The 288,358-nt window shown below is 37.0% G+C and overlaps 1 protein-coding gene across 2 annotated transcripts; it reads right to left on the reverse strand.

Moving 5' to 3' along the window:
- Positions 1-80,199: 80,199 nt before the first annotated feature.
- PRKD1 (protein kinase D1) lies at positions 80,200-221,829 on the reverse strand. 2 transcript variants are annotated; one of them, XM_075711837.1, is made up of 19 exons: positions 221,638-221,829; positions 149,970-150,108; positions 127,439-127,570; positions 126,543-126,703; positions 123,529-123,552; positions 112,729-112,939; positions 111,023-111,100; positions 107,181-107,385; positions 104,535-104,658; positions 103,661-103,738; positions 102,421-102,700; positions 100,272-100,324; positions 98,829-98,901; positions 97,742-97,848; positions 97,152-97,313; positions 95,688-95,786; positions 94,269-94,536; positions 83,293-83,378; positions 80,200-81,105 (listed from the first exon to the last, which is right to left on the reverse strand). In XM_075711837.1, the coding sequence occupies exons 1-19, from the start codon at positions 221,827-221,829 to the stop codon at positions 80,887-80,889; spliced, it is 2,691 nt and encodes an 896-aa protein (XP_075567952.1). In that variant the 3' UTR covers positions 80,200-80,886. The 2 variants fall into 2 exon arrangements, with proteins under 2 accessions (XP_075567952.1, XP_075567951.1); XM_075711836.1 differs by lacking the exon at positions 123,529-123,552.
- Between the last annotated feature and the right edge of the window lie 66,529 nt (positions 221,830-288,358).

The raw sequence follows: 288,358 nt of genomic DNA on the forward strand, positions 1-288,358 counted from the left end.
AAAGCATGTTATTAAGGCATTGTCCAAATGCTTCTTAAATATTGACAGGCTTGGGGGCATCGAGCAGCTCTCTAGGAACCCTGTTCCAGTGTTTGACCACCCTCTCAGTAAAGAAATGCTTGTAGACTGAATCTCTCCTGACACAGCTTTGAACCATTCCCATGAGTCCTATCACTAGATACCAGGCAGAAGAGATCAACACCTCCCTCTCCCCTCTTCCTCTCCCCTTCCCCACCTCCTGAAGCTGTAGAGAGAAATGAGGTTGCCCCTCAGTCTCCTTTTCTCCAAACTAGACAAACCCCTAGTCCTTAACAGCTCCTCATAAGACACACCTTCCAGCCCTTTCACCAGCTTTGTTACCCTTCTCTTCTGAGATGTGAAAATCTAGGTATAACAAAATAACCACAACAACTTAACTAATATCAAAGATAAAAACACTAATCCACTAACACAGGTATTGTTTCTGTTTGTAATTTCAAAATTACCACATATTTTCTATGTATTTTGTACATAATTTTTAATGGGTCTAATTTTAATAAAAAACTGACGTTTGGCAGGGTAGTTCACATGTGTGACTAGTTTTGAAAGAAAAGTTTGCAAGAGTTCATTCAAACTATCTTAACTCTCTGAACCTGGTAGTTGTTGGCTGCTGAACCATACTAGCTTATATATACATTTGTATTATGTATGTATACATATATAAAGATGTAAATGAAAAGCAAAGCTATGCTAGATCTTAGTGGCTGTGATGTCATGAAGGTAACTTTGCCAGTGATATTTTAAACTGAGAAAGTGAAAAAGCAAGCAACTAATATGAGACCAGTTCAGGAACACAGACCTGTGCTTAGCTTTGGCATTTTGAGACTGCATGTAGATCTAATGATTCCTATGGCTTGATGGAAAGTTTTGAGGTCCAGAATTAAAAAAACCCTAGAAATATTTATGCATTATGTTTCAAGACCATATTTTAATTGGCATAGAAGGAATAATTAAAATAGTATTGATTTGGTTTTGTTGTTACCACCTCTCTGCCATCTGACAACAGCTATATAGGCAGCCATTAGGGTATGCTCATATCTACTGTATTTGTGTAACTAAGTGGGGAATATCTGGCTACATTTACCCATCAGAAACGTCGGGCCCACTGCATTTCCATGTAATTGTTAGTTTAACACACTGGCTTTTAAAACTGTGTCTACCATGGATTTATAGAACCTGGTCCCAGGTTCTGTATTAAAAATAGGTTAAAAAAAGAAGTAAGGTTTCAATGTATAAATTCGTTGCAGAAGTTGTCTGTGATAATTCTGCCATCATGCAACAATTGCCCTCGCTTTCTTCAATTTCTACCTTCAGCTGATATTTGGAAGTCCTTTAAGGCAGAGACTGTGTCTTTTTTGTTTATTAATAGTGCATTGCCTAGAGCCATTAGGCATTAACAACAAGAATTAAAAATTATAATTATCTCTGGCATAAAAAGATAGTATTTAATTTCATATGTCTGGTTGGAGAGAGAGGATTTTAAATAAGATAGAAAGTGCTAGTGTACACTTTAATGACTATCTTCATAACAAATAGTAAGAGGTTGGATTTCTAAGAAGTAAGGCTAAATAGTCAGAAAACAGTAGAAATTGCACCCAGGCTTTGAAATAGCTGAATCTTCAATGTTTTGTGATTACAGGTTCCCATCAGCCCAGCAGAAAACCATCAAATTAGATGGAAATAAGATATGCTATCAGCTGCAAGTAGTCATCTTTTTATTAGCTCTGCAACAACCAATCAGCCACACCACAGTGTGAAACTGTAATGAAATATAGATTCCTTTTTTTTGTTTGTTAGAAGGAAAACCCTTCCATTTTATGAATCTCCACAGCCCTGTAGTAAGCAGTAGATGTTGTTGTCAATAGCATTTTGTTCTTTATTTTTTCAAGTTTCTTTAGAGTCAATCTAGTGCTGAGAGTACCAGACTCTGAGGTATGTGAGGCCTGAAAGCTGAAGTCCTCTATTTATTCGTAGAATGGTAACATTATGTGTCTGATGTTCCTATCCTGTCATGATTGTGTGCTAAAGGCAAGATCTAGTAACGTAAGGGTAAGACATATTTTTCCCAACAAAATTGTCTGTTGAGACTACAAGCAATTACAACCATTATTATCTATTATAATGATATCTTTTTAATTTTGCAAACACCCAGCCATTAAAACAGGACCAAAACAAAAAGTACTCATTTTACATATGTCTGCTAATGGTTGTCCAGGGGTAAAAACCTTGAGGGAAAGGATTTTAAAATTACATGAGAATTAAAGGGTTTCAATTACTTGAAATTTTCATAACTAAGCAATTAACTCCCACTGCAAACAAGGAGGAACGTCGGCTACTCCAACATAGCTTGGGCAGCTTAACTTTAGGAGCTTGAAGTCACAAGGTGGCTAGAGACATGGATTTCAGAAATCACAAGGGAAGACCTAGACAACCATAAATCTTGTATGTCCTCTGAGGCTTATTATGACAATTCCTTCTTTTTTGACTTCTGGTGGGAGTTTCTGTGACTCTGTAGTCTCTCTGCCAGTATGACATTTTCAATTGAGGTACAGTAGAAGCACATTAAAATGGCTGAAGATCCCTCCTGTTAATTTGGAGTGGACATTAAAGTGGCTTAAAAATTCTCTGTTATCCACCAGGTAGGATTCATTTCACTTCCCTTTGACTATGTTCAATGTGTATTTTATGCCAGCTATTTAGACTCTTTCCGTAATCAGTGGAGAATTAAATTACTCCAAAGAATAATTCATTCATCTGGCTTAGATCCTGCATGGGGAAAGAATGAATTGTTCTCTAGAGATTTGTAGCCCTGTATTTCTGTAGAGGGAGAGCTGACAAATTGCTTAGACAGTTTAAAGTTAAGTGAGATGAATCCTGCCCATCACTCCTGACACATACCCTTGAAAGATAAATTTCAGCTCCTTGAACTCAGTAGGATTCAAGCATCTAAATAATTTTTAGAGTTTTGTCATTCATCTTAAAATCTACTAGCTCTTCATTTATATGAACAATTGCACTTTTTTATCTCACAACAGCACTACGAATTTAAATGCAGTAAACACTGAAGCAGACAGTAATCACTGCAATTGAGGTCAGATACCTCAGGTAAATTCTTAATGACTGGTATTTGGAAGCAATATAAGCCAGGTTATATCTTTTAGTGATTAGTGGATAATAGAATTGGCTTTAGTTGGTGGCTTCATACATCAAACCTATGTGCACTTAAAATATTTGATCCCTCTCAGGTCTGAGCAACAGACTGAAGGGTACAGCTGTTCTCACACCATGGTAAGGAGGCTGTGTTAATACAGCCTTTGTTTGAGCCTTTGTGGTTATCTTCTAATGCTGACTCTTCCCATGACTCATAAGTGAAGGCATTTGTGTGTGGACGATAGATATATACATTTACTTCTAGACAGCGTGTTACTTCTCATTATTAAATCAATGCTCGAAAATTGACTTGTGAGTGCACTGGAAGAAATAATTTCCATCTATACAAAGATGTCACTTAAGAGGAAAATTCCTATTAAGTCAAAATTTCCTCTGTTGTCCCAGCTATTTTTGCTGAGGAATAAAAGTTGGTGTCATCTTCTTCCAAGGAAAATGGATTTTTGATTTTAACACTGAAAAGAACACAGAAAATATGCATGGTAGTCATGAACTCTTGTTTCTCAGGAGTCCAGAGACACAAGGCCAATGTTTGGTTGTAGAGTTTTAGAGTCCATTTTCTCCTTTCCCTGCCATTGTTTATTCCTCTGCTACTTACTATTTTCAGTGGAAACCTAGTAACTTTTCTTCTTAAGACACACTTAAAATTTGTCTAGGCTGGCCAAGTACTGGAAGACTGGTAGATAAGGCACTTGAACCTCGGTCCTCTGGATAACAATTGGGTTGCCTGACATGCAGCCTACCAGCTATTTTTTTCCTTTTCATAGTCACTTTGCAAAAGTTCTGATTTGTTCCTATAGCACAAGAAGAAAAATAACTGAAATCCTGTAAAATTTCAGGGGACAGAAAAAAAATTATGGCCAGCTTTAGCTTTAACACTGATTAATTAAAATCATTAAATTAGTTAGTTTTTCTTTCAATAACCTTCACATGATTGTCACGATGTTATCCTCACATCTTCCTTGCAAAAATCCACTACTTTCTGTAACTATTTGTAATATGTTATTTTCATGTGTTGAATCAATATTCAATTGTTCATTAGGGAAGAGAAATGCTAATTTGAAGTCTGCCGGCTCCTGAGCAACAGTGTCTCTAGGAGACACCTGCAGAGCACTTCAGATATTATTCCCTAAGATGTGCAAGTTTTGTTCTGAATTTAGGTATGCATGTACCTTCGGTATTATTTACCGAATGAGGTTCTACACTCATTACATCTCATTTGAACTTACATTTATTTAAGAGGACCAGTAAATTTCCTACACAAAAGGATACACCTCCACATTTCAAGCTTTCATAAATTTAACTTTAGTTACAAAGTAGAAAATAATGTATAGTTCCAATTTGAAATAAATGGACTATTATTAGTTAAAAAAAAAAAATCCATTTATCCTTTCATGTTGTCTCTCTCTATCTTGGCTGAATCCTTTTTTTTTAAGTTTTGCACATCCTCTTCATAATCCTACTGGAATTCCACTGCTACTGCATTTACAGCCATAGCACACTTGCAGAATTCCAAAAGGTCTATTTTCTTCGATTTAATATAGCAAAAAGAAATCTTGCCTGAATACAAAACATATCTGTTTTGATTATGCAAACTGTTGTGTGTAATTTTGCTTCTTCTTTTTATATCATCATGTCCATTGAATCCATTTTAAAGGGAAATCATTTTCTAGACTAAAATGTTATCCTAAGAGCAGCTCCACTTTTGCTGACATGATTATGATTAGGAAATGTAGATCACTGCATATGAATACATTAGAAAAGATTTTTTCTGATCTAAACTCTACAAGAGAACAAAATATACCACAAATAAATAATCAAGCAGCTTTTATAAGTTTAAAAATAAGTCATGTATTGCAAAGTTTTTTTAAAAAGTAGCCGGTTTGATCTGAAAAAAATCATATCTAATTTACAGCAGAGAGAACCCAGCAACATCATTTTTTAATTGGGTTGTAGAAGTGCTAAGGTGACAGGACTGAGAACAGGTAAATCATCTAGGAATAGAAATGCTCTAAGACAGAAAGCCAGCTGGTGTAGTGCTTCCTTTGTGTCAGTGATCCATGTTGCATTCTGTAATAGGGACTGTTCAGACAGTCTGTTGCACAGCTGTTCTTCCTTAGAAACAAACAGCCAGGTCTGTTAGTGGTATCACTCTGCAGGTATTATAATGACAGTAGGGTTTTTTGGTTTTGTTTTGGGTTTTTTATTTTCTTTGAAAGTGGTATTCATCTCATTGAGGAGGAGCAGCAGCTTCACAGGGATATAAATTAGAGTTGCTTTATGTCACAATCCATGTTGGATTAAGTACTTATAATGTGGCTGTGGAGGGAAACTGGGGGGCTGTCTATTTTTTTTTTTTTTTAATGTTGCTATGATTTTGGTATATATGAGGCATAGGAGGATTATTTTGGTGATAAATGTTATCTAATATTGGAAATAATTCTTAAAACACCTACACCTTCATGACTTTAGCTGAAAAGTTTCATTTTCAAAGCCCAAATTTTGTTTCTGCTCCACTTACTGCTGCAGTGGTGCAAGGAGACAGAGAATTCCCAAAAGGGATGCTATAATGCTTTTCAAACTTACCAAGCATATCTAGAAGAATATACACCTAGGATAACTCCATTCTCTGACTCTTCCTATGCATAAGACTGATCTGGATCGTGGATTGCCAGCTATTAGGGCAGGTTTAGTCCAGCAGTCCAAATCTTATTCTTTTTTTAGAAAATTGGCAATGTTCTCCACTCTAAACACTGAAGTTATTTTCCTCCAAAGCATAGAATCGAATCATAAGGGATCATAAATATTTTTAAAGTCACAAATGAACTATGTCACACCACTAATTAGCTGATTATTTTAAAAACAAACACAAAATTAATTATGCCTGCTAGTGAGAGATTTTTTTTTCCCCCACTTAATCCTTATGGAAGGAATCTGGAGAAACAAATTGTGATGATGCTGAATAATGGTATTCTGGGACTGAAGTAGTCATAGCTGTGTGTAAAATAAAGTTTAAAATGATGCTGAAATTTTGGTCTGTGCTGGGCATGAAACAGGAATGCGCTGAGTCGTAATACAAGGTGTCAGGGATGATAACTGGGTTTAAAATGCTCTGGAGGTAGAAATGGCTGAGATGTCATTAAGACTGAAAGGAGTTATGGAGTAGTAGACATTAGGGATGCTATTTCCAGCAGTGACTACCAGGATTTATCCACCACCAGGCAAAGTTGTTGTTTACTGTAACTTTTTTCCTTGGCTTCCCTGTCATTAGTGCAGGCTGGGCAATTTCGCTGCCTTCCTTTTGCCTCACCACTTCTGGGCAAAAGAAGCTGCAAACCGATCATGTGGCCTTGATGCTAGACTTGTGTCAGAGGCACCACTAAGTGGAGGCCACTGCTCCTTTTACCCAGAGCTTAGAAATATAGTTGCCACAATCTAATCCAGCTGAACTGGAGGTGTTACAACAAATGGGAAGAGTTGCCAGTACAAGCTGAACCAGGATCGCCAGTCTTTACTGTATGTTGTTACCCTAGCAGGTACGTCTCATTGAATATCATTTTTGAGTGCTAGAATTTATACCACAATACAGACTGGTGTCTGGATCCAAATTCTGGGACTCAGTACTATGCAGGCAGGAAACTATTTCCTAAGACAAATACCAGACCCAGCACGTTTGCAATGTGACTGCAAAACTTTCCTCTCAGTTTCCACCTCCAGCTGATACAAGTATCTGTTCCCGGTTTCACTAAGCTACACTACATGTACCTCCAAAGTAGCTCAGGATCCACACCTAGGAACCAGAGTGAATGCCATGACCAAAAAATTCAAAATGTAGGATTTAGCAGGAATCTCGTTACTATTATAGCAAATTTCTCTCCAAACATTTTAATTAAAACCAGATTGCTGTTTGCGAAAAAGTTGGAGGCTTTGAAGAACCAATTCCACGATCAAAATAAACAGCTGTTAGGTACGCCAACATAAAAAGAAGCCCCTTATTCTATTGCATTTACTATGATAAAATTTTTGGCAGAAACAGGACAACAAGGAAACAATATCTCACATGGTGACAGTGCTAAATTGTCATTAGCCAGATAGGAGAAATCATTACTGTTACTTTCTGAAGTGAGAAATTAGGGATTTAATCCAAAACAAACTGGAGCCTGAAAGATACTATTGTGATCAGCAAGTAGAAAGGAACTTAAGGTACAAAGTAGCAAAGTGACACCGATTATTTTGCAGATTCACTCAAAACAAGCTATAATATTAGGGAAGTTTTGGAGGGTCATGAAGGAAGGGAAGAAGAGAAGGTTGTTTATTTCTTTCTCTTTTAAGAAGTGTTGTTTTAAGAAGAAAGTGTTGTTATATGAATAAACTATTTTTCTTTCCAAAGTCGCCTACAAAAGTAAGTACAATTGTTTTAAACCACCAAGCTGATCACCAAGCAAGTCAAAGGAGAGAACTAAAAATGTGCATCTGTGTTGGGATGTTGATATATAAGGAGGATCTCTGTCTCAAGAAACTTCTAATAGTTTAGAATATTGTAGTTTAGCCATTACATGCCAGTGGATTTAGTAAAAATTGAGAGGGGAGTGTATGAGAGATTGATCTTTTGTCCATCCCTGGGCACACACCATGAAAGTCTGTAAAAGATACAATACTGTGCTCCCTGTAGGTTTGCTAATTTAGTCTGGTATGTAATACACTCTAAACATTGTTTCTGGTTATGGCTCTTACATCTTTTAAATAAATAATAGTGATCCCATACATGATAGGCAAAAGCTGTACTGTTTTCTTCTCTATTTTTTACCCTTTCATACATGCTTTGTACAATGGTTAAGAGCTGACCTAGACTAACATGGGAACTATATGAACTGTTTTCTATTGGCCACAAGGTTTTAGTAGCAAATAATAGAATATATTTAGAATGAAAACTTCTGTGTTTATTGAGTTAGCTTCACAGTTGACTGGAGGTAGATAAAGACTACTACTTTTCTCTCTCAATACTTTGGGAATGTTCTTATTATGTTTATCAAGAATTAAATGTTTCTGAGGATAATTTTGATAGATGCTGTCATTTTTCATTTATTGTGTATTTGATTTATCGTATGTAATGCCAAATAAAAAGTAAAAAATCTATAAAAAATATAATCATCTAATAGGTGATTTAATTAGTGCATGTATGTAGAAAATGTAATCTGTGGTAATTATCTATAATTATGTTTTCCTTGCAATTTAAAATAACTTGTATTTTTCAGTAGAGAACAACCCTCTTTTTCACTTTTCACCACCTTCCATAGCATTGATTGCCTTTTTGGCAAGAAAGAATTCACCACTTGAACTGGAAGAAAAATCAAGGAATTAGTAACTCTTTATAGTTATTCAGGGACAGAAACACTGAAGAGGAAAAAACATTTATATGGATGTCAAAAGGTATATTTAATTAAAAACTATCAACTAAAACAACAAGCAATGTAGATTATTAAAGAAAATCCTCCCAATGCTGAGATCTATTACATCATTCACAAGTCTCCCATAGGAAAGTGGTTTAATTCCCTACAGGAATCTGGTGCTTCTGTTTATGTATCTGCTCTGTGACAGAGAGAGCAGTAGAAATGGAATGAAGACATTCAATGGAGAAGAATTAACTTTGACTCATATTCAGGAGACTTGTGACGGACTTGGGAGAATTTTCGAAGTTAGTAGGGCACTAAGGTGGATTGATCTGTGGGTAGAATGTACAGAGCGAAAGCAGAGCTAGGTTGGAGCCTTGCATACAACTAAGCATAATAATGCACTAGCACAGATATTGAAGAATTATTAAAATTCTGCAAGAAGTCTGTGAGACAACATTAAAATATGAAGAGGCCTGCCCAGGAATAGCCATAAAAAGCCTGCATAAACACTTAGAAATATACACCCCAAATCCTGCATTCATAGATGTGTGGATTGTAGAACTTGTTATCAAATTCCTAGAGTAATGGAAATGTAAAAAATTCAGTACTAGAATGATAAGCTGGAATATCAATATTTTCTGTAGGTTTCACTTGAAATTTTCTATTGAGTGGATTATTCATGCACTCCCATTTCAACCTGAGATAATCAGAAACAATCTACTTGAATTTACTCCTGTAATAACAGATTTTTTTTCCCATGTAACATCCCAGTTCTCTCCTCTGAGATACAACCAGAGTCCTGTATATGAGCATATATCCACAGTGGGTCACTAAGATCTTTTCAGAGGGAAGTACAAGCTTTTGAGGCATTTAGCCAATCAGAAAGACATGAACATAAAATAGTTTCCATAAGACAATCTGTTAATTGTAAAATCAAACTAATATAAAAAGCAGTTTGGACAAATAGTTACAACAAATGAAATAATTTCAAAACAAAATAATTTTATTATGTGTTTCCTGATGAGAGACAAATATTTGGGGTTTGGTTCTGTTTCTCAAAAATGCATGATTTTCCTTTTAAAAGCTTGATTAGGGTGAAAATGTATTTTCTCTCTATCTAACTGGGTTGAAAAGACACTATGCTCCAACGACCATGTTCTTGACTTCTGCTTGATGTTTGATATGAAGACAGAAGTTGTTGATGGGGTTCTAGTGGCATAGGGATGCTAGGGATGGAGAGGTAAAGATAATAATGTAAATGTCACAGATGCAGCTTGAGTTTTAATATTAGCTGTGCTGGAGATATTATCAAGGTAATACAATTAATAGTAAAGACGGGAATTTTCTATTAAATGTTGAATGAAAAAAATTGTGTCTAGAAATAATGAGTCACATATAGTTTACTTTTTAAAACTAGTGCAGATCAAAATGAAGTAGGGGTGGTATCAACTGTCTCAGGGATTCAGTAAAACAGGGAGGTCATAAGTATAACAAGAAACTGGGCCCATTAACATCTGCGTGGTTTTGTTTACTTCTGTCAACCAAGGATCAGCAGTCAATGAGACAGGCATGTTGAAACCAGATACTTTGCAAAGGATTTCAACAACTATACTGAGAAACTGTATTCAACACAGTTTTGCAGCCACACACTCCACGACATGCACTGGTGATTCTCCTCCCTTCTCTGCCCCTTAGGACCCCAGAGAGCTGCCACGGCAGCGCACCCCTAATACCAGTTCTTCACCCTGGTCTCTTTCTTGACACAGTCTTTAGATGGTGTCACTCAAGCTGAGGTTTCCCTTCTTTCCACCACTTTCCTTTTTGCAACATAGAAGTGTGATCAATGTTCCTACAAAATCCTTTTCTGAAGAATTTGCAACTTTTGCAAAGAGGAGACCTAAAGGGGAAAAAATAATATTCTCAGAATATTCCAATAGCTAATTCTTAGGCAACGGGCAGAGACAACTGATACCATATATGAGTAAATGCAGCTTGAAATGTAACTCAGTTGTTTTTATTGATTGGGATGTCACTTTTCCACTATTAAGTAGCAGAATATTTTATCTGATGTTAATTCTATTAGTTAATATTTTATGCAGACAACTGATCTTATCTGTATGATTGCCAAAAAAGTTTATATTCTAGCAGTTGGCATTTAAGGAAAACAGGAACCTGATTTTGGAAGATGTAGGAGACAATTTTAAAAAATTGGAATAAAGAAAGACAATGATCTGTAAAAGTTGCAGAGGGGTGTTTCAAATTAACATCCATAGCTCTGGATATGGGATTGAGAGCCATGATAAAAAATGTTGTTCCTGAAATGATGGCTTCAATCACTCTAGAAAAGATCGATGCATGAAATTCACACCAGAAACATTTAATATGCTATTTTAAACTACTAGTTCCTATTTTTCACTTTATTCAGTCATGACAACCTGGGATGACCAGAAGCTCAATTCAGTAAGGGTTAGAAATCTTATTTTCATTTCTAACCTGAATTTACTCATGGCTAGTTTATATCTGAATGCTGTTTTGCCAACATGGCTTAAATAGTTCATCCTTTCTCCTGATACCTAACTGAAGAATTTACTGATAGTAATTATCATCCCTTTAACATTCAATCTATTAGATTAGACACACCAGCGAGGTCTTTCAACACTCTTTAGACAAGATCTGTTCACCAATCACCTGCTCATCCTACTAGCCTCTCCTTGCTCCTTTTCAGTTTGAATTTACGTGTCCAGAATTATAAATGTATTTCACATGCGATTTTTTATATACATATATATACATACTAATTGCATTGCACAAATATAAAATCAGTGGAAATAAGGTCAGACTCATGTCCTACATTGGGTGACAGAGAATATGAAACTCAAATATCAAACCAGTATCTCTTCTTCATTTATTCCAGGCATTAGATTTGAAAAAGAGAAGCACACTGAAGAAAACATCTTAATTTACAGTGGGATCCCTGTTCACTGAAATTCTCTTTAGCTACTTGGAGGCATATTTTTTGCTTTTATGCTATGAATATCCATAAGTATCGCTATGTTCTATCTCATATTTTTATTTCTAAAATATCTGTTCAGTTCCCTGTAAAATTTCAATATTGTGCAGCTCATGTAATTGCATATAACAATAAATCATGCACCTTTACCATACCACTTATTCCTACTCATTGAATATATAACTGTCAAGAAACAACTATGCCATCATATTTCAGTTTCAGTAAAAAGATCTTATTTTATTGTGGCTTTCACTCATTCCCAGATGTCCTCCCTTCCTTGAAAGAGACAAGCCTAGGCGATGCCAGATTAAGATGAAATATCATCATCGCAACATATTAATTTTTATTCGAAGATCTTAAAATAGATTTCTTATGCTTTTGCTAGAACATTTTTTCATCTTGCTTGAAGGGGAAAAACATGGATATGAAAATCATAATCATAACTTTAAACTGAGTGGTATATCCTCAAAATGTGGGCTGCAAATTTAACTGCAGTGGCACAAACACTGTGCAGAAATAAACAAATATATACTGTTATACTGGAGAAAACATGTCCTTTTGGGAGGCTGCACCCTTTATACATAAGTAACAAGCTGAATGTAAATCAGTAATATTTTCTAGGCATATTTATGAGATATATGCAAATAAGATAAAAAGGCAAACATCTCTTATGCACATTTGAAAGTTATAGGCCTGTCTTCTCAATTGGATAAATAATTTTTACTTTCTTAGATATATATGAGCAGAAATTTTGCTTGGAAAAAGTGCTTATAAAAAGCACTCAGCTGACATTGCTGACGTTATTTTCCCCAGTCCAGGATATGAAAGTATCTACTCGTCTTAGTTCAAGTGAGAGAACAGTGTTAGAGTAATAACACATAAGGTATGAAGCATTACAAGGTAACTGTAGAGAAGTTTTCAAACAATTGAAAATGCAAATAGAATATCAGTGCTATATATTGTACAGGAAGCTTTTAGGATATATGTATGTATCCATAATTATTATATTTTTTCTCATGAAGTACGTTATGAAAAAAGCAAAAAAAGCTTCAAAGTGAGATTACAATACAAAACAAGAGAAAAAGAAGGGATTAAAAAGTGTTTCTATTAATCCAGCGCTTTCATTACCAGTCAAGATTAAGGTGAGTTAGTAAAATACTACCAAGGGAACAATCGGATACCAGAAAGCAAGCAGGAAAAACTCATGTAAAGTCACACAGGCAGAGAAACACTAAGTTCAGTCACTGTAGGCTCTTTGTTTCAATGCTGAAGGATGCAAATAGCTTATTTGGATTTTTATTTGTTATTTTTCTGCCATATGCAGAACATATAACATTCAGTTATAGTTACAGTCTCTTGATTCATTTTAGCAATTCTGTGTTCTGCCCATATCTCTCACTGAAGAATCACTCTTTTTGCTGGCATGATAACCAAGCTCAGACTTAACCTAGAAACATTTTTGTATTATTCTAATTATTTTCATGTGAGGGGCCTTTTTTAAAAAAAAAAAAGAAAAATAAGTTAGCTGGAGGCAGCTTACTTTTATTCCATTTTAATTACTTTTAAAACATATTGTATCTTCACACTGCAATGTGTTTCTTGTGATGTTCAAGGCTTAAGTGTGCTTCCCAATACCTTACTGCAGACCAGGGAGCTCACTGTCTCGTGGTAAGTTCTGTCCCTCCTGGCCTCACTGGGGCTAGCTCTTCACCTGGCCTGTGCAGTTGAAAAAGGAGGGCTGAGAAATTAATGTAGTCCTACCACCTAGTTTAAGCATTTGCCATGACTGTGTGTGCAGAATAACTTAATTCACCATTAACTTGTTATGGTCAAGTGCAAATGCAAGTACTCGTTCACACCACCTGAAGCAGATAACATTGTTGCAAATATTTATAGAAGACAGGGATGAAGAAATGGATGGAAGAAAGTGTACTTCATCTACTTACACTAAGGATACATGAGATACATTGCTCTGTCCCTCTTTTTTGCTCCCTTTCACTTACCCAGCTGATTTCATGTTCTTCCTGAAATTATGTCATTCAAGGCTATGGGGAGAGAAGCTTCTCTGCGAGAAAGCTGCTGTCTCAGACTTCCATCAGAGAACACTTTCAGGAGCACTCCCAAGGAGCCGCCTTCTGAGGTATACTCATGTTCTCCAGCTCAGTTCCAGTGGGACATGATATTTAACTGCTTACCACCACTAAAAGTGGCAGAAAGAGGGAGAGAAGTATGAAAGGAAAGGAAAATACTGCTTTTTCCTTTTGGCAGCAGTAATCTGTTATGTCAAGGTAACTGCCTTTGAGATGGTAATCTTATCTTTTATCACCCTGAGACAGCCACATTTAGGAAAAGTATATTTGCTCTTACAGTTCATCTTCTTTTTGAAGTCCTACCATGATTCCAGAGAGTTTTAATTTTTTATAAAGTACCACAACTATAACAACGAATAATTAGGCAAAATGTGATATGTAATAACAGAACCAAAGATGACTTTTTGTCATGTACCCCTGTCCAGCTAGCCAAGTTAAAATCACAGTTCTGTTAGAGATTACAGAGAACAAAAAGAGGGAATGTTGGAGAGTATTAAATCATGCTGCTTAGAAGATTGATACACAATATTAACAATTCAGGTCATAAGTGGTCTGAGGGGTTTTATATGCCCTGAAATCTTACATTAAACTTGGGCATGCAAAGATTACATTGTATCATATATATTTTCCTCATTGGTCTAAAATTGTAGCATGCAGACAGCAGCATCCATTCACCTCAAGAGTTTGCTAGACTCAATCCAGATGTTGTATTATGGAGACAAGAATGGATGTAATGATGAAATTATTAAACAGGGTGTCCCCCTATAAATATGTAAGCCATTACAATCTGTTATATTAATATCAGGTCCATTCTTACTTCTGTGCCACAGTGATGACCCTCCCTTGCTACTTTCTTGCCATGACTGTTCAGTGTCTCTTGCCTTCCCCTTCTTACTATAAATAATGTCGTCCCACCCACCCATATGTGTGGCCAGAGAGATACACATTTCATCAGCTGCTTTCAGCTGAGAGGTTGGTTAAAAGCCCAGCAAGGATGCACACCCTGCTTTTTCTAACAGTACACATTGCTGTTAAATAGCTGGCATGCTAGAGAAGCTTTGCGGGCTGCATGAAGTCCCTCAGCCGTATGTTACACAGGTCTGTTCTTCAACTTAGTTTTGTTTTTTCTGTGTGTGTCAATGATAGGATATGGAACTGTGATTTCTTTTCTTATTTAAAGATATCAATAAATTTCAAAGGCAGAGGGCTTTTAAAAATCAGCATTGCATTGGTATGTTATCATTTAATTTTAATATGAATTTTTATATATGGTAGTCATCTCAGAGTAAACAACAGATGTATATACCTATATTATGGTTTAGCACTGACACTGGTATTAAACAATAATAAGAAAACATGTCAGAATCTTTAATGATTAATAAATGTGACAAGAAGAAGAAAAACTCAAAGTTCAGTTCTGCTTTCAAAAAATGACTGAAAAAGACACATACTTCTTTTCAGGACATTCTGAAATGCCAAAATTCCTGGACAGACATAAATAGTTGCTACTAACAATGAAAATTTAGCACAGATTTGAGTTTTATTACTGTTCTGCCCCAGACCATGCCTTCTCCTGCTTCTGGAGTAAACAAGGAATAAAAAGAAGTTATTCCTACAGTATAGTGACTCCAACTGCCATAAAAGTGTGTATCTTTAGTCCTGAATAAAAAGAAAGGCTTTTTAACACTTGAAACTACATTTTCTTTGCACTCTAGAAGTTTTAAGCCTCACTAATGCTCAAACCAATGTACAGCATTATCTGTGAGGTGTCAAACGAGTTGTTACCCTCTGTTATAGGAGCTGAGTCACTCCAGCCTGTGTCAGAAAAAACCCAGCAAATGTGTGACTCCAATAAGGAGAAAGTAGTAGTAACTTAGACAACAAGTGAGAGAATGGAGTCAATGTGGATGACTGCAGTGCCTTCTAAGAAACCAGTGCAGGGCCAGAGGACAAACCTGACCATCTCAGGTACTGAGGAAGACATGTACTGAAATTAATATATTAAAATTAATTTCTTTCAAACACAGGAATATTGCATGGCAGTAGTCTGGACAGGACATAATCAAGGCCATCATCCATCAGGATGGAAGCAATTTTTTCTAGCGAATTGGAGACAATGGAAAATATTCCCATAAATTACCGTGTGGCAGCTTACTGTCAACAAGATAGTCATAAGCACTTATGACCTGAATTGTTAATATTGTGTATCAATCTTCTAAGCAGCATGATTTAATACTCTCCAACATTCCCTCTTTTTGTTCTCTGTAATCTCTAACAGAACTGTGATTTTAACTTGGCTAGCTGGACAGGGGTACATCAGCACAAGGGCAACTTGTTTATAATTGCACAGTTGTAGAGGTGAAGATTGGATAGATAAAATGTTATTTCTGATACAATGAAAAAGGAAGATTAGGAAAGAAGGAAAAAATGTAGTATAGGAAAAATAATGAATTAGTATTTAAAAAACTTCTCTGTATATACACATAGATAACATTGGATTTGTTACGTGACAAAGATTGTATTGCAGAACTGTAGAGGCATGAAAAAACAAGTCCTGTTGATCACCTTGGTGAAATGTTTTCCTCTTTATGAACAAGAAAAAAAGTTTCCTTTTCACTTTGCAACTAACAAACCACAATGGAGTAAGAGTAAATGGTCTTAAGAAGGGGATGGTAGGAAACCTTAGCTATGGAAAGATGAAAAACACCTTATCTGCAGGGTAAGGTGTTACAAACCTTGTTCTTGTCATCTGTTCCATATTTGTATTCTTTCTGAGTGGTACAATGCAGCGTAAAAGCATGTTGCGGGCTATTCTTGCAGCGTATGAGAAATGTAAGTTCAGAGGGTAACTCGTTCATCTGCACACACCCTTAATGCCTCTCAAGTTGTCCAAGTGAGGGATGCTTACAGATAAGACAAAACGATTATGTAAAAGCAAGTCCTATCACATCTGCAGCTGACTGCAGAAAACTTGCAGCCTGAAGCATGAACTAGCATTGATTTAGTGTAAGACTGGACCACAGTGATGTATGTTTTCAGTAACTGAACTCCATCTACGTTTCATGTTCTAAAACACTCTGTGTATTGTGTAAATTTTTATTATAACTGTGTTCCTCACTAATGGTTTTCTCCCATATGCCAGCTTCCACAGATTCCAGGTTTCTGTAACACAAGAAAGCTTTTAGAATTATATCCTAAATCATGTATCAATATGTCAATTAAATTAAAGCTATAATATTTGATGAATGAGGAAAAAATCTATTCTTATCAAAATGCAATATGAAGAAGCCATGCTTAAGCCTGTCAAGAAGGAGAAATAATTCTAAATTATAAGTAAGTGTCAGAACCACAACATTCTCACTAGTTTTTTGTTGTTGTTTTGTTTTTTGGCATGTACATTTATCTATTTCCAACTTCTGTGGAAAATACATTCACGGAATTCAGGATCATCCTATTGTCCTGACTCTACACTTTGTATAAAGTTTGGTAATTAGACTCTAAAGCATTTCAGCTTTGTATCTTTACTCTTGTGACCACTTATCCTCCCCTTGCTAGTATTAAACTGACTAGTTGAATTTGGGCTCAAATTAACTTGCAAATTCTTTATTCTGGTAATGTTTATGATGGAAAAATGAAATGTCATTCTACCTCAAACACTGGATATGATAGTACCACTAGTGAGTGGATATCGTATCATAGTACCACTAGTGAGTAAATAACCGTTGTTAGCAAATTTAGCCATTTCTGCACAACTCTTACCCCTTATTAGGAGGATGTGCAAGAAATAATTTAGAAAGTGTTGAGTCAAATACACATTACCAAAAGAGGGATGATTTCGTGAAGTCATCTTTGTTCAGTTGTAATCTGTTGTTATAACATTTCCCATTAATTGTTGAGAAGCTTTCAATTTGGTCTTCACCTGAGTACTTGATAACTAACTGGCAAAGAGCAGGTCTTAAACTTACTGAATATGAGCTGTGACTTAAGCACTTTGGAGAATTGTACTATATAAGTTTAGGTTGACTTACAATTGTAAAAGGAGTATCTAAGGTGATAGAGAACCTTTCAACCTTTGTATACTGAGTCTGAACAAAGACTACTAAAAGCTGTAGAAAGTTTGAACCTTTTCAGGCAACATATTTTTAAATAAACTTGGAAGGTAGATTTCAAATGCAGACTGTAAAAAATGTTTTACGGTACTTTAGGCTGTTAATTCCACTTTTACATTTCTCAAAATGTCCATTTTCTTAGGACACTATATAGAGAGAGATCTACATAGCTAATTTACATATATCTATGCAGCTAATCCAAAGAAATTTATGTGTCTTTTTTGCACGACTGTGCGCATTTACTAGAAAAGCTAATTACAATCTAAATGTTTACTTGAAGCCAGGGAAGCTACAGAGTTAAAGGAAGTTAAAGTAAGAAATGATGGCAGCAATATATACATATAAAAAAGATATTTACAAAATACTGATTTCTACTACTAAATGCAAATTAGATGTTTTATAAACTTTTTCCAAAAGGGATGGTGAGTCTGTAATGACATTGGTAAAGAAGATTGTCCCATTTAAGAATGTTTTTCCGGAAATGACATTGTTGTGGTTGTCAGGTCCACTTGGTGAGGTACAAATTAAGGATAGGATAGGATTCAGTTCACCTAACGTTAGCAGCCTAGGAGATGGATGCATATTCCAAGCTAAGTGATGGCTTTCCTCTGTGATGAACAACTTCAAAATGCAGCTTACACCTACACCTCCTTTATTAGATAGATGGGGCAATTACCCTCCTGGAGGTGGCACCTCTTCCATTGACTGCAGACCAAGCTTAGAAGATGTAAGCAGACAAGATGCCTAATTTTCATATATAAAATTATATGAAATAAACCTCATCCTATGACTTATGTTTTCCACAATAATGTAAGTGTAGTCTTAACTAATAGCTTATTAGTAGCCACATTTAAAACACTAGCATGATCCACGTGTTTTAGGTTACATAGGTGCCCAAATGTTTTGCTTGACCTTGGTTTAAATCTGCATGGTGTGGGCATCTTTCCTCTTTTAGTTGTAGTTCTGTAAGCTGAAGTTTACCAACCCCAGACTGCTTTCAGTAGCTGCCATCCACTTAGTTTTCCTGGCCGAGCTGCTGCTGAGATTGCTTTCTAGGCTATTAAAATTAAAATGAGCCAGCATAAACCATTGAAATAATAGATCTTTTTTGCTTGCCTGCTTTGCTAACCCAACTCACTTTGAAATAAATTAGGGAGCGATCACACAAGTAATTTAACCAGTGGATCTGGCAAGGCAGTGTTCTCTGGCAAGAGGATGGCAACAAACAGTTGGGGGTTGGCTGGGGATGGTAATCTCTTCAGCTGGTCCTGCGGGAACAGTAATGCAGAAACAATTACACAAAGCTCCCAACTGTATCTTCTTTTGAAGGGCATCATTTGTTTTCATCCAATAGTCTTCAGTCCCCTCATTTACCACCAGAAATAATGCTATGGTTTCCTATTTCTAATGTAAATGTAGGTAAAAGAAAGAACTTCATATTCTAAGTAAATAAACCTCACAGAATATGTGCCACATCTAGACCCGTTTGTATTAAGAGTATACAACTCTAAATTGTAAGGAAACAATCTTGCAGTTTACAGACTGAATTTTTGCTGAAGTTTTTTATAGAAACAGAATGCCTTAGAAATTCAAAATATCTGCTCTAGTGAGATATTATAGGAGAACTACTGGAGTTGACAGGCTCACAAAAAGAAAAGAAAAACAAAAAGAAAAAATGCTTTACCACTGTTTTTTGGCATAGTCATATTGGAGGCTGATGAGGAAAAAAAAAAAAAGAGTATATTTCTTTCTAATTCCTTAGATCTAACATGTTTAAAAACTGCAACTTATCCACTCAGTGGCGTGGTGATAAGCCTATTGCTGGCAAACATGTTCCAAAAGAGAAAATCTCTAGAGTTTCTATGTTGGTAATCTAGCTGTTTGCCACTACTGTTATTGTTGAAAGGAATCTAATTCTTAGACATAAAAATTATATTCTGCTGCTCAACTCCCTTCTGCCCTTGTGAGTGTCATCCTATCTTGCTGGTTTATGAATTACAGGAATGTGATCTCTATGTGACCTGATTATCTATAAAGAAAACTTGTGGCTCAGACAATTTTTTTTAAAAACATGTTTGCTCAGCTTTGAAAGTTCATAAAATCTCATCTATAAGTTAAGCTTTGCATGTGCCATTCTTTACATTTTAGATAATTCACATTATTTTATATAACTGCAGCCTTGGATTTTTAAACAGTATTTCAATATGCAGTCAAGATTTATACTTTTTAATGAATAAGTATATATGCTTGTGTATAAAATTTATGAATTATTACTGCATTAGACATTTTTACAAATGGTTGAAATTTTCAGACATTATGGATAAGTTATTTGGCAAATTTGTAGAAGGAATTCTACTTGACAAAGCTATGATACTACTTTAAGAAGCTAAAACACTTTCACACGTGTAAGGTTCTTACTGTTTCTATCATATATTCAAGAATATTCTCATAATTGTATCTAATTACACAGAAAAAATGAGCCATGAGTTTACTCAAACTAATATTACTTTTTGCTATAGGTTTTTAATTTATATCTTGTCAAGAAAGTTTGTCATTTTTTACTATTCTTTTATGACATACATTTTGAACTATTTCTAATTAATGTGAGCAATCAGAATGCAACACTCTTTTCTCACTGTGGTGACTAGTCTTTGCTAGTAATTGAATGGTAGCCTTAAACAAGGTGAGGTCATGAAGCTTATTTATCTGACACCGTGAATTCTATGCCTGTGTAAGAGGGAAAAAGGATGTTTTTTTGCCCTCAGGGTATTAGTCATGGTCCATAGGTTCGTGGGAAAAATGTAGGAAGTCTCAAAAGTTTGTTCCTATTATTTCAATTTTTCTTAGACTTCATTTGAATCCCAAAGTGAATTTTCTATTATTCCTTTGAAGGGTGCATAGGAGGGTACCAACAGTCTTTGAGGAGCAACACCTGCAGTTGCATTCAAAGGCATGACTTTTCCAAGCAGTTTCTGAGCTGCCTGGTATTGTCCCAGGAAGGATAAAGGCCTAGGTTTTTTACCTGACTGGCAGAACATTCCACCACCAATAGAACTCTAAACATTGTTTTAGAAGTAATGAGTCCTGCTGGTTTCATCCTGCAAGACCTTGAAATCCCACAGGGCAATGTGGTTAGAAATAAAACAGAAGGCTGAGGCTTTTAATGAGTTTCCTATCCACAGATGCCATCAAGCTTTTATACTATTCATTTTATTTCTACAGCTTCAACAAAGGAACCCAGAGTTGTGGGCAATACTCTGACAAGTGCAGGTCACAAACTTGGCAGAAATCTAGACTTTAGACAATAAAAGATCATTGAAAGAAGTAAACGAAAAAGCAAAATAATAAAAAATGAACTTAAATATGGGATACTTTACTTACAAAAAGTGAACATAGTGCAATTCAGACAAGCTAAACTGCTTGGAGCATAGAATGAGAATATGACTACAGGTTTCCATGATGTTACAGAGGTTATGACGACAAAGAAAAGTGAACTGAATAGGGCCAGTGAGAGGTCAGTGTGCATTTTGGGAAAGTCCTTCAAGCAATACTAAACTGACCATTCTCAAACTCTTCACTGTGTGTGGATCTTAACTATTTGAAGTCTTCTATACAGTCAGAGAAATGAAGAATGTTAATGAAGAAGCAGTTTCTCTCCTATGAGAAGATGAGGGTGAAAGCATCTGTGTCTATGTACAGTGATGTAGAATATGCATGTGTGGGTTTGGGAGACACTTAATCTTGTATTATTTTTTTCCCTGTTTCACCTCTTTCTCTTTCACCTCTTGCACCTCTTTGTGGGATTTCCTTAAAGGAAGATCCTGGAACAAAGGAAGCATAAAGAAATCCATGCTCTGTGGAAGTCCAGTCCAGATTGGATAGTGTTGTGTTGATTGTCTTTGATTCATCCCTAGTAAAATGTGGAAGATTTTGTGACTCTAAGAGTAAACAGACTCCACAGGATGAAAAACTTGCTTTTCATCTTATCTTCTCACACCCTGTTCAAATACAAATGAAAATTCTCATTGAGAAGCACATAAATATTTTCTTCTCAGTAGTTTCTTCCTGCAGTTATGATGAACAAGACAATGCTGAATGCTCTTGTGAGGATGGCCTAAATCAGTTCAAATGCCAGAAATTACTTTCACTGCAACTGCATCCCATTTTATGCAAAGAACTATTTTTCTAAGATTTCCAGTACAATGTTGCAGTCTTGGGAGCTTTCACCAAAAGATATAGATCCACTGTAAACCCAATACCTACTAGGAACGATTTTCCAGCTATTTTGAGTTGTGTATTTCACTGGTTTTCAGGTGGCAAAACTACTGATTACATATACAAAATTAACATTTCTTAAACCAGAAACAGCATGGATTCCTCAGGTGCACAGCTGTTGTACTCTAAATTTTAAGATTTGTCTTTGTTTTAGTTTTCATTAGTACAAGAAAAGACGTTATCTGCAAAAAACCTTTACAAGCTGTGGAGAGCTAGCAGAACAGATTATAAGTAGTCAGAATCTTTTTCTGTTCAGCTTTGAATTCTGAAAATGTTATTTACTTCATATCTAGATTTATATGTCTGTAATTTCAGCTATGGACTGTAAACATTGAGTCAGGGTCAGCCTATTGACTTAGTCATGGCCAAGTAGGTTGAAACAGAGAAGAGACAAGTTCAAATGCCTTCAACTTCTGTGTACTTTCATTCTAAGAATTTTCCAGGGCTCTCAGAAGCACTTAGACAATCAGTATTCCCAGCTCCACATTTTGGCACTTCTCAAATCTGAACATCTCTCATTCTGTCCTCTGTTAGTATCTTACACTAATTAGCTGCACAATGTTTAAGTTTTACTATTTAATATTGAAAGGAGATTGCCATTCCATCCTTGAGACTGCCATTCCATCCTCTTGCTGTCTTTGAAATTTCTTTCTTTTTTTTGAAATACGTCATGTATTATTTGTGATGCTGTCATAAAAATGGCATTTAGCAATGGAAAAATTGGCTTTTAAAGAATATATATGTATGTGTGTGCTACATAATCATATATGCATGCATATACATATGTATGTAATCATATACATGATTACTATTACTAGACCTTTTTTGTACAGAACAAAATAACACAGGATTGTAGTTCTTTACGTTTTTAATGAAAACTTCAAGTTCATTATAAATTAAGCAGTATCTAATGTATAATGCTGCCAGTAATGATTAACTAAACATCCACTGATAATTCCCAATATTTATGTATTACAGTTTTTAAAATAAAATTGAAATTACTTAATAATCAACTGACATATGAAACTTATAGCCTGCAACTACACATTCTTACCACTTCTACCTTAATGCTTACTCCCATATTCCCCTCAGCAGAGCCCAATTCAACACCTTTTGAAATTAAGTGGCAATTCTACAATGAAATTTTGGCATTTCTCAAATCTGAACGTCTCTCCTCTGTTAGCATTTTACTAACAATGAGGAAATCATGCTTATTGATTGTAGCATCCAGTTTTGTACCAAAGTCTAAAATTAGATTCCAGCCCTGTAACTGAATCTACAGCAGCATATGTGTCTACTCAGCACTCCGGTCACTTCAAGTAGGCTCTGGTTTGGTATGGGAACTTGAGCTCAACATTTGCTTTTGACAGTTTGATATTTGGAGCATAGACTAATTTTCTAAATGTGTCTATAGTGCCTACTGTAATTTGGTAATATCCTGAAAAAGCTACTTAATATTTAGTAATGGGAATGAACAAAAATTAATATTAAAGAATAATGGTAAATGAATGTTTTGCTCGGTTCAAACTTATATGGCTCTTTATGGTAAAGCCACTAAAATTCTTTTTTTTTTGTCTTTCAGTACAGTTCACACTGAAAAAAAGGAAATAAAATATTAAAGAAGGTAGAATGAATATTTTTTAAAAAATATGTTGCAAATTATGTTTTTTTCTAGTTGAGTGCAAGTTTAAGTGCTAACTAGTATTTTGAATACTTACCATGAGATATCAAACAGCATGTGCTTTCTATTTATATTGGTTACCAATCTCAATATTCAGAGGAAGAGCGTATAAAGTTAACAAGCAATTATTTGGCAAATTAGTACTCAACAACCCTGAGTAAATAGGAAGTTTGAAACCTATCTGTTATACAGCTACTTTAATTTGCATAGCACACTGGTGTGTTTGCTTTGCAAATACTTTGCAATGAATCATCATTTGTACTATACAGTCCAAAGAAAAGCAATCAAAATTCACAGCAAGACAATGAAATTAATTATAACTGTTGAATTCTGTGGTGGTAATTCCTCCTCATGCAGGAAGATTAATTGCATTGCACTTTCCTTGCACTCCACTAAATGATCTGATGAATGTATAATCATTTACAGATTTCTCAAATGCTGAAAATTGATTACCTTTGATTAGCTCTGATCTGCACAAAGAGCTCTGACAGAGTATCAGTGAAACATTACAACATTACAGACAAAGTAACAAATGATTTAATTACCAGTGTGCTTATTAATGTTAGATTCCCTGCAGTGATCCTGGCAAATCAGGGGCCTGTAATAGACCTGTGGGTTTCACTGAATTCCATTAGGGTTTAAATAATATTTCTCACTATTGCTCAAATCCTTCTTTTCATGGCTTCTTAATAACTCTAATTAATTCTAATTTGCACAAAAATCCATTGCATCTCCATAAACTTTTAATTAGATGTAAAGTAAGATAAGTCACTGCTTTCAGAGACTGGTGAAAATGCAAACTGCGGCTTTATATGCTTCCAAATAAGTTTTTCATTAACAAAAGATATTTCTCTATAAAGCTATTTAATGAAAGTTTAGAACTAATTTTGAATTAGGCATGTGGTCCAGCTATACACTTTTAGTTGCAAACATAATAATAGTTGCTTATACATGAAGAGAGTGAAAAAACAGGATGGTAAAATGTTTAGCTAACTAAATGGTAAACATAATTTTAATACTTTTTTATGTATTGCCAATATATACATTCACTCATTTTGTTAATTGTGGTAGATAAAACACTCTGATTAAGCAGCTACACTGTACACTGAAAGACTTTGAAAATGAAATAGCAAGGGAACACTAGCCCAGTTACAGACCATGCTGAATGTTGTTGGCACAAACAAATCAGGCTTTTCTACGCTTATACTCGTGAACACTTAGATCAGTTCAGATTGGCAGCTTCTTTGGTTTTCCCTGGTTTTATGTCATTATATATGACATTAAATTATTATGAAGCAATGACAATGAAAACCCAGATGATCAGAGAAGTCAAACAGAGCTCAAATTAAGCTCTGTTTCTGCAAGTGTTTCTTAGAGAAAAAAATAAATGTAGGTAATTAAAAGCTTATTTAGCACTGAAGTACAAATACATAGACAACTTATAATAATATTTTTGTATTTCAGTTGTGTAGGAAAGGAGTGACTGTAATGCTGCAGGTGTTACTTTGTCATTCGTAATGCACAAGATGGAAAACTTAAAAAATAGAAATATTCAGCCCCCAGTGTGGATGATTACATTTATTACATTCACTGCTGTCAGCAGCTGAAAAGCTATCCATCACACTGAAACAGCGATGAGAGTCAGAAGTCTCTTTTTGTGAAGAAATATTGAAGTCAGATTGTTGATGTCAAAAGTCAAACTCTAGTTCAGCTATCTGTTTTATGAATCTGACTGAGACACATTGTGCCTGTGTTCAAACTGATATCTAGCAGAGCTCATTTTAGCAAATGTGTGATTTAGAAGTCAGAAAAACATTCATACCAGCAAAATATTAAGAGGAAACTGATAGGGCACTCAACTGCTTTTATATTTAAATATCACATCATTCAATAATAATGCATCATTTATTTTTCACTGATGGTTAAAAACTTACGGTGCATGATACAATGATATTATCATACTTGCATACAGTAGTCACAAAAATATTTTATAAATGCACAAAAACATTTGAAATATGACCATTTTTACCACACTAACGTAGACTTTTCTGTTGGCATCGGAATATTCATTTTTCAATTTATTTTGGATACACACATACACACACACACACACACACACACACGTATATATGAGGAATGATGCATTCAACTAGTTTCAAAAGGCGAGTAGAAGACTTACATGGAGGTATACTGACATAAGGATGAAGCAGTGCACATACAATAGCTGAGTGAGAAAATCCAGTGTAGACATGATGAGAAAAAAAGAATGGTTTAAGCCCTGAAAGACTGATTACACATTCACCATTGGAATTATCTGTCTTTACCGACCGCAGATACCATTCGCTGTACTTCGATAGCATAAGTAGGATTCTTAGAAAAGCAGTACTAAATAAAAATGTCTAACATAGTGTATTTTCAACTCTGCCTAATTCTTCAGGTCTGACTTCTGAAAAAGTGAAATAAATCAACCGCCTCTTTTCATTTCATTAGAATTTTTAAAACAAAATTTTACAAATAATTGGGAGGAAAACAGGTCCTGGATAATAAATTGTACTCCATTGAAAAACACTAAAAATAAATCAACAAATCTACTCACAGCTTGGGGAGTACTACTTAATATGAGTATCTTCAGTAGTTTACATTGAATATTTTAAAAGCATTTCTTAAGGAAGGTGCTTTGCGACTGAGAGAAAAACGTATGCACTACACGTTATTGAACTTGCTACCGTCACTGCAGATTTTGTTCTGTTTAACAAAAACAAGCACAGTTTGTGAATTCAAGTCAGGGAGTTCCTTTTATTTTTGCTAATTTCACCATCCTTTCTCCTTTTAAGCACAGCCCTCAGGGTACATGATGTAATGGTCACCATTATAGTACAGAACAGGAAAAAAGGGTATCATGAAATGCAGAATTGAATGGTATTCTTAGAAAAGAAAAATGTATGCCAGATTTTTTCCAAGGGAGCTCTACTCAAAAACAAACAAATATGCAGATAGTGCACAAAGATTCTTGAATCATCATTAGTGGTTAGAAAAAAAAAATTGGCAGAAAGTAAGTGGACTGTTAAAAAAAAAAGCCAAAATGGAAGGACTAATTCAATGATACCAGATGTAACACATGACTGTGGGGATTGAAGGGTCATGAGTTTGAGTCAAAACTCAACTTCGAGTTAATTGGCTGGCAGTGGGGCTGCACAAATTGCAGAGATAGAGTACTTGTTTCCTAGTGCTGGAGGTCAGCCTTCTTACGCATTTGCACTCTTTACATGGCATCCAAGAACTAACACTTGTATTTGCTAGAAAAGAGTTTGCTTGCTTGTCATCTTTTTAAGTAGAAGAAAAAGAACTGGCTGAGCATAAAACAGAATGACACGTTTAAAATGATTCAAAAGCTGCTCTGTCTTGAACTACATGTATTTCCTTCCTTGATTTTTTGTCTCTGCAAACAACCCAGAAAACAAATGGTACACAATAGTTTCAGGGATTATTTTAGCCCAGTGTTATGAATTCATTGATATGAAAACCATACATAAAATATATAATCTTAACATATTTTCCCTTTGAAAAGACCAATATAGTTCTTTCCACCTTATCCAAGTTGAAATGTTATTATGTTTAAAAGAGGAAAATAATTGCGGTTACCAACTTTGCTGGGGAAAAAAAAAATATAAATGTTCCTTAAAACATTTAAATGGGCAAGTGGGAAGAATTTTTTTTTAAAAAAAGCTTCTAGCTGTGTGCGTGGAAACTCTGGCTATGTGCCTGAGACGTACAGCAAAAAACAACATATGGAACTCACCAGTTCCTAAAATCCCTTTCCACAAAATTCATGCCACTCCTCACCACAATAAAATGACTCACGGAGGGGTGTGTTTTATGCCTCCCAGGCAGAACTCCATAGTCCACAATTAGTCTATCTATTGAAAGGCCAAAATACCTTATTGTTTTACTTGCTGTATAATTATCTGTTATGATGGACTGTGATTCTAAGGACTATTGTCCCTAGGCTTGGATCTGTGTGTGGAGCTGTTCCCTGGCTGAGACCCAGGAGTGGACCTTCCATTTAGAATCCATGCCTGAGTGATTTCTCTAGTCTCTCCCTGGCTGGCTGAAACAGGGACTGTTTCTGCATGATTTCTTGGGTTGATGAGAAGCAATTATGCCTTAAATGAAGTCATTCATGTCTGCCATTTTGTTTGCATATTTTTCAGCATTCACCTGTTATTAGACCTGTTTTTAAACTGTAAACTAGTTTCAAGTAGACTTTTGTGTCTAATGTGGTTTGGTAATCAGAAAAAAAAATATATGTAATGTTTTCTTCACAAATCACTCAAGCAGGAAATCTAATAAAGTGATTTAGAAGTAAAATAGCATTTAAGAATGTCCCAGGCATTTCATTTCTGAAGTGATAATGTATAAAGGTAATCATCTTGAGATATTAACTAAGATTTTTAATGTGTCTTCTTTAAATAACCTCTTCTGGAGGAAAAGATTGCCAAAACAGTTACTTTACACTGTTTAAAGCTGGAATCCAGTAATCCTGGTAGCATAAACAAAATGCTATTTTAATATTTAAGAATGTATTTGCGTGTAAGGCAAGCTATTGTGTGCCATTTTTCATAATTCCTTTTGAAATGTATAAACACTTTAAACAGCCAGATTTTTTGCAAAGCATTTGTTTTTGATGGGTCTTAAATTATTACAAAAATTCCTTCACTATGTATAGAATCTTCTAAGTATTTATCAAATAATTTTCTACTTTCGTTCTCAGTGTCTGGTAGAGCTTTTCCACAAAGCAGTTTCCAAGGTGATGTTAGGTACAATGCTGATAAAAGGTAGCCATGTCATGAAAACAAATACTGTAGCAAGAGCTTTGTCAATTTGTATTAAGCTGGATATATTTTATGCTAATTTACCAAATCTTTTGTTGATTTGTCAGGCTTCTGAATGCTTTTTTTTTTAATGAAGATGAGTGAATTTTGATAGGTGCAATTTATGTCTGAGAATCTCCTCCCAAGAAACAAATTACTTTGTCACATTTTTCCCCATGGTAAATATAAAAGACAAAAAAATATGTAGGCCTGACAGATCTTTATATAATTGTAAAGCTTAAAACACAAACCAATTTTCAGATATTTGAATGAATTATATGTGTAGATCACTGATGAAAACTGTAAATGTACTTTGAAAAAAATCCTCTTTTCATACTGAATAATCCCTATAGCTAAATATAATGAAATTAAACCAACAATATACCCTAGGTTTTTGGTTTTGTTTTGTTTTTTTTTTTTAATTTATATAAAACATTGGAAGGAAGTTGTGAGTACTTTTGGAGAGCATAATTTATCTGGGTAGAAAAGGGGTTTTATTGTTGTTGTGGGCTGTTTTTTTAGAAGAGACTTGTACTAAGGTGACCTCTACTGTTTAAATAAAAGGCTTGCAAAAGCAGCCCTCTCCTAAATCATCCAGCAATCCTAAATTGCCAAGACAGACATGGATACTGCCGTGCTTAAAACTATTTGCTTAATTCACTGCTGTTTGGATTACTACAAATGATTTTAAGGTTTCTTTCTCATGCATTGGAAAGTTCCCCTGCCATTTACTTCCTAGCCATTTGCGTGCAAATTCTGCCTGTACTGGGATCTCTGCCATTAAATTTTCTTCACACTGAAGGGTTTTCTCTGCTCCTGGCGGGGCAAAGTCATGACCCAGAAAAAAATTGATTCATGAATTCTCAGGGTGCAACTAAAGAAGAGAGGAAATATGCCTTGGCTGAGCTCCTACTAGTGACAATTTAAAACCTGTAATTAGTTTGGATTCAAGCTGCAAAAGGAATCTGAATTTAAAACGCATTAATTCAAACTGATATATTAACTTTAACAAAGTAGATCCCTTATTATGTAGAATCATTATTACAGTCTGTTTTGCTAACTGTTGGATTCCAGGCTTTATTAACTTAAATTTTATTAGAAAATGCAAGTAATTGCTGGTGAACACTTTATCTATGCGATGGTTTTCCTGGTGAAACAGAACTTTTTATTGGGGTTAGTTAGCTTTAACACCTCAGTTATGGATTCTATTTTTGCAAATTCCCATCATCCACATGCTGCACAATGGCTGAGGCCACTTACCTCCCGCTGATATCAGGACCCCACATCCCCTTTAGCTAACTCCCTGACATTTCTATGAACTACACAGCTGAAATGTTATACAGTAATTAATGTTGATCCTAGCACACACACAGCCTCCAGTACAAATTAGGATAGAAAAGGTTATCATAATATTTTGCTAGTCTGTTTGGTAGACTTGAATTGCTCCCTGTGGGGGACAAACAAAAAAGGTATTTTTAAGATTTGCATGATGAAGGAGCATCCAGGTATTTTTATTCAAATAAAGTAAAAACTATTTTGAACTATTTGTCTAGGAATAATCAGCCCCGCTATTTGCACATTTTGATACCTGCAAGGTTGCAGGTCTGTTAGGAGTAGTTTGTTTGTGGTATGTGTTTTTGCAGATGAAGGAATGTATGGTGACTGAAACTCTTAACAAAAGTGCTGTTATCTTGCGGAGTTCAAATCCAGGTACAACTAGCAGCTGGATCCTCTCGGACTGTCAGTGGTGTCTGAAAAACACCCAGAGACTAAATAATTTAGATTACACCATTCTGACCTGTATAATTGTTTAAATGAGTAATGCAGCCACTAACTGAAAGAGGTCAACCATCTGTAGAGGAAACATAGAATTTGGTTTCATTTCCAAACAAACTTTTGAAGCACAATACTGTGGGAGGTAGGAAAAAGTCTGCTGACAGATCAATGGCTTATCTGCTACACCAAGGTTAAAACTTCTATCACTTGCAGAAAGCCACATTAATAGAAAATGCTCTTGAGAGAGTAGGTTTAGCACAAATAAAGTTTGATCCACTCAATATGCCATTCATTGTCTTTTTTATTTTCTGTGGTTTACCATGAATGTGCCTTAAACAGTTATGATTAGTATTGATGGATTCTCATTACTCATTATGGTAGACCACAGTCTTATTTAGAAATTTTTGAAGAAATTAGATTCATCACGGAATTGCTGAAAATTGTATGGCTTGTCAGTTTTCCTTTTAGGAAAGAAAAAACCTTACAGAAATTGCTGCTAGGTTAGGAATTACAATCCTGTATCCCTTCTGAAACTGAGAAGAGAACAGGTTCCTCATCCTGAAGCAGGCATTTGTGCATATGCGTCCTGAATTTTTATTATTTAGCACATGTAAATACATAATATTTGCCTTCCCACTCACACGTTAATATGCCCATTTTCGTAAGAAATGAAGGATTTGGAAGCGAGTAAGGGTATTTCTTTTTTGATTTAAATCCCAAGGTACAATTCTTCTCACAAGTTTGTGCACGGTAAACCCAATGTGAAACAACATTCCTAACAATTAATGTCCTCTCAGTAATTTTGATAGTATATATAGCTGCATGAAAGTTTTTCCCTGTCATTTTCTGTCTTACTTTTTTTTTTTTATTAGAGAATATATTTTATATGCAGACTGAACCTTGCTTAACACTGTGCTTAACACTGCACAAGATTGCAACTTGACAAACATATATTATTGAATGATGCCATTCATCACATTCAGAAACAGAAGTTAAGGCCAATTCCATTTAACAGACAGGGTGAGGACTGCTGCTGAATGCACAAATGGTGCTCTGTAAATGTTGCCCCACTCATTTACTAAGGCCCTCTTAAAAGAGAACTGTTCTTTGGAGATGGTAGACAGGAATCTAAGATTTCATATTAAAATTTAAAAGAAACATGCTTTTCCCTGAAAACATGCTCAAACTCATATAAACTCATAGAAATCAATACAAACTGATGAGTAGGGTCAAACCATTGTGCTTTCTCACCCAGTGGTGAAATTCAACTTTGTGCTTGTACAGATACACTCCTTTTATATAAGTAACAGGATAAACTTGGGGATTATCCCAAAGCAATGTTTACAAATCCTCCCCCAAAATTCATGCAATAGTAGGATGCTAGGACAATATTAATACAAATCAATATAATAATGGCACAGAAGAACCATGTCCGTGCATGAAAAAATATTCAGCCTTTTGAAATGAGGACTGAGTTCCCCAGACCCAGACTATTCTAGCAGAAAATCTTCATCACAGTCTGTGAATTAATGCGTCCCTTTGTTTACTTTCTCTCTGAACCCTTTGCTGCTCAGTGTCCTAACCCAAAGAGGTAAGGATTAAATTACGTCCCACCTGAGACTGGTTTGTTACCAGATGCAGGTTTAAATATAGTTTTGGGAAAGCCCAGAACCTATATTCTCTAGTTTCTGGTTAAACATGTTAACTGTTGTAATATAACGTATCAGAACCATTTTGGCCTCCAGAGACATAGTGAGACAAAACAAGAAGGGATGACTTGAGTGTCAGTCAAGAACATGAGTGTGAGCTGTAAATCTCAGTCTTTCATAAGCACCTATGTCAAGACTTTAGAGAGTCTTTACAGGTATATCACAAGGAGGCCATATGAGGGACTGACTGGGAATAGGTATATTCCAGAGATGGACATACACTCCTTGTTTTTATAAAGGAATGGCGTCTTGTTAATCCTGACAACTTCAACTCAGAATTTTTTTACCAAAAATTCAATTGTTCAAGAATTGCAATATAACATTGAGTCACTGATCTATATATATTGCCCCATCAATAACCCATATATGACATTTCAGAGAAAGGTGAAATTCCAGTCACATGCCATCAATTAATTTGTATGTCCTCCAGTACCATCCAGGCCAGACCCTAACATTTGATTTTTTTTTAATAGAGCATTTTTCTGAAAAAGTTTTATTAGGATAGAAATGGGTTATGGGATTTCAGCAATCATTTCTATGACAGAATTTGAAATAAATATTCTTTTATGCCCATACATAGACCAGATTTTTTTAGAATTGGCATTTTGAAAACAAAAGTATAAAATACTGATTTATCAGAAAAAATATGACATTATTTTTACCACCATAAATATTCTGTATTACAACACAGATTGAAAATTATATAAATAATCTGATTCTGCTATTTACATTGTCTTAAATTAAAGTCAGTTGAGATAGCTGGATTTTAACTAGTGTGACTGAAAGAAGAATCTCTTCTGGAATAGAAAGCTTTTATAGGTAAGCAGATATAGTAATCTGTTTAAAAGCCTAAGTGGGGGCTGAGCACTTCAGGTAATTTGAAAAATTGCTACCACAAAGTCCGAGCACCTGATGGCTTGAACCACCCAAGCGAATGAAGTTTAGGGAATGGAGATCCAACAAGTATAGAAAGACAGCACGATCTTCAAAATGGGCCATGTCAGGGAAGCAAGGAGTGACAGATTATGACATTCAAGCAACAGATCTTCTCTGCCTGTTCCTCAGTCTTTGTTAAATTGTAATGTTTCAATAGAGTAGAAAGTTAGATTCATGGAGGTACAAATTAGGATTGAAATTTACAGTCTTTATAATGACTTGTGTGAATATGAAGTTCTTAAAAAGAAAGAATTCAAAAAATGGCATTTGGGCTTGGTGATTTGGTCTTCACCAATAGCAGGTAGATAAACGGTAAATGAATGGTACATTTTATGGTAATGGGGCTTTTTGTGTTTGTTTTTTTTGGTTGGTTGGTTGGTTGGTTGGTTTTCTTGGTAATGGTGAATATAATAACGATACTAGTACCTAATCTAGTAACTCATAGCCACAAATCTGATGCATCAGAATCCGCTCTTAGAATATTAGTATGTTTTCTGGTGTAGGTATGGGTAATTCTTCTGTGAGCTCCAAACAGAAAGCAGACTATCTCAAAAAATGCATGCATCTTTTAGTTCTAGTAGCAGAAGTACATGAGCAGATAAACAAAGTTTGTTCTTTTTCATGGAACGTTAATCTCTGCTGGTTTACACAGTCTCTGCCAGTTCTTGAATATCTGCATTCCTAAACTAAGGTTTATGAACATTATGAGGAACACATGCAGAGCAGTTGATGTTTGTCATCATCTGATTTATACATCATCAAAATCATGATGTAGGAGTGTCATGTTATGGTACTGTACTGTCACATTTAAAAGATGGATATTTTAAAAGATGGGTATTTTAGGATATTTTAAAAGATTTTATTAGAGTTCCTATCTCTTAATTGATGGGTCAATTTTCCACATCCCGTTTAGAAGGAAAATTTCAGGATGTTGATGTAACATGATAAACTCAGTTTTGCATCCCACCTAGTAGAACTCCTTCGTATTCTTATATTCTCACCTGTCAGGTAGCATTATATGAAGAAACAGAAGATGCAAATTGATAATTCAGGGTATCCACCAGTGTACTACCTGGTTCATGGTTAGTTAGCGCATTTGCCACCTATTTTGTATTTTGGAAAGATAACTTTCTTTTAAAATGAGTTGCAGAAATGCAAATTAAAATATACTCATATAGTTGTGATGACACTTTTTCCATTTTGTTACAGTCTTTGCAATATTTTGTATTTTTCTTCAAGCATAATTTTGGAGACATTTAAATATGAGAGACGCTAAACTGCCATTTAAAAAAAGTGTTTTGGTGAAGCGCTGGAAGGCCTAAAAGACTTAAATGAGAGAAGGCAAATGAAGGGAACCAAAACTTTCTAGTTTCACACAAAATTTTTTTTTAAATTTTAATTGAATGTAATTATAGTACTGGATTATTGACAGTGTGTACGAAGGGTAGGAAGTCCTGGAAAATCAAGATTGTACAATCTACTGCATAGGTCATGTTGGTAAGGCACAACTTCTTTTTACATTAGTTTGTGCTGTAAAGATAAAAATGAGTAATGATCCAGAGATTCTGTAAAGGAATACAATTTCTTTAAAATCAATACAACATAAAAATAGAAATAATATTCTGTTTCTAATGGGAGGAAGAAATGCTGTTTTATAATTGCAGTATATGGTTGTATTTATTAAAGACAACATGCCTTCTCCTTTAAAGTATTTTAAGAACTGTATAAGCCACTTTTAAGTTACCAAACCTGGGACCTCTTGTACAACACTGTGCCATCACATCAGCATGTAAGTGCACTCTGCATAAAAAAGGATGGGGATTGATTTAGGCCACACTACGGAGCCAACCCCAGGCTGAGAGTAGCTTTATTCTCTGCTTGTTTTCTCAGCTTTTGATTCATTTGCAATGAGGGAGTGTGGTGCTTTTTTTGAAAATGACTCTCTTGATGAGGCCTCTGATTGTAAAGTACTTTCAAACTGGGAACTTCACCACCTTTGTTGCTGAGTGGATAACTTTTCCATTAAAAAATGTGAACCTGCTTTCCACCAGCCCCTTTCCTCCTCCTCATTATTGTTCATGTGCATCGAAAGAGACTTTCCATACCAGACCACTCACGGGAAGCTAGCAAAAAGGTACCCGCGTTCCAGTGCAATTGCATGATAGCAACCAATATTTTCTTTGCCAGATGGTACTAATAGCAGTTCTCTAACTGCAGCTTGAGTATTTATCTAATCCACTTTAACTCTGCAGATCTCCTATAGGCTTCCCTTCCCCAATTTCCTCTTCTTACAACACCTGTATACAGAGCATGTAGACACAAAACCATACAATGAATTTTAGTCACAAAAGTAACTGACTTAATGACAGATATTTAGTGAGACTTTGCTCCTGAAAATGCTTTTGTTTCTGAGCTTTTTTCATTTTCATTTTCATTTTCATTTTCATTTTCATTTTCATTTTCATTTTCACTTCAAAAATATGCAAGAATACACTGTGTCCGTACAGACTACTACTCACTACCCACAGTACTTCCGCTCTTCTGATGCTTCTGCCCAGACTTAGCCCACATTGACTTACTCTCTTGCTCCTTCTCAGAAATAGAGCAGTTTCCTTCCTCATGAAAATTGATTTTTTTTTTTTTTTTTTCTCGTCATGATTTGGAATTTACCTCTCCTATACACTAACTGTTCTTCCTACTATACTATGGCTGTAGCTGTCAGATCTTCAAATCAATGGTAATTTACTAGTGAAAAAAAAGATAGATACTTAACATTTTAGCAAAAGTTTGGGCAATATTTAGCACTTGAGTGTTAAAGGAAGTGAGAATTCAAATTGTCAGCACTTAGCACTTTCATTCATATTCACTAATCTCAGGAAATTATGTCCTGAGAAACCAGTACATACTTAAAATTGAAACAGGCAGTTTAAAAAAGAGTCTGCATGGCATCATATTTGTCAGTATTCAAAGTAAAGACTGATTATTTTTCTTTTTCATATTAGATTGGTGGTTGTATCTCTTAATAATTTATTGCCGCTTTCTTTGCAGCATCCCAGGACAGAATATCTCACAACCTATTATTGGAAGACATTATCAAACTCTGACAAATTTGGATGTGAGATTATGTTATACATTATAAATTACAACAGCAGATGTTCCTTTAAAAAGTTGTGGTTTCTTTAAATGATCTAGCTGATGCAACTCTTTGAGTCACTGTGGTGAGAGACAAAATTGATGACAGGCTGATTTAGTGGTGCACTTTTTAACCAACAGTTTGAAGAGATTAGGAAGTTGTCAGAAAGATATCAAGAGAGGTAAAGGGATTAATTTCAAAAGTCATTTTAAATTAAAAACTAATGGGTAGCTTTGAAAACTCTTTTCTAGCTGGGAGCAACTGCATGGAAAATCAGCCATAAGGAAAACTTTTCATTTAGTATTATTTTACTTTTTTTTTTTCTTCTTAGGCAGATGATTTCTGGATGCCCAGTAGCCTGTTAATTTGTCTCTGAAAAATATAATGTGAACATTTCTTGGTGAACACACTAATCAGTTAAGTTTCTTAAATATTTCTTCATCCCTGAAAGGTTTAAACCTTAACAACAATAAAAGTTGTCTATCAAGTCAATAGACAGGAATGTGTTTGGCTTGACAGATAAATATTTTAAATACAATGTGTAATTGTCATTGAAGTAATAGCAATGACGATAAAAAACTGCAATGAAAATATTTTTTAAAATCTATAGCAAAGTAAGTTAATGTGCAGGAAATGTTAATTAAAATATGTTTATAATTACAAAAGAAAAAAGTTCTTATCAGAAAGTGTTGGTATGGAAGACGGAATATAGATAGACTGATAACATGTGATGCAAGACAGTGAAGTTTCCAATATCATAAACAAGCCAGGCCTTGATAATAATATTGAAATTATTAACCTGCAGGTCCAGTATTATTTTCTGCAAGGAGAAGCTCTACTCAAGCATAAAAAAAGAGGACTGGGAACTGCCTGAGGATTTTACTCTGGGGTGATTCCATGTAGTGGCTTAAATTGCATGATTCATTGTCCCAGGTAGTAGCCCCAGAACTCAAGTTGTTCAGTTCTATTACAAGTACTATTTTTTCAGCATGTTCTAGCTTTGCCAAAATTTAACAACCCTACCTGAACTCTACCCAAATTTCTCCCTGAAATTTGACGTTTCGGTGTTTTGCATCAAGCTAATTTTAGTTAATTATTTGTGTGTACATACGTGCATGTGTATATTTAAAAAAAAACCCAAATGTGTAAAATAGAGCTGCTGTTTCTAAAATCAGTAGAAGGAAGAAAAAAAAAACCCTATTCTGTTCAGTTTATGTTTAAAAAATTACTGTAGTTCATTTGTTCAGATGCTCTAGTGCAGAGCAGCTCATGGTCCTGTCAAGAGTAACAGGTAATGAACATTTGATGTACACATTGAAATTTGCCTAAGAATAACATAGTTACAAGACTGTGAAAAAAAATCTGAGTTCACATGCAATCAGAGTTCTTGTGTCTGTGCGGTCCATCTCCAATAAGGAAAGCTACCTTTGCAAGCAACCTTCTTTGCTGCTACAGCTGAGGGAACTGAGGACAGAACCTGGCCTTCCAGATCTCTCAGCATTGTCCCATTTTAGCTCCCAGGCAATGTGGATGGAGGTGGGTATGCCCTGACTCAAGTAAACTTTTGCACAGAATATACAGATATTCTGTATAGCCAAGAAGTGGAGGAAGGTAGCAGAAGCTTGAGCAACACATTTACAGAGGGGAAAAGGGTCAGTATGAAGACACTGGATAATTGCAAAGGGAGGAATGATGGGAGAAGTGGGATTTGGGGAGTGACCAGGAAAAAGCAAGGAGAAAGAAAGGACTGAGACACGAAGGCAGAGTAGTCTGATAGAATTAGTGTTGAAGACAGGAGTCCACTGAGTCTCGCTCTTCTGCAGTTAAAAAGTAGGTATGAAGTTGTAAATTTCATACATGGACCAGGGTTGGTTCACATAAAGAGTAGTCACTGTGTTGAATTCTGATACCAGAAACTCCATAGTTCCAGAAGTCTTCTTCTAGACATGAAAGTCCTTTTTTTTTTTATTAGAAACTGTTCTAAACATGAGATGGCTTTTTTCACAGTTAATGAATCAAAATAACTAAAGATATTGTATTTCCTAAAATACTGCAATTAATACTTTGGTATAGATACATTATGATACAGTCCTTCACTAGATGACCCTATTTGCTTTCTTCCAGAGTAGCCGCATCTTTTTCAGTTAAACCAGTAATTTCTCTATGCCGCGGGTTCTCACCCACAGAACAGGGATAATAACACCATCTCTCTTCACAGAACTTTGTGAAGATAAATTCATTAACTTTTTATAGTATTCAGATGCTGTAGCAAGCTAACTGAAATACTGAAGAAGAAATCTGTAATACTGTGGTGAAAACTAAAAAAAGAGATCACACGTTGAATAACTAGTCAAATATTGAATAACTAATCATTCATTAAAAGAGGCAGAAACTCTACAGAAATAGATATGCTCAAGTAAAGAAACAGTATCATGATACATGCATAAAGGGTCTGAATTAACATTGCTAGAACTATATTAGTTTTAGCGGTAGAAGAGTTTGATTTCACGTGTATAGTCTCTTTTTATAACCTCCAGGGTATTATTCTATAGCTCTGTCTCTGTATGAAGAACATATATGACCCACTATAGTAGAGTAAATGTTTTGAAATCTTCCTTTTACTTATGTTCACAACATACTCCCTTGAGTCCAGAAAGGACAGTTTCTCTGATTTTACTTGCTTAATGTTGTATATGAATATTCTACAAAGCACAAAAATTAGTCTGGGCTCCCATTTCCAGCTTTTATTTTATCCATCAGATCACACTTCATTCTCTGTCTGTCCCTGTGTTAAAGGAATGAAACGAAGTAATGAGTAAAAGGAAATAAAGGGTTGAAAGGTAAAGTACTAATACTAAGTAAGGAACAGCCATATGGGAATTGTAAAGTATTCCCTGCACATTAGATAAGAAGTGATGTAATGCATTGTGTTCTAGTCCATGTTCATGCATGCATGTAGTGTATATAAAAGCAAAGAAAAAGTGAGAGTGAGCGGTAGGCTTATTTATCTGTATGCCTGTTCCCTATGCTTAAACACAAAAGATGGTAAAGTGTACCATTAAGTATGTTTGAAGTGATGCAGCTGTAAGCAGAGTAGTGGTCTTTCTAATAATATAGCTGTATTCCTACAATTATCATCTTCAGCCTACCCCTACTGCCATGCAGCAGCTACAGCAGCTCTTTAAAGTTTTCATTAATGCAGGATTTAGCAAACTTATTTGCTATAAATTCTACTCTTCTTTATTTGATGCTTATATAATGCAACCTCTTTTGAATCCTGCCACAATTTACCACAAAGGGAATGTAAATGATTGCAGTGTGAAAGCAAGCATCATCTTTTAGTTCACTAACCAATAGATTATTTAGATCTCAACATTCTTTAATTGCATTCAGATTACAATAGGGTGGAGTAATAAACAGGACTTTCAAATATTTTGGCAGGACACATACTCTTCCATCTATTATATCTCCCAGAGTGCTCCTGTATGTCTGTGCCCTATTCTATGCTGCTAACCACACCAAAGCAGAGGTTGAGCTACCGCCAGAAACATACTCAGAATCATGAGTTGGCTCAGGGCCCTCCAGGCTGTGCCGTGCCATCACCCCACCACCAATGACGCTACTATCATTACCACTCGCTGTTCTTGATACTTCCATACCACCTGACTTCCCATACTGCACAGTATTTTTCAGCACTCATCTTCCAAGTGCTGTAAAACCCACCATCCAAGTGCTTCAAAATATATCTATAATATACATATATACACTCCCACACTACCCACAAAGGAGTAGCAGAGCTGTAGGCAAGCAAAACTGAGACAGCTGAGACAGAGTGACTGAGTGGAAGGCTGGGATGCAAGGTAAGAGTTCAGAATAGTCTTCTTGAAAACAGGCTACAGATGTAGCCATGGGCTGGGTAAATCCTTGGTCAGAACCAGTCTGTGGTCAGAGTCTTTTTATTCCTGTACTTGCCAGAAATCTGTCCAGTATTGCTTAACAGGACTGAAACTTTCATCCCATGCCTGGAAATAAGACTTAAAAATAGCTCCCCTGTTAACTTTGCCACTGATGGAATAACTTTAAAAATTCAAGTACTGTAGGTAGTCCTAAAATATGTATCAGGGCTGTTATAAAATCCAGATACTCGAAATACTGTCAGCAGTGACTCTGAAGGCTGTTAGAGCTGTAATGCAGGCATACTGGTCTGTTGAATATTTTATATGGAAATTTAGTGTATTATGTCCGCTACTTGAGGTTGTTTAGTCTGAGCCCTAATGGACATAAAATATAACGTGATAAATTTGTCCAGAATAGCTGGTATACAACCACTTTTTGGTGTGTAGAGGCACAAGGGGGTTAAGTGTGTACATGTGTATAAGACCTAATACTTTAGACCTACCACAAATGCCTACACATTAAAAAGCAGGACCTGCAAATCACAGAATCTGCATTTAAATTGAAACGCCTTCCTCAGGTATTCAGCTGTAAGGTCTATGGCAACTGGTACTTTCTAGGGTCATTATGTCACTGTTTCACAGGTGACATGCTTGTATTTGATTAGGATCTTAGCAGGCATACCCCAGAAAAAAAAAGAAGATGATAAGAAAATTACTCTTTGCCTTACCTTAATGTTACAGTGCTGTTTAAAGGATAACATAAACTGGTTTTTAAAATGGTATATGAGAGGAACAGATCCAAATGGAGTTTATTGTGGAATGTAGTGTTCCTTAAAGGTTCCTGTACTTCAGGTATAGGCACCTTTTCCGTTCTTTTAAAAATTTAGTTTGGGGTAGGGAGGTTGTGGGGTTTTAATTTGTTTGTTATGCTCAGAATAGGTGTAAGAGAGAGAACAAAGAAACTTGTTGTATATTTGTCTGAGCATGTTCAGTGTAAACTTTTTCACAGAATTTTCAGTGCTCTCAGATTGAGCTACATCCTTATGTAATTAAGAAAATACGACACGATTTAACTCCTGAGTGGTCAGTAAGAATCACGGGTTCAACTCTGAAGTCTTGGTAGCTACTTCTATAATTCAAGTGACCCTTATTGTGCCTGCTACACCTTCTCTGCTGGGAATGTTATCCCATGATCAATATACAAAGCAACAAGAGTAGGTGATAGCAATTGGGGATCTGTTTCACTAATCATAGACCCACTTGTGAAAAAATGTTTGGGGGGAAAACCAGAGATATCGAGTCCAAGAGGACAAGAAATGGGGATTGATCACATTCCACATCCAAAGCAAGGACTGTACCTTGAGCATCTTCCTAGCCTAGTTTTAGCAATCAGTTTAGGTAATCAGCAACAGCAGTTGGGTAAGTCTACAGTAAAATAGGGTGCTATAGCATGTTTTCTGTTCAGAAACAGTAACTCTGTTTCAATTGGGCTTTAAATGTCTTCCTAGTCCTGACATAATCCTAGCTGCAGGCTTTGTTGAACCAACTGGTGTTTATTTTGAAACTGACATCTTAATTCCAGTAATCTGACTGCTCGTTGTAGGTCATTATCTCACCAGCAATGTACTGACCACTATACAAAGAGGTGGAAAGGGTAAAGAGCCTTTAACTGATATGTTAAAAATCATGCAGTTTTGTTTGAATTACTGTGAAAGTTGTATTCATGTTTCTGTTTTCCACCCCACTCATCAGTTGTTTGTAACTATGCTAGAAAAGATTCTCTCCTGGCTGGAGCCCAGCAGATTGGTGCTCAGCTTGAGAGGAACAGTATTATTTAACTTTGAAAATATTTATTGATTCATGTTTTAATTAGCAGTAAAAAACATTTTGTTTATTTTCAGAACATTTTCCCCCTCACATTTAAGGGCAAATTCTACTCGTTTTGTGTTTCACTTGCATAAAGGTGACATTTTCATAGAAGCTTGCTTGGCACAAGGCAGAATCATGTACTTGGTATCCTGCCCTTGCTTTTTGGAAGATCCAGAATTGGCAGCTATGGTTATGCGTAGGGGGTTTTTGCTCTCTCTATAATTTGCTACCCAGATCAAATATGGAAATTTTTAACCCATATTTTGTGGGTTTATTGCATTTTTGCATTTGTAGGTGTTTTTCCTGTAATATGCTTTGTTCTGACATTTAAACACAGAACAGATATGTTTTAAATGCTTATGCTTAAAATACCATTCATCATGTTTCTAAGTTTGTACAGCGCATTCCAATGAATAGTTAACATTTTGGGTCCCAAAATAATCTCTACAAAGCACCATTTGATGGAGAAGCCAGGAAAAATGGTGGCAAGTAAATCCAGGTTTAAATGATACTGCATTCTGATCCAAAATCATGCATCTTGTCTATCTCAGCAGCATTCAGATTAGGAACTTTTAACAATGTCACTAATGTTACTGGTACTTGCAATGAATATCAAGTACTGATAGAAAGTATTAATTATTATCATTGCAGCCTTGAAAGTTGAAGCAATGTTATTTTATAACACAAATGCTTCAAGCATCCAACACTGCTTCTAAAACAGTAGAACTGGGCAAAATATTCATGAGGAAGGCATTATTTATTTGTTTTCAGCAACAACAAAAAAATCTACTTTCTAATCTGCAATTGATTTAGAAGATAATGACTTTTCAAAGTAGTGAAATTTCATTATTCATGATGCAGTTATTTACAGAAACTTGAGAAATATGTCCTTTCATACCCATATTTTCACTTGTGAATTTTTAAAAAAACCCTAATGAACTGTATGGACAGTGGGAGCTAGGAAGTTTTTGCACATTAGTGTTGTTCTTATCAGATAAATATTTTTAACCATTCTTTATGTACTGGGAAACTGATGCTCAGTTAAGTGAAGGCATGTGCTCTGTATATCACAAGTCTGAGCACTTCCAAACTAGCTCTGATGTTTTCTGTTGTGGTGTTGCAGTCCACAGCTGACTATCTTGTTTCTTTGGTGATTGTTTCCAATGTAGAAGAGATAAAAGAAAAGTTAATATGTATGCCCATTCCTCAATTTGTGCTTTCCAAACCACAACGTGCTGCATTAATTCATTGATGGCTATTTAAATACATGTATTAGGAAGTGAAATGCAAGGCTCCATTTTGCTGACCAACCCCCCTGATGGGGTGTCGATCTCTAGCAGAGAAACAGAGCAGATAACTAGGGGTAATAATTTCTTACGTTGTCTTGCAATGAATTATCAGAGCTTTCCTCGAAGAGCCCTGGGATCCCTGTCAGCCAACTTTAGTCACATGAAAATTAAACATCTGGTTTAATGTAATTGTTTAGGCTCTCTCTGTCATCAGCAGAACAGCAGATGCCTTCACAGAGGGACTGATCCCCTTCACCTCGGGATAGGATGAAATGGCCCTTAGTGGTTTCTTCCTTTCTCCATTGCTATAAAAAGGAATACAGATGACAACACAAGGCTTGCCTAGACAACTGTTTACAGACCAGATGTTAGGTGAGTTCAACACCACACTTAGGGTGTCTGCAAAGAAGTTCCAGCAACCCTGGCTGCCCATTGAAGAAATTACTGTCTTCAAGTGTCCATTTGCATGAGGGGATTACCTCAGTAGCAACAATGGCAAAATGACTGGTATGTCTTCGCCACCATCACTGCAACTTGCTACGAGAGAGAATCCAGAGCAAAAACCAGGGTGCTTGATGCCAGTCTTCAGAGCTTCTATATTCATAAACAGCCATCTAATTGTCCGGTAATGCCTTTTAACTCATGCAATTAGTCACAGTTTTTTAGTGCTTTGGTGAAAAAGTTTGTGAGTTTGAGTTAATTCATGAATATATTAGTCTCATTTTGACCCGCTGTGTGAGAATCCCTGCAAAACAAATCAGCCCACCCAAATTTCTTTAAATTCAATTTATATTTCTTTTTCACACAGTTTTTACACTTCAGAGAAAAAAGAAAAAGAATGTTGTTAGTTTCCTCGCCAGCAGGACAATAACTCCTCTCAAGGCTTTCACTTGCTTATCTCCCCACTTCAACCTCAGATATTTCTAACATTCTGTCACTACCTTTGTCTAGCAGAGAGGTTCCAAAACTGCCATTCAAAGTGTTTCTCTCCCCACAGATGGGAGCAGATCTATTATCCATACCATCACCAATCTTTGTCAGCCAATCTGTCAGCTATGAAGTCATAAATTATAGCATCCAAAAATTCTTTCTGTTCATACTTTTTCACTATTATTTTAAAAAAATATTTTAAAAATATTTATTTCAATCAATATAAATAAAAATCTGGATTTAGCACCTCTTACAGTGAAATTCCTCTTATTCCACCACAAATCTCTAATGGTGGTGATAGAATGGCATAATCATGGGGATTAGAGCACGGTTTACTAGAAGCAAATACCACAACTTACAGTTTACACTTTCCTCTAAGTGAAGAGTTTAGATGAGAGAAAGGGTTATTTTGTATCTTTGAAAGTGTTTTAGTCATGCTCTGTAATTCCATGCAGATGCACATCTAATAAACACAAAAAGAACAAGCAATGTTAACCTGCAGGCCTATACAGGCACTGTTTCCACTAGTGCCAAAGCTTATATTCTGTTACTGCTGTCTTTCCTGGAAAGGATCTTCAAGATCACTGAGTCCAATATGCTGCCACCACACAGACAAGCATTATATATGTGTACATTTATCAAGCCCTTAAAACCAGCTAAGCTGCTTGCCTGCACTGCAGGCAGGGTGTTCTTGATGTTCACACATGCTCCTGAATTGGTGGGGACATCTATCTGAACTTCATCTGTCTATGCTAATCAAGGCAATCTCTATTAATCCCTTCCTGTAAGATCCACCCCAGTCATCCCAGTAGTTCTCTTCCCTGGTTGCAGTATGAGTTTATCGTTAGTGGCTATGGATGACCAGAACTACATACAGTAGTAAAATAATCCTACCAGTTTCTTGTGCAATGGCACTGGCAGGTACATGGCTCTTCTGGAAATACCTTGATTAATCCAAAGTTAGTAAAGTAGAGGATTGCATTTGCCTTCTTCTCCGTCCCTTGCCAATGAACATTAATACATTAAACCTAAAAAGTCCTTCTCTTCCTTTAATTTTTCCAGATAATGATTTCTCATACATGTTTCATCACATTTCTCTAATTTCACTCCTTAGTATCCTGATGTCTTTCTGTGGAACATTTTGATTATGACTCTCTGAGTCATTGGCAAATTTCAAAAACAAGTATTCTTTTTGGTCAGTGTTATTAATGAAAATGCTAAGTACCATCAGATCCCATACCAGTCCCAGGGAAAACTGGTAATCTGTTAGTTTAACCACTTGGTTTTGGTTCAGCTCATTCTTTTCTCTCTTTTAGCAATCCTACATCTCTTTTGCTATTTTCCTGTTATCATGCCTCTCCAGTTAAGTTACTCACTAGTTACTATAACCTCAGTTTATATAACCTGCTACATTTCTACATAAAAATTAGTGTGATGATTGCTTTGTAGAAATGCAGTGGCTTGAAGAAAGCTTGCACTTGTGTCCTGCTAACCTTAATTGTTTTGTAGAGTCCTAGAAGCCCTTGGTCCTTCGTTTTTCTTCCTCTACAGTCTCTGTTTCCTTCCTCTTCTGTCTCATTCTCATTTGACCTCTTTCACAGTTCCAGAGTGCTGAATTCTGTCTTCCTAATCCACTCCCCAATCCTATTCACATTTCTCTTCCAAGCTGAAATCTAGACTTTGCCTTTTCTTTCTGAACGATGTAGCCTGCCCCCTTAGAACAATTCTCTTGGTGGTGTTCTATTCTTTCCACAGCTTCTCATCACTGCCAGTTATGAGGACAAAGGAAGGAAGGAAGATTACAGAGCAGAAATAATGAATATAAACAGACATGTAGGAAAAATATTTGAGTGCAAAGAAAAAAAAGCTTTTTTATGTCCCTGACTTTTATGTCACTGAGAAATAAATTTTTCACCAGGTTTCTTTTCTGACATTGGTGGTATCTGAATTTTGTTTATGAGGTGATATACTTGAAGACTGCATGTACTCAAGGTCCTTTAAGAGTGTGATTAGCTCCTTATGGTACAAGTGTTCTAGGACTATGATAACTTTATCAATTTTAGGTCATTTATAAAGAATCATAAATGTTATAAAAATTCTGAAAAAAAAATTTTGTAGCTATTTCTTAAGTCTGTGAATCTTTGACCTATTACATTTACACAGTGAAGAAGGAAAAAATGCCAATTGACAATTGTCTGCATATCTATATATAGAGGCAATGCTTACATGTATAGATATATATATGCACATACATATACATACATATATATGTATATAAATCTATGATATTCCTAAACTAGTTACTCTGAAAGAGTTAGTATGTATAATGCACATTCCCATGAGGTGTCACACAGCATTCAGGGAACTAGATAAGAGACTACTATATAATTCACAGCTCTGGAAGATTATGTGGCCGAAGGAAGAAAAGACCAACTCTATCACGTCTTTTTAAATTTAATTTATTTATATATTGAATATAGGTGCAGTATTAAAGCCCTGGCCTCTGTAAGGATACTTTGAATAAAAGTACATTAAATACAGTTCACGTAAAATCTCTACCAATGAAATGCATGGTTATCAAGAAGACACTTCAGAAATTGTGTCTCTTTTCTGCTACCAGTAATGCAGTTGTAAGAGTCGGTGAATTGGGTTGTTTTATGCAATAGAGGAGGTATCATTTTACTGTGTAATTCAGGATTCTAGTTTAAATACAACACTGTGGATGATCTGGTCTGTAGTTGCCTTGGAGGGAACCTCCAAGATAGCCACTCCCCTCTCCTTTTGTTATTGAAACAACAGCTGAAAACACCTGAACCTTCAGGGTTAAAAAGAAAAGTAGGACATTGTCAGTGGTAACCCCTTATTCTGAAATACATTTCATGCAATGCTCTAACAAGAGGATTCTCCTGAACTTCAAGACATTAAATGTGTTAACTCTAAACTTCTCAGAGACATACAGATGAAGGCTGTTTCTGTAATTAGGAGAAGATTTCATGTATATGATTTTGGTAATTTTGTGTTTCTGTTACACAATCAATATATTTATTGTGGTTTCTCTTGAACCGGAAACATCTGATTAACACTATATAAGTTAAAATAATTTTAGCCAATGTAGAACATTTGGAGGAATATCTGTATTCACTCACAAGGGATGAAAGAGGGAATGAAAACATCACGTGATGGCACAGGACTGCTATACTGTGATTGTATCACAGAAGTATGAAACAAATGGAAGGTATGGAAATGTTTTGAACTTCCACTGAACTCCAATCTGAAAGCTTTGGCTTATAAATACACATGAAAATTCTGCTTTGCAATAAACAAAATATAACCTTTTCCAAAGGAAAAGAAATGTGGAAAGGAAAGAGCATGTGATACACCCATGTTACCAAAAAAAAGCATGATTTGCCTGTTACTAAATATAAGGTAATTCTTTCAACAAGGTTTCAGCCTCAAATTTATTATTACCAATGTCTGTGATCTCTGTGGAATAAAAGTTGGGTGTTAAAGCTAGAACACCAATATGAAACTTAAACCCCATGTTTTCTAAAATGATATTCACCGAGTCCTACTAATTTGGACTCAGGCGAGTGCAGATATCCACCCAAGGAGAACATTTGTATTTTAACTGATCTTTAGGTCTTTTCTCTTAATTTTGTTAATGTTTTTCACCTTGCATTTTATTTCCATTTAACTCCTCTACTAAAACACTAACACTTATAATTGCCTGGTTTATAAACAACTTACCACAGCATTTGGTTATTACTATCAAAGCTAGGATTTACTTTATAAGGTTTTTAAGGTTTTTCAGGTTTTCTGTTGTATTTTATCCAGACCATGCTGACAAGATCTCTGTTTTGGGGAGAACTGGGCCAAAAAAACATTCTTCTTGATAAAGAAGGCACTTTTAAAGATGTTATTTCATTCTGAAATATATCCATAGATGAAATACAGAATTTTGGATATTCACAGAAGTCAAAAATCAAAATTATTTAATTTTGATTTTACAAGTTTTTAAGTAAATTTGTATTCTGGACCTACCATTACATTTGGAATATCACATCAGCTTTTACTACCTGATCCCTAACCCTTTCTTCAAAGTCTTTATTATTTTATTAGAATATTTACTATTATGCTCATTGAAAGGCAGCTATTTAATAATATCAATTAGCATGTCTTCCAGCACAAAAGATGAAACCATCTTAAAAAAAAAACCCACACCCTACTTTCATTCAGTTGCAGTAGTTTTAAAAAGAACTAACTTCTTTCTCAACTATATATTGGATACATATTTGTAAAATGCTGGAAGAAAGAAAACAGTGTTTACTCCCTTCTTTTTTTCTTTTCTCATTATATTTTTTTTCTGAGGTAGTGTGAAAATTCGTGCTATCTGACATGTATAATACAGTCAATTAATTCTAGAGAATCCAAAAATTATATTGGTCATCTCTCTTTCTTCCCTCTTTGTAAATAAAATCTCATTTAAAATCAAAACTTTACATTTTTTAAAAGTAGTGATTTAGTTTTCATATCAATATAGCATAATTCAGAATACTTTGCAGCATTCCCACAGCGAATGCAGAAATATGTCTTGAGTTAGTCCATAAATGCCCTCTGGTGACTATCTCAAAAAATGCAAGCAATTTTTCCTTTGATATGCCCAGTAGAGTAGTTCAGCCAACTAATGTTGAAATCATAACACAAAATAAGCAAACAGCAATTTCAGAGATCAGACTCCTATGCTTAGTAGGCTTTCTTTAAGTTCTGTTTTGTTTCTCAAGCTCAAGGGAGCAATGGCACTACTAACCTGATCCAACTCTTATTTCCATGGTCTTAAAGTTCTGTTATAAGACATGTATGATAGATAGCTTTAATTTATTTAAAGAAAAAATTTAAAAAATAGAGATGAGACCAACAGATCAAAGGGAAAGCAATGTTGAGAATTTAAAAATCAGAAAAATTGTCCCTAAAATACACATAAAAACCTTTTTGAACTATAAAAAGACTTATATTTATATAAGTAATATATAATAAAACTGGCAAATTGAACTGCAACTTAAATTTTTACATCAACTACAAAATTATTTGCACAGATTAGAGCCTATTAGTTCATTATCTAACTAATGAATTTCAGTATACATTATAAATCATTGTTCTTTAGATTGTGACAAAATTACTGAATTTGCTGCCATTTCATCACCTGTGCACAGTGAACAGTTAAGTTATAGTTTGTTCATACGGCAGTGTTCAGACTTCATCTCCTGGATTTTATCAATCTAATATAAATGAAGAATTGAAAAATTAATTTGAAAAATCTGCAGAATCAATAGAAAACTCTCCAGCTTATAAATATGCACTGTATGCCATTTGATTTGCTCACACAATTGGAAATTTTCCTCAGAATTGTTCCTCTAGTTGACATCTTGTTCAAGTCTGTTCTAGAAAAATTTCTGAGAGAAGGTCAAGATAAGCTTTCCCAGTTTAAAAAGTCTGAAGATGCACAGAGTGAAGGCAATGACTCAGAACTATCAGTAGTTAAGAAAATGAAGAGCTTTAGAACTTGGAAATGGAAGGGTAGTAAAATATGTCATTACCCACCGAAATGAACCTGATGGCCTAGTAACAAAAAAAGTAGTTTACTGTCTCAATTCCCACAAGTCAATGGGACATTCAGTAGAACATATCAGGCCGATAAATATATACTTTTCATGCTCACATTAGAAACATTCTAACCAAACACTGCATGCCCTAATACAAAATTTAAAAAATCAGGTTACTCTATCCTCATTGAATATTTTTCCCTGGGAAATACAAAAGGCTTTAAATTTACTGAGACTAAAATAAGATAGCCTGAGTGCATCCAGAAACATTCCAGCAATGAGTTCAGGGAACAAATCTGTAGCTGTTGGTTTGATCCAAAATTTCTGTATTGAAAGATAATCTCAAATTTATGATAGTCTTAAACTTACTGCAATAAAACAAGCTACCGTGATAGAAAAAATACATAAACAAAGAAAAATGCATACCTTGCATTTCAGTTCTATTTGGGGAGTCTGGCCAAGAGCAAAAAAGTATTGTTTTTCTGTGAGTTAACAAAAAAATGCCCATCATTTACAATGCCCTGATAATATACCCAGAGAATAACAGTATGCAACATTCACATTGAGTACTGATTTGATTTGCTACATTATCTCAAATGCATCATTAAACAGTGAAAACCATGTCTTAATAAAGACATCCTAGCTGTGTCAACAACTTAATCTTAAGAAAAAAGAGTTTGATTTCTGCTGTGTGTGACAATATGCCAAATCATGAGGTTTCCTAAATTACAAGCAGATTTACTATACTCAAAATGTTCATAAAACCAAATATGTCCAGACAACTACTTTACTTCACCAAACATAAGCACTGTCATAAGAGAGCACAAAAAGGAGCCATTGGTTCCAGCAAACCACTCAAAAAAAGAAAAAAGCCTTAGTATTGATTGGGGGGGGGGGGAGGGGAAGCAGTGGTTCAAGTGCCCCATGACTGTTCCTTGGACTTAGAAATAAGATTTATTTGCTTTAGGAGTTTCTATGGTATCTAGTGTCAGGGGCTTGGGATATTGGAATAGGTTTGGTGTTTGTGGGGGAGACAATTGTAATGAGGACGTAGGTACGTAGGTAGGTAGAGAGATCCAACCCAAAAAGCATTCTATGATTCTATGATTCTATGATCTCTAAATCGTCCAAATGCACATAAAAGTATCTTCTGTAGCCATGAGTTTTACCACTGTCATCTTCTTCATCTTCCCCTAGTTTCTCACTTTTTAGCTAAATTCACAAGTTTTATCAAATTCTTTATAAGATGCTTGCCGTTTCTATCATTTCCTATGTTTTTATCACATACCTACCTTAGCGTGATGCTGATGCTGATAAATAATATTGCTTATTAGATATGGCAGGTGGAACGAAAATGTTCCATGTAGACTGTAGCCCCTGGAAATGGTCAATAGCTTTATTTTTACATTCAATGTATTTTTGGTGTTGCTGGTGGCATTGTTATAGACAAAGGAACCCTGCCCAGTATGAATACCATACTTTTATCAAGATGAATCTGGAATGCTTCCTAGGTTATACATCTGCTTGCTCCATCTAATTTACATATCAGAAGATATGCTGACCAGGGGATATGGAGAGTAATTATATGTATTACAAGTTGTTAGGCTACTATTTCTACAACTGCCAAAGACTCATCACCAACACCCCCTAAATCTAAATAAGCTTCTGGTTAGCTGGCTGTCAGAAGCAAGTTAGAATGCTTGTGTGCCAGATACGACTAGCTGTACTCTGTTTACATGCTATCATGGACATACTGCAAGACTTGTCAGAGGCGAAACATTTTGCCACTGACTAGAGGACAATAGCTTTTAAACTTTCTACCATTATACATTATATATTGCACTTAAGATTCTTTATCCTTTTTGAACAATTTCCCATTTCTTTATTAATTGTTTTTCATGAACTGTGTTCATCTTGTAAATGAGCTGGGGACAAAAGCAGTGGTAGAGACAGATTGAAAATAAATGGGTTGCCTTTAAGGGACGGAGTCTCTTCTTACAGTAGCCTCTATAGTTGGTGCTCCTGTCCAGCCCAAACATGCAGGGACATTGTCAAGGCAGCAAAACACCACTATGTATGTTTGTATTGTGCTTTGTAAGTGAAGTGGCATATAGTAAGGCCAACGCTGGAGCAAGCCACCTAAGTTTTGCTGCAGTGAATGTGGCTTGATATGCATCCAACAATGAAGAGAATAATTATTGGGTAGCATAATAACTTGTACCTTAATTTTCAAGGATTTTAAATCACTTGTCTGAATTTTAGCTATCGATTGGTATCTGCCAGTACTCAGGCCAATTACTAGAGGAGAACAAGGTTTCAAATGTTTCCCTGGAGAATCCGATACAAAGCTTGGTTCTTCTTTGTTCATCCTCCCCCGTCAGGAATGATGAAACATTAGCCCAGGTCTTTTATACATACATCGTGTAAGTGTGTAATATGGTGTCAGATCGAGAATGTTTAAAAAAAGATTAGCAGGGAACGTGTAGTCTTAAGTAAGTGGATGTATTGCTCAGCAGTGAATGCATTTAAGAGGCAGCCTGTCATTGTGGAGAGAAGAACACCACCTTGGTGGATCCAGTTAAATGTGCACCTGTATATAAACCTTATGGCATCGATCTGAATTTGCACTGTACTTCATACATAGTCAAAATTCTGCTTGCTACTGACTAAATAAGAAATGTAAAATTAAAATTCTCTGACAGGTTAGGGGCTAGTCCATTGGTTTTTTTAATAGAGATGCACTGGATAATTTTAGCACCAGAAGTTCAGCAGAAGGCATTGCTCTATCTGCTCACCCAGCCAGTTTTTGCATGCTGCCTTCAGAGCAGTAGGACACTAAAATTGTCCTTAACTGCAGTTTAAAGGACTGGTAAGAAATGTGGGCTGTCCAGCAGAAATCATAGAATCATAGAATCATAGAATGCTTTGGGTTGGAAGGGACCTTTAGAGGTCATCTAGCCCAATCCCCCTGCTGTGATCAGGGACAGCTTTAACTAGATCAGGTTAAAAATGCAGGGTACATTTTATGAACATGTTCTTGAAGAGATCAGGGCAAAGTTTACCCCGGGTCTGGGTTCAGATGAGAGTCTACCATTTGATTTGGTATAGCCATCCTGAGATTTCTTTGCTTGTTAAAAGTGGATGATCAAAAAAGCACATTTCTGCAGAAAGGTTTCCTCAACAATGTGTTGGTGTAGGTACCTAAGGTCATCTTTGAAACTTTAGTAGCCACTTTTGAAAAATAATCTTTATCTTCAGAAACATTTATGTAATCTTTCAAGTTAGTAGCTTTGGCTTGTACGAAGTGAATCACAGTAATAACAACAAAACCCCATAATTATGATTTTGTATGAAACAGTAGCCAATATTCAAAACTTTATTAGTAGTGATATGGTGTAGCTAGTAAATTTTCATTCATGTGGTTTAGGCTACCATCTGCCTCTACCTGAACCTAATGACTTTTGCACAAAAGGCGTATGTTAGTTGTTTAGTACTATATAATTTGTTTCAAAGCATACCTAATCATCTAACTTCTCCATAACAGTTGTGAAATATGCACAGACACCTAAAGAGAAGACACAGCATTATGTCTGATAATTAAAAATATTTTGAATACTTAAGTGTCCTGGTTTCAGCTGGGATAGAGTTAATTTTCTTCCTAGTAGCAGGCATAGTGCTGTTTTGGATTTAGGAGGAGAAGAATGTTGATAACACACTGATGTTTTAGTTGTTGCTAAGTACTGCTTATGCTAGGTCAAGGACTTTTCAGCTTCCCATGCTCTGCCACGTGCACAAGAAACTGGGAGGGGGCACAGCCAGCATAGTTGATCCAAACTGCCCAAAGGGCTATTCCATACCATATGACGTCATGCTCAGTATAGAAACTGGGGGGGGTTGGCCGGGGAGCAGCGATCGCTGCTCGGGAACTGTCTGGGTATCGGTCGGCGGGTGGTGAGCAATTGCATTGTGCATCACTTGCTTTGGATATTATTACTATTATTATTATATTGTTATTATTATTATTTTACTTTATTTTATTTCAATTATTAAACTGTTCTTATCTCAGGCCAGGAGTGTTTCTCACTCTTACTCCTCCGATTCTCTCCTCCATCCCATCGGGGTAGGGGGAGTGAGCGAGCAGCTGTGCGGTGCTGAGTTGCTGGCTGGAGCTAAACCACGATATTAAGTCAAAAGAAAAACAGGATAAATTCAACAATTAATTAATTTTATCCATTTTTTATTAAGTTCAGCAGTCTCTCAGAAATCAATACAGAACTGTCAGACCCAAAGTTTTCCAAAAGTTCAGAGTCCCGATGACATCCGAAAGTAATTGAGATTGCACTATATAGTAGGTAAAGAACTCCTTGTTTATTCTGTAAGACACCACCCCCCTCTTTTTTCTTATTTCATCCTTTCTGTATGCACATGAAGAGATTATGGATCTGATCCTCCTGTCACTTATCCTGATGATGTGATATGACTGATTATGATGTGAAAGAAAATGTGAGGACTCTACACAGTCTCTGAATCAAATGTAGCTATATAGCTCCCATAAAAGTTCTGTAACCCTTGGGTTCACAAGCTTTTCTCCTTCTTGTTTTTCCTTATTAGATAAGGTCTTTAAAAATATCAAATGTTCAGTGTTCCCATGTGACCTTATATCAGTACGACATCTAGCTTCCAGCATGGCATTTCATTTTAGAAGCTAAGAAAATATAAACTTTAATTTCCTCAGACAAATTGTCTTTGAATTTGAGTTAACCGAATGTTGGATTTTAGCAGAAATCTATCAATTTAAAAAGCTACCAATAATGCAGAACTGTGCTTGTAGTATTGCATCTAGCAAGAGATTTCAGGTATTCTGTCAGCTGTTCCTATTTCTAGATGCTTTATTAGCTATAACGAGAGATTATTAAATATACTACCTACATCACTTGAGAGCCATCCAATAGGAGTAACTGTATTCATTAATCTTTGAATTGTACAATATTAAGCTAAAAAATATTTACAATTCAGTCTAGAAATGGAATTTGGTTTTACAGGTGACAAATACATTTTAATGGCTGAAGTTTCTACAGTTAAAAGAGGGTGTTTTTCAGACTTTACAGATTTGTTTTTATTCTTCGATAAATAAAATGAAATAAAATTAAAAAATTAAGTAGCTACAAAAATTAGATAAAATGTTTCAGTGTTTTTTTCTGTGACCCATTCTGCTCTGTGACTGTATTCCAGAGGCAGCTTAGTATGAACTATCTTCTTTTAATTTTTCTTTACAGAAGTAGTTCACAATACCTAATAAGATTTAATGGAAATGATTCATGAATTACATTAGAAAGTTCCATAAATCCTCTTTAAAAAAATCCCAAAGCATTACAGATTTGTTGAGTGGTCTCAGCACAGTTTTATACAGATTTCTTCTTTATATCTGAGAGAGTAAATTGGTCCACTAGCCATACTGTGATAAGAAATTGAATTGTACTGAACCTTTACAGGTTATGTGCATTAGTCCAAATAACTAAAGGGCTGTAAGTCCTGCTGACGACTTATTAAGTGCTTGTTTGGGATGTGTGCAAAAGAGAGTAGTTGTACTAGAAAAACATTTTTTTCATGACAATGATATCTAAAATGTAATATTGTTTATTTTAGTATAAAGTCATCAGTATGCATTACAGACATAAAGTGTTTGTTGTTAAAAACATGCATTTACAGGTGTACAATGTCCTAAGAAGAAGGGCTGAGACCATTCTGCAGGTGCAGACTATAATAAGAGGAATTACCTTTCCTCCTTCTCCACTTCTTTTCCTTATCAAATCTTTACAGTATCTCAATTCACATTAAGTATCATTTCTGTCTAAAGCATATAATGCACTTTTTAATATATGGCCCTACTTCTTCAATGAATAAAATGTAAGATATGATCACTTAAGAGAACAGAATACTTTAATTCCAGTATTTTAGCAGTGTTAAAACACTAAGAAACATCTGGAAGAACAGATAAAAAGAGATAAATGTTTAGCTTTGTTATGAGTAACACGCTAACATACGATTAGGTTGTAATGGTTGTAACTTAACAAAACTGTTGTATGAAATATTTTGTTTAGCATTCATTAAAAACTGCTAATGTACTTGTGGTTTTTCATGGACTATATTTTTATGCATATTGTTAGTGGAATACAAATATGCAAAAAAGCAAACAGTTTGGTGTTATAATGTGAAAAGAAATTTTACACCAATCTTATTTTTAATTTCTATGGGAACGTTTTTACCACAAATTCCATATTTTAATAATACTATCCCAACTCTATTTTTTAAACTCTTTTTGTCACTGTTTTGTAACAGAAACACTGTAAATATTATAGATGTGGTAAACTATTATACTTGTTTTCTTATAAATGAAATGATCTGTGCCAACACTGACAAAATGAATTAATGTGTTACTAAGGCAACAGTCACATTATATGCTTTCTCTTTCACAGTATGCGGTAGAGCATATGGTTTACTCTTAATGGAACACTAGCTTCTCATTAACATACCAGTAGCAATGTCAGAACTTACAAACCAGCATAACAGGGAAATGGAAAAACTTATAAATTAGACCCTTTCAGTAGTATTGAGTAGAAAATGACTGATGTTGCAAGGTACAATATTTAGCTAATACAGTGCCCTTTTCTGCATCTTTCCTCTCCAAAAAGAAAAAAACTTTTTCTTGTTATAAATACGAATACTGAGGTGCATTTCTTTTTCTACTTTAAAATGATTGACGTTCTTATCATTTTTGAAACCATATTTCAGTATTTTTCTTTCTCATGCTGTGTTTTATGTAAGCTTCCTTTTCTCTAGAACATATTAATACCAAAAATATTATGGGGAAAATAAAAAGCGCTCACTTCTATAAATGGATTATCCCTTCAGTAGGTACAGTGAAACAAATAGGAATTGTAAAATGAACCAAATGGCTTCCTTGGCCATTCAGGATCATGCAAAAGAAATGGATACACCAGACCCCCGGGTCATCCCGTGGGGACATAATAATGCATCAGACCTTCACTGGAGCTCTTAGGTGTTGTATGCCATATTAAAGACAGTTTCCCCAACTGCAAAAGCTACAACTGGTTTATGCCCACTGAAGTATTTTATCTCTTTTGTCTAATGTCTCCCAGTTTAGAAGTGTCTGTGGCAGCACAGCAGTATGTCATAAGTGCATGCTGTAAGAAGGGATTGTCTGAAAGTTTCTTATTTTCTTGCTTTTACAAAGAAATTGAGTGTGAATTCTGAGTGCGAGTGAATATGGCAACAGCAGAATAAAAGCTGTATGTGTGAGATTAGTATTTCCAGTTTAAAAATTCATAACAACAATTCTTTCACCCTAAAAGTAAAAAAAAAAAAATACTGTAATAATGAAAAGCCATGCAATATGCTGCATTTCCTTCACTTCAGTACTCTTATCTTTACATCTCAATACAGCAGTGATACAGTCGGATGACCTGGTTGTACATGGTTGTATCCAAGTCACTGCAGGGGTAAAACTCAAACTGTCTAATACTGGATCAGTCCAGAGTTTCGTGGGAACTGAAATCTGGAACTGAAATTCCAAACATTTGATGCCATGAACTGTTGACTCTCGAGTCCCTTGGTATGTTGCAAAACATACCAAGGAAGAGAAAGTGCCACATCTGAATGGATTCAGCATGACTGCAGACAGTGAAATTCTCATTTCAGAAGTAGCTCTATGTGATCCAGCAAAATTATATTAAGTAACATTACAGAGCATAAGGAAGATCCCCACTATCTTGTCCTCTATGTTATTTTACTTTAAAACACTTACCTATAGGTCATTTTAGAAGTTTAAGATTGTCATACAGTACTCGGGACATGAGAAAATCTTGATTAAAAAAATCTATGTGTCATTGAACACCTATGGTAATGCAAGACAGAAAGTTTGCTCAGCTTAGTCTGCTGAAGATTTTCTTCTTATTCATTCTCAATTAGTTTTTCATCCCCCCTTCCCTTCTTATTCTTTTTTATTCTTTTTTTTTTTTTTTTTAATTCTACAACATGTTTTTCTGCTGTTTTCATCATAATTAGTGAAGTTTCTACAACTACCAGTTAAGGACTATGTATTAAGAACTAAGCCAGCTCCATCTCTGCTCCTTAGGGTTTTTAGCAAAGTAACGATATCGAACACAGGCTGAGGGCAGTGAGTTAGCAGTGCTTACAGCAAAGGCTCCAATGTCAGAAAGCAAGAACTGTTTACACCCAGGTGTGTGGGGGGGTGTGTCTGTGTGTGTGTGTAAATAAACACAGTAAGGCATACTTCATTTGCGGAATCCTATTCTTTCATTGAGAGGAAGTCATCAACAAAAAAGTGTAATTGTCAGACTAGCTTAGCTTCTCTTTTTTCCAACTGTATTGTGTATCTGCACCTGAGTGAACTCTTATCTCACCTCATCGAGGACACCTAAGCTGAGTGTCAGTTTAACTTCAGGAACACAAACTGTTACTGCAATTAGTTCTATACTAATTCAGCAGTGATGTTTGTCCTGCATGTATTTTTACTAACTAGAGGTAGTACATCTGTATCATTTGTAGAATATAAACAGAGTAGGGAGGAGGAAGCTTTGCAAACTCCTTTAACTTTGTGAAACACAAAGGTAATTGTCCTAAGCACAAATTGCTTGTTAACTCTCTATTCTTTCACAATCAGCCTCTGCTAAAGAAGCACTCATTTTTACCATTCACCTTTGCACCTCAGTGTTGTAGGAAGCGTATTGCCATCGAACAACAGCACTGCTAACTTGTGCCACTTCAACAGAAATAAAATGCAAAGGGGTGTTTATTATCTCAATGTAGACTCTCATTACTTGGTCTGGTCACTCCCTCATTGGACTATACTGCTTCTACCGGAAGAAATCAGTGTTTGTGAAGAAGTTGGTTGTACAGTCATTTGCAATTACTTTACAATACAGTAGATGGTAACAAATGTCTCTGAATAAAGTTCCTGATTCAAAGAGATAATTAAAACATATGTCTAACTGACCCCACTTCCTGCCAGCTTTATGCTGTCAGTATCTTTGTTTTGTTTAGACAAAGAAACTCTATGTTGTATTAACAACAACATTTAAAACAATTGCTGAAAAAAAAACGTTTGGCCCAAACTGGAGAGTTATAACACTCTTCTAATTCTGGTGAGGCTCATGTACTACAACAATGGTTTCTTTTTTCCAGGGAAAGCATTATTTCATTGAATTTCCATTGGTGTTAAGACTTTAAGACTTAGCCTAGGCATCATGCAATTCTAGATATCCTCTTCAACAGAGAAAATTAATTAGAGAGCAAAGGAAGCCAGCATGCTTATCATTTGATCAGATCATTGACATAAGTGCTTCACACTTTTTTAAAGCCAAAAGCTGTCTTGTGCACCTGCTCAGAGGTCTCATCAATTTTATCTGAGCAAAGCCAGTTCTTTTAAGCTTGTCCAGGGAAAAAGGTGGCGATTGTGATGGGGAGGGAAAAAGAGAGAAAGATGTGTTGCAAGCTCTTTATCTTGATCTGACTGTTTGTTTTTGCACTGATGTGTGTAATGAAACAAAGAGGATTTAATCGTGGCAAACAGAAGCCTATTGGCACCCAGAGGGATCTCATTTTCTCTCTTACAAGTCTTCTTCGTTTCAGGTTGCAACATCTACTTTTCAGCCTATCCACAAGGCTGAGTTTCTTACCTGGGGCTTAAACTTGTGAGGCGTGAAGGTCTTTTGTTTTGACAGGTGCTCTTTGCTACACATCAGCCTAGCATTGGTGGGGCTAATACCCAGGACAAACTTCAGATATGTTAATGACTGTAGTTACCAAAAATCTGTCTGTAATGAGTTTTATTAGCTTGCTTCACTTTTTGCTCTTAGGATAAAGTGGTAAAAACAAATTGTGCCAACAGAAGAGTGAGAAAGTTGGCTGCTTGTTATGCATTGTATGAATTACTCCAGTTTCTATAAAACCTCTGGAGTAATGGGAATTTCATAAACTAATATGTAAAAACCAAATTACAACCTCTTGCATAGTATAGCTGCATGCACAATGTTTCAAACATAAAGAAAACATACAGCAGAAACTTAAAATAGTCCTTTAATTAATGGCTTCCCAACTCTTGAAGAAAGGGACACCCTTGGTTTTTTTTTTTTGACCAGCTGCCCTGAGCTTAGTGTATTGTTTATGTGTTTTGATCCTTAACTGGTGGCCTCAAAGGTCATTACAATATCAATAATAAATAATAACACATTTTTTAAGATTAAAAAGTGGACATTCAGGCCTTGAAGTTGTGGAGCAAGTTGTGAAGGCAATTGCCTTGCCTTGCCTTTGCATCCTAGGACCGTCCATCACTGAGGTACCTTGTAGATACATCATAGGTACCATTTGATCCCTAAATCAATATCTAAATATCTATTTTGTCAATTAAATAACATGAAGGTGATGTACATGTTCTCTTGTGGTTTAGAAGGAGATTTAAGGGCTCCAACTGTGGTTAAAAAGCCTGAAGGAGCAAGGAATATTGGGTATGAACAAAAGGTAGGGAAAAAGAAAGAGAACTCACCAATACTCTGTAGTTAGTGCATAGAAATTAAATGCACGGCACAATGTAGCAAAATAATTAGTAAAGAATAATTCAATTACAATTTATTTCACTGTTCTAGTGATTTTAATCCAGCTTTAGAAGAATATTTTTCCCAGTGGTTTGACTTTTGTTTTCTATGCTTGTCTTTGTACTTTGAAAAAAAAGAAATGACAGCTGTGAAACCTTGTAAAAACAAGAATGCATCACTTCTCTGGAAGATATTCAGATCTCAGTGTATCTGAACTGTCTATGAAAGGTCAACAATTCTAGTAACTTGTACCTGATGGCATCAAAGGTTTTTATTTTTCTCACCTCTAATTTTACCCTATGACTTTGGGAAAATTAGACATTTCATTGTCCCACTAAGACACTGGCTAGAAAGGTATATCCTGTCATCCCCATTTCAAGTAGCTATGAAAGAGTATGTTTTTCTTAATTTTGTCGCTTTGAATGAACTGGCTTGTGATTAAGCAATCATACAAAATCTATGCCAACCTCAAACCAGAGTGCAGTACCGCTTCTCAGAAATTGTAGGTTTTTAAGCCCCGACTTTTGTCTCTGTTAAAAGCAAACTGATTCTACTATCTGTCTGAGAAAGCTAAGTGTGTTAACCTCAGGGTTTTTTTCTTCTGGAAGGGACACTTGATACTTGAAAACATAATTCTGCATACACCACTCTTTGGATGGAAAATATTTGATCAGTTTTATTTACAGCTTCCAGACTGTGAAATTTGGAAGGGAAATTTTGCCGAGGACCACCAGCATGGTACTTACCTATGGCTGAACACTTAGGACATATTTTAACTTAGTGCTGGCAGGTGCTTACCTTTCAAGATTTCATCCTGATATTCCATGCTTACTTCCATTAGGTACTATGGAAGGCTGAATAGTTGAGCAAATCCTGCTGAGATTTGACCTGTGATTCCAGAGTCTAGTTATTGCTGATCTACAGCTTTTTGCTGATCATCAGATTCTCTCAGTGAACTGGGCAGGAAAGAGAGAGGAAAGCCTTCCAACATTACCCTAGTTCTATTACTTTCAGGTAGCTCTATTTATAAAGCCATAGGTTTTCTTAACCTTGTATGGGTAGATGGGTCTGAAGCTTTGGAATCCAGATTAAAATTTACATTAAAACCTGCACAAGAAGGAGCACTGATAAAAGTCAATAGAGACAGGCTGAGCTTACTAGACAGTGATCCAGGTGGCCAAGAAGGCCAACAGTATCCTGGCTTGTATCAGGAATAGTGTGGCCAGCAGGAGTAGGGAAGCAATTGTCCCCCTGTACTCAGCGCTGGTGAGGCCACACCTCAAATACTGTGTCCAGTTTTGGGCCCCTCACTACAAGAAGGACATTGAGGTGCTGGAGCGTGTCCAAAGAAGGGCAACAAAGCTGGTGAAGGGTCTGGAGCACAGGCCTTATGAGGAGCGGCTGAGGGAACTGGGGTTGTTTAGTCTGGAGAAAAGGAGGCTGAGGGGAGACCTTATCGCTCTCTACAACTGCCTGAAAGGAGGTTGTAGTAAGGTGGGTGTTGGGCTCTTCTCCCAGGTAGTTAGCGATAGGACGAGAGGAAATGGCCTCCACTGCGCCAGGGGAGGTTTAGATTAGATATTAGGAAAAATGTCTTCATGGAAAGAGTAGTCAAGCATTGGAACAGGCTGCCCAGAGCGGTGGTGGAGTCACCATCCCTGGAAGTGTTCAAAAAACGGGTAGATGTGGCACTTTGGGACATGGTTTAGTGGGCATGGTGGTGTTGGACTGATGATCGGACTGATGATCTTAGAGATCTTTTCCAACCTTAATGATTCCTAGTTTTTACTTTCATTAAAAAATAATGCAGCCACCAAGCCAGGAAACATGAAATTGCTACTCTACCCTTAATTGATTTAGTGGTAGACATGGTAGTGTTAGGTTAATGGTTGGACTGGATGATCTTAAAGGTCTTTTCCAACCTAAATGATTCTATGATTCTATGATTCTACTAGGTTTGTTGGTAAATGTCTGGAGTATAGTGAAATCTACCTCAAAGTGTGTCTCCATTAAGCTTGGGATCACTGAGGTACCTCAGGGGCTTTCAGCTCCAACTTGCTCTGATGTTAGTGAACCTTTCCTGGCTGTTAGATTGGTCACTAAATCAGATTTTTGCCAAAGACTAAGAACTAATTGAAAAACAGTCCAATGTTAAACAATAAACATTTTGTTGGTTGGTTGGTTGGTTGGTTGGATTTTTTACAGCATTTAAGCTCTTGGATGCAAGTGCTGTCAGATTGGGGGATGTTTGGGGGCATAGCTGCATTTCTTTGTAGGAACTGAGGATCAGGGTCAGCAGAGTTGGAGCTTTATACCACCATGTGGAATGTTTCTCTCTTTCATTTCCTCCTCTAATCAACTCCGAAACAGGAACATAAGGACAGAAAAAAATCTATCAGCAGGAAGCTAATACCCGAAGTTTGTGGAACAGAGTTGTTCTATAGGCCTTATACAAAGCAGCTTTCCACCCCCTGACTGGCTTACTAGGGAAAACTTCTGTGACTGGTGACTTGACCCTGTGCTCTGCACAGGCTCCAAGGGTACGAGTTTTCTGACAGCAGGTCATTCTTTAGCAAGATTTCCTGGCTGGAAACTGAAGATAGGCATCTTTTACTAGAAATAAGGTGCACATTTCGAATACTGAGAGCTCTCAATCACTAAGGAAAATTTGCTAAGTGACAAGGTGGACCCTTTACTGTTGAAGTATTTAATTAAAGATTTGAATCCTGTCTACAATATTCAATCAAAGGTTCTAGGTCTTGATAGGAAAGGTAACTAGGATGAGATTCTACAGTCTATCCTGGGGAAGAAATTAGTGTGGCTGTTTTGCTGGTTTTGGCTGCGATATCTGTGTGTATATATTAAAAGACAGGAAAAGAAGTGGTGATTAATTGAAATGTATTGGCCATACCATTTATGTCATGCTCAGGTGCCACACTATCCAATATAACCACTTTATTTGCCACCACCCTTCCCATCCTTTGATATAATACAGATATCATTCCCTTAGTCTATGGACCACCCTTGTAAAATGTCCATAAAATGTCTACAAAACGTCCATTGAGTTCATTTAGTCCATGACTTTGGGGTCCATCTCTTTTGGTGGTCACTCAGGACATGAGAGGTGGTGTGTTGCATTGAGTTACTGGACACCAAAGCCAGCTCAGGTCGGGTCACTTGCACTGCTTCTTGTAAGGCTTGTCCTCCATTGATTCAGGTAGTTCCTGCTATAGTAATTCTTATAACATGCAACTCAAACCCAGGGTTACAACAATTTAAAGGTATATCCATTACAATCTCTACCCCAGTCCCTTTGGGCCAGGTTATAAAGTTTAACATTGCAATGAATTCCTCCCCTTGCTCCTAGCCTGGCTAGCAACAAGGGGTTCCTGCTACAGTGGAGCCTTACCTGTGAGCCACAGTCTCTTCAGAAGCAAACCTGCTCCCACATGGACTTACCCATGGCTGCAGTCCCTCCAGAGGCGTACCTGCTCTGTCATGGGCTTATCCATGCCCATATGCCTTAAGGTGCTCCAGCATGACCTCATGCACAGCCACTGATGCTTCAAGTTGTACCTGCTGCAGCATGGACTTATCCACAGCCACAGATGTTTTGAGGTGTACCTTTTCCAGCATGGACTTATACTTGGGCCACAATCCCTTCAGAGGTATACCTGCTGCAGCACAGACGTAACCATGGCCACAGAAGCTTTGAGGTGTACCTGCTTTGGCATGGGCTTATCCATGGTGACAGATGTTTTGGGGTGTCCTGCTCCCATGTGGACTCATCCACAGGTCACAGTGCCTTCAACTCGAGTTCACACTGGAGTTCCAGCTTGTCCAATAGAGCAGCACAGAAACAGCAGCGATGCCCTGGCCATCTGCCAGCCCAGGCGCATTGCCATTGCTGTTATCAAAATGTTCCCCGGCACAGCAGAGTAAGATGATGAGCAGTACAGCAAGCAGTGAAAGCAAAAAGCAGCCACTAAAGAGCACTAGCGCCTAATATACAGTAAGGCAAGCAAGCCCAATGGCAAGCACGGGAGCCTGTCACTTAATAGCTGAACAATGATAACAGTTATAAATTTGATCTAGCACATTCCAATCAAATCTGTTGTTATCTTGAACCCTTCAAGCCCCACACTGGACACCAAAAAGGACTGTCGTGGTTTAACCCTAGTTGGCAACTAAGCACCACTCAGCTGCTTGCTCACTCCCCTCACAGTGGGATGGGGAAGCGAATCAGAAGGGTAAAAGTGAGAAAAATTGTGGACTGAGATAAAGACAGTTTAATAGGTGAAGCAAAAGCCGTGCATGCAAGCAAAGCAAAACAAGGGATTAATTCACTACTTCCCATTGGCAGACAGGTGTTCAGCCATCTCCAGGAAAGCAGGGCTCCATCACGTGTAATGGTTACTTGGGAAGACAAATGCCATCACTCTGAATGTCCCGCCCTTCCTTCTTCTTCCCCCAGCTTTATACGCTGAGCATGATGTCATATGGTGTGGAATATCCCTTTGATCAGTTGGGGTCAGCTGTGTCTCCTCCCAACTTCTTGTGCACCCCCAGCCTACGTGCTGGTGGGGTGCTGTGAGAAGCAGAAAAGGCCTTGGCTCTGTGTAAGCACTGCTCAGCAATAACGAAAAATATCACTGCATTATCAACACTGTTTTCAGTACAAATCCAAAACAGCCTCATACTAGCTACTATAGAGAAAATTAACTCTATCGCAGCCAAAACCAGCACAGATATACTTATAATTTTTCCTGGATTAAAGTCCCAATTGTCTCTACAAGCCTCATCCTTGTCCTTTGGTCCTGTTATTTTCTGGATTTGTGGCGGTTGCATCAAGGAGAATCTACCACCCTGACTTTGCTCTTCCTGCATACTACTTCCTGCATACTACTTTCCATCTTAACTCAGGCTAACACAGTGCTTTCCTTGAAGTCTCTCTGAAATTTATCCTAGTTGTTTCACAACCCTTCCAGCTTTTTTAGTGTGCTACAAAAGACTTAATTCGATTTGCCTAGTTATAATTATTTGCTACTTTATGGGAGTGTTGGATTCAGCCCATATTCTCCTTGGAAAAACACAATCAATGTGTGAATCTATCGCATATTTTCTGGAGTGTGAACATTATAGTTATTCACATCAGATTGCAAAATCCACCTTGATTTCAAGTCTAACCTATGTTTTCCTACTTTCACCCTTCAGCTTTGATTTCTAGGGACTCCTGGCACAAGGTCTCTAACTATAAGCTATAATTGCTCTAAGAAGTGGAGAGCCATCCTGGTAGCAAAATTTGCCTGCAAATTGTAAGGGCTGAAATGAGAAGCTTGAAACTGATGAGGCATCCTGCTCAAGGAAAGCATCTTTTCTCCCCATCTTCCTGAAGACAGATGAACTTTCAAAAATTTCACAAATAGGGAAAGATACAGACAAAGCATTAAATTTAGGATATCTGTTCTTTTTCCAGAGATTTGTAATCTCCTCTGCTTTATTAAGTAAAAAACAACCCTAGCTTAAAAAAAGAGAGAGCAAAACTTTTGCTACCAGGAAGCTTGATCACATGGCTGATTTGGCTCTTGAAGGGTTAAACTGTAAACCAGAGAGCTCACTTTTCAGGGAGATTCTAGGAGTTTAAGTGACAATAGGAGTTTGGACTTACTGCTGGGATAGGAAGTTGGACGGCAAGGTTCAGCTCTTATGAGGGAATCTAAGAGTAAGCCAAGAGGCCAGAAGGTTAAAGGGCAGCGCTCAGGCTTCCCATCGGCTCCAGAGACTCCAAACATTCAAGCATTCAGTGGCTCGATTCCCTCATGACAACCAGATGAATGGCCAGTAGGGATGCGGAACTAAAGCTGATCCTGCTTTCACCTCAGTGTAACTTGTCACCCACCCTCATTCCTTTAAATGGAGGCAATAATTGAAGAATAATTATACTAAAAGTCATAGGCAAGAAGAATTAAAGAGAAAAACATCGTTTCTCAAATGTCTTTAAGCCTAATTCCCTGTATTTTTAACTGCAACCAGAAATGTAGATAAAACCACTGCATGCTCAGGGAGCTCTGACTCTACTGTATCTTTCTCTATGTATGTGTGCAGTAAGGTATATTTTGCAATAAATATAGCTTTTTAGAGGACACATAGCTTACTAGAGCTTCTTAGAGGATGTAGCTTATAGGGCTTGCTGAAGCTCAGAGCACATATAAGTTAGAGCAGTAAGACTGGAAGTTAAGAAAGATGAGCAGAGCTGTTGCAGCAATCATTCTGAAGTAGAAAGACTGATTAATGCTATAACATTTATTAATGACTCCAAGCAGCTAGGCAATATGTACGGTCCTGCGTGCTGCTTTTGGTTAGGATGAGAAATGTATTCCGAGTTCTGCTTTGTTACAAAGACCATGCACAATTTTTTATTTCCCTTTTCATTGTAGATAAGAAAAAAGTGAGAACATTGTTCACAATTCCATGTGGTTTTCCAGCTGTTGCTTTTTTTTCCCCAGTTCTTTCCTTTTTGATAGCATTACACTACTTTTACTTCATTTAGGCTGTTTCTACGATGAATAAAATAGCACCTTATTGCAGTCTTGCTTCCTGGTCTACATTAGCTTGCTGTCTGTCCCTTGTGTTTGTTTTCAATCACTGTGCCCGTGTATTTTACCTTCTGACTGGTTTTGCATGTTTCGAGCAATGGCTTCTATAATTTCTGTTTTCTGTTTTAGTAGAGGAATGAAAGCTTCATATCTAGATCCTACATGGGCACTAGCATGCTTCCAGAAAATTGTACACAATCTTTCTTACAACAGCATTTTCATCACAGTTTTTAGTGCAGACTAATTGACTATCCCCTGCATGTTTTTGCATCCTGGCTTGTTTACAATAATATACATATATAGCTCCTGTCTTAACCCCACAAGAAAGTCAAAATTTGAGCTCTGGTTTTCTTTTCTTTATTTAGCTCTCTAAAAGTTCACCATGAAACCAATGAACAAATGAAAAAAATTAATCTAGATGTTTTAACCATGCCTAGAGGGCCTTCTATGCCAGAGTTTGACTGTCTTGCAAAAGGCTTACTGCAATGCTTGTAAAAATCTATTTTCGACTGTTGCATTTGCAGGAGACAAAAGATTTATTCATAATCTCATATGCTGTGCCATATGAGAAATGCAAGTTTGACAACAGATATTGGTAACAAGGGATTTTTTTGTTCAATTGTTTTTTTGGCAGGAAGTGATGGGGAAGACATTAAAAAAAAAGCAAAAAGCTGTAAACACCAGATCTATATAATGAATCTTTTAAAGCAAAATACATGAAATTTAGCTCCCTGGGTGCTGAAGCAATATATATGAGACTAGTTACTATGATTCACAAAGAGCCATCTTGCCGTTTAAGTATACTTTCAGCTACAGCAGCTGTTTTGATTCATAATCTGTGCTATAGCAGGGTTTATTTTAAAATACCAAGCAGGGGACAGGGCATTCAAACATCAATTACTTAACTGAGAGGATTCAAAACCTGAAGTGCTTGAAACTGAAATGAAACACATGGCAAATATTTTGCTTCCTGTCACACAGGGGATCCGATCCTGCAAGCTGCATGAGTGCAAAGCTTCAGTTCATCTGCAGCCAACAGGTGAAATTCTGACATTATTGTCATCAGCCGAAACCTTTCCTTCACTTTCCACGGGACTGCTTTGTCCACAAGGATGTTCTCTGAGCAGGGTAGGGTAAGGTCTCAGAGTCTTTAAATTCTTGTCATTTTAAGTTGGATTCCCTATGGGCTTGTAAATATAAAATCGTTTAATGCTATTTTTTGGAGGTGTTGGAAGAATGACAAAGAATGTCATACCTTCCATCTCCGGGAACGACTGTTTGAATATTTGCATTCGGCTCTTGCAACTGTAATTAGAGCCAGTCCACTTCACATCAGCACTTCTCTGAGAATTTGCATTCAGTTCTTCCTGCAACTTAGTTGCAGCCTGTATATGGCAGAGTAAGACAAAAAAAAAAAACAAACCCAAACCAAACCCCTATATATATGTATGTGAACATATATATATCTCCCTATATCCCCTCAATCCCTTTTCCAAATCAACATATGCTTATCAGGGAGGAAAATACTGGTCAGTAACTATTAGTCTTTTCCTGTATTTGGTAAGACAGCACAAGTCCTGATCTGCCAGCCCCAGCAAATAAGTCACCAGCCATGCAGCGTGCGGGATCCTTTCGCCGTGCCTTGGATCACTCACATGTGAGGACTGCGTGGATAAATGATTTGCAGGATCGGGCTCAGACAACACCTGGAATTGTCAAAGCCTTCAGACATACAGATGGTTGAGAGGAACTTGTATGTGGCACTCAAATTATTTTGTTAATGGTGCCATCTCCTGGTAGCAATTTGCTAAGCTAAACTTTGCCCCCACAAACTTGTTAAATACTTCTACTTTCCATTTTAATACCATAACACTGAAGAGAGGTAAACAAAATAATTTAGATTGCTTTGTCTGCTAATTTTATTTTTATTATTTAATAAGGCATATTCAAATAGGAAACAAGCTCTTATTAAACAGTGGTGCATTTTAGAGCATAACTTGCAGGATATAGACCCAGTGCTATTTGAAAAGATTATATTTTTTCCTACTCAAGTTACTTTGACTTACTTCTTTCATAAGTATCATACAATATAAAACTGAGTAAAGGCAGATGATACAGAAGGCAATGGGTCTGCATACCAGTGCAGAGCCTAAAACACCACATTTTGGGGAAGCGATCGTGCAGTTCAGAGTGTGTTCAAGAACGTTTGACAAATGAACAAAGGAACTGTACACTGGAAGAGACTGATGGTATGCTTAAGTCAGTAAGAAACATGTCTTAAATTTTTGAATGGGACTGATAATGTCTGAATGCCATGTTCAGAGCCTTGCAAGGACTCACTTTTCAGGAGATCTAAGAAATAAAGTGCTGTTGAATTTGGAAATACTAAGTTATCACAGTGGAACAAGAAAAATATCCAAGTAGTGGACCTGATTACCTGTTATTACACTGAGGAAAAGTGTTTTCCTGAACTTACCCAAAAATTTCTTTCACTGATACAAAAGGATTCATACCTTTGTATTGTGGCAAAGGTATTATAAGCTCATTTTCTGGAGCACTAGTTCTGGTTCTGCCACAGACTTTGAGGTTACTGTGAAAAAAATGCTTAACTGAGATACATCTGAATGCTTTGTACCAACATAAAGAATTTGTAACAGGAGCGATGGTAGTTTGTCCTTTACAAGACTTCTGTAAAGATCAATAAAATAAAGTTTGCAAAGTGCTTGTATACTACAAAGTTCAGAACCACACAGTATTTAACTTGTAATACAATTCCTGTAAATAGGTAAAATTCTTAGTTATGCTGAATTTGGCTTTTACTGTACATAGATTGGATACACAAATTTCTGTAGGATAACAGGGCAGCTACCTTTGCAGAAACATACATGGTGTCCTGAATGTATGGATAAGCTTCACTTACAAGTGGGAATGGACATGCATTCTGTGTAAGGACTTTGCTGCTACAGATTCCATTTTGATGCAATGTTTGTTTTTCTTCACATTGCTATGCTTGGAAACCAGCACCAAACTTACTCTCTTCTGCACTTGAACAATGTTATCATACCCCAAAGTTTAATCAGCCAACCCCTCTGTCTTTTCCCAAGTGTGCCTCTTTGACTGGAGGAAAGCAGTCTTGTACTTTCATTTGCCACCTATTTGCCCCTATTTTTCCATGCTCATCCTGTTGCCATGTAGCATCTTCTCAGTCTTCCCAGCTAAAGAAAAGGAGATGCAAAGGTAATCCAGTACCAAACTGGCCACTTGAGGACAGCAGATAGTTTGCCCTGACAAATGTAAAGAACCTCTAGCAGAAAGATTTTTGTGGGAAATAGGTCTTATTCAATAAACACATAAAGGAGCCCAACCATGGCCAGTTTTGGGAGATCTCACACAAGAATCACACAGGAAGATAGATATTCCGGGGGAAGAGACCATTTCTATTCACATGTGATGCCTGATGTGCAGATAAGCTGAAATGGTAGCAAGGGAAAAAGGAAAAATGCTACCATAAGTAGCGTGTGGACTACAACACAACAATTTGCAAGGGAGTGGAGGAGTGAACCGCACATCTACTGGGAAAGATCAAATTGTGTAAATGGCAGGATAATTACTTGGGGAATTCTAACGGTGAATGGATGTGAGCTACACACAGAATTGCTCAATAGAGTTGGGTATCTAGTTTGTGCAAAAAACTTAGCTGAACATAGACTTTAAAAACACAGAATTAAGAGGATATTACAATCAAAATGGTGGGTAACAAGGCAAACTGTCAAAGTTTTCAATAGATACTAGAGGCCAGACACTGAACAGTTTGAAAGCAAAGCATGGTGGAACCAAACAGAAGGAATATCAGTAGGTAAGCAGGAAAAAGAAGTCTAAGAGCAATAATCAGCTTACATCAATTTTTTGGTGGTTTTATATCTTACCTTTCTTTTTGTATCCCCAGGTGTATCTCATTGCAGTTTAGCTGTGGTTTTTAACTTGTTTATCCACTGTGCTGCTATATTTCAGAGAAAAATCATGTAGATCTAGAGACAAAAACATTGCATTTGGCTTCTGTGAATATAAGTAAAACAGATTAATTTTTACGTTTATGAGTACACCTTTTCTTTGACCAACCGTTCTAAAGATCTTTCAGGATATTATTTATATTCAAATTGTTTAAAGATTTTTTTTATGCAAGCTAACCTTTTTACTTCATAGAGACTCTTTGCACAATATGTTAATTATCAATTAAAGAGCTAATCATTTCAATGAATATATTTGAGTTATATATCTTACTCTTGTCTTATTGACTAATGTTTTGAACTGAAAGTGGGGCATTTAGCACTCTTTCTATGCAGCATTATTTTAAAATTTAGCTGGAACTGGCTGCCTGCAAGTAGCTTGGCAGCACCGCACTGTGAACTGTGCTGACTAGAAGCTGCCAGAAGTACTATATCGATCCCTAGCTGTTGGGCATCTGCTTCTATATTTAAAAAGAAGTTATTTCTTTGTTATGGAAATTGAAGGCAGAGGGGAACCTTGTTGTTCTAAAACACAGAGTAATTAGTAGTGGTAGAAACTCTGAAATATCCTGATATCAGACAGGAGGAGACTTAGTACCTGTCTTATAATGAATTATTGTATTTTCACATTAAAAATGTCATAGTAGATTGGCATATTACATACTTCATACATGCCTAAGGCTTTGTAAAAACAGAGCGATCATTGATTAATTTTGAGAAAAGCCTCAGGCCTTGTTATGCATCTCAGTTACTGAACTCATTTATGCAGCTATCCAAGATGGCCAGTAGGTGGCAAGGTACACAAATGCACAAAACTTGTATGGATGAAAGACTACAAATTGTATGAGAACTACTTTGCAGTAAGCCTGAAAGGACTGTAACAGCAAAAGACATCTCTCTAGTGAGAGATGTCCTATAGAATTTAAGCATTTTCAGTTTTCTTTAAGGACGATTCCTTATTGAATATTACACTTTAATAATAAAGTCTGCACTGAGTTGGAAATAAGTTGTTAATAAGTAGCTACTACAAAAAACAAAAGTATGAAAAGATATTTGGAATGGAATAAAATCACACAGTCCCTTATTTCACAGTTATCATGCAAATCAGACAACACAAGGTCTGGTTACTGGATGGCTCAGAAAATTGCCAATACCCTGGTATTTTTGTCTTTGATCACCGGTTTGAGTTCAATCTAGGATGGCAATAGTTACCCACTTGGCTCAAAAGAGATAGCTTTGGTGGTTTCAGGCAATTGCACAACTGTCCACATCATAAAATGATGACAGCTACTTGGCAAAGTGATTTGAAAAGGGAGGCTAAGGCTTTGTCTGAACAGTGAAGCTGTGCTACTTATGTGGACTTGGTGAAAGTGATTATTGTCTGGATCTAGTCACACTTGTATCCTTATTTCTGTATGAGCAGGGATTTAACCTGTATAGCTATAAGAGACTTTTTTCTCATATAAATACGTCTACTCTAGAAGCTGTGCTGATATAATTTTACTGGTAAAAAGCCCCAGCTTAGGCAACAAAATAATACAAATATTGAGAGAGGATTAGAGTAATAAATTAATAGTTTTGTCACCCTTAAGGCTATGAATACATGAATAAGTCTGCGCAAAACAAATTAGATATAGAGTATGTGGACGATGATTTTAAATATCTGTGACAGCAGAGTTATTAAGCATGAAAAATACTGCAGTATTTATGATACTAGTCCTGCATTCTCTGCATTACTTAGCCTTCCCACTCTGTTGTCTCTTTCCCCAGAGCCAAGGAGGTATTATCTTCATAGGCTGTCTACTATCACAGTGGAAGAGCTGGTAGGCAGACTTCCTCCTTCTGTCCAAAAGCTGCCTGAACCTCCTTTCAAGCAAAAGCACCTAGATGATCTACAGTAATTCTGGAAACAGTGGAGGTCTGTGAGATGCAAAAGGAACTGGGTGGATGCAAGGGCTTGTGCAAGGGCAAAGGGCCCTAAGGCTTTTAAAGGAAGGGCAAGGAGTGTCCGCTGCCCCAGGCACTGGAGCCTCAGCCACAAGATGCTTCCAGGGACAGGCAAGGTCAGCTTTGGCTGGAAGGCTGGGAAACAAGAAGCAGAAGAAATGATAGTCCTAGTACAGTCACTGACACCTCCAGCCTCTTGATCAAAAGAGTAAATTATGTAATGCAACCATGCTTTTTTTTCACATAGCTCTGTGAAGGATTTAAGTGCTATCACCCACCAGTGACACACTAGTCTATTTGTGCGTACATTCTTCATTACATTGATCTGCAAGATTGGTTTCTCAGTGTTCTTTGAGAGGTGCTCCACATTTTGCATAGGGATAGGAGATGCACAGATGCAGTTTCATATAATGTACTATGAAACTATATCCTACTTTGTCATAGTACTTTGTTAGCAACGTGCCAAGAGATTTGTGCTGAACAAGGTTGGAAACCCATGGTTCTGCCACAGCTAGCTAGTGCCTGTTACGAGGACTTCAAGGGCCATGCCTTTACTTAGCAGCTAGCATGCGGACACTGCGACCTCTGAGGTAACTGTGGTTGTAGTTGCAGGAAGTCTGTATATTTACAAGTTCTTTAAATGTCTGATGAAAAGATTTCTTTGTAAATGGACTGTAATTCCCACTTCACACACGCAGTATAGCTTTTGCCTCCCACAGAACACCTCATCTAAGGGTGCATACTCTTCAGATATATCCAGGTTGACCTGGAAAGGTGAGAAAACATCACCTAGTATGCCTGCCTTTTTTTGGCTTTGAGTTCCAGATTACTGCTCTCTGCTCCCAAGTCATTCATTTACTTTCTTTGTCTGTTTGCCATCTACAAATGGAGTTAAATATAGAAACTTAATGAGGGGCTGACTGAGAATATTGTACATTCCTGCATATTTTTGGATGTTCTATTTTCCAAGTGTCATTAATTGCCTAAGAAAACTAAGATATAAGTCCAGATAATGTGTGGCTGTGAAGCTACTCTTGTTTTGAGACTGCTTTTGAGGCTGATTTTTTTTTAATGTGAGCTTGTTTTGAGCAAGCCAGTTCATGTATTTAAACCTATGTTACCCCAGCTGTGAAGCATGAACAGTGGTATTTGCTTACTTTCTCATTCAAGTGCCTACTTTCTCCACTCTCAAGTGGCTAATAGTCATAAATTTGTAGAAAAGGTAAAAGTATTGCGCATATCAATAGCTGCAAAAAGAGGAATAGAATTCTGGATATTTAGCAGTTTTGCTTTGTTCTCTTTCCAGTTTCTAAGTACGGATTCATCATCCTAATCCTACAACTTTCTCTGAATTTCCTGAAATGTCATGACCTTGAAAACCAACAGTCTGTGAAATTTTTCCTTCATGTTTTACTGAGTTCTGAGAATGAGAAGGGGTATTTCAATTTTAAATACATAATACTTCCTGATAATGCTTTGCTTGTTTAATAGCAACTCTTCCAACTTTCCATTAAAGTATATGCATACACATACATATGCATTTTTTTAGGCAAGGGAGCCTGTTTTCAGGCCACAATGAATATGAAAAGACCATTATCAGACTCAAAGCAGTTCATCTTGAACTGGCCCATTTTCTGGATAGAACTTTGATGTACAAAACTTCCCATTAGGATTAAGGTAAAGCCGAGTTCAGTTCAGGAACATAAAAAGTGCTCCTTATTAAGAGCTCCTTATTTCCCTATGAAAGACTACAGTCATTATGTTTCTACTAGTAGGTCTCATTTGGCCTATTAGAGGTTTTCCAGTCTGGCACCATGAGCCAAATGTCTACTCTAACTTTTCACCACTTTGAGCCATGAATATTCTTGACTGTACATGCTTTTGAACATAATTCCTTTTGACAGATTAAAGAATAAAGCCTGTGGATATATACATTTTACATGAACATGGTTTTTTAACATCACCTTAATTATTGTTTTTATTAAGATTCCTGTTCATAACACCTGTAGTGATCATCTGTGGTGAGCACAAGTAGAGATACAATGCCATGAGCAACAGCGGCAAGGTTAGAAACCTCATCAGTCCTTAATTACTCACTGAGGACCTTAAGTCCTATTTCAGAAGATATCAGGAAGCCTGAGACACCTAGAAATCCTCAGGGATTCAGGCTTGCAAGCTGATAATTCACTTTTGAGAAATGTAATTAAGGACCCTGACACATGACTTCTGGCAAACCTGGCTACAGTAGTGCAATACCCTCACTCTCCCTCCTGCCCCTTTTCCAGATGTCTCCCTGTGGCAGAGCTGGCAGACGTAGCATCGCAGCTCTAATTCACAATTGCGCAAATTAACTTAAACATTAAGATAAAAATTCTGCTTAGGTGCTTTTGAGGTCAAGTAGAAAAGTTGAAATGTTCTATTTCTGCTCTGTTATAAGGCCAGTAACAAACAGCTGGAGGCTGAGACAATAACATCTTAAACTGCTGCAGCTGTTTACTTGGTAAATGTGAGCCAGGTCCCTTAAGTCAATTTTTATTTTTTCTTAAAAACATGTCAGCACACTTTCCACTTATTAAATTTAGTGGCCTAACTGCTCAAAATGAACTCATGTTCTTGTATGCCTAAGTCAACAGAGGAACCAGAACCAACTACTTGCTTTACAAAGGGTAGTTATTAGGACTTTCTGAAAAATCCGTCCCCATTAAAAGTGTAAGAGGTCGTCACCATTAAGTCACTATTCATTTTGGAAGTTATATCGGAAACTATTTAAGTTACAGTTGGCAAATATATCATAAATTCATATTGGGAAATAGTTTGGATAGAAACACTTCACCAGAATCTGCCAATTTTTGTCAAACTTTGGCAGCACACACGTGCTTACAGATTTTGATATTCGCCTTAAAGGCACGTTTTCATGGTGCCTGTTTTCCTTGTAGCTCCCCTGGTTGGCAGCCGGCCTGGCAGACTTCTGCAGCGTGAGGCCTCAGGCCCTCCAGGCTCACAGCAGAGCTAGACGCCCTAGGGTGTAGAACCTTAGTGCTTGGATGCCCAAGCAAAACATTTCATTTCATGGGACTTTTCACAATAGCAGCTTTTCAGTCTGAAACTTCAGTAGACTTTTCTCAAATTCTTATTTGTGAACACCTGATGTTCAAGTTTGTAGATGTGCTTAGTAAGGCAGCAAAATAGTTTACAATTCTTATAATGTGTGCTCCCTGTTCTTCACTGAAGCAAAGCAAAGATCAGTAAGAAGCACAGACAAATATTAGCTCACCTAGTAGACCCTGATTGCAGCATTCACTTGCTCCAGTTGCTAGGAATGAGCTAACCAAAAAGCAAGGTGAAACTCTGCAGCCCATTCAGGTGTCAAATTTGTCACCACTGAAAAAGTACCTGACCTACCAAGACAGTTCCTCTGGTTTACACTTGATTTGGTTGAGCTCTTTCCCATCTGGCACATGCACCATAAACCCCAGGAATATGAGACTTTTGGTTCAGATGCCATAGGCCTGGTCATGAGGTAGAAGGTGGCCAGGGCAGTATGTGCCTCCTTTCCTTTGTTGCTAGAGTAAATTATAGCCTATCTTTCTGGAAAAAGAAAAAAAAATAGTATCTGTGAGAAAGTGATAATGGAGCAAAGTTTGGGGTGCTGAACAGCTACATGGATGGGCCTTTGGTTTACCTGCATGAAGCAGAGCTCTTCCAGGATGTCAATATTTTGGTAGACCTATCTGAATAATACTGCACCGTAATCCATAATTACTCAGCTCTGATCTTTCTCTTTATGTCTTATGGACTGAAGTAGTATATGGCGGTTAACCTGCCTAGTGATTAATTCTCTAAATTTTCCCTAGGATTTTTCTTTTTTTTCCTTTCTTCCCAATTTCACAGGATGCCAAATATCTGTTCTTGTTAGTCCAGTAAGGGTTTGGGGTTTTTTTCAGCTTATTAGCATTTTCCATGTCACCTCTGTGACTTCATTGTCCAGGATAAATTCAGGTGTACAGAAGAGGTATTGATTTATCTAATAACATAAAATAAATAAACTGTTCTTTTTAACCCCTCAAACAAAAAAAGACTGTTGTTGACACAAAAACCAGATGGTTATTGCCTTGCCATGAGGTCAGGATTTACAACTTTCTAACCACCAGAGAGGTGAGATTCTAGGAAGGCTTTTCAGTAGTAAGGTGTAGAGGGGAAAAAGGAGGGAGGAGGAAGAAAAGGGGAAGGCAGAATATCCGACTGGTTTTGAAAAGATCCTGCTAAGCTGAGAACACGGAGGTCTGATGTAGTATCTAAGCCAATGGGAGACAAGGCCCACTGACAGGAATTCCCTTCCATCCTACGATGTGAAGCTGTGGCTGGATGGTCACACATGGCTGAGCAGCTGTGCGACAGTTCAGCTGTACAGGTTGCACAAGTGCACGCTTTTTGCTCACCTTGCTTGCTGAGTTAGTTACACCAACTGGACAAGACACTGGATAAAGAAAGTGTATCTGAATGAATAAAGACGACGGTAGACGTGAAAATGGCAACTTAACATAAATCAGAAGTTTTAGCTTCCAAGTATGTGTCAACTACTTCTCTGCACTCCACAGCTAAGCTTTGACATGGTAAACGTGTCTACAGATGTATGATTAAGTGTACACATGTGCTTGATATGCATATGATATGCAGTAGCGCAGCAGAAAAGGAAATACCATCAATAGATCCTCAGGTTGCTATTTATGTGCAGCATAACCACTGTTGGTTTTGCTTCCGTGATGCATGTGCAGGAACTGTTGGCCTAATGGAAAATGTAGAGGCCATGGAAACATTACTACAGCAGCCTACCATTCCTTTTTTCCTGAGTAAAATGAGCAAAGGAAAATCATGTAGGACAACACAATCCCAGATTTGCTTCAGTACACTTTGATGCTGATGTATCTGGAAGAACAAGTTTCCGTTTAGGCTGAGTTAGGAATCAGTGAATTCATCTGTCTTGGCTGAACTGCAAACAGTTCAAATTTCACAGTACAACATTTTTGAACAGCAGCAGGGAAAATTTTAATTTATTATATTGGCTAATGGCAGATTCTTTTCTGAAGAGCAGTGAATATCTGCACAAGTTCCTTAAAGAGATTAAATAAGCTTCAGTACTCAAAAACAACAGGCATGGGGAGGAAAAAAGGTATAATATGCCCCTAGTAATAAAACAAGAGTTCCTTTGAAATCATGTTTAGTAGCTAGTCAGAAAGTTTGTCAGTAGTAATTTATTTATACTTTTGTCTCTGCTCCGTTGGCAAACAGTTCATCAAAAGTGCTCCATGAGATTAAATATGTTTATCAACATAGCTCTGTGCTTAGCAAACTCTTGTGCATGCTAAGCATTGTTATGGCAAAAATCAGCAGATGATGGGGCTTAGTGTAAGTACTCAATGCCCTTCCTTCATTAAAAGTTGCACTGTTTTCAGTTTTGCCACCCAGCTTCTTAGAGATGCAGTTGCAAGCTGCAAAGTAGTTTGCTTTCTTTCATAATCTGACTGGTGTCCATTCTTGAGAACAATGTGCCAGTATGGTATTTCATATTTTTGAGAATTTAACTCTGTTGTTGAAAATTACCTTTGCTCAAGGGTTGGTACACCAATTCGAAATAAAACCAAGCCACTAATAAAATCCTGACTCACCTAAATTGATCAATATGAAAGCAGAGCACTAAATTTGTTACTGGTTAATAGAGGAATGAGACCACAAAATTAAGGCACTTCTGTGATGTCATGGCTTCTTATGAGCAGTCATGATATCAGCATCTGAATAAAGTCTATATGATTCTGATAATTCTCCTCAATCTCCTTTTAGAAAAGTTAGTTAATTTGGCTTGACTCCTGGAGTTGTTAAAGAATAGAATACAATTTTTATGTATCCATGAGTCCACTGCTGCACCTTCAAGTGGATGTGCTTTTAAAGACACACACATGTATACACTGTTACCAACAGAAATCTGATAATCAGCCTGAGTCTATTTTTATGTTTATTTTACAGCTAATTTAAAATTAAGAATGAGGCTGAATGAAAAAGAAACAATGGCCAATGATTAGACAAATTTAGCCTTGTAGGAAAGTCCTGACTGAAAATACAGACATTACAGCATGGCAGAAAAGTCAACACATTTCAACTCTGGTTCAGAACATGGTACAAGGCCAGTGTTATCAGAGAGCTTCCTTCAGGGTCCAGCTGAAGTGGAAAAGGATTTCTTTTTTGGCAGTAGGAGTGGAGGAAAAGAGGCAGGGAGGAGGAAGAAGAGCTTTATAAGTAATTTTTCACAATACTTCTTAATTTTCTATAAAATATATTTTTTTCTGTTTGGATAAAGGTGCCTTTTCTTAATTTCTTCTACAGTACATACTATCTGTCCAGTAGAGGTGCAAAATAAGGAAAATTCTGCTGGCTTTGGTCATGTTATGTATCTGGCATAAACTTCCACTGGACAAAGCTCTTCTTTGACAAAAGAATGGATTTATCTGACGAAAAGCTCATGATTGTAACGTAAAGCCAAGATTTGATCAGTAGAGGTTTATTGTATGTGGCTCTTATCATTGCACACTTCTGCCTCTCACCCCATGTATCTCTTCTTTTTTAACCTCTCTCTTCAGTACCTGTATATTAACTGTTTTTTTCAGAGATAGCCTGTGGCATAGAATAATTTTCAGCTTGTCACTGAGTTACTCTGGCATGTGTTTTACAGTGCAACCTGAACCTCTCTCACAGAGAAGCTAAATGGGTTAGTGTTGGAACGCTACGTAATTGTTAGAAGTGAAAATGAATATCTTTAAAGTTTTCAGGGACAGGAGGGTGGGAGGTATCCGTATTACCTTGTCAGTTCAATGGAACTCAGTGGAAAAGCAGAAGCAGCACACTTCTCTAAAAACAAAATTCCCATTAATTTCACTGGTACACAATCAGTGTACTCAACTTCCCCACTCCCCTAGTATGTTTCAAAACTGAACTTAGGACATAAAATCAGTCCAAGTAGGCTCTTACAAAGCATGTTTTATAGGTATGCAGGTTAGCTGGCAGCATTTTCCTACCTACCTCCACATGGGCTTCTTAACAAGGAACTAATTTACTCCACCTACTTCTGTTGCCATTCCAGGGACATTTTAAACAGCAAGATTAATCAAATGAACCTATTTTAACAAGACTTTTATTGAAAACATACACAAAGTCAACAAGTTATTTAGCTTCTGAATGTACATATTAGAGAATATTCATATTAGAGAAGAATATTTTAAGAAAAGGGCAAATACAACCAACATACGCTGCAGTTTACATTACTAAGGCATTTAGGCTTAAGAGCAAGTTACAGTGTGCGTGTGTCTGTGTGTATCTATATACACAAACACACAAACACATACACACAGGTTATGTGATTTGAAACTGTACAGTGCTATGCAATTTGTTATTTTTTGCTTTTTCTATTTTTTTGACACTAAATAAAGCTTTTATCCAAATGGTAGAAGTTGTTCACAGAACAGCAGTTATAATCTACTCTTCAAGAGTTTGCTTACAATTACAATACTAACGATGCACAAAAAACCCCCCAGATCTTCATGGGAAAGTTCTCTCTTACCAAAATGAGGCTCAAGTAAGAAAAACACTAGTTTGCAAAGGCACCGTGGAGACAGGTTTTAATACATTAAATACAACATGAATCACTCACAATAACAAGTTTAGTGTTTCTGGGAACTTTTGTAAATACAACACAGTTGGTCACACAAAAATGTTCTGTTGATTTGTCTTGGCAACTCAGATACATCAACAGTGTAACAGCGTAACAGCTTTGTTCCCATCTGACAGAAAATAATGGCAGTTCTGCAAGGCAAACGTTAAACCTGACCGTATGTATTTATTAATTCCACAGTGTTTTGACAGATTATAGGGGATGCAACTTAAAGGATGCTGACACGCTCACTGAGGGCTTTCATTTCTGTTTCTTCTAGCTTGGTGTTTTCATTATGGTTAGCACTTGGACTGATAAGGTGTGCTGGATACTGCAATCCATGTTCTCCTGAATACTGTTCCCATCGGGAGTCATCACTTTCATGGGTGATGTAACGTTCCCCCATTTTACATTCAAGTTCCCTTAAATCTAACCAGGTTTGATAGTCCTGAAATAAAATAACAGTATTAGTTTTGACATTCCTAAAATAAATTACATTCCCTTCTATTACCAATAATATGCAAAGTGGTGATAACATAGGGTCATGCATCCCTGTTGCTCCAGAACGGAAAAATCTTATAATTAACAAATACAAAATCTGCCTATAGGTTTCATTTCTAGAGGATTATTTGAATAAATTAATTTTATTAAACTCTGTCATAAGTATAGTATGGACATGTTAAAGGTTCTTTTGCAGAGCATAACGATTTCCGTGACATCTAAATGAGGCATGGGTGGTAAAACAATTCCTCACACTAGTCACAAGATTAATAAGGAAGAAGAAACATATTTAAATCATACATGTAAGTCCTAGTGATCCATATCAACTAATCAAGACAGTTGCTCCATCTCAGTATAATGGTGCAGGATACGAATTCAGCTTGCTAGAAAAAAATCAGCTTTTCCAAACTTAGGCAATTACTGGTGTGCTCAAAAACATGTATCATCTAAACGTCAAGGTACTTTGGAACTCCATGTTGATAGTCAACAGTAAGGCTGGAAACTGTTTTGGTTCTCACGCTGTTTAGACCATCATGCTCTGCAGCATCTGGTCTGCCTAAAGTATATCCCAAGTTTAATAATTTCTTTTCTTATTGCCACCCAAAGCATACATGAAACTGCATAATAAAGCTAATCCTAGCCCTACGCAAACTAACCTCTGCTCACAATCCTGTATCCAGTTTTCTTTTTTCTCCTTCACCTTGTCTCAACCTAAGACACAAACCTGGTCACCTAGCCAAAGCACCAGAAAGCCCACACACTGCAAACGCATAAAAGCCTTTATCCTTTGCATCTCACATCCTTTGGCCCACTTCTTACACAGGCATCCTCTCAGAAATCACCTCTAAGTCTCACTGCCCCGTACCACTGTTATCTTGCCTTAGGTCACAAGGTTGGGCTCTTCTGGAAAGAAGACTCATCTCATCCATGGCGCTACAGCTGCTGCTGGACTGCCTCACCTTAGTTCACCTCCACTCACTATTGCACAAGTGATAAAAGTGGACGTAGAGAGGTGAAGGACTCTAACCCACCATGTGAGACAGCCAGCATCCTTGCTGCAGGCCTTAGCCCAGATCACCTCTCTGGTCCCCAAAGGCTCAGACAAATGCATTCTGCAGTGGTTGCCAGGGAGAAGAGCAGTCTTGGAGGAAAAGACTGGAGAGTGACAGGATATCTGGGAAGAAGAAAGCAAGCCCAGGAGAATTGTCCCTGGGGAACATGGGGTGCGGGGTAGGAGGTTACAGCCCTTTTCCTCCTATACCAGCATGTCACCCTCTACTATGAGAAACAGTTGCAAATACAAGGTACTGGAGTAGAAGCCAGTTCTCAGTCTAGATAAAGATTCCTTTGGGATTGTGAATTACACATCTAATCTGTACCATGCCTGTGACATGATTATTTTCCTACATGCAAATGTGGGTGCCTTGGGAGATCCCACGAGCTGATGTTGCAGCCTGGCCTTGGCCTGTCCCCATCCCCGTCCCCATGGAGGTGCCCAATGCCCTGGCCTGGGATTTTCCCCAGCCTGCCCTGCTCCCTGGCTGGGGGCGATGGGACGGGCCTTGGCTGCTCACTGCACCAATTCTGGTTTACGTCTTGTGATTTGGCTGCTGCCAGGATAAAAAATTAACATTTGAGGAGCAGAAGACAGTGGCTGCTAGCATCTCAAAAATTTGTAACGTTTCAGTTTTCAGCCAAAGATTTCAGTTGAAGGTAGCTAATGTATTTTACCAGAAAGCACACAACTTCACTAGTTCTGATGACTGTGAAGCAGCAGCCCATTGATTAGTTTTAGTAAGGTGAATCAGGGTAGACTCCAGGCAATGAAAAAATGTAAGTCAAATGATTATAAATGGCTTTTTAAATATGTATCAGGTTCTCAGTGGACAAATGAGATAAAAGTATTTTTATAGTGTATTTTGAAAACATGAGAGAGTTCAGTATTGGAATCTAATACTTCAAAAATAAATTAGAATATATATGTAAATTGGTAAAGGAGTATTGAAGTTCTCAGGATCTGAAAAAATCTTCAGTTTTGTAGATTTGCTTAGATTCTATTGTGCTTAAAGATGAAAACTTTTTATATACTTAGAGCCTAAATACATAGGAAAAAACATGGAATTTGTAGCAATACCTGTAACCAGGGGTGGCTTAACGTTTTGTCCACACTGTAGCGCTTTCTCATTTTCACTTGCAACAAATTATTTATGAGATCAATAGCTGGAAAGAAATAATATTGGAAAACATCAGTTTAAATACACTTGTTTCAACTAGGACATACAAACAGAGAGACAGACATGGGAGTTGTAAAAAGAGGACAGTTATCCCTCCTTACTCCAGCTTTTTACAAACTGCAGTCAATGTTGATGTCCCTGAAGGTACCCATGCAACTCTTCCTAATGGGATTACATCTGTTTTGCTAAACAGTCGCCTGCTAACTAGTATACTGTCTACCTCTGTGTGTTCATTTGCAGGCATGCAGCAAAGTCTGAAGGCAATTCTCACACAGTTCCTGCTCAAGTGAAAAAAATCTCATATAAGTGAAGACTACAGTATTCCTCAGGTACCACAGTAAACACATATATATGTGTATATATTTCTCTGAGACTCTCAGTATCACTTTTAGATGACTGACAGCAGCACCTTCCCAAGCACTGTGTGGAAGAATCAGGTTTTCTAAGTCAGTAAGTCTTGTAATACCACTCTTTTGAACTGAGCATTGCTTCTACCTGCTAGTCAGCAGTGTGGTGTTTCATAAAGGCAAGAGGGCTTCTTTACAAATTTCTTAATTTCTGTGTTTTTGAAGAAGCTGATGATTCACTAAAGTTATAGGTATGTGTGCTGTGGTGCCCGAAGGGAAGAAACCCATGAGTCAATGACCAGTGCATGGAACTGTACTGAGTGACCCATTTGGAAAAATCTCTGGGATGAGACTGCCGAGCTTTGAATGCATCTAATAAAGCCGTTAAAAAACAAACTAACAAAGAGACAAAAAAAGGAGGGTATCATGAAAGGTTAAATTCTGTTCGAGGTGGTGCTAGATGTTCGGCATGTGTTCTGGAGGAAGCTTATTGTTATAGAATAACATAAAGAATTAGAGTATCACTGCCACTTTCCCATTTCATCACAGTATTCCTTGGCTTGTGCAAATTGTGCTGGTTTACATCTTTGTTTCTTTGTTTACATCTTAGTGACATGGAAAGATGATCTTGAAAGTAACACAGAAACATGGCATCACCGAAGGGAACGGAGTCTGAAACATGTCAGATGGATGTTGTTTCCAGCTAGATATTGAAGGAGCTGAATAATTGTCTTGTCTGTTTTAAGAGCAGGAGATGCGACAGAATTCTTTAAACTGGTACCTCTCTGAGGTTATATTTTTTGCGGCAATATGGACAAGCTTTTCTTTTTTAACAGAGGTCTCCTCTCTCTAGGCTCAATTTGCCAACTAGACTTTTCTGTGCGTTTCTGTCATGCAGCAGAGCACAATGTCCAGGAAAATGGGAATGTATATGGCAGCCTATCTGGATGTATGCCATAAGTCTGACAGAGAAAACTATTCTTAACAATAACAGACTATCACTGAAGTATCCCTGACTTCCTGGTGCGCAGTATTACCTTGGAAATCAAAGCAATTGTGGGAATGAAATAAAACAAATCTCAGGACTTCTGACAAACAAAGCATTGCCAGAGGTTGTTAGCCATGCTTTTCCTGGAGCAGATGGTCCTAATTTTACTTTTTCTGTTGTGGACAAACAGATTTTCAGCTACCATCGCTTTTAGTGTACAGTACAGTTCATGCCAAATTCCTTAACTCATATTTATTTTGTTCCCTCTCAAAATGTCTGTGAAGTGGATGTGGGATCACAAAGCCAGTGGATAGTCAGTAGGGCCACTACTGATAGACGGCAGCACTCTGAAAACTCAGTTTTCCAAAACAGTGGGGTTAATCTTTTTCCTCTTTATTGGTAAGAGAAGTTCTCCAGCTCCAAGCTATGAGGAAGAGACAGGAAAGTCAGTCATATGCCATGGTCCAGTTACAGAGCAACTTCTGATATAACCTGGGAAAAAGTAGCAGCCATCTGATGCTTGGAAGAGGAGAATGTATTTCTTACCCACTGCAGTAAACCTGGGTATGAGCAAACATGCACCATAGCCTTAAATTCAGCAGAATTACAGTAAGACTTCAGTCTGTCTTTTGATAAATAGGCCAGCACTGAATGTGAATTTAATAGGGTTCCTATTTATTTATTATCTTCAGTGGCATTCAGGTGTATATGATCTTCAGAGATAATTCTTCATCATTCACTATGAATCTGAGTTTGGCAAATAGGTCAAGAACTTGATGAAAGAGTTGATTGCCCATGGAACTGATCTCAGTCAGCCAACTGTTGAGATATACGAGCATATTTCCCCAGATGTGCCTCTATAACTGCCAAGTACCTACTGTATATTCTTTCTGCCATGGAGTATTGATAATGTCTTTATTATGCATCTTTTGTCCAACCCTCTGGAAGCAGGCATGACCATGAGCCTTACAAGTAATGAAATTACACATAGTTATTCAGCTTCCCCCAGGTTACAACAGGATGAAAAACCCTTTGCCCCTTCACCTGCATCAGGACTTCTGATACTCAGAACTTAAGCTTGAGAAGTGGCTTTTCTTGGATTGCATGATTTCCTGGTAAAAAAGAGCAAATCCTTTTTGCTGTTGAAACTCATGTTTGATGTCATTCTTCACCTAATGGAATTCTATCGGATAGTTTGGCCCTAAATTCTCGTAATAGTCACATTTGCATTTGTGCTTATTTATTGCTAAGAGGCAAGTGATATTCAAAACTTTCCTGGTGAAAAGAACCCTAGATAAAGAACTAAAAACGAACAACAAAAACTTGTTATAGAGACAGCAATATTCCAGTTGTGAAACAAGCAGGCTATCTGTGTAAAGTGTTCTCAAGGACAAATGACTGCTCAATACTGACAATCCTAATCATCCTGCGAAGTGCCTTTTCACCTTCATCTTTGTGTAACTTTTCTTGTGATTGTTTCTAGACCAATGCCTTTCTGATCTGTCCAACAACCCATTGACAATTTCCCCCAAGAACACAAAGGAAAATGTTATTTCATGTAGTATGTCATTGTCCTGAAGTTTTCCCTTCACTTGCCTCTTAGCAATAAGTAAGCACAAATGCAAACGTGACTATTATGAGAACTTAGGGCCAAACTATCTGATACGATTCCGTTAGGTGATGACATCAAACATGAGTTTCAACAGCAAAAAGAATTTGCTCTTTTTTACCAGGAAATCATGCAATCCAAGAAAAGCCACTTCTCAAGCTTAAGTTCTCAGTATCAGAAGTCAAGATGCAGGTGATACATACTGGCAACAAAAGGACAGTGCTGTGTAAAGGAAAGCAGAAGCTAGGGAGTTCAGTACAGACAGGCTGAGTGCTGGAACTGAAGGATTAAAGGATTTCCTTAGGTATCTGGAATAGTCTGCTAATGAGAAAATTCTGAATTTAACTGGTGTTAAATAAATTGTAGAGGTTCAGACACTGATAGGTTCTGTGGGACTGTTCAAAGGAAATGAGGAAAGGTCCTGGTTATTCTCTCTCTTTCAGTTTACAAAAACCCATCCTGTCCTGACAGCCACTATCTAACATAATTTGGTCTGGCTACAGTTGATATAAGATGTATGAACAGTATGATTCATGTTGACTCAATTTCAGAATTTAAAAAAAAAACCCAAACATAATTAATAATTTGATGATTATTTTTTGAGTTGTACTGCTTAAAAACACTGAAGATAAAAATTTGGAAGCTTTTAACATTTAGTTTAGACATGCAACTCAAGTGTGATTCATGGGACCAAAGTCGGGCACCAAATGTTAGGAAATTATATTTTCTGTCTAGGAAGATAAAGCAGTTTTGAGGAAATGGAAGCAACTACACTATTTTAAATTAAGTTTTATGAATTTTCACTAGAGACGTATTATTTTTTTTTTAAATCAGGTTTTAAAGTAATCCTTGCCAGACATTTTAGGAGCTTTATAAAATTTGATAATGTTCCTCTTTAAAATCAGTAATTCAATAAAAGCAGAGAGTTAAGAAAGGCCACCTATGGTCTGCACATCTTCTACAGGAATCCCACCGGTTATCACCAAGGAAGCAACCTGTGTGCAAGCTCTGAGAGGATTATGGTACTGCTTTTCCTAACACTTTTATGGGCTCCTGTTTACCTCCCATGATTTAAGGATAGCATAAGTAGCCAGCTGAGGGCTTATCAAGTTGCAGGAGCTGGAGACTTCACTAAAGGAGATAAACTAGCTGACTGCTCCAGCAGCATGACTACTGGTCATTTAGATAGGTCATCATTCAGCAGAATCCCCAATGGGAAGATTCAAACACAGCTTTAAAAAGCTGTATGTCCCCTTGATTTTGGGACAGATTGCTCTGTAGTTGCATTTTACTGGAAAGAACCTCCAGAGTCAGAAAGTCCATGTTTCTAAACTGCTTATGGCAGTTTATTAGTATGGCAAATAATTGTATTAAAGACACAGTAACAATTTTCACCCAAAGTATCAAATTAACACATGATAATGACAGTTTTCATAGGAATGACTGCTGTAACTCAATTACGATGTAACCCACATGTTAACACAGACCATTACGAAATATCTGAAAACGTTCTTATGAACCTACCATTCATTTAGTCCTACCATACAGACTTTAGCTTTTCACATAAGTTACAAAAAAGAAATCACCTTAAGAATACCAAGAAGAGCAGTGCCAAATTAACAATAAATTTATACGTGGTCCAGAATTTTTAAAGTATATCCATAATATTAGCTACTCTTACAGCCATCGCTTATAAAAATTTAAGCTGCTGCCATTAATGTAAAACTTAGGACTTCCTAAGCCCTGGATTCTTCTGAATACAGCTTTGTTGATTAGTGGTATAATTTTTTCATACACATAAACCCCTTCCCTATTGATGGTCAATACAGCTTTGTTGACAAATGCTGCAGTATACATGCAGTTATTTTGGCAAAAAATAATCTTCAGCTGGCAGAGCTTATTATTTTCAGGGACATGGATTCAAGAAACCCTTGGCAATTATAAGTTGCACCTCTACAAGAGAGGTTTTCTAATACTAATCTGTCCTTGCAAACGTGTAAGTAGAGCCAAGACATTAGTTTAAACAGCTAGTTAAAAATTTACTGAGGTAGAGAACATCTTTAAGCTGTAACATGCATTTGACCTCCTCGTACTTAATGCTTATTCATGTGACTTTCTCATTAATGTGTGAAATAGAGTTTCTATTCACATTATGCTGAAACAAGTCTGTATAAATACTGGCTTAAAGGCAGCTGTGGTATTTATTTTTGACTCAAAAGCAGTGTAACAGGGACACCATGATCAAATTTAATGCATGGAAGAAATTGCAGTTTCTTCCCAAATTATTTAATAATATGAAGTAATGTGAAGCACCTAATCAACAGTGTGCACATCCCATAGCTCATCAGGCTAGTAGTAATAGCTGTATTGGTAGCTGATGAAAAAAAATTTATGAATACAATGATTTACAAAAATTCCACACAGAACAAAACACACCATGAATAATCCAAAGCTTCACATAGCACATTTTAGGACCATGCAGTCCAGAAGAACAGCCACCACAGTGAAGACACACTAGGTAAAATACACTTAACAAGCAGAGGGTCAAAATCTTTCAGGGAGTAACCTGTAGCTAAGTCATAGAATCATAGGATCATTTAGGTTGGAAAAGACCTTTAAGATCATCAAGTCCAACCATTAACCTAACACTACCAAGTCCACCACTGAACCGTATCCCTAAGTGCCACATGTACACCTCTTTTAAATACCTCCAGGGATGGTGACTCCACCACCTCTCTGGGCAGCCTGTTCCAATGCTTGACTACCCTTTCCGTGAAGACATTTTTCCTAATATCCAATCTAAACCTCCCCTGGCGCAGCTTGAGCCCATTTCCTCTCGTCCTATTGCTAACTACTTGGGAGAAGAGCCCAACACCCACCTCACTACAACCTCCTTTCAGGTAGTTGTAGAGAGCGATAAGGTCTCCCCTCAGCCTCCTCTTCTCCAGCCTAAACAACCCCAGTTCCCTCAGCCGCTCCTCATAAGGCCTGTGCTCCAGACCCTTCACCAGCTTCATTGCCCTTCTCTGGACATGCTCCAGCACCTCAATGTCTGTCTTGTATTGAGGGGCCCAAAACTGGACACAGTATTCCAGGTGCGGCCTCAGCAGTGCCGAGTACAGGGGGACAATCACTTCCCTACTCCTGCTACCCACACTAGTCCTGATACAAGCTAAAATAAATCTTTTGAGATTATGCAAATTTGGTGGACTGGAAGTTCAAAGTTGGAAACAAACAGTAACGCTGTTGAAAATAGCTCCATGTTTGACAGATATGAAATTTAAAGCTATAAAATAGGAGAGAATTCTGCAAGTAGGTTCCTCTGTATTAATATCTAGCAAAATTCCACAATGAAGTCTGAATTAAGGTCAAATTGTCATACAGCAATTCGGTGAATTTGGAAATGTAAGCTGGCTTGACAGTCATTGAAGACAGAACAGAAATAGCAGACTGGGCAATGGAATGTTGAATGTCTGTGACAAAACCTGGTTTTATACAAGATACACAAAGTTTACCACAAAAAGTACCTCTCTGCACTAATGTCTTACAATTCTATTTAGACATACAAACACAAACTAAATTTCTGGGGAGTATTCTTTCAAAAGAGAGAAGCTATTGGAAAAAGGTGGGAAAACGCAGCTGCTTAGTGGGGGAGAAATCAGAATTCCCTATGGAGGAAATATATACACACACATAGACAGTATCTCTGAAAAACCTTTAAGGCAGTTGGGTTTGGTGAAGTTAGAGAAGGGATTTTGTACACGAGGGCTAAGCTTTGGGAAAAGATGCTCGCAGGAATGTTCTGAATAGATAATCAGATGGGAAAAAATACATTTCTGAGAGCTACAAAAATTAAAAGGCCTTAGCTTTTATAGGTTAAGTTTTAATGGGGGAAGAGGACAGACAAAGCATTACACGAAAAAGCTAGAATTGCTGAGCAGGAAGAGTTGATGAGATTAATCCAGATGTTATGACATCAGACAGACACATTACTGAGAGAAAAGAGTCATAGTCAATGACTAGACCACATTCCTGAGTGGCAGAGAAGACAGAACTGTTGATAGTGACTGAAAGACATTAGACACTCAAAAATATTATCCTCAAATAGATTCTGCCTTCTTTCTTGGCTTGTGATTGTAGATTTTTATTTTAAAAATTGCTAGAAAAATGCTACAGAAGAAGTAATTCTCAAGAAAATAAACTAACACAGACCACACTTTACATTCATGACAAACTCTTCCTCCAAAATACAATTTCTTCTCAGATGTTTTTGCTCTGAACGTGCCAGACTTTAAGTGTATTTTTTATATAATCATGCAGTTTAAACTGTTATGGGTCCTGTGTTTCTACAAATCTATCACCTCATTATTAGTGCAGTTTAGAATTTTAAAAGCCAGCTGAATTTTACCTTAAGACCACTAACTGAATAAGGAGCACAGAGTGGGAACATTGAGGCTACTTTACCACTGCTGTCACCTTTCCAGACGCAATGTTTAGGTATGACCTCTCTCTTGTTTTTTTCCCTTTTAAAGTTTTGCTACCCTCTGCATTCCAGCTCCCAAATTAACATGCTGTTGCTTGGCAATATCAGAAGAAGCATCTACTGAGCACTAAAACCAAAGTGGTGATAAACACAGCATCATTCACTCTAATTTGTGCACTAAATGCAAAGAAATATGTGATTTTGCTAAAAAGTAAAATATCTGAGCTTTTAATTCCTCTCTGATTACAATAAAAATGGAAGTAAACATGGCGATAACTAAGTTTAGCTATTCAAACTTTTTACATGAGTAATGGTCTGAAAAGAGTGCTGAAATAACTACAGTTGCAAGAAGTTTTACATCCAATTTGGCGCTATGAGCCAGAGTAACAGTCATAAGCAAGAAACGAAATGTTTGAGTGCTGTTCTGCTTTCCTCAGTGTCGATTTTTGCAGTAGGCATGCAAAAATTTCTAACACTGCTTTCATTAGCAATTCTGCGACAAATTATATGCCCTTTATTAAAATATTTTTTTCACAGACACTGGCAATACCCTTGGTTGATGATCAGTTCCCTTAATCTAAACTGAAAATTGCATAACAAGGTAAAAACCCCACAGCTTTTGAAACATTTATGGTTCCACTAAAAGTACATACACAGAACTTCAAGCAAATAAGTTGCTGAGGTTTAAGAAGCAGCTAGGTTAGTTGTATCAGCTGCATGTTTGTGATCCTAACTTGGTACAGTTGTGAAGTACCCCTTCCCCCCATCTATTGTTTTAGGGTGTCTGTCTTATCTGCCATCTCTTGCTTTGGGCATCAAGCAGCATTGTTGATATAGACAGCAATAGGTTTGAATAAACATTTCTTTCTTTTTCTTTTTTTAGCTCAAATTCCTTCGACGACTACTCACTGTTCTACAACAGTGTTTCTAGCATTATCATATTATGAACATTCATAGCAACCAGCACTGACATATTTCAGCAGTGTAAAAAAGAAGAAACAGTCATGCATATTGCATTTTATATGGTAGGAGAACCTGAACATTTTTATTGGCATGCAGAAGTCAGAGTTAATATTAATTCGTTTAAGATGGTAGCCAAGCTCTTCTAAGTTCACTGAATTCTCAGTTTCTGCCTACTGTTACTGAGGCATGTAATATAGTCTCTGGATGAAGTTATCGCTTCTAAAATCTAGCTATAATGTATACAGTAATACTTGGACAGAGATCTAGACTCCAGCTCCCTGTGTTAAAACATAATGGATCTGTTCAGACTTTTTTCAGGTTTTCATTTAGCACAAAAGAGTGGCTCATCAGCTAGGAATTCAAAATATATAATAAAATCACAATGTATAAGCAGATTTTAACTTAGTAATTTGTTAAAGTGTGTTCTTTCCCGCCCTTCTGCATGCTTGCAGCCTGATATCCATTAACTCTTAATGAAGGCTGTGATTCTATGAAAGGAGAGAGAACACCCCAGTAGGTGAGTTTTCTGTAGGTGCTCTACTGAATCTTCACCTCTGAATGTAGAAATTGATCTTCCGTCTACCATAGTAGAAACCTGTGGGAGACTATTTCTTGCAGCCTCTTCTGTGTTGATTGCTGTTTGCTTATCTCTAGCGCCAGAAAAAGCATTGCTGCCAACACATTCTGTCAGCTTACATATCAGAAGCGTGTGAAGGTTCAGGAGGACTTCAGTGTGTAATTGTGGAGAGTTATAGCTTCTTCCCCCCCAAAAACTATCTCATCAAACTTCATCTGCCACCGAGATAAAACAACAGACAATGCTCTCAAAGCGTTTTTCAGCTGGGAATCTCACATGGCTACAACACAGATTATAGTAAGCAGTAGGCACACTTCTCTAAGCTACCATTAACATGTAAGTTAAACATGTCACCTGAAACTCAGAAAAACTGTACTATAAATAATGGAAATTGTAAATTCTAATACTTTAATTCAATTTGGTACATATTACAATTCAGAAAAAAGATAAGAATCTGATATTTATAATGTTTCCTTTGCTTTAAGACTGTCGTGGTTTAACTTCAGCCAGCAACTAAGCACCACGCAGCTGCTCGCTCACTCCTCCTGCCCCAGTTGGGATGGGGGAGAGAATCAGAAGTGTAGGAGTGAGAAACACTCCTGGGTTGAGATAAGAACAGTTTAATAACTGAAGTAAAATAGTAATGATAATAACAACAACAATACAATAATGATAATAATAACAATATACAAAGCAAGCGATGCACACTGCAACTGCTCACCACCCACCTACTGACACCCAGACAGTTCCCGAGCAGTGATCGCTGCCCCCCGGCCAACCTCCCCCAGTTTATATACTGAGCATGATGTCATATGGTATGGAATAGCCCTTTGGTCAGTTTGGATCAACTATTCTGGCTGTGCCCCCTCCCAGTTTCTTGTGCACCTGGCAGAGCAAGGGAAGCTGCAAAGTCCTTGACTAGCATAAGCAGTACTTAGCAACATCAGTGTTATCAACATTCTTCTCCTACTAAATACAAACCACAGCACTATGCCTGCTACTAGGAAGAAAATTAGCTCTATCCCAGCTGAAACCAGGACAAAGACTTATGAAGCAACCTTGTAAAAAGTTAAGGACATAAAGACAATGATTAAAATAAACTAAACTAAAACTAAAATAAAACAAAACCCACAGCAAATCCAGTTGCCTGAAAATGTTTATGTACAAATGTCGGTGAAACTAGCACTGATATTTTTGTTAAATGCCCTACTTAGTTGTGTTTAGACACATCTTTAATAGAATTCATTTACCTTCCTTAAAGATCTTCATAGTGAGTTATTCACAGTGTTCTTTTACTATCAAAAGTCTTTGATGCCATTGACCAGAACTCTAGTTTCAAAAGTCTCATTGGCTATCTCCAAGCCTTCCCCCCCACTGCAGAAAGCCTCTTCTGTGACACTTTCTCACGTTGTTCTTGAAACCTCATCTGCTTGGAATTGTTCAGTTTATTTTTTATGTTCTCCACAGAAAGACTATCAGGGTACAGCACCCTACTGAATGGAAACTAAATTACTGGCGCAAGTAGAATGAGAAAAAGACTGCAGAGGCACTAGAGCTCAAAGAAGAGGTACAGAAGTAAATATAAGCGACACCAGTTCCAGCAACTGAGGTTCCCCACAAGATTCTACAGCAACTCAATCTGTAGGTGGCTATGTGCTTCCTTCAACACATCCTGGAGAGATCCCACACTAGAGGATTATGCCATATGCAGTCTATACATGCTCCGCAGGAAGTGTCTAAAGCAGCTGATAGCACAAAACAGAGACTTTACATTATTGCACATTATGGTACCTCGAAATTTCAAATCTTTTTTTTCAGTGGTATGTACAGGGGGAAAAAAAGTATAAAAGCAGAATACAACTATCCTTTTTTAGCATTTTATATAAAAAGAGCCACAAGCAGATATTACCTTCATGAGAAATTTCTTTCCATGGATTAGGTGGATACATGAAAGCAGCGTTCTGGATTTGGTCATGTATATCTTCATCTTCATTGAATGGAAAGGTACCACTGAGACTTACATAAATGATGACACCCACAGACCACATATCCAGAGATCTGTTATAGCCTTTGTTTCTCAGCACTTCTGGAGCAAGGTAGGCTGGCGTTCCTACAACTGAACGCCTAAATGATTTTTCTCCAATGATTCGGGCAAAGCCAAAATCGCAAAGTTTTACCTGTTTAAAGAAACATGCTACAGTAAGACAGACATTTTTATTATCAAACACATAGTTGAGGAACTTTTATCATGGTTTAGTTGCAAGATGCATCTCTACTGTTCCTTCAAGGATACTTTTTTTTAAACTCCTCTTTGAGAGGAATACCCTTTTTCCACCGAGACATTAGACCAGATTACCACTCCATTGCATGTCCTCTATTCCTACACTCCATGAATAAACCACGTTAAAAGCAGTAACACAGGACAGCTTAGAATCAAAGAAATACAGTTTTGGATGGGCCTAACAGCTCACGCTCCTGCTCAAAGTAGTAATATAAAATAATACTTCTTCATTCATAACATAAAAACATGGCAAACAGAAAAATTGTTTTACCTACAGCTTTTTCCTAAATCAAGCAAGTTGACAAAATTTAGTTCTTGAACTTCCACTTTTATTTTATTGTGGACCTAGTTACACTCTGCCTCTCTGCAAACTCCCTTGTCTGATTTCTTCAGAGGGACAGAATTAGCTGCTTAAAAATTTTCTCTTAATGCCTCAGTATAAATCCATCCTTTCTAATTATTGGTATTGGTATTATTTACAAATTAGCAGTAGTGGTCCTTTTGAATATGGGCAGTTGGAGGAGATTACAGATGAACTCTGCAGATCAAAGGTAACAGGAGCTGATACAAACACCTTTTCATAAGAAACACAATGAGCCAGAAAGTATGTATGTTCTGTAATCCACCTGGCATTTAAATTCATAAAATTAAAGAAGCAGCTCTTGTTCCTCATGAGCTCTACCCTAACTTTCAGAAAAATAACTGTCTTTCCAGTGACTGCTTGCAAATTGTCACTTATCTGGACCAAATCAATCAGGTAAGTAATTTGTGCTGCAATGGTGAGTGAATTAGAAACAATTGCACAAGTAGTTATGTCACACTTGAAAATCTAGTTGAATATTTTAGGCAAATGACAAAAAGCAAGGATTTACAAACATGTCTTCTTTGGAAACCTTTTTGAATAAGTGATCAGTCTAAAAGTCTGTGTAGTTCCTGGAGGAGATACAGACAGGTCACTAATCACTTTTTTGTATGTTCATAAAATAATCATTGCTAACACTTATTAATTTCAACAATTTATCTTAAGAAAGGGCATTTTCTACTTGCCTGTGGGAAAGGATCAGCTGATGCCAGTAACACATTTTCTGGTTTGAGGTCACAATGAACAATATTTTTGAAATGAAGATGTCTTAAAGCAACAAGGATCTGTGAAGAAACAAATCAGAAAGAAATTCATTTTTAAATGTCGTACTGGGTTTTTTATTTGTTTCATATTGTTCAGACAATATCAACGGTCAGAGAAGCAAGGGCTGGTGTACAGAGAAACAATCCAACAAGAATGTACCTGTTACAAGAATGTCTACAATGGAAAAAAAAGAAAAAGCAAAATGTCAGCTATTATTTGCTGTGCTTCAAATTTCCTTGATGTTTCACTGTATGGAATGTGATTTTTCCTTCTCCAAAGACTTTATATTCTAAACTTTTTTTTAAAAACTGGGTTCTAAGGACTTGTTTACATTTTTTTGTGTGAAATCTTTGGATGCAGAAATATTTGCAAAATGACCTTCCAGATCTGAATTTGTTCAAAAATTGTCACAGAAATATTGTGATCCAATTTAAGCATTTTCTGGAGGACAGAAAGCATATGGAGTCTTGCATGCATTTTTATTCCATTACACAAACAAGAACATGGCAAGAGTGTAACAGATATCCATCCTATTCCTGTGGCTTTAACTCCATTCCTTGTGTCTGGTCAGGGTCTGGTAGAATTTCCCACTCTATTAGAGAAGGGAATAGTGAGGAGGCTGAACGAACCTGGGAAAGGCAAGAAACCGAATTCTGAAGCTAGTGGCAGTTTTGCTCATGAAAGCCTGAAAACTAGGGAACCTGCTACGTTCTACCCCAAACAATAAAATTCCACTGTAACACTGTTGTTCCTGCTCCTTTCCTTTTCCTGACTGCTGAAACACAGGCTGCTCTGACTCTGAGGTGGCTCACTTCTCAATTGCGTATCTAAATTTAAACCAGTATTATGGGCAGCCAAAGCAGCAATATGATAATATGACAACAGGAAGAACAAACAAACAAAAAAAACCCCCAATGCAGATAACATTGTTAATGGAAGTCATACAGGAAACCAGATTCATTTGATAAGAGGTAGCGCTTAGATCCAATCTCAGCACAGAAAAGATGCACAAAAGTGCATAGCACAAACTGCAATGGTTAGGCGTGAGGAAGTCCAAGAGGCTCCAATTTCTTTATGTATATCTTCAAAGGTTTGCTGTTAGTGCTTTGCATCCCTTTCTTGTGCTTAATTCTTCAAGTGTTTGAGAAACTGTAGCTTGACGGCCCTTCCATCCAGCAGCCAGAGCTGCACAGGTATCTAGTTCTAGGTCCTCTTAATGGTTTACTACCTATCAAATAATGTACACAAAGCTGTCTTACCATCCCTGATATTACAATTCAGGCTTTCATAAATCAAAGCAGTAAATTATGCCAAAAGCAAAACATAAGAAACAGTGATAGTAATTGACCTCAAACCTCCTTCTAGGTATATAATTAATTTCTTACCTGAGTGATTAAAAACTTTGTTATTCTCTCTGGCAATCTGCCCTTTTCACTTGATAAGATCATCTCCAACATGTCTCCATGGAGTTTTTCCATAACAACAAATACTCTTTCCGGTGTCTCAAACATACACTCCAGATTTACAACGCCAGGATGATGAAGATTCTATTAAAGATAAATAGAGCACTAGATTTCTCAACATGATCAGTAGGTTTTACCATTACATAGCCAGTCTTCAGACCCCCCTAAACCAGACAGCATTTCAGTATTTCATAATTTAAACTGTCTGCCTAACTTGTCGGCAACAGGCATGAAATTTGTAGGGACAGTACAGGCAAATGGATGAACTTCAAATTAGTTTAACAAACACATTTTCCTTATTGTGCCTGGTGCTTAAAACTGCAGAAATTGTAATTCCTTATGTGACATTGCCAATACATTTGGTCTTGGCTGTTTATGCAGATTAAGCAGCAAAAATACTAGTATTTTTTAAAAAATACTAGTGATTATCAATTAAAATAGTTATCATATTATCTGTTATTTATAGAAATGTATAAATGGAGTTAATACAGTAAAAAAGAATAGAAAAATACCTGTAAAATTGCAACTTCATTACGAAGTTGACTTTCCTGTTTAGTTGGAAACCTTAGTTTGTCAATTATTTTAATGGCAACATCTCTTCCTGTTTTGCGATGTTTTCCTGCATTAATAAAAGAAAAGGCCTCTATCAATTAACATGATTAATTCTGAGAAATGTTCCACTTTCACTGGATTGTACAAATGACCACAACCAAGTAATTCTCAGAGCAGGTTTGCAGCAAATTAAGTCATTAAACATCTTCTGTCATTTCCCTTCTTTATACCCTTTGACAAGAGAATTTTTCTCATTATCATCTGACGAAGCTGTTTAAACACGCAAGAAATATACCCATATGAGAAAGTCAGCTCTGCATTTCAAGAATATAGAGGCAAAGTTAACTTTCTGCTATACAGACGTATATATACGCTTTTTCATACACTTAAGCCGCATTCTCTGCAATTGGTAGGTTGTAGGCTTAGTCCTTCGATAGTAGTTCCAGACTAGCAAGTAATGAAATAGGTGAATGCTTTTAGGCATGTGAGTGCATGTCCCAGGTTTATCAGAGACCCACAGAGACTCTTTACTGATAAAATTTGTTGTTAGTTCTCACTTCACGCTGTCTCAAACAACAGCTGTACTTACACACACCCCAAAAAAATGCTGAAAAAAAGGAGGAAATAGAGAGGAAAAATGGATAAGAAAATGAAAAAAGAAACAATTCAAACAAACTACTGAAAAATGAAGGAAAAAAGCTCACAAAAGCATACCAGGAAAAACAGTAGGAAGAAGAAATTATAATTTTTTTTTTCTTCTTCCACTATAGTTCTCAAAAAGAAGTTTTCTGTACTGCAGGGTTTTCTTTACTAGAGCTTATGGAAAGCATAAAGATATTAATATACAGTGACCCATTACTGGGTAGAAAACTTCAAATTACAAAAAGACTTTGTCAACAAAAGCAGTTTCATTGTTTAATGCATACTGCTTATATAAAACAATGGGCAGCTAATTTCTGTAACAAAACATTTCAGAGTCCCAAATACTTTCACCATTCAAGAAATTTTCTGTCTTAAGCATAACTTCACAGCACACCAAAGCCTTACCTCCATAAACAATTCCAAATTGTCCTGATCCCAACACCTCATCTGGGAAGATTTGGTATACAGTGCTAATATCCTGTTTACATAAACATAACAAATATTAAGCCCTGAGATATGGAAACAAAATTTGTATTTCATTTGCTTTTTCTAATGGGAAGTAGTATACATTTACTATAGTACATTTCAAAATATATTATCTGCCAGAAACATTCATGTGAGTTTTCTTAAAAGCCACATTAACTGCAATTGCTGTAAAAGCTGCTGCATCTCCATAGGTTTCAGCCACTGCCATCTTCCAGGCAAGCAGCCCCCAGAGCACAACGTTACACTTTACCTTACGCATGGAAATAAAGAGGGTTAGCAACGTTTTACCCCAAAGTCCCAGGATCCCCAACCTAGGAATTACTGCTGGTTTTTATGAAAAGGGAAAAACTACAAATTTGAAATCTTCTTGAGAAAGTTCCTATGTCAGCTCACGTCAGCCATGGAAATGCAAGTGGTTTCTTAGTTTATAGAAAGCTTTGTGAGTATCAGCAGTTCTGGGCTTTGGCTCTTTGTGTTTGTCCTCTGAGATGGGTAAAATATTCCATCTGTGCCACAGAGGGAGTCTCATGTCTCACTACTTTTTAGGGCCTAAACACAGGCTAAAGCACAAGCTGTTAGAAGATTCATTTGGGAGTCTCAAACAAACCTCAAATCTTGGAGCTCAGTTTCATTTTCCTGTTATTTAAGCAGCAGCACGTACAAAAAAGAGAAAAAGAACACCCAGGAGCTGATAGCAAAGACTGTCTCGCTTTTTCTTAGGAAACAAATGGACACATCCTTCCCTAGCAGGTAATCTGTTTCTGGCAAATACCAGAGATGCCCCAAAGCTGTACGTGGCTGCAGGCAGTCCAGTTTATTTCCTCTGCCCATGAAACAGAAACCCAGCAGTGTGACTGTTTACCTTGACTGCAGGTCCTGTGTCTAACAGTCCTAGCATAAAAGAAACCCAGAATCCTTTATGTATGTGTAACACATGCAACTCTTCCTTCGGATAGACCTTCATCTTCGTACAACAGAGAATATCTGATCTCTCAGTGATAACAGGAAATGGTATATTTATCAAGGCTTGTGATTAGCTTTATGAAGTTCAGCTGACAAATTCCATGAACTAATAACTTCTACAGCTCACTTGTCCTTTTGGTAATTAACATCCTGCAAGGATCCATAGTTAAATTCTGTGTTAAGTGAAATTACCCATATGTAATTCTTGCACCTCAAGTAAAGGTGCCATGAAGATGATTTTTCTCAGAAGTTAGCAAAGCTAATTGTTTGTTAATTTCTACAAAGTAAGCGAAATATGGGAGATGGGAACTCCTCTAACATTCCTCTTTGCAAAACAGATCAATGACTTTGCAAGCTTAATCATAGCATGTCTAGCACCAGCATCCAGAGAACACTCACCACATTCTCTTGAACTTGGCAGTTTGACACAGAAATACTGATGGATATATCCCCTGGGGAAGAAAGTAAAATATACTTTAGATTGCTGTGCTTTTAGTTCAGACATGTAGTAATAGGAAATGACATTTACATTACATCAATAACTACTGACAGCTCTAGAAATTGGACCAATTAGGTCAGCTTGTTCATCTACCAGCCAATAGAAAATTACACCAGCCCACAAATATGTGGCTTGAACAACAGTTTTGCAGTGTATGGAAAAGAACAGAATTATACATTTCATTATTAATTTTTTAATAGTGGAATCTCATAATTCCCCTTTATAAGCTTACTATTGCTTTTTTCCATTCTATTTTGGGGCTTTAGACTTCATGCAAGTAATATAACTGCAACTAGGGTAAACTGTTTTTATTTAGTGGATTTAATAATAATTTTTATTTATAATGTCACCTACAATGTATTTGATGCTATTCAGATGAAGGCCAATACACATTCAAATTGGTCTGCATACTGTTAACACACATTTCAACTGGCTTAAGAGACATTATTAAAACACATAATGAAAACAAAAACTTGCACTTGTGCTTTAACAGAACAAATATCAGATCCAACCTCTACAAATTCAGAGCTTAGGATGTTGCCATAAGCATTCTGAACTGCAAACCTACTGAGGGGTTTAATAAAATGAGACTATGCCTATTGCTAACTGTATTACACAAAGATGTCATCTTGGGGAGGAAAGAATGGTTCTTTGGAGCATTGCCGCCTCTGTCTCCTACCTCTGCCTAGAATTCACTTACATAGAGGCTTCTTTATCATTGCCAATTTGTTTTCAAAACAAACTGTGCTGCTTTGTGTTTACAAGAAAAAAAGCATGGACAAAGACATGTGTCTCATACTTTGAGCAGAAGACAGAAGGTTGCTATCATTCTCACTCCCCACAGAAATTTGTTCTAAAGGTCTCAGATGACCTTAATTTTCACACAAAAACTCCAACGATAACTGCTAACTTGTAAAGAAAATTTTCAAACTTCCCGAGAGAGAGAAGACAGCTGTCATTCCCAGTCCAGTATTTTAGGTGATTAGTTTAGCTATGCTGGGCTCAAACCAGGGGCACGAGGCAACTAGCCTGATTGAAATGACATCCAGAATTTGACACTATTTTATGCAGGAACCCAGTTGAGAAAGCAAAGGACAGAGCTGATTTAATCTGATACGTGAGCTGTTGTGCCTGGAGATGTAATGCCACAGCCTGTTGTATTACTTGGTTTCTGAAGGGCTTGCGGTCTCGTTAGCATTTCACACTGCATTAATAGCATCCAGACGTCAAGTGCTAAAGCCAGTGTATATTGCAACAAAAGGTCTAATCCAAATTATGTAGACATATCCAAATTTGCTTTACACTGACTAGGCCGAGTACAAGTAACAGAGCAACCACAGCAGCACATGGGGAATTGTTTGCTCTGTGCTACTTTGTTATCAGTACCTGAGCTAGATTTAAATGAGTTTCATGTTTGGTTTACATAAGCTGTCATCTTTGCTGGAGAATTACCCAAAGGTACGTAAACTGGAGGCAAAGATACATTCAGTCCTTTTGGTCCTGGATAACATCCATGCCTTGTTGTGCTTAGAACAGATGTTCTCACACTTGAGCTCATTTCATCTCAGCATGGGACAATGTTTGTGGCAGTTGTACAGCTAAATGTGATGAAAGGGAGCATATCATCTGTGCTGCAGTGACCTAAAGAGTGAAGAGCTGCTTCTGCAGATAGCTAGAAACATGAATTACAGTCATGATGGGAAAAATCTATCAATTCCCAACTGGAGCTCAGAAAACTTGATGCCTCTCCACAAGGAGGCTATTACTTATGTCAACAACACAAATGTGGATGAGATGCCTTACCTATATAACAACTATTTGCTCACTAACAAATCTGCATCTTGTATATTAATACAGATGTCCTAGTGTAAACTGGAAACACACGGATGAGAGACTGTGGTGTTTAAAATAATACACAGACAGGTGATAAGCCATGACAGAACAGCCTTTACTAGCTGTGCAATACTTCCTTTCAACGTGTGAAGATTGAGCAATGTCATTTGTGATATGACTCTACTTATCTGAAATGGAGGAAATGAATAAACTTACTGTGCAGGCTGGGTCCTGACCCAGTTGATGCCCCTTTAGGGATGACAGGCATCAGGGCGTGCTGTATTGCCATCTCCCACATTCGTGCCACATCGATGCCAATGCCACTGGTGATAACATTGTTATTCAGTGGAACACTTGAGAGGTTTTCTATGTTTTCTCCAACATAATAGACTATATTTGCTGTGCTTATTTCAAAACAATGAGGATTGGCTCCTTGAGGCAGCAAAGAGAAAGTTTTTGCAGGTTCCAGAGACAAAATTTCAGACAACGGGATTTCCTAAAATGAAAAAAATGTTTTACTTTCTGTGTAAAGATTATCAACATATAAAATTAAAGCATGAACTTTATTTAACTGATTTAAATTAGCTGTTGCTTTTAACCACATGCTTCTTGAACAAACAAAAAGGCTCTTGTAACCTGAAACTCCATGACACAGAGGACTGTTGATGGTAAAGTACTAAATGTTTCCTTCCAAGACCAAGTAGAACTTTAATTATTTAATTAAACTTATCAAAGAGAACAGTGAGCTGCCATCAGAAAAGAGCAGCACCATCCATATATCAACAGAATTCCACTAGAAAATTAAACCCTGTTGACTCCTTATTTAATAAAATTTATTTCCAATAGATTATTTGCAGAATAAATCTATTCAACATTAAGATTCCAAATCTACTTTTCACATAGACGTAAACTGGATTGTTTCATCTTGAACAACACTTAGGGCACGTTTCACTGACATATTTCCCTGAGAGAAAGCCATATGAAAAAAATAATTCCCATTATTAAAACTTATTGCAGTAATGCCTAAGGAGTTTAACTGCCTCAGGTAAAAGGATACAAGCATTAAAACAATCTTTTACAATCAAAATCACAACATAATGTCCAAAGGACAAAGTATATAAATATATACTATAACTAATTCTTTGGAAAGAATTTGTATTATGAATGACAGAATGTCAGGCAACTTTCTTGGCAGAATTTGTCACTGCTACTGAATTGCCCCTGTATAAAAACCTTCCATTTCCACAACATGCATTTTACAGGTCCTTGTTAGGTGACACCTTTCTGATCTGAGACTTGTTTGTGAAAGGCAAAACATACATATGCATCTTAAATAATGAAAACAAACAGAGATCCAAGTTATACTTCTAGTGTACTTTTAGTAAGTATCTATTAATTCAGCAATTTAGTCATTATATTCCACTGGTACAAAAAGAGATTGAAAAATATTCCTTACTTTGTAATATTTGCTTCCAGTATCATTTTGAAAAAGTGTAATGCATTTGCTGTCCAGTCTCCAGTAGTGTCGTTTCCTCTGCAATGAAAAACAAGGGACAAATCTTTCTAGCATTTTCCAAGTAAATTAATGAAATGTTCATTTCTCAAAAGCATCACTTCCAAAATGTTTCACTTAAGTTTGAAGAGATGAATTGTCAAAGATAAAGATTCATGTGCTATTACAAGATTTTTACGAGGACTTTATATTTGAGATTAGGATTTATAGGGCCACCCTCTTGTTTCAGTAATAACCTAGCTCTGTCCAAATTGTCCAAGTTTTAAAAATTTAAAATGTCACTTCAATGTCTGTTATTACATTCGGCACAATTTCCTACTATGTTGCTAAAATAATTAAACTTTTGTATCAGTTATAACACCCCACCTCACTTCAGAAAGCCCCATACTGAAGTCTTTATTCCTGTTTTAGCAGCTTGGAATGAAAATAACTTTTTTCTATGCTAAATCTATTTTATAAAAGTCTCAATTCACCTAGCAGTAAGATATCCAGGAGACTGCAGCTGGAAGGTCAAGCAACTTTGCAGAACCCCTAAGGTGTTATTATTTTCTACTTCCTTCAGAATGTCTTCACATTTGACTGCCTATGATAGTGCAATTTACATACTCAGGTATTTTTTGTGTGTTTTAACTGTCTCCTGTTTCTTACAAGCAGCGGCAGTCCTCAGTTACGACAAGAGTCAGGACTTTAGGAATCACAAACACCGCAAAAAATGCCTTAAATGAGTGACTGTAAATTATCAAAGTATTGTTAGGATTTGATTCTGTACTATCACATAGTATGTACAATAAGACAGGTCTTCCTTAACATTTCTTACCAGTGTGTCCTTGCTTGTATAGTGAACCATCCAACCCTCTTTCATTACTGTGCTACTTCTCCTTTTTGTGTGCTTCACAGACTGTACCACTCTCATTAATGGAATATTGTTGCTGGTTGAAGGGCTTAAGAAGAAATCAGTAAAGGCTTTTAAAAAGAAGATAACTTTGGACAAAAAGAAAAAAATTCTTTTAAATCAGAATATATATATATATATATGTCTCTGATATCCACACTGAGGTTTATCATCACTATCAGACCTGGACGGGATACTATTTTGTTTTGTCATTCTAAGTATCTTGAGATTACAAAGAAAAAAAATTGTAATGCTACACCAGGAGAATGTCACAGACCTTCTGAAGGCTTACGCGCACGCGTGCACACACACACACTCTCTCTCTCTCTCAAAAATATTCCTAAAGATGAGCTAAGAAGATGGGCAAATGACTAGGGCCTCAGCTAGGGTGTGGGAGCCACAGCTCAAGCCTGTGCTATGCATGATTCAGAGCAGTATTTGATCTTGAATCTCTCATAACCTAAGCAAATGTTGTCCATCAGGTTACTGTCCTGTAATCTTTCTTGGGTTCAAACACACAATGGAGTGATGACTGTTTACAGGGTAGAAAATCTGTCAGCTGCCTAGCTGTGTGTACCCTGACAGGTACCCTGACCTCTCAGAGAAAGAGGTTCAAGCTAATATATTTTATTCTCAAAGACCAAAAGCGAAGTCCCATTGCCTCGTACTCTGGGGTACGCATGCTGAAACTTCCCATGACTCAGCTGACACACAGTAATTTGGGAAGGCATGGGAACTTGACAGTATGCCTGATTGCATCATCAGATAAAATCTGGAATGTCTAGTTGGAGAGGTGTAAAAAGTAACCAAGCCCATCTTCCCACTTTTCTTGCTGTTAGAATTACCCTTCCTAATTCCATTACCATTCTGCGTAATGGAATACAGACTCAATCTGCTTCAATCCTAAACCTAAACACTTAGTTATTTCTGGCAGAACTTTAAACGGAGATGCTAGATTGTATGTGAAAACAGAGCACAGAGAGCTCATGTGTTCTGCCCTGCTGACAAAGCTATTGGTGCAACAACTCCAATAAAAAAAGGGCAGAAACTGCCCAGGAAAAGAATAATATCTAAAGTTTCCACAGTTGTGACTGTGGATGTCTGCCGATGCTTCTGCTTCACTGTAATGCATCCTGGAAATCAGAAATGTTTTATGAACTGGCAGTTTCCAATCAAAATGCAAGAAGTGTGCTGTCTTAAAGTTTCATTAAGACTGTAACACAGAGTTAACATCTCTTTTTTGTGTAAAAATGATCAAATGAGCTGCAGTTCCTATTTAACTATTCTTGTCTGTACTGACAAGAGGTTTACTTTTTCATTTGGCTTTTATAGGTCACTTAAAAATAATCCATGGATAAGGAGACTACCCTTGGAAATAACCGGGGGAAGGTATTACTGGAAATACAGAGATGCCCCTCAACTAAATAAAACAGGTACCTTCGTTATCAATGTTTTTATTAGTTATAATTGGGTATTTATACTTTGAAAACCTGCAATGTTGTCCGTTTCATACAACTTGGACATTCAAAATGTTACATGACTGATTTTGTGATATAAGCACAGGCTTATATTCCAATGATACAAGGTGTCTATATATAGTGTCTATGCAGATGAATATGACAGTAGGAGAAACAGTTCACTCCTGTGGGAGGTAAAACTGTGTATTGTTGAAATGGATTGCTTTCTATTAGTGCAACAGGTATACGTCAGTAACAGAGAGCTAAGGGGAACGTGTTACTGAAACAGACTCCTAGTAAGCAAAATAAAAGAGGAAACTGCAGGTCAAACTGGGACCTGGGAAAGAAAAAGATTCTATAATTCTTCAGGGTACAGATCCCTTGCATCAAGGAAATTACAGCTGAAAGGATTTTAATTCATTTTAGGTTCCCTGACAATGAACAATCCCTACTTTTTTCCCTACTATTCTGTAAAGTTCCAATAAGTGAATAATGTTTTCTTCTTTTCAGACATTTCTGAGGTAAGTTGCACAACCCAATTCCTATTTTTCTTCCTGATTAGTCATTTCAAACCACAATCTATTTTGTAACTTGCTTCAAACTACTACTTCAGGTTTGTCAAACTGTCCTCCTTTCTAAAGGTATCTAAAAATGCAAACAATTCATCTAGAGCTGATTATACCATAGACACTTACACTTTATTTTAATTTTTGTTCATTTAAATGACCAGGCATTGCACTATTAGTCAGGGAAAAAACGCTTGGGAAAATAAATATGTAAAAAAAAAAAAAAAAAAATTGTTCTCTATTGCTCGTGCACAAATAGTCTCACAATATAATTTTCATAAGAGAACAGACCTGTTAACAGTTACTTGTGCATCAGTTTTCAGTTGCTACTTCAACTTGACAATAACTTTTAAGCTTCTTTTAAATTCCTAATGCATATATTCAGTGAAGCAACCTCACTGCAGTTTCAGAACCACCACATATCACTAGCTCTCTCCATTCTCCATGAGTGAGAATAGAGTCCATGTAGATGCCTGCTTGAGCCCTAGACATGATACTTACAAATTAATACAAAAGAAGATGGGAGGTAGACTCACTCCCCAGCTTACCTGATCATCCTGTTAGACTCATCATGATCCAGATCAGCATCCTGCATGTCCCCGCTGTCACTATGACATCCTGTCATTGACATCTCAGAATCGTGAGCTATAGATTCTTCCATGTCATCTATAAAACCACTGTTTCTTTCACTGTCATTGTCATCACTCCCTTCTTCCATGACCACATCAGACTCAGCCCCAGGACTAAGAAGATCTGGAATATCATTTCTGAAGTTATTATCTGAAAACATACAATACTCCAATCACAACATCCTGACACATTTGAGCTTCAGAGAAACTCAGGTTCTCTTTGAAACCCTATTGCCTGGTTCTATCTCTACTCAGTACTCTCTGCATACTGGCAAAGTGTGTTTTTTAACTAGAATCACAGAATCGTTTAGGTTGGAAAAGACCTTTAAGATCATCCAGTCCAACCATTAACCTAACATTACCAAGTCCACCACTAAACCAATTAAGGGTAGAGTAGCAATTTCGTGTTTCCTGGCTTGGTGGCTGGATTATTTAGATTATTACTAGTCATTTAGAAAATCACTATGGAAAACTGGAAATGCATCAAACCAAAATATTTTCAGAAATACAAATTTTCTATTAAAAAAATGCCAAAGTCAAAGCAGAATTTCTTATCCATGGACTTCTATCAAACATTCTATACTCATGAGCTTTATTTCTGAGATCTTCTGGCAGATTTTCTATACAGCTTGAATGTTGTGTGCTGGCTTGATGGCTGTTGGCACACTACAGCTGCAAACTGATCCTGGAAGACCAGTAATTTCAAAACTAGGAATTCTGTAATATGATGATGACATGACGATGAACTATTGAAATAACTCCCAAGACAATTACTTATAAAGTGAACTGTGTTTTTGGGGAAGAAAGATACTTCCTTTGCACCAGTGTTGTCTGTGAAGGCTGCACAATATGGCACAGTAATCCATACTATTGAAATAATGCTCCCTGCCTTTAGAAAAGAAATATTAAATAAATATCAAAAAGTCCAATGTGAGACAGCATAGAAAAAATACGAAGACTTAGGATTTATTTGACTATGACATAGTATTAACAGTATCTTCCAGCTTATATTTAAATTATGTGAAACTTTCCAGTTTCAAGATTAGATACACCTAAACAAGGTCAAAGAAAGAAATAACTTTTTACTGTATTGCTGCTTATGAATGGATTTATCTGGAAGGCAGAAAGGGAGTACTTTAAACTTATATACCTAAGGACTGACATCACAAAAACAAACAGACAAAACCCCCAACCAAAAAAAAAAAAACCCCACCAAAAAAAAAGGCATTCTATTGAAATTCAACCTGCTGCTATACAGGCTGTGATCTAACATGTCAAAATCATCAGTCCTGTCAGATTTTAAAGACAGCATTAGTTCTTCTGGGATTTTTACAGTGTTTTAGAAATTTCAAGTAAGGTTAAAATCACATGGAAGACACCAAATATTCTCACCGAGAAACTTTTGCCTAATTGTGTGGAAGAAGGTTCTTGACAGTCAATGTAGACGATGCCCCAAAAGAAAAAGCACACTGAACTGGCTGACAGTGAAATATTTTGAATTGGTGGCATTTCACTCAAATTGGAAGTGCACAGCTGAAAGGTTTGTTTCCATGTATAGTAATCTTAAAATATTTAGATATAAGTTACTGATGTGTGATTAAGAGACACATTATACTGCATCTCTAGCAGAAACAGTCATCCAGTCATGAATGACAGTTTACAGTGCAAGGCTCTCTCTTTGCTATTCCTACAACACTTTTTTAATCTCTATTTTTAATAAACCCACAATCAGTTAAAAATAACCTCTCACATTCAGTATATAACGTGTTTATTAATGAGACCATACTTGGAATTTTACTGCTTCAGCTCTTCCTTCACTTACTATTTTGGGGAAGATGCATCACACAGCAGATGGACAGAGTGACAAATACTGTATTTTATTTATTAAGTTTGGAAATAACGTGAACCAAATTACTGTAAAAATAGAACTGAGATACCAGGATGAAATTGCCTTTGATAGTCCTAAGGACCCCATATCAGTCATTTAGGACACATAATTAAGAGTTCTACTTTGATGCTATGGATACCATACTATGCACATTATTTGGTGGGGAAAAGCCAAATTCTATAAATTTTAAGATGGAGAGCTTCAAGGAGTACACTTGGAGTAAGCCTGGAGTATGTGTTCTCACCCCAAGTGGCTTTGCACAAGCTTTCCTCACTCAGCTCTTCCTCAGACAAACCACCACCTCCCATCAGCCCGCCATCAGATTCATGTGTAGAAGGCAAGTCAACAAACACAGCGTGTTGCTTGTGGGGCAAAGGCGGGGAGGGGGCACAGAGGGCGTGCTGGAGGAATGAAATACAGCTGCCTCAAATGGAAAGAGGGAACTTCAAGGAGTAATTCAGAGACAAATGTAAACTTTGTTGATTTAGTCCAGCTGTCCAGAAACAAGGCTTGCTTCTCTTAGCACTTTTGATCAAACCTGTTTTGCGCTCCTCTCTAAAACTGCACCTATGCAGGAAAAAAATTTATCATTTATAAGCAGATTAAGTTATTTTCTCCAACTGCTCTCAGGGAAAACTCTATACTGTTATCAATAGAATTAATCATGGTGTATGTTTAGCTCTTGGATTTGAAAATCAAGCCATAAACTTCCATAAGCATCGTTACTTGCACTCCTGAAGAAATAGTTATGTTACGGGACGGTTAATAGTTAAGTGAGGTATAAATGGTGTAAAGATTAAAAAAACATAGTAATAATAATAGTGACTCCAAGAGGCCGGTCTGAGGTGCACCAGAGAGGACATGCAGGAGTCATCCAACATCAATCTTCCAGAAAATCACGCACCTTATCACATTTCAAGTTGGATACTCAGTATCTGAAATATTTTTGCCTACACTAATTGCCATTAAACAGAAAAAATTTGTAGTAATACATTCACGCTACTATGAGAAATACTATGAAAAATATTAGTTAACATTCCTTGATATCTCCTCAATAAAGTAGACCACCAATTTAAAATTTGAAAAAGGATGCCTAATAAGGCAATACTTTATTAACCTCAGAAGCTCAGTTTAGGCTGACAACTTAACATGGTCATAGGCATTAGAAACCGAACACTTCACCGTACTTCTCATTCCCTTATCACATAGAAAAATCACATTTTCAAGGCAATCAACAACTCACTCACAATCACCCTTTTTTTTCCCAGTACCGTCTGTCAAGCCTACCCATACATTCCTATACTTCACAAAAAACCAACAGCACATGTATGGGAAAATCGGCAGATATTCAAGCCTTTATTTCTGGCAAATGATAGAATTAGTTTTACAGCAACAGTAAGCGGTGGAATTCTTTCCTGGAGGGCCCTCCCAGTTCTTCCAGGTATACTCTTCCTTCTCAGTAAGATTATCCTAAAACAAACACTTTTCCCTCCCCAGATTAAAAACCAATTTTGTGCTTATATCTGACAGGTGGACGCCAATTTCTCACGCATGTGGCTTTTTGCTTTACTTTGGCATACTGCATGCAACAGGCCATGACCACCCGGCCGTTTTGCTGCTGACACCACCTCTGTGGCACAGCTGAGCCTGTCTGTCAGTGCCACCTATTTGGAAGACACAGGGTCTGAGCTGATGGCGTATGAGCCACTCGTAGGGTTCCTCCCACACTCCAACTTACAACAGAAATATTGCAGGGGGAAAGGCCACTCCCGAGCAATGGAAAAACGTGTCTTTGTACACATCACAGTTTCACATTTATTTTATTTAACTGATGGTTTAAACAATGACAGAAACAACTGTTAAAGCAACTTACCTCCATTAATGGCAACTTCCCCCAGGCAGTTATTTGGCACTTTAGGAGCACAGCGTTTGTGACAGTTGAACCTACAGTCTGTTAAGAAAAAAAGGGATACAGTAAAATTATTTCTCTTTTTCCAGGACACAATTATATTTCACTAATACAAAGTTATTAACATGTCCAGAGAGTGTTTGTTGGCCTGGCTGCATGCCACCTGCCAGTGGAAGGGACAGGATGAAGATGCTAGAAGCGTGTTTCCCTGAGGGGAAAGGAAAGCATTCCTGAGGGATGTTGGGTGGAGGCAGCGCGTGCTCAACTCATCTAGGGGAGTGATGGGGAGACCCGAGTGCTTGGCTGCAAAGCCAGAGCTGCTCTTCCAGTGAAAGAAACAGATCGGGCTGCAGTATATCTGCTGCAGCTTAAGAGGTTGACTGCTTTTCCCATAATAGTAACTGAAAATTGAAACAGCAGAACGCTAGCCAACAATTAGAAGTGAGAAAATATTAGTTCTTTACTTCTCAAAGCAACTTCTACCCAGCTTTCAGTGGAGGGTTCCTTCAATACCTTCCTTATTTTCCAGATATTTATATTTCACTTTACCTTTATTTTTTTCATATGTGTAAGCAGCACTTTATTAAATGTCATCTTAACTGTTTTCTTTTGGCTTATGAACACATTTTACTTAAACTAAGAGCTGTAACTCATTAACACACTTGGAAAAGCAAAGAGTCAAGAAGGAATAAATATACTTAAGTCATCAATATTCTTCTAATTATTTGACTTCAGATTGATCCAAAACCCAACTGAGGTACAGCAGTGCCGAACTGTAGGTAAATACTTTTTTAAAAAATCAGGTTAATATTTGCTTATGTCATTGGGGTTCAAAATGAACTGAAACAGGTGATGCCTTCATAGAGATTTTGCTTCAATTAAATCACATAAGAATCACATCTTAAGTTAAATGAACACAACCCTTAATTTTTGCAAGGTGTTAGTTTAAAGGAGCAACACAATGTATACTGGTTAATTCTATGATAGTTATTGTTTATTTTAATAGAAGGAAGGTGATTTTAAGGATCTGTTAGCCAATATTGTCTAACACCATAGCATGCACAATGCTTTGTATTTACGGGCACTCTAGCTGGCTAAGGTGAGCTAGTAATCTAGGCTACAACCCAAGGGGCTTGATTCACTTCGGCACCTACTAAGGTACAACACCATGAGACTTGAAAGGACATTAGTCACGTTGAAAAAATGTGGTTTTAAATTCTCATATAAACTCACCTTATTTTATTTCCATTACAACCTCCCCAAAGCCCTGAACTGCTGGGACTCAGGCACATGCTTCAATTCAAGCACAAGATTTTGTAGATTGAAAACAATGAAGATAAGAATACAGTCCTTTGTGTTAACTATTCTGCTGTAACTATCTGTGAGCACACACTCACCTAGTGCCAAATACAAGATAATTTACACCTGAATGAAAAAAATGCGAGCTACTGCAGACATACCACAGGGTAAGAATGAACAGCCATGCAGCCAGCTCCTGCAGAACAGCAATTGCTGTAATTTTGACTGCAGCTTAATGTAATTGTACATGTGCCTACACCTAGAGAGTTTAGTGAGGAAATCATCAGTAAGACTACACAGTAACTACTCAAATGCTCGTTTACTAATTTTATTATGCTTAAGTTTTGTGTTCCTAAAGGGCATTTACTTACCTTTGCACTGCAAACCCTGCCTGAAAAGCCCTTTGAGAAGCTTCTTGCAGTACTGGCAAACCGTTGGCCGTGTATAAGAGTGGATGACAAAAGTGTGAGGCACTTTAACCTTAGACAGTAAGATCTTGTCTAGCTGAATAGGTCGTCCAATGTAGGACTGTGAATTTGATCTCTTCTCTCGCCCAGTGAATGATTCTGATGGTGTCTTTTGCTGTGAAATACATAAAAAGAACATTTGAAATAATCATGATGTATTAATTTTTAAAAGAATATCATAGTCACATATTCATTCACCTCAAGAACTGTAAGTTATATGTCATAAAAAGTAATGTAAGCGCTTTTAAATACTAATAGAACATGCAACATACCTCTCTCAGACTGCTTTTGAAAAATTTGAACGGTATCAAACAATATCTTTGCCAACACTAGTATCATACATTTCACACTGTGACTGAAATGGGTTTTTATTTTAAAAAAAAAAAGTAAAAAAATTAAAATATTCACTAAAAATTTCTCAGAAAAGCATTTTATGTTCCAATAAAAACACAAGTCATTTTTACCTCTCTTATTTTCTGTTTTGTATCAAAGGTAACTTTGAAAGGCTGTATTTTTTTGTATAAACATTAAGAAAATTATTACCTTATTCTATGTGCATGTAGGGTTTTGATAGAAAACAGATTAGTATTTTCCATCCCCTTTATTTATAATTTTTGCTACTGCTAACCTTACCACATTTAGATTATGCACAATAGATCACAATAGGTATTTAAATGCATATATAAAAATATGTATGAAGTGAGACACACAGTCTAAGTTATGGAATCAAAAGAATTCCTGAAAGAAATGAGTTACCCTATTTTCTCTACTAAATTCACTAAGATGTAAGGATGGTAATTACCCCAGAAAACCACTAAACCAGAAAACTGCCTTTTCTAAGAGCCGCCCTTGAGAAACAACCAAACTACACCCACAGTTAACATGGAAAGGAGAAAAAAAAAGTTACAAGATGCAGCTTGATCATTTAAAACTCAGCATCTTCTTACCATCATCTGCAAATAATCTGATAACTGAAGGCTAGAAAACAAGTCATCGCCAGTGAGCCTGCACTGTTCAAAAAGTTGTAGTAGCTGATACTTCAGATTGGCCTAACTTGAAAAACTGTTTTGTTTCAAACTGATAATGTTACAGGAAATTCTTCACCTGAGAAGGCTGGTAATTATTTCCTGGTCACCAAAATATAAAAATACCGTTCTGTATGCTTCTGTCTGAGAATTTTGGAGTAAAGAGGAATTTGGAAGTCATTTTGATGGCAGAAGAACCTAAGAAGTTCCAAGCTTTGCCTTCACAGTGTATTTGCCATAGGGAAAAAAAAAAAAAAAAGTTTCTTCCTTCCAAAGTTCAGATAAATTTCTTACTGTGAAGATCAATTCTTTTGGTTATTCTGTAGAACCACAGTATGTCTTTCCAGTGAAGCATATGCAATAGACTTGCTGAACATCAGAGCTCCCCTGCTAATTGACAACAATTCCAACATCACATGCTTACCCAAATGCAGTCCTGTCAAATCAAGGAAAAATATGCAAAATACATTGTATGAGCCAGGTACATATTGTCACCATAAACAAACTAGATTGAAACAAGTATAAGAAAGCATCTGTCTGTTCTTTATCACAAATAAAGTGGAAAAAGTATGAGTACATACTTTGATATTATGTGTTTACTTCCTGAGTTTTAGGTCTTTGTGCTCTGTAAAGCGCTTATGAATGTGAAAAAAACCCCCAAATTAGTCTTGGTTTATGATTAAATTTATTTAATATATGTTAGTTAGCAATATTGTTTGCCTAGTATTTCCAAGGCAGACTGCATTAAGTCTTCTGAAGTCAACATGAACAGGGCTTTGAAAGGGAGGGCAGAAGCTCAGCAGGAAGGAAGAATGAGCCCACATATACAGCACAAACTGCATTGCTCAGCTTGTGCAAACTACCTGGAAATGACAGCACTCAGTACTTGTGGACAGGACAAAACTCACAAGAGGAGTCAGAAATAGTAATGCGGTCCTCAGCCTTGTGTGCAGAATAGGGACGGGTTTGGCCCAGACTGATGCTGCTTCAGCCTTAGTGCAGCACCTTACAAGTCACATCCTCAACCCTATGCTATGGTCAGATACATAGCTCTGAATCTGCTCTTCAGTGCTCGCAACAAGAACAGTTACACGTGACGTACTACATTTTAATATAAGTATTTTCTTTTTGCATAAAGTAATCCTTTAATGGTTTGCCTTAATTCTAATCACTACCTGCAGGGCACTAGTCACAACACTTTGCTGTCTTTGTCCTGAATATGGACATTCGGTGGACTTTTCACATGTAGTGACACTATTTACTTTAACTGAAAATGAGTAAGAATTTCTAAGAGGAAAGCGTTCTATTGTTTGCTTTCATTATGTCACTGCAACTAACTAATATTTCAGTTTACTGTTCTTACCACTAGAGCTATTTCTTGACAATCTTACTCTTGTCTGAAAGACAAGTGATCCAAATATCTAATATTATGATCTCTCTTAGAACCCTGTCCAAATATAATCTAAACTAAACCTACTTTCTGTTGTCATTCTTTGCTGTAATTTTCCACATTATTGCCAAATCAAAAATTATTTGGCAACCAAATACTGCTAAAACCTTTTTTAAAGTCTGTATTGCTTATATCGAGTTAACCTCCTGCTCAAAGGATATTCAAACTGCTGCTTGTATTTCTGTTAAAAATAATATACTAAGAATGCATAACAAGCTCAATAACAAATGAACACAACAATTTCACCACCTTCACCTCAAACTGAGTGAAACTAAATAGGTAGGCCTAAACTCACTCTAACAAATTCTTTGTAGGCAGAATCTGTCAGCTTTCTCTATTTACAGTCCAATTTACAGAAGAAGTACTTCAGCTTTTCTTTGCCATTCTGCAAGCACTGGGCTGCTACGCAATAGCAGTGTAGCACATCGTGTAACACACATTTTCACTGCAAAAGCAAGAATCTCTTCCACAAAGCACCTTCTTCTTTGGCCGGCGTGCCTGGTTTGTTAGAAAGATAAATTAGTTTTTCCTGGTAGACGGCCAGACTCCTGACTCAGCAAATCTGGAAACTTCCCAGGAAATGATTGCTTAACTGGATTACACCATGGAAACTAACAGCCTGTGCAGCTCCAAACACTAAACAGTCCTTTAGAACAATCATCCCAGCAAGGTAATCTATACTTTAACAGCTCAGAATATGATTTTCCAAGTGACACCAAACACGAAGAAACATGTGCAGATATTTAACTGTACGGATGTTCAACCAAGCCAGTGACACTGATCACATCCAGAGACTTCAATTCAATTATGCCTTAAACTATGAGAATATCTAACAGAATCCAGTGTTTGCTTACTCTTTTATTTTGAAAAAAGTTTTTTTTTTAATTCCAAGAAGGAAGAGGTGCCAAGCTTTTCCCCAACATGGAGTATTCTGCATGACTCTTATTAGCTAATGCCTTGCCCCTCCTTCTTGTTCAATTTCTTCAACTTTTTGGAATATACTGCAGCTACTCATGGTTTATCTGGTGCGCTTTGTTAAAAGCTATTCAAGGACACAACAAGTTTGTCTACAGTTGCCAGAAGCACAAAGTCATTGTGCAGAACCCTGTCATCGCAGGAAGGAGACAGTCCTCCAAATAACTGCTACCCCAAAGGTAAAACCCCTCAGCAGGAGATCCCTCCATCTGTGTTTTTACCTTGTCCAAATCCATTGCAAAACACAACTAAGAAACTGAAATAAATACTGACTCCCTGCCAATGGATTCAGCTGTTCTCATCACCTGGGTGAGTCTTGTCTAGCACCACCTCCATCCCTCCCAGACACAGAAATCAAAGAAACCTTAGATTTCTTTCCCTTCAGCATCTCTGCTGAAGGGACTAATAGGAAGCAATAAAAGCTGACTGCCTGGATGCAGAGCTGGCCTCTTGGGAACAAAGACAAGGAACAGCCCTGCAATCCAACTGCACAGGCTAGCCTAAAACATAAAACAGACTGCTGTTTGCCTGACTTCTTTTAAAAGATTTCAACAGTCCCACCTAAAATGTCCCAGGGATTCTGACAAAACTTCAGTGAAAAGCTTCACGTTCCAGAAGAGTCAAAAAAGAAATACTTCAACTTTCACATTAGATCATCTTATTTTAAATTATGTTTGTGGAAACACATTCAAGTCAGTAAGCTTCACTCAGAAGAGAACAGGCTACACATCCTATACTCTCCTAAATATATGATTTTTCAATACTGTCATAAAGAAATGCTAACCTTTTGCAGGCTCAGTATCTAAAAAGTATTGTGACATTATTCCTGTACTTTACACTTAGACATTGCATCAAAAACAGCACAGGGATGCCTATATTTTTGAAATGTTTGCCTTAACAGAAGCAGCAAACTATCATGAACTATTTTTTTTTTTTTTTAGTTTTATTTACTTGGACAACTGTGAACAGTGATGTACATTTAAAAAAACCAAACAGCAATAACTGTCTGCATGAAGTTTCATTTTCAGTGTTGAAGCATACTTGTTTAAACATGCATTTCCTTCCTATATTGAAGGCAGAGGATAAAACCTTAATATGTTCATATACAATTTCTTCACAGGAAGCTACTGTTAAATGAGGTGCTAGATATCTATGTAACCACAGGAACTACTATGCTTTTAATGCAATGCAAATGTTGACTTTCTTCTACAAATTAAACTATGTGACTGTAATTAAGTGAATTCAAGGAAAAAAAATCTTCAGTTAAATATACTGAAATAACACACTTAGAATGCAATCAACTGTGCTGTCTTTTGAGGCTTCTTGCACTCTTTTAAGTCAAGTGTATGATTTAATCCTACAAGCACCACAGTTAGAAAGCTATGGTCTGAAAAACACTTGAGTGTTACATGTGTAAACATATCAAAGAACTGACTTCAGTACAAGCTGTTAATATTAAACTATCCAGAGATGGAAATTATTATGTATCCTGTTCCTCCACTCAGACATCAATACCAGCAAATAGTGGTTTGAATGCTGTCTGTAACCTGCCTTATTCTGCAAAGTAACATGAGAAGATTACTGGATTTCAGCAGTTGTTGTGTGACTACACCAACTTCTCAGAGTCAGGGATTTCCCAGAACAAAAGCCCTTTGCTGACAAAGGATTTGCTAGTGATAGCAGGCATAGTAGGGCTTATATAGCACAAAGCTTTCTTCCCGCATCTTAGAGATGCAAGTTCCTTCAAAAATTAGGTTTAGACTGATCTTCTATTATGTGCTTCATAATTTTAAGTGTAAGAATTTTAAGTAATAAATTATTTTCACAAAGTCTCTTGCACTACTAGAATGCCCATCATAAGCCAGACTCAGCAGCTCAGTTGGGCCTACTGCATAGAACTAATAAGAAAGGAAGAAAAAAAAAAAAGGCACATACCACAATACAAAGCCAGCATAGCCAAGCTATAATTCAAGACAAAACCTGTCAGGGAATCTTCGTACAATTCTGGTTCACGCTATCACATACGAATATTGCCTATTTTTTTTTTTTTCCTCCAGTGTCTGTGTAAAAATGAGTCCCATCTGACACTGCCTCTGTACTATCCTTACCAAACCAGGGATAACCAGCAGGCCTTTGGGCTTAACCACAGCCACTGGTTTGGAAAAAGTTCTGGCATTGGACAGAGGAGGTCTAGAGAAACCAGCTTGGCGAGGCTTGTCTAAAGAGAGGAAGTTTGGGGGCAGTAGGATGTTACCAATGCAGAAAAGCAAGCTTATATATTAGAAGGGAAAGCACCACTGAACATGTTCAGGCCAGGTAAGCAGAGATGAGATCTTGCACTGATTGCCTCTATTCCTCAAAATACAAATTGCACTTTGGGATCTTGTATCATTCAGAAGACCCAGCACTAACATGAACGTTGTTTCAGTCATGCTATAGGAAAGTAAAATGTGTGCTGCAGGGTTTGCCGCTTTTTTGTATTTTCAATATGGGCAAACCCTTGTGTTAGTACTTGGAAACTACAAGAACTTAGCTCCGAGTGTACGTTTGCTTAGACGTACCACACGCTCCTAAATAATTCCTACTGTCTCAGAGCATCTACAACTCCACCGTTTAAGCCATGGTGACTTAGGAAGGATTGTAAGCTGACAACTATTATTACTGTATGTCTCTCCTAAAAACACAATAGGGAATTTAAGAACAAGTGGCAATTACCAGAAGACAAGAACAACGTGAATCTCTCTCCTCTTCCAAGCTGAAGAATCAAATACCCATAAAACCTCTCCAAGGGATCACAAACGAGTTGCATTCAAAAACATCAGCAGACATGGCACATGAAATTTCAGAACATGTACATCTTAAGCTGTTTACCATTTTCTCTTCTACTTATCTTCCTAGATATCTGGAAACATTAGGCACAAAATTGATGCAATATTTAACACCTTCCTAAATATACGTCTTTTAAAATAATTGGCTTGATCATCTTTCAGATCTCATCTAGCCGAGATGAACTTCTGAAACAATCATATTTGGGCAAATCAGGCCAGAAAAGCTCCAATATAATTTGAATTAGTCACAAGAAGTTCAGTCCTACAGTATTTAGTACATGGCAGCTACTACAGGAACTACTATTATTTTATGGCACAGCAGTGTATGAGGTAAATCAATCGAAATTTATTTTCTGTATCCTACAATGTTTTAATTCAGGATTCAGTTGGACTTTGAATGTCACAGACATGTAATGCTTTAAGAAAAAAGGGAACTACATTTTTAACAGTTTTTGTTATTTTTTACCTTTAATATGTTTTAATATTTTAAATAATTGTACAAAAGCAAGAAAACTAAAAAATGATACCTAAAAGACTGGAATTAGCTTAAATTCCTATTTAAATACTTAACTTTCAGTGTCATATTCACTGAGTTCTTGATTCTCAGTTCTGTTCAGTGCATGACCCTAGATTCACCTGGTGAGTGTGGCACTAAATCAATGTAAACATTACTTAGAATTGGTTTAGTTCACAGCCCATATTTTACACTTTTATTATTTTTAAATAACATCTAGACTTTGGACCTCAAAAAATTTCCAGGAGCACCCCCCAGAAAGCTTAAGGGTTTTTATTAAGCAAATGAGCGCACTGAAAATAAGTTCCTGTAAGACAGAGAGGAACGTGCAGTTCCACGTCCATCGGAGCATGGCACGATAACTTGGGGTTACAGAACATAACTATGAGTGGTATTAATTCAGAGTTAACTTGAGTGTCTTTCTTCAAGAAGAAATATTAATTTTGCCTCTGAGGATCTTTGGTCTAATGAACTCTAGCCATTAGAAAAGGACTCCTACTAATTACAGCTAGCTTAAGGCATGAAGCTGCTCTCAGCTGCAACACCCTAGCTCTTCATTAACGCTTCCCTCAGGGACTCCTTTCCTCCAGTCCAGTGAGTTGGGGAGGCATATGAGGCTCTATAGGGACTGGAACTGGGAAAAGGAGATGCGTCTTCTGTCTAACTGTGGAAAAGGAAGGCTTTGTAGAGTGGGAATTTTTGACTCACAGGAAATGAGGACTCCTTGTTTCAGTGGAGTAAGAGAAAAGAGCAGCTGTATTAAGAGCTGTGTACAAGGGAATGAAGAAAAAATGGCCACCTACAACTCAAGACAATTCCCTCCCAGCAACTCTGCTGTCCTAATTCTGCAAAATCACTCTTCTATATATAGCTGAGAAGCCTCAAGCCAGCTCTGCTTATAACAAAACTACAGAGGCAGGCAACACTTAGTGCTTTGTATTCTGTCAGTGATATGTAAATACTCTTTTTAAACTAAAAATGAAGTAAATTATTTAATGAAAAACAATTCCTGATTCTCCCTCAGAAAGCAAAGATAGTATTCTAAGTAACTCTGTAATATTCTACCAAATGTCTTGCGAGCCTGGGGAGGTCCCTACTGACTAGCTAGCCAATGCGATTCCAATCTACAAAAAAGGCATGAGGGAAGACCCAGGAAACTACAGACCCTACAGTCTAACCTCAGTTCCTGGAAAAAATTTGGAAAAGATTATACTGCATACTACTGAAAGGCATTTAAAGAATAACATAATCATCATACACAGTCAACATGGGTTCACAAAAGGAAAAGTCCTGTTTAACTAATTTGACATCTTTCTATGATAAGGTCACCCGGCTAGTGGATGAAGGGAAGGTGATGGATGTAGTTTTTCTGGATTTTAGTATAATTTTCGATACTGTCCCTCACAGCACCCTTCTGGACATGTTGTCCGACTGTGGGATGAGTGGGTTTACTGTGCACTGGGTGAACTGGCTGAATGGCAGGGCTCAAAGGGTTGTAGTGAATGGGGCTACGTCTGGCTGGCAACTGGTCACGAGCAGCGTTCCTCAGGGTTCAATTCGAGGGCCAATCCTGTTCAATATATTTATCAACTATCTGGATGCAGGAGTTGAATGCACCATTAGCAAGTTTGCTCATGATACCAAACTGGGAGGAGGTGTTGACTCTCTTGAGGGACAAGAAGCCTTGCAGAGGGATCTAGATAGATTGGAGCATTGGGCTATGATTAATGGTATGAAATTTACAAGTCAAAATGCTGGATTCTGCACCTAGGACGAAGTAATGCTGGGAATAAGTATAAATTGGGAGAGGAGTGGCTGGAGAGCAGCCCTGTAGAAAGGGATCTGCGGGTGCTGGTCGACAGCAGGCTCAATATGAGTCAGCCATGTGCCCTGGCAGCCAAGAGGGCAAACCACATCCTGGGGTACATCAAACACAGTATAACCAGCCGGTCAAAAGAGGTGATTATCCCACTGTATTCAGTGTTGGTGCGGCCTCACCTTGAGTATGGTGTGCAGTTCTGGGCCCCACAATTTAAGAAGAATGTGAAGTTCTTGAATGCATCCAGAGGAGGGCAACAAAGGTGGTGAAAGGCCTGGAAGGCATGTCCTATGAGGAGCAGCTAAGGACTTTGGGGTTGTCTAGTTTGGAGAAAAGGAGGCTGAGAGGTGACCTCATTGCTTTCTACAGCTTTCTGAGGAGGGGAAGCAGACAGGGAGATGCTAGCTCTCCTTCCTGGTATCCAGTGATAGGACTCATGGGAATGGTTCAAATGGTTCAACCAGGGGAGATTTAGACTGGACATTAGGAATTATTTCTTTACCGAGAGGGTGGTCAAACACCAGAACATGCTTCCTAGAGAGGTGCTTGATGCCCCAAGCCTGTCAGTGTTTAAAAGGCATTTGAACAATGCCCTTAATAACATGCTTTAACTTGGTCAGCCTGAATTGGTCAGGCAGTTGGACTAGATGATCGTTGTAGGTCCCTTCCAACTCAATAGTCTATTCTATTCCACTTACCTGTGCCCCGTAAGACACAACATTCCTATTTTAAATGCAAAGCTCAGCTAGGCTTCTTCTGAGAAATCACTGCCAATGTGTCTAAAAAATTACCTTAAGACATCAACATTCATCACTTCTAGAAGAATGAATAAAACTTACCAAAATAATGGAAACATATATAAAAATAAATAGAAATAAAATGCTGTTGTGTTGCATAAATATATTTTAAATTAAAAACATAGATGGTTAACATACTTTTTCTTTTTACAAAAGAAACACAATTTTCTCTTTCTTCCAAATACCTTTATCTTTTTTCATTACTACTTTTAATTACTGTTTATTTAGGGTAATCCATCACCATCTGGACTGCTGGATTTACCATTTTTCAGATAGTGAATACTTAGAATAAAATTATCTTGGATATTACAAAAATCTTATTCTATCTATGCTTGTTTGTATTGTTTTATGGGTATTCTGTGGAGCTGTACTTCTGGGGCACACTATAAAAAGAACATACATGTTTTAGGAAGAAATGAAGTTTTTTTTTTCAAAGATGTAGATGTTTGTCCATGATAATCTTCACTTGAGCATAAAAAAATGTTCCTCAGATTAAATATGTAGTATTTCTAAAAAGGAAAGCATCTGCAAAGCTTGCTTTTCTCTGGCTGCATCTCAAATACATGCTGCAAGTGAGAGAGGCCAAGATTTTATAGTTTCAAAACCTTTTGAAACTTTAAACATGAAACAAACTTCTTTGGAAAATCTATATTGAAAGCCAAAGAGGACAACCTCTGACATGATGTACCCATTAAAAAAAAAAAAAAAAAAAAGTTTTCTCATTAAGATAGACTTGATACTCTTTTTATATATAGCTGTAACTTAGTTGTACACTGTTCATGTTTATTCCACAGAAATACAGAATCCTTTTTTTTTTAATGCAACCATATTCTGAAAAATCTACTACACTACACTAAGTTTATTGCTGCTGAGCACTTAAAGGTCAGGTTTGTTCAGCTTAAAATAAAATGTTTATTTTATACATTACTCCAGTGTTCTGAAAGTGAAGTTAAAATTTTCTTCCCATGCGTTACTACCAGTAAAATAAGCGCTACAGTCCAACCAATGACCTCTATTATGCCTAAGAAATGAAAATGCCACTTTTGTATCAAAATATTTTAATGGTAGCTAATTTTACTATTTAAGGTAAGAATTATGACCTTCACTTTGGAATCCGGACTTTGGCGTTTTGCACTGGATATACTATTTCTTAAATAAAAAAATTAAAAAAAATAAAAAAAAAAGCTCTTGAGTTCTGAAGATGATAAATTCCTGCATTTCTTCAGTGACACTGATAATCATAAAAGAGGATGTTCCTAATAGTATGATAGGAAGTAGAGCAACTTCAGTACATACCTCATAGCCAGTGCTGACAGGAGACTGAGACAGGAGGTTGGAAAGAAGGAAAAACAGAACAAAGTAGTAAGGGGGGGAAAAAAAAAGACAGAAAATAATGTTACTTCAGAAGCAAGCATGAATGTGTGATTATTTTATACTTTCAGTCTATGTTATAGAATAGAATGCAAAAGAATTGCATTTGAGCTATGGCAGGTAAAAATCTGGGTTACATAGCATCCTCCTAGTTCTATGTGTTTTTAGCATTACTGTTTGATGAGTTTTGCACTACTAAGTTAAGAATCAAAAAAAGGATATTGCCCAGATTTTATTCTTTGGAGGCAGGTTTTTAAAGCTGCACTTATATCATATATGTAGCCCCCCAGTCAATTTTCAGCTCAAATGAAATACTTTACTGGCAAATGAAAACATTTATACCCAAACTGATACCATGTCTGTGTGTGGTGGTTCCCTGTGAAAGGATAACTAAAGTACCCTTTGCAGGATTCCATATTATCCTGTCTCAAAAATTTGTCAAATGACACAATTTCATAAGTTAGGGCATAACTTCTTCACTTCATAACTGGCATTTTTCCAGAAGCCAGACTTACAAGCTAAATTTAACACAGTGAGCTAAAGTTGGCTTCTTTCTGGTTCACAAAACATCGACAACAAGGTTCTGAGGCCATAACTTAGTTAATTCCATCTATGAAAGGTCTCCAGGAACTCCTTCTCTCTCAACTGCTCTGACTCTATGTAGTAAATAAGGGTAAAAATAGTATTTATTTTAGTCCTATTTAAAGAATTGACAGATATCTGATTGAATTCAGTGGTCCTAAACAGAAGTTATATTTCATTACCAGTGATTCAAGTGCCACACCAATACAAATAACGAATGATACGATTTTGTGAATGAGGATGATGTTTCTTAGTATATTCACACAGACTGTAGAAAAATGAAACACATTCCAAAGTGCATGCTTTGATTGGTACCACAGTATAAACTGCCATAAAACTTATCTCACAAGTACTGCAGAAGAATGGAGTCCAAAGGATAGATCTGATACAGGAGAACTGACAAAGCTTATACACACTTAAAAAAAGGGGAAAAAAAAATTGAAATACATTCACAATGCAAAAAACCCAAAACAAAACAAAAGACATACAGAAGCCATATGTGAGACCACTTCTGGAAATCTGGTAAACGATACCATGATTTCCTGAAATAAAGGTGAAATCGGGAAGCCGTTTCATTTCTCTAGGCTAATGCCCATCCCTGTACCTACTGTAAACATATTTTCTTTGTGCCTGCACGTGTGTGTGCCACGTGTGATGTTCTGAATCATCAGCATGGATATACTGATGATTACAAGTTCTTAGAGAAGTACAGCCTGCAGTATATATGAAACTTACTGTATTTCTTCACTGGCAATTTTAGTATTTTCAACAGTTTTAAAATATGTAGCTTTGCAAAACAGGTATTTCATATCAGAATGTATCAGCAAACAACAGAGTCACATAATTAAAAACGCTTTCAAATTGAAATTTTTTGCTATCTTCTAACTGTATAGCGCAGTGAATATTTACAGAGAATATACCAGGACGCTCACTCATACAATTTTTTTACCTAAAATTCCAGAAACAATTCAGAATTAGGGCCAGCCTTCCTCAAAATCTTCTGTCTTGGTCTGAATAAGTCAGCATTTCTGACACAACCTACTGAGAATTGTGAATAACCTATAAAGGTTTCTTGCTGCATTTTTTGCAGAACTTAAGCACCTTACTCATTTATGCAGCTTTTCAATTAAAAATACAGATTCATAATGTTAACCTTAATTTCCAAGTAGCTGTAGGCTAATGATAATCAGTAGCATAAGTACATAATTATGGTTTGTAGATGGTACGAACAGGTCTACACCAGGTCTACATCATTTGCAATAGTGTCCTTTTAGTATGTCAAGTTTAATAAGTTTAATATTCTAATTGAGAGGAAAACATGATAATTGTTGCGTGTACTTATAAATTCTTTCCTCTCTCTTAAATGTTAAGGTTTTCAAAACTTTCACTTAGGAGTGGATTCATTTAGACACAGTGTAAATTCTTATCTATTCAAGTGTATTAGGACCATGACCATTAAAAGGAACAAATATGCCGAAGATAAAAAATACATATCAGGTTAGCTCAGTTGGTTAGAACATGGTGCTAATAACGCCAAGTTCACAGGTTCAATTCCTGCTTACTGCAGGGGGGGGGTTGGGCTCGATGATCTCTCAAGGTCCCTTCCAACCCAAAGCATTCTATGATTCTATGATATCATTCTAATTTACTCCAGTCATTACATTTTGTTCTCAGAAGAGTTGTTTTCATGATGGAAAACTGCTATATTAATGCATATACAAGTAAACCATATATTTACATGTGCCTGTGTGTATACTGTACATCTACATATACTTCTACACACATATATTCAGATCTATACAGACATTCACAAAAAAGATCTGTTTAAGGAAATAATGGAGATTTCTCTTACTTTCTTCTGGACACTTAAAAATATGCTAAATTCACAGGCTCCAACTCATTAATTATAGCCTTGACTGTTACAGATACTCAGTTTGATATGGTAGTGTTTGGGTCACAGTGTTCTCCTGAGGCCAATCTTTTCTATATCATAAACCAATGGATATAACGGTCTGATACAGAAGAAATTCAACTTCTAGTTCCAGAGAAGACATCCTCCAAGATGCAACTATTCACGCTAGCATGGGTGGCAGTTTTAGACCTTCAAAATAACCTACTTCTTGCCAAAGGGAGGAGACTACTGGGAGTGTCAGAAGTGCCACATACCTTAAACCCACATACCTTAAGTGGGTGACCTCTCTCTTACATCAAGATGCCTTTTCTCACAGCAATGTTTTATAATTTACGTACCACCCTCCTCTGTATTCTAAAACAGGCAAAACCAGATCCTATAGCACTAAATGTCATTGTTTCTTAGCAGCAACACCCATGGCCTCTATAGCTAGGGAATCCCGTACCAGAAGGGCTTCATCCGGCACACTGGGCGAGGGTTCTGCAGAAACCGTCCGAACAGTGCTGAGTCCTGTTAGGGAAACGTTTGACAGGCGCCTTTTCCGTACACCACTGCAGTTGTTAGGGATTTTAAATGCACATCTCTTATGGTAATTTAGACCACATCCTGAAAAGAGAAATTAAAGACCATCTGATTATGGTTTATTACTGGAAAAAGCAAAGAACTTTTTTTTTTTTCTTTTTTTTAAACAACAGTTCAAACACACCACCTTTATTTTTGATTAAACTTTTTTCCTCTACTCTGCTGGTTTAGTGCCTATATTCTACAAAGTTTTAGACAGATAATGTTATGAGCTCTGAGTAGTTATATCTATAACCAGTGTTTGTTCTTTGATTTTTCAAAAATCTCTGGTCTCAAAGTGCAAGAAATTTCTGTGATCTGCATTTGGGAGGTAAGGAAGTCTTTCACTGGAAATGTTATATTCCATTGGATACAGTCTGCCAGGAGTCAAATAGTTGTAGCAAAATGAGAAAAGTTCTATTACAACCTCATATGGACTGACAGTAATTTCACTTAAATGATCTGAATTAATGTGATACAGAATTAGATACAGGCTCAGGCTCATAAGGTAAGTGTAAGACACAGAAAACCTTTTCTTAAAAATACACAGAGATCAGTCTTTTTGCACTTCAAGTTACAGAGCCATATCTAGGAGGTCTCAGAGCAGTCAAAAGAATTAGTTCATTCATCAGTTAACTATTTTGGTAGTTCTCACTGTCTCTACCTACTGTAGTTTTTTTTCTGATGCCTAACCAATTTAAGAGCAGCAGAGACAATGTGCGTAAGTGGAATGGACAGGTCTCTTCCCAAGACTGAAAACCACATCTCACTGCAGCTTACCTTCACATTTGAGTCCCTGACGCACCAGCCCCCACAGCATTTCTCCACAATGGTCACAGAAGGCTGGCGCTCGATACGAATGAACAAAAAGAGCATGGGGCCGGATTTGAAAGTCTTCAAATGTAGCAGAAGCTGTAACAAGAAGATCATTCCAAAAATGAGTAAAATGAGTAACATAACTAATATGCTTCATTTATGTGGTACTTCATTACAGAACAAAACAAAACAACTTTTGGTCACTATGATGACGAACTTTGAATTTTGTACTGGTGATTGATGACGAACTTTGAATTTTCTATTGGTCGTTACACTGTATTTTGAAGGTAAAAAGCCTGATGATATACCATCAACCAATGGTATACCATATATCATATACAACGACCACTGGAAAAAGAATAGAGCTGCTTTTACAAAGTTGCAGCAATAACTTCCCTGATAATATTTTTCCAATAAAATACAGGAGAATAATAGCACATCAAACATTTATCAGAAATTGACAGAGTTCACCCACATGTTGGAAAATTTTCAACATACTCTTTTACAGACTGTAAAGGTCTACATACATAAGATAAACTGAATATATCCAGTAAAGAAGCATATATATTTTTTTTTAGACAAATAAAGGAAAATGTATCAAAATGGGCCATTTCAGCTGACCATTTGGTATATCTTTTTCAGCAGCCTGTGTTGGTATCAGTGAACTGATCACTCAAGTTGAAAATAAGAGTTTAAAAAGAAAACACGTAATTATACACCAAATCATCAACAAAGACAAAAACTTTGCAGAGCAGTCTGGAAGACTGCTGTACATTTCCTGAAGTACCAACCCTTCCAAAGTGATGTGAGCTTGCAACTAGTGTAACAGCTGCAAAAGTTACTGAGGCTAAAGGCACTAGTGTAAACTATAAAAATAAACAATTACAGTGTTTTAAGAACTATTTAGTATACAGAGGCAGCCAGTACCACAATACTTTTAAAAATATACTCTAATGAAATATTTTCTTTTCTTATTTAATAAGTTAAACATATATCATATAGTCTAATGAAAAATAATATCTGTCAAATATTGTTAAACATTAAGCTCATATGCAAACATTCAATGTCATTCAGACTGCCATTTAAACAGGTGATTAGTGTGCTTACTCTTCACAGATATCTGTATGAATGAACCAGGTATGTAGCCACTTAATAGAAATGCTTTGTCTCCCAACAGAAATACATTCCTGACTTGCAACTGAGAGGAAAAAAACCCTTTTTTTTTAAATGGTTCAGTTCAAATGAATGCCTAAAAGATCTAAACACCCTTAGTCCCTGGCTTGTTCCTTGTGTATTAACAAAAAGAGGACCAAAAATCTGTATACCAATCAAGAAAAGATTTTTAACTAGTTAGAGTGCAGTGCCAATAAAGACCTACGCCCTGGACTCAGTTCCTTCTGTGCACAAAGATTCTACTCTTAGGAAAAACTTTTCCAAAAATGTCCACAGAAAAATGTGTTTCTAGTCTCAACCAGTTTTCAGTCTAGGGATCTTTTAACAGAGGTATTTGGAATACCATCACAAAAGTATCCAATGATTCCAATGATATCAAACCTTCTTTTTTTTTTAATTTTTATTAAAACAATCCAAATCACTTAACAGTTTGTTTAATTCAGGATTTCATTTTCTTTTCCCAGAATTATTCTGTTCCTAGTTTTCATAATAAGTCATCTTAAAAAGCTTACTTAATTCATAAAATTATAACTTCATAAAACAGTCCACCATGTTAGAACATCCCGAATCTGAAATAAAACAGTTTTATATTTATTTAACAATGTTAGGCCAGCCATTTTTTTCAGCCTCAAGGGCTTCCAAACACGTTAAGGGTACTTGTTTAAGTATGTTATTTTTATATTTTTTTTTCCAGACTACAGCAGTCAAGTTCACTACTGTTAAGGCAATGCTCACTCCGTAACAGAAATGCTGTCCTTGGTATATCAGAAAACACAAGCAAAAATGCATTTTAGATGTTGAACAGAATTTTTGTGATTTTACTTTGTCTAGGACTTCAAGTCAACCATCTTTTCTTTGCATATAGCCAGATGATCTTCTGCAATTCCGACCGAATCAAAGGATACTTTGGAAGGATCAAGCACTCAAACTTTAAAATATATTTTGATGTTATTTAAAATATAAAAATATGTATTTATTCTTCACTTGTACAAACAGAACAAAATACAGGTGTATTAACTTCCCTATTTAATATCATACTGAAGATATATCATAGGAACTAGAACAACACTTCCCCAGTAGATCATTGGTTTGTGGCGTTCAAGAAGGATTCATTTTTCTGGGCCTCTCTATCACCAGCATGCAGCCACCAGGAGGAAAAGGTCCTCAGTCACACAACAGACACCTCTATGGCCCCACCACATATGGATACCAATTGAGCTACGATAGACCAGCGGCTGGATGAGATCAAATTATAGATGAAAATCATACTGAACCTAAAGAAAAGTTGGACTGGAGAAGGAGGAGCAAGGAAAACACTTTCAGGAGTTCACAGCCATGCTGTAACCTCTCTGCATAGAAAATACATGCTAGCATCTGTGCTGGTCAGCCTACAGGTTAGGAGGTTGGATTCTCCACTGTTATCTCATATAGAAGGAGCTAACAGGGATATTTTCTGTCATCTGTTCTCCTAGAGACTACCAAGGAGTCATTTTGGGCTTTAGTAATTCACACCTCCTTCTCCTCTCACCTGGATTATGAAACTGTGATATACATGTGAAGACATGGTCTTCAGCATTTTGGAAACTCCAGCCATACAGTACGCTACAACATACCTCCTCAGCAATGCAGAGCATTATAAACATCACTAAGCCTTCGAATGTCTCTACTTGTTTCCTTGTTTTCAGAGTTTCAGTCTAAGTTCAGAGCCTCAGCCTTTCTGTTCAGGACTTCTGATTCTAGATTTTGCACAGCATATCTACCTACAGCTTTATGAATAATATTGCGATTAACATCTCCACTTCTTTGTGTAACAAAACGATCATGGAAAAGCTATGCATCTGGGAGCTTTGTCAACGATAAGCACCAAACTGGAACACCATTCCCCATAAGCTTCCAACAAAACTGCAATGTACACTTCTTTGCTATTGTGTCTCTAGTTTAAATTTGCATATAACAAATATAAAACCAAAAAGCTTACTAAAACAAGATACTTAGTGAGCATCCATTTCTCTCCAAGAGAGAAGACAAGGAAGACCCTACTATAAGACCCTCAGACATGATAACCATGAATTTTGATAACGTATATGTGAATTTTAGAGATGCAAACTTTTTGTTTACAAAAGTAGACTTTCCTGAGGTTGTTTCTAAAAGCATACAAGTAATAATCAAAGCACTATTAAAACAAGAGTGATGTGTAAAATAAAAATAGCGTCTCAATCTAGCAAAAGATTTAAGTACGTATGTAAGTTTATGCCTATTTCCTTGAATATGTACCTAAAGTTATGCATGTATTTAAATTCTACTTTGAGTAAATGACGTTTGCTGAAGTGGAAGATTGGAGAGGAGTTTTTCATGGATTTACTGGCTGGTTTTTCAAATAGCATAAACAGTGCAGTAAAAACACAACTAAGCTTAGAAAAAGCAGTAACTTCAATTTAGCTTAATAATTTAGATAATGGATTAAAAATATTTTAATGTGTCTTTATATTAAAATGCTAGTTTTTGTGAAAAGTAAATATCAGTATCTGTGCAGAAGCAAATCTGAAATTGAAACCTAGAACAAGCAGTTTTGCCTTAGGGATTTGACCATTTGCCTATCTTCCTGTGCCCTGAATTCAGTTCTATCTGAAGCTGTTAAGTGGATGGAAAGTATTGTGCTGTGGAGTGTCATTCTCTCAACTCCATTTTTGTTGTATTGGTCTATTCCCGTCCCCGCCCACCCCTTCACAAATGCTGAAGAAATAATTGATATCTTTTCCATTAATGCTGTAACTGAACCTTCCAGTCTCCCTGCAAATTAATTAATGGGTTATCATAGCTCATGCTGTTGTAATAAAAAAAATATTTCTACTCCCAAGGCAAGAAAAGTAATTCAGAAATGACTTTATTATATCTTTTGTTTAGTTCACATTATAAATATATGTGGTGTTAAATAAATACGACACTTAGCAGTAATAAAGTTAATGTAATTTTAGGTAGGCAGAAATCAAATGTAAAGAAACCTCCCAAAGTACTGAAGTTGAAGGTGTACCAGTTATTATAAACACACATGCAGTATTACATATTTAGGTTTTTTCATTTAAATGTCCTTCGATTTAAATATCCTTAAAATTTCTTGTACAGTACATGTTGCAAAACAGATCAATTTTCAAAGAAATTGCCTTTCAATGGAACCTTAAATTTTGCCTAAGTATTTAACTGATTACTGAATTAACATTGGGATTTTTTTCCCTGACAGAAAAGTAAATTGTCTGTGCTGAATTACGGCTGGATTTAAATAGCTCTGCAGCAAGCTAGGCTGTCATTTTCATGGTGAACTCAACCTCTTCTATCTGCCATATCTGCTACAACACTAAGTACGTATTGGAGTTAAAATTCAGCAGGGATGAGCTGACTGGCAAAACTGTTCACCTACTACGAACTGTGGGAACACCTGAACTATATTTCTGTGACGATAAAGGAGCAGGAGCTAGTAATGAAGGGTCCACCTGAACTGAAGGGTCCTGAAAGTCATGCTTAGAAGCTCCAGAATCCAAAGACAAAGCATGGAAAGGCAGGAAACAGTTTCAGGCAACAGTGAAGGATTGTTAAATCCTACCTTTGTACTGAGTTTTGGGGCTGGAATACAAGGAAGTGTAGACCAGCATCCCAACAAACCACTACTAGAGGACTTACTCCACAGCTTAAAGATACTCTTAGGCCACAGAGGTGGTCAGCAAGAAGTTGAACTTAACAACAAAATACTAGATAACAAACACCAATCTGTTGGTTGAAAAGGTAACTGAGGCAAGTTCTAGGATGCTTCCAGCATTATCAAAAAAAGATACCAATGGTAAAGATAGGCAGTGATAAACACCATTCTTACTCTACATTTCAACCCTCCTGGCTGAATAACTGGAACTTATCATATCATTTTATGTAATGATATATTGAAAAAGCATATCATTTTATACTGACATGATAAATATTCAAAAATAAAAGGGAGGGAGGAAAAATGCATTTTATTTTAAGAAAGCTTTACATTTGGCAAGTCCTGCAGAATACAACAATAAGAAGAATACAAAACATCATTCTTTCTCCTTCTTTTGAAACTGCTTTGGCAACATTCCACTCTGTTGAAAGGCATGGAAGTGTTTTGTGGTTTAATTTTTAAGGTAAAAATAATGGTTTTATAGGCTTCAGATTTATATGTTCTCATCAGGCTCTGCAGACAGCATTCTGTTTTCTTATAGGATTATGTTATTTCAGAGCACTACTCCCTGAAGCTAGTGTGTCATTAGAACTTGATCTGGAAGAACTATGTTAACCAGCAAGTTACACAAATCTTTACTCTGTATAAACATGGATAATTCATATTTCTTATTCTGCCACCTGTATGGCATAGTTGACTTTCTATGGCTAAACCTAGCACAGCTTAAATTTTCAGAGCACGCAATTCCAGAAGCAGTCTTATATGAATTAGGTTCTTCTTTTGAACTTCTTCCATCATCTTGTAATTTGTTACTTTTTAAAATTACATGTCTAGAAAGGCTTTCATATAACAATCAAAGTAACAATCAAAGTCTTAACTTTCAGAATACTCCTGTATTATTGACTGAAAAAAATAAAAGCTCTGCCGACGAAGAGAAAGATATGTGTATTTTTTTCAAATTAAATGGAGACCTTTCTTATTAACAAAAAGGCTCCTGTAATATGAGGCTATCCTTTTGCTTTGCCAGAGCACTGATGCTGTGAAAGCAACTTTCTGGCTGTACGTAAAATGGTGCAGTAAAAAAAGAAGGGGTTCCAACATACAACCATATCCTGAAAAACTTCCTACTCTGCAGAAAAGTTTGCGATATTACGTTCTTAATATGATACTGTTACCCTGTTAACTCTCAGGCTAACTTGTCATCATCTATTTAAGCATTCCTAGTATCATCAAAACACAGACATTGAAACTACAACAGTTTTGACAAGACTATTTCATCAAGTCCGTTAATGACTTCGCTGTTAATGGCTAGTACTTCTTGTTCTGGGCTCAGGAACAGATCTATCATTCAGCACAGCTGGAAATGAGAACAAGAAGCCACTGCAACTCACAGAAGCAAGGTCCTGCTTTCAGAAAGAGGCAAATGATTTACTGATCATTTTGAGTTCCAAGTCCAAAAGGGCTCTGAACTATTAGCAAAGGTGAGATCCTGCTACTAAGTGCAACAGAGCTTCATGTAATAGGAGCTGTCATCTAGCATCCACGCCTCTCATAGCACAAGAAACCATCAACCACATGATCAGCACTATCTTGCAGCTATGAAAAACAGACATTCTCCTGCTACCCCTTCCCATATGGAATGCCTTTAAGAGTAATGTATTCTGTTGACTTCCTGCAGGCACTTGTAACAGAGCCTTTTCCGTACAAGGACTGCTGGCATTCACCACTTTAAAATAAATATAACATACCATTATACACTATTCCACTTCAAGCACTGATTAAACCATAACAATTAATGACTCTATATGCAATTTCACTGGGCTAAGAGAAAGGAAAGTGTTTTATTCTTTTTGCTATTCCATCCTGGCAATCAAAGACAGTCGGAGTTTTCAGATTACCAAAGTCAGCAGAGCTAGGGCAGTTCATACAAGCCAAAGATTTGATCTCTGATCTCCATCTTGCAATCTCATTTAAAAATTAAACTATGATTATCAGCCCCTAATGCGTAATAGAAATTACAACTTCCTAAAATCTAGACATGTACAGATTTATGATCACTCTGTTTATTTGTTCTGCTCTGAAATAAGGAAACGGGATATGGAAAATTTGGATCTAATAAGCTTTCTGGATATGTATATGAGTACTTCACCACTCTAAATTTTGCATGCAGGAAAATCTTCCTAATCTAATAAATTCTGTTTTGTTTTCCTTACCTATTATTGCATTATCCCAATGTTTTAGGTGAAAAATAGCTTAAATTATGAATGCTAACAGTTGGCAGGTAAATGGCTCTAGGAGGCAGGGATGCAGGGGGAGATGAATTTTCAGAATTGAATTTGAACTCTCAAGCAGAAGCCTGCTACTTGCTGGTACAGGCTAGTTGCAATTTTTTATAACACCCAGACTAACCAAAAGTGGCATGTCCTCAATCCTCCTATGATAGAGAAACAGGAAACTGAACCACCACCAACAATGCTGATCACGTTGTGCTTCTGCTCACGGACTATTTAGACTGGAAACACAGTGAACTTGGGGGTCTAGAAAGAGGAGGCGGAAAAGAAAGGTCCCCAAAAAGAAACAGTTGTCTCAGAAAGAAGTGGGGCTGGAAAGACAAAGGTGAAGATCCAGCATGTTACCTCTAAGCTGGAAATGGGGGAAGATCCCAGAGATCAGGTAGATGGAGGCCAGGGGATGTCCATGCATTTTGATCAATGATGCCCAAGACTAGCAGCTGCAAGCAGTGGCACAGCAGGAACGAACACGACTTTGTGCCCAGCCTTCCCTGGCCAGCAACTACCTCCTCACGGGGAGGGGCAGTGGGGAGCTAGTGGATGTAAGGCTGGGAAGGGAGCAAATGAGCCAGTGTGGGAGGCATTCAAGTAAGGTAAACTCTGACTACTGGCAATAAGAGCAGCTCCAAATTAAAAATAAAGCCTCTTGCTCCTTTTCTGTGCTCACACTGATCTGAATTAATGACATAAAGTAAACACGACTACTCTGTTACATCTTTATTTCCTCTGACTTTATTTTTTTTAAGTTCCTCACAGTTCTTTTCCAAGGCTTCTGAAAAAATCAATTGATGGAATTACATGGTCACTGTTAGAATTATACATCTCAAAAAGAAGAGGTGCTCAAAAAGAATTAGTAGCACTTGTAAAACTTACCTAATTCCTTCAAGTTTCTTTCATAAAAGGTTAAGAAAATGGTTTGTTATTTGGTGAATAAATGCTAATGGCTAAAAGTATAATTGGCATTAAAGGTACAATCTTATGCTGAACTCACTAAGGAACATTTGTGCACATGAAACTATTTCTAACACTCTTTAATGTGAATGATCTGCAAAAGTTTAGATATCTCTTAAAATTACCCTAAGAATTCATAAACATATATCATTATATACAGAATATACACAGGTGGGGTTTTTTTTTGCATGGTATCATCAGATGTCCATGGGCCCTGATGGGATGTGCCCAGAAGTGCTGAGGGATATGGCTGATGTCATTGCAAGGCCACTCTCAGCGATCTTTGAACAATCATGGTGATTGGGAGAAGTGCCCAAAGACTGGAGGAAAACACAACTCACTTCTACCTTCAAGAAGGGCCAGAAGGAGGACCCAGGGAACTACAGGCCAGTCAGCCTCACCTCGAGCCCTGGGAAGGTGATGAAACAACTAATCCTGGAAATGTACAACTAATTCTGGCACATGCTTTAATGTCTGTCTGACTAATAATGCTTTCTTCAGGTCTCAGATTTTTGATATGGCCCTATGATATGACCCTCAGAGACAAGGAACAGAAGCATGATGGTATACAACTGTTGCGTTTTCTCATCCCCACTTTAATCTTTCTAGAAGACTAGAAAAGGGAGAAGGGAACCTAAGAATGTTAAATGGATAATTTGCACATGAAATGTCCAGGGTAACACAACCTGGCAGAAATAAATAAATTATTGCTCTGAACTGTGGTTAAATTTTTTAAATGGATTGCAACAATTCAAGAATGATTCATCATGGAAACATCTCCAGTGTCTGGCCAAGTAGATCTGAAGGTCAAAAAGATAAGCAAAATGTTTAGAGAATATATTGTTGCTCCATGGAAGAGAAAACAAGTGTTCTACTGACTTAACAGGTTTACTCAGGGTTTCACCCATGCACATAAATAAATGGGATTGAAATTAACATTGGGAAATGGTGATACTAATATTCCTCACTTGACATTCTGTGTGCACTTTCTGTGAGACTGACCAAAAAAGAAGTATGGTAAGAGAGAAGAACTGACAGATGAAAAAAAACACTAGAAGCATGGAAGAGACTTCCATATAAGGAGAGATTAAAAGACTGGAATTGTTTCATTTGGAGAGGAAATGAGTAAGAGCTTACAGGCTTCAAGAAGAGGAGGAAGACAAAAAAACAAACCAGGAAACAAATGTAACCCCCATACTATAACCTTCTGCACCAACAATACAGAGTTGTAAGAGTCTTCACGTCCTAAGAAGCAGGCAAGCTCTCCAAACTTCTTTTTGGCAACAAGTTACACCTTAACTAGGTTAACAGAAATATTCTTGGGGCCCCTTTAAGAGCCGGTGTGAGCCAGATTTCAGTCAGAACGACAGTGTCTCCAGGCTTGAGTCACACTACCATCCAGATATAAAAAACAGCTGATTGCAACCTGTGGCAGTTCCTGAGTCTCCTCCTCCTTAGTTTCCATTTGAAATTGTTACATTCCCCAAGGGAAGGAGGTTTGCTTGTTTGTGCTCAGAGCTGCTTTAGCTACAAACCTCAAGCACTTCCTAAAAGAAGATGTGTATCTTACAACAAAGGGTTGCAAACATCATTTATTGGAAATAACCATGAGACTGTGTATTACTATTTGCCCTTTCAAAATTCCAAAGCCAGCAGTCAGCCAAAGAAAGTAAATTCGATGAGTTTAATAGTGATTTTTTTACATAAGCCATATTTAATTTGAAACCTACTGGAGCAATGAGTTACTGAGACCATGAATTCAGAGAGACTGAAAAAGTAGAGAGATTCTCCAAACATGTTTTTTCCTGACATATACTCAAGTAGTGTAGAATACACTGTTGACAGGTTAACAACACAACTCGTCTAATGGGCAAGTTATTCCAAGTGGGTTACCTTTTATTTTTTATTATGCTCCTCTCTGAATCATTTACAGCTACTCTCCATTCAAGACTGACTACTATCAATTAACAGATACACAGATATAAATGTTTGGTCAAGCATGTATTAGTCAAAGAAACTGTCAAACAAAGTATCAAATAAAAATCTAAATGACAAATCAAAGAGTTTTCTGCTTAGCCTAGGCAAGGCTTGCTCCCCATTACACGTTGTAGCTAGTGAAAATGAAGTGGGAGAGGTAGTTATTTGATGGAAGGGCATGGAGTCTGGTGAAGAATCGAGAAATCTTCAAGTTTTGGCAGTTTTATGATTAGTATCTGTGTTAGTAGCAGCAACAACTGAAAGAATATGAAAAACCGAGAAAAGGAGAAAGAAAATTTAATTGAAGCTTTCTTACTCCCATACTCAAAAAAGATGATTTAAATTTTTTAGAGGTGAACCACTTTTTTTCTAATTTACAACTTCAAGTGAACTTATAGCAGTTGTCTCCAAAGTGGGGTGCATACACACCTGGGTGTGCACAAGACAATCCATTAGGGTGCAGGAAGAAAATGTTAGAATTTCAGCAACACATTTAAGTTATAAATAAATAAATATACATATGTTAGGGGTGCATGCTCCAAAATTTTTAGTGATGGGGTGCACAATAAAAAGATTTGGAGACTGCTAATCTGTAGGACTTTGCCAGTCCTCCTTTAAGAAAAGTCAAGTGCTATTAAAGACACACTCTGTGAAATAATTTATAGCCATGTCCAAGTTTCACACATCACAGAGTAAGGAAAGACTAAATAGATCAAACAAATTTGTAAAACAGTAAACAGAATTGATTCATCCCTTGATGGAAATATGTTTTGTACTAACATGCACTTTTGCTTTCTCCATCAATGCTTTTTTAATTATAAGCATTTCATATTGATTCAGAATGCTAATCAGATGATACCATCACATTAAAAGTCCAAATGAGCATAGAAATATCCATTAAAATATAGGACAATGTACCACAGACTCCAAGTGTCATTCATCACCTCAAGTCTTTTGAGAAAGGATCAGCTGAAGTGGGGGCTGCTGAAGTATACTACTTGAATAATCTATTGAGCTACTGTTACTAAGTGGGTTGAGTTACACTCAGTCAGAATGATAATACCTAAAATCTTTTAAAGAAGGGTAAATGTGATGTGTACCATATTAAGAAGACTAAGTAAAAATGAATAAGAAAGGAAAAAAAAAATTCCTCGCACAAGTGAGAATTTTAAGGAAAATAAGGGTTTTTTTTTTTTAAGTTCAGAGGTTTTAACATATCTACCTACTATATAACATAAAATGAACATCAAGAATTAATTAGATCTACTTTAGAAGCTGACAGGCATTTTTTTTAATGCATTAACTGCAATGAATGTAACTGTAATGAACTGTAATAAACCTCAATCCCACCTTTCTTGGAAAGCTGGCTATGCAACTTATTGATGCATAATAATTAAAAATCATGTAATTGCTTGTTCTACCTTAATCATAACAACACAGAAAACTGAGGTTACCCCTGTTAAACTGCTGTAACTTGGCAAATGTTTCTTTTCAGTGAAATCTTCTGGTAAGGATGCAAAAGCATAAGAATGACTGGATCAGACAAAAACCTACTAAGCCTGGAATCCTGCCTTTTAAAGAGGAGTTCCCAAATCAGCATCTGGTGGCATTTCCCCAGACCACCACCTCAGATGCCCATGCTTTGCAGCAAAAGCATTCTCTGAAGCAGAGAGGAGGTCATAAAGGCAGATGACACAAGGGGAGTGACATTAAGTGTTTTCTGTTTTGTCTCTACTCCTTTCTTAAGAATTCCAAGACTCGTATTTGCTTTTCTTGACTAGTACTGAGAACTAAGATGACATTTTCATATTGTCACTTGAACGTCTCAATTTTTGGTAGTATCAGCTAACTCCAAGCCCCTTGTTATACAGATAAAAATCAAGAAATTCCCCTGACACTTTATATTGATCTATACTGAATTTCATCTGGGGTGACACTGACACTTTACTAGTCATGCTTTCCAGATCATATATGAATGTATTTAACAGCACAGACCTAAGAACCTCTGCTAGTGACCTGCTTCCACTGTGAAAACAGCATGTTTTTCTACCCTTTGTTTCCTAAGGCATAAATAGTTATTTATCCATTTGAGCATCCATCCTTTCATGAAAGCATAGCTTCTTTAGAGCCTTTGAAAAATAAAGTGTTTATATGACTTCTGGAAAACCAAGTATGCTATCTCAACTGAACAGAAAACTTGATATTTTCATTAAACAGCATACAAATAAATTGAAAATGCATTATCTCCAAAAATTAAAGACAATTAAAGGTGTACAATGCAGGATGTCTGATCTATTAGCTTGCAGTGGAACAGTGACCTCTCATACAAAGGTCCTGTCCTGAAAGAAGGATTTGTGTAGCTTCTCTCAAAGAAAACCCATCTTCCCTACCAACAGTATTTTCTCCCATATTTAGTTTAATTTTTTAATAAATACAAAATTACATCATTTATTATCACCAACTAATCAAGCTTTAAAAATGACATCTAAAATCTTGACATGAGTGAGAAATTACTGGAGTTCAAAAAGCTGAGTTAAAAATGTAAAGGTAATTTTGTTCCTGTGAAGAAATACACTAACTAACATAGCCAAGACGACACCAAGAGGATGCTTTTCAATCACAATGAAGCAAAATCACAAACTGTGACCAACTATATAAGTACTATAAAATGATGTTCAATAACATCATAATGTTTATCTTAAGCAGCTGGCAGTAGAACTAACATTACAATCCAGTTATATGTTGATATATGGCATTTACTATAAGTGTATAGTTATCCACAGCTTTTACTCAGTTCAATATAATTTATCATATACAAGACAGCATAAAGTGTACTGAATCCAAATAAAATGTCCACATCTAATGATCAGGTGGTGTACCATCTATGTGATATTAAAACAGAAACAGCTTCTTAACAAAAGCAGTGGATCAATTCCTGCCCTCATCAGCTCAGCAAGGGAACATAAAATAGCTGCTATTTGACTTTGTTGCTTCAGAAATCCTGCCAAGTTGAGTACAACTACTCACAGCAAGCAGATGAAGTACATTCCACTAATTTACACAAGATGCTAACGTTTCATCGTCTGCCTTCCAGCAGTGGGCAAAAATCTCCTACATCCCAATGTAATTTTGCTCCAGTAAAAATAGATAGAATTTTTATAAGCAAACTCATATTAAAACTGTAAATATAAAATTGTTGTTTGCTCTATATAACATGAAAAGACTCGGCAAATTTACACAGCAGTTTTTAATAAACTTTCATGAACAAGGTATAGCATAGGACGTAAAACTATGCTGGCAAGAACATAAGTCTGAAGGCATCTAAAGTAATTGTTTCCATGAAGTCCTCATAAAACAGAACTCAAAGAGAGTCAGAGTATAGAAGTACTCTCATTTGTCAGCTTGTTCTCTAGAGCCTGTGCCTCCATTTAAGGGAAAAATGGCAAATATAGTTCACCCAAAAAAGGTCACAAATACACAGATGAAGTGGTGGTGATTGCATCTACAGATAGCTTCAAATAATAACTTCAACACATCCTTCATTTTAGAAAGGGGTTAACTCATCTACAATCCAGATCTCATGTAGTAACTTAATGCAAAAACTTCTTAACTATTTAACTTCTCCAGAAAGAAAGTGTATGAAGGACTGTACCTCTTGATCATTAATACGTCTTCATTGGTGTTAACAAATGGCAGTTGAAATAAATTTTAAAGGCTAGTCAAAAGAATACCAAACAGCTTCAAAACCTAGGACTTAAGCTTAAAGAAGCGAATTTATCTGAGCACGCATATTCCATTTTGTTCAAATCTATTGTGAACTTCACATTATCTTATTTTGGTTCGCATTTGCATCCTTTATTTCATGAGTAGAACATGAAAGTTACCTTTTCATAGGTCCAGTTGAAGCTTGTAGCAAATACTACTTAATCACATCAAGACTGAAGAACACTTTTCAACTTAAGCTCATCTTGCATAAATTTACTTCCTTTTCTTGAGCAAAGAGTAAGACTGCATTTTAGAGAGAGAGACCCACAAAGATGCAACTTTTGGTTTCTCTTCCTTTCAGTGTTTATGAATGACTCACTACTCATTTACAGCCATCTTTGATTATAACCTTGACTGCAACTCCTGTACCTTGCTTCCTGGTTTGGGCTGCCTACTAATTTTTGAGAGTATTCTAATCAAAAGGAACCCTTCCTACAAATACAACTTGATAAAATCCTTTCTCCAAAGATTTGGATCCTTTTTCAGTCCGAAATGCAATTTAACTAAGTAAATCCCGGATTCAATGAACACATTAGTGGAGATTTCCACAGCACTAGTAAAGGACGTTCCTCTTTTGTGCCTCAGGAGAGCAGATGAACTTTTCTAACACTGTGAAGAAGAAATGAAATAGAAAATGCACAGCTAAGAAAACAGCACACATAGCAAGCAATATGTTACTGACAGGATGGTATTAGTGATACTGTTCAACAAATGCCCAGGAGTGCAGCCCAATAAACCAACTGGGTTCAACATACAAATCTGTGGTTTTAATACGTTTCTGAAGTGTCCCCCTATCTCCTATACAAACACTATCAGAATCCCATGTAGTCAACTGCAACAAAGTGTTAAAACAGATAATATTTTAAAAATACATAAAAGGAAAAAACAATGTAAGAGGTAAAAATAAAACCACATTTATGAGGGCTCATAATGTTCATAACGAAAGTTCCCTTTTCCTCTTTTAATGTGCAGTTGACTGAACCTGTAACTCAACATACCCTTTTGCTTCCACTCTCATAGTAATGCCCAACCTTTCACTTCCAAAATGCCAGAATCTATATTGGCACTGAACAACGATTCATCTGGCTGACTGCAATAGCCTGTACTTATCTCCTCTGGACCAGTCAGCAACAGACACACAACATTTGTTCAGCGAGTTACACGATTCTTACACTCCATTAAAATCCTACTGCATAAGGCACCAATGCAAAATGCAAGTAATAATGTTCATTATGAATATAAAAGCACAGCAGGTGCTGCATTCTGAGCTGATTAAATTTCTTGTGTTTCACCAGAAACCTCTAGTTCTACCACAAACTCTTTCAGTTACACTGTATGACATCTGCAGGTACAATTTTCTTCCCTAAAATGGACTGAAGTGCTTCAGCTACAATGAGCATCTCCTCTCAACTATAAATTTTGCTAGATAAATTTTTGTATCTTTCAAGAACCTGTAATATAAACTCTAGATCAGACGATAATCATATTTATTATTCCTTAAACTGCCAAGAACATAAGTACAATAAGAAAAAAAAAAATTAATCAGTGGTTGTTCAGTCTTTATAGAAGACCTTGTAATTAAGTAAACTACAATGAAAATTAGAAAATGCATAGTATTAGGATATGAGTTATTTGTATAACCCCATAGTACCAGGACTGACGATTCAACTTTCTCTACCCTGTCCAGTATTGACATTTGCAATAAAAAATGAATGCAGTGGATCAGTATAGCTTTTGACATCAGATATCAGTGCCTCAGGGGATATTTACCCAGAGCGCACAGAGTTTTCAGCAGCAAAGCTGTAGCAGTAACACTATGTTCTACTGCCTCTTTCAGACATGCCATTCAAAAATAACTGCCATAATATACCTTGAATTTACAGAACTTTAGAATGTATGATATTCTATTTAGATGTTTGTAATGTAGGCTAGAAATAAAACACTTCAACCAGTTCAACATAAGCATCTGAACATATATTGCATTACTTCTGTCCTTCCCACTACTCAAGTGCTCAGTATCATCCACTGTAGTGCTCAAGGCCAATCTCTCCTGTTTTCAGAGGGTTTTTCCCTACCTTCAAAATAAATTTTCAAGGCATATCCAAATTATTAAGTATCATGAAAAAAATTCTTATGGCCCTGTATTTAGGTGGACTTTTTTTTTTTTTAATTAAAAGGGGAGATAACCCATCTTCAACTAATTTGTGATGCACTATTGCCAAAATCTATAACAAATTTAAACTATGCCTGAGTATATTTCAATAAAAAGACCTGTCTGCGTTAGTTTGAATACTTCCCCGAACACTACAGACTGTTAATACAGTTCTTTCTCTTCTCCAGCATTGCAGAACTGGGAATGCTTTCCTCCCCACCATGACACAGGAATTTTAACATTGCAGAAATGAATTGCTGCATTTAGTTAAGGCTCATCTGTGGGAGGACACTGATGCTCTTGAGTATTTACAGAGGAAATGCACTTAATTTCTTGTATAACTTGAGACATCTGACTGAAGGCTTTCATTTGTAATAGTGTAATCATGAGTCAGGCCATGACATATTACAAGTTTCATTTGCTGTCCTTTGCATTTAGAGAGAAAGTCAGTCTTCTGGGCACCGTGTTGTCTAGTGAAAAACACTGAACTGTTAGCAGACGAGTCTAACTAAATCCAGCAATTTCTGCAATTTTAAAGTTCATGTGCAACTTGGGGAGGAAATCATTCCCAATTCTATAATATTAGAACAGGTACTGCATGGCTGATCTTTTACTTACACTTGCTGTAGTGTTTAGGAGCTGGTATTACACCATGTCAATATAGAAAACATGTCTTAGCAATTACTCTTCACAAGAAACTCCTGCAGCAGGACAGGAGAAAGGCTGAAAGCAGACACAAGTTGATGAAAGCTGGGATTCCAGCTTCAGGAAATCACACTGAGGAACCTGGTATGACAATGCAACTGAAAAGGTGGAAAACAACTGACCCACCCTTTTTCTCGGGTTTCAGCTGTTAAACTCCTTGAGATATCACCAAGTGATGACTGAGTGGTCACCACTCCTCCTCCTGTGGCAAACTTATGCTGTTGTCAAAGTTTCATAAGATCTCTTTAAATAGCTAGGTGGGTAACAACACAGGTTATTCAGAGGTTTTTGTTTTGTTGTTGATGTTTTTAAAGTTGATTTCAGTGCTCTATTAAAAAAATCACAACCATCAGTCTAAGAAGCAGCTCACATCAATTAACTACATCACTTTAAAACCTCATACTTGCAACTATACTAGCAGAAAAGCATTTATGTGTGTGTAATCTACTAAGACAAGTTGCATGAAGCAGTATGAGGAATGAAATGGTATTTTTTGCTGAACTTACAACATCGTAATTGGCAAGGGAAAAAAAAGTCCTCAACTCCAGACCTAGTACTTAAGCAGTTGTTCTCCATGAAGCCCCATATAATTTTTGGATTGTTGAAGTAGTACCAGAAGAAAACACTTGTCATTTTTGGAGAAGAAGAGGGAAGAAAATTTGTAAATAAAGTTTATTAGTCTGTAAGAGGAGTTGTGACAGCTCACATTTTTTTTCCCAGTACCTAGTAGAGTAATAAGCAACAGAACTGTTTGCCTTCAAAGCTCAAATTTGGATAATCTTTTTATGATTTTATTTTAAACAATTAATATATCATTAAACTCCTACAATTTTCTTTGGGGTTTTGTTTGTATTATCTAAGAACCTTACAATCTTACATGCCAGAAAAGACAGTGTATCTGAAATAAACACCTATTTAGATTTACAGCATAGTGTTCAGAAATGCATTATGCTTTTCTTGAGGATCTAAAGGCCAGAAAGTAAGAGATAACAAATTTTTCTGATTGCACATGCTATTGCAATAGTTTCTTACATCCTTTATCAGTATTTAAGGTGCACATATTTTAAATTAAAACATTTTCTCTTTGATTGATAGATCCGCTATTAAATACTTGTTTAATCTGATACTCAAATATTAAAACAGTTTTGGTGCAAGCAAATGAAATACTTTAAATATCATTTCCTGACTGCTTTAGTCTATTCTATCTGAATGGTCTTTCTAATATTTATAAACTGCTACCTGATGTAAAATCCTTGGCATCTGTTTAGGTCATGTGCAAGAAATGTCATTTTTATGCAAAGTTCTAATACGGTGTGAAAGATTTTATATAGTGATGTTCTGAAATTCCTGAACTATCACTGGCATAAGTGGTAGGCATAAAGTTAAAGAACCTAAAAAGTGGCACAGATAACTTAAAAACCAAAAACACAAACCAAAAAAACCAACAACAAAACCCCCCAAAAAACCCCAACCCACAGCCCTTCTTGTCCGGAAATGTCTTTATTTGTAGCAAAAAGACTGGAACATCAAGTCACTAGTAGCCAGAGGATCTAGAGATATATTTTCATGATCTGTGGTGATACAATAGCTTGATAAAGGTTAACTGAAATCATCCTTACAAAAAACATTTTTTGAATGAAAATACTGACAAACTGTTGCTAAAAGACATTAATTCTCTGTCTCAGTTTTGTTTCTTAAAACATAACAGGAGTGAAAGATACAACTAATACCCTACATAAATCAGCTTCCTTACTCATGTGGGCATGCCCACCAAAGCAGAATAGTTCAAGAGCAGAGCACTGACTCACACAAGAACTTGGGCAACGGAGAGAAAAGAGAAGGTGAAGAACAATGAAAAAGGAGAACTAATATTTATACCTGTTACAACACAGACCTACTTAGAGCATCTGAGGTACATGCTTGTAATCTCTTCTGTCCTGTTTCACCATATTGTGCTATGATGATTTCCACAAGATTAAGAGAGAATACCATTTGATTAAATATGAAGGAACAGTAAGCTTCACCTTCTTAACTAAAGCAGCAAAAGGAAGACGAGGGAAAATGTGGTCCTGTTGCTGAATGCGACAGGAAACCTGATGACAAAGGCTAGAGAAAAGGCCAAGTTATTCAATGCCTTCTTTGCCTTAGTCTTTACTGGAATCCCAGATCCGTGAGACCAGAGGGAAAGTCTGGAGCAAGGAAGACTTACCCTCAGCAGAGAAGAATCAGATTAAGGAACATTTAAGCAAACTGGACATACATAAATCCATGGGGCCTGACAGGGTGCATCCATAAATGCTGACCAATGTCATTGCACGGCCACTCTTGAGTACTGGGCACTGTGTCCAGTTCTGTACTGTGTGCAGCTCTGGCCTCCCTAGTCCAAAAGAGACACGGACTTAATCTAAATAATAATCTAATCTAAATCATAATCTAAAAATAAATAATTTGCCATCTTTTGCACAGGGTCAGAGCACACTTCTGGTATGCACCATCAAATGTATTGAATGAACACTGTGCAGACTTGATTATTTGAAAACAATATCATTACGTAGGGCACAATTTTTTAAAGTACTCTGTACTGTTCTAAATCTATTGCCTCTGAAGCTAGTTTAAAAATAAGTGCTTTTAAAAAGAATACTTTGTCAGCTTTGCTAATATAAAATACTATAAAACCATATTTATTTGCATAAGAACTAGATAACAACTTTTCATTGCTAAGGAAGGAAAGGCCCAAGGAAGACTTTCAAATCTTTTGGCAGAGAGGAGAAAATGATTACTTCAATTGTTCAATAAAAACATGGAAACAAAATCATAGGCTTTGGGCCATATGGAATTAAGAAATTAGTATACCTTGCCGGAAGCATCTTAAGATTCCTCAATCCCGACTTGTAAGTAAAAAAAGCCACTTCATTTTAGTGAGGACACAAGTGACAGCTGTAGTTAAGATTACATAGATTAGGCACTCTCAAAATAACATGCGAAACAGTTTTAGCTTTAGATACACTAGTGGGTGGAAAAGGGGGCAGGGGGAGACGGGACACAAAAACCAAACAAAACAAAAGAAGATACAGAAAGAAACTAATTCTTTTACTACCTACTGCTAATAGGATGATAAAACTGAAACAAGAACTATTCTCAGGGATTAGAACTACTAATTGCTTTCAGTGAAAACAAGTTAAAATCAAGAATTAAAGACTCAGAAACGTTATGACTATGCAGGTATGATCATGCCCTATTTCCTGTAAAACTATGAAATGGTATGCAAAAAATTGTACTATACTTAGTTCTCAATATATCTTAATCTTACACATGCATTTTGCACTGTAAATTTATCATGACAAAACTCATCATGACACACCGCTACAGTTTCACAACTTTTGATACAGCTGATACAGTCAATGAATTGCAAAAGGCAAATAGTCCATCACAGAAATGATGTAAATCAGCAACAAGAAGGCAATAAACAAAGATAAATTTCTTTCATGAGTTCATCATAAATAAAACCAGATAAAATGATACAGCTGATCAATACTGTCAACAACTGTAGAACAGAATTATTAGGAAGTATCTAATAGTGCACTTTGGGGATTTACCTTTAGCTAAAATTTGGTTACTAGAACACAGTACAACAGTACTTTGTGATATTAAAAATTCTAGGCCTTCAGCCAGCAATATATACTCTCAGCTGGAGGGTGAAAGGCAAAAATACACAGATCCTGGGCAATGTAGGTATCACCCATGCTTTCACACAGTGCTGGTTTAATAGCCTTCCTCTAAATATTGCACAGTTGCTTATGCTCGACCACTTTTGTGGAGAGACGCTTCATCTAAAAAATAAAACCATAAATCCTCTAATGCTCTTAAACAGTTCTCCTTTATCACTTGCAAGTACTCCATAAAGTGCTGCTCTTGAAGATTTAAACAGCTATTTGCCTCATTTTGGTGAACTGGAAGATATGTGGTCTCCATTTCAAAAGCATATAAACAGAACATCAGACAAAGCACTAAGTTCCTTGCTGATTTTTTTCCACTGCATCCGATTTACTGATCTGGGTGGTTATTTTCTGTGGGAAATACGAAATAGCAATTACTAGTATCTTTTCAAAAGGGAAAAATTTGTTTCCTGATATGGAAAGGATGAATGATGACTTACAGGAATGACTTGCATTATTCTTTATTGTACTTCCTCCTGTTCTAATCAAAGAGTATGGAATAGGGTCCTGTACAAGAAAATTACTTAAAAGCTCAGTTGTCTTAGATTATGTGACCTAACCTTTACCTCCACTCTTTTCAGCATCCATTAGGACTTTGACTTTCTCTTCACTAATCCTACACTCTTCTATAGATTCATTTTCTACATTTATATGACATATGCATCCCCCTACTTTTAAGTGTCTTTCCAGATGCTCTAACTCCATGTTGCAATTGCAAAAATAAAGCCCTTCAGCCATCTTCTATTTATCAAATACCACCTTTGCATCTTTACAATTCCAGCATTCACTCTACTGCATAACCTCATAAACTTTGCACCATTCCTAGTCACATACCCCATCCCTTCTTACATCTAAGCTTTTGACAAGTCCTATTGACACCTAATGGCATCCCTGGACTTCCTCCACATTCCAGTCACATAATGTGTGCTTATTTCCTACTTCAGTTAGAGTAATCCACTCTTTCTGGCCACTCTGCTGGCCAAACATGCTCCTTAAATCCATTTGTCATTTCACTGCCTCCAAAATTTGGCCTTTCACTTCATGATTCACCCATGCTACATCTCTTCTTACATCCCTTCACCTGCTAGTCACCTTCAGACTACAATTTTCATTCTCTGGCTTTGCATGGACTTATGTGATCAAACTGTCTCCTCTGACTTTTGTATTTCCTAGGCCTAAATAGTTATTTTCTTTTGTTCCACCTTTGCACCTTCCATACCATCATTTATACCTGTCACACAATCAGCAGTCCCCTGCAAGAAGCATCCAGCACTCCTCTTGGACAGCCATCCATAAATAATATCTATTTCTATAATTTTATCTGCTTTCCCACCTAAAATTTAAGTTGTCCTCTTCCCTTCCTTTCCCAATTTTAAAGCTAAATCATGTAAGGAGTCAGAGCAGCCCTGGCAGGCATTGTTATGTAGGACTTCAAAAAAGCAGTTACTCTATTTCCAGTGGACATTTTCATGGCACTTTATATAAGGTAAAAGCTAAAAATCCTTACTTTAGAAGGAGCCAGGTCACTGTTAGCAAGAACGGCCTTGACAATACCTCCACAGGTAATTATGAACTGATTGCATGACTAATAGAAAAAATGTATACTCCATCCAATTAACTATTAAACTGTTGATACTTCATGCAAGATATGTGAAGACCAATTCTAATTTTCAAGGTACTCTGTTGATTAAGTAAATATTAAAATATCTATCGTGTTTTGTTGTTACTTGTTACATTTTGTTTCTACTGTGCTTCTTTGAAAAGGGTTGTGCTGCCACACAGGATGATTTTTTCCTCTAAAAGTGCAGAATATACATATTTCAAATTGCTTATTAAAATTAACCTGTTGCTTAACTAGTAATATGGACAAAATAAGGCTGTTAAAAAGTATACAGTGCAACAGAAAAAAAAGAATTAATAGGCGTAATATGTCTATATACATCTGAAAAAGATTTTGACCCAGCATAGGTTTAAGTCCATACAAACAAAATTTCCTTTTTCTTGAATCCTAACTGGGACAAAAATATTGTGGATGTTCTCAGTTGCAAAAGCATTTTCATTGTTTTTTAGTTACCTGACAAGACAACTTCAACGAGGTCTCCTTCTTGGATATCTGCAGCTGATTTCACCAACTGGAGAATGTTTTCAGAGGTAGGGTCATGGCGGAAAAGCAGAATTTTGTCATACATTCCGTAGAAACCACATTCAGGAAACTGCAAATACAAACCCATGAGAATTTACTACACTGTAAAATATGTAACTGTAAAATACAATTAATATAATTACATTTTGAGGGCAGGCTAGACCATTCCTCAGACTAGTATCAAACAGGGTATGTATTTTTTTCATATATGACAATATTTATCACTATATTCTGAAAATGGCTTTTCCCCCAAGCAAGTAAGCTCATTTGCCTTTCTCTTGCTCTGTGAGCAATGTGGTATCCACTGGGAAACAAAAGAGAAATAAGTGCATCCCTTAGCTATTGCTGGTAACTTTTTCAAAGACAAGTTCCTGAGCAAGGTGATCTAATTAGACCCTCCTGGAACAGGTGTTTGGTCTAGATGACCTATGGAGCTCCTTTCCAGTCAATATTATTACATGATTCTATGATGTCTCCCCAGATTAGTGCCAAAAAGATGCCTTGAGGCCAGAAGAAATATTTTTCAGCTCTGCCCAAGACACAATGCCTAAATGATAGCTCATTAGGAAATACCTATTTCTTGAGACTAAAGTTACTAGGCACATACTACCTTAAGTTACTAGATACATAAAACAATGTTTCCAAACTTAATCATAGTCATCTATTCAATGCAAAGAAGTTGGAGCTTTGAAACCAGATTAAATCTTGTTTAAACTAAAACAGACTTTAAAAAACCTCAGAGGTTATAAACTAAACTTGAGATTATTATCTAAGCAACTTTTTTTTTTTCTGCAGCACAAAAATGTGAGTTAATTTTTTTCATGATCCCAGCTTAAAGAACTAAGCTTTAGTTTTGAAAACATAGCGAAGAAACCCTTTCCCCGATAGAAAAGAATCAATTCAATTTTACATCACTGAACTACTCCATGTAATATTTGTGAGTTTTATCAACATGCAGTGAAAGAAACACAATGATAAGCATAACTCAAGAGATAAATTGGCAGTTTTTGAGGTTATAATTACTTTGAAAAGAATGCAGAATAGAAGAAACTCAACAAAAAGTACTTTAAAACAATATATTCATTACCGATTACTGGAAGCTTTGGAACCTATCCAGTATCCCAAGAAAGTTGTACTTTTTTTTTTAAGCTTTAAAGTACACATTGAAAAGAGAGACAAAATGATCAGATCCCTGGTTTGGGATGGTTTGAATGAAAGGCATCTAAATCTCTGAAGTTTTGTCTGTCTTATTCCAGATTATATCGTAAGTACCAACCCACTGCTAATCCTTGCTTAGGGAGACTACCTGCCTGAAAAAAAAGTTGCTGTATATAGTTATTCATACGGGTCTTACACTGAACAGAAACAATTTCTAGACTCTGAAACATAAAACATTCTCACAGAATACCTGCAAAATTCTGCTACAGCATATGTGTTTAGAGATGCAGCTTTTTTGGTCATGTGCACTGTGCACCACATTAAAAATCCCAGATAGATCACTTATCTGTATGAGATACTATTTCAAGGCCATTTCCTTGAGTACCTTTATCATCTAATAATGACCTGAAAGAGTTGGCAATCTATTGTACATGTACTTCTAAACAGGCATTACAATTACATATATAAAAGAGATACATATTTGTAAAACTTTTCTAGTCATCAGTTAACCATTCATATTCACAACCTCAGCTGAATGAACAGTCACAGTAACAGCAAGGTGCACTTTACCATGTTCATAAAATTGAAAATGGCTTAATATGTCATGTTCAATACGCATTTCCAAAATATTTCTCACTGATGATTACCATCTTTATGTGGACCAGAAACTTGCTCTCCAAAAGTCTGGTCTGTTGCCTTCTAAAAACATTACGCATGGTTTTATTTTTCTTAAGAGGAGCAAAAATGGTATTTCCTATTTTTATATTCCTCTGTAAAATAAGGAACACTGAATAACCTAGTTCTGTAGGTGCATTACCACTTTCAAAACTTACAGAAGCAACATCAGGTGGAATAAAATTAGTAAAGATAGATACTGAATTTTGTTTATTTAAAATAGAACTGTCATATAGGCCACACTTCTAATGGAGTTGTTAGTCAGCCAAAAGTCACTTTTTGTCATTAAATATCCAGTGAAGTAATGAAATTCTGCCATATTTGGAGGACTGCACTGCAGTCACCTTCTGCTTGCTTCATACTCTCCTTAGAAAAGTGCTTTTTGCTGGGAAGCCAGGAACCATTCTTGACTGTACACAGGCATTATTATTACTGTCTACAAATTTTAATAAAAAACATTCCATTTTTATTCAATTACCAAAAGAGATGTAATATTAAGAAACAACATTAACTTTAAGTTATTTTAAAAGTTTACCAAGAAGGTAAAATGGCAGAATTTTGGAAACAGAATGTAGACAGAGCCGATTTTCATTACACAAGAATGTGAATCTGTGCATCTCTGTGTCTTCCTGTTACTCTATAGCTATATTTTAATGCTAAAGTAATATCCTCTATCATCTTAACTAAAGGAGAAGGGGCAGAAGAGACTTAAAGTTTCAGTATAATTGAAATAAACTCCTAAATATAGTTAACAACAGTAATTTTCACCTAAGGGAGGAATTTCTGCGGAACAGTGCAAAAATCCTAAAAAAAGTTCTTTTACATGGAATATTCTTAATCTTGCTTAAAGACAACATAACCTAGGTGACATTTTCTCCCACAGTCTCAAATATGAAGACAAAATATTTCAAGTATCATATGCTTAAAATGCAGTAAATATTAAGAATTAAAAGTGTAAGAATAAGACAAATAATGCTGAAGGACCTTAATTCTCAAGGTATCATTCTTTCCAAATCTCCTTAAAATAATACACTATTCAACCTAGTTCCAAAAGCATTATTCTAGTTCAAGAACTAACTAAATTCATGGCTTAGATGTGACATAGTTACTCGAGCTTTTGAAGAAATTTGCTTTACATTAAGCATAAGTGGGAGTGAATCAAAGCTTTTGAAAGGAGATGCAATCTGAACTACAGTTACTCTCTTCATCCATGCAGGTGCTAGCATAGCCTAGGTAATAGAGAAGCAGATGACACAGGCACTAAGAAACACCCAAGTGTCTTTTAGAGCCATTCAACATCTGACCTAGCAGCGCTGAGCTGTACCTAAAAGCCTGCTGAGCTGAGCCTAAAAGCAGATGCCTGTCATGGTGCTCCACAGCTGGAGAAGCTCTTCTTTCTTCACTCCAGCACATGAGCTGGCAGCAGGCAGATTCACTCTTCTCTTGAACGTTTTAAATTTAGAACATGCATGAGAAAGTAATCCTGGTGGGATTATAATTTTAATTAAACAGATTCCTACCTTGCTACAGTATACAAGCCTGACGGCATTCAGAAGAGTGAGAAGTTTCTTTTATAGAAGCAGTGAAAAATTAAAAATCTCTTTCCAAATGGGCACGGCTGATCTTTTTCAAACACTGGAAGAATTTTCTCATTTCACTGGATTTCAGAGATAGTACAGGCATTTCCCTCTGAACTTAAATTGTTTGTTCTCTTTATATTCCCATTCCATTTGCTCTTTTCAAAATAGCTCTATTTTTTCTACCTATAAAAGTATTTGCTGTATTACATGTATTATGTATGTATATGCATAAATATGTGTATTTTGAGGTATCATTTCTTATATCCTGTAGAGAAAAATAAATTCCATCACAACACTTTTTTGTAAATTACATACAAGAATTATCTTCTGGGTTCGAGTTAGTTTTCCTCAGATAAACTACTCTCATGCCAAGAAAGCCATTCTGACGGTGCGATTCTCCAGATAAAACATTGTGTAAGGACCAACTGTTGCAACAGTGACAAAAATATTCCTTTAGCTATACTTATTCCTGCCAACAATAACGTTGACATGCACAAATAAAAGTAAACAAAAAGCAGCCACATTGCTTGGTACTACAACACTATAAATAGCATTTATTTTTGCCAAATACAGGGCAAAATAGGAAATGCATATATGCCAAGCTACCTAAAAGCTAGCTAAAGCTAAGCTAACTAAAAACTAACTAAAACTGATGGTATATGATCTAAATTCCCAGCACTAATAAAAGCCCCTGTCTTGGTATAATAGCTGCTTAAAGTGGCATAACCAGGAGTAAAACAGTCATTGTGATTTCTATAATGAGGAAATAACAATATATCTGTAAGAATCAGGACAGGTGAAATTGTTTACATGGGGTTCAGAAAAAGGACCTATTTCTGGATGCTTAACAAGTCACCAGTAGTCATTAAGACATCACAACTGTCCATATACACATTGGTTGCCTACTCCAAGTGTGAAAAATGCATCTTCTTAAACTGCGTTCAGTGTGGTTTAATCTAAGGTGCATTAGTTTACAACTGAAACAGGATAAATGACCTTTACAGCATAATAACTTGTTAAACTGCCACAGTTCAGCTGTGTATTTCAAGCGTGCCCCCCTTTTTTTAATAGAAAGATCAGCTCTCTAACATGATTTGTACCGCTTACAAAGAATTTGGGTTCCAGATTTGCAATTTATCAAAATTTCTGTATGAATATAAGTCCATCCCCAGTTTTGATGTTGTTGTTTATTATGTATTTTCCAGTGTAAAGAGAAGAGATATTGGACAGCAAGCTTCTAAAACACTTAAAACTACAAAATATATTTGGCCTAAGAATGAAAGGTTCAGTGCACCTGAAGATAAGCTGAAAATTTGGTTTGCCATAGACACTGAAGTTCTGGAAAAGCTGAGAGTATTTTTTAACAAAACCACTTAAAAAAAAAATCAAAAGAAAATACAAATAAGAAGGAATGCAATTACTATTGAAGAGAGTATCCAATGTGCAATGTGAATCCTTTTAAGAGCTTCATTCCCATTTTCCAAACTTGTACTTTCAACTTTGCTACGCAAGGTCAGTTTATGAGAGATGTGCAAGACCATTAGGAAGATACATCATATTAGATATATCCTCCATAAAAAGGAAGGTTCTTTAGCCTAGACATATGCAGTCCCTGTCTGGGATCTGGGCATAAACGATTACAGTTTTCAAATACATAAAAGACTGGTGCCAATAGGAAGGGAATAAGCTGTTTCTCCTCTGCATGGAACATTAAGGATTAGCAAATCTAAAACACAGGAAGGGATACAATACAGGGAATCAGACAGGAGACAAGGGAAGCTTTGGAAGGATAAGAATTTTAAAAAAGTTTAGTTTGCCTAAGAAAGGGAATGTCTGTTACTGGAGGGTTTTTTAACAGAACGTATCAAACAAATGTCAGGAATCTGACTGCTGATCTTTCTAGGCTGGAATAGAAGGATGAAGTAGATAAGCTCATATGACCTAACAATCATGATGCTAAAAAATTTACTGTCTGGAATAAATGGCTCCATGTGTATTACTAATATTTGTATTATTTATTTACTTATTAAGTACAACTCTCCCTGTCCACAAGCAATGTTAATGTCGCTTATGCCTATCCACAGTGATACTAGGTCAAAAAAATGCTAACCTTAGCATGACTGTTCTCAATAAAACTGTAACTATATCACGTATAAACAACTACTACTCTCAAAGCAAACTATTATCTAATCTATAACACGCTCTTCTGCAAGAAAGGAAATACAATATACTACTCTTCATCATACTGACAATGACATTTTTTAGAAATTATTCACTCCCGTGAAGAAACAAAATTCTGGCAGTAAATAAACTCACTATTTACCAGGCTTAAAACTGCAAGGAAGACCTGGATTCTGCGCCCTTTACAGGGCTGCACTGAATTGACTTACAATTTGACTACTACTGATCAGTGTAACTATTTACAAAGCACACACATATTAAGTTTGCAGGATAAAAGGTTTCAGTCATTAGTGTAAAACAGCATTCATACAGACAAACAGTTCTGTCACAGTAAAGTCAAATTGATTTCAGACAGCTTGATGAGGAAAACTTGTAATTTAGAGATCATCTCCATTTAAAAATCGGCTTTCATGGATGGCAGAGGGGGACTGTTCGAAGTTTTATCCAGAGGATGTTTCTGGACCAAGCTGGAAGTTATTTCTTACTTGTCCACTTTAAAAAGGAAAATGAAATATTCTATTAACAAGATAGTGTTCATTACTGTTACTTGTAGTGATTACAGATGTATTACAATTCTGAAGACAATGCATTTATTGTTGGATAATAGTGATTTAAATTTATTAGTTCATTAGCTTCTAAACTATTAAAATTTACTGAATGTAGATGCAGTGATCATTCACAGACTGTGACCGCTACTTTATTACTACTTTAATCAATTACATCTCCAGAAGAAATAAAATGCATACACATACCTCTCCAAAGGTGTGATTACATTAAGGTTTACTTCTAAAACTTTCAGCAACAAAGACCTAAATATCAGTTTTCAGCATTCGCACTCTTGCCTTTTCAATGATGCTTGTCTCATATACTCTCATACAGTTTCTCCTTACATGTACTGTAGTGTTACCACAACAAAAGTGTATTATTCAGGAAAAGCTGTTTATTCCAAATGTTTATTCCAAACATTGAGGCTTAAAAAATTGCTGTCTAAACATTCATATAAAACATGTTTTACATAATATTGTAGCAGCTTTTATGGCAAAAACAGGAAACACTACCAGCATTTGAAGTCACTTGTAAGCAGACTGAAGTTGTGTGCTTCTTTCATTTCCTGAAAATACCATGTAACCGTTATCTACCCGTAAGACTTAAAAAAGAAAAAAAAATTGCTTTTTCAGATGAAAAAAAAAATGCCGGTCAATATCTCAAGTAATAATTTGGTATTGCCCAGCTTGTGAGCACAATGGCAGCAGACTATCCATAAAACACAGGAGAAAAGGCGGCTCAGCACTAACCTTTCCTCAGCAGACACCAAAGCAGAAGCAATCACTGAATTGTTTTTACCCTTAGGAACTGTAAACATCTCAAGAAAATCCACCAAAATATTTCACCAATAACTGTACAGAAGCCAAATGATTATGCAAATTCTGGGTTTTCATTTAAAAAGACTTCAAGTGATACTACAAAAAAATTGCAGACTCATATTAAATTTCAATAACTAGAACCTCTAATTATAAGCATTCAGTAATTCATTTAAGCCATTATTCATTGTATCAGTCAATAATTTCAATGGCATACATCCAGCCACATACAGACACAAGCTGAACTATGGACGTCTGTACTGTGCTGTCGTATTAACGACTGTTCTCAATACAAGGATCAAACTGCTGAAAAAAAATAGGTGATATTTAAAACTCCCTACAATTACTGTGACAAGCAAATGGTTTTATTATTAAAGAAACAGAACTTTAAAAGACCTAATATATCTAAATGTTTATGTATTTCCAATATGAATTGGGAAGTTTCCAATAATTAATAATAATCATGTACATAGTTATTTGAATGAAGAATATATTCAGCCTTCCTCTTTCTGTCATAAAGCACAATTTCTAATAGAAATTAACTAAAAGGAAAGGCGAGACTGTCTAAGGTAAGACAACTCTCTCACCAGTTTGGTTTTATAATTATGTCTTTGGAAGATTAGCACAGTGTATCTCAAATGAAAAACTGAGAAATAAATTTCTTCCATATAAGGAATTTTATCTGGAAGAGCTGGAAAACACATATTGCAAACATTGATGCTGGTTTCACTGTAATTACTAATGTAATCCAATAGTTGAAAAAGTGTGTTGCTGTGATCATTTTGCAAAAACACTTCTTTCAATATACTAAAATTGTCATATTTTTGTAACAGAACAGGCAGATAGATTCTCAGTGCTAATGGTGCAAAAGAAAAAAAAAGTCCTCTTCTTGTTTCTGTCTTTTAGAATGTTACTACAATTTTGCACATTTCCTGTAAGGGATAGTTTCTGTTGCTTTATTCTAGGAAGTAATGAGAGCTGTCTTTTTAATTTTTTCAGTCCTCATTGACCTTTTTCTTAACATTAAATTGAAATACTATTTTTTTGGTGATAACTACTTTTTCCTTCTAAAATGTAGCTATTTTTTTCTTCTAAATTAGTTAGATTTTTGCCAGCCTTCCTCTTAGAGAAGTCCTTAGTGATTACTGTAACAGCAACAAGAACCTTGATAAAACCTGGAAGTCTTTCACAGCACAAAGATAATGATCCAGCACACAGAAGGACTGTGGGCTAAACAATGTCTTCACAGCATGTGGAGAAGTTGAGTCACACTGAACGTTTGTTGACCCAATATAACTTGCTAAAACATGTTAGGTTGAGCTAACCTAAACAAAGTTGTTGACCTAACCATAACTTGTTTAAAAATAAACAAATAGTCTTACATTGACACAACTGTTTTGAAATAAAGATACAATTGTACAAAATTTTTGAAACGGTCTTATTAACCAAACTGAAACATTCTTCTTTTACATTCTTAAAATAACAATGCGTTTTATTTTTAGACGTCAGGATTTCCTTTCTCTACAGAGGTTACAACAAAGCAAATTCACGGTACTGAAAGGCAGAGAATTTTTGGCCAAGAGGACTGCCTAAATTCTCATTTAATTGCGGCAGTCGCTATGAACTCGCAACACTCAAGAGATTTTTAAAAGGCTCTATTTACCAAGTGCAAAGCTATCATGAAAGTATTAATTTTTCCTTTATGCATAAAGAAGATACCATGCGACTTCATGATTTTGTTGTAAAAAATATCAGTTAGTATTCAAAGACTTTCTTCACATACACCACTACAGTTACTACAAGCTAACACAAACTCTGGAGTTTACATAGAAGTTCACACTATGACTACACAGAATATATGTACTATCATCTGAGTAAGAACAGGAGCTGGTGCCTGCTCCAGCAGCAGGAGTATCTCCACCTCATTCCAGGATGTTTCATGCTGTGCTTAAGACATCTCAGAAATGGTGACTTGCTCTAGACCTTCTGGTGATTGCCTTCGCACTTGCCAGGCAGCCAAACAGCAAGGATAGGCAAAATTGCCTGTTTCCTTTCCTTTCTTGCCTTCTTTCTTTTTTCTTTTCCCCTGGCAATCAGCTTCCAGTGGTACGGGAAAGAAAAGTAAGTAGCAGAAAATGTAAGGAGTCGTACTAACCATCTTGATACTGCCTGCAGTGCAGTCCTACCCAAGACAGGCTTAGCTCAAACCCATTATGTCACAGGAACAGAAAGGAAGACAAATGATCGATGAACAAAGATCTTGCACTGGAAGGGTAAAGAAGCAACAGCAGAAACCTTGAAAGGTTAGGAAGAGAGATGACCAAAGCAAAAAACCACACACAGAACAGAAGCATAGGACAGACCTTGAGGTCTTGTGAGCACTGAAGATAGCAGCAAGAAGCCAGGTTTACAAGGGTTAAAGCAGTGAATGGGAACAGCAGTATAGATCCTGGCTTCCTTTTTGCCTTTGCGTTCCCAAAAAAGTATTAGAAGGTTTACTCCTGATCTAATCACTAAGTGAAACAGAGAAGTTTCTAACATTACATCCACTAAACCAGCCAGAAACCATTCTCTGGATCTGAGGCTAAGTTGCAGGGAAACAGCTTACTGCCATATAGCTGACTTCTTTCCCCAGAAGCAGGAACACGACATTCCCACTGCTTATTATAAACAGTCCCTGACACTTTAGGACCCAAACCATGTCTGAGCATCATCTGAAATAGTGTGATTTGGCACAATTCAAACTGTATCAGGAAGCACACAGTTAAACAACTAAAAAGCTTACATGATTTTGGGCCAGTGCTCAAGCCTGCATTCTCATTTTGATTTATTTAAAGATATATTTGTAGATACAATTCCAGAGAACCATGACCGTTTGGAACATTCCTAACATCAGTTAAACTACTTCACTAACATTTTAATATGGGTGGCATCGTTCCCCATTTACAGTATTTATTCTTCTTTTTACTTTTTTACTACAATCCTTGATTAATTACATGTTCTATCAAGCACAAAGTGATACCTGCAGCACAGAAGTTAATAATCCTTTTCCAAGCGGGCTGTCAGGAAGGAGCAAAGTTCTTGTTGTTCATGATGTAAACAATATGTTAGATAACAAATACGCACATACAAATATTCCGCTAATTCTGTTTGCTGCAGTGATTTGCTGCACAAATCAGATTCCTTCATCTCTCAGATCAGGAACAGAGTACTTTGCCCACACACCCTGACCTGGACTGCCAGCAAACTACAACTTTTTGTGCAGCTGCCATCTATGGAACAATGGTGACCACAGAGGAAAAACACAGCCGAGCTCCCTCACAGAAATATCTGTGAAGCAGATGAAACATGGCCATGGTGAAACATAGGAATACAGCTATTTTGGAGAGCGCCTGACCTCTGAGCAACCTTTTTGTCAGCCTCTTTGAGTACAGGTTGTTCCCTGTGGCCGTTCAGGGCAGGAGTTGCTTCCTTTGCATAGTATCTTTAAACAAACATTTTCTCATGCTACCTATGCCTCCTGCCACTGCATGTTGGCTTGCCTTCTGTCACTCAAATTGCTCACTGCCAAAAATACCAAGTATACACCACATTACTCAAGCTACTTGTATGCAGACTTTAAAAACTCCCAGGTCAGGGCAAGCAGCCAGAGACATAGGCAGAGAATCAAAATAAAAGCATCTTAACAATACTACATGGCATTTTTTTCAAGTCTAGACTCTTTCACCCAACAGCAAACAGCAAGCAAAGTTGACACATCGGAAACACGGCTCAAAATGTTGTTAAATTTTACTTGGGTGGTTGCAGTTGAAAACTTCAGTAAAATCATGGTGACTTGGAAGATCCTGACTCCCGTTAATGTTGCTTTAGTGATTTTTAAAAAAATCTGAAGACTTGTGGAGGAAGTTTTCTCTCATTGCTCCTGAACTGAGTCTGGCAAGTGGCTGCTGGCTCGGGTCAACCGACCACAGCTGAATTGAATTAAACATGAAAAATCTTAATAACACTTCTCTCTCAAACAAAGAGATCTTTAGCATAGTTAGTGTAACTCTACTTGTGCTGCCACTAAACACTAATATAACTTCGTCCATTTTGATTAAAAAGCTGGATTTATTTTTCAGGGAGACTTCTGTGGAAGTACTTCATTCTGAATTACTGCGTGTAATGGGTTACCGAAAATATATGTTGATATGTCTTAGAAATTGATTTTCACTAATACCATGTAAAGACTACCTTAATTTAAAATAACCTCTGACTTTTAAATATAATTTATCTTCTCCAAGAGCTAGCTTTTTTACCATTGTTCCTCAGCATTTTGTGAATATTCTACTACAGCTTCCAATGCAATGAAGATAACACAGAGTCAAGTAGATGTAAAGAAAAAGTCCAATAACTCACATTGAGAAAACACTCAAATAATTTTGTCACATAAAAATTCTAAAAGTTCATGTGCCATGCAAATCAAAACACACTTGTGTAGCTACCATGCCGATTAAGAGGTTAATTCAATAGAAATATTTAGAAAAGTAATAATAACAAACACACCACAATGAGACTCAAAAGAGAAACTGGTCTTCACATCCCGTTGGAGCCGAAAGTATTATCACATACACCACATCTGCATGTGCTGCATAACTTCCCTGAAAATTTTCACTGGCAGACGCACTGAGGGAGAGCACTAACAGCTTGTGTCTTCTCGGTTATTTCATACTGAGAGTTTGGGAGGACGGTTCTACTAACACCAATCCATTAATGCCACATCTCTCTAAGGCAATACGGGGACCTCAGCAGAAAGACTCCCACAGTTCCTGTATACGTTCTCTGCGCAGCCCAACACTGTCCACCCCAGTACAGAATTACGGAGCTTCCTGCGAAACATTTATGAGAAGAACGTGACAACAACAGTGTCAGATTGTTGACAGGCATCCATTTATGTAGATGCTTCACGAACAGATTGCTGTTCTCACCAAGGAGGCTGAGAACTGGAGAAGAAATTTTCGTGCCCTTCAGGGAATAAGCAGAAAAAGGATGATGAATCACTAACAAAATCAACTATGTTTTCTAGTTCCTTTAATCAAAAAAAAGATTTAAGACAATGACTAAAGAGTCCCTTCCTCACAAGCATTCACTGTTCCTGAAGCTGCAGTCTTACTAATTGTATGCCATAAACTACACCTGGGAAAACAACTCCTAATTCAAGAAAGATAAAAAGAAACCAATTCAAGAGCCAATTCACATTGTTTAAAAAACAAACACCCCCCGACCCCAAAATACTACCAGATGTGTTTTAGCTATCTCTGTATTACATCAGTTCAGGAGACCCAGTCACGTACGTAGCTCAATATTGACTACACAGACACAACACAAGTGTCTTTGATCTTTTTACAGACTGCACAACATGTAAACTACTTACCTGCAGTCAAAGTTTCTGTGTATGAGGTAAGAGATCTAGACAGATCTAATAAACATAAGAGATCTAGAGCTCACTCTCACTTGTTTATACCTCTACTCTGCTTCCAAAGTACACTTCATTTCCTTCAAGATAGATGTCAGTTTAGGTAATTGCTTAAAGATAGATTTTTTTTTTTTTCCCCCCTCAAAGAAAACAAAACAGCTCTGATCAAGACTACTGTTTTAATTAAAGCATTCTCAAATATGCGGTTTCCTCCTGAAAAAGCACAACTCCCTTATGTTTTGAGTAAAGCGTTACGAGAGATTTTGAAAATTACTTACTCTTTCATCTGCTCACAACATTAATTCTATGTTCCAGTAAATACAGTAAGAGCCATTTGAAAAATACTTGTAAAGGGCTCTCTTCTACTGAATTTGATAGAAATGTGAATGTTCTTTTAAGTGTAAGAAGCATATAGGTTCAACTTTTAGTACTAATAACTAGTTTGCTCCTTAGTCAGTTGTCTATTTTACTTCCATTTTTTAATAACTAGGATCCTTATTAATAAAGGATAAAGAGCCAACCCCAAATAACAGGATTATTGGGCTCCCTAATGCTATAATGAATATAATCAGGAGGAGATTATAGCAGGAGAAAAGGCTGAGGGCATGTATGTTGGACACCAGTTCAGCATGAGCACAGGTACCTAGAACCAGGTCTGCACAGGGAGTCAGATGACTAACTTATTTATAAGAACTCATAATATTATGTTATACACATTAATTCCCCACTCAAAATGTGGCTTAGAAAAGCCAAAATACTAAGAGGAAAGAGCCAATAAAGAACATTAGGGCAGAAATGTCTGTAAATTATTGTTTTTTGCAAATCTAGCATCCCTTTGTAGATCTGAGAAAGGCATGTCATGAGAGGTTTGGGATTCATTGTCCACGACACCCAAAAGCATCTTCCTTGCCAAACACCTGTTTGGGGATAGGAAAACAGCATGATTTTATTTAACGTGACAAAAACATTGGCAGCTTTTATATATAATACTAGAGATTATATATAGACTTCCAGATAGTGAGTCACTCAGGAAGAAGCCATTTGGGTTTCTAGACCTTCCTACCTGAAAGTTTCAAAGCTAGACTGTACAACTTTTCAAACACAGTCCTAATCATTAGGCTAGGACAAGATCACTAAAGAAACAGAAACTGATGAAAGATGTATGGGATCACACACACAGATCACAATGAAGTTTCTGTCTCTGTAATAGGCGCTCAACAGAAACTGGACAGTTAAGAGATAAAAAATAAAAAATCCTCCTGAGAGCAAAGGCCTAAACTAAGATTCCCCTCCCCAAACATCTTGTCAGCAATATTGTTTCTTAACAAAAGTCCTTGTAGCTGCTGTGTTTCCATTTGCATCCAGTACGTCCTTTAATAACACGTATGCACTGAAGGAAAATCTCTCAGCACACTCAGGCATAAAGACTAAACATATTCTGTGAATCTAGGAAGACTTTCACAGAACTAGGAAAATCATGTAAAGAGAAACAAATGAATAAACCTTAAGGTTAATTAATTTTTTTAATTTATTTCAAAAAATAAATGCACTAAACACAGAAGTTGCCAGGTTGCAAAAGGAGCTTTAAAGTGTATGTCTTATACATACAGAAATACAATGTTCAGAACAGAAAGTTGATAGCAACAGATATAAATAGAAATTTAAGAGTTGTAGAAAACCACTAAGGAAAACCAGAAGGTATGTGGAAATATTACTGTCAGAATACTGAAGGAACATTAAAAGTTTTGCTAATACATTAGGAACAAAAAGAACTATAACAATTCTACCATCCATAAATATTTAGCAATCATTTCCCCTCTCCCCCGCCCCCCATTTTGGGAAAACGCAGTATTAGGTATTAATGAAACACTTCCTATTCTAACACCAGGTGAAGAGGACTCACCGAAGCCGCACACTTATATTGGCAAGTCAAAAAAAAAAAATTTAAAAGCAAAACTCAAAGAGCTGTAAAGTCAATGGTTGGCTTCTGGAGCAATCAAGGGGTGGAAAACTAATGTGCTGCTTTTTAAAAAGGGAAACAGAGCTATCTGCATAACTGTAGACTTCTCAAAATAATGGAACAAAAGATACACAGTTCAACAAATGAAAACATGAAGGAGAGCAGTGCTACTTAACTACCACCTTGGCTTACGGAGAAACTAGGTAACTCAGTAATGTAATAAGGAGACTGCACAAGCATCACTTAACGACACAAAGTCACACTTTGCAAACTATTATGTCAGGCCCCTGGAAACATGGAAATGCAAGCTGCTCTGATGTAACAGGGACTCTATTCTGAAAAGCAATGATGCAATTGAGCTAATATAGTGGGTAATTAGGTGAACATGCACTCTTAGCTAATTGCTTTTGCCATAAACTGGGGAGTATCAAAGAAGCATATGGATTTATTACCTCTGCTGTTGGCACTGATGCAACTGCAACTGGAAGTCTGTACTCATACCTAGCATTTAAAATTCAAAAAACTAGGACACTGGAGAAAGGATTCAGGGAAGAATGGTAAGAGTAATTAAGGAACTGAAAGACATGCTCTCTTGTACATGGCAGCAGGGGATTAAACTGTTTAATTTCTAAAGGAAGGTCAGGATGTGATTTGATCATTTTTGATAAGCATCAGTAGGAGAAAGTGAAATCTGATTATCTATTGATTCATCTGCCTTGCAGACAAAGAAACAGCAAGTTCCAATTTCTGACAGCTGAGGCTATGTAGAATTAGACTACACAACAATTATTTTGCTGGTCCAATTTCTTTTTTTTTCCCCCCTTACTTCAGTAGCTAAAACAAGTGCTCACTGAAAAACAAATATGGTAGTGCTATTTCCACATTACTGGATTTTTGTTTCTAGAAGAGATATTCTGTTTGAAAAGGAATTAATTCAGACAACTCCTATGGCCTTTCTTATATGAAAAAAATATTAGAACAAATTACCATAATGTCACACTCTCTTAACCAGCAACAACACTCACAGTCAGGCTAACTGGAGAAAGCTAACAGCTTTCTTGGGACTCTTCTCAGAGCATCTTTTTCTTTTCCTTTTTTTTTTAGTCTCAGGATGACAAAACAGGTATCTAATACATCAGGTTTCTGACATTATCTTTCCACTCAATTTTGGCATGGACAAGACCTCTAACGTAACACTCCATCTAGTTCTGGCTGCCCAGAGACAGTCTAAGGACAGCATCAGAAAGAGAGTACTGTAAAATGTGATATAAAAGGCAAGATTTAAAGAGCTAAGCAATGATTAGGGGAAAGAAGATAGATCGAAGTCTTTGACAGTCTTTAGTTCTGTTAGGCAGTAAGGAGTTTATATAAAGAGGATTTAAGTTAAGTATTACTTAATGATATTTTAAAAACTGGCAATGACTTTTTGCGGAGGCTGTGGCATCTCCGTCACTGGAGGTTCTCAGAACAGGATAGACAGAGAAGAAGGGTATAGATAGAGCTGATCCGGACTTGGAGAGGAGGAAAGCCTTTTGAGTCTTTCTATCTCTGTATCTATGACTTTTGTCTTCCGAAAAGACACAAGAAAAAATTACTTGCGGTTTAGAGTAAGAAAAATAAACTATATAAACCACATTCCTACAGTTTAATGTTCTTTTCTCTAAGTCACATATCTGTGACTTTCCTTTCTATTTAAAATTCCCATTATAAGTTCAACTGGAGAAATACTTCCCCATTTTTTTATCCTAAACTGTTGTATAGAGCTCCTCTGCAACACTACATAGCCGCCACATTTCGCAAGGCAAGTTTTTGCATCTCAGTGTGGGTGAATACATGTCCACCTCCATCCAACTAGTACTGACATTATTTGACAGTTTAATTTCAGTCAGACCTATCTGCCTCAAGAATATTTTTAAACAGTAAGACAAAAGTTGCCTTAGAGTTTAATATGTCTGGGATGTGCATCTTAGAAATCATCTCTAACAGATGAAATGAACACACCGCCAACCCCGAATTCCTACATGGGTTTGCCAGTCTTCAACTATCCACTCTCATCTTCCAATACTTAAGCGTTTAATTTTTCCAGTACAGAATTTCACACTCACTAAATCTCATCTCTTCTTATACAATGGGATTGATATTCGACAGTATTGTTCTCAGGGTCAACAACTGACTGGAATTTTTCTCATGGCTCTGTCCCCACGATGTTGGACTTTACATAGGTGCCCTATTGTTTTTGATGGGACTGAAGCTCTCCTGGTGCTAAAAAAAACCCCAAAACTCTAAATGCTTTTGTGAATACATATTGACTTAATCATGTCTCTGAATATTTCATTTCAAGTGCTGGCTCCTGCCTTCTTGCAAAAACAGTATCACTGAATGTATTTTTAAAAAATCTTTTAAAATGTACTTTCTATTCATTGTGCAGTGCTACAGTTTTCAGTTGCAGAACTGTGTTCCACAATTGATGCTGGAATTTTAAGAAAATGTGTTTTTCAGAGTCATCTTCTTAACAGTGGCTTAAACAAGGCCATAAAATAAAGATATAAGATTATGATTTTTTTTCCTTATTTAAAGTCAGGACTGTTAAAGTATAAATGCTGCAGAAAAGAAATTTACACTGAGAACAAAAATGTAAATCAGCTCCCTGAAGCTACTGGTTCACAGGGTAATTTCATATAGGATACCATATTAAAAATATATTGCTTACAGCAAAGAAACTATGGCTTCCTGCCTTTTATAGAGAAACTGAAGTCTTTGGCACAAACCACAATATTTTGAAGAGTACTACAAGTAAAGTCAAAATTCTGTTCCTGTCCGGGGAAAGGCAGCTGTCACATTAAACTAAGAAAACTTTTCAGACCTTCATCTAACCTGTAAAGAAACCCTTCTAAGTTCTAATAACAAACGACTCATTGTAAAATAATCTCATTTGCTTGAAGTCTCAGCCATTTGGCACCCAGCCAGCCGGGGGTGAAGAGCCAGACACTTAATACACAAAGTTCCTAGCAACTAGGAGTCTGCAGGGAGCAGGAGATTGTATTACAGCAGCTGAGTGAACAAGATCTCAGATATTACAGAGGAATACACAAAATTCAGTTTTTGTGGGCCACCTCAGTCTTTTGCGATAAATCAGAAGCAGGAAGACAGACAGCAGGGTTCATAACCAAAGCGGGCAGAAACCTATATGTCATGTAAACTGCATGACACTACAAATGTGGAGTAAAAATGTTAAGACTTCTGATGAAAGGAAAATAGATGGAACGACATGGACAGCCTCATTCATCACCATTTAAAAACCCAGTAACTCAGTTAAGCTGTTTGAATTTTCTGCTCATAGCTAAGACAGTCGTCTTTTCTAGCAAGACACACTTTTGAGTTTTGTTGGTTGAACTTTCAAATTCTCTTTCCCCTCACCCCCAAACTTTTCTTACACAGCAAAAGAAAGAAGTAAGTGGCATGACATGTAACTAAAAAGAGTAATTCCATTTTTTTCATTCAAAAAGAGTGGTGGTTAATCCATTTAGCTCTGACCGCATTCATTTTTCTTGAGTGCTGCAGTGAGCCACGAATTCTCAGTGCACACCACGAGGAACATACTCCTGGCCAGTGCAGGATTCCGAGAACATGCTGGAGTCCAAACCAAGCCAGACCAGCTGCAGCTGGCTGCTTCTGCTCTACTCCTTTATGCGTGATACTTACCCAGCATTTCCCATGCCCAATATTGAGCGTTCAAGGTGCTCCCTGCACAAACATCTACTGCCGCATGTTCACTACCCACATGCCACGCAACACCCTTCACTCCACCCAGCTCCCAACATTTTTACCCACTCCCCAAGCACTGAAGGGGTCACTGCAATCATAAAAACATTTAATGATCATTGAGAAAGATAAATCTAAGTATTTTCCCACATGTTCAACTGTTTCAATTCTCTACAAGTGGCAGCATTCTTACTATGCATCACGGAGCCATGAAATAATGGATGGATGTTTTAAGATTATGTCAAACATGTCCCTTTCAGATCCTCTGCAACTGCAAAGAGAAAATTTGAGGGTTTTTTCCTTGCAATGTTTACTGAAGTACTTTATAGATAATATTTGTGCTTCTTGAATGTCTTCTCTTTTTTCCTCACAGCACCGAATACTTTTACTCAACTAATTATATATTATCAGCAGGTAATTTCACCTCAAATCTTTATTGCCTCTAAAACTGGTGAGTGCACAACTGTGTGAGAACAGAGCTGTAAACATTTCAAATAAGCACCCACCGGAGCACAGTGATCCAGCATGCTATCTTGAACTGCCAACATGTATAGCTTCAACAACAGCAAATGACATTTCAGAAGCCTCCAGCAATCACCAAAGAACGCTTCATGGGTTGTGTCACCTTTGATTCACTTTATGCAATGTACCATTAGAAGCATGCATTGATCATTAATTGCTATGCTCCAACAAGGTAAATAGGCACTTGAAACTGGATACAATGCACTGACAGATCAATCTGACTTTTTGGAATTTTCAACAGGGTAAAATGACTGAGGCCATGATTTAAAAGTATCTGGTAATTGCTCTTATGCATGGTAAGTTAAAATTGACTTTTAAGAACTAGATTCTCCTGGTTCACATTCATTTCTTATTGTTGTGACCATTTGTAATCTGTACCACAGTAAAACCTACAATGTAATAAGACACCTAAAAAAAAAGTCAAAAGGAAAGAATGAAATATATACCTATCCATTAAGAGGATGCATACAAGCAGAAGTTCTGTTCTGTACAGTCAATAATATTTTCCTCACCAAATGATTCACCAGCAACATCATTTCCACTATTGTGTCACCTACGCACAGAAGAGAGAGGGTTTTATTATTACTCACAAATAAACTTGAAATCCAGGAAAATGAGAACAAAAAAAAAAAATCACCAAGTAGCAAAAAGAAACCTTAATGAAGTAGAAACAGAATGTCTTTATTATTATGGAGAGTCAAATCTGAATATAGACCAAATTACTGGGGCCAAAAAAAATTTTGCATACACAGATGTGGACTTCATATCCACAGGCAGGTGCACTTTCAAGTCACCTGCACATTTACGTTGTGCTCATTGGTCTCTGACCATTCCCTCCTTCCCACCCACTGATCCTTCTTTGGACCTATCTGATTAGAGACTGCAGATCATCTTTGCCCACAACCACAAACCTAGTTTTAGCAAAAACCTCTGTCTACAGCGTATGGAAGTCTGTGCAGATAGCTCCTTGAGAAAGCCGAACAATTCACTACTCAGAAAAAGTTACATTTCAGAAAAGCCGTAACAACTGCTCATTCTCATGATACAGCACAAAATACAGATATGCAAGGTGGGGCTTCTAATGTTAACCACTTAAAAGATAATTAAATAAGCAGCAGTCTAGAAATCTTCTTTGCAACCTTTTATTTTTTTTTCTTGTAAAGGGAAGAAGACAAAATGTTTAATGCTCTTTAGTGCAATGATAAAACATCTATGATTCCTCAACATCACTCAAAATCATTCCAACTTGCAAACTTGCCTGTATTTTGTTAAATCTTGTCTTAAATACAGGCCAGTTCCTTTTATTGCTCTGAAGTTTTTACAACCACAAAAGTGGAGGAAAATGACCACTCTGCTGTGGTTGTCTCAGGAAAAAAAGCCTGGGCAAGGCCAAATCACCAGTAGCTTGGTCTGCCTACTGGCTATCAGAACCAAAGAGCCCATGCCAACTTTCCCACACCACAGCAGCCTCCTCCTCCTCCCTTCCCCCTGAACTACATCTGGCTCTGAGAGAAAAGCACTTGATTTCACCCAAAAGCCCACACAACCAAAACAATGGAATCATCTGATCCTGAATGAAACTGGTTGTACTTATGAAAAAGCTGGTGGGGGGAGGGGGGGGCACGACACTATGCTGTTAAGAGGAATTTTTAAACAGAAAGAGAAGTCTTCACATTGGTATTTAAAAAAGTTTAAAAAAAAAAAAAAATCATTCTGCCAATGATTATTTCTGCCAAACTGGAAAAAAAATCCTTCTGGTTAAAATGAAATATGCATAAATATACAGACAAAAGACTATTTTTTTTGCTTTCAGAGCACTATAATTTTATTTAAATGGTAGATGTTCTTCTAAACAGAATGGCATTTCAAAGAGACATCCAATCCTGTATTTCAAATGCAGCAGTCATCTCTGAAATAGGGTCTTTAAGAAAATTTCAAAATAGCAAGAAGCAAATTAGTGAAAAAAAACTTATCAACCGGATTTTGAATAAAAACATAATCATCAGGAAACAAATGCATCTCTTCTTACCCCCCTTCTCCTTCCTCTAAAGCCTGTGCCTGCATAAGATACAAGAAGCCACTAAACCACAGAGTCCCATGCCTGCCAGCGCAATGGCTAAATACCTCACCATGTATCAGCATGATTTTACATGAATGCCTTCCCTTGAGATTTGGAAATAAATGAAAATGCATATAACAAAGTGATCACTGAAATTAAATGAGAACATTTTAAAATCTGTATCTTTTAACAATTATTTTTTCTTTACTGAAAAAGGTGAGTTTATGTCCTTATACTAGCACACAATGCATCTCTTTAGAGTGGCTTGAGTAGATCATCAAGTTGGAGGGCTCTTTTCCCTAATGACAAGAATATCAAACTTGCTACATAGATTACTTTTACTAATTGATTCTAATTGTTTACCCTTCACAACTGTGCTTAGAGGGAGAAGAATAAGGAAGGACTATGGAGAATGAATTTAAATAACAAGAACAGTAAGTTTGGCCAATGCCAGTGAATGAGTGTGATGAAAGGAGAACAGGGCACAAAATTCCTTGGACACTGATTCCAGAACTACAATGAAGGAGGATCTGGGTCTCCTACCCAACTACTTCAATCTCTCCTATCCCTAAAGAAGAGCAGAAAGGAGCATTTTAGACTCTGTTTTCCAACTAGGGCTCTTTGCGAAGACTAAGAGTGAAAAAGCACATGTACTTCACATTTATAGCCACAATTATAGTATATCAAGGGCCACTGATGGCAGTTTGAATTCAAACACTTCTTAGGTTGTTACTTTTATTTACCTGTTTCATCTATGTCATAGGTACTTTTTTAAATATTAGTGACTTCCTTTACACATTGCTACCTAGTAAAACAGATAATGTATCCCTTCAGCACTGAAACACAAAAAATATCTTTTTTTTTTTAATATCATGATAAAATCCGAATACACTAGACCCTACTAGGCAAAAGTATCTTTTACATGGGTTTTAGCAACTACAAGGTGCTGCAAATATCCTAGGAATGGATGAAATAGAAAAGTGGGAAGACAATCTAGTGGTGTTACAGAATTGCTCAAAGTCAAAACAAAAACAAAACAAAAACACCAAAAAAAAAAAATAAGAAAGAAAAATATAGCCCAGAAAACAGGACAGGCACAGATATGGACTAAATCCAAAAGACTTCCAGCACCTGCACCCTACTGCCTGATACAAGCCATCTACAAGTTTTCTTTCTACCACTAAGATTAATTTTTATAAAAATTTTTATAAGATGCAGTGGAAAACTAGGTTTCACTAGATTCTTGCTGTCATCTCATATACTTCACATGTGTTACCAGTATGATCCAGAGCTGCTCCTGCCCCCTCTATCAGGTCAAACAGAAGTTATAAAATACTGATGGCAGATACATTTAGACTGGCAACTCAGAAAAGTGGAGCACATCATGTCGAGCAACTTCTTTCACCCTCTTTTGAACTGACCATAAACCCTTTCAGTAACAACTCTTGTGTTCAGAATTACTTACTAAATTTGACATCAGCACTCTGCCTCACCATATCTGGCGGAAGCATACTGTTGCATCATTAAACAATGAGCAGCTGACCTCACGTTCAACAGAAATTGGATCATAAAAGAACACTTTGAACTAGATTTTAGAAGTCAATTAACAGAGATGATTTCCATGGAAATCAAAAGATTTTTGCTAATTTATAGCAAAGCAGAGGCCAGATAGAAACACCTTTTTTTAAGACATGTTATATGAGGATACAAGGGCTGATGTTAACTTTGATATTAAAACTTTACAGACTTTTAACAAGAAGTACAATGTTGCATTTAATCTTAACCAAGTATAAAACCTAAGTATGAAAATGGAGGTGTGCCCCTAAAAACTCTGTACCTTAGGTTCTAGGCATGTTCAATAGAGAGGGATCTGTTCGTGCCGTAGTACAAAGCACTGGTAAGACTTCAATGTGGTTACAATGCATAACCCCTACACTCCACTGTCAATCAATCAACAAATAAATTATCAAATTGATTAGGTGGAAAGAAGATAAAACTAATATGATGAAGGAAATGGGTAGAGTATCTTATGGGATGAGACTAAGCCTTGTTTGGTTAATCTGTGTCAATGAACATGAAAGAGAAAATAATAGTAGCTTACACATATATCAAGATCTAGAACAGAAGGAAAAAGAACAAGCAAAACCGAGATAGAGCCTAACAGAAGTGAGTATCAGGTGACCAGGAAGAGAATCAGGATGCATATTTAAAGAGGATTCCTTAGTTTCAAAGAAATTTATCTTTTGGATAGCTTTTCCAACTGAAGCCCCAGGGGCAGAAAGCCTAATCTTCTTAAAAGTCAAGTTTGACAATTTCATGACAAGTTAAATGTTAAGATTGTCGGCATGAGCAGACAAAACCAGATTTTGGAGGAGATCATTTTCAGTCCTAGAACCCTATTTGAATGTAAAGGAAAACACATGCCCATGTTGCTACTAATCTTACCAAAATACAAAGTTATTACTAATCTGTTAATCAGTTTTATCCTCTTAGAAGTAGGCATAATGAATAAGCTGCAGAGGCAACGCAAAATCTTTTGAACCAAGTTTATATTAAAACTGAAATCTGCTGAAATGTCCCAGAGATAAATTTTCAGTGTTTTATACTATCTTGTGGGAAAGAAATAGCATAGAAAGCATTAACTTTTACTAATGTGTAAATATTTTAATACATATGATAAATAAGATAATTCAAATAATGCAAGCTTTTCTCCAGAAAGTTCTTAAAGATTAATAGAAATATGAAACCAAACTCATTGATTTTATTTTCATCAGCCGAGGAATTTTTCCCTATTGACCTGAGAATTCTTTGTAACCTGTTCCCATATAACATACCTATCTATTCTTACAGGTACCCTGGAATTACAATCTAGACTGACCTATCTGCTGGCAGGTTTAAAAAAAAAAAAAAAAAAAAAAAAAAAGAGCTGCTGGCAAAAAGAAGGAAAAACAAAAGTACTGCTGCTGCTGTGATGATGTAGGAACACCTACCTGTCTTTCTCTCTTTCTTATGAAGGCTAACAAACTTATCACCACTCCCTTTGTTAATATTTCCCTCTGTCACACAGGTTCCAACCTCCTTTTCACTGAAACTGTAACATGGAATAACATTACTATAAAATGTTCAGAACAACTGTTCTCAACTGTACTTAGTTGTAGAGCCACCACTTCTGCTTTAGCCCTAAAAAAGGGCTGGCATGATTCTTCCAAACATATCAGTTGACACACAAAATGTTATCTCTTCCTACCACAGAAGTCAAAGACCACAGTTTTAAATGTTTTCTGTCTTGCTTTTGAATTTTATAATGAAACTGAATATAAATCTTGCTTCATCTTTTGGAATTCTTTTCATTTAACATTACACTTTCTCTCTTACATTCTGCCTTCAGCCACCCCTACAACAGAGGCTACCTTCACTAGGCCTAAGTATTTCTTTCCAATAAAGCTTCATTGCTGGCATCCATACCTTCTGTGGTGTTTCAAATATCATTCAAATTGTCATTACCTCCTGCTTTAAGTTTTATACTCTTCTAGTTTGACAGTACTTATGGCTTTTTCAATGGACTGGACATTGCAATTTTGCATACCTACAGGCAAGTGCTATAAGACTTTCTGATTAATGCTCTCTTCATTTTTCTGCATTCTTTACGTAAGAATGATTTCATCTACTTATACAATTTTAATTATTTTAATAGTTTATTTTTAATGTATTTATAATGTCAATAAGTTGTAATTTTATAATTTACATTTATTTATATTTTTTACAATATTTTCCTATGTAATTATTTTCATAACTGCATATCCTGCATCTCCAGCAAGTCTTCTGACAACTCCCCCTACATGCTTATCAACTCTAATCTAAAAAGACTCAAAACTAAACTAATACAATGCAATTTCATTGGGAGTGACAGGTTATACTTGAAAAATGCACACACTGTTAAAGAATGATCTAGTAGTTCTCATTTTTGAAAAGGCAGCTTTCTGCATTAACATTATGTTAGTCACTCTCTTTGAAAACAGTCAAACCAAACTTATAGAAAGAGGTTACAATAGCACTAAAGCATCCTGCATCCACAATGAATGCAAATCTAAGTGTTCAGTAATACCTATCCATAGAAGCAAGGAGCATTTTGTCACAACTTGAGGAGCAACAATAAGTGGTATCAATCTTTGGGGTTTTAAGTTTCTTTTTGGAAATTCAGTTAATACTTTGTTTTTTAAGCACCTCAAGCTAAAGAGGCTGCAGTAACATCACAGACCTTTTGATTGCCTTCTGATTGAATGCTGTACTTGCCTGCTAAATCTACCCAACACAATACCTAATCACTTGTTGCCAGAAATTCCTCCCTGGGGGAACTTCAGTCTTTCAGCAAGCAAAAGGCAAAGTAGTGTTGTATTTAAGTCTAAGAAAGTGAAAACCAAAATCCACAGTTTGAATTTCTAGAAAGTCAAATTTCCCATTTCTCTCTTAAATGAATATGATCTCTAGCACATCAGTAGTGCAGTTTAAGGAATATTCATTTTGCGTTGGTATTGGTACAGAGTCAGCATCACCAGGAAACTGGAAACCACTGTTATGCAAAGTCCTCCCTGTTCTTGTCTCCTGCTCCTCAGAACTGAGTTACCACAGCAACAAGTGAACGTCTACGCAGCAGTTAACACGATCAATGTATGCCGTTGTAGAATGGAGTCCACCGACACTGTATCTAGTAATTGAAATATCAGCAAACACAAAGAGTTTTAGGAAAAGTAAAAATTATTTGACTACATGCTCATGCAGCTGAATACCCAGTGGGTGTACTGCACACAGTGAGCCTTGACTTTATTCAACAGCAAACATTCCCAGCAGAACGCCTGCGCTAAGTTTTAACATCACTCTCTTCAGCCCTCTCTTGTGGCTGAAAAAAAGGTAACTGTGTGGTTATATATACATATACACACATATATGTATGTATTTACATCTGTATGGATGTTTGTACATACACAATAAAAATAAACCAATGCTTAATACTTGTAGGCATGAAGTGAGGGATGAATTAAAGAGATTACAGTATCACAGGACTAATATTTTCCTTTGGTAAACCATCACTTGTACAAAATGTTAATTCTTTACTGCTGCAGTAATGCAAACAAGAAATTACATCTGCTATCCCAATAAAGACAACTGCAAGTGAAACAGAAATATTTTTCCACATAAAAAATGTACCTACAAACTGTCTTGATTAACAATCCCTTCCAACTGTCAATTGGAACCACTATGCTCACAGGAAAACAATATATTTAGGAGCTTTGAAGACCTTAACAAACACAACACGGTTTCAATATTCACCTGATTGACCAGTAGTACTAAAATACTGCCTGAAAATATTTTTCCTTATTTGGTTTCATAGACAGCTGCAGCAAGACAGGAGGCTAAACAAGGACTCCGTGCATCAGTTTGCTGAGTAGTTATGTTACAATCTGTGACCAAATAGATATTCAACTTTTTCTCTTTAAATGAAAAAAACTTACCAATGGAAAGTGTAAATAATCACCATATATTCCCAGCTTCATCCACTTACTTCCCCTGAGCCCCATATTAACTATACTTTCTATCAAATATACGTATTTCCATAATTTTTCTGCCTAATCACAGCAGTGAATACTTCTAACAACTTCATTCACATGGAAGACACATTTAGTTTATGAAGATTTTATGTAAAAGTACCAGATGACAAGAATGAACAAGAGTTCATGATTCCTAGTTTTTACTTTCATTAAAAAATAATACAGCCACCAAGCCAGGAAAGATGAAATTACTATTCTGCCCTTAATTGGTTTAGTGGTGGACTTGGTAGTGTTAGGTTAATGGCTGGACTGGATGATCTTAAAGGTTTTTTCCAACCTAAACAATTCTATTAATCTGATGATCAGGGGGAAGCAGAAAGGTAAAGTTTGTGGGAAAGCTCTTGTGTTATCTGGGCACAATATTTTGCTGATGACCCATCTACCAGCTGCCCAAGACTCCACAATCAGTCAATATACATACTGGGAGTCTAGTCCTTTCTCATATGTGCCACATAAAGCAAGCGCCCACATGAAGACTCACTGAAGCTATGTTTCCACACGATGCTTAAATAGTTGCAGACCTAGATCACCAGTATTTCATACTATTACATCCAAGAAATTCTTTCAAATCTAAAGCTATACAAGAGCACATGGTCCAAGCCTACAGTGCCCACAGCCCCGCATCATATCCTTCTACAGTATACGTAAGTCTCCACAGGGATTTATGCTGCTTGGCACTTATCAGCCATTTAACAGCATGACTGAGGTATGACAAGAGGACATTAAAACTGTGAAGCTTGCTGGGACTCCTTTGGAAGGCTGGACTATTCAGGGTGCATCTGATGTAGGCAGGATCATGTCCATGCTGCATCCAGAGGTGAAACTCTGCCTATTGAACTCTATTCTCCACTGGCCTTCCTAAGTGAGCTACTTAACAACACATAGTATTAAGAGTCAGTGAGAGAGGATGATGGCATGAAACGTGGAACACACCCACGCAGAAACATTCAGGTTGGAAGAGAACCTTTGGAGCTCATCTAGACCAACCTCCGGCTCCAAGCATGATGGTATTGACATACCCCCAGAATTACCTGTTGGACCATCTGGTCTAAAACCAATGCAGAAAAAACACAGATTACCCTACATTCACAGAATTTTTCAATAAAAATCTAGCACCTTTTTAACATGCATTTTGTTAAGACAAGACAATGACATATTTGAATAATATTAGATTCACTCTAGAGTCATAGTTCCATTATAACATTTCTGTTTGCACTGCTAGCTGGGGAATGCATTTCTTAGACCTTCTGTTGTGTCAATGATACAGATTATACACCTCAGCAGCAAAAAGTATTTTAAGTCTCACAAGAGTATGAAATAGCTTGGACGAATAAAGTCATTTCTAGGAGGCAACAGCAGAAAACAGGAACTTTCAAAACACAGTCTGTTAAAGCCGAATACATAGGCAACACAATGTAAATACTTGGTACTCGGGACAGAAAAAAAAAAAAACATTTTTCTGATTTCCTTCACTTACAAAAGTCCCCTCTCAATGGTCTGACAAAAGATAAAGCATTTTCTTTTTGTTTTTAAAAGCGCAGTCCAACAAAAATTACGCATTACATCGACTAACTCCCCTGTAATCTTTCCCACTGTATTCCTTCCTTGCAGATTTTAACCTAGTATTCTAACAAAATCAAGTCATTGAAAATATCAGAAAGTTCTCTATTCCAAAATGATAGACAGAGATTAAAATACATGTTTCCTCTGTAGCAGTCTTGAAGAAAAACTGCACTATCTTGTTAAGTATATTACACTGCCAAATCTAGAACTTGCCTAAATTTTCAGGATGTTTATTAAATTTAAGGTGGCCATATACTCAATAGGCATGTTTTATCATCAGTCACCCCACTCCTTAGATATCTGTTATGGAAAAGTCAGCAGCAATTTCTGAGTGTTTTCATGCAAAGACAGAGTACACCTGAAGAATGTACACTCATAATCCCCATGAGCAACGCAAACGGCATTAAATGTCTCTTATAATGAAAAGGATTGCAAATTGAGCGGTTGAATATTGCTAACTTGAAAGTGTGAATAAATGACATATTATCTAGCCATATATCAAAAAACACAGATGTTTTCAAGGCCCATGGTCTGACATCAGAGGCTTGGGGGGGGGGGGGGGGGGCAACACGACACCAACTAAAAACGTACTCCAAAAAATGACATATGTAATCTATAAATCTTAAACAAACAAACAAAAAAGAACCACCACCAAAGACACCAAAACCCACACTGTTTTCTCAGGGGCCCGTGTTTTACAGTTTTTGCTCAAACAATCTTAGTATCATAACAAAAATCTTATCGTGCATTCCTGCTCTAAAACTGGTAAGAGAAAAACAAATTGCTAAAAGACATACATAAAGAAGCACTGTGTAAAATGTTAAGTAACTTGAAAAGTTTTAATAAATATTCATGTTGGACTATCCCCTGCCACAACAAAAAGAAAAAAACCATAAATATGCTTTCAGCATAAAACAATCATTAATTTCAAGTGGTACTTAATTAGTGAGTCTGGAACAAATTTACATAAATTCTCATTACAATATAAAGCACACTTATTTCAACCTTTTAAGTAAAGCTAACTGTGGGTAAATTCAGGGTTTGACCATCCTGTGTCAGCATGGTGGTTAATGCTTTATCTGTTTTCCAAAGTTTCAGTTTCCTGACAATGTACCTTCTGCGAAGACTCATGATCCTATCTAGCAAAACCAGCTATACTTTGACAAAAAATTGCCAGCAAATTAAACATCTTTTAACAGAAACAGTAATTTTAGCAACTAATTATGATTTTGTTAGCTGCAATTTTCACAAAGTTTGCATTTAAAAAGCTGCCATGATGCTATGTAATTCCCACGTTACTCCTTCACCCAGGATAATTTACCACAATGGATTAGGATTTATGGCCCCACAGTGCAACATTCAGTTTATACTCGCTAATGTTACCAGATGGAGGATTCACAGACATGCTCTGTATTCTAATACCCGAAGCATTTGATTGCACAGCATTCACAGCAGTTTTAAGTGAGCGGAAGCCTGTGTCTCATCTTCCATTTTCTGGCCTGCAATATCAGGCCACTACTTCTACCTTCCCCAACATTTCCTTCTTATTAGTCCATTACCAATTCCTTAACAATTAGGTAGAGCTGCTCCATGCTGATTTAGCATGATATGCTGCACTGTAATACAGTTTACCAGAACAGCTCTCATCTTCATAGCTTATTATCATTGAGTTATGCCCACATCCTCCTCCCTGCTGGGATCCCCCAGGACTACTGCTACTATGTGCCTCCACCAACTAAATGTTTTACCAAGCAGTTTCTACACTATATTCCAAAGACGACATATGTCCATGCAATATATACCATTATGTTTTATTTCTTACTTTCCAGACGTTTAAATTTCAGTTACCTTCATGATGCCAACCCATATTCTGAGTATTACTGGAATAGTTCAGGAAGATATAAACTAATATTGACGGCTAGCATCTTTCCAAACATAAGCATATAGAAGAAGCACTAAAACCCAGAGCACGGCTCTTCCATCTTTGCTGATCCACAGGCAGCAAAAGTCCACAGGCAGCAAATAACAAACAGTTGGAAATATAATAAACTGCCTGAGATTTGGCACGTCATGGAAGTTGCCCTTACTTTTAACTCTTACATTGCAAAAAGGGGCACAACACTGCACTTGTTTCAGATGCCCTCGACTTTTTTTGTCCCAAGACGTTATTTTACAAAATACTCAAAGAGCTTATTGCATTAATCTTTATTTTGAAGTACATGTATTACAAATTATTTAACTTATTACTGCATGTGACAAAAATCCAGGTTTCATCTTTAGTGAAGGTATCAGAAAAAAGAAAAAACCCACAAAACTAAACATACCCAAAAGTTTAAAAAAAAAAAAACCAAAAACCCAAAAAACCCAACACACAACTAAACCACAAGTCTAATCATTATATTTCATAAAATTGTTTGGGATTTTTCACTTGCTTGTTTTTTTTCTTCTTTGAGTGTCTCAACAATTACATGAAGACAGCAAAGCTTTAAAATAAAGTCAAAGCTTGGAAGAAAAGCAGGGTCCACCATGGAAAATATACAGCAAGCCTCCGAAAGAGAATGACAATTTAGCAACACGTTCTAGGCAGTGATTAATAACAATTTACTGTAAGCTTTCAACGCGTGAGTGACTAGCTTACTGCCTGTACTTTGTCCTATAAAAACCAACTCAAAATTTTGTCATTTGTTTCCTCATAAAATTTTCCATTTCCCATCCGGCACCAAGGACAGCCCAAAATTTGATAAACTGTTTTGCCAGATTTTGTACACAAAATCCCATCTTCACTGACATAGGTTTATATCAACTTATTTTCACCTCCTGTACAGCTATGCAGATTCTGCTATAAATGTAAATGTATCTTCTGACAGTTTTACACTTTGGCAGATTGCAAATGCTGTCAGATTAAAGTTGGTGTCTTTAATAAAGTAAATAAGTTACAGGGAATCACTACAGGAAAGGGCAGTGGGGGTGAATGCCCACATTCGTACTTGATGCTGAAGCTCTCAGCAGCTAAACATTCATGCGTAAAGGCTAGGTGTTGCTGGTCATCAGATCAAAACTCTGTTTTACATGAAGCAGTGACATATTTGTCTTTTGCTTTTATCACTTTTTTAATCCCTGTACAAAGGCTCCAGTAGCTCCCCATCGGGTATATAAAACAGAGAAGACAAAAAAACCCAAGCCACAGTATAAAAACATCCATGCATGCAAGGGCAGGAAGCAGTACTGGGATCATAAGCAAGCTATTCTGGGGGTTGGTCATTCTTTTAAAACCAAACTCATTGTTAGCCCATAGCTGAAGCTCTGAGAATACTTTTGCAAACTGGCAAATTTTGTATCACTTCAGATTGTCAGTAAGACTATGACAGAAATATTTATAGCAACAGACAGGAGACAATGCAACCTCTTGTGACAGCCCCAAGTATTAACTCTTCAATGGGTTAAAGGCAATAAAAATAATGAAGAGAAGAAATATATATATGTGTATATATAACAACACTAAGCGTCTTTGGTGACAGTCTTCTATTTAATTTCAGGCAAAGCTGTATGTAACAACTTCAAGTTGGTGCTTAAAGGTGGATGCTATGAACGTGTTCCATGCACTTACCACCCATACAGTCTAATATTTACCTCCAGCAAATGCTGAGAAAATCCCCTAAAACCCGCTGGGAGTAAGCAAATGTCCAGACTTAAAATATGGATACATGGATATTCAAAAATTAATTTCCTACACTTTGTAATTCCAGAAATGGTTGTACTGACACACAGCAGTGCCTGAGGAGAGATCTACATTTAAACAACTTTGGACCAGCAATTACCCAAGAAGGCCACATTAAGAGAGCTGTGAGTATGTGGAGTCTGGAAGGAAAGGGGGACTAACCAATATTTCCAAATGGTTTGCCTTCATGCCTCTTATCCCCCCTCTACTTCTGTTTTGTCCCCCCCCCCCCCAACACCTAATATGGGGTTTATTTTTGTCTGGGAAACAAGCCTTCTTTTCAGAGCTCTCATTTGTTTGTACTTCATGTGTTCACACACTGGCTTAACATTTCTTACCATCTTATTCTCATCTTACACAATTCTCTCCCTTTCTGCTTCTGCTTCTCAGATTTCTTTCAAACAGTTGCCCTCCCTGACCCGGTTCCTATCATTTTACCTCATTTAGTGTCTCTTGAGATCAATTTTCTTCTGATCTCCACAAAAAGACTATGGCAGATGGAACCGCCAAGCTCCAGATGCAGGTAGGTCCTCATACTATCACTAGGCTCTTCAATCCCATCACCACTTCACCAAACAGAGCTGTGGCACCACCACAGCTTCCACAGCCAACACAGCTTCCTGCATTTCCACTTTGCAGAACTGAGCGTTACAAGAAAGCCTTGCTGATAGTCAAATCAAAGATGCTTCAAATCAGCCATGCAAATTCTTCTCATAGGAGAATCCTGCTGTAATTAACACAAGAAAAGCATCTACGGAAATACTATGGTATTGCGGAAACATTGTTCTGCTGCTTATGTTTTCCTCTTATCCAGCAACAGTTAAGGCGTGAGTCAGAAGGGAGATCATCTACTCGTCTATCCAAGGAGCACAATGAAAGTCACAAAACTTTTTGTCACATAACGTAACTGCAAATGGTGCAGTTTTTATACAGTTCCCCAAATAACAACATACTCCACTGAAACACAACAGTTTTCATAACAGGGCCAGCCTACCTTAACATACACCTCTATATTAACTGCAGAGCTTTTCTGTGTCACAAACATCTGGCTACTGCTATTCTCAAGCAAGAAACTGTAACCTGTTGATTTTCAATCAAGAAAGAATTAATTTAGTTTAAAAATATACGGTTTAACGTTCTGAGAAAAATCAGGTGGAAATTATATCAAAATAGAAATCTATGTTTGGTCCAGACACTAGTCTTGAAGCTGCACACCTAAGGAAAACTTGACGTGACCTGTATAAAAACAAGAACTTTCTAAGAACACATTAATTTTAATGCCAGTGTTCAGGCAGAGCTACAATTACCATCAACATTAATTCACTCCAAGTGAATGACTGGACAGGAGGGAAGAACTGGGTGAAGCCACTTTAACAGCAGAATTTGTCACTGCTCTAGCCAAATGAGTTCTTCAGTGAAGCTAGAAAGAAATCAGTTTTCACTCCATCCAGTTTTATGAATTCTCAAATATTCTCTCTCTCTGCAGCAGAATAAACCTCAGATCTTACAGAACTTTACAGAAAGAAAAACACATTTCACACCAAAACAGCCAACAGCTACTCATCAGCACTTTCAGGGTTTTGAGAGACCGTGTTTTGGCCCTAGTGCTCCCCAACTCAAACATCAAATTTCAATTTGTTACTATATTCCCACAGTTTTCCTACAGTGCAATTCCTCCTCGTTGAGCACCATTAATTCCTAGCTGTTTTCACTTTAAAAAAACCCACCACCAAAAAAACCCCACAACACAACTCTGTCTAAATCAGTGTAAAAATATCCTTAAAAACAGATATTAAAGTGAAAAACCATCTGTCAATTATGGCACAATAACAGTTTGTATTGATAACTGCAAATAACAGTTCTGCTTTTGGGTCATTTTTCACACATTTTGATGGCTTCTATCACACACACTGGCAGGCTCGAAAGTTGAAAGGTATGATAGCGAAGCCTTAGTGAAATCAGAGCCATCTTTCATTCTGCAGCTTTAGGCCTACTAGAAACAACAGTAAGTGCTGATCCCCTGCAGTAAGTTCATCTACTAATCAGGAAACTGCGAGTGATTTTACTTAAGTCCTGCTAGTCTCATTTTTAGGTACAAGACTTTTAAGCCATTGTGAATATGATAGGAGAGGTTTGGGGCTTTCTTCTCATTACTAACTGCATTTGCAATCTAATTTCCTTTAAGAGCTAATAAAGAAAGCCAAACTATACTGCCAGCCATTTGCTAGCAAGAGTGTCAGCAAAACAGTTCATTAATTGAACACTAATTTTAATTATTTTAACTTCAATGTTAAATACATGTATAAGTAAAAATGGTCATGGAATGGGTACCAGATTTTAGACTGTAAGTTTACTATTCATTCGCTAATAACATTGAGAACCTTATTTAACTGAAAAAAATCAAACCTAATGTTGGTGAGAAATCTTTTATATGTCAAACAGTGACTCTAGCCAATAGCTAGATTTTCTTAAAGAAAAAAGCCTATCAGTTTGCATAGAATTTCCCTCTTTGCATGGTAAAATCTGAAATATGTATGTATTATAAAAAATAAGAAGCCAGAAAATTCGGAACTGGAAGCAAACCAGATCTACAAACACAAAGAAACATACTGCAGAATAAAGAAATACTCTTAGTTTTCTCCACCCACAACTCACACCAATTTAGTGTCATAACCCATATTTATACAAAGTGCCCATACTTGTAGTCAGTAACTATGAACCAGTGCTGAAAACCAACTCAGTGAATCCCATTCTTTGTACATTTAAGGACTGGTAATTCCTCTACATCTACCAGCATCCAGCTCATGGATTACACTTACAGTCACTTTTCTCCCATCAGCACAGAAAGTGATCTAGTTTTCTGGATGAAGGATTTGACTAAATAATGCAGAGTTGTTTAACATAAAGTATACATTGCACTCAAAATGAAGAGCTCCGTCAGCAGCAGATCAAATTTAGTAACTTCAACAATTAACACAGTGGCTTTATTAACACCGCCTTTTTACCCCCTTAAGTTTAAGAGGGTGATCTGGTATCATTTATTGACAGTCACCTGTCCAACTTAAATACCAGCCATGTAGTTTGCACCTTAATAGGAAAATATGATCATTTATAACAGGATTCATTCTGTAATATCTAATTTCATTGTAATAATTAATTTTAAAAATAACTAATGCTCCTCCTTTAGAAATGGCTGTCATGTTGATAATCCTTCAGTAAACAAATAAGAGTGCAAATAAGATCATTCCAGTAAAAAAAAAAAAAAGTCTTACAAGATCTGACAGAAAATTACCCCCAGTAGGCAAAACTGAGGAAAAATTTAGCCATGACAACAGGATTTAGTAAATTCAGTAGTTTGTGTTATTAGTTATATAGCTGGTGTTTATACAGAAAGTATATGAAAATTGAACATCTGCACTATTAACTAAGCAGTAATACCAGGTTCTTCCTTTTTCTTCAAAAGCCCATTCACACCTGAGAACATTAAGCACATTTTTCTCCATTACCATTTTTGTTATACAATTAGTATTGAGCGGTGCAATACCAAATGTCTGCCTGTTCTCCACGAGCGAACTTCCCAGCGTTCACTGCAAGCAGCAATCAGAACACACACAGCTGGAAGTCAGTCCTCAAGGCACTTCAGTAGTTTAATCAATCCATGTGCATTTTAAGTGAGTTATCTGCAACAAGAATGGTGGTATATTCCCAGCAGTAGTTATAGTGTTATTCTAAGCAAACAATAGAGAGCAAAAAATGTTTTCATATTAGGGAAATGTGAGGTATGGAAAAATAACACAGGTTGTTTTGTTTTTTTTTTAAATATTCTTCAAGTGGATATCAGTGGTCAACTGACACTTCATTGCCTCCAATTCCTTTGTGCGTTTAACTCATCTGTGCTGGATGTGAAGTCTTAGCCATCAGAAGCCTGTAACTCCTACAAGTTATTAAGACACTTGATTTATAGGTTGACAATACAAATCTGATATATCTGTATCATTAGCTCCAATAACTGCAGCCATAAAAATGTTGGACTGCTCAACGAACAGTGAAGCTTAGTTTTCAGGATGCTAATGTTATATAATCTTAAATTGGAAGCAGTGTGAAAAATGTCTTAGTCACTATTTTTTTTTTATTTGGAGATTTTATTTTTTTTTTTTTTTTAAATATTTTTCAGTGTTCCAGATGCTTAGGTGAAAATTCTCCAAACCAATACAGGCAAAAATGTTAACAGTACTAACCATTTCATATATCTAAGTACTCTCCAGTATTTAAAGGGTGCTCCAGTACTTACAGGGTGGCTACAAAGAGAACAGAGGCTCCCTCTTCACAAAGAGCCATGTGGAGAAGGCAAGGGGCAACACGTACAAGTTGCATGGGGAGAGGTTCCACCTCAATATAAGCACTCTCTACAGCGAGTGCAATCAATCATTGGAACAACCACCCCAGGGATGTGGTAGAGTCCCCATCAATGGAGGTTTTTGAGATGCGATTGGACAGGGTGATAGATGATCTCATCCAGGCTCCCTTTCTCACAAAAGTTTGGACCAGGTGATCTTTCGAGGTCCCTTCCAACTTGAGCTGTTCTATAACATAAATATCTGACCACCAGAAAAAGAAAATAAAAGAAAATACACAAAATATTGTCAGTACTGCTAACAAACAACCAGTAATGATTCTGAAATCGCCAATCAGTTAAACTATCAAGTGAACAAATAAAGCAATTTTTCATGTTTCATTTGTTACCAGAGAAGGATAAAATGTTAAGGTAACAACATTACTTTGACCCTTTTGTGTTTACATACACTGGTTCTTTTCTGCCTGCAAGTCTGCTCTGTAGCTGTTCTCCATCAGCTGGAAATGTACTGAAACCATCATGTTCTGCAGGAATGCACTCAAACTCTACTTGTATTCAGCAAGGCTGTAATAATGCAATAACATATGCAGACTCTTTTGACCATGTATGATGAAGGAGAGGTTCAGTGAGATACAATTTTTATTAAACCAAACTAAATCAGAAAATTAAACCATTACTGAATGGCCTGTCATTCTTGATTTAAAAAAAAATATTTTGTTACACACTGAACTGCAGTACAGATAGCTCCTACAGTGAAAGTAAGGTCTGTATCGCTTTGGACTGTCAGCAACTCAGACATAAGCCATTAAAAAAAGCTGGCTTGGGTCAGCTTTAACCTGTGTACAGAACTTATTAATGAGAAATCAAAAAAGAGTTCTAAAATATCTGTGCAACTTACTTGGTTGGAGGCAAATGCTTTTCATCAAAAAGCCATTTAATAAAAAGTAATTCTTCAGCCTACGTATTTGAAGAAGAAAAGCACACAGCTTCAAACTTTAAGTTAGCTACATCAGGTAATGCAACAAGACATAGATCCAAAAAGTACTGTTTGTTAATAAGAAAAACATTTTAAGGCAATTACTTGAAATTTCAATAAACATTTTATCCTTATTTTTAAAGACTAACAACTACATGTTACAAATTATTCAATAAAAAGATATTTTTGTAAGAGCTACAATTACTAAATTAATGCAAATTAAAAATACTGTTCCAACTGGCAGTGAAGCAACCTATCTGCCAAAATTGTAAAAATTTGAGTATCTAAACAAACAGAAAGAAGTTCTACTGAAAATTTAACTACGGTCATTATTGTCCAAAATTTGCTAATCATTCCTTGGTGGTAACAACTTGTACTGCCCTCCTAGTGGAATAAACAAACAAAAAAGGCCTCTGATTTAGATACTCTTTGCTGTTGACAGAATTCACATAAAGCTTTTATTTATAGACACACACATATGTATATAAAATATTAATGAAGTAACAGTGGTACACGCAGACATTGCCTACTTTGTCTCTTTCACTTGTAAATACATTTTAAATGAGCTAATTGAGACAACACATTTGCAACGGCTGTTGCTTTTTCTCCAGCTTTTATTCCCAATTCAAATCTTAAAATAGCTAATCTACAGCATTCTGGGGATAATCTATGGATACTGTACTTAAAGTGCATTGTTTGAACATCTGGAAAGCTAAAAATCTACTAAATAGCCAATCCCCCTAAACATATGATTAGAGAATAAAAATCTGTCTTAGATCTGTTCATAGAAATGGCTTGAAACAGTATATATTGCAAACTGTACTTATTTCTGCTGAATGTGTTTTTAAAAAAGTATTGATTTTACTTAGTCTTAATTGAAATCTGGTCTGGAAAAGGACGTTCACCTCATCAAATTAAATTACTGAAAATTTCAATTATTCCTGTTAAGAAACTATTTAGGAAATGTGATTTTTAAATATTAATTTAGCTCCAAGAGATTGTATGATATCAGTTGGTCTTGGTAATGTCTTTGTGCAACATTTGAATTAGATGCCATTTGAGGGGCACAAAAATATTAATTTCCAGATATTAGCCTACAGTCAAGGTTCAACTAGTTTTAAGCACTGTTATTATTGTAATAATAACACCACATTAGGGGTAGATTGTTTTAAGGTTGTTGGGCTTTTTAAAGAAAAAAATGTATAATTTAATGTTTTATTCATTTTAAGCAACAATGTTACTGAAATTACTATGAAGAATTGGGTTAACACTGAAATACAGCTGAAGAGAAAAATCTCTTCACAGAGTTCATAATGACAAAATGACATGCATTTTATTTAAATTTTGCTCACTGGGACAGCCTCATGAGATGCGTATCTCATTTAAATGAGGACATTTGGATGACAATGGTAAAATTTGACTCTGAAATGTAACGACTTAAACTGCATGAACTTCCAGACATAGTTATTCAGCATGTACCATACAGTATAAGAAAATGAAGCGATAAGACGTATTAATCAAGTTTAAATACAAGGATAGTGTAGTACAAATGACATCCAGGAAGTGCTGTAAATAATATTCCGCAAGCAGTACAAACTAAACTGCTCTATGATCTAATATTTATTGAAAAAATTCTCGGTATATTTAAAAGAGTTCCTAGTCATTTGATACGACTCAGCCCCACCACCACCACCAGCCCAGGAAGGTGACTACTTTAGAGGTCATACAGGCCATTAGGGCACATCCTAACTTAGGTACTCTAAATTGCATTGTTCTTAAACTTACTTCCCCCCCGTCACCATGCAGAAGAGCCTAGATCTATTGTAGGTATCTCTCTCAAGTATCCCCCCAACCCTACAGCTGACCCGCTTACAGTGCTACATTTCTACTCCAGCGGGATAGAATACCTGTTAATTGTACTACTATTTATATGTATTTTAGATTATTGCAGCTTCACATTACAATATGATCTCTGCAGACATGGAAGGATTTAACTTCACACTAAAAAAAAAAAAAAGAAATTACCCTCAGAAGAGCAGCTATAGCTTTGAAAGTCTTAAGAACATCTTTTTAGTTTTCCTGTGTATTTTGATTCTAAAACAGTGGTTCTTGGCTTTCATCACACTAACTCCATGTTACAGACAAAAGCATTGAAGTCCTTATCCATCTAATCGTAATTGAAGGTAAAGAGGCTACCTATATTTAATGTGTGTACAAACACATTTTTAAGGAGCGTATACAAAAAGATTGGAAGACCTGCTGACTGACTTGCTGACTGAACATTCGCTTGACTGTTTACGTAAAAAAGGGGTAAAAGGCAGAGGGATCAACCAACCCAAAACACAAATCTCTTAATTTACGGGTTAACTTCAACTTCAGTGGCAGCTGGTTATATTCCTTATGGAGACAAGGCCCCTGAAACAGACATGATTTTCAGGTTGACCTGTAGTATCATTTTATGAACCAATGCTGCAGTTTACCTCATTTCTTTTTAAACACACAAATATCCTCATGATTAAGGTATCTGCTAAGAAGCTGTGAAATTAGCATATTTAGTTTCCATTGAAAACATTAATATGCAAATTGATGAATATCAAATGAGAAAAATAATGGAGTTCACCTTTGTGTAATCAAACATTCTGGGAAAGACATTCTTTTTCTCCTCAAAAACGGAAGAAAGAAAAGGTAACATAGGAATAAGACTACCATCAGTCTGCCAATTTAAGTAAAAAAAGAAAATAATTTACTACTGATTAGCTCTGTGTTATTTGCCCATTGTATCAAACCTGTACAAAATGTGGGTTCTGTAAAATACCTTTAATTTTCATGGCAAAATCTGAGAAAGCAGTTCAGATTTTGAAGAACAGATTTAAAATGGAGTATATTTACAAAGCAACCTATCAGTAAACAGTATACTCAATTGTTCCTAGTCCAAATCTAGCAGGACAAGCAACAATGGCTCATACCCTGATTTTCTCAAACTATACCTTCTAGAAAAGTAGAAAAGACAAGACAAGGTATCCACAACACACCACCACATAAAAACCTAGCAAAACGTAAGCAGGATTTGAGAAGTCCCCACAGCATAAAAAAATAGTCAAACATCTTGGAAAATCTTTTCATAGAGAAGAAACTTTGCACTGTACAAGTAAAATTAATATTGAAAAACAAACTCTATCATCTGAAGAGTAAAACTGAAATTGATAAAATCTCTTTGAATATAGATACATACCTCCTTCCTGAGTTTTGGCATTAGTGGCAGTTCAGGCAAGAAAACATGCCTTTCACTTCCACTTTTCCACACAAACTCGGTTGACTATTGAGGTTCTTTTCAAGGTTTGGTGTGTCCATTAACGTACCTCCCAAAAATAGACCTGCTGTTCCTATACCTTCATTGAACTAAGATCCATGTGGACCAGACATAAAAATGACCTTGCACATTTATTTCATGTATTTAAGCTTAAGGAAGTTAACAGACAAGTTCTTGTATTGACACAGGAATTCCTTTGCTTAAATTCATTAAGAGACTAGGACTCCAGGATTCGAAGGAACTTGGTCCTTTACTCTTTTCCTGTTTCTCCCCAGAATTTACACCAGAATTTGGCTTGCTGTATATGAATGTAAAAGGATTCACACACTCTATGAACTCCAGTTATAGGAAATCCTGTCTCTCTCTCTGTATGTACATTTGTATAATGTTCTATTATAGTACTGTCACACTTCAGGAATCTAGATAGCGTGTGACAGGTCTTCAGCAATACCTGAAATGGATACTCAGATTTACCCATACCTTGTATAGGTACAATATAATAGGTGCGTACATGAGAAAAACAGTATTCCAAAACTGTTTTCCAAGGTGAATATAGCCCAGAAGGTGTAAAAAAATACTAATGAATCATTGCTTCCAAAAGAAAAAAAATAGCGTTTGCAAGAAAAAAAAATTGCTGGGAATGTCATCAATCTTTAAGTAACGAAACTGAAGAACATCCAAAGTCCTCACTACCTCCTGCATCTTCTATCATTCATAGGGTATGAACTAAAAATACTGTTTTGCCTGACAAGCTAATACTCACCTTTCAAACTTGAGTCACTTTTTAGGGCTGGAGGGGGACAGGAAAGAGATAAAATGAAAGCAAACACTGTCGTTCATACACGTTGCTTAGCAATATACCATATGAAAGTAGCAAAAACGGTGACATTGGCCCCTGGTTGAATTTACATAAACACTAAACGTGCGTCATTGGAAGAGGTGTGAATGCAAAGTGTCAGGTATATAACCTATACCAACAATAGAGACACAGTAGCACACAGACACGTGTTAGCATTCTAAAACCTAAACAGAAATGTCACTTCTTTATAGTATAGAAATGTTTAAAGCAGCAATCTTTCCCTTTTATAATTTAGGAACTGATACAAACTAAAATTCAAAATAATTTTATTTTCCTCATAAGCACCATAACAAAAGAAATTAATTGTATTCCTATAACAATGATTAAATACGTCTTTAAAACATGTGTTTCCCACAAACAAATTTTGCCCACATAGCAGTAGTTTTTTCTATACTTAATCGCCTATTTTTATTCTGAATAGAAATAAAGACTTAAAATAGTTATATGCTACTACTATCACCAGTAACACTTCTGTAAGCATTGCCCACTGTTCTCAGAGCACACAACTGCAGAAAGACTGAAATATACTTGTCCTTTTTAAAGGTGAAAAAATAAAGGCAGTGATGTAATGACTCAATCACATGAAAGTGTCAAAGAGTAAAACTTTCACAACAGAGGCAAAATATTGAAAGTAATAGTAAATTAATGTCAGCATTTTCATACCACATTTCACACCACAGTCCATATATAAGGTCAGTTCTATCTACAGCAGTATGTCAAAACACAGAGATCAAAGACTTAGGGAAGAATGGCTTATGTTTTAAAATTTTTACAGGTTTTAGACACACTTTTAAACACATTATCCACACACACAGAGAACAAGTTTGTGTATACTCCCTTCTTCATTAAAATGAAATCTTTAGAAAACAGTTGAGGAAGTTTCCTAAATAGTATCTTAAAACATAGTATATAAAATAAGTATTTTTTCCAAATCAGAGGAAAAAAAATATCAGGAACCAAAACATTTTTTAAATATCCAATATAAAATAGTATATATTTTTATCCCAATAGTCTGCAACAGCCAAAAGAGACAGCAAAGGATACAATAACTTCATATTATAATGCCTTATTGCTACATAGACAAACTTCTGAGAACAATTACTTTTCAAGCAGTGATTCAAAAGTTCAAAGGTCATCATACGACACTAATTCTACATTAAATATACCAAGTAAGAATGTAATCTACACAATGAACAAATAAATACCACTCTCTATCTGTACATAAAGCCATTAATATTTTTTTTTTTTAAAGTAAGGTTTGAGTAGGGGTTTGTATTTCATGACAATGAGAATTCATAGGGTCTATTTCTTTTTCCACTTTCTGGTTTTCACATACATAGTAATTAGTTAAATAGCTGAAAACCAAAAAAAAAACCTGCCAGATTGTAATTTCAGCTGTGGATCCATATTTGTAAAGCACATGTCACTGAGTATGCAGTCTGCTAAGACAGATGCAATGATTTGGGGGGTGGGGTCTTTTTGGGGGGTGGGGGCAAACCAATGCATAAAAATCCTCTTCCTAACAGCTTACCCAGTGCCATTTGAGTGAGGTACTCCATAGGGACAGTCATCTTACCACCTTATGAGCAGACAATATCCTCACTGGCCTTCAGAAGGCAAATCTACCTTACTGCAGAGCAGACATTCCCTTTATTTCCTCATCTGAAACAGCTGCAGTTCTCCAAGTCACTCTCTTTTTTTGATAGCTGACCGAGCTGGAAAAATTATGCAAACTTGAAATATAGTAGGATACAAAAATGCTGCAAATTGTTGTTGCATCCTGAAACTTTTCTTCCTGAACAATTTAGTATTCGTTACATATACTAATAAACATAATTTTAAAGCAAGAATGTTTGCTAGTGTTTATGTTCAGGTGTATCTATTTCTTCCCCTTCTTCTGAATTAGGATGGCTCAAGAGACACATAATGAAACTCCAAAATTTAGAGAAACACTTCCTCTGGCTGATTAATAGAAAATGAAATCCAAAGTGAAAGTAAGAACGTATCACTGAGTTCAATATATTAAAATAATCTCAGAAAAAAAGTCATTACACACAGTGAATTGGAAACTGTTGTTTTCCTGTATGACAGATACTCCCAGCTAGCCAAAAATGTAAGGAGGCTTTTCATACTCTGTTCAGAAGCAACAATTACAGTAAATATACAGGAGGCTTTTATATACATTGTGACAGTGAGGCATTCCAAGTATTGAGTTTTTCAAGCTTCCTGAAAAAAAACCTCTGAAAAATCTACTATTCTTGCAATATTCAATTCGGGCCCAAAGAACCCAAGTCATGATGAATTTCAATTGATGGATAACCCAATGATCAATGTTTACATTATGGCTTAAACAACACGTTTTACTTTGTAATTGGGATGGACTAAAAATACACTGAAGGATCAGTTACAGCATCAAATGTGACTGAGATAATTTAACCACACTTCATTATTGGTCCACGCTCCAGCTAGCTCATACTAAATCAACCTAAGCAGACTTGAAGTAAGCAGTATCTACTACTCGGATACATATGACCATCATCTTACCCTACTGGTAGTGTCCATCATGAGAAAGAGGATGACTGCATTCTTCCCCCACATGAAAACTGTACATGCGACTGTTGAATAGCTGCAAGGATCTCATGAAAGAGGGTGTAAGGCAGTTACAATGTACCAGAACAATTGATTTGGCCGCATTCACCACTCACTTTATTCAGGTCCATAGTTACAAAACCTTTTGGTGTATTCTCAGAATACGCTACAGAAGATTCAAGATGACCACAAGATGTGAGAAAACTATCCATGATGACAGAACAAGATTTACACACACAGCTCTTGGCATGCTCCAGCTAACAAGTACAGACAACACTTTCCCTGTAACTGGAAGTAGCACGCTGGCTAAAGAAATGCCTCAGGTTCCTTAGACACAGTACACAGAATTACAGAAAATTCGTAAGCTTTTTTTTTATATAGCATATAGGGATCTTGGGGAATCAGAAGCATCAACAGGAGCAGAAAGGCATTAGACAAATAAATGGACCACAGGTCCAAAACAGATCCTAAAATAAGAATGGCTGTGCCCTCTAAAGTCCCTAATCAATGATTTAGAGTTGGAAGGCAGCATGGGAAATAAGCTCATAAGAGGGGCCAGACTTGAGTTGCCTCCTTAAAGAGCTTCTCCTAACTACTACTGCTAGAAACAGGAGTACTTGGTTAGACAAAAAAACTGGTCTGGCTCCTGAGATTTTTGATATGCTAAAGTCCTTATGTCCAAGACACAGATTGGTGCGGTAACGAGACCAGAAGAAAAATCAAGTATCACTTTATAAAATTTAAAAAACAAAACAAACCTTTTAACTGTTCGCCACCAGGGCTACAAATGCTATGGCCATTTCAATCCATTTCCTATGTTTCTCCCTTAAGCAAAAACAAGTGATGGCAACTGAGGAGAAAGGAAATAGGATTTCTACTGCAGGTGTTTTGTTTTAAGTAGAAGAATGTCAGTAATGGCATGCACATTTTATGTCCTTCATGAGGTAGGTGATTTTTCAAACTTTCTGCCTTGTACAGAAAGTACTTGCCTCAGGGAATCCAAATAAAAGAAAATTCCAAGTCCTGCACATATTTGCAGCAGGGACAACACATTTAGTTGCCTAGAAGAAGTAAAGTTAATTGCACCATGAAGTTCCAGATCACTGGATTGGAAGAGTGATGAATGGATTTGATGGGAGATTATAGGGTTGAATTCAATTTACTAGGCTACTCATTAGCATTAGTTACCATATATAATTCACTCCCTTATATAAAATGAACTAATTTATTAGTGCTCTTAAACCTAATGCATACAATATATTTTAAAATTAGAGGATCTGAGTAAAAATTAGAACCATTTATTAATATGAATCTGATGAATATAAAAAGAGTATTATTCATAAGAACCATATGACTTAGTAGCAAAGTCTTTGTCCTGGCAGTGATTTTCTTCTGCTATACTGTTCAACAAATGACTCAGGAAAAGAGAAACAGAAACTTTGATCACCTGAACTACTTACCCAAAACCAGTCTGGCTAAAATACTTAATTATAGCACTATCTGAGAATTTTTCTAAATGTGTTTACAGATATTTTGTAAACATACCATATTTCATCACTGAATGTGATGACATGACAAACTGCAGGATGAAAACAGAACATTAAACATATTTGTCTTGTTTATTAGGTCAATTGGCAAAACTGTAAGAAGGGTTTAAGGTTTCCAAGCCTAATGATAAAGCACACAGACATCAGTACAAATAATTTCCATCCCCTTTGTATGTTTTTGAACTAGTACATTATACATCTGAACATACACAAAAAGATTAAGTTTGCAAAGCCAGACATTTTAAACTTCAGAAGTGCCAAAATTAAGGCTGCCTGTGAAAGCTTCATCTGCTTTGCAGGACCATAATACTGGCAGTCATTACACTTGTAATCCTACTACTTTTGACCCCTCCATCACTCTGTGCCTGTGACTAAACAGTTTGCTTTCTCCTTGCTGTTCAGATACTGCATGGAGCAACTTATTTTAGGATGCCGGTAATTTTTTAAAATGTTTGAAAAAATTTTCTCAATTACTTATTGTATGATACTCATTGCTATAGTATGTTAGTCTTTCCAAAAAATATTACTATGACAAGTCATGCGAAATAAGAAATATGATTAGGTCTGTTTCAATTATCAGGAACTCAGTCAAAGGAAGAGTAAGCAGAAAGTAGTTGTCTCTGCCCAGTTTGATCTTACAGGTATCTGGGTGGGGTTTTTTCCAAAGTATTTTCCATTACATGTGGCTGATACATATAATGCAAACCCAAAAATGAAGGTGGTGCATCCTCTGTCGCAAAATATAAAGAAGGGCTGTGGTTGGAGCCATGGCTTTTCACAGCACTGTAAGTTGTGATGAAGGGCAATCAAGAAGACAAAGCTACAACAGTTTCCTCCCTTTTGCTCCTTCCCTACACCCAAAATAAATCTGTATTTGTTAGCACGGTGTTCAGTTCATTCAGCACTTTGTGTAGTTGCAGCTGCAAGCTCCTACACTTCCGCGAGCCAGGTCTCACAGATTGAGATTGGATACACAGAAAGTGATGGTGCAGTATTAGTGAAAAGTTACTTGACTTGCTCCACAAAGGAATTAGCAGCAGGTATGGGGATGAATACAATCCCCCAAAATGGCATCCAACTTTATCAACTATGCCATTATCCCTTCTCTTTTTCCACTTTTTTTCCTGCCTCATTCACCACATACAGTTCAAAATTTGCAACAAATGAAGATGATTCCATGTTGGCAACAGCCTCCTTTGCTGTTCAGTCCCAGTTCAACCCCAGAGCTATAGCCCAAAAGTTCAAACACATACGTATTCCTCTGACTACATTCCGAGTTTTGGTTTAGTTTAGTACAGAGGTACATGATATTCCTCTTCTTCTGGAGACATTTCTGCTCATTTTCTGTTCCTTAGGAAAAAAGAAATTGCAAATGCTTTCTTTACCAGTGGAACAGCTGGCATGGACCTATCACTTTAGATCTACTAGATCTTCACTACTTCAAGGTATTTGTACAGTGAGCTGTACAAACGTGATTTGCTGCTCTAGTATTGCAAATAAATTAAGACATAGCATATAAGTGGTTCCAGATACAGAGGCTGCATAGGGAACCAGATGTCAACAGTTTTGCAGCTCTGCCCTAACTGTGTTTTCTACTTTTGTAAAGGTCAATCTCAGCTTGTACATTTTATAGAACATCTCATCCTCAGGTTAAAAAAAAAAAAAAATTATATTTTTATAAAAATTAAAACAAGGGGGGGGGGGGGGGTGCCTATGCTTCTTCATGCTTGATTTCAGTCAGTAAATTCCACTATGTTCTTGTTCCCTAAGTTTCCCTCCAAAAAATCCCAGTCATTCATCAAATGCTGGGGAGAGGTGAGGTTTCATTAGCAATGGAGCCAAGGTCTCTGAAAAAACGTCTCTTCCAATGGTTGTCTCTTGCAGCTGCACTAGCACATACACTGACTAGTAAAAACTTACTCTCATGTTACTTGTGTCTCCTAAAATTGATTGTCTAAGTATTTCTACAGCTCTGAAAGAACTGTTGAGCTTCCTTTAAAAGAATTCTAAAGGTAAAAGAAGCAAAACCACCAGGTTCCCCAGGAAACAGATTCCTTTTGTGGATACACAATATGAAGTGCCCTCAAGTGCTGGCTGACATTCAGGGAGCTATGCAAGAAGCATGCACGTGCAAACATGGCATACAGTTGATGGAAAAACAAACACAGAATAGCCTAACGTTGGAAGTGTGTGGCAAATTAAAAAGTTCACAGACAACTATTTCTCCAGGCTTGGAGATCAGATCTAAATGACCACTTCCATCCGGTCTCAAGTATTTATTTTATTGTTACTTAACTTATTTTAAGGAATGCAGGAGACCCTCCTCATCCTGACAGAAATGCAGAAAATCTGTGCCAGTTACAAAGAGTACTAAGGAAGTTAGTTAGCTTGTTTATAATCAGTAAAAGAATTGTTCTAAAAATAATGATATTCTTAAGACTTACAGTCAAACCACAGAAAAGTTTTTTACCTTCAAACTCTAACCAGGGTAGAAGTGCAGCATTTTCTAAATCAGCTTAAACCAAGTTGGTTCTCTATGGAAAAATGCAGTCAAGATTAAAACACAACATACATTCTGAACTAAAACTGTGCAGCATTTTCTTGCACATTTTTTGTCATAGTATCTCTGAGCTTAATTCTATCTTGTACATTCCATGAAACTTAATATTTACAGTTGTCTACAGGAGTAAATTACATCCTCTTAACAAAGAGAGTTGTAAATAAAAATGTAACTGATATTCTTTTTTCAGGCCCATTGACTTTTAAAGGTTTCTTGACCTAAACTGATTTACTAAGTTGAACCTTTAATTTTGTTGCAGAATTTTTCTTCTGCAGTCCCTTCTTCACAAAGACTACAATGTAGACAAACCGAATATGCTCCAAAACTCTACCTCTAAACTAGACCTGTATTTCTGTAGTTAAAAAAATTGCCCTTGTTCTCAGTTGTAAACATAAATATGCCCAAAACATAAATATATCCCTAGCTATTTTTAACTTATCCAGCTCCCTACTTTTTCCTCTAAGTTACCTATTTCAACTGTATTGGTCACTGCTTACTCAACTGACTGATTTCTCCTTGCATGACAACACAGCTTCTGCTTCACTGTTACCCCAAGAAGGTCACGTCAATTGTAATTCTTTTTTTAATTGGAGAGTGGGGAAAAAAAATGGGTGCAATCAGAAATTATTAGCACCATAGTTCAAATTCCCTCCACATTTAATGAGACAAAGAAAAATCAAATTAGGTTTAGTGTATGGTGAGCAAAAGCACACCCCTTCAGCTGCAGTGCTTTTTCACAGGCATTCATGCATACTAATATCATAAAAACAAAATGCTAGAGTTGAAGACAACTTCAGAGTATCTGGGTGTTGTTCAAAAGATTTACCATTATAAGCACAAATAACATGATAAACAGTCTTAAATTTACGTTTTACTGATATGTTGTAAGGTGTCAAATATACTGAAACATGGACCAATTTGTCCTATTAAAGCATGGCAATTTTCTGCACATTTTTAGACATGCCAATCAATTTAGATCAGAATATACTGGAAAACCATTCCAGCTTGTTGCTTTCAACCCAAAGGATTTTCCAACCTTTGAACAAGCAACCTCACAAATACTGAAAATTTAATTCTTAGTTTTCAACTGAAATACAGTATCTCTTCCAATGTGCAGTATCTCTGCACCTGCTGCTGTACTGCTAAACCTAAACCAACAAGCCTTAATTAATCTTGGAGACTTCATAGTTAAGCAAAAATCATGGCTACACTTTTCTGAATCTTGTCCGATAGGAAAAAGGAGACCACTGAGAATCACCAAGAGACACATTTGACAATTTTAGGATGCAGATGTCAAGCTGCCTGAGTAGTCATTGTTCCACAACCATCCTGTTTACTTCACAGTTCCTACAGAGAATGTTATTGATGGATTAAAAGTTGTCACTTAAAGGTCTTCATGTAGTCCTAAAATTGACACGTTTGTAAAACTGATTTACACTTTTTGATTTTGGGGAGGAAGGATCACCTTTTAATTTTTATATATATGTATGGATTTCTGTTCATAAGTCCTAATTACATTCATCTATTAAAAAAAGACCTCTTTATAGAGTTTGTACAAATTACCATTGCAAAAATAGCATACTTTCATGTTTGGTTAATATACAAAAAATTCTGCCAAAGCTTAGTGAAAAAACTCTGTAAGGTACAGACATCCTTCAGGGAAACTACAATTCATTTCCACATAATCCAGACAAGCTAGTCAACTGTTTCAGATGATCCGTAACTTCACTCAAATCCATAATGTAAAGCCAAGTAGTGGAAACTTATACGGATAAATACAAAATTCATCATCTTCATCTTTTCTTAAATTTTTTTAGACTCTTCTTGGTCAGCTAGGGTTGAAATATAGCTTTTTTTATTCTTCTTAAGAAAAGGAGTCAGCAAGACCATCGTGATAGTCTAAAAAAATTATAACATATATTCAGTAGTAAAAATAATGCAAGATAAACTACTCATTTATTTCCTACCAGTAGCAAGCTCATGCTTGCTAGTAAGAAAGAAAAAGATCAATATAATTTTCAAATGTTTAAGCGGGACCAAGGAAAGTGGAAAATGAGAAAATTTCATTTTGAAAGTCATGATGCTACATAACTTTATAAACACTTTGAAATTCACCGTTTGAATTTAAAGACACTTTTGAAAACTCTAACATAACTACACCCAAGATGCCTCCAGATTTATGAGTCACATTTGATTCACTTGTAGCAATCCATTTTAAAAATGGGTTGGAGAATGAATTGAGGAGCTGTAGGAACTTTTAACAAAATACAGCAGTGTACAGATTTCTAAGCCTTACGCTTTTTTACATACTACGAATTTACATGTTTGAATATTTTTCTCCTCTGTGGATAAAGTGATTACATGCAGATCACTGTTTCATTCTCCCAGAAACAGTCTGATTAATTTTTAAAGAACCATTTTGTCATTAGTTACGGATTTGACAGAAGCAAAGACAGCTGAGGCACATTAATGTAGTTTCAGAAAGCAGTGGGTGGAAGATAAACAGAGTCTGAAACTCTGGGACACAAGCAAGTCTGCACACAAGGAAACAGAAATGTGACAATAAATACAGGTGAAGTGATGGAAAGAAGTATTTACTATTTTAGTTTTTTCCCTGGCAGAAGAGAACAAATAACAACAAAGACAAATAACCCCTTCCAAATCATGTTCTTGTTTCTACAGCTTCTAGCTGAAATTAGCCTTTGTAGCAGTAGTGGCTTACTTACCTGGCTGTACTACAAACTGGCCCATAATTGAAGACATAGAGCAAACATATATATATATTTCATGAAGAACGACTGTGTCACACTTTTTTTTTTTTTAAACAAAAATTCAACCAAGAAATCCAAAACCCTTTTTTCCCCCTGAAGATTTACTTCCATAAATGTATTCATGGCTTTTTCCTTCTTGTATTTAACAAACTTTATTAGTCGATCATTACCTAAAAATATGCACAGCAGTTGCCAATATGCTGTTCACTTTTAGTAACACAGCTAGTCAGGGAAGTCTTGAAAGACCATTTATCTTCCTCCATGCAACCGCTGCCCAGAGCCTTCCTGGACTGAACGCACCAGACCTCATTCGCACTTGGAAGCCCTAGACCTGGCTAGTACTTGAACACCACTCAGGAATCCTTGACATCACACATAACCCCAGGTAATCAAAACTTAGTGAACATCAGACTATAGATATCAAATACACTACAGGGGGGAAAAAAAAAAAAGTCTTACTTTTAGACTGTAACAACTGAGGATGTTGCCTAGAATATTTACACAGAGACAACAGACCAGAGAAGGAATGTCAAGTGAGGAACAAAACTTAAAGTCCTTTTTCATTTTTCAGAAAATGGATACCTACATTTCTGCAACATTATCCTGGACTAAATTCAAAGAAATTACACAAATTTATCTGTAGAACAGAATGCTTTCCTTAACATTAATACAACTCAACATCCACAAGTAGATTGTTTATATTTTTATAAGTGGCAGTTAATGCGTTTTGTGCCTCTGTTATTCTTCCTTGCATATTAGATCTTTAGTGAATCACTAAATTTGTTCTTTAGTAAATAATTTCCCCTGGTATGTATCCGGAAACACTGTCAATAAAATTCAAAATTGTTTCTGCAAACAGAAAGAAGTAAAATAAATTTTCTGACAGAAAGTAGAACTTCCCTGATACAACCATTAAAAACACTTACAAATGTCTACTGAAGTGCAACCACAGGTAGAAGAAAAGGCACTGTCTTCAGCTACATTTATTTTGGTGAACTGATAAAGTTATTGAGAGTCAAGATTACATGCTGAATATTTACTGTATTATTTTTAGATGGTTTATTAATTTGACAAACTATTCTTTCCATACCTCCAATTGGCATAAATTAATTTCAGAATTATACGTTCAAATATTGCATATATCACAAGAAACCTCAAAAACTCTACTGAAAGCTGCAAGAAGTTATTTTTCATCTACGTATCAGTGTACTACTCACAGAGCCAGTCTTACAAACTGGCTAAATATGCAATGCTGGGTACAAAGGCAGCATGGTCCCTCAGTAGGTGGTCCTGAATTCTTTTTTTGACAATTCTCTTTTACAGGATTTAGAAAAAGGTTGTAAGCTTTGCATAAGTCACAGTACAAGCAGACAAGCAAGTGCCAGTCCAAACATTTTTGGTAATAAATCAAATTAGTCCATTAAGTTTGTGGATACCTGCCACAAATCACTAAAACACTCCAAAAATTCTTAGGACAAGAATCCAGGCAAAACAGTTAAATTTCCAGGAGTCTGACTGTACTTCAACAGTTGACACAGTCCAGTAGGATGGCAGAAGCCACAGTTTTCTATTCCTGTTCATTACCTTATTTCACAGAATCACAGAATGGTTGAGGTTGGAAGGTCCTCTGGAGGTCACCTGGTCCAACCCTCCCTGCTCAAGCAGGGCCACCTAGAGCCAGCTGCCCACAACCATGTCCAGACAGCTTTTGAGTACCTCCAAGGAGAAAGACTCCACAACCCCTCTGGGCAACCTGTGCCACTGGTCAGTCACTCTCACAATACAAAAGTGCTTCCTGATGTTCAGATGGCACCTGCTGCGTTGCAGTTTGTGCCCATTGCCTCTGGTCCTGGCACTGGGCACCACTGAAAAGAGCCTGGCTCTGACTTCTTTACACCCTCCCTTCAGGTATTTATATACTTTGATAACCTCCCCCTGAGCCTTCTCTTCTCCAGGCTGAACAGTCCCAGCTCTCAGCCTTTCCTCATAGGAGAGACACTCCAGTCCGTTAATCATCTTAATGGCCCTTCACTAGACACTCTCCAGTATATCCATGTCTCCCTTGTACCAGGGAGCCCAGAACTGGAGACAGTACTCCAGGCGGCCTCACCAGTGCTGAGTAGAGAGGAAGGATCACCTCTCTTGACCTGCTGACAATGCTTTGTCTAATGCAGCTCAGGATACCCTTTGCCTTCTTTGTGGCAGGGGCACATTGCTGGCTCATTTCTGGTTTTAAAAAAATGAGGAAGCAGTCACTAAACTCCACAGTAAAGACTGAACACAGAATCATGTGCAAAATATGCTTTGTATGAAATAGGATAGAGAGATGGCTACTCATAAGAACATTACAGGAGAAAAACAACAAAACAGCTTAATGCACAAATTATACAGAATAAACCAGAGGACATGGATATTCTAATGCATAATTAAGACTTAATTAGCTGATGAAATGGCTCATATGACTTTTAAAAATGAGCTGTATCAGTCTTCTAAATAGCCAGACTAATTCAAAGCACAGAACTTTAATTTCTTCAGGATTTGAAAAAAGTACAGCAGGACAGAGACACATCTAGGTTAGTGGCTTGGTCTCCTGAAGTTATTCTTTCAGGTACAAGCGTGCCTTGTATCCATTTCTGAAGTTACACAGCACACAGTGAAACACATCACTGGTGCATTCAGCACATTTCTCCTCCAGTGGAACAAAATTTGAAATTGTGCACGTGAGCACTGCATATGCAAGGCAGACAAAAGGTACCTACTATACCAGAGAGAAAATGTATCTTCTCAGCGCTCCCCAAGCAGTATGCTCCCTGTGCATGCACACAAATCTGCAGAGAAGTCTGCTCTGCATCACTCACAGACGTGTGGTACACACCTAGGACCAACACCTGGTGCATATTTCCCACGTGATAAATCCGCAATGTGAACATATGCTCCTAGACCTGTAACAGACTGCACAAATAAAATCCTGATTCCTTTCTATTTGCATTTTACTAGTCACTAAGGCACTAGATTGTCCCTCAAGTTCCTGGAACGCATTGGTAAACATTATTAGAAGGTGAAGAAAGTAGTAAAAGGCTCTTCAAATTCTGAATACAGCCAATACAAAGGAAATGACAAGAATGAGAAGGTGAAAAGCACTTCGGCAAAGAGCAACTACAGCATGAGACAGTTCTCATTCCTGTCTTCTCTGAGGAACGTGAAGAATAAGATTAAAACAATGGCCTTGCAGTTCTCCAATAATCTCAGAGTTGAGAAAAGTCTAAGGAAGAACCCAAACCTGCAGTTCCATTAAAAAATGAAACAGGCTAAGGAAAAAACAGTAAGTGTACTGGACGACTCAACTAGGCAAATCACGTGGTTTTGACTGACCTCAAACATAAAAAGACGACATTGAGAAAGTGGAAACTTAGTTAATTAAGAAGGTTGAGTACAAAACAACACTATAAACATTTAAGGCCAGACAAAAAAAAAAAAAAAAACAAAAAGGCACAAGTGACTGCATTAGTAAAAAGTATCAGCAATATGAAGTAATAATTTGACTACAGTTGCATAGTTTTAGGCATATAAGGAAATTTTGCCTGCTGCTCTGTGGAGAGATCAGCAAGATCAAAAAGGCTAAGTTTTCAAATGTTTTTCTTCATCAAGCTTCATTAAAAACATCAACAGAACAAAGATGACTAACCCAGGCCAGAGAAAATGAAATCAGAGTACTCATGCAAAGTAGAAGTTTTCAAAAAAGGATGACTCTGAAGAACTCCATCTAGCATTTTACAAAACAATTCAAAGCAATTTTAGTATCCTTGGCAATTGCATTCAAAAACTCATGGATGAACACAGTAAGGTGGGACTTAATGAAAAAACATTGGATACAAAAATCAGGAGAAAAGAGAGGAATTGGGGAATTACAGACTGGTCAGCTAAACTTTCATCCTAAAAGTACTGGCTCTTAATTATCAGATTACTTACATGTACCCAGAAGACAGACAGGAGTTAGATGGCAAACAATCTAAATACGGCAAGAATAAATTGCAAACCAAATCTAACTTCTTGATAGGATGCGAGCTGTGGAGTCAAAGGGGAAGCAGCAGCAGCCAGCTTTGACATGTCTTCGAATATTGTTTGATGTGACATTCTTAGAAGTAAATTTGACATTACTTATCTGAAATGTTCTTAAAATGGAGACAAAACTGATTGGGTAACTAGACTCAAATGGAGTATTTGGCACTGTCAGAAAGCAAGGACATGCTGAAGAAGGCCGGAAAGGGCAGGTTCCAAAGTGGAACCTGGTCTTGGTCCAGTTCTTCACAATGATTTCATTGACTATCTGGATGATGAGTTGGACAAAATTCTTACCAAATTTTCATACTATATGAAACTGAGATGGACAGCAGGTGCATTAAGAGACAGGATTAGAATTCAAAAACATCTCAGAAAAATAGAGAAGTGACTTGACAAAAAGAGGATGAAGTTTTACAGGGCTGTGTTCCTGGAGACACAGTGTGAGAAAGTAAGCATGGAGAACAACTTGTTGACTAGCACTTCTTCAGAAAAGGATTCAGGGGTACATGCTGAATATGAATGAACACATAAATTTTGAAAATATCAAGAATAATGGTGGAAAAAATGATACTACTTCTCTAAAAACCACTTCTTGACATCTCACTCCACCTCTAAAAGAATCATTAAAGAAATAGATGCAGGCTCATGTCTGGAGGGCAACTATTATGTTAGCTTATTCACATAGGCTTGTTTAACAAAGATCTTAATCCTGTACTCAACAGCAGACTGGCAAAACCAAATTACACAGATGAAAATTTTACATGGAAACAGGTACCTTTAGCATCTATTAACTTCCTCTTTGCAGCTAAGAGCATTATAATAAGTCAGTTGATTCCATCTCAGTTTTGGCCTTTGTTTTATTTGCCTGCCAAGTATGCAGTTATTTGACAGTTTGTGGATTGGGACTTGGGGGGCCAGGGAGGGTATCACCAACTCTGTAAAAATGTTAGGTTTATTCAATATATAGCCAATTATACCTAGTTAGATTTTGCATGATCAAAACTATTCCATCATATAAAAAAAAGTTTAATATCATACAGGACTGTAAATCTCTCCCTGTCTCTCACCCTAGAAGAACAGTTCCATCTGACAGTTGCTACAGTGCAAATCAGTATATACTAGGTAGTCAAAAGTATATTCATGTTTTTTAAAACAGTATTTTTGTGAGCTCAAGTATAGTACATCACTAACCAAACCCTCTTCTTATCAGACATATGTCCTTGTGAATGTCCAAGTATTAGGAACAAATTATTCCTAGAGGTCAAGTGTTAGGTTGGTGGTTGTCTTTTTTTTTTTTTTTTTTAAACACACAGGCCCCCATGAAAATTTTGTTTTCATGTATTTTATCAGTTGTTCAAGCCCTCATTTTACAAGATATTTTTTCTTGGTGTGTAGCTTATCATCTGTTACCTCATGAAAGAGCATATACAATCCATTTGACAAATATCTTCAACTAGCAATCGCAAAAATCTTCTATCAAAAGATAGTATATCAGCTAAAAAAATTCATGTCCAACCTCAATGACTCTGTGCGATTCTGTGATATCTGCTTAACATAAAGTACACAAGAAAATAAAGTATTTTTCTTAAAACTTAAAAAAATAGTATCTTTAGCATCAACACAAATGAAAGCATACTATTAAAAACACATAAGCTAACCAACTAGGTGGAACTGCTACCTGCAGCTAGGTTTAGTTGCAGCTCTCTCATTAGGCTAAAACCAGCTTCTATTTGTGGTGTAAACAAACTTTGTTAAAATATAAAAATAAAATGTATGTTCTTACTTGAAATTCTATTTTTACAAATGCCCATGAGCAAAAAAAAAACACCCCACCACAAAGACAGAAATATGATCATGGTTATTTTTCTTTATCAAACAGTTTCTAGAAAGGATTTTTAAATTATTTCTTTGACCATAAAAAAAATGATTTGGCTGGATCTTCTATATTATTATGGGTGTTACAGTGAAAATTTTAAAAAGTGAAATGTGCACTGCAAAAGACAGCAAAGCAACTTCATTTTTCATGCTCTCCAAGTGAGATAACCCAAATTCATTGTCTCAGCGGTATCAGTCACTTTTTCACTGAGCTGCATTACTCTACGTCACAGATACCATTCTTAATATATATTGTTGGGCAGGTGTGCTCCAAGGTGCACAAGGGACCTCTTAGAGCACAGCCCATATCCCCAGGCCTCCAAGAATGCAGCCACAGCACTCACCCACATCTGAAGCTGGGAATGATTCACAGTCTAGCATACAAGAAACCCATGTTAATGTAGCTTTTATGATGCACAAATAACATCAGCGGCAAGTTATGCACTTTCAAAATATTCCAAAATGTTTTCCACACGCATTATAACTATATTCTGTCCCTTGTACTATGGAAAATAGTATTTTACTTAAAAAAAAAAAAAGAGAGAAAGATTAAATGGCGTATTAAAGCATACAAGGGAAACTGCAACTACTTGCAACTTGATGGCAATTCAAATAAAATAGATAAACCAGATTATAACATGAATCTGCAAGCTGTAGCCCCCCATATTACCACCCAAGAAATTGCAAAGGAGGAGTAAATTTAGAGTATTTTATTGCCCCAAACTACAGACTGCTATGCAGAAAATGTAAATTTTACTTAATAATGGAAAGAGCTTTTTTTCAATTTTTATCCCTTGGAACTGCAGAATCATTCAGGTTGGAAGAGACCTTGGGAGGTCATCTAGTCCAATCTGCTGCTTAAAGCAGGGTCAACACTGAATTCAGATGAATTAGAAAGCTCTGAATTTAAACTAAAGGTTCACAGCTCCAAAGAGCTGAGTCAACTACAACATTAGGAGTTTACAGCAGCATCTTTCAGATGACTGACGACTGTATGCCCCCCTTCTGATAATAATGGGCTGCTAAAAATAATTTTCCAGTGACATTTCAGCTACTATATGTACTTCCTCACTTACACAGCAGCTGAAGTCACAAGAAACATGAACCTGCAACAAAAAGGTTTTGGCCACTTTTTCTTGTTTCACTGGCAATGCGATAGTGTTGCAAATAATTTCTACTCTTCTTTTGCCATCCTGCTTACTTAGGGGAAGACATAGCAAACTCCTTGTTTCAATGAACAAAACAACCTCTGTGACATAAAGTCTTCAATAAAATATTCCCTGTCATACACCTCAAAACAGAATGTTTCACGAAACAAAGATCAAAAAAGAAAAGAGGTCACCTACCCTTATTATGCTGATGTTTCTGTATTTTTCAATACAAAAACTTCAGTGACGTTTTACTCTGATAATATGAGAGTTATTTCTGGCTCTTTTAAAATCAGAAAACTAGAGAAATTTCCAGGGCACCAACAGCTGAAGAAGACTGAAAAAAAACCTCTCCTTAAAATTAGGAATTAATTTGATGGGTTTTTAAACAAACTAAAAATAATGAAGGAAAAAGAAAATCTTATTTTTCTACATAAAAAGTAAAGTTTGATTATGTATGTTTTAAAAAAATCCAAACAAAAAAAAGTTACATGAAAGCACCTTGATTTTTCCTGCAAACTGACATACTTTCATGCTGAGAAACACCTTCACAATTTGTATATCCATATTCTGATATAACCACAAGAAGAAAGAAAAAAGGTTTCAAAAACATCCAGTTAGTGTCATTTCAAAGGCTCTATACATAACAAAGTTTATCAGTACAAGAAATTATTCCTCTTTTCTTCTCTTGAAAGGGGTGTGATATACTTTGTTGACATTTGCTTTCCATTGACATGTTACTTACATTTTTCTATCTTACAAGAAAATGCGTAAGAAAAGTAGTCCCTTCCACAGTACCTCTCTCTCTGTGGAAATTACTGAAGAATAATCCTCAGAAACTAGAAAACAAAAAAATTTAACAATATGCTGGAACGAAGGGCAACTTTTTTGTACCAGAAGAAGCAGCTGTAGGATTAGCACACAAAATATGTGTATTCAAACCAAGAATTCATTCACAGAACTATAACACGACTTTCATGGTCAGAAAGATACCTAGAAGCATATTTTACACTCCATAAAAATTTCTCATACAATTTAAAACCAATCCTCAATATACATTGTAGTTAATACTACTATAATTCATTGTAAGTATTTTTAATTATTGTTTTCAAGTAGCAAGTATCTATGTACTAACAATCATCATATCCTAACATTTTAGAAACATTCTAAGGCTACATTACATAAATATTCATCAATATTTCTGGTTGTATACACACATCATTGTATTGTCAATTCTAAGATTTAGCAAAAAATCACTTATTTACAAATTTCTACATACGTAATTCTTAGATATTTTACACAGAGTAAACAATTATGTTAAGATTACTCATAGTCAAAATCCTGCTTTATTCCTATTTAGCCCTCCTCGGTAACAATGCGCCATTCAGAAAGGGAAACTAATATGTTAGGGAAGGAAGTGACTTGTTTAATGGCATTCACGGCCAGCAGGAGTCAGAGAAATGATCAAATACACGCTTACGAGATTCAGTATTTTCTGCATCCCTTAATACCAAAGTTTGTAAAGCCAACACAGCAATGCGTTTCAATATACCTGAAGATGAAAACTTCACAAAGTTAATACTAGTGCTTACATTTAGAATTCTAATACAAAGGATTATTTCCTCAATACAGACAAAATGTGTGTAGAGAAAGCAGAAGTTCTCTCATAACGCTACACTCACATACATAAGCAATTCTTTATATGTCTAGAGAAAGAATAAAACACAGATTATTCTAATTTAAAGCTTCATGTATTTTCAAATTATTGCAGAGCTGGTTGATCATCTAATTCATGAGGATCTGAATGCAAACTTTGGAGTCAAATAATAGCATCTGTCTTAGATTAAAAGAAATGGAATAGTTATAAATTTTTATAAATGTATTTGTAATTATGAGGTTCAGCCTCAATTTTTTTTTTTAAACTCTTGTCCTATTGTTTCTCTGTACTTACATAAGCATGGTATCAACATGGCAAGTGACATTCAACATTCATTTTTGATTGAAACACATTGGGAAAAGAAGGAGGTAACAATCAAGCCACACTAGTTAAAGATTTTTACAGACTCCCATTCAAAAGATGGAAATTAAGCTTTGACTTGCCCTTTGTGAAGCCTCTTTCTTGTTATATAAAGATTTTTGTTGTTTTCAGAACCTCCCTCTTGTATTGCTAAACAGAGGGGGAAAATGGTGACAATATTACTCAAAAATTGATTTCTTAACAGGAAAAATATGCTTCCTAAATTAAAGGTAAACAATGCAGCTTCGCTCACCAGCAATGGATGAGACACACCCAGTATTTTAGTGAGACCCATGATGGAGTTTTTTCCTTCAGTTCTTTTCCTGAGGAATCTCCAAACACATTCTAGCAAGTTTTTACATATTGATTATTTACCTCTCAAATAAGGAAGCAGACATTTGCCAACCTTTTAAACTGACCATATGAAGTTTTTTGTTCTTAGGCTATCTTTGAACAAACAGGTCTGGTTTTCAGTAACTTTGAAAGTTTAGAAATTCTTGTTTCGCACTTTAGTCTTCAAAGGGGATTTCATCCTTATTACCTTATCTAGGTTATACCCAAAAAAAGTTAAACTTGCCAAACTGCCAGTAAAACTGCCATGAATTTCTTTTTCTTTTTGTGACAACATAAAGCACTTACTTCTGGGTAAACCAAGGTATTTAACAAAATTACGTGATCGCAGTATGAAACAATATGCAAGCTATACAGTACTTTGAATGCTACCAAAATGTTGTTAACATTCTTAAATTTAAGCATACAGTTGCACATACAATTATGCACAATCTGTGCAGGCACAGCATGTTAAGATATGTTGAACAATCAGCAGCCAAATTTTAGCTTAGACGGTGTGCCCTTAGTTCACTCAATGGTTATCTATCAGTCCAGAATATTAACTTTAGATGCCTAACTGACATAGTGTGACCATTTGATAAGAGCCTGTTAAGAAACATAGGAAAAATGAGCAAAGGGGGAGAGAGAGGGAAAACAAGAAGGAATACAACAAACACTAACTTTAGCTTTTTTGCTTTAACCTTGGCCTTCCCTCTAAGACCTAACAGCAAGCCAGGGTCCAAATAATGCATCATTTTTCCTGTAGAACATCTCTAACATGCACATGTCCTCACCGTGAAGACAGATAAATTGAGCATGTCCTCATCAGTCCACTTCTCAAGCAGTATATTGTCTTCCTTCCTTGAAAAGTTACACATTGTTCCACTTAAAACAATCTTTGCAGCAGATGGGTGTATTATTTCATTTTACCATTCCTTCCTTTCATCTCTGCACAGACTGACCCTTTGCCATTCCACAAGGACAGATAACTCAGCAGGCCCCTCCCCTACAAAATAATTTTTTATTTCTAATCCACAAGATATGAGGTCTTTATTTCATATTGAAAGAGCTGGTGGTTTTTACTAACCATTTTTGCTAACCACAGGTTTCCATGAGGAACTTCTGTGCTTTTGCCCGCAACCTAAGATGGATTTCTCATAGGGTTTTCTTCAAAGATACTGCTGATAAACTGCTGGTTTTAATGCTGAGATACGATTCCGCACGGTTTAAGATACAGTGTAATAACCAGCTGCCCAGCACACCTTGACTGCAAAGCACTGAAGGCAGGGACTTCGTTCCTGTACACAACATACCGTATAAGGGTCTAGCATAACATAGGCTGCTTACTATCTATTAGGCATTAATGCAACAAATGTACACACATAAGCATAAGGATTTAAAAGCACTCTTAGAAATAGTTTTTCTAGCTGTTTTCTACCTCCTCTTTTGTAGCTATATTTAACTATCAGATACAACTTCTCTTTTTGCTCTACGGTCCCCTCTTCAAAGACACTAGGTGATCTCATACAAAGCATCATGGTGACTACTTCAATGTGCCACCTTAATAGCTACATTCTCAAAGATACAGTTAATGCCTTTTACAAACATACTACTATCAAGGTTTATAATTTTAATTTTTTTTCCAATGAGAGACAAACAAGAGGCTATAGATATAACACAGAGCATGAAGAGAAAAATACAGATTGATTAAATCCATATATAGGTTGTGTCAACTCCTGAACTCATTTTAGCTGTGTCTTACAGGGGAATGTCGCTACTTTATCTTGATTGGTAGTTTAATTATTGGTCATGCCGAACTGTATACTTTGACAGTCACAGAAACATTGGAACCTCTGGAAGTTACCCAGTCTGACTTTTCACTTACAATGTGTCAATCTCCAACACAAGGTTTTGTTTACCCAAGCCCAAAAACAAAGGAAGAAGTTTCCACCACCTTTCTGGGTACCTGTTCCAGTACTGCACTATTCTCCTAGCAAAGAAGTTTTTGCTAATGTCAAATCTGAATCTCTTTCAAACCATAATTTGCCGTTATTGCTCTTTGTTTCACCCACTGTCACCAGCTAGAAGAGTTTTTAGGTTATAGGTTATAACCTTTGTAACTCCCCTTAAAGAACATGTTTAGTTCACATCAAGAACTAATTCAGCACCAGAATACAGCTCAGAACCGCCTTGGTTCTGTGACAGTTGCCAAATAAAAGAAATCAAATGGAAGGGAGAAAGAGGAGGTTTACATTGGATGATCATTTAACCTAGATTAAGAACTGAAAGTCAAAACACTGACACTTGTTTGTAGGTTTGAAGATGTGTCATTCTCCGGGTCAAGTTCAGATGGCATGAAAACAAAAACATGACCACAAACACAGACTGAAGATAGACTAGAGATATGTTTCTAGATGTAGAGCACAGATATTTATTTTCCAAATTGTCTCATTTTACCATATTTTCTGCCTAACAATCTGTTAGCTGGTTACCTGAACTCTTTCTGTCACAATGACTTACCAAGCTTCTTGTGACAAGCAGGCCAGCAGACTTACTGTTATATGAGAAGGATAACATATAGACAGCAAAGTTTCATTTTCCCTGGGAAATGAGGATAAAAACACAGAGTCTAGAATCAAGAGATCCTCTCCCTTAATCTAATCCCCTCCACCCCCACACAAACACACACACAGACTCTTCCCAGATTGTTTCAATTTTCACTCCACTTTTTTTTTTTTTCCCCCTAAATTTTTTGCATAGGATAGCCAACTCTTTGGGAAGAAACACAGTGAAAACTATGTGGGTTTGGAACTGGACAGACTCCTACTCATATTCTACATATTTTGCTGTATACCTGCTTTTTAGAGGTAAGTATAATAAAGGTACCAGAACAAATGCATGCATTCACACATATTGCAAGTATCTGAAAGGCTGCATTTTATTATTTTAGTGTACAATTTTCCCACTTTCCTAGATGTAGTTGATTTTGGGTGGCAATATGAAATCCTCAGACAGATAAGACCAGCACTTACAACAGTAGCACACCTAGAGTCACATCATGTAAACAGACAGCAAACCTGTAATGCAACCCTTTAAAACTGATGCAGAGGGGGACCGAACTTCAGAGCAAAATGTGAAAGTTATTACAGCTAGACTGAAAACAGTGTTGATAGATCATACTGTCCTCCTTATTATAGTGGGGTTTCCTTCACCCCACCCCATGGATCAAAATCACAATTTAAAAAGTTTAAATCACATAAACAACCCTTTGTGGCCCAAGGATCTATGGGGCTTTCAGGACTGTTTCAGTCTGAATACAGACCCTAGCCTAGCATCCATACATTACACGAAGACATAAGTTACATAATTTATGGTGCTGCAAAGAGGGAGCCCATGGTATACTTTACCATTATGGTCCACATACATTAGTAATTTCTATTTTTATGTAAAAGGATTTCTCAGGTGGTAGGAAAAAGATAAGGCAATATGAAAGCTGCTTTTTTTAAGGACAAGCATCTTTTAGGCAAATTGCCTCCTAGCCAGAATGTTGCTCCCAGTCCCAGCTGTGCCTTGCCTGCGCTTTTGCAACTGACAAGATGCTAACAAAAACTATTTCTAACACTTGGAAAAAAAAAAAAGTATTTAAAAGTATTTCTCAAGGTTGACTTTTTTTTATAACTTGAAGAGAGAAGAAACAGAACATGCTTTCAGACTGCACAGGACATGTTCAGATATGGTTCTGTTAAAGTGTACGAGATAGAGGTTTAGAGCTGGCAACTGTGGTCATGGTTTGCAGCTTCTCCTTGCATACCTTGTGCTTAAAATTACATTGGAAAGACCTTTTTATGCCAACCACTAGTAAAAGCCTCTAAATGCCTCTTTCCTTCTCTTAGGAAACAGCCAACATCCAGACTAGATGAAGTACATTCATGTTTCTTTCTTTCAAAAAGAAGAATAAAATTTTATATTTGATAAATTTTAATCAAAATAACCAACTATGTTCTAGCTTTAATGTCATAACACTGTTTCTGAGCTGATTCTGACTGCAGAAGAGGTACACACGGCAAACTATAGCTTAAGACAGACAATCAAAATACCATTATACATTTTGCATGGTGGGATAAGTGAAAGCTTACCTCTTGACCAAGTTTTCCTCAGCTGAAGAAAACGGAATTACAACGAACAAGCAAAGGAGCCCACAAATACATAGAGGAAAAGAAAGCAAAAGACAGCGATATACACTGAAATTTATGTCTAACTTTATGTCTATGCATATACCACTGTAATATGTCCGCACTATTACCTCTATATTATAGTGTGGTACCCTACACTACCTTTCTAACCTTGGCACGTTGTTCCAGCAGATAAAGCTAGAAGAGGATTTAGAAAGCCAAGATCTGCTTCATGAAGTAGCTGACTTGAAGTGCATACTTCAGTTCAGAGTTCAGAGAGAGGTATGTACAAGTTATTTTAATCTTACTCACAGTTTTTGAGTGACATCAAGTCTGTCATCATCTTCGACCGTTACATGAATAGAAATATTTTAAAATGAAAGAAGTCCCCAAAAGCAAGAGATCATTTAGCAGTACTACAAGTCTTGTATGAGGAAGAAGAAAGTTGAAAGCCTGTGAAAGAAATCTGGTTTGATCTGCAAAATCCCAGACATTCACAGGGACACCACAAGCCAGAAGAATGTGAACAAAGGTGATGTCTGGGCAGAGCACTGAAGTTCATGCTGGGCATCCAAGCTTACCCCAGCGAGGGCCCCACCAGCCAAGCATAGAAAGGCATTGCATCAAAAGTCTCCTCTCACAAAGTGATAAAGCACAATGAACATAACATGTATGGAAAAGATCACTGTCAAAGATGGGGTAAAAGATGTCTCAACAAAATGGGGACTTTTTTTTTATTCTCATATAACCCACATTCTTTTGGAGTTAGAGACATAACAACAAAATTCAGGCAGCCTTTCTAGCAGAACCTCTACCCTCTGTAAGAGACGCTGAAGTCTGACACTGAAAAATGAAACAAGTATTTTACTGGAACACACCCTAAAGCAGATTTCAAATCTATCCCAAAACTGACAACTTGACATTATGCAAGAAGCATATAGTAGCTCCAGAAGACAATTTGAAGAAGTCCTCCTCCAAGCAGCAAGAGCCAAATACAAGTCAATTGCTAGCACTGACTAAGATGCATATACAGCAACACAGTTGTATGGGGAGGTTTAATCAAATCAAGAAGTTAGTGATGGCCTATAGCATTGTACAAAAGTAATTAAAAAAAAAAAATACAAACACTACATGTGCTTATCACAGATTACTGGAGATAGACAACAGTCTCACTGTACTTAATTTGCCTTTATCATTTGTAACTTTTAATTTCACACTTCGCAAGAGCTTTTAATCAAAATAGTTTCATATACAAAGTACAGTAAAAGTAAGAAACCAAAGTAACAATACACAGACTTCAAGAAGTGTGCTTGTTTCCTTGCAGGTAACCACAGTACAACACACACAGTAACCATACAGCTAGATTTCTCCAAACACGTTAAAAAAACCCAAAAAATCTAGATAAGAGGAGCAAATGGTTTTGGATGTTTGTGAGGTATTTCCAGAAATCACATGAAAATACCTGTGGACAAAGTCTGCACAAATCCATACAGGTATTTCACACATACCCGGTGTTTCACACATAATCCACAGCACAGATTACCTGCGTACAAGCAGTAAACCCACCACACCTTCAGGACACTCGGGGCTTACTGTGCATTCTCAGGTCATCTGCATGGTTTATGCCCAGGAAGTCTTGTTTTCGACAGACAGTCAGACCTCAGATATTTCAAATGCATTATCATACGATGTCCACATATAGACTTCTGTCTGGGAAATGCTGCAACTTCATTAATAAATTTCATCCTTTCTCTGGCAATAGAGCTTCATCTCATTGGCAATGAGAGAAGCATCTCGTATGCTTATTCATCATCTACTTTTTTTTAAATCATTATGGAAATATATATATTCCCTGGGGTCCTATTGATGAATACCATCAATAGGACTAACACAAGCTCAACACAAGACTCCTTTTATAATTCCTTTAAAAATTAAAATGCCAATTGCTTGGGTTACAAGCCTGTCCTCTATCTAAAGCTCCATCTTGTTTCTTATTCTGTGAGAATTCATTCGATAGCCTTTAATCTTTGGCAAGGAATTTCTCACATGTTCTAGATAAGTTTGTGGAATTAGACCAATCTTCCTTACTTGGATCACTGACAGGATAGATAACAAATTTAGCATTTCTTAAAAACCCCACAGTTTATTTAAACAAACTCAGACTGACTCCCTTTCCTCAAAGTTATGCTTTTCCTAGTGTTTTCTCACACATGCTCCAAAAATAATTTTAACTAATCTACAAACTACCGTTACATACACTGCTTACAGTCTCCAGGGTGGAGAATAATATATGTAAAGTCAATAAAAGATTAAACGGTAAACATTGAAAGTCTCACTTGAGTTTATAAGAGTTAGATTACTAGAAAAGTACTTTCACTTTGGAATATGTTTATATGCATAATGACAAGGCACCTCACATTCCTCAAATAAAATTTAACAACTTGGTGTTTTCACAGCACAGGCAGAGGGAAGCATTCCATGCAGAGAAAGACTCACTTTAGGGAAGAAAGTTTAACATTTTGTTACTAGTGTACACCAGTTAAAGACTCCCTGAGAATGTAACTTTTAACAGATAAACAAACAGCACATCTGTACTAACTGTTCCAGAACATACAAAGACTGTAATGACAGCCAAAAGTGTAGTGAATATATGAAATGCCCACATCTGTGTGTTTGATTGAAGGTACATGAGCTTTGGTCAGCATGGTAAAAACCTGTCACAGTTTCTCTGTTTATCCTGAGGCTAAAAATCTTTCTTTCTAGTATACTGTTTACCCCGAGTCCCTATCCTACTCCAAAGGAAATTATTTCATTACCACCAGGTTCTTTGTTTATTTTAGGAAAAGTTTGGTTTGTAGGTTTGGGGTTTTTTGTTTGTTTGTTTGGGGGGGAAGGAGGAAGAAATACATTATCCATATAAATAAACCCCATATGTTTTCCATGGCTGTTTGAAACCATTGCAGAAAAGGTTAAGCATATTTTCATGCCAACCTTTAGAAAAGCTCCTTTCTTCGCTCAGACCACAGCTTTAGAGACCCCAGCTTGAGAAAACAAAACTAAGCTTATTTTTGTTTTCCTATTTTATTTATTTAAAAATAAGTTAGATTTCCCATACCAAGGTCAACCAGAAGCACAAGTGGATGCATACCTGTTCCTGAACATGTTTGGTTCAATTCTCCTGGATGGATTAGGTACAAGAATATTTTAAAAAAGGCTCTTGGTTTGATTTGTAACAATTTTCCTAATTTATCGCTGAATACCTTACCTAAAGATGAATGTGGGCACAGTATTCCAGGTGCAGTATGCCACTTGAACCGCCTTTTTGTTACTTTTCTTTTTGTCCTTTCCCCTTCCTGCAATGGCCTACTTTCTGTTTATTACCTTTTTTTCCTAGTGTGAAATTTCAGAATTATCCAAACTAGTAAACCATTTACACTATTTTTATAAATCAGTCTGAACTACACACGGCCTATGCAGATCAAATTTTGTTTCTTGTATTTCTTGTCTGTGTCTCCTAGTCCTTGCAACTTCTGTGCCTTCAAATGCTGAAGGCCTAGCCAACATCTGATCTTAATGGCTGACCTAAGGACTATTTTATAAAATTCTCAAGTCTAACAACATGGCATCATATATTTACTTGAGAACTCAAAGTTTTCAAAACTTGGCAATGCCACTACAATAGCCCAACACATCATATGTGAGGTAGAACGATGACAAAGAATTTCAACAAACAAGAAATATAAATAATAACCAGTTTCCCCTTTGGATTAAAATTGTATGAATTTGTATAAAAATTTGTATAAAGATTCCTTTCTTTGTCTTTTCCTAGTAAAAAGAAAAAGTCTTTGGTAATGTGGTCATTCCAGACAATTAAAAATATGCCACATTCCTACTTAGTGTGCTTCACATTACACTTTTGCCCTAGAGAAGTGGTTGTATTGTGTGCAGCTAACCCCAAAAGGTCAATAATTCAAACTATTTATCTTCAGAAAACAAAGACTGTATTTTACAATATCCTCCCACTGTTCTTGTGGGGGAGTCAGCCTAGAAGTCAAACACTGACACACATTTTGCAGTTGATCCTCATTTCTTGTCAACCACATCATCATTCAAATGCTAAAATTCCATTTCAATTGAAGAAAAAAATAACCTCACATGAACAAGTCTCAAGGTTTTCATGTCACTGGTTTGAAGAAAGACAAGCCAAACACACAAGCTCGAAGAAATCAAATTTCATTGTCTTTAGAGCAGTTCTTAACAGATTTAAATGTGTTTGAATTTATGCCTGAAACTGGAACATACCAACTATCTCAGGATGAAATTCCTGAAAGAATGCCTCTCAGGGACAATGCAGAAAAATACACACTTTGCTCATTCCATTTTTCACATCATATACATGAGATTATTAATGTAATTATACTCTCTACCAAAATTAGAGAACCTAACCTTTGCACTTCAGATGCTAGTGTAAATATATGCAAATACATGTTTATATCTAAATATAAACTCCTAATTTATATGGAGCAATAACAGTTTTATATATGTGCATGCACGTGTATATTATATTTATATATAAAACCACCATATAAAGATATAGACATATGGTGGTTTTATACAAACATACACACATGCATACTCGAATACATACACACACACACATCCCCTCTACATTAACATCCTACTCAGGCCTATATATCCTCCACTCTGCACACTTTGAGAAACTTAGTTCAATTTAACATAAATTAGCACTAAATTACATTGGTATATAAATCTGTGCAGAATAAGGGTCATAAATATCTTGACTTGGGTATACCCACATTACCATGGAAGAGGCTCTCTGTAAACAGATCATCTGACACTGATACTGAAGAGAATTCGGCACAATCCTAAAAATAAAGTTGCGTACAAGAGGACTGCTTAAATATTTAACAGCACACCACAGAGACAGAGTTGATTTTAACAGTCTAACATGACAGCCAAAAAGAAAAACAAAATCACATTTTCTCATCCTTCTATACTGCTTAAACAATCCAGACCAAACAGAGACTTTGGGACAAAATTGTTACCTGGTAGGCCACTACTTTACAGGCCCAAAGAAATTTGAAAATAGTGTGAGAGTTCAATAAAATGTTGTTTACAGTACAGTCTTCTGCTTGATTGCGATAAGCAAATACATCTTTCTCATAAAATAAAGAGTAAGCAATCCTCCAAATCATTTCAGGAAAAGAGAAAATCATGAATCTACAAGACACAAATTTACCTCGTAACAGTTCTAGATACCACATAATTTTTTTGCAAAGAGGATCTCTGCCAGTATGCAGAGTAACTTTGTATATGCAAACCATCTCGTCATTTAGTGAAACGATGTGTTAGTGAAGTCATGTAGAGACTTACTTGCAGGTTTAAGCTTAAAACAGAGATTCTGAGGACTAAATAACATACAAATTAATCTGCAGAGAGGAGGAGGTAAAGGCCACCACCTGAAAAGATTAAAAAAAACCCAAAACCAAAAAAACAAAGCCTATCTTTCTTCCAGTCTTCCCTTTCTTTGAGCCACTTCCTTCTCAACAGCCTTGGAAAAGCAGACATTTGGGCTCTGAGAAACTGTGGCTAGAAGAAAGTTCCTCATTCAAGTGTGCTCTGTGGAGAAGCAGCTAAATGATTCTCCCTTTTATGTAGTCAGGAAACTGCAACAAATTAAAGCATTCAAAATTTTTATGTCACTACTTAGTCAAACAAGTCTGACTCTGAGCACAAGCCAACCCACTTAGTTTTCTTTAGACAACGGTACATTGTTAGGAAATTAGGATTAGACTCAAGTTTATAATAAACCCATGAAATGAATAAACTACTCAAGCACAGAGATATAAACAATGCACGCAAAAATCTTAACATTTCCATTATTGCTAGCACAGTAACTTATGAATGGTGAAATATTAAAAGTATTTAAGTTGTTTCTGACATGTATGTGACCAAGTAAGTTTTGGCCTAGCTTTGAAAGCAAATATGATAATGTTAAACAAAAGGGTACACCTTTCTTCAGAACTAAATTTAATAAAGCAGGTAACCATTTCTTAAACTAAGAAAAATACAAAATTTAGAAATGAAGATGCATATTTCATACTTTTTTGAAAACACTTCATTATTTGCTCTCCAAAAAAAAGAAAATTGCGCTACTTAATGAAGTTCAGGTTGATGGGATGTACAAACAGACGTAAGGCAAAGCTATCAATAAAAAAAAAAAAAAAAATCCCTGCCTGAAATTATTTTACCTCAGTAAAAACAAGGGGGGAAAAAAAGACCAACTTTTTCCATTATAGCCATCCTGAATATTTAGCCTTTTCTTTTTTAGCCTTTCCAATCACTATGATACTTTTATGTGGGTCTTTCACACAAGAAACACTGAGAAAGTAAAACTTAGCATACAGCATGATTGCTACAACACAGAAATGGGAAAAGGCGAAGGACAGCAGAGGTTCAGACGCAAGCGAGGTGGATTTCAGCGTCTTGCGCGAATTTTACCAGGCTCCCGGCGCACCGTGCCTAGCGATGCTACCGTTTCAGAGGAGCAGCGGCGAGTGCCAGCCGGGCAGGCGGTGCCACCTTTGCTCCCCAGGGCCACGGCGGCAGCCGGCCGGCGCTCGCCACCCTGCCGCCCAGTGACCCACCGCCGCCCGCCGCAGCTGCCAGCGAGGGCTGAATCGGTCCCCTCCTGCGCCGGGGCCACCTGCCAGCTGCCGGGGCTGGCACCCCGCGCCCCGCTCCGCCGCCGGCGCGGCGCCCACCCCCGCCGCCTGGCCGCGTCCCCCGGGCGGGCAGGGCAGGGCCGGGCCGGGCCGGGCCGGGGGCGTTGCGGTGACCCCCGGCTCACGGCTCCGTCGGGCTGACCTGCACGGGGAAAGGCGTGCGAAGCCGCTTTGAATCCTGGGCTCTCGGGGCTGGTTTTTCCTTGTTGCTGCTTTTTTTTTTTTTAGTGGAAAGTTTCCTCTCCCAGCAGAGGCCGGGACAAGGCGCAAACTGCCCCAGGACGCCGCGCTGCCATCACAGCTGACAGGTTTCTGCCTCCCCCCCCCCCTTCCGCAGCATTAAAAAGCAGGCAGAGAGATCCGGCTGGGGTTTGTTTTTAATAACAGCTATTAGTACAGCTAATTGCAGCCATTGCCAACAAAATAAAAGGCAAGCTCGCATGCGAGCATCCCGCACGGAGCCGCCTCGGCACCGGGGCCCTGGGGGGGGGGCGGGGGGGGCAGAGGAAGAGCGGGCGGCAGCGGGGAGGGAAGCCGGGCCGGCGGCGGAGGAAAGGCGCAGGAAAGTTGCGATCGGTTTCCTCAGCCCCGGAGCCGAGCCGCCGGGAGAGGAAAGTTCAGAGCCACCAACAGCGCCCGCGGGCAGCGGCTGGAGGGGGCTCGGTTGCGGGGGTTCTTCTCACCTTCTGGTCGACGATGGAGCAAGCCATTTCCCGGACGTGGGCGAGGCTGAACTCCCCCGAGGAGTCCTGCAGCAGCAGCACCGGCTCCCGGCTCAGCCCGATCTGGAGGTGGAAAGCGACGCCGCCGCCGGCAGCAGCAGCCCCCGGCGGCGGCAGCGGGCTGGGCGGCCGGATCAGCGGAGGGGCGCTCATCGAAAACTTCCCGCCGGAGCCGCCGCCGGAGCCCAGGGGTCAGGGACGGAGGGGGAGAGGTGGGCGCCGCGGCAGAAAGTTTGCGGCCGCCCCGGAGGCGCCGGGCGAGTTCCCCCGCAAAGTTTCAGCGAAGTCCCGCCGAGCTCCTCCCGGGTGAAAATGGCGGGGGGGGGGGGGGGGCGGAGGAGCGGGGAGGATGCAGACAGGAAAAGGCGGCGAGAGAGACGCGCAGGGCGAGGGGGGAGCGCGGCCCAGCGCCGCCGAGGTGCTGCCGCCGCTCCGGCTGTTGGCGCTGTGTGGGGGCGGGACGGGCCGCGCCCTCCGCCGGGACGGGCCCGCCGCCCAACTGGGCCGGGCCGCGCCGCGCCGCCACCAAACGGCGGCCGCGTCCCGACAGGCGACACTGGCCCACCTCGGCGCCGCGACCCCCGGGGCGCTCAGCCCACCGGGGCCGGGTGGTCCTCCCCGCGGCGGAGCTTCGCCTCGGCCGTCTCGGGTCTCCCCACCCGGCCCAGTCAGTGGGCTGCCGTGCTGGGGGGGGGAGAGCCTCCCCTTCCCCGATACCCCCGCTGGGCAGTACCTCAAAGCCGCCTTCATCCCGCCTCGCCCCGTCCTCCCGGGCCGCAGGTGGAGGCAGAGCCTGAGGAGAGTCGGGTTTTTCCCTCGCTGGCAGTCAGCACGGTGGCCTCTCCCCGGCAGGGTGGCGGTAGCTGCCGCCGAGGACGGAAAGAAGTGCCAGAGGAGCGGGAGCTCCGGCCTGGCCCCCGGCTCCTCGGCCTGGCCCCAGCCGGTCGCTCCGGTCAGCACCGTGCCGCCTCCTCCCTTTTGGGTTTTGGGGAAGAAACAAGGGACGGCTCGCACCCATCACTTCTCTAAAACAGCTTCCAGTTGCAGGTACAGTCTGTGCTAAGGTGGAGCTCCCTGCCACCTAAAACCAGGAGGAGTTGCTCTACCCAGCTCTCAGGATCGGTGCAAGCCCCCTCGGTTTGCGCGGGCAGCACCGATGGCAGGCAACGTTTAATCTAGAAAGTCCATCCCTAATCTCCGCTTGGAAATGTGCGAAGGCAATGGAAACATGAACCGTAAATATTTTAGGTGCTAACAGAGACACCGTTAAGCTGTATATATGGCACCTGTAAGGATGGCAGTAAAAAATGTATGTTTTCAAGTACAGTAGTCGATCAAATTTAGAACCTGTTTCTTTACAAACTGCTTTTTGGACCAAATGTACAGCTGCAGTGTTGTTTCATTTTGATCAGTTGTCTTATTAGGACCCATTCTACTATTGTCAGCTTGTTCCCCACCTGGGATTTGCACACACACAGCACCTTACTGTCTATATAATTTTTTAATCCGCTTATTCTTTGGTGAATTTTCTTTTGAAATTGTTGTATTTTAATCTGCATCTTCTACAGACTACCAAATCTGCTGAAAATGTCAGCACTCTAGGATGAGGTGGTTACTGGTCTCACTTTGACTTTTTGTTATCACATGAGGAGTAATAATCATCTTCAGCCATATTCTTTGGCTTTGATGTTGAAAATCATACTTAATTTTGCTTTTGTAGCAGTATTTCCTTAGGAATGAATCAATTTCAGTACAGTAGTCTACCCTGGATATGCTGGTTAGCATTGTGATGGCCTGTTTCCTACCAGCTCCCCGTATACTAGACATCTTAGTGCTTGGCTATTTTGGAACATGCACATTTATACTCCTAGGTCAAAGCCTGCTGAGGCATTATAACTACTGCAAGCTTCCAATGATCCCATGGCCCAGCCAGGAATCGGCACAGGAGGACAATGATGTCTATATGTGAATCTGTCACAGGAAGGACATGTGAGGTCCAGGTGCCATCCCTGTATGGCTGTCATAAGTTCAAATGCAAATAACAAGGCCAGAGCCACATCAGGTAGCCAGTGGTAGGTTGGGTTTTGGTTTTTTTTTTTCTGCGTGCTGTAGTTCCTACTTCTCCCCTGTTGAAAGAAGCATATTAGAAGATCCTACAGCCTTGCTTCATTCTTCATGTGATCCTTAAAGGCACTAAAGGGTCATAAGTGTAATCAACTACTCTCAGAGTGCCTCTTCCTTACAGCTTACTGTGGCAAAAGCAGATGTGGCTCTGATGGCAATAGGGGTGGTGAGTTGTCCCCCTCTCTCCTGCCCTTGCCATATTTAATTATAGGGTCACACAGTTGAGCATCTCACAACATGAGTCACATGATGGCATTTGCTTTCAAGGGAAAGAGCGGAAAAATGACAGCTGTATATGACCTTAGCTACTACACACTGTGTTAAACCTCTTCTGCAACTCTTCAAATAACCAAAGAGGAGTAGCAATGCTGAGAATTATATATCATTGGTTTTCTCATCTATGTGAAATCTAGCAATATAGCTCATAGGTTGTGACTCACCCACAGATCCACATCCTCTGTGCCAACATGGGCACAAGTTTTTCTTCAAAAAGAAAGATTACAGTATTCTTTAAATGTTGTAGGTTGCTGAGGTGTTTGATTAGTGTATTGGTCATGATGACTACACCTTTGTAATTGGAATAGATGAGGACAGGACTTCTTCAACACTGTCAGCCAGTCATATACAAATGCTATTTATAACAGGATTCGGTGAAATCACATGATGTGATCCTGAGTACAACGTGGCCTGTTGTACTGACTGAAATGTCATCTATTTCATGATCCTTCCAGATGGGAGAATTATTGTGCTGACACCAGGGAGGGGAAAAGACTGTCCACAGCAGTCTGCTCTCTTCCCTGTGACCTGATACAGTGTGCATGCCTGGTTGAGCCAACCTATGCATGCACAGTTGGAAAAACCTCTGTAAGTTTAGGTTTCACTGCCTGGACAGATTAATTAAGCAGTACCTGAATTGCCACATGAACTTGCAGGGAAAAAAATGAGTTTGCTGCATGTGGCTACACAGTTTATGCATTTAGCTATGTCAAGGAAGCGGGCAGTCAGCAGAGGATTTCACTGTAACATCACATTACGCAAACCTTTTCCAGCTGCCCCCAAGGTATAGTTGCTGTAATGTTGCTTCTAATTACTCTGTATCACTACAGTATGAAGGGTGAATAGTGGTCTGTGTATGTTCTCATGTATTGTACACTTGACCCTGCACTGAAACTGTTACCTTCTTTTCTTTCAGCATACTGCGTTGTATAGACGGAATTCCGTTCTATTCGTTGGGAATAAGAATCATCCCCTTCATGAAGTTTTTATTGCTTTCTGCTTTTCTCCATCTGTGATGTAACTGGTCCTTTTTGAACAGCCAGCAATCCATTTATCTTTCTGCTCTTTAACACAATCAATTATATGGTGCATATGTTTTAAATTAAAAAATGTGAGATCAAACACCTAGGAAAGAATAATGCAGGATATGCCTAAACAATGGAGAATATTCCATAAGGCAGTTTCTTTGACACAGATGGTGTTAGGTTTTAGGTCAAAATCATTGACCTAAAATTTAGTTCTGATACATTTACATAGAGTAGAACACAGGTGATTATGATGAGGTGATTACTAGTGGTTTTGTGAAACAGATAGTGGAATATCATATCCAGTTCTGGGATCAATATTTTGGAAAAATAGGTTGCTTGGCAGTATACTCGGTAGTATAGTGTATCTTGGCAAGGAGAAAATAATAGGACTAAAGCAGAGAAAGAAGTAAGAAGCAGCAATCCCTGGAAGCTGGATAGAAAGTGAGACTGGAAAAAAAACTCAAATTTTAACCATAAGAATAATTAGTCATTAGAACGAATAAGCAAAGAAAGTGACAGATAACCTTTTTAATGTTTTCAAATTCAGACTGAGAGTTTACTGACAGACAAGCTTTTGGACTCAGTACAGTGGTAACTTCTTTGTTTCCCAAGGTCAGAGTGGAAGCTGATGGACTTTGTCCGTTAGTTGTGTTCTTAATGGGATACAAAAAAGGCAGGCAGATTTTGTTGTCTGTGACAGCACACACAAATTCAAGGATGTAAAGATAGTAATCTTTCTTTCTTCCTTGAAAGAAGTGTATCTTTTCTACCTCAGAAGGAAGGCATCATCTGTCCAGGAAGAAAGTAAGTTGGCATAAACCCTTTGTTCCTTAGGTCACTTCCACTTGTTCACCTCTGCTGAACTCCGTAGGTTCTTCTGTGCACTGCAGGAGCCTCTGGAAGAGGGTCTTCTCCAAGCCACTGCTGAAGACAACAACAGCTTTTCATCCTTGAAAATTTACCTCCTCAACCTGCAACAACAGATCAAATGTAAAAGTAGGCAAAGACACTGTTTGTTGCTGAATCAGGCTGATACCCATTTTTGCATTCTACCACTAAAAATTTTGTTTCCCTCATCTCACACGTTCCTGAACCACACACACCTCCAGGCCTACTGCTTTGATCAGGCATCCCAATGCCATTTTTTCAAACAGTCCAGCTTCTTGGCGTGTTGACTTGCATCCAGAGCACGGTCCATTATAAACTCCAGATCTCTTCCTGCTAAGTAATTACTTTGTTCCTATTTCTGTATATCTGAAGTTGATTATTCCTGCACAAGCATCCTTCATTACACATACCTGTATAGAAACGCCTCCTGTTTTCCACGCCGTTAACATGAATTTGCCCAGATCATTTGAATTTGAATCACAAGTACTTCTTGTGATCTGCTTTTTGTATAATCCACAATTTTAAAAGGTATAGTCATTATTCAGGTCATTAGTAAAGGATTGAATAAAATGGGATGAAGTGCAGAATCCCATGGAATTCCATCACACCCATTTTTGGGTGTTATTACCCGACTAGTTTTGTGTCGATTTTATAATATTTTATTCCCAGCCTGATTTGCTCTGTTTGCTCAGAAGAATGGTTTATGAGACTGTGTCAAAAAATTCATCAGTCAAAATACATCACACCTATTGCTTATGCTCTGTAATAGGAGGAATTGGATTAGTTTGGCATGATTTGTCTTTTACAACAAATCAGTGCTGGCCTGATACTGATTTCACTGTTGTGTTCCAGTGTTTACATTTTTTTAATTGTTCTAGACTACTTTCACAAATCAGTCATGCCCTAAATACTTTTTTTCTACTTTGAATCTTCCAGTATCACACCTGTCCACTAATCTTCAAAGGCTAGTATTTATCATTTTGTGATTGCTTCAGTGAGATGTTTAAATAACATGATATGCTAGGTTTATCAGACACTGTTCAAAAAAATGATCTACTCTATAACTTCTAAACACCTACTAGGTTTATTTTTTTCATTGTTACTAACAATGTCACTGCGCTAACCACCTGCTTGAAAAAAAGGCATTATGGATGACAGCATTATCTAACGTATCTTTTCTGTTGGCAGTGGATCAGTATTTCCAGAAGTTACTTTTCATTATATTATGATCTGCAAAATGCAGATAATGTATTGTCTATTCCAACTAACAAACTTGAGCAGAAACATCAGATTTTACAAGGAGTAGCTCTCGCATCTAGATGTGGTTTACATACTCTTTATATAGACTTAGATTTTAACACTGAAGTTTCAGCCAAATCTGTTTATGTTAAGAATATATGAAGTTTTCCTGTTGCTACAGTTGAATACAGACTCTGGTATATGCATTCTTACTAAGCAGCAAAACGTATGTCATTAAACACAGGTCTACAAAAGTGAAACCATTTTTCCTTTCTGCCATTTTCAGATGCTGAAATGATGTTTAAAGCAGACTGCATGCTCCCGTAACTTCTATCCTGAAGCTGACACCATTGGGGAGGAAGTTCTTTGGTTCTTGACCAAGATGAGAGAGAAAAGCAGGCTGGTAGGTACAATGGAATGAAATTTGGGGAAGAAATGTGGAGACTGTGATGGAAAGTAAAAGGACACTAGAGTTGCAAATACAAATGTCATTGAATCTGGGATCAGTATTGTGCTACGGGCTGAACTGGTAAGTTAAATGGAGCTGATATCTGAAATACTGGCAAAATAATTTTAGAGATAAGCTCCTAGGTATTTATTTGGAGAGAAGAAGCAGATGTTAGCTGTAGAACTGGTTAGGAATTTTCTGATGAGCTACTTATTTCCATGGGTAAATTATAACATTTTAAGATCTAAATGGTTGATGTGAATACTGTCAGTAAATTTCCTAAATTGTTTTGTTTGTGGTTGTGGTTTTGGTTTTGGGGTTTTTTTTAATGCTTCCAATTGTTGAAATTGCTTCAGCATTTCTAAAAGGAAAGTTTTGGAGTATTATCTTCCATGACTTTCAGCTAAATGTTTTAGATAATTAGGACAAAAAGTTTGAAAACATTAAACTTAAAAATTCAAAACTCAAGTTTAAAAATCTGAGACAACTCAATGTGGTATTTTTTGTAAATGGATCACAAAAAAATCAGATTTTTTGGTTTTTTAATATCTTGGGAATGGAAGTTAAAGGCTGGCAAAACTGTTTTCTGCCTGTGTAAGCCTATCTCTGGGCAAACTGACCATGGACGTACAAGGCAGATTATCATTAAAATAGGATCTGAAAGATTGCAGGATAAAGCTTTCTTATGTCAAACATCTGCATACTCTGTTTCTTTCCTTTGAGCAAAAAGTGTGCTGGTTTGGGAGGGAAGAGTTTTTTTGATAGCTTTTTCCTCTGTGCTCCAAACTGACCTCACTATACTTGAAAAATTCTGGGATAGGACAGGCACCATTTATCCCAAAGTATGCTTTGAGGATGTTTGTTATGGCTTGATGATAGAATAACAGATCCATTCAGATAAGCACAAGTATCTTGGCATTGCTTGTGTATGTTTGTCCAAATTGTCCTCTCTAGCTCTCTGGTTCTTGGGAGCATGGTACTTCTGGGACAAGGCGGTCATTGCTGCTTAAAACTGCTATCTGAGAGACATGCTTCCTTTCTGAGGATACTGGAAATGAAGTAGTCATTGTACCTTAAAGGAAGACATAGCACAGGTTTTATTCAGAAATTTCTTAATGCTATTTCTTAAATGATTTCTGAATAGTGTATTCTGTGTGAAGGACACTTTTTTATCGCTTACATAGCACATTTCACTAAACAGTCTCTTGAATGTCACTGTCGTACAATTCTACAGAATTCTGGGCTGCAGTGACCTGAAATTTCTAGGTCTGAGAGTCAGACTTTGTAATAGTATGTAACAGCTGTTTCCTCTTCAGAAATGATTGTATGATTTTCACGACTTAGCTGGGGATAATTTTCAACAAGCAGCTAGTATGTTCGCTATATTTTGGTAATTTTCTTGAAACTCGATTGATAATTCAGTTAGTAAAATATGTATGCTACTGAAAATCATATATATATACACACACTGTATTTTAGTTAAATTTGGGTTTTATTATAGCAAAGTTCTTGAAGTACTGTTCACTTATTAATACATACAGGCATAACCAATTTACCAACTTTGTTCTTTTACACATCAGGAACCTGTTATATTGTTACTTAACACTAATATTTTTGTGGCTGCTGTCCAGGCCTCCATGTCATTTCCACTGAAATTCTTTGGCAGTTCAAAAAACAATCCAGGTTCTGGGAATGAGAGTACTGCCCATGCAGAATCAGATGCATATGTTGTAATTTATGCGTGATTTTGACCTGTAGGAATGGGTGTCATACTATTTCTGTGAGCAGATACAGCCTAAAGAAAGAGGTATAAGTTGTTAACTATCCATCAACAGTTGTCTCCAAAGCTTATGGGACACGTCAAAGTAGAGAACATTCACAGTGGCCAAGGGTAAGTAAGGATGGCAGAGTCTTATTTGTGATCTAGGCAATGTCTGATAGTATGGAAAGGATACAGGTTTACAGGCAGTTTTAAAATTGAACTAGAAAAGTATCTAGGAGCTAGATATTTATGAAATGACTACTGACTTTCTGCTCTGGTATTTAAAAAGATGCTAACTGAACTTGTCAGACCAGTTAGTCCCACTATGACTAGTTTTACCATACTTATATGTGGTTTGATATTTCTATCCACAAAATTTGGTGTACAATATAATTTGAATAAATTAAATTATGGTTAACCTAAATTATTTAATGATTGCTGCATGAATACTAAGACCACATACAGGCCCAGGTAATAGTTATGTGGGGTTACTGAGACAATAGATATAAGACAATCGACAAACACCACTCCTCTATTCTTTTGTGTGAGCTTCCTTACTTTTAATGATTTAATGAGTTAAGAGCGACTGCCCATAGGAACAGGGAATCAATAGATTTCTTACCTAAATTGTCATTGATCTTTTAATGTTTATTGGAGTTGGTTACTGCTGCTGCTTTGGTTTCACTGCATGAAACTGAAAAGCCAGAGCTAAGAATAACACTATGGGGGAACCTAGTATTTTACACAGGAGGGGAGGGGATGAAGGAATTGAGTGGTGCAGGGGATCCCAAGGAATCTGCAGGAGAGAGAAAGGTAAAAATGGAAAGAGTGAAGATTCACAGGAAAGGAATTTATTGCAAAGAGTACTACAATTGCGTATCGCAGTTTCTTACTTGAAAATGTTTGGATTTAAAAATTAACCTTAACAATTCAGCAGGCTGGGTTTTAAGATAATTAGTACTATATTTTCCTTTCATTTACAGTCACTGTCTTGCAATCTTAACTTCATCTTATCATAGCTTTTCAGTTTGAAATTCAAATTAGGAAACATTTCATTTCATATTCATATGCAACAAATAAAAGCTGGGTAAACCATGTAACCTCATACTACATATATACAAACACTAAAAGTTGTTCCATACAGGCCTTGTAAAGAACTTAATGAAAGTTCACTCTTAGACTAATTGCATCATATGTTTATTTAGGATAACCTCGTAGAACTAAATACGCCCAGGAAACAAAACCTCTGTTCCTGTGCCTTACTCCAAGATAGGAAAAATAACTGCACATAAAAAAGACTTAATTGCTGAATAGTTCCTTAAGTAATAAAAGAAAATGCCTTTTCATTTAAACCACAATTTAGGCACAGGGAAAAAAAAAGGTGTATCTTTTCCTTGTCATAATAGACAAACTTCTCAACATGAAGCCTTACACAATGCTGCAGCATTGTCATCCTGGGTTATATAAACAAGGAAGTGGTAAGATAGAGTAGGAAGACATTTCAAACAGATTAACTGTGTTTGATTATGCTTAAATTTAATGGATCTTGACACAATGAAGCATGTGAAGAGAGTCTTAAAAATAACTTAATTAGAATAATGTCTTTCAGGGATATAAGAGCATATAACAATGTGAAATTAGATAGAAGTATAGGTAGACAAACAGGAGAATATAAAAATAAACATAAGTAATCTGATCTTGATCATGCTAAATATTATCAAGAATAAAAGATTTTTCAGAAAAAAACTAAAAGTTGAAATCAAACTTATAGAAATAAGGCACATTTTTTCATCTTTGCCTTTGGAGTCTCTCAAAGAAAGTGGAGAAATTCATATGTGGATGTCTTCCCAACACGAGCGGATCATTTTCTAAAAGATATACATTTTGTACTATACATTATTAGGTTCAACAAGAAATTGCCATGCTAAAATTCTGGGTCTATGTTATAAAGACATGATAATATATTTGTCTCTGAAATCTCTCTTCTAGAGGTCTAAGGCAGATTTGTTTCTCATTTCTCAAGAACTTGTTATCAAGAATTTTCTGCTACCTCCAGAAGTAGGAGAGAAAAATAGACAACTTAAGATGGTCGTCTTTGTGAGTATGAAGGTCTTGGATGTGTATATCTTTCTAACCACGTATAAACCATTTTGTCTTTTAAAACCAAAAAATAAATATTTTTATATTCCAAGTATAGAACCCAGATCTCTAATTGATTTTGCATAGGTAGCAAGACTAGCAAAGAGCTTCACTGGATTCTTTGTGAGCACAAAGATCCAATTGTAGACTTGAGAATACTTTAAGGATCTCACCTCCTAGAGAAAGAAGCATAAAAAGAAGCCTATAGAGCCTAGAGAATTTTCCATGCACTAAATAATCTGAATTTATGATTTTGGGACGTGCCTTTTAGTTGTCACCTAAAGCAAGAACAACCTACATTTCAAGAAGTATTTTAAGGTGGCTACACCTTTTCCAGACAGAGATAGTGCTGGAATGGCAACCAGTATCATCAGATCCTGAGATGACATTGACCTGCTGCAGCATGCATTGATGACAAGCATCATGCACAGCCATGTACCTGATGTCATCATGTCTCTCAAACCTCTGGTGTTCATCAGTGACCAATTCCAGCTGTGCAGTGCATTCACACCCCTACATTCCTTTTCTTCATTTTTCCTAATAGCTGTACCATTTGTGAATGGGTAATAGGACTATCTGCAGCTCTGCACCACAGAGACAGAGAGAAAAGCAGAATAAGACCGGCCATTACTAGGATATAAAACATGTTCTGAGCTACAGAGATACCATTGCCTGCACCAATCCCATGTGTCCGTTTGGTTTTGAGATAGGTACTTGGCGTTAAAGACAGTCTTAGAAAGAATCTGTTCCTTCTGCCTAGAATGAATCGTCAGAAATACCATTTTGAATATAGTGTTTATCCTCAAGGGGAAATTTGCTCCATATCATTCTCTGTACAACAGTTACTGGAGCAACTCCAATCTTCACCTGGAGGCTCAGCCAATAAGGCAAAGAATAGGCCTTCTTTGGTGAGATTCTGCAGGGTACCAGGGCACGTATGTACAGAAAGAACAATGACAAAACGTTAGCTCCTGATACAGGCTGCTCTACTCCTTCTCTTAGTAGCTGTACCCCTGAGTCAGGCAGTTTCCTTTCTCTAGGTTGTAGGAGCTGGAACTTGGTATGTGAATGTCTGTGGACAATCAGAAAATCTGGTCTTCAGGGTACCTACCAGTGTCACTATACCTTGATAGTTTCAGCAGAGCTGTGTAGTAAGACATTAGAGGTGAAGAAAAGGTTGCTAAATACTTCATCTTAGGATCTCAAATTTCTTTTTGTTCAATTTTTAACCTGATTCTGAATAACTTTTGTTTAAAAAGTTCTTCTTAGTCACTTAGAAAAAAAATGGTTAAAATCTGATAAAGCACCTGAATCAACAAGTGTGTATCTATAAATATATATCCCTAATACCAAAAACATGATGGAATGCTGCACTTGCAGAGGAATGATGCTGTGGTGCATAGGGGTCAGTTGCACTGCTACAAGAAAATATTATTTATTTGTTAAAGATTTTTTGTTTCAATGAGCATACTATAGCCAACTTGGCAGCATACAGCACAAAGAAGGATTTAGCTTTTTCCTGTATTACTGATCATGACTAACAAGAGTCTTCAGTAACATTTGTGATGTTAGGGTTAGGTCTCAGGCATTATGAAAGCAAAACACAATACATCTTCAGGAAGCTGCTCCAAAACTTCTAAAGAAAAGCCACTTCCTATTTCAGTTTAATTCAGCAACTGTTGAATTATTTTAATTGTAGAGCTGGAAAATAATTCTTGCTTTCAGAAGGACTGTAAGTGGGACAATCTGAATATATGGATTCAAGCTTTTCTGTGATGTGGGGAGATAACATATCTTTGTGATTTAGTCCAGCCTATGTGCTAAACTTTTTTAAATACTCTTTGTCCCTTTGCAACCACATTATTTTCATATTGTAGTTATGGGTCAGGGTAAAGACTTGTTTTTAATATTTCTAGAAGTAAGAGAAAAAAAAAACCTTTTTCTTCATGTTTTTCAGACCTGCTTTGAAGACAAATCTTTGCTAAGGACACAAATCAGTGGACTTCCTCTGGCTACCTTGCAAGTGTTAGAGTAGCAATGTATTTTATAATTTTTTTAAGTGTCCACCCCATGCTATCTAAATACCTCACTGTTTTTGAAGTATATTTTTACAGCAGCTTTGCAAAACAGAACAGAACTACTATTCCTGTATTGAGAGTCATGGAATGAGTCATATTTGTAATTCATGATACTTTGTGAAAACAAAGATATGCAGTCTTGCTTTAAACTGGTATACATATAAGCTTTATACTTTGCAGTTAGCCAGCTACAGGGACAAGTTATATATTTAAAGCTTAATTTCATACCAGTGCACCATGCTTTACAGCTGAGACAGTTTCTCATAAGTTACAGACCACATTGGTCTGTGATGGAGCAGGGAATTGAACTCAGGTGTCGCCAATATCAAACTAGCTCAGTAACCACTTGCCCCCCCACCTGCCTCCTGCCAAGAAAGAACAAATATGCTCTCCTCTGAGGAGGAGACTGTGTATGCATGTATGTTGGTGCAAACCTCCAGCTGCGTCTTTCAGTTCAGACTTGAGCACACAGCATTGTGGAGAGCACTTTATAAATATCCAGATAGATGTGTTACAATTTTTTAATAAATCTGATTTATTTGAAGAAAAGTGATGAAATAATAGTTTTAGGTAACTTTATATCTTCTTTCTTTAAGACACTGAGATGGGAAAGACCTCACAGATGTAGCAAAGAGCAGGCATTTGTCTAAAGCTTGACTCATTAAAATCCTAGGTGGTCCTGTTTGGCTGGTCCATATTAATTGCAGCAATGACAGTTGGGGTCAGGGGATCATGGAACAGCCGGTCTGTATTACTTTGACCTAATCTCAGGTGATGTGGTCTAGGAAATAGTTAATCATATTTATCAGCACTCCGGTGACTCACATCTCTAGTATTAGGGTGATTGATCTTTATGCGTTGTAGACCCTTGCAGCTGTTCCTTATCATAAACTTCCCTCTCTGTATTCACCAGAATAGTCAAAAACATTCAGTTAAGTTTCATAAATTATGTGAGTCTTCAACCAGCAATGCAGTATCTCAAAGTAAGCAAATACAAATCGTACTGGTACAAAGCTGTGCTGGAAACTCTTTAGGCCCTGTGGAGGGAATAGAGAGGAGCAAATGATCAGAAAACATTTTTTTCCCATTTCAACCAGTCCTCCCTCCCCCAGGGGTTTCAGTTGAAGTTTTGAATATGTTGCCTTTTTAGACATTTTGTGATAGACAAAACATACAAACCGTGAACTGAAAATATCAGCTATTAATATCTTTAAAGATTTGAAGTACATTTAAAATACAGCACTTCATTAAACTGAGTCAGTAGTTGGTAGATTACATATGTGCTTTCCAATGAAAAATCATCTGTTTTTCCAAAAGCCAAAACAATTCAGTGTGGAATGCCAAATATTATATTCATTACAAATATTTATGTTAATTCAAGAGGATGTGAACAGTGTGCAGAAGTCAGGAAATTGAAATTTATGTTTTTCACAGCAACTGTCACTTAACTGCATTGTAGCCACAGCAGCATATACTCACAGCATTGTTCTAATAAAATTGTACATCTCTGCAAAGGGGCTCAAAGCCAGCAGCTGTGAGAACCTGCATTTTGAATTTCCTGAGTCTGGCATATTTAAATTTTCATCTATAACACCAGATTAAGTTAAATCTTTATGTTGAATATATGGTAAGAAGCTGGATTAAGCTCTGAATTCTCTAGTTAACACTCACAAAGTGCTTCTTGAAATAAGATCACTTGGATCATTTATCCTGTATACCATTCATGAAGATAGATGTTCAACATTTCCGCGAGAACTCTTTGTCAAAAGTTTGTTCTGCCTGGGATAAAGTTCAGCTGTCGTAACTGAAGTGTTTCATGGCAAAGGTCTGAGCTTGCTTCCCTTATTCCTTTGGAGAATACAATAACACAGGAGGGATAGGAATCCCATGATCATGAACATTATCCCACAGATTGCTATGTGCTGAAGAGAGACAGGATTTTATGAACATTTTGAAAATGTATTTTCAAAGTATTAGCTGGGTCTATAGAATTATTTTTTCTTTTTGCATTCAGTGACTCTGTTTTTAAGTCTCGCTTCATTTTATTAAACTTTGAAAGTTCTATATAAATATTTGATAGGGATTTCAAAAATATTTCTTAAATATATTTTAAACTTCAAATAAACAGATTTTCATTCATATGCGTGCATATTCTGTTCTTTTTCCACAGCACTACATATTTTTAATGACAAAAGTGTTCACGGAAAATTAATAAACTTCAACAATCACAGTCAAATGTGCAAGTAATATAAATTACAATAAATTCATCCAATTAGGGTTTATCTTAGATATGACACTAAGCAAGAAGTTTGGATAGCAAATTTTAATATCTTTTCATGATAAACAGTGGTCTAACCAGTGTTTGAGAAGAATCATTAGGTGATCTTGGCTAAAGAATGGATTAGACTTAACTGTAATATGCTTAAAGACATTTGCTTTCTGCAAAAGAAAAAATAGAATAATTTCATAAATTTTAGTATATGCTTCTGAATGCATCTTAACTAAGGGCTTTGAGATCTTATAAATATTCTACACTTGAAAACAGCAGCTTTTAAACCAACGTGATTCTTTTCTAATGAATTTCTGGTATTTGTGAACATTGTGTTTTTCACTTTAAAAACTTCTAAAACACTCTTTCTGGCTGCAGTCGACCTTTTTTCTAATTCTAATACGTATTGTAAAGATCAGCCTACTCAGGGTAGCATTTGTCTGGCAATTTGTCCTCCTTTAAATTCACTGCTTAATTTGCAGTGAATTAAACATCAGAGATATAGAATAAAAGGAAGATCCACCGTGTTTCCTGATCAATTTTTGATGCATGGATTGTTTTGAATCAAAAATCTTTGTAATACTGGTATAGTTCTGCCTTGGTGAAAATGGTGGTTAGGAATAAGAAGGCATGATAATGAAGGCTGATTAGTCATCTGTTTAAGAACAGGTCATTGCCACGCTCAGCTCTGTATTACGTGCAGTTCTTAATTAACAGACCAGGGACTTTTCTGTTCTTTCTGTCTACAACCTGGCCAAACCAGAAGATACAAATTGTGATCTGGCCCAGTTCTGAAACCTAATTACAAATATCAGCATTGAAACATACGGACTGACAAATCATTGTACTAGAAATATCAACTATGTCATATCCCAGTCTCTGACACTTGAGACTCTATAATAGACATGGGAGAATTTGTTAGCATGCTTTGCTCCAAGAAGTGCCTTAATGTAAGACAACTCATGGCAAATGGATATAACTATCTTGAAAAAAATGGGAATTAAATTAGCCACAATGAGGTGAAGACAAATTTAATAGGTTAGTTTATGCGCAAAACCTGCAGATTCCAGGTTTATGTCAGAGTACTGTGACCTACATACAATTTATTTGGCTTTAGTAAGAAGAGAAATAGTTTCATTTACTTGATTTTACAAGCAATTAATTCAAAATTAAAACTGTTTTTTTCTCTTTCTTCTGCTCCAGGCCTTCTTACCAGGATCACCTCCCCAGTCAGAGTAGTTTTACTCAGTACTGAACAGATATAGAACTTAACAGACAGCTAAGCCAATGTATGTTCCACAACAGTAATGGATCCATGGTGATGTGATGATTAAGGCAAGTAGGCTTTCCATTCTCAAAAGAATAAATGCATGACCAAGGTCATCTTTGGTGATTGTAACATCACCGCTTCAAATGCACACTCCTTTCTTCATTCTGTTACCTTTCTTTCATATGAAAAAAACATTGAAACCTTTCAACAGGACTGAGAATATTTGCTCTCATTGGATGCTCACATTTAAAATTCCAGTCTTTGTAATATCAAGAAAATTACTATTTTTCTTTTCTCCCTTTTAAAATTGTCTCTATTCTGAAAAAGATTGACATTGACTTCAGGAACAATTGGATTAATAAGATCCTAGATGTCTAAGTCCATGCACATTAAGCTAGTTTGTCTTTAATTTTTTGCTTCAGTGTTCCTTCTCTATTGCAGTGCTATTGAAAAGTCATCCAAAATCCTGTATCTGGTCCACACTAATGCTGAACGACTTTATATCCTGCCCCCTGAACTTTTTTTAACTCATGAAACTAGAGATCCTCTTGCTCATTAGTCCAGATGAATCCCATGTTTCTTAAAGCACTTAGCAGAGGCTCCTGTAAATGAATTATTTGAAGTTCCTTTAGATAGTCAATGGTGAGAGATATGCACCTCTGTGTGTTTTATGAACAATTCACCCTCTGGAGCTGCTTTTCTCTCCCCATTGTCTGTACAGGGATGCTGAAGTAAACGTGTTCTCCAGTCCTATATTCAGCTATAATTATTTGGGGAATGTGCCAGCATTCATGCTTTTAAAAAGTTTTGATAGTGTTTTCAAAATGGTTGTGTTAGTCCAGTCACACACACAATTTCAGAGAGAGCTAGCTGCTGTATTTCAAATAATGATTTTTAAATTCCAGTAAATGTCTACTTCAAACTTTTTTCCCCTCATAGTTCAATGACTTAATTTCCTAACACTAATGGCTTCCACTTCCATGCATGTGTTCATGATTAGATTTTTGGCCAAAGCCCCTAGAAAACAGGAAACTTGCTTTTGACATCTACAAGTAAAAAAGAAGCCCTGGACTGGTTTAGAGCTCTGGCTGAGCAGAGCCTCCAGAGGTGGTGGTACTCTCTGCTGCATTTGTCACTGAGCAAGGAGGAAAAGTGATTAGGCCAGGCCTTATTTCCACTGAGTGTGTGTAGCAGCTTGGAGGATTTCAGTTAAAGCAGATCTTGTTTGGAGGGGAAAAAAAGTTATTATTATCCTCTGCTGATAGAACAGGTGACAAAAGAATGAAGTGAATGTGCCAGAGGAAAGAAGGTAGTACAACTGTTTGTGCAGGATTTCAGTAAAATGACTCAAAATACTGACAACCGTGATTTGTGGGGCATTTTGGTTTTGGCTTTTGGGTCTGCTTTTTGGGGTTTTGTTGTTGTTTGTTGTTTTTTTTTTTTTCCTAGAGTGCTAGTAATACAGGACAGTTTCCCAGTGCAGTTTATTGAAACTACACAAACAAGGTAATTTCTGGGTTTTTGTGGGTTTGGGTTTTTTTTTTTTTCAGTTTTCAGGAACTTTGTATTACTAGAACAATATTTAAATAATTTCATCTGATAATATTTACTGATAACTCCACATAGCGCAATATTTACATTGAATTTGAAGTACACAGAATATGCCATAAATGAATTTGAATTTGGATATCCCTGTTCACCTCTTTTGTGTTAGTCTTTGTCATGTATTACTATGTATCTTTTGGGAGGCTTGCTGCTTTATAAACTGGTGGCATATGGAAGATTTGCATTATAGGAAAATCCTCCTGCAATTTTCTATGTTGTGGTCCTGCTGAGTGGTGATGTAAAAAAGCATAAAATCAAGCAATGGAAATTAATTCCTCAGGAATACTTCACAGTTGATTGTGGCAAACAAAGGAAGAGCATTCAGGATATATTCACTGCTACCATGCTGCAAAAGAAGTGTAAAAAAAGTTATTGTTGTAGTGTTATCCCTAAATACACATTTGGAGCTTTAGTTCTAGATCTGTTTGACATATTTGGAGCGTGTGACAAGATCTTAAAAATTTTCCACTTTCTCAACTAGCCTTCAACACTTGTGAAATAAACTGACTACAGAGTGCCATGTTAAAACTCCATTCTCTCTTCCTTGTCTTTTTTTAACAGTAATATGTTCACAGGGAATAGATTCAAGACTCTGGACTGAATCAGGCTGATAAAGTCTTGCAATATTATTAAATAGTGAACGTTGTTTGTTTTGGCCTACTGCCTGAATTCTTTTATTCTTTTATTGCTTACCTTTTTTCTATATTCTCAGGGAAAGATTATTTTTCCCACGTGAAAAGAAGTGACCAAAAATACGGAAGATGTCTGAGGTTAATAGTGCTACTCAGTTCTAATGAAAAATCCTTTTTTTCCATCAGCATTAAGCATCTTTATTATCCAAAAAGATAATTCTCCTTTTCACATTTGTATGGTGAGTGTCATTTTGTTATCTGGCATAGCATGTATGTATGTAACATGTATATGCAGTAAGCCATTTAAATGAAAACTGATTAGCTAGAATTTTTAATGATTTGTGCAAACTCAATTTTTTAATATAAAGAACTTCCACTTTTAAAAGGCCCCAAGTATTAGTGACACATTTCTTGTAAAAGTGGCTACTGGCTGAAGACTTAAGCAGTTCAGGCTGATCTATAATTAGTGTCTGTATTTTTTATTATGTTTATAATTAGAGGAAGCCTCTTCATGTTTTTTAAAAAAAATCTGTCTGAAGGTGGATGAATGAAGAGATTGTATTGCATGTTATATCTATGTGTGTGAGAGGGGACAGCAAAAAGTACCACAAAGAATGAAACACTACAGAATTCCGAAGAAATGTCGGAAGCCTGATCCTCAAAAAAAAAAAAAGCAAGCTTGGGAGCAGCTTTTTGTTCTGATTGTTAACTGAGGCATGGCAACACACAAAGATAGCATCTCCTATTTCATTCCTTCTGTGTACAAAAAAGAGATTTTTGTACTTTTTTGATAAATAAATAAAATTGCATTAAAGACATAGTTGGCTTCACTAGAAATTCCTCTTCCACTTAAACCAATCCAACTCTCGTGATCCAAACCATGACCTCAGTGCAATGACCAAAGTGGGAAATAGGCAGAGTGCAGATGAAACACTAGGAAAGTTATGAGAAGTGCTTTTTTCTGTGCGGCTATTGCTACCATGTGTGCTTTGTATGAGCACATATTAAATGCAGAGCTGGTATCATCACCTGTTGTTAAAGTTTTCTGCTTTTTATTAAAGTTACTTTTCTATTATCTGTTGCATACAACTTTATTTAATTTATCCATTTCGCTGAAATCTTTCATGTTTGGCACATGCATGAGAATTTAATTTTGATTTATTTTTTCAGCTAAAACTAATTGCATGGTTTCCAAGAATGAAGCTGAGGGAAATAAATTAGCATGTAGAAAGCTTTCTTGCTCTTTTCCTTGAAAAACTCTACAATTCACATATTTATAAGCAGAAAAGGAGATTTGGCAGCTTTTTTATTCATATAGAAGTCCTCCCATTTCCTTAAAACACCAAAATTTGTTCAGGTAACAGGCCTTTAGAAAATTTCAGTTTGTACATGCTAGGTAGGTGCTTCATAATGTTGAGTGTTGATTCCATCATCGCTTGCATCTCTCACGCTTCTTATTACTGACAAGATTGGACTTTTGCCATCTTCACGTTAGGACTGAGCAGGCAAACTTCAGAGTATGTGACAAAAGTCAGGCTTCCTTGCACGAGCTTCTCCATTTAGGGAGAGAGTCAATATTAGGCACTGGAGTGAAGAGCATAAGAGATATTGATGTGTTTGTGATCACCTGTTATTGGGTTTTTTCGTGATATGACATAATTCCTTGTTTTGTGATTTCCAGACAACAGAAAAAAGGGAAACATCGCATTCAAGGCTGGCATCTGGGGTGAAGGGACTCGTGTACCTGAGTCTAGGAGAAATAATGAAGGCGGAAGAAGGGAGTCAGGTGTCTAAACTGTGAAACATTGAAGGTGGGCAATGAATTGCTGTTAAAACAAAACCAAAACCAAAACCAATGGCATAGGAAGCTTGAAACAAGATACCAGCATATTGTTTTCAAGGAAAAGTTGGAGGAGGGATAGGAACTAAAGAGGAAGATTTGACCTGGCTTGGAATGTGGAGGAAGAAGTGAAATAGTCTGGTGGATATATGGACATGAGAAGCCACAGAGAAGGCTGGATGGAAAGAAAACAAAAAGGAAAACCAGTGAATGCCAATATTGGTTGGAGGGCAGAAGGGTTAACTAAAGACGAAGATAAACCATCTGGAATTTAATGAAAAGTGGTTGGGGAATATGCGCTGCAAGACAGGAAATAACAAGAATAATTAATATTCATATCATGAGTTTGAGCAGAGAAACCAAGAACAGTAAACACGTTTGTGGGATGACTCCACCCCCTTCTTTCAGTGCACTGTGACCAAACAGCAGATGTCTAGCCAACTAGAAAGCAGGTGCTATTCTGTTTTGTGCAGAAGCTGGAAAAAGGCGTGGAATAGAAAGAACACAAGATACGGTTTCATGATGAAGGTGGGGTAAGCTGCCTGGAAAACTGTATTTAGATGGTGATTTTAATGGCAGTTTGTGTGTGTTGTTAGTCTTCTCCTTTAAGCCATCCATCTCAGAAATTGTCACTAAGTGATTTTGCATTCAACTTGCACTCATGACTGAAATTAAAATTAATAAAAATTGTTTTTAACATATTTGTAATGCTATAACACTTAACATGGACCACCACCCCATCCCCCACCCCCACCCCCCTGCAAAAAACATCAGACAATTCAAGGAATATTTGCAAATATGTTTGACCTTAATCTCAGAGCATCTCAGTTTTCCCCTTCCTAAAACTGAGACAGTATCAGCAAGTCAACTCACCAAACCTTGGTCAAGATAAAGTGGCATTCATGACATTATGAAACTGATGAGCACACAAAAAAACACTTACAGAAATTCATAAAATAGGGTTCAGAGCAGTCTGAAGTTGTAGCAGTGTGCAGTGAACAAGTCATGGGTCATATACTGAACAATGGAAAGAAAATGAAAGGTTTTGTCCCTAATGTGTATCTGAACGTTAGCTATCCTGTGTTCTGAGAGAGGGAGGACTCCTCTACTGCAAGTAGGATTGTATTACTCAATCTTGCAGTAAAAAATAGTAATAATTTCCTGTGTATGTTGATCTTGGTTTAGGTGACAACCTTACTGCTGGAATCTCTGCATTTGTAAATGCTGTCATTGTCATTTCATGGTTCTTAATTTTTCAGTGACACATAACAGAAAATTGAAAGTTCCTTTATAGAAAAAAATATATCCATTGCCTTAATAAAGGTAGATTTATGGAAAAAAAAAAAAAAACCCAAAGTTTCTTATTTTAAATTCCTATTTTAAGATTGCCAGTTGTGGTTTTTATTTTATTGTGAATATTATTCTTAACATTCCAGTTCTCTGTGAGTGTTGTTCAGTGTGTTCTTTCTATTTTTATTACTTTATAATTTACTTTTAGTATTTAATATGTTTGTATTAAACATTCCTTTTCTTCTTGGTATAACTTCTGTAAGGATATTAAATGTAAAATACATGTATATGTAAAGACTGTTGTATTATAAACAAAATTTCCCAGATAATAGCATGTTATTGTTTCAAAAAATTAAGAAAAGAGTTTTATTGAGTTTGAAGTACTACACCTGCCATCTACTGGAAGTACAAGGATGATGCATTTTAGTTGTATTACGTTAACTGTTCAGCCAATAACATTTATCATCCTACTACTGTATCCTTTGACTTTTTCTGGTAAAAAAAAAAGTGTAATGAACTTTAACCTGCATTATTTAGTTTATTACTTTATTAAAAAGTGATGGTCTTAAAATTTAGTGCAAGTTTTCAACTCCTCAACTTTCATAGATTTTTAATTAACCCACAATAAAATCTAAACAAGAATCAAGTGTAAGAAATACATTTGCCGTGTTCTTCTGCCCCATTCTACATGACCATTCATTTTTATGGGTCTGTACAGCGTGCAGTTGGAGTGGAGGTGAACTATATATGGACAAATAAGTTTTCAGATACTTATTTATGTATTTCTTTGGAAAAGAATAATTACAGTATTTTAAAATAACAGCTTATGTAAGCAGGTGGTTTTGTTGCTGTTAAAGTTTTTTTTCTTTTTAATGTGGGGCACATTTTTAAGGGACTGGTAGATTGCGTTAGGTCTATTTTCCTCTCTTCTTGACTCTTAGTTCTGGTCCCCTAAACCACAGTAATTTCATTCCAACATGGTCACTTGGGCTGATTAAAAATCAGGCAAAGTCATATAAAGGTAAAGAAGTCCATTAGTCTTATGTTACCACTGGATTTGGGACAGTCTGACTTAAATATCATTTGATTTCATTTAGTAATCCAAAAGTACTTGGCAACAGAAAGAAAAAAAAAAATAATGATTTGTTATGGCTGCCATATGATATGAATTCCCAAGGTTGCATACGATGCATTGGAATCCATTTTGATATGAGCAACAGTGTTTTGTCTGTATATTAACAGTAAAGGCTAATGTAGATTCTTTGATAAGCTAGGTTTCCATCTGATCAAACTGTGAAAAGGAAGAGAAATAATTAAGTGTATATTTACCTTTTTAAAATCCATTGTTAACCAAACTGAGACAGGCCTAAAAGGAAAACAAAGTCACCAGTTGTCATCAAGGAAATATTACTGAATTCCTAAGAGATTATTGTGGAAATAAACCTTTTCAGCTCAGGGAAAGTTCTTTTACAAGGCTATAATACTGGATACCATTTGCTTTTGGGTACTACTCAGCATCATATTTATTGTCCATTGTTAGACACTCTCAGAGTATTACATTCTGAGTAATTTATGGCTAAAATTGTTATCCTTTTCTAGAACTGTTGCTAAGCAAGAAATTATGTATTTATTCTTATCTGTTTGCTTTCTTTTAGTTTATTAACATCTATTAGTACCTATTTTATCACTTTACTAGAGAAAAAATGATTAGGCAGTTAAATTCATTTTCACTCTCTTTAAAATTGAATTTCTTGTTTCTCAGACTGGGCTAGAAGTCATTGAAACCTGTATGCCAAAACCAGGCAACCTTGGACAAGAGTTACTTTCAGTGGAAAATATAAATGCTTTAGGCAAAGAAGATCTTGAACTTTTGCCTTCTGTTTGAACCCTATATATGCTAGTTTAATTATGGAAGAGTACACAGTGTCTGGAATCTATAATTTTTAATTTAAAACTGATTTACTATGGTAGGTATATTATGTTGGCAATTTCCCATCTTTCTAGCTAACTAAATGTCAAGTCTAAACCCATAAAATTTCTGGAATGTTTTGAAAGCAGGATAAAAAGAGAGACAATTCCTTTTTTCCCCCAAATGGAATTTTATTGAAAACTTCAAATATAGGAATAGTTATTTGCTTATTAAAATAAATGTATGCATTATGAATGATAAATATATTTTATTAGTGTCATTTATTAATAAAATATGTTAAACCACTTTTGAATAATGGCAAATTCACTTAATATGAGAGATGGAGTTAGGATCCATATGCTGAGGCTGGGATTCCTTTGTGCAGAGCTAACCATATACACCTAAACAGCTGAAAACCCCTAGACTTCTAAGATACCTTTTTCATAAATGCTTTGTGTATGCTCCCCTGACAACCTCTAGCTCAACTTCAAACTCTGTTATAAGGGACTCCTGTTTTCTAGACATTTTAATACAGGTAACCCTAAGGCTGCTAGGCTTTTCAGTGTGAGCTATAAACTTTTTACCTTCTTTCTCTGCACATTCTGGCAAAAAGATATTTCACATAAGCAATCTTCGTATTTTCCAAAATTATTTTTTCTCTCTTTCTTTGACTTCACGGAAGAAAGAACTGAAGGGAGGTAGAGGGTTTTTTGTTTATGGATTTTTTTTCCCAGATCTGCATAGCTCTAGGCCAGACATGGTTAACTATTAACAGTTTAAATTAAACACTTCACATGCATAATAAAAAACAGGTCTCTTGTGTTGCTGCTGGAGCAGAATGGCTCTTTTTATTCAATATGTGCTTTGATAGTATTCCAGATTCATCTTTCTGCATTTAGATAGGTTAAGTGGTGCCTGAAGGATGATTCGCAAATTATTACAAACAGTGTAGCAGATAGTCCACAGCAAAAGAGGAAATATTAAAAGATGTTTTTCTTTTTTAAGGAAAATGTCATCCAAAGTTTAATATCCATGTGGAGCAGACATATGCTCATTCTATATTTCCCCATCAGAATTGCTCTTTTACTTTATGTCAGGCAAACTTCTGTGTCTTTCCTATTGCTGTTGGCTTCCCCACAGATGTTCATCTACTGCCACCTGATAGAAAAAATCTCACCACTGTCTACCCAGCTGATTCCCCCCAAATGTTACTTTAAGGTTCTGTAACCTCTTTGTCCTATAAATCTCTGAAGTCACTTTTTCATCATGGGGATCTACTGTGTGAGATGTTCCCAAGCATGCAAGAGTCTTACCAGTTAGATCTATTAAAAGCAGAAGAGAAGCAAAGCAAAATGCTTCCATTAACTGCGTGCATGCAATTTTTTTCTTCTGAACTAAACTAAACGAAACAACTAAACTAAGCTAAGAAACTGTATAAGCCTCTTTTCATTGAGTGAATGGTTTCTTTTCTTTCCTTTCAGTGTCCCAGGTTCTCTTCTTCAGTAACTTTGGATTTGGATTCTAGGGGAAAAAAAACAGTAAGAAAATTCAGTTTTGTTTTTATCCTGTCTCCCTTTAACACTGTAATTCTATCAATGGGGTTTGCTAAGTGACTTTACCTCTGACTTTAAAACAAAGTATAATTTCTTGAGGTTGCTTTTATCACAGATGAATTTTTTTTAGATTTCTTTTTATTTTGGATAGTTGTCTAACAGCACTTACTGAATTAATATTGTGATTACTTAATGTAACTATCAACACAGCACAGAGGTTTTCAATGCTAAACTTGTTTTCTTGGAGAAAGAATTTGGGGCAGTGTAACAGGACTTTCCCTTAACCATTTCAATTAGTGAAAATCCACCTCTTTTTTTTCACAGATTTTCTGCATTAGGTCTTTGCAGGATAGAAAGAGAAGAAATTATTTCATTGATGTGTTTTTTAATAGAGGAAGTTAAAAACTGAAATTTGATTTATTCATCAAGGTTTTCTACTAGAAGGAACTATGTATTTGCTGGAAAGTATGATCACACTATTTTTATAAACTGGAATGCTTGGAGGAGCCTTAAGAGCACTGTGCTGAGACCTCTGCTACCTGCACTGCATGACACCTTTCCTCATCCTTGACTGAAAACCTGAAGACTTTTCTAAAAATTAAGAAAGTACAAAAAGATACTTAAAACTAAGGCTGGTCAATTAAAAAAAAAAAAAATTGAAAATGCTATTTTTAAAGTATTCCCTAAAGAGTTGGGTAAGCATTCAAAAAGTCATAAATTGGTGACAAAGTTGTATGTAACAGAAGTGAGAAATATATTAAAGGAGCCTGTAAAATCTTTAATCAGACTTTGGCCTTTTAGTTATGCCTGTAGAATAAACATTCTGGACTGACTCTACAGAAAAGATATTTTCCTGAGGTGCCCAGTAGAACATGATCAGCCGCTTTTTTGATAAAGATAGTATTATTTCCCCTGTTGAGGCCATTCAGAACCAGATGCTGAGGAATGCACTTTTTTTCTGGTATGTGCCATCTATAAGATGATAAAAAGGGTAAAATCATATTAATTCCATGTACACATTTCACCAACTTGAGTGGGTGATAAAGGATCTAAGAAAATGAATGGCATGCTAAACGATTTTTGGAATGGGCAATGGCATGCTGGAACAGCTGCATTTACCTGGTTAATAAAAGAGCATAAGGAGAGAAGTGGGAAGAAGGCAGATGGTTATGTTTTGATTACAGCATGAATCTTATATGCCCAAACTGAATTTCCAGATCTCCCACACTTGTGTGACTTTGAGCATGTCTTATATGCTCCAGCTTTGTACCATCAGCGATGACAATATTTTTCCTATCTCCCCAGAGTTCCTGGGGGATATCTGTGGTAAGAAGTTCTATCTGGCAACGACAAACCAAAATTTAAAAATTGCTTTGTGGCTTTAGCCAAGTAAGAAGTAGTGCTCTTTTATCATAAACATTTCATTTCAGTATAAAGCATTTTTAAAAGATTAGACATAAAAATACCACCTGGATAATCTTGTTTTGAATAAATCATTTATTTGTCAACACTCATTAATTACCACCTTAACTGCTAGTGAAAATTTCTGTTTCATTTAAGTTGATTATTCATTTAAGGTATCTAGTAATGTGGGTCGCTTACTACAAAAAAAAAAAAGTATAAAAAAGGAGCCTAATGTTTTTCTCCAAGTTGTATCTGGTCTCCTAGAAAACCATTTCCTTCTTGAGAACAGCTTCCATACAGAAATAAGATTTCTTTCAGCATCAGGGTATCTAGGATAAATGACGCTTTCCACCTCTGTATTTTGTTGGGTGCCTAGGAATAATGTAGACAGCCAGCATCTGTGCTACACATGAGCTCTTACAGAGAATCTCCCAAACAGAGTGAAAAGATCATTAACAGCCCAGATTTCAATCTTCTTTATGCAGCTCAGGTATCAAATGAGTAATTTGCTGTCCGTAGCTTTGAGAAGCTCAAATATAAAAGCTACAAGAGACAGGATAATGGTATCTCAGTGATTACACTGTTTTTCTAACTACTTCCAAGGCTTTTGCTTTCAGTTCTGCCTTAACAAAAAGATAAGCCTGAAAACGAGCCAGGTCCTTATTAAAAGCATAGCATCTGTCTAGGAAAAAAAGGTCTTGCTGTTCAGATTTATGTCTTTTGGCAGATTTGTAAGGTGTTTATGTATAGGATATTTGATCCCATGGACAAGTGTTGAAGGCTTTGCTTAATTTCGTGTTTAGAAGTTCTGATTAAAAGAAGTTCATGGGAATAAGATTTAATTCTTAGTAATGACGCTTTTCAGGACCAAAGAAGGTGGTACTTTTACCTTATTACAATAAGCATGTTTCACAACCACAGTCGGAAGGACCAACCAGTGAGGAAAGGGTGGGTTACATGCTGCATCTGTCCAAACCTTGACATACAATTGCTCTAGTGAACATCTAATTTATCATCATTTTTTATTCAGTCATATGCTCAGTAGGCAGTGGGATAAGATCATGAATTCCGGACATGTAACTCTTTATAACTAGTTTTGTTATAGGCAGCGATTTATAACAAGTCGCTTGCAAAATGGTTTTAGGTCATAGTAATTAAACCAGAATCAACTATAAACATTTCTTGCAGATACTTCTAGCTAAGAAGAACAATACTTCAGGGACTTGTATTCTAAGTATACATAATCTGGACATCAGAAAGTATATGCATGTTTAAGTGAAGTAATTCAGAAAAGGAGAGCATGTGAAATGTATTAATCCTGTGATGTACTGCTTTTGCTTGTTTGCCCCAGGGTATTGTTTTACTAGGATTTTTGGTAAAGGTAGTGGAGATTTAGGCTTAATCACGTGGTTAAATGTTTGCTTGTGACAAAGGAATACTCAAAATGACATGTTAAAAAGGATACCACGTATCTTGCACTGAAGGTTTCCTACAGGTCTAAATTGCAGGTTTAATATTTTTCAGGAAATCAGAGACTGTTTTGTAGATTACCTTTTATTCTGTAAAGACCAAATAAAAAATGCTTTTAGATATTACTGTTCTCACATTTCTACCTAAGTCACTACTTTTTGTTCATTTGGTAAACTTGTAGATGGATTGTAGTACTGCAAATAATGGGGATGTTTAAACAGAAATGTAGAATCCTCCCTGGATTACCTAATTATTTTGAAAAAGTCATATATGAATCTGAGTTTTCAGATATGGATTTTCTCCTGCTGTCTTTGTTAGTGTTTCTTTCCTCTTATTGTTCTCTATATGTCTACAAATAATGGCGTAAATGTTGAACATCTTCAATATGCAATTTTTCATTCTTAATAGTTCTAGCACCACTTATAAAAAGCATCTGTGGAGAAAAACATTCAAATGCCTTTTGTTGTAAGACAGTTTCAGTATTTCAAATAAAATTAATGGAGAAATGCACAACAGAGGTGACCACTAAGGCAAAATAATTTCACCACAATGTTATTCCGTTGTATTCTTGTCAAAAGCTAATGTTCTTTAGCATGCAACTGGATAAAACAAATCAAGACCCTCTTCCTGTATATATTTAAATGTCTGTAGAGCATTTAAACATTTAAAGCATTTATTTTTCAGTTTTCTTTTATCAGTAAAGAACAAATAGCTACATAAGGAATGGATGACAGAAAGGGTGCTGGCTAACAATCATTTTTAAGACCAGGACAACACTAGCTTCATAAGCCTTCCTTTTAGAGTTTTTATTGAACAAGTCTTATGATATCAGTAAGTTATATCTAAACCAGTGTAAACTGTTCTGTATTTCTCCCTCCCTCTGCTAACCCTAAACTTCTCCATATTTAGTCCATGTGGTTGGTAGAACGGCACTCCTGCACCTCTCTCCTCAGACACCATTCCTTGTCATTCATCAGCAATGTATGCACTCTGTTGGTAATGGTTTCAGTTTACAAGTCTGTTCTCCACTGTGATAGGAATCTGCAGAAAGCCCAAAGGCTTGCTAACAAAACCCATGTAATATCTCAGCTTAATCTACTGCTCCATGTATGATTTCCCTGGTGTGATGCTGCGGACGTCTCTACCGGTTTCTCAGCAAAGCAGGTTATTCATTTAGAAGCAACTGAAAATGTGCTCTGTTAAGAGAAGTCGATATCTCTCTGCTATTCTAAGCAATGTTATCAGGGCTTTTTAAAATTTATTTTCTCTGTTTATGGTTCTCTAAATGTTGTCTCTAGACTGTTAACGCAATTGTGTGGAGAAGTAGGAAGAGAACACTAATTCTAATTTCAGTGAAGTCAATGGGAATTTGGAGGTTTTGCAGAAATGCAGGTTATTATGTTTAACAAAAAAGGTACTTTTGCAGAGGGAAGAACACTGATAGTTGCTTAGTGACAAGCTATGGGCCTGAGAAGGCAAAGGTACAGTCAAGATAAATAAAGCTGTGTAGTTAATTAAAAGTGTACTCAGCAATCATAAATCACAGTCCTACTTTCACAGGTGCTACTATTTGTATCAGAAATCAGGTATAAGAAATCAAATATAAGGAAAAGGATGAACCAGAGAAGCAGACATCAAAAAAGCTGCTAACTGCTCTTCCTGCATTTTAAATGGGAAGGGCACATAACACATACAGATGAGTGTTCCAGTTCTTTCTCCTAAGGGGAAGTATGCTACCAAAAAAAAAAGCTAAAAGTGAATGTCATGTTTCTGCTAGATATCTGTAGTACATACTTATTTTTGCACTGTTTTTTCAAAATTATGTGGAAGATTGATATCTTTAAGAAACAAAATAGAAAATATTTTAATTTGGTAGGGCCCTAATTTAATATGAAATAAACTTACGTATAGCAATAAAATTACTATGACTCACTACAGAGTCTTCTGAAGAATTTTAAATCTCTTGAGAAGTCTGGTGTTTTAGAGGTAGCACATTCCTTATTGCCTGCATCATCTGATTAACTTTAAAATCTTTGTGATCTTTTCCAAATTGTTATAATTTTAAAGAGAGATTTTTGTACTTACAGGTTACATTTCTAAAATTTAAGAAATGACAAGGCTCATAATAAACCCAGACTTCAAAACTAGGTTTAAAGATCTAGAGACATTCACCATAAACTCAGTCAGACTGGGAATTTTTCTTGGGTCCAAGAATTGAATACTCGTCAACAGTTTTCTTATAAATTATACTGAGTAACAGATGAGCAAACTTCAGGGACTAAACTGAGTTAACTTCAGCTGTGTTGTTGATGGCACCAGTAACAACATTTATTAAAACAATTGACGATTGATTATAAAAATACTCAGCAAAATTCATCAGACTAATATGTCACCAGTGCCTAATGTCATAAAACTTACTAATAATTGTATAGTCATACTGGAATGTAATCTTAGTCCTTATATATCTGTAAATATTTTGTCATAAACACTTCATGTTTCAGCTAAAGCAATGTGCTATTTCTTTTTTAAGCAGTGCAAATTTACTGTGCATGTTCAGTGTTGAGTTCAAACAGTTGGATTCAGGATGAGAAATACATGCTGGAGTTTGCAAATGAATTCCCTGAGATGTGAAGTCTTTGATATGTGGTGAACTAGGTTGCAACCTCTGGGTCAAATGTTGCTGTGAATTATAATAATTGCAATTTATGGTAAAGACTAGAGTAAGGTTTGAAACCTGTCAGTACATATCATGAAGTAGAAATAAATTGCAGCTTGTCATAAATGACAGATTTCTTTTAGGTGCTTTCTTTCACTTTGACTGCATCAGACCTTTATCCACCCGGCAATTAACTTTATTCACGTTAATATTCAGCAGTGTTGACAAGACTGACACTGTAAAACTCAGTTTGTGTAAAAGTAAAGACAGTTTGATGTAGATTTATTATATTGTCTCATAATTCACTGTTGAGAGGTAGATCTTGATAAATGAAGAACAAAGCTATTGACTCTGGTGTTGACTTACTGTGCCAAAAAGGACTCTGATTTTCTGTTTTTCAAGGTACACAATTTTTTGTTTGGAAATAAACAGTAATTTTATCTAAAGCATTACTAAAAGTAATATTAATACACTGGTATCATCCTGTTTATTATTTCCATATATTCACTTGTTCCCCAGATCTTTTTTGAATATTTGGAATAATTATGATTATGTATAATGTTAAATAAGGCTAATCATATATATAAAGCATGGTTTTAACTTGTCTGGGAAAGAAAAATGTGTGTACTACTGCTACCCCTGCTAAGCCTGTGGCTACACAAAAGGAAAAAATAACTTTTCAACTAAAGTGGAAAAGAAATAGCTATGGAAAACAAAAGAGTCCTCAACAGTTGGTGTATCCATCCTATATCATATTAGCCAACAAGAAGTGAAGTTAATCATGAGAGACAGCAGGTTTCCCAATGTTTAAAAGAAGTGTTACAGATGTTGTCGAGAGATTGAACAGCTGTTCTTTTTAGGTTTATAACGTTTACTCAAACTGCATTTACAAAATTGCTGATGCACAGTTGAAACCATTACGCAGACACAAACTTTAAATTAAAGTACAGATACGAGCTTTCTTCTGGTACCATTCTACTTTCATGACATCTTTTATGGAAGAATCAGAAAGCCCTTAATTAATCAAGCCTTATCTCAGGCACAGCGTTTGAGTTAGATAAATAAGATATTACATTACAGTAGTTGACAAAGAGATTTCTGTACAGCTTCTCACTGAATGCAGCAATTTTACAGCACCTTCCTCAACAGGGTCTCTGAATGGGATGGAAACAATAATAATTCACACCAGCATTGCCTATAAGTTTAGTCTCTTTTCTTCCCTGTTCTTTCCCATTGAATCTGTAGATTTAGGTAAAGGAAATTTACATAAAAGAAGTCTGAGCCTCTGTTGCACGACAGCCTTCTATTGCTACTTCAATATAATGAGACCACAATACAGGTAAAACAAGAACACGCTGGAGAGAACTCATGAATCCTCCACAATGTATTTTACTATGTACTAAACAAAAAGGAGGTAAATGTCATGGAAGAATGACTAAAACCTAGCTTATTGTTATTTCTTGGTGTCAAAGGGTTTCCTGCAGCAAGGCCAGCTGAGAGCAAATTGGAGCTGCTCCTAAGCTGTTGTACACCAACAGCTTTGTGTCCTAGTGATAAAAGAAGAAATAAGCTTGCTTAAAAACTACATTGTTCCTCTGTTCTATTTCTCATTGTAGGCTTATTAAACAAGGAACTGAGTTTACTTGCTGTACCATTTAAGAGACCTAAATAAGGTTTGTCATTCCTTCAGAGTTAACTTGGCCGCTGAATCTTGGGAGTTGCCAGTTGTGCTACTCCTGTCCAAATAGGTGGTCCTCTTACCCAAGTGTGGTGGTGCTTTTCAGCCTGGACCACCCACCTGAGATGAAGACATAAAGAGGAATTTGATACTGAGGGGAGAGGGGTGATGTTGTCATTCTTACCTCCAGGACCCCAGGATGAACATGAATTCTTTGCCCAAAAGAAATTTGTCCCTTTGTTTACCACATATCAGGCTGTTAGGCAAAAGAAATGTATCATCACTCCTCATCAGTCTTGTGAGTCTAAGGTGAAATTTTATTTTGGCTAATCGGTTTGATAAATTTATAAATAGTTTTAAGATTAATTATATGAATGCATGAATGAATTTATGATTAATTATCTTTTTCAGCTAAGCCCTTTTGTAGAAATGCTCACCAGCCTGTATTATAAATTCTGCCTGAGGCTGCTGTGATTTCATTTCATGGACAGAAATAATTTTCTTACTATTTTTTAATCTCTCATGTCTTTGGCATTGTATCACATTTAGTTATTCTCATTTCTCCTGCTGAGTTTAATCATAATTTTCACCAGTGCTGAACACCTTCAGAACCCACTAGAACTTGTTTGGAGATGTAGGCTGTGAAAATGAGACATACAGTTTCACTAGTGAAGGACATATACAGGCAATTGCAGCCTTTAGCTCTCAATTGAGTTCGGCATACAAGAAATCTATGCAGTACGTAGTTGAACCAGATTCACAAGAGCCAGCAAACCAACTGGGGCTTTATCTTGGCTACTTTCGGGACATTATAGACATTTGGGGATGTAGATATTTATGTCTATATGAGTTCCAGTCTGGTGCAAGGTGATTAGATTTGATCAATCCTTTTTTAAATGAGGAAAGACGAACTGCAATGTCATATTATTACCAATGATGCACTCAGGGGTAGGCAACTTATTTTTAAATCTCCATTTTAAATCTCCTCTCCGCTTCAGAGGAATACTTTGAATACAGGTCTCTGGAACATGGACCAATTGTGAGGCTCCTGGGCACTCTTAGATGAAGCTCTCTCAGTCATTGGCTTGTTCTCTTTTTTGCTTTAAAATGGATATATGTTCACACCTGACTTCCTGTGGCACTGTGAACACTTCTGATCACTAGATGATAGACTTAACCTTCTGATTTTCTCTTCCTGTTCCAACAGTCACAAAACTATTGATCCACAATGAAAGTTTCCCCCAGAACACCTTACAATCTCTGTGCGTGTCCTCTGTGGGCACAGAATAACAGAACTAAGAGTGGGCTGCTTAGATGCAGGGCTGGTCTCACAGGTCTCTGTCTGCTAAGTGAAAGTCCTAACCACACACTGAACAAAGTAGGACAACCTCATTACCTACACTAATCTTGTCTTTGGGCTTGAAGGTTCCCTTTGGTGTCTGCATTTTACAAATGTCCTTAACTGTTACTTTAACTGTCTAGTTCCACTTTGGATCCAACATTTTTGAGTCTTCCTCAGATTAACAGGAACAGGAAGCGAGAAATATTAAGCACTGGACAAATGCACAACTACAAAAAAAACTAGGAGATGGGATGACTGGACTAAAGTACTTTTAAATTCTTTATAATGTATTGGATATTAGAGCAATCCTTTTAAAATTCACATAGCCTATCCTGTAATTCTTATTACAATTTTCAAGACTAGTGTGCAGGGAAACAGCTATGAAAGAAGAGCACTTTCATTTGGATTTTTCTGTATTAGCAAAGTTAGCATGATTAAGTTTCTGTGAGTATAATCCCTATACTTTCTAATTGTTATCCAGCTGTTATGCCAACAGTGTTGCCCATATTATAATCTGAAAAGCATCGCTGGTATTCTGTAATAGTGTAAACATTAGAGTACACAGTATGTTTCCTCAAGAGTACTATGAGGAGTCATTCAGTTTTCCCTAACTTCATGAACATTAAACTTTCATTTACATATTTGTATTCCTGTTGCTTCTAATACACTAAGATTCTTTCACTTTTCCTTGGGTTTCCAGCACTAATATAATACCTTCTTGTCTTTCAGGATTCGAATGATTTGCCATAGCTTTCTAAATTTATTGATTCCCTTAATGAAAGGACAAGCCTTACAGCATACTTGCATTGTCTGCCTTGCTGCTTTCTTTTCGACATTGAGATAACTGAATCAACAGCAAGACAGACCTCTTTGTGACTTTTTGGCCTGCTGGTTGACATTATGCAACTCTGTGTTCATCTAGAGAAAGGCAGAGTTCTTATTTTTGTGATTCCTTACTGTCAATGGCTGTCATAAAAAATCATCACTAAGATCTTCTTATCCATTGCTCACACTCCCCCTTTATCATTGGAATATTTTTGGCTAGAATTTGGGGTTTTAGTGGCAAAGTGATTAAGCTGTAACTTAGTTAAATTTCATAAACCACAAACTGGCTGCAAGCCTGGAAACACTGAAACTTTTGCCTAATTGGAATCAATTGCTTCTCTATTTATACTGGATTACAATGTTATTGGCTCAATTCAGTTTGTTGGAAATAAATTGTTGATGGTTTAGCTGAGCAGCTGTAACAATGAAAAACTGAAAAAAAAAAGATGTGAAGATAACAGGCACAGCCTGTTTAGCATTGCTAAAGCCATTGACATCATGGAGAAATGGCTTCAAGCCAAGAGAAGCTCATTTGGACAAGATGGAAGAGAAGAATTGTGGAATGTTACTGAACGTTGCAGACTCAAAAGATATGTTTATACTGTCACATTGGCACACTCCCTGTTTAATGCCAGGGTCCTAATCCACTATTGTTCATGATGCATAGATGTTAATATGCACACAAGCTCCATTCTGGGACAAACTAAATATTTCTCTTGAGGGGGAATCCTACCCATGTGATCTCTGTAGCCATAAAGGATAGAGTATGCTGGTTTCTTAACCCTGGAATATGTGCTAAGGACATGCTAGCGACCCTTAAAGGACCTCTTCTTATGACTTTGGAGAGATCTTAGCATCTTTCAGAGTATTAAACCCAGGTGCCCATTCTCTATATAATGTTATAAGAATAAAACTCCAGCAGCCCCAGCAAGGAAGATCTTTTAGGAGCTTAATAAAAGAGATAGGTTGGCTTCTTCTTTCCCTCTTCATCTCACCAGTACTTGCTAGAACTCTCTTTTTCTGCAGTCCAGCAGAGCTCTGCAGAAAAAATGAGCACTGATCTCAAGGCCTGCCTTCTAACTTAGGTCTGTGCACACTTGCCCATAGCTGCTATGTCATCTTGGACCTCTTTAGTAATTTTTCTCAAAGGCTGCAAAGGAATAGGTCTAGCTGGGCTTCGACAGCCACTTAGATATTTGTGAAGTTTACTCAGGGTTGGGTATGGGGCATCTGTTGCATGTCACATACATTGCTTTCTGAACAGCAGTGCTAACAGGCATATCATGTGTCACCAAACACTACCAAGAATTGGTGTATGTGTTTGTTTTAACTCCACTTACTGATAGTGGAGAGACTTGAGAACTGACTGTTTTAAGACTAACTTTCATAGTAAAATGAAGGATTTTGCATTAGTAGACTGCCCACTGTAAGACCTGCTGACGGAACAAGGGAAGAGCAAGAGAAATCTTTCTCACCCAGGCTAGGAAGGACTGGGGCGACAGAGACAGGTATGGAGAGACGTCTACACAGAGTGCAGAAAAAAAGAAATTACCCATAAGGGGGCCTGGAAGGCAGTGTGATTCTGCATCTACACATGGTATGAAAGCTTTCTTGAGGTCTGATGCAAGTTGTGGACAGCACAGCAGAGCAAGTGATATATTTGGCTTTGAGTATAACAGTGCCAAAGCCACACCTGAGGATCTGCCTTCCTTCTGCCAGGGAGCTAGACTTATGCCTCACCTCTCTCCCTACAAGTTCCAGATTAAGTATCTTAACGGAGCACAGGCCTGCTTCTGATGGAAAATGACAGCATTTTGGAAAAATAGGAGTGTTATATATCTGACATGAAAGTGGTAAACAGAGGATTTTGGACTATTACTGACTGTGAAAAAAACCCACCCAACCTACCTCTCTGGCTTGAGCTTTCAGCTGAGAAAAATCAGAAACCCATCCTCCAGGACATACGTGCTTCTTTGCTTTGTTTCAATATTGACGCAATGACGTATTCAGATTTCATAGGTTTTAACCTTAACCTTAAAAAGAAACCCAAGCTGTTGAGGTTCTTTCAAAACAAAACATAAAGTAATGCAAACTGTGTTTGCAGACAGACTGAAACCATGACTGCAATGTATGAGCATTTCCCATCTGTCATTAATCTCATTGTGATATTTAGCTCTAAAGCCTGATGATGTTCTGTTAGCAACCATATTCACTGTCTTAGGAGTGATTATTTTAGTGTACATATTGCAGAAGGAAAGGAGGTGAAACTTTTGGGAGATATTAAGACTTTTAAGGACTGAATTAGGCCAGAAACAAACATGAAAGAACTGGGAAAAGATAACGTCAGGAAAAGGAAAAATAGAGAAAACTGTAACTCTTAAAAGGAACCCTTTTCTCACAGGGATCTTGCATGTGACATAACAGCACTGAAAGAATGTAACAACAAAACCTCAAAGCCTGATACCTTCTTTAATCACTAGGCTTGCCCCTGATGTCAGAAAGCATTTCACAAAGAATTGAGAGCAAACCTGAATTCACCCCCAGCTGACAGGAAACTCAACTATCCTCTCAGAAAAAGTTTCATAGAATCATAGAATGCTTTGGGTTGGAAGGGACCTTTAGAGGTCATCCAGCCCAACCCCCCTGCAGGGAGCAGGGACAGCTTTAACCAGATCAGGTTGCTCAGAGCCCCGTCCAACCTGACCTTGAATGTTGCCAGGGATGGGGCCTCTACCACCTCTCTGGGCAGCCTGGTCCAGGGCTTCACCACCCTCATTGTAAAAAAATTGTCCAGTCTAAATCTATTCTTCTTTAGTTTAAAACCATTACTCCTTGTTCTGTCACAACAGGCCTTGCTGAAAAGATTCTCCCCATCTTTCCTGTAGGCCCCCTTTAAGTATTGGAAGGTCGCAATAAGGCCTCCTCGCAGCCTTCTCTTCTCCAGGCTGAACAACCCCAACTCTCTCAGCCTGGCCTCGTAGGAGAGGTGTTCCAGCCCTCGGATCATTTTTGTAGCCCTTCCCTGGACCCGCTCCAACAGGTCCTTGTCTTTCCTGTGCTGAGGGCCCCAGAGCTGGACGCAGTGCTCCAGGTGAGGTCTCACCAGAGCAGAGCAGAGAGGCAGAATCACCTCCCTCGACCTGCTGGCCACGCTTCTTTGGATGCAGCCCAGGATACGGTTGGCTTTCTGGGCTGCAAGCGCACATTGATGGCTCAATGCTGGTTTAACATTCTTGTCCTACTCTGTCTGAAACAATAGCACTGCAAGGTCTTACATTTCCCCTGTACAAATTAATGTAGCATTCTTTGAACTCTGATGGTGAATATAAATACTAACAGTATTAATTGCTTCTGTGCTGAATGATGGAGAAGATTTATTTATCAAATGCTTTTATCCTGTGCATCTGGACAGACCTGTCACATCTTGGGATTCCACTCATCTGAGAGAAACACACAGCCACTTTATCTAAACAACACTGAATAAAGCTTAAAAAGTGAGGGGAAGTGCCTCCTTTTAATTTTCAGGTTTCTCTTCTTTCCTTTTTCCTGTGACAATACCTATTTTCTCTCTAAATGACTGTTAGAATTCCTAAATCCAATTTTGGGCATAGCATTGAAATAAGTACAACTATATCAGTTTACCCAGATAAGAACATAAATATGTATATCCATCCATTTTCAAGTATATTAGCTTCAAGTGTGACCATGCACACACAGTGGTTCAGTAACACAGTGGTTGTGATCCATTTTCATTGTACTTTTTTATTGGGCAAAGTTTTATAAAACATGGGGAAGGCTTTTAATTTTATTGAGTAGCATTACAGCTTCTCTTTACAATACATGTCATGCAGGAAAACAAAATTTGGAGAAGTGGAATGATAATAAAGGTGTGACCAAGAAATATGAGTCTTTACTTCAAATTTCAACACTTTGTGTTTCCAAACTCTAATGAATTTGTTGCCATCTTTAAGATGCCACCTCCCAAAGTACTGCAGGAACAAGAGTACACAATCAGATATATTACATATATTTTTCTAGCACCTTCTCACTAAACTGATTTAGTTTACTATAACTGAAAACTTTTTCTTAATAACTTGTATTGGAATGTACTTTATGCAGTTGTTCTAGTCCCTGTGCATTTTAACAGCTAACTGATAAGCCTCTAATGAGACATTGTCACACTAATGATTACTGCAGAAAGGAAAAAAATCAGACAGTGTCATGAACCCTTTCCTCACCTGTCTCTCCTTCTTCCTTCCCTCCCGCTCAGCCAATAAACATGTCCTGGAACCTGTTAAATGATTTTTTTTTTTTATATACATATAAAAATCTCTCTCTCTCCACTGCTTGAAAAGGACATTTAAATCACAAAACTGCAGATAAATGCCAAATATGCCAAATCCATCCCTGCGAGGCCATCTCACCTTCCCTGTGTCCCTGCAGCCACAGCCAGGTGGACATCATCTTTTGGAGCATGAGGACAGAGCTGATAAGTCACACCAGGTACTAGTCAGCAAATGAATCATACCCATTCTGCAAGATTTAAAGGGATGTTCACTGGCAGGATGAAGTGTTCCGCACATGCACTGTCCTTCAGGAAAAGATACATTTCTTTCCCTTGATTGTCATAATTTATGCTGTGGTTCTCCTTACAGTTTAAGTTTAAATTTCTTGGTTTGTAGGCAGGAGACTGGTGGCACGTGGGCCAGATTATCTGTTGCTGCTAAGTCAATCTGAAATGTAAAAATCAAAGGTACTCTGCCATTAAGAATTGCTCACCACTGCAGTGGGTTAGCTGGTAAGATGTGGGGCTGTCTATCATTCAAAGTGAGGAATAGAATTTACCATGTTAATTTTCAACACCCAGCAGCCCTCACATCTGCATATATTTCCTAATTCAGGACCTGTTAAAATCAGGACTAGCTTTTCCTTGGTCTGGGCAAGTTTTGGCTTACCCAGTTTTATCATGAAAGAAGTTTTTAAGCGTAAATAAGTTAGACTATTTTCAGATTTCAGTGAATAATAGTAATAGATGAAATAGCATTTTTCTTCCCCTGTGAACATAACTGCTTTTTTTCCTCAAAACTTGTTGTAATTAAAAACTTCACCATATTTTATATTAATTCTTTACATATTTTTATGTAATAGCCCTGCTCATTCTTGTGTGTGTGCAGCAGCTGATTCCCACAGTTTATTGGGTAGGAGCACGTGGTTTTTTCCACCTAACAAAGACTATGTCTGTGTGGCTCATTGATTCTTCTCTTCAGGAAGGAGGTTCTCCTGGAGAGCAGAGCAATTGCAACTTTAGCAACGAACTCATAAAGTAAAGACTTAACGGTCACAGAAGAAAATATAATAGGAGGACAGCAAAGAACAAAATCCTTTCTCAGGCTGGCATTTGTAAGGACACCTGCTAGCTTGCAGGATGAGAATTACAAGTGATGTTCCCACTAATATTATTTCTTTTTCCCTGCAGAATGAAGACTAATAATGTTCAAGTTCCTTCATCATTCCCGTCCAGTTTGACTTCTTTCCTTATTCCAGTTTCCCCTTGCTGTCCTTTCCTTTATCTACAGTTATTCCATAAGATCTTAGTCTACCAGATGAGCCAAGATCTAGAAGCTTTTGAGGTTGTCTGAGGTATTTCTTTCCAGCCAAAGCGTGACTCTCCCTTAAGCCAGCTGAGAGACAGCGCTCCGTTAAAACAGCCCCAGTTGCTCAGCTTGACCCTGGACGGGAACACTAAATATTGGGTGCTGGCTCAGGAAGTAATTTAAAGGGGTGCAAAGCAAGCAGTAAAATAAGCCATTGTAACTTTGGGGCCTTAGGCAAAACAGATAACAACACGCCATCTGCCTGTTATGTTTTCTTTTAGTGTTTCATATGCATTACAGAAGAGTAATTACAGCAGATTTTCAGAAAAGGGTACAAAGAGTGGTACAAAGTCTTGCTACATAATTGGAATGTTCTGATTTATGTTGACAGTATCTGATGTGTCTGTGAATAAGAATATTCAAGGTCTAGTAAATCATGTTCACTCTGCAAGCAACTTCTACAGGTTTTTATTTTGTGCTTGCTTTATCTAAAAGATTTTTTAAGTAGAAATCTCCACAAAGCAGTAAAAAATATAATTCTGGTACATTGTGTTCTTAAATTTAAGAAAAATGAGAAAATCTTAGGATGTTTAGAATTTTTGTAGCAAAAAGTTACTGTGCTGCAGTTAGAGTTTGCTGGTGGGAATTTTTTTGGTTTTTTGAGTGCTCTTCTGTAACCGTGCACCAAGCACAATAAAATTACCTCTATTCAATTGGATATTTGCTCTTATCAAAGGTTAACAGAGTAGGTTCAAATTCAGTCAGTGTAGGAGGCTATAGCTTTGATGGTTTTCAAGGATACTTTCAGCTTGTCAATGGAAAAATATGAATCTCACTTTGGCCTCGAAGGAGCATTAGGAAGTTTTCGTTCAATTTTTTGTACTTAATAAAGTTCTTTGCATTCAAAATGTCACAACTTGACATCTGTTCATTTTCTGTGTCACCTACTTTTTCTCCTCTGCAAGGCATACACAATGGGAAGAATATTTGGAACATCAGAAAATTTGAGCTAGGATTTCAAAATTATGAGACCAATGTGCATCCCTCAAAACAAAAGCTTTGAGACCAAACTAAACACATTGCAAGCTTGATAATGAGTATATGCTGTTATGAATAACCACTGTGAATTCTCTGAAGCTGTATAGACTGGTGTTTCATGTTTGCTACTGTTATGAATCATGGATAACAACAGGACCTCTGACCATTGCGTTAAGCTGACACATTTGTTAAGCTATTGTTTTAACAGTTGTCCTCCATATCACAGCCAATATGAACGCATCATGATCGTGCATAGTTGTGTGCAGTAATATGCCATATTTGCATTTGAATCCTGCACATACTTTTTTGAATCTTTAATAGATTAAATATTGTTTGTCTTTGTATGTCCAGAGTATGAGTATGAGAATTGTTTATTTGAGTGACCATCTATGGCTGAAGATCTTTAGAGATTTTTTGGCTGGATTCAATCTACTTATACTTAATTTACAGTTCTGAATCACAAAGATGTCTTTTTAATAGGGCTCTAAAGCAGATAAAAAATGAACGCAACTGGGGTTGAAATGGAAATGCGTCAGAGCATAAATAATCTGCTTTTCTGTGTAAAGTGAGCAATGGGAATTTTTCTGCATCAATTTATATAGGAAGATATTTAGTTATGTGAAAACAACAAAGCAAAACACAAAAAGTTGCAAAGTTGGTAATAGATTAATTCACTGTAAAGAAACAGCATTGAAAAGAATAAAAGGAATAAAAGTTCAAGTGCTTAACTGAGCTCTGAAGTGACTGTAAGCACTCAGGGAAAGCTTGGGTAGCATGACAGACATTGCAGTGAATATCTTTTGTTGTATAATGTTCTCGTTTCATGTATAAACAATCAAAAAAGAAAAATGCTAGAAACAGCATTTGAAAGGTAAGTTCAGACTTAGTCTTGTGTACAGAAATCTAATTTGCTGTTTCCCAAACTTCACCTGAACTTCTCCCTTTATTTTGAGATGATATTGCAGAAGATTTTACCTGTCACTAGAAAGACTATTGAAAAAGGACCATCAAAATCATGGTATATGTAATTCTAACTGATCATTTTTTTATGCTGTGTTTCCCACTCATGACACATCTGCATTTTTGTGGGTGGATCTCTTTGCAGAGCTGAATTTACATGGCTATAAATCTTATCTCAGTTTAGCTGTCGTTTCATGGATCAGTAATCTGATGATTTTTAGGAGGAGCTAAAAGCTCCTCCAAATACATAGGGGCATGCCTTTGGAACAATCTTTTAAAGCGATGCTGAATGAGGTCACCAAATGTGGTAAGAACTTACGGTGTACTTACGGTGTGCATGTAGATAAAGGATGATGAAGTTCTCAGCTGTAGAAGACAGAGGGAAGAAAATGAACCTCCAGTAAGGTTGCCTTGCTATCCAGCAGTCACAGATCTGAAGTCGCTGTACCTACAGTGGATAACTTTACTCAGTGTTTGCTATCCAGTAACTGCAGAGTGTGTTATTAACACTGTGTGTTGTGTTTTGACACAAATGATAAGAGAACTCTAAATATCTTAATTGCCTGTATTAGCACTATTAACATAGGATATTTTAAAGCTGTGACACTTTCTATCAGAATGAAATCTTGCAGAATTGAAAATAGGATACCTCAGAATCTCAGTCTTTTGTCTTTTAGGTTTCCTGCTGTCTTTCTAAATCTGCAGAAGTATGAAAAATTAAATACCTGCAAATAGATAAAGCATTTTTTAAGCATTTACTTGGGTTTGGTGGGGAGATTCCCCTATTATTGCAAAAATGCAGATTTTTTTTCTTGGTTTCTTTTAGTTTACTCATAGCCATAAGATCAAAATTGATCCATGTGAAACAGGTTCATGTGAATATCACCGTTACTTTATTTTATAGATTCCAGAAGATTGTAATAAGATCATAAGGACAGCCTCATTTTTTTATTTGGCAATGTAGACATACATTTAAGCTTTATTTTACCTATTAGCTGAAATATAAAAGTAAGTAAGTAAGTATAGCAAGTATTGGCAAGCAAACTTAGAGAAGGGCATATGTGCTAGAGAGGCTTGAAACCACTGGTGAATATTCCTCTGCATGCAGTCTATTACATTTCTATTAATTGTAGTTTCTAAGAATTGTAGAATGGTTTCAGATCATCATAAAACTTTTTCCAGACATAATTCCTACCTGATCCTAATGTATAAATCAAGGAATTTAATATACTATGAAAGATACACTCTTGCAAAGCTTCTCAAATGGCATGTTGTTTATCAGTTTAATTCTTTTTTCATACAATATAATTTCATTTAATCCTGCCCTAGAGCTTACTGATGAAAGCTGCAACCTAAGATTACAATCTTTGATTTTTGCTGGCTTTTTGAAAAGCTAGGACTTTTTTTTATCATAAATAAATGTTCACTAGACCAGTTGTGGATAAAATCTGACTCAAAAACCATCCATGTTTGAATAACTCAAGGAAAACAAACACAGGCATACAAAATTAGAGAGTTTTTTAATACCTGCAGCATTATTTTACGTATCACAATCAACTACATCTCAACCTCACCAGAAGGCAAGGTTAGGTTCTAGAAAATGAAGCACATATTCAATCATTTCACCAATTCCATAAACAAGTGTAATTGGAATCTAAAACCATCAAGGAACAAAAGATCAGTTTATTAGAGGTTCACTAACTGAAAAAGGCAGATAAAAATCTTTTGTCTGATACAGATGTACCTCCCAAGCACTATCAGTGAACAACAGGCAGCATGCTAATCACAAAGAAGAGGTGTTTGTATTATTAGACTTATAAAAGCATGACCATGGTCACCACAAGCTTTGAAGGCACAGATCATCAATTATTGCACTAATTGTTTGTTCTGTTTGTGTCTGAGGCTAAAAGGAAAGAGTCACTCAGGCAAAAATGAGACACACAGAATTGCTACCTCAGTGACAGTTCAGTTTCAGCATCTCATTATTCCTTATTTGTTTTGTTGTGCAAATGTGACTTTAAGTTGAATGTACTCATGTATACTCCAAGATGCATACTGTGCAACACTTGTGAAATCATTATGCACATTATTCTGCAACTCCAGGCATGAAAGCTGCTGCTTAAAGTTCTGCCAGCTTCTTTCTTAGGTTTTGTTTCCAACCCAAGTAAGAAATACCAAAGCCACACATTTTAGGTTTGGATATCTCTATTTAGATTTGAAATGCCGGTGTTAGCAAGCACGTCTTTAGGAGGAAAATACCTCCATCTGAACAAGTGCCCCTTTTGACACATCTTAGAAAATAGATTTCTTTTTCAAGCCCTAACTCATTCATCCCTGTATTTCTCTTCTGAAAAGGACGCAACTGCAAGATCTTAACAGCCGTATTGTCCAAATGATAAAATAGTGATCTAAGAAAGTTCAAAAAGGATGTACCATTGATAGTAGAAACTTCCTTGATTATGACTACTTCTCAGAATGAATCAAGAAAGATAGCACTTAGATGTGAAATTTAACAGTCATATAATATATTTAACCTTTTTTCTAAGGTTATAAAAATTGTCTTTCACAATATAATGTATTATAATGTATTCTGTGACCTGGTGACCCACCTAGTGGATGAGGAAAAGGCTGTGGATGTCATCTACCTGGACTTCAGTAAAGCCTTTGACACTGTCTCCCACAGCATTCTCCTTAGGAAGCTGGTGGCTCATGGCCCAGGCAGGTGTACTCTTGCTGGGTAAAAAACTGGCTGGATGACGGAGCCCAGAGAGTTGTGGTGAATGGAGTTAAGCCCAGTTGGCAGCCGGTCATGAGTGGTGTTCCCCAGGATTCAGTTTTGGGGACAGTCTTGTTTAATATCTTTATCGATGATCTGGATGAGGGGATTGAGTGCACCCTCAGTAAGTTTGCAGATGACACCAAATTGGGTGGGACTGTCGATCTGCTGGAGGGTAGGATGGCCCTGCAGAGGGACCTGGACAGGCTGGATCGATGGGCTGTGGCCAACTGTATGAGGTTTAACAAGGCCAAGTGCCGGGTCCTGCCCTTGGGTCACAACAACCCCATGCAACGCTACAGGCTTGGGGAAGAGTGGCTGGAAAGCTGCCTGGCCGAAAAGGACCTGGGGGTGTTGGTAGACAGCCAGCTGAACATGAGCCAGCAGTGTGCCCAGGTGGCCAAGAAGGCCAACAGCATCCTGGCTTGTATCAGGAATAGTGTGGCCAGCAGGAGCAGGGGGGTGATTGTCCCCCTGTACTCGGCACTGGTGAGGCCACACCTGGAATACTGTGTCCAGTTTTGGGCCCCTCAATACAAGACAGACATTGAGGTGCTGGAGCATGTCCAGAGAAGGGCAACGAAGCTGGTGAAGGGTCTGGAGCACAGGCCTTATGAGGAGCGGCTGAGGGAACTGGGGTTGTTTAGTCTGGGGAAGAGAAGGCTGAGGGGAGACCTTATTGCTCTCTACAACTACCTGAAAGGAGGTTGTAGTGAGGTGGGTGTTGGTCTCTTCTCCCAGGTAGTTAGCAATAGGACGAGAGGAAATGAGCTCAAGCTGCGCCAGGGGAGGTTTAGATTGGATATTAGGAAAAATTTCTTCACAGAAGGGGTAGTCAAGCATTGGAACAGGCTGCCCAGAGAGGTGGTGGAGTCACCATTCCTGGAAGTATTGAAAAAACAGGTAGACATGGCACTTTGGGACATGGTGTAGTGGGCACGGTGGTGTTGGGTTGATGGTTGGACTGATGATCTTAGAGGTCCTTTCCAATCTTAATGATTCCTAGTTTTACTTTCATTGAGGGGTGAGCCAGCCACCAAGCCAGGAAACATGAGATTGTTGCTACTCTTGATTGGTTTGGTGGTGGACTTGGTGGTGTTGGGTTGATGGTTGGACTGGATGATCTTGGAGGTCTTTTCCATGATTCTATGATTCAATAAATATTATAATATATACTAAATATATAACAAAGCAGTAACAATGCTCTGGTAGCAGATGTATCTGCTTTGCTATCTTATAGCTAGAGAACTGTGGTTCTTTGCTAGCAGCACATCATGCTGTCTCTTAGCTTGTATCCTTTTCTTTAAAGTTGTACTTCACTTTGAATCCTACAACTTTTTTTTCCTTCCAAAAAATGGGTCAAATAGATTAAGCCTGTAGAAGATGTTATACATACCTAATGTTAAGATATGCTTTCAATGATACGTGATAAGAAAGACCAAGGAGTTTATGGGAACTTATGTGCGAGAGACCCTCCCCTGTCTCAAAAAGTACATTTTTTAAAAAGTAGGGACTCTTCCTGCCTACTTTTATTAGATTAATGAACGTCTGATTTTGAAGAGTGTGTAGTGATACATCTGTATGTTTTTAATTGTCCATTCCAGCACTAACAATCCTTGCTTGAAGAACGTTTGAAAAACACAATTCCTATCATATTCAAATTGTATTCAGGCTCCAAAATCTGAAGAAAATATTTTCTTGCCTCTAAGTTCCTGTTGTTTCCTTGCAGAAATTTCTTTATAATGAATTTGTAATTTAAAGAAAAGATACAGTGTTGCAAATGTGCAAAAGTGTTAACGTTCATTTGGTTTTTCTTTCATATTCAGCAATTATATCAAAGTTTTAAATGCTTCATTCTTTAAACTTTCGTGTTCAATGTCTGTAATTAAATTCTCATTGTACCACTCCAACTACAATTACATAAATCTTTTATTTATAATTTACTTTTAAATATTCCAAATAATGCAGACATACTGGTGATCTACTTCTATGTAGTTAAATAGAGATAAGTATTACATTCAATAATAGCCTCACATTTTATTACCTATAATGGTTTGATAATATCAAAGATACCACGTATCACTTAAATGTTCAGAAAGAATTCACACTTTGAAAAGGTATCAAAATTAGCTGATATTTTTTATGACAGTAAGATAAACTTTTTTGACAGTGTACTTACATTTCACTGGTGAATTGGAAAACAATTCTGCAATTATTTGGAAGACTATTACTCTTTAATATTCTAAAGTATACTTTTAAAAATGACCTCCTAATATGAATGAAAACTTTATGTGAAATATGAATCTTCTTACTAATCAGATTTCCTTTCTACTTCCTCCTGTTTGAGATGTATACTCAGGTGTATTGGGTGATTATTTTTTATCCCCCATATGCTTTTTGAGACAAAAGGTAGATTTTTTTTTTTTTCTTTTAAATGCTGGATTCCATGCACAAAACTAATTGACACAGTTCAAAACAATATTGAAAGTCTGGTCATACTGATTCAGATCAAAGTTTCATCTAGTCCTGTTTGCCTGCTTCTGCCTGGACCTGCACAGCAAGTGGGGTTGCAGGCAGAGCCAGCCTGCTGCTGAGTCCAGGCCAGACTGGTAGATCCCAGTCACTTACCAAAAGCTGTGACCAGTCAATGTCAACCATTAGAAAAAGACCGAACTGGTGGGCTGCTCCTCCAGGAGCAGGGTAGGAGTCTTTAGACCTAGGATCACCTTTCCTGTGCTGGTAAAGGCTCGCTGAACTGAAGGGGAAAAAAGGACTGGCTATAAATGGATGTCTGGGGAAAAACAAGAATAGGGCAAAAAAGTCTACTCATAATTCCCTGCTTATACTTTCCAAGGCTGCAAATCCTTTCAGCTTGCGGGATTTCCCGAGCATTATGCAGTTTGTCACTGTGGTGCTGATCATTTACAGAAGCGTGAACTTACCGATAACAGAAAGTTTGTAAAGATGTCTGTGACCATGTAACTGGATCAAAAAACCCTGCAAAACAGAGCGCAATGCATAAAAAGGAAAATTACCTTACCTTACCTTATGTTTGTAAAATTGGAAGTTCCAGGGAAAAACACTTCATTTGTAATGGATCACACTTTATTTTGAAGTCATTCTATTCCTGTAGTTTGGACTAACTTAATAAAATATCGTATATATTCCTTTAATGTGATATTATACAATGTAATTTAGATTCTTCTCTGAGTAGAACTAAGTTTAAACATTCACCTACTATGTGTATATCAGAGAAGTAATAATTCAAGGCATAGTTTATCAGCATCAACTTAAAGCCTTTTTCTTTTAAATAATTGTATATTTGCGGGGAAAAAAAAAAAAAGAACATACAATAGTAGTATGGGATGTACAGGTGATAGTTTTTACCTTTCCAATGAAATGCCACATTTTAATTTTTTTTTCTAAATTTACCAGTGACCCTGAGTAAGGTTTGAAAAAACAACATTTAGGGAAGATGTTTTTGTTCAACTCTTAAACATAATTTTCTGAGGAATTCTAGCTCCTCACGTTTTTGCTATATGTACTTGTAGTTTTGTGGAGAGAGTCAGTGTGGTAGAAGACATGTGACTTTCACCATCCATATATAAATGTACTCAAATCCAGCCAATGGCTAAATCTGTGAAAAATCAGTCATAGAAAGTCAGCAGAGGAAAGTTCTTAAAGTTTGTCTGTACAAGGAGAACTTTTGTATTCACTTTCTAAATGGACAGTTTCATGACACTCCTGAAGACAAATTTAAAGCCATGACAGGAAAAGAAAAATTGACAAAACAAACCCAGAAAAGATCTAGGGGTTTTGCTGGTAAACAGGAAGCTGCCTTTGTGCAGCTTTCATACAAAATTACTGTTCTCCCTTGTTTACCTTTAAGCACATAATCAATGCATCTGGCTACACTAGGTCAGACATGAGAGACTAGTCACGCTCTGTGTAACCAAAATTTTCAGTTTTGTTTGGGACTGAGATTGTTGTTTCCAGCAGCTAAAAGTGAGATTTCTGAGTTTTGACTGTGACAGCCTTTTTCATTATACAGTCACAAAGGCACCCATGTTTCCAAATAGGAATGGGAAATAATTGTGCAGAGAAAGACAAATATGTTGTTCCTTGTTTTAAAAAACACAAAAATGAGAAAGAAACCATAGTGCTGAGGGTCTATAGGCAAGAAAATGAAACCGGTGCAAGATAAAAAAATAATTTAAAAGCAGGAAGAGTATCTGTGGTCCTATGGATAGCTGTTTCACTGGCCAAACTATTCAACTTCTCTGCATTAAATAGTTGCTAAATTTCCTGAAAACTCTTTCCAGCTAGAAATGGGTAAGTACAGTGACCTGGAGCACATTTATAATAGCATACTTGGGCACTTTACTCTGAGTGAACCTTGTGGATATCATTACTTCCTATGTATTATTTTGCTGAAGAGTTGCTGCTGAAGCATTGTAATGACATTTTATCATACTTCAGAACTCGCCTCCAGCATACAATACAATGAAAACATGAAAGTAGTGAAAAAGAGTGCGTAGTAAGTGTAAAGAACAAAACCATATTGAATTTCTTTTAGTGTTTAGGATTCTACACTAGTTAATTTGCTTATTCTATTTTGTACACTGTCCTCTATGGCTACTTGACTTATAATTATCCAGCCAGCAAACTGACAAATAAAACATTATGTGTCAGAGCTTTATAAATATAAATATTTGTAAATACTGGTTCTTGGTTTGCAACAAAATTTAAAAAAAACAAACCATATATAACCACAGAATCACTGAACGGTTGATGTTGGAAGGGACCTCCAGAGGTCATCTTACAGAATCATAGAAACATAGAATCATAGAATCGTTTAGGTTGGAAAAGACCTCCAAGATCATCCAGTCCAACCATCAACCCAACACCACCAAGTCCACCACCAAACCAATCAAGAGTAGCAACAATCTCATGTTTCCTGGCTTGGTGGCTGGCTCACCCCTCAATGAAAGTAAAACTAGGAATCATTAAGGTTGGAAAGGACCTCTAAGATCATCAGTCCAATCAACCCAACACCACCGTGCCCACTACACCATGTCCCAAAGTGCCATGTCTACCTGTTTTTTGAACACTTCCAGGGATGGTGACTCCACCACCTCTCTGGGCAGCCTGTTCCAATGCTTGACCACTCTTTCAGTAAAGAAATTTTTCCTAATATCCAATCTAAACCTCCCCTGGCGCAGCTTGAGCTCATTTATTCTTGACCTATTGCTAACTACCTGGGAGAAGAGACCAACACCCACCTCACTACAGCCTCCTTTCAGGTAGTTGTGGAGAGCAATAAGGTATCCCCTCAGCCTCCTCTTCTCTATGCTAAACAATCCCAGTTCCCTCAGCTACTCCTCATAAGACCTGTGCTCCAGTCCCTTCACCAGCTTCGTTGCCCTTCTCTGGACATGCTCCAGCACCTCAATGTCTTTCTTGTAGTGAGGGGCCCAAAACTGGACACAGTATTCCAGGTGTGGCCTCACCAGCGCTGAGTACAGGGGGACAGTCACTTCCATGCTCCTGCTGGCCACACTATTCCTGATACAAGCCAGGATGCTGTTGGCCTTCTTGGCCACCTGGGCACACTGCTGGCTCATGTTCAGCCGGAAAGACTTGTGTTCCAGACCCTTCACCAGCTTCATGGCCCTTCTCTGGATACGCTCCAGCACCTCAATGTCTTCCTTGTAGTGAGGGGCCCAAAACTGGACACACTATTTGAGGTGCAACCTCTTGTCCAACCTCCCCCGTTCAAGCAAAAGTCTGGAAGAAGTCTGCTCTGCTCTCCCCTCATAAAGATGTTCAAACCCATTTTCAGTACTGTCAGTAGCTATATTTGATTTAGCGGTTCTACCAGTGTCTCGTATGGACTGAGTGGTCTTCTCATCACTCTTAAAATTCTTTAAGCTATTGAGTATAATTCATTAAGGCAGTGAACCTGGTACGTTCCTAGTATGTCAGAGGTCTTCATTTGAATTCCCTTTCTCTAACTCATTAAATAATTAAGTAGTACCTGCAAGATAGAGCAAATAGGTCAGTATGAGCAAATGAGACAAACATGTCCTTACAGTACAATATAGTGGATAGAACATATTGATGAAGACTTACAAACCCCCATGAAGGGCCTGAGGTTTTCAGTGTTGCATGTAAGAGATCTAGTCATTGGACAATTAAATAAATTACAAACTACCGTCAATAGAATAAAATATCAGGTCATATTTATTACACTCTGAAAATGAAATGTTTAGAAAGTTCTTTTGCTCGTGTTTCAAATTTAAGTGCTGTGTCACTTCTGTTTTCTCTGAACTTGACCAGTAAATTTGAATTGAATTTGTTGAGTAACTTCATTGCCTTGATTGTGTTTTGAAGCAGAAGTATATTTTATTCAGAAGCTATGTTGTTCTCTAATGAAAAAGTTTATTCATGTATTTTTTTAAATTATGTCCTTTATAATGATGTTACCTTCATAATTTATTGTTATTTCCCAACTCTATTATTTTTTGGTTAGTCTTAGAGGTATGATTTCAAGTGTGCAGAGCTAAACTAAAGGGAAGCCTCTGCTATGGTTTTACTAGGCCTGCGTAGTTTCACAGGTTCAGTAATATTGTTATGCTTCAAGAACAACAGTAGCGCTCAGAGTGATAAAAATAATAGTGCAGATAAAATTCTAGAAACTTGAGATCAGTCTCAGTTGTGGTTAAGTTCTGTGAATCTGCAACATTGAGCTGGACATTTCATAAGAACATTTAATATTTTTGCATAGACTTAGTAAATATCACTTTGGTATAGTTGGCTGACATTTCTATTTGCAGTCTTGGCTATAAGCAGTCTATACAGAAGTATAAGCTCAGGAAAGGAAGACAATGAAACCTTTCTTAAAAATAATTGATTTGTTCATTTAGGGGTCTATAAATATCACTATTGCACTGACGTGAATTTTGATCAAGTGCTCTTTTGCAAACATTTTACTTCCCTATTATGCTGCCCCTTCTTTAGCCCATACGACAGTTTGAATTCTAGCTCTGCAGAGCTCGTATTTCTATGATTTACTACAACAGAGAACGGTCTTTGCTCTGCCAGTAGGGCAAGAATTATACCACTTGTTTTTTAACTTATTTCTGCAACAACAGAAATGAAAGAAAATATGTCAACTGACAAAATAGGTTCTGATAGCCTAGGATGCAGGCTAATAGAGAGCACACACAAATCTTCAGTCTTGCATTTCTGTCAGATTTACATGAATTGTCAGGTTGTTATAGATCAGTCTTAAGGCTTATTAGAAAGTAAAACATGGTATCCCCAGGTCATCATATAGGCACAACTTCACAGAGAATACAAGCTTTCCAGTAAATATACTGACTTTTGCAAACTGTAAATCATCTGTGAGCCACTGCTGTTCTACTAATTACAGTAAGAAGCTGTGCTCATTAGCTGTTCTCATCTGGTTCACTGCACGAGCTAAATAGTCTGTAAATGAGCCAGCAATTATTGCTGTATTACAGCTACCAGCTCTGTTCATATCAAAATATCTTCACCAAATGTTGTGTTTCTTGGTATTATCACGTTAGGAATTTCACAATTTCATGTTGAAGCAGTTAATTGGGAGATTGTTCTTGGAAGATGGAGGAGCGTCTAAAACTTCTATGAATGACTGGCTCTCATAAGTATCTTCAGCCCATTTATGACAATCTCTTAAACCAGGCAACTACATGAATACATAAGTATTGTACTTAATGAACCAAGAAGGAAAATGCATACCTTGCTGTTCATCCTCAGTACTTCTTCTAATAGTAAATTTTAGTTAGGTACTAGATTTAAACATTTACTTATGAAGGGGTAGCTTTATAGATTTGGTAGCATTCATAGGCAGTATGATAAATTAGTCATATGAGTTGTTAGTAGTATATATACTGTATTAGTAAAAGAGGAAATATGAACTTACTGTTGTATTCCCACCAGCACTTTCTACAGCAAGTTTTTTCAGGCAGTAACCCATGTGCCAAATACAGCCTGTATGTCCCATCCAAATGTCCTGCAGATGAGTTTTCAGACAGGGAAGTGTGCTTTAGATTCAGAGAGATAGGTAGAGGATATGAGCTTCCCTTTTCTTACCTCCAGCCTCACACATATACTACCTCCAGCCTCACACATATACTAAGCTGTAAACACTTGTCTGCTGTTGGTTTGGGTACATCTTCCTCTGTTTTCTGACTTGCTCTCATTTACAAAATTCTGAAGTTCCTTGCTGTAGAATTATACTGAGTTTGCTTATGTTGGTCAAAAGGCCACCCATTTGCTCTCCCCATTTTTTATCAATGAAGTTCAGACTGTTCTTTTTACTGCCTGTGTTGTTCAGGAGATTTTTGCCACAATACATAATTAGAACCATTTTTCACATGGGGCATTTTCTGATGTTGCTGAGAGAGAAAGCATTCAAAGTGAAAATAAATATTGATCCTAAAGATATGTCTTGTCTCTCAGAAAGTCGAAAAGGCATGCACTAGAGAAGCAATTCCTAAACTACAGCATATTTCATGAACATTGTAAACTTGATGATTTAAATAACGTGATAGTAGCAGCACAAAAAACAGTAGTTACAATTTCCAGATGTTTCTATAAGAATGTATAAAGTTGTGAAAATATCTGTCCTTTAATATCTGAGAATTGCTCTATACAACTTCATACAACACAAGCACCATCAATTCAACTCAACTGGCACACACAAATGTCTCTTGCTTCTTAATACTAGGCTTAATCCTGTTGGGCCAAGGCTTAGGAAGCTAGGAGCATTAACACAATAAAGGAGAGACTACCATGAGTAAGTGGATAATTACAGTTACGCATTTTCAAAACTAGCTCTAGGATTGTGGTGTGCTTCCCTGAGATACCTTTATTGTATATGATCAGTGACACTTTTCCCTACCTGGAAATTCGGGACCACCTAGCAGTGGCTGCTATCCTTCCATGGCTGCTTCTCAGTAGGGGATATTAGGCATCATAGAATCATCGAATCATTTCAGTTGGAAAAGACCTTTAAGATCATCAAGTCCAAACGTTAACCTGACACTGCCAAATCCACTACTAAACCACTAATCACCACATCTACATCTACATCAGGAACATTTCAGGTCTGACATGGGACAGGACTCTTCCAACCCTATGGTGAGTGAAGAGGAAACAGAAGAGCATCAGGAAGTGGTCATTTGGAAAAGGAAGGAGTGAAGAGGTATTTTGAAACAAAGTGGTGGAAATACACAGAATACTGAGGTTTCCGGGATTCCCAGTCTATTGGAATGTTTATTCTGTTCTTTACATGTTGGCAGCTATCAGCCAAGTAAACCAAAGGAAGATCATTTAATTATGGTTGTGATAACGGCACTACTCTTAGGCATCATTTTAATTGAGGATTAACAGAGTGAAAAACCACCAACATTCTACAGAGTTTATATTTTCCTAATATGATTATCCTGCACTTTCAATAGAACTATATGCTATACATATTCGGAAGCCACAGAGACCCGTTACAGCTAGGAGAATAGGTGGAAACTGTTCTCTTGATAGCATTCAACTGTATCCTACATCTAATATTGGTTATGTACATTATATTGAAGATTATATTTTTAAATTTAAAGCTTTGTTTTCAGTGAAACACAGTTTTCTGAAAAAAACATGTTATCAAAATAATCTGAAACAGCTCCGATTAGGACTTCTTCATATCAGGTGTTTGTCCTGGACATGTTAGACGTCATTACCCCTAAAAGATAAACTATCATAAACTAATAGCATCTTAAATTAAGTAATCTGATTTTTCTTTTAAGAGGGAGTTGTTGGCATGAAGGGATGTAAAGGTAGCTTTCAAAGAATTTATCCTTCTCAGATGAAAAAAGTCAGATGCAATGAGGTACTCACAGTGACATCTTTAAAAAAGCTAATCAGGAAAGCAACCATGGTGAATGTAGTATGTAAATGTTGTTCTTTGAAGACTTAGGGTCCTTGTTTTATACAATGAGGAGTTTTGACCTGTTTTTTAAAAGTACATTACATTTTTAACTAACTGCTGTTCAGCAGAAAAACTCAAGCGCAACTAGTGCATGTCAGTGTAAATGACATCTTCAGCCAATACGTAGTCATCTATTTTGATAAAAGACCCTTTGTATGTAGCAGCCTTTACACTCATTCTTCATTTTAATGAACATGGTTCATTTTAATGGAAAAGACTCTAGTGTGGATAGTACTTCCTTTTGTTGTCATTGTTACATGCAGCAACAAACAAACCAAGGGAAGAGCAATACAAAAACAGGGCTGCAGTGAAGCAAAAGGTCGTATGCTGAAGTTTCATGTTGATTCTGGAGAATTATTAACTGCACAGTGACTGGCACACTTAACTGTACTTTCATGATTCATTTGCCAGTCACTCTGCAATTATTCCAGGTGCTGCTGGGGAAATGACTCTCAAGTTTTATAGGAGTAATCAGCATATAAATGTTGGCAGGATAAAACCTCCAACACAGGCTTCAGGTGCAGCACTCAATGCAGATGGAAACACTTCAGCTGGTTCTTAAAAGGGGTGGTTTTATCTTGGCTGGAAAAAAAATCGTTCTGGTGGAACCTTGGTTTTTATCCTAGTCTTATCTGAAAAATGGAACAGAAAGTAGAACTTAAGAAATATGCAAAAATAAATAACTTATGTTTTCTAAACTAAGTCCTTTGTGTAAGGAGCAAATAAATCAGAACAAAGGATGCTTGGGTTCAGGGGTGTGTGTCTTATCTTTATTTTTACTTATAAGGAGTGCCCTGTCTGATCTTTCTAGTTCCTTTTCTTCACTAAAATAATCAGTGATGCTAATGTGGCTCAGGTCAAGGGAATGCAGACAGCACCCTGTTGTTTAAGTCTTGGCATTTCTGAAAAGTTCTGCTTCTCTTCCAAAAGGGTTTGAGTCAGTTTTAAAAGATAACATAATAAATATAATACAGTCAGCCAGCCTACTTTACAAATGTCTTTGACATAAAAATATAACAACTTCAGAGCAAGATGTTTTCTGGGACCTAATGATAAAAAAGCAGGATGAAGGGGTTAATTAGTAAAATTGTCAGAAATGTTTCATTGAAAATTTTCCTCTCAAACTGTTAGAAAGAAAGCACAGTTTGACCTAAATGAAATTTTACACCTGGAAAGTACTTCTTTCACAAGATTTTCAATGAAAATGCCTGATATCCAAAACACTGGAAATGTGGAAAAATTGTATTTTGATTCTGTATGCTTCTTCCATTTTCACTGAAAGCTCCAATACATTGTCTCATGCCTCCATTTTTCTTTATGATACAGATTAACGGATGAATCTGAGTTGGATTCACTGAGGTAGACATTGCTTCATTTCAGAGTATGGAATGTCTTAAAAGAGAGTACAAGCACCTAAAAGCAACTTAGAAATTAAATCCTTTTTGCTTTCAGTTTTTCTTCAAAAATCAACAATTGCCCAATTGGCTCTAAAAATTAACTTAATTGAATTATGTAACTCCAGGAAATAATATAATGCCACTATTCCCTAAATAAGACTTTAAGGTAACTATAGATCAAAGAATCATTGGTTTGTTTTGCTAAACTGTGATTAATTAATGCATATTCTTTTCAACCAGTGAATCTTAGGCATAGTTTGGAAGTTAACTTCCATTTTCTTTTTAAAAAGCATCTGAATGAGTATATCTTTAAATATATTTCATCCTGTCCTTGGATCATCCTTCTTGTATTAAGGTGAGAGGATGCATCTGTTGGGTTCCCATTCTGCATTGAATAGGCACTAGGAACTATATATAACGCAATAGCATTGCCCTACTACTACTAGAAACCATGAGGGAAGGTCTTGTTAATACACAGTATCAGAGAAACAACTTTAGAGGAAAGTATTTACTGACAAATGACAAATTGAACTGGAAAGAATAGGATGAGTAAAAGAGAGAACAGTTCTAAAATCTCTCTGTGGCATAGGTGACCTGATCCAGTAGGCCTGAGATCTACTCTTCTCTACTTGCACAAGGACTGAAAAAAAATTAGGATTTTATGTCTTTCTAAAACTTTGTGTTACTCATTTGTTATCTGTGCGATGCCTACTACTTCACCAACCATAAAATAATATAACCTAGAGTTCTGCACTATAGAGATTCTGTGAAGAAGCACATTTACACTCCTAGACAGTCTTGGGATTTACACTGTTTCCTGCACCACTATTGGTTTTGTAGCTGTGGCAGTATTTGATAGGACAGACACAGATTCGGTGTCTTGAGTGCTGCTCAGGTTCACTAATCTTAGAAGCACAATGGATCCACAGACTGGATCAGCAACTTGGTGACTGTCCATGCAGCAGCATTCAGGAAGACCGTAACCATATACATTGATGTATGTTAGGGAGTGTTTTGACTGTATAGAGCTCGACAGTGGTGATGATAAGGTTGAATGCTTATGGGTAAGGATGAGGGGGAAGGCCAGCAATGCGGATGTCCTGTTGGGAGTCTGCTATAGACCACCCAACCAGGATGTAGAGATAGATGAAGCGTTCTATAAGCGGCTGGCAGAAGTCTCTCAGTTGCTAGCACTTGTTCTCATGGGGGACTTCAACTTGCCAGACATCTGCTGGAAATACAACACAGCAGAGAGGCAGCAGTCTCGGAAGTTCCTACAGTGTGTGGAGGATAACTTCCTGACGCAGCTGGTAAGTGAGCCTACCAGGGAAGGGGCCTCGCTTGACCTGCTGTTTACAAACAGAGAAGGGCTTGTGGGAGATGTCATGGTCGGAGGCCGTCTTGGGCTTAGCGACCATGGTATAATAGAGTTCTTGATTCTTGGTGACATAAGGAGGAGGGGCAGCAAAACTGTTACCATGGGCTTCCAGAGGGTAGACTTTGGCCTGTTCAGGACATTGGTTGGGAAAGTCCCTTGGGAGGCAGTCCTGAAAGGCAAAGGAGTCCAGGAAGGCTGGGCATTCTTCAAGAAGGAAGTCTTAAGGGCGCAGGAGTGGGCTGTCCCCGTGTGCCATAAGACCAACCGGCGGGGAAGATGACTGGCCTGGCTGAACAGGGAGCTTTTGCTGGGACACAGGGAAAAAAGGAGAGTCTACCACCTCTGGAAGAAGGGGCAGGCAACTCAGGAAGAGTACAGGGATCTTGTTAGGTCATGCAGGGAGGAAATTGGAAAAGGAAAAGCCCAGCTAGAACTCAATCTGGCCACAGTTGTAAGAGATAATAAAAAATGTTTTACAAGTATATCAGCAACAAAAGGAGAGCCAAGGAGAATCTCCATCCTTTGCTGGATGTGGGGGTGAACATTGTCACTAAGGATGAGGAAAAGGCTGAGGTACTTAATGCCTTCTTTGCCTCTGTGTTTAATAGCCAGACCAGTCATCCCCAGGGTATTCAGCCCCCTGAGCTGGAAGACAGGGACAAGGACCGGAATGGAGCCCCCATAGTTCAGGAGGAAGCAGTTAATGACCCGCTATGCCACCTGGATGCTCACAAGTCTATGGGGCCGGATGGGATCCACACAAGAATATTGAGAGAGCTGGCAGAGGAGCTTGCCAAGCCACTTTCCATCATCTATTAGCACTCCTGGTTAACAGGCGAGGTCCCTGATGACTGGAGGCTTGCCAGTGTGACGCCCATCTACAAGAAGGGCCAGAAGGAGGATCCAGAGAACTACAGGCCTGTCAGCCTGACCTCAGTGCCAGGAAAGATTATGGAGCAGTTCATATTGAGTGCACTCAACAGGCGTGTGCAGGTCAACCAGGGGATCGGGCCCAGCCAGCATGGGTTCATGAAAGGCAGGTCCTGCTTGACCAATCTGATCTCCTTCTATTACCTGGTGACCAGCCTGGTGGATGAAGGAAAGGCTGTGGACGTCATCTACCTGGACTTTAGCAAAGCCTTTGACACTGTCTCCCACAGCATTCTCCTTAGGAAGCTGGCAGCTCATGGCTTGGACAGGCGTACTCTTCACTGGGTAAAAAACTGGTTGGGTGGCTGAGCCCAGAGAGTTGTGGTGAAGGCAGTTAAGTCCAGTTGGCAGCCGGTCACGAGCGGTGTTCCCCAGGGCTCTGTTTTGGGGCCAGCCTTGTTTAATATCTTTATCGATGATCTGGATGAGGGTATTGAGTGCACCCTCAGTAAGTTTGCAGATGACACCAAATTGGGTGGGACTGTCGATCTGCTGGAGGGTAGGATGGCCCTGCAGAGGGACCTGGACAGGCCGGATCGATGGGCCGAGGCCAACTGTATGAGATTCAACAAGGCCAAGTGCCGGGTCCTGCACTTGGGTCACAACAACCCCATGCAACGCTACAGGTTTGGGGAAGAGTGACTGGAAAGCTGCCTGGCCGAAAAGGACCTGGGGGTGTTGGTCGACAGCTGGCTGAACATGAGCCAGCAGTGTGCCCAGGTGGCCAAGAAGGCCAACAGCATCCTGGCTTGTATCAGGAATAGTGTGGCCAGCAGGAGCAGGGAGGTGATTGTCCCCCTGTACTCAGCGCTGGTGAGGCCACACCTGGAATACGGCATCCAGTTTTGGGCCCCTCAGTAAAAGAAAGACATTGAGGTGCTGGAGCATGTTCAGAGAAGGGCAATGAAGCTGGTGAAGGGTCTGGAGCACAGGCCTTATGAGGAGCGGCCGAGGGAACTGGGGTTGTTTAGCCTGGAGAAGAGGAGGCTGAGGGGAGACCTTATTGCTCTCTACAACTACCTGAAAGGAGGTTGTAGTGAGGTGGGTGTTGGTCTCTTCTCCCAGGTAGTTAGCAATAGGACGAGAGGAAATGAGCTCAAGCTGCACCAGGGGAGGTTTAGGCTGGAAATTAGGAAAAATTTCTTCACGGAAGGGGTAGTCAAGCATTGGAACAGGCTGCCCAGGGAGGTGGTGGAGTCACCATTCCTGGAAGTGTTCAAAAACTGGGTAGATGTGGCACTTTGGGACATGGTGTAGTGGGCATGGTGGTGTTGGGTTGATGATTGGGCTGATGATCTCAGAGGTCCTTTCCAATCTTAATGATTCCTAGTTTTTACTTTCATTATAAATATTCCAGCCACCAAGACAGGAAACATGAGATTGCTAATCTACCCTTGATTGGTTTAGTGATGGACTTGGTAATGTTAGGTTAATGGTTAGACTGGATGATCTTTAAGGTGTTTTCCAACCTAAACAATTCTGTGATTCTGATTCTATGATGTTTTTCAAACACAGAAGAGTGATGTCAGAGGAATGTATTTTGCATTTGGCTTCAGGACTTTAAAGGAGATGGCTATTCTGATTTATTTTTTAAAAATAGTCTGAGTTGCAAATTTATTACCAAAACCTTCTCACTGTCAAGGCACAACTGTCAACACTGTGACTGGAAGTGCTATGGAGTTTAAATGTCATGAGATTAAACACTATAAGAAGGTTTCTTGGGCATAACCTGGACAAACCTTGCTTCAACAGACCTTCATTTCCCATACTGTTTTCTCTTCTCTGTTGGTTGCTTGAGAAAAACCTTCATTTTTCTATGAAAAAGAATGAATATTTTTACATTTTCTTTTCTGAAGATGAGTATTCTGAAACCTTTTCATGTGGCTGCTTACACAACTGTGAAATTATGAAAGGCAGGGTAGCCTGTCTACATGGATGCAATCATCTAAACATATTAGTATGCCACAGCAATAAGAACCCTGTTAGAAGGCAGTTACACCCTCACAGTTGTGCTTCTGTGTGGAGTTAAAGGACAGGCAGGAACTTTGCAGTCATGATGCAATGTGTAAATGAGAAAAAAATGTGAACCACAATGCAAGTCCCTTATAAACTTAGTACATGAGGACTTTGAGACAAAGCATTTGTATAACTTTTCAGTTCCTACAAATGGTATTGCTTCTGAAACTGAATGGATTTACACTACTGCTGGAAGCCTCTACAATTATAAGCTCTAAGAATTTGTCAACAATGCAAAACACTGCTAATTACTCTTTCTTGTTTTCATTACAGGTGCCAGTGGGAGAAAAATGTTCAGTTGGAGAAGGGTTAAGAACCTAGGGTGTAATTTCAAAATGCTTGGAAAGGTTGTGGAAGAAGAACATGAAGCTAGTTTTGGTAAGGAGACTCTATGAGACTGCTTGTTAGCATATGATGAAAATTGCCTTAATGTTCAAAGTTCACATCATTAATTAATACACTGTTTAAGTGCCAAAACAAATGAAGCCAAGTCAGCTTCAGGTTTTCTGCACTCTGAAGGCCGATCAGATTACTGTAGGTTGAATTAAACATGTCAAAACAATGATTTTTTTTTAATGAACTGACATTGCCTTGTCATCTTGATTTGCTCACGCAGTAACTAAACTCAGTCATTTGGATCAAATGCATGTGGTCTTTTTTCCTCTAATGTTTCAGGCATGGAACACTACTAGTGTATTAGAATTTACTTGTCATTTCAGAGAGATATTCAGGGACATTACAGGTATGGGGCTAACACAAACTATTTGTAAGTTTTCTGAACTACTTATCTAATATGAAACCTCATAAGTGTTCTAGAAAAAAATCAGCCCATTGTTTTTGCCTATGTATGTGTATCATTCAGTGACATTCTCTCTTCCAGTTCTAACAGCTACAGCACAGAGTTCCTTCCATGACCTCCCCAAGACCCAAGGACAGGAAAGAAAATCTTTTAAGATGCTCTTCTGTGAAATCTCCTTAGGAAACTTTGGAAAACTTCCTTTGCATTTACCAAATTTGTAAAGAAATCACTGAAGTATACTAGATTACCAGATAGTTTCCCAATTAATATAATGATTCACACTAATATGGCATTTTAGATACATAAATAAATGGTCTTGTTATATTTAAAGTACAACCTGTTCTAGTTATGTACTAATGAATCTTTCAGATTACTAAATGAAGGCTGTACTAGGTATAAATTATTTTCACATAAATTTATGAAAAGAAGCCTGCGATACTTCTAAACATTTTGTAATAAACAATTATTTTCTACAATTCACTCTACAACTATAAATATTTCCTTAAAATTAAGGAGAGACTTTACAGCAGAGCTTTGTAACTTTTTTTGTGTGTACAGGAGCCACCATCAGTAGTTGTATTCACTAATATCCCTGCCCATGACCAGCTTTTATTTCTGTATAGGGAAAAATGGCTTGTGTGTTATGGACCATACTTTGGCAGCTGCTGCTACAGAGATTTTATAGAAGCGGCAAATTAGCTATCCTTATTTTTAGTCCTGATAGGATATTTTACTCCTGACAGGTCTGGACAGTCTAGATAGGACTAATTAGTTTTTCGTCTTGGTAGGATATTTGTACTTTAAAAGAAACAACTAATGGGATAAGGAATTATATAAATTGGGACTACCTTCCACATCAAAATACTACCTGTGGTTTCATTTTGAAATTTATGGAGGAAAACATCTCCATAAAAAGCTTGAAAGTGAGGCACTTATTTTTACAACAGTACAGAGCATAACCTCTTGATGACATTCAGCTGTGAAACAACTCCTCTAGAAAAGAATGGGACTATAACACATTTTCAGAGTAACATCCGTGAAATGCTGCAAAGGCATTTTAATTTTTAAAACTTTAATTGTTATCTTTAAAATCTTAAATTCCAATACAATTTTTATTTTTCATGTGGAAGTGATAAATGCAGTTAGTACAGAAAAAAAGTCTCTCCTAAACTAAATGGTATGATGCATTGTGAGGTCTGAGAGGGATGGGAAACAGGCATCTGCATTTACATTAACTTCCAACAGAAAAATCGTGCACTATAATGATAGCGCACTAGAATTTATATAATGTATACACATATACACAAAAGTTCTACTCTTGATCTTCTGAAAGAAATTAAAACAGTATAGAAGAACAAAGCCACTTCCTAGTGGTAGCAATATTGCTAGGGAACGGGAAAAATGTTGGTTAGCTGAGAAAATCAGGTATTTCATAGAATCATAGAATCATTTAGGTTGGAAAAGAGCTTTAAGATCATCCAGTCCAACCCTTAACCTACACTACCAAGTCTACTCTAAGCCAATCAAGGGTAGACTAGACTAAACCATGTCCCCAAGTGCCACATCTACCCATGTTTTTGAACACAATGTGTTTTTGAACACATTTATTTCTGCTCACATGAAATACAGGTAGGTCAGTTTAGATAGAAGATTCAAATGGGATGAATACTGTCTTCTATTTTGGAGGGCTGAAATAACCTGGCATGCCATGAGCAAGGAAACACCTAATGGATTGACTTGGAATGTTCATCCTCTGACTGACCAAAACTGAAAATGAAATTTAAGTAGCAAGAGTATGGGGGTTGGCTACAGCTCAAAGCTGCTTCTGTGGCACAAAACCAGCAACCCAAGGTGTTCCAGTGAAAAAAAAAAACCTATTGGATATGTTTAGGGACTCCTGTCTCTCAGAGATATCACTTTAATATTCATTTCTGGCAAGGATGGGTTTTTTCAGTCTGTGCGAAGAATTCTCTGTAAGCTGTTAACCTCACGTTAGGTCAGCGTAAGTTGTTAGGTAAGTGTTTAATTGTAAAACCACTGCAGATTTTCAAGGAATTTTAAAAAATGTGTTTCCTGATGCGTAATTAATTTATGTGCTGAAGAGTGCTCACTATTGAATATGACAATACTGAAGCTGTTGACCAATGGTCAGTCGTCCATGTATGACTGACAACTGCCCTTGTTAACTGGACTTCAAATGATAGCCTAGAATAGTGTTCACCAAGGTGCCAGTAATTAAATAAGAGACTAAGATATGTCATTAATGTTATATCAGGAAGATTGAAGATCATTCTAAACAGCATAATGAACAAAAACCAGAGGTACTTTAAATACACAGCCCAAAAGATAATGGATTTTGCCACTGTAAGTAGGGATAGTAGCATTCTGTCAGCTACTGAGATTGGCATATTCTGGTTTTTTCAGGGTGCTTATAAACCAGCATCTAATTCTGAAATGTAATTAAAGTCGGATAGCAAAGATATTGAGCTGTTCTTTATAAATACTTGACATTTACTAGTGTATAGCTTCTCCCATCAGGATTGCTTTTCTCAAAATGTTTGCAAGCTGTACAGGAGCAGAAACATTGAAATGCACCAACATCTAAGTGGCAGGAGCCAACTAACTTAGGGAGCAACAATGTGAGCATTTTGAGACATAAGCACAAAGTACAAGCAACTTTTTAAATATCCATAAAAACATATAAAGAAATTTGTGCAAAGTGGTATGCAAAGGATACACAAGCAAGATCAATTTCATTGAGTTCAAATTTTCAAGAGGATGTATTACCTCTGCCAAAATTCGGATCTGTGTGTCCCTGCCATTTTTCCCAAGGAATAGCATTGTTGTTTACTTAATCTCAGAGCCTCAGCAGAGGAGCAGGAGGCATGGATCCTAACTGAGAAGAGAACTCCTCGATTAAATCTTGACTTGTCAAAAGGATGGGCAGGTCTGTCACATGATCCAGCTTGGACCACAAGTCTTATGTAGTCCTGTGCACTGGATGTACCTCCTGGGTGCTGTATATTTATTGATGAAATGATCACTGTTTCTGTGGCAGTAAGACTCTGAAGCAGCAGGAAAGAAGAATTTCGGGTTTACCATGAGCATTTTAGTAAGACACAGTAGAAATATGTATCATATGGGTATTGCTATCTAATTAATTTAGCCTGGAGTATTGTTCCTGAAGTAATCTGAAGTGGAAGGGAAAACTGTGAAGTCATTTGTGTGAAAGTGTAGGAAATTTGGTTTTTATAACTATTTGGAGAAGCCCTTGAAAAAGAACAGAAAAAAGAACAAGTAATAAATTAGACATATTAGGTGACTTTGGTCTTCAGTTTCAGGGAATGATTTGTGTTGATATTCTTTTGTTGCTTGCATATGTGCACATGTACTGCCTGATTTGATTTCTGTCTTGTTTAATCCTATTTACATTGGAGAAAAATCCCTACTGCTAATCTGATAACGATGGAAAAAGTAGCATTGTTCAGACTTTGCTCTTCCCTTGATTCCATTAATTGTTATTTATGTAATAACACAAGAATTCAGTATGCCACATCAGCAATAGGGTGGTTTAAATTTTAGGGAAATTAATATTTTATCATCTGCCTCACTGATCTATGAACAACAGTTCTTCTCCACTGTTATGTTATACTTTTCTCGTGTGTGTCATATAAAATGCTGATGGCTAAGTATTTTGTGTATGCTGTGCAAATTTATGGATAAAAATTCCATCAGGGACTGCAAGCATGAAATGTGATAAAAATTCTTATTCCCTGCGAGCAGAAAAAGGTTCCAAATGTGACAAATAGGAGACGCAGCAAGAGTTAATTGTCAGGACACCAAACCCACCTATGATGATCCTTTTTTTCAGCAGGATTTTGCAACTGTAGTACAAAAAAAGTCAGACAAAGCTTTAATTAAGGCTGTACTGTGTTGTTGCTGTAGAAGCAACAAGAACTGTTTTCGTCTGTCAATGTGTGTGAAGTGCTGCAAATATTTTCTTAAGATCTTTACACAATGCTGTTTAAGCCTCTTAGGTGTGTCAGTAGTGTAGACAGTCTAAAGCAAATTCAGATTGGTTTTTTGCTTATCACATTCACACTGGAAATCACTAAGCTAGCATAAATGTCAATCTATAATTAAATATATTGTTCATCTGATGTGCTGGAAAGGTAAGGTAGATGCAGCATTAAGTCTTCTTTGGACAAGAGTGAAAATGGTACCTTACCATTTAGAGTGACATGGAAAAATTCTATATACATGGTACATGATTTCATGGCATGTGCTACTCACCCTTCTGCTATGTAAATCAAGGTACCACAAATAGTAAACTGACATAAACATCATATATTAATATGCTTTTGATGTTACTAGTATGCTTTTCGTATGTGAATAACTCTATAAACTCACAACTCACTTGATATGATTCACATAATTATCTACATCAACAATGTTATGCTAGGCTGCCATTGGACTAGATGATCATTGTAGGTTCCTTCTCACTGAGTTATTCTATTCTGTTCTGTTCTGTTCTACTCTATTCTAATATGTTGTTTTTAAGACTGTTATTAGGGATAACAACAAAGGATATCATAAATAACATAAACGTAGTGGATTATCAGACAACACACAGAAAGACATGACAGAATGTGAATGTCCTGGAATTATTTTTTTCTCTACCCGCTGATGGTTATTAATTACCACTGCTTAGAAGCTTTCCCTCAGAGGTATTTTTCTCATGTGATTTTCAACAAACACCCAGGAACAGGAAGGATCTTCATTTTTCCAGGTGAACTTGCTTTTACCTAAAACATTTCCCTTTGAAGAGCAGATGGAAGAATGAAAAGAAATTGGGAGTGTAGCTAGGCCAGAAAGGTGTACCATTTTCCAAAGAGAACTCCAGGCACTGCCATAATATACACTTTATAATTTTTGTGAAATAAAATATCAAATGTTTTGCTTTATTCACCTAGATGGATTCACCCTCTCAACACTTGTCAAGCACTGTTGCAGGTGAGTAATGACAATGAGAGAATCTTTTGCACTCAGTAGGAAATGTCCTTATTCTACAATCCCTAAGACCTTCATGTGTTGAGAGAGTTTTGGTACAGTTAAAAAAATAATAGACTAGGATGCTGAAAGTACCTAGTGAACCTAGTAAGTACCCGCTGAACTAAACTGCCCAGTTATCTCACTGGCTGCAGTACTGATTCTTTGGATGCTACAGTTGTTCTTAGGGAAGATCACATCAAATTGCACGTGAATTACTCTACATTACAACTAATATTTCTCATGTCTCAGTTTAAGCTTTAGATAGACAATTTACTTTAAGGCTGCATCACTTACATGCCACCACCACCACCACCTGTCAGTAGAAAGATTGCATTGCATAGACTGTGAGAAAATCTTGGAAAACTCTTACTATTTAGTTACCTGCAAAGGCTACAGTCCATGTGAAATACCCTGAGATCCTCAAGATAATTTGTGTAGGACCAAGTAAGGAATAAATAGGCCACCTAAGGAAGGCTGACTGGCAAACTGATTACACTTAATCTCTTCAGCAGTTAAATTTAAGAGCAGTTTAACTGCAACTGACTGTAAGTCTAACTGGTAATGGACCATCCATTAAGAATATAAGTAAACCCCTCCAGTTGCTCAACATGCACTTACAGGGTCTGGAATAGCTCTGATTTGAGTGCCTCTTGTACCCATGCCTCTGGCCTCCTGTTATTTCATCCTCAGTTCCCACTCAGATTCTGACCAAGGGTCCTCTTGACAGGTACATTCTTGACTTGTTCCCTTCTTGATCATAAGCTGATCCTAACTGCAACTTTTACTTCCTTTTTTTAGTCCTTTCTGGAAGCCTAATGCCATGCCACTACACTATATACAGCTCATGAAATAATGCTTTAGTATGTTGTGCATCTTTGAAGAGCGAGCCTATAATAATAAAAGACACAGAACATGAATGCTTCTGTCTTTAAGATTTCTTTCTGATATCATGTTTTGTACCACTCCATGTTTTGCAGGTCTTTCACTTAAATG

The sequence above is a fragment of the Pelecanus crispus genome, chromosome 6 (genome assembly GCF_030463565.1).
Source record: "Pelecanus crispus isolate bPelCri1 chromosome 6, bPelCri1.pri, whole genome shotgun sequence".
NCBI classification, from domain to species: Eukaryota; Metazoa; Chordata; class Aves; order Pelecaniformes; family Pelecanidae; genus Pelecanus; species Pelecanus crispus.

Coding starts and splice junctions, on each gene's coding strand:
- PRKD1 (XM_075711837.1), bottom strand. CDS start 221,829: ATGAGCGCCCCTCCGCTGATCCGGCCGCCCAGCCCGCTGCCGCCGCCG. Junction 127,571..149,969: donor CGTTGAAGTTGTCTTGTCAG/GTAACTAAAAAA, acceptor TTCTTGTTACAG/CTTCTGCTACATTTGAAGAC. Junction 83,379..94,268: donor GAAAGAAATTTCTCATGAAG/GTAATATCTGCT, acceptor ATTTCTTTCCAG/CTATTGATCTCATAAATAAT.